Source organism: Chiloscyllium punctatum, chromosome 28 (genome assembly GCF_047496795.1).
Source record: "Chiloscyllium punctatum isolate Juve2018m chromosome 28, sChiPun1.3, whole genome shotgun sequence".
Lineage (NCBI taxonomy): Eukaryota > Metazoa > Chordata > Chondrichthyes > Orectolobiformes > Hemiscylliidae > Chiloscyllium > Chiloscyllium punctatum.
Window position 1 is genome coordinate 19,512,558 of NC_092766.1, and position 288,358 is coordinate 19,800,915.

General features: G+C 44.0%; 1 protein-coding gene, 1 long non-coding RNA gene, 1 other non-coding gene and 1 pseudogene across 5 annotated transcripts; all 4 read left to right on the plus strand.

Moving 5' to 3' along the window:
• Nucleotides 1-32,686: 32,686 nt before the first annotated feature.
• Nucleotides 32,687-57,815, plus strand: LOC140454052 (uncharacterized). Of its 3 annotated transcripts, none has more exons than XR_011952541.1 (3): nucleotides 32,741-33,055; nucleotides 48,519-48,681; nucleotides 55,548-57,815. It is a non-coding gene; the product is annotated as an uncharacterized lncRNA (long non-coding RNA). The 3 variants fall into 3 exon arrangements; XR_011952540.1 differs by lacking the exon at nucleotides 32,741-33,055 and adding an exon at nucleotides 45,424-45,551; XR_011952539.1 differs by lacking the exon at nucleotides 48,519-48,681 and having other exon boundaries at nucleotides 32,687-33,055.
• Nucleotides 57,816-84,881: 27,066 nt separating this feature from the next.
• On the plus strand, nucleotides 84,882-203,036 carry LOC140454053 (uncharacterized). The gene is made up of 30 exons (XM_072549015.1): nucleotides 84,882-84,981; nucleotides 99,769-99,843; nucleotides 100,072-100,121; nucleotides 104,619-104,763; nucleotides 104,877-104,953; nucleotides 105,048-105,212; nucleotides 110,585-110,729; nucleotides 111,193-111,269; nucleotides 111,349-111,510; nucleotides 118,110-118,205; nucleotides 123,194-123,289; nucleotides 127,115-127,198; nucleotides 130,925-131,020; nucleotides 133,336-133,431; nucleotides 139,025-139,114; nucleotides 140,798-140,893; nucleotides 144,595-144,690; nucleotides 157,897-157,992; nucleotides 158,398-158,493; nucleotides 160,127-160,222; nucleotides 162,186-162,281; nucleotides 165,036-165,131; nucleotides 166,798-166,905; nucleotides 172,954-173,049; nucleotides 176,566-176,661; nucleotides 178,470-178,565; nucleotides 185,195-185,290; nucleotides 186,984-187,079; nucleotides 197,881-197,966; nucleotides 201,307-203,036. The coding sequence occupies exons 3-30, from the start codon at nucleotides 100,088-100,090 to the stop codon at nucleotides 201,394-201,396; spliced, it is 2,799 nt and encodes a 932-aa protein (XP_072405116.1). The 5' UTR covers nucleotides 84,882-84,981; nucleotides 99,769-99,843; nucleotides 100,072-100,087; the 3' UTR covers nucleotides 201,397-203,036.
• LOC140453869 (lysine-specific demethylase 4B pseudogene) lies at nucleotides 179,505-180,627 on the plus strand (annotated as a pseudogene).
• Nucleotides 203,037-248,622: 45,586 nt separating the features above from the next.
• On the plus strand, nucleotides 248,623-248,694 carry trnar-ccu (transfer RNA arginine (anticodon CCU)). The gene has a single exon. It is a non-coding gene; the product is annotated as a tRNA-Arg (tRNA).
• The last annotated feature ends 39,664 nt before the right edge of the window (nucleotides 248,695-288,358 follow it).

Genomic DNA, 288,358 nt, shown 5'->3' on the forward strand with positions numbered 1-288,358 from the left:
ACAGCAGTTAGAGGGTCTCTCATCCATGTGAATCTGCTGGGGTGCTCGCAAGTGGGCGAGCTGAGCGAATCCCTTTCCACACAGAGCAGCTGAACGGTTTCTCCCCAAAATGTGTTCTCTGGTGCTTATACAGACCAGATAACCGAGTGAATCCCTTCCCAGACTGGAAGCAGGTGATTCCCATATTTCCATGGCTTCTTCGTGGGGGCCCATACCCTTGTATTTTCCGGGTTGGGAAATCAGTTGAAGCCTCAAACGCAACACGTGTCTGGCCCCTCCCTGATTTATCACAGGCTGAGTAACTGGTTAAAGGTCTTTCCACAGTCAGTGCACTGGAACATTCTCACTTGGTGCTTTCCCATGCACACTGATGATTGAAACCTTTACCAACAGACAAACCTTTCTTCTCCAAATACAAGGTCGACAATCTTGGCTCCTGATGAAGCAAGTGACTATCAGACGCAGATACAATATTTGGTTGCAGTCTCCCAGTCAACATGGGTGGCACGGTGGCACAGTGGTTAGCACTGCTACCTCGCAGCACCAGAGACCCAGGTTCAATTCCTGCCTCAGGCGACTGACTGTGTGGAGTTTGCACATTTTCCCCGTGTCTGCGTGGGTTTCCTCCGGGTGCTCCGGTTTCCTCCCACAGTCCAAAGATGTGCAGATCAGGTGAATTGGCCATGCTAAATTGCCCGTAGTGTTCGGTAAGGGGTAGATGTAGGGGTATGGGTGGGTTGCGCTTCGGCGGGACGGTGTGGACTTGTTGGGCCAAAGGGCCTGTTTCCACACTGTAAGTAATCTAATCTAAAAAAAACATGTACTTCCTTTCTAATCTCCTGAAAAAAGTCAAACAAATGTCCTCATTGTGAGGAAAGGATAGAATTTCAGAACAGGCAATAACCTGCTTGTACCCTGAAAGCTGAAAAACATGATCTACCACACTCTTCCCCCTCCCTGTGTGGGTATCCAGATCCTTCACATTCTCATAATTACATCCTACATTCCCATTGTCCCTCTTCCCAGAGCCTGGTTCATTCCCACCCTCACTGCTTCCTTCACTGCTTCCTCTCTTGCCTGAAGGTCCCTATGGACTATGTTCATTTTTGCTCCCTCTGGTTCATAGATTCAGAAATGTAGAGCACAAGAGGTGGCCATTTGGTTCATTGCATTTACACCAGTTGATAAAGAGCTGATTACATTAAACCCATTTTTCAGCTCTTCATCCAATACAAATGAATATCTAAATACGATTTAACGGTTGCAAGAACAGGTCTGACTCAACTCCCCTTAAACCAGAAAATTCCAGATACCCCATCAGAAATTTGGGCAAAATATTCCTCTTCAGCTCGAGTCCTCACCTACCCCTCCTTACATTCAATCTAGGAAAACAGGGCATGACGCAAGTGCAGTACTGGAAAAACGCAGGTCAGGTAGCATCCAAGCAGCAGGAGAATCAACGTTTCCGGCAAAAGCCCTTCATTAGGAGCCCTGTATCAGCCGTTCATTCCCGATGAAGGGCTTTTGCCTGAAACGTCTATTCTCCTGCTCCTCGGATGCTGCCTGACCTGCAGTGCTGTTCCAACACCACTCTCGCGACTCTGATCTCTAGCATCTGCAGTCCTCACTTTCTTCGGTTCAATGGTCGAGTTCCAAAGGGGCTCTTGGGTTCACCAAGTCTGCACTAAATCTACATTACTTCCATTCCCTACTACTTGGCTCATAGCTTCAAACATTATGACATTTCAGGTGCTCATCCAAGCACTTTTAAATGTTGTGGAGTTTTCTGCCTCAACTATCCTTCCTGGCAGTGCATTTCAGGTTCCCACCATCAACCGGGTAAAAATTATTTTCCGTGTGCGCATGTCTCATGTCTGTGTGAGTGTGAGAGAGACAGAGAGAGACAGTGAAGTGTCTAAGTCTGAAAAGTGCCGGGGGGGGGGTAAAGAGTGCCGGTGAGGAGGGAAAGAGTGGAGTGGGGAGAGGAAGAGCTCGCGGGGGGGGGTGGAAGAGAGAGAGACTGCGCGCGAGCAGTATAAGGCAATAGTGGTCATCTGTAATGTGACATGAACCCAAGGCCCGATTGAGGCCCTCCCTATGGTTACCAAACTCAGCTATCAGCCTCTGCTTGGCCAGTTTTCGCTGCTGTCTGTCCCAAAGTCCGCCTTGAAGGATGGTCACCCGAAGGACACGGACGGACACACCCCCCCCCTCACAGACTTAGACACTTTACTGACACAGACAGAGTCTCGGACACTCACAACCCCCCTTCTCCATTCACAAAAAAAACCCCACATGCACACATACTAATATATGTTTGTGGGCTGAATTTGTATTTGTAGAGTTACATTGTACTTTGCTCAAAAACTGCATCAATCCATAAAAGACTCTGTTAACTCACTTTTTAGATTAGAATCAGTCTAAACATTATGGCACAGACAGGGAACACAGGGGGCTAACACCATCAATATCTCAACACCTTATCTGCGCTGACACCAATTTTAACCTGAGAATGTAACTTTTAAAAAAGTTTTTTGATTTGCATATGAAAGAAGTGAAACTATCATGGTCATTCTAACAGATGAGAGACTGAAACAATCAAGGTATTTTTCAATGTGTAATTTCAGTTACATCACACTGTAAACCTTTGCTATAAATTCTGTATTTTACAACTGTGTACTCCACAACCACCTGATGAAGGAGCGGCGCTCCAAAAGCTAGTGCTTCCAATTAAACCTGTGGGACTATAACCTGGTGTGTGATTTTTAACTTTGTACACCCCAGTCCAACAGCGGCATCGCCAAATCATCATCCAGGTTGGTATTAATTACATGATAGGATTATAAAGGAGGCTTTGTGGACAAACTTTGAACAGTGAGGAGCTAAATTAGAAAGCAGAAGCTAACAATTGGGATGGCTCCCTGCTCCACAGACAAACTGGTGTAGGGCAAATAAAGTCGAGGAGTTAAATGGCTCAAAGATTGGCATGGGTGGAAGGTGCTTCAGTTCCCATGGCACTAGTAATTGGATAGACAGGAGTTCTTCTGGTGGGATGGGCTTTTCATGAAGCATGCTGGACCAGGATGCTAACAAACTACAGCTTGTAGAGAAAGGCTTTAAATTAATTGGGGCCAGGAGTTTGTCTGACTGGAAACGTAGACTTACAAAAGGTTTTGGCAGCATGGCATGACAGCTCATCCAGAGCATAAAAACAATTGAAAAACAGCAACAAGTAGGGTCAGTAGGTAGTGAGAGAGTGATGTAAAGGCAACCTTAACGGCTCTTTATGCAAACGTCACTTTGAGATTAAAAGCAAGTAAATGAACTGACGATACAAATAGATGGGCATGATGCTATAGCCATTATGGAGACATGGTTGCAAGGAGACCAAAGCTAGAAACTAAATAGCTGTGGGTGTGTGTCCGCCAAAAAAGAAAGGACCATATGGTAACTTTAATGGTAGAGGATGGAATAAGTACAATAGCACTAAATATGGGAACTGCTGCAGTTTGGGAAACTGGAGCCTTGTGATGTGGATGTGGAATATTGGCTTTTTTCAGGCAACTGGGATACAAGGGCTAGTAGTGTGGCCGAGCGGTCTAAGGCGCTGGATCCAGGTTCCAGTCTTGAAAGGGGCGCGGGTTCGAATCCCACCACTGCCATTTCTCGTGGGCGGCAGGGTGGCACAGTGGTTAGCACTGCTGCCTCACAGCGCCAGAGATCAGAGTTCAATTCCCGCCTCTGTGTGGAGTTTGCACGTTCTCCCCGTGTCTGCGTGGGTTTCCTCCGGGTGCTCTGGTTTCCTCCCACACTCCAAAGATGTGCTGGCCAGGTGAATTGGCCATGCTAAAATTGCCCGTAGTGTTAGGTAAGAGGTAGATGTAGGGGTATGGGTGGGTTGTGCTTCGGCGGGTGCAGTGTGGACTTGTTGGGCTGAAGGGCCTGTTTCCACACTAAGTAATCTAATCTAATCTAAAAAAGGGGTTAAGGCCAAAAAGCCATCCCCTCAATTGCTTGTGGGGCAACAAAAGACTTTAACCTACCCAGAAACCCTGGAGTAAAAATATTTTCACGAACCGATAGATATGATAACGGACTACTATGACCCTGTTATCTGTTATACTGCAACATTACAGGTTTACCGCAGCAGACAGACTTCCTGGGGAACCAGTTATGAAATTATTGACAAGACCTAAAATTAGTGAAAACCGGCCAGTATTTTGGGAAATATTAAGGGATCACTTCATCTATGGAATTAATAATATTGTGAACCAAGGAAGTCTACTGAATGAAGCAGAAAGCCACAGAACTGGCCCTTTCCCATGGAGAGAAATGGAAGAAGAGACGCAGAAGGTTCAGAGGTCCTCTACTTTGGCATATCCGATACCATAGAGCCAAGTCCCAACCAGATAATACTCAGGGCTCCTATTGCTAGCAAAGAAATTCAATTGCAGTTGGAGTCTGCCTATTTGCAGGTTGAACAAAGTTTCTCCATATGTCAGGAGCAAGAATGCTCATGCGACACTTGTAGTCATAGGGTCCATCCCAAACCAGACTACCGAAACAGGCAAAATGCAAGCTGTAGGGTGACATCACCTCATGACAGGGCTGTGCAAATAATTCAAATCAAGAATGAGAAATTATATCACTGCTCCCAAAGTGGCTCCAATTATAAAAACCATTCAACTAAATGGCCAACCCCTAAACATGGAGCTCGACACAGTTCCCACTGAACCCAACACTGGAGAGCTAGCCTTTAGGAAACTCCGATGGACCATCTTGCCTTTAAGTCAGCAAGACGCCAAGTCTAGACTGTGCCCATACACTGGGGAAGCTTGCATATTATTGGGACCACAGCAACACCAGTTATGCATGGGCAACAGACAGTCTGACTCCCCTTAGTGGTGGTGCAAGCACCAGGTCACAACCTTTTGGGAAGTGAGTGGCTGCCCAAAATCTGCCTGGATTGGCAACAAGCTTTTAAAAAAAAAGGGTATTAGTGACCTGTATGAAGTCATTGGGAAGTATCACAAAGTGTTTAAAAAAGGGCCTCAGGAAGATAAAAGACACAGGGCATCGATCTATGTAGACACAGAGGCCCAAACGTAAATACTTCAAAACATGACCAGTCCCCTATGCCCCATACATCCAAGTGGAGATCTAAGTGCAACAGCTCAAGGAACATGACATCATACATCCAATACAATTTGCTCAAGGGGTCACAACACTAGAGCCAATTGTGAAACCTGACAACTCAGTCACTCTCTGTGGGAATTGTGAGTTATGAGTTGACAGTCAACAGAATTTGCCAATTAGATAGACACCCTATGCTATGCATAGAAGACTTGTGCAAAAAGTTGGCAGGGGGTGTCCCATATTTTTAAATTGAATATGAGCCACTCCTATCTCCACCAGGTACTTGAGTCATATTACCATAAATACTCTCAAAGGACTGTGTGCATGTACTTGCCTCAACTACAGCTTGAGGGACCATCTAGAAAGAATATCATAAATATTCACAAAGTACTGTACGAGTTCACTTGCTGAAGAAGGGTCACTGGACCGACACATTAACTCTGGGATTTGAAGGATACAGATCCTGTTAGTGAAGACAGTATTAGTATGGAAGGGCAAAATGTGTTCGAGCAGGCTTGGAGGGCCGAAGGGCTTGTTTCCGTGCTGTATTGTTTTTTGACAGTGATTTCTCTCTGCTAGACCTGCTGAGTTTTTCAAGCAATCTCTGCTTTTATGAAGGAATATGAAAGGTGGGCCTTTATTTCAAAGAGAACGGAGCATAAAAAAAGACAAGAAGGTTTTCTTAAACCATCAAACGCACGGGTCACACCACAGCTCGAATACATTGAACAGTTTTGGCTCTCTGATTAAATGAAAGATATAGACATTGGAAGAAGCCCACAGAGGGTTCTTTACGCTGATTTCAAATACAGACTGTTCTGCTATACTGCATGATTCGTTAATGTGAACTCGCTGTAATGCGTTTGACAGAGTTTCCATATCACAAACTTTGAAAGCGTGCATTCGTTGTAACACAATTCCGGCCCCATGCCGACCAGATATCCCAACCCAATCTAGTCCCACCTGCCAGTATCCAGCCCATATCCCTCCAAACTCTTCCTATTCATATACCCATCCAAATGTCTCTTAAATGTTGCAATTGTACCAGCCTCCACCACATCCTCTGGCAGCTCATTCCATACACGTACCACCCTCTGGGTGAAAATGTTGCGCCTTAGGTCTCTTTTATATCTTTCCCCTCTCACCCTAAACCTATGCCCTCTAGTTCTGGACTCCTGACCCCAGGGAAAAGACTTTGCCTATTTATCCTATCCATGCCCCTCAATTTTGTAAACCTCTATAAGGTCATCCCTCAGCCTCCGACGCTCCAGGGAAAACAGCCCCAGCCTGTTCAGCCTCTCCCTATAGCTCAGATCCTCCAACCCTGGCAACATCCTTGTAAACATGGAGCATTTGAAATGGATGAATCAATCAATCAAGCAAATACAACAGCAAAAACAGAAATTAGTTGAAGCTCCGCAAGTCTGGCAGCATGTCTAAAGACAAAGCAGAGTTAATGCAGAGACATGACTTGAATAGAAACATTAACACTGCTTTGTCTCCCACAATCACAGAATCCCTAAAGTACAGAAAGAGGCCATTGTATTTGCACTAACCCTCTGACGAGGATCCCACCCTGCCCCATAACTCCGCATTTACCACGGCTAATCCACCCAATTTGCATACCTCAAGACACTCCGGGGCAATTTTTAGCATGACCAATCCACCTAAACGGCGCAAATTTAGAATGTGGGGGGAAACCAGAGCACCCATCTGAAACTCATGTGGACAAAGGAAGAACATGCAAACTCCACAAAGACAGTCATGCAAAACTGGATTTGCATCTGGGTTCCTGGCACCATGAAGTTGCAGTGCTAACCACTGAGCCACCGTGCCACCTGAAATACTGCCAGACCAACTAAGTTTTTCCAGTGATTTCTGACCTCCAGCATCCACAATTTATTTTTTTTTAAATCAAGCAAATGGCTATGAACATGTATGATATAGTTGAAATTATGGAGACATGGCTTCAGGGTGATGAGGTACGGGGACTGAACACTAGGAAAATTCAGTATTTAGAAAATACAGAATAAATGGAAAAAAAGTTGCATTACTTGTTAAAGAGGATATAAACATGATAGAGGAAAAATAATATTTCAGACAATGTACAATCTGTGTCCATAGCAATAAAATGGACAAAAAAAACATGATAGTGGTTTTTAGGCCACTAAACTACAGTAGTAATGTTGGAAATGGCATTAAACATAAATTCAAAGATGGATAAAGGAATATCTGTAAACTTTAATCTGCATAAAGATTGGGTGAATCAAATTAGTCACAATACTGGGGATGACAAATTCCTGGAGTGAAAATTAAATTTGTTTTTGCATCAGTATATTAAGGAATCAACTACAGAACAGGTCACTTCAGATTAGATTGGATTACTTACAGTGTGGAAACAGGCCCTTTGGCCCAACAAGTCCACACCGACCTGCCAAAGCGCAACCCACCCAGACCCATTCCCCTACATTTACCCTTTCACCTAACACTACGGGCAATTTAGCATGGCCAATTCACCTGACCTGCACATTTTTGGTCTGTGGGAGGAAACCGGAGCACCCGGAGGAAACCAACGCAGACACGGGGAGAATGTGCAAACTCCACACAGTCAGTCGCCTGAGGCGGGAATTGAACCCGGGTCTCTGGCGCTGTGAGCCAAAGAGAAAGGAATAATTGTTAGGCAACTCTTTACAATACCACTAAGCTATCATAATACAATTCTTCACCAAGATGGAGAGTGAAGAAGTTGATACTAAGCATACAGTCCTGAATCTTAATAAGGGAAACTATGCTGGTATGTGGCTATGATGGATTGGGAAACGTTACTGAAAAGATTAACATGGCAGACAGGAAAAGACTTGGCCCACTCAAGGACAAAACAGGGAACCTATGTGTGGAGATAGTAGTAGTAGTAGAAGAGGTTCTAAATGAAAACTTTGCGTCAGTATTCACCAAAAAAGACAAATTAATAGAGGACCATCTCAGGGAAAGGAGTGTCGAATTTCTAAGCCAAGTTGCTATTAAAAAGGCAGAGGTGCTGTGTTTCTTAAAAAGTATTAAGGTAGATACGTCCTTGGTTGCTGATGGGATCTATCCCAGAATCAGGAAGGGCTGAAGAAGGGCTCATGCCCGAAACATCGATTCTCCTGCTCCTTGGATGCTGCCTGACCTGCTGCACTTTTCCAGCAACACATTTTCAACTCTGATCTCCAGCATCTGCAGTCCTCACTTTCCCCTTATTGCAATAGACAGTACGGTTTTGTATAGGGGAGGTCAGGCCTCAGCAACTTTACAGATGCTCCCCTGACCCAAGAGTCCATTTTCCATTAAGGGATAGACGCTCCCTGACCAAAGTCTCCATTTCCCCTAAGTTACAAACGCTCCCCGGTCCCAGCCTCCATTTCCCCTGATGTTACAGACGCTCGCAGACCCTACTCTTCATTTCCCTGAAGTTACAGACGTGCCCTGACCCCAGCCTCCATTGCCCCTGAAATTACAGATGTTCCCTGACACCAAGCTCCACTTCAAACCATGAAGTCACAGACCCTGACCACACTTACCATTTCCCTTTAAGTTAAAGACATTCCCTGACCATAGCCTCCACTTCCCCTGAAGTTACAGATGCGCCCTGACCCAGCTTCCATTTCTCCTGAAGTTGCAAACACTGCCTGACCCCATACTCCATTTCCCCTGATATTACAGACGCTCGCAGACCACATTCCTCGTTTGCCTGAAGTTACAGACATGCCTTGATCCCAGGCTCCATTTCCCCTGAAATTACAGATGCTCCCCAACACCAGGCTTCACTTCAAACACTGAAGTCACAGATGCCTGTGACCACATGTACAGTTTCTCTTGAGGTTGCAGTTGCTCCCTGACCACAGTCTCCTCTTCCCCTGAAGTTACAGATGCTTCCTGACCCCACTCCTCATTTCCCTTCAAGTTACAGACACTCCCTAGGCCAAGGCTCCATTTCCCCCCAAATTACAGGCTCTCCCTGACCCCAACACTGAAGTTTCAAATGCGCCCTGAACTCAGCCTCTATTTCACCTTAGGTTAGTCACTCACTGACCCCAGGCTTCATTTCTCCTGAAGTTACAGGCAGTCCCTCACTTCAAACTCTGAAATCACAGACATCTCCATTTCCCCTGAAGTTTCAGATACTCCCTGACCTCAGCCTCCATTTCAAACCCTGAAGTTAGAGTTCCCTGATCCCAGCCTCCATTTCTCCTTAAATTACACATGCACTACTCCCCATTCCTCAGTTCCCGTGCAGTTACACACACTCCCAGACACCAGACTCCATTTCCCCTAAGGTTATAGATGCCCCTTGACCCCAAACTCCATTTTGCTGAAGTTAAAGATGTTCCCTGACCCAAGTCTCCATTTTCTCTGACAGTACAGTCTCTCCCTGACCCCACTCCCAATTTGCCTGAAGATACAGACACTCCCTAACTGCAGGCTCCATTTCAACCCTGAAGTCACAGACACTCCCTGACAGCAGTCTTTATTTCCCCCGAAACTGAGTGCAGGCTCAACTTACCCTGAGATTAGAGGCGCTGACTGACCCCATTCCCTGTTCCCTTGAAGTTACAGATGCTCCCTAAACTCAGTCTCCGTTTCAAACCCAGAAGTTACAGACACTCCCTGATTCAACTACCCGTTTCCCCTGAAATTACAGATGCTACCTGACTGCAGTCTCCATTCCTCTTGCAAGAACAGGCCCTCCCTGACCACAGTCTCCATTTCCCCTGAAGATACAGTCGCACCCTGACACCAGACTCCATTTCCCCTGGCGTTACAGACGCTTCCTGACCCCAGCCTCCATTCCACCTGAAGTTACACACACTCCCTGACCCCAGCCTACAATTCTCCTGAAATTACTAATGTTCCCTGACCCCAGCCTCCATTTCAAACCCTGAAGTTACAGATGCTTCCTGACCGCAGCCTCCATCCCCCCTGATGTTAAAGAAGCTCCCTGACCCCACCTCCATTTCCCTGGACGGGACAGACCCTCCCTGACACCACTCCCCATTTGCCTGAAGTTACAGACACTCCCTAACCACAGGCTCCATTTCAAACCCTCAAGTCACAGACACTTTCATTTCCCTGAAGTTTTGGATGCTCCTTGACGCCAGTTTCTATTTCAAACCCTGAAGTTACAGACACTCCCTAAGCCATTCTACATTTCAGTTGTAGTTACACTCTCCCTGATCCCACTCCCCATTTCCCGTGATGTTACAGACACTCCCCGACAGCAGGTACCATTTCCCCTGAAGTTATAGACGCTTCCTGAGCGCACACCCCATTTCCCTCAAGGTACAACACTCTCTGACTCCACTCACCACTTCCATCTGACATTAAAGATGCTCCCTGACCCCAGGTTCCATTTCTCCTGAATTTTCAGATGCTCCCTCACCCCAAGCTCCATTTCAAACCCTGAAGTTACAGATGCTCCGTGACCGTAGCCTCTATTTCCTCTCAAGTTACAGACACTCTCTGACCTCAGGCTCCATTGAAAACCCGAATGTCACAACATTCCCTGACCCCAAACTCCATTTCCCTGAAGTTACAGATGCTTCCTGACCCAAGCCTCCATTACAGCTGAAGCTGCACATGCTCCCTGACCCCAGTCTCCATTTTCCCTCAAGTTACAGATGCTCCCTGACCAGAGGCCCCATTTCTCCTGAAATTTCAGGCATCCCTTGACCCCAAGCTCCATTTCTAACCATGAAGTTACAGGTGCTCCCCGATGCCAGGCTCCCTTTCCCTGAAGTTTTGGACCCTCCCTGACCCCACTCACAATTTCTCTGACGTTACAGGTGTTCCCTGACCCCAGATTCCATTTTCCCTAAAGGTGGAGACAGTCCCTGACCACAGACTCCATTCCAAATCCTGAAGTCTCAGATGCTCCCCGACTCCACTTCCCATGAAATTACAGATGCTCCCTGACTCCAGGCTCTGTTTAAACTCCTGAAGTGACAGATGCTCCCTGACCGCAGTCTCCATTTCTCTTTCAGCAACAGATACTCGCTCACCAGTCTCTCCATTTCCCCTGAAGTTACAGATGCTCACTGACCCATGTCTCCATTTTCCCTGTAGTTACATAGGCTCCATTACCCCAAGCTCTATTTCCATGAAGTTTACAGACACTCTTGACCCCAGGCTCCATTTCCATGGATAGTACTGACTCTCCCTGACCCCAATCTCATTTTCCCCTATGTTACGCATGCTCCATGACCCCAGCCTCCGTTTCAAACCTCAAAGTCACAGGCGCTCCCTAACCCCAGGCTCCATTTCAAACCCTGAAGTCAAAGACACTCCTTGACCATAGTCTTCATTTCCCCTGCAGTTCCAGATGTTCCATGACCCCACTCCCAGTTTCCCCTGAAGTTGCACACGCTCCCTGACCCCAGCCTCCATTTCCCCTGAAGTTACAGACGCTCCCTGACCCCAGTCTCCATTAGCACTGAAAGATCAGATGCCCTCTGACTGCGGTCTGCGTTTCCCCTGAAGTCACAGCCACTCCCTGACACCAGTGTCTATTTCTGGTGAAGTTATATGTGCTCCCTGACCGCAGTTTCCATTTCCCCAGAAGTTACTGATGTCCCTGACCCCAGCCTCCACTTCACCTTATGTTACAGTCGCTCCCAGACCCCAACCTCCAGTTCTCGAGATTACACATGCTCCTTGACCCCAGTTTCCACTTCTTCTGAAGTTACAGATGCTGTCTGATGCTAGTTTCTATTTCCCCAAGGTTACAGACGCTCCCTGAACCCAGCCTCCATTTCTCCTGTCATTACAGACGTTTCCTGACTACAGGCTCTGTTTTCCTGAAATGACACACGCAGCCTAGCCCCACGCTCCAACTCCCCTGAAGTTATAGACACACACTGACCCCAGCTCTGTATCCCCTGAGGTTACAGATGCTCCCTGATGCCAGTAGCCATCTCAAGGATTACTGTTACAGACGCTCCCTGAACCACGCCACCAATTCCTCTGAATGAAGTAGTTCCCAGACACAACCCTCCATTTCGCCAAGTTACACATGCTCCCTATCCCAGTTTCCATTTCCCCTCAAGTTACAGGCGCTCCCTGACCCCAGTTTCCATTTCTTCTGAAGTGACAAACACTGTCTGATGCCAATTTCTATTTCCACTGGGGTTACAGAAGCTCCCTGATCCCAGTCTCCATTTCAGAAACTGCAGTTAAAGACGCTCCATGAACCAAGTGTCCATTTCAGACCCTGAAGTTACAGGTGCTCCTTGACCCCACTTCTCGTTTCCCCTGAAGTTACATAAGCTGTCTGACCCCAGCCTCCATCTCTCCTGAGATACAGACGTTCCCTGACCAGAGACTCCATTTCCCCTAAAGTTATAGACTCTGCCTGAACCCAATCCCCATTTCCCCTGGCGTTACAGATGCTCCCATACCCCATTCCCCATTTCCCTGAAAATGCAGATGCTCCTTGACCACAGGCTCCATTTCCCCTGAAGCTACAGACCCTCGCTGACCCCAGTCTCTATTTTCCTGAAATTACAGACACACACTGACCCCAGTCTCCACCTCAACTAAAGTTACACACGCTTCCTGACCCTAGCCTCCATATCACTCGAAGCTAAAGATGCTTCCTGACCCCAGTTTCCACTTCTTCTGAAGTTAGACACTGCCTGATGCCAATTTCTATTTCCACTGAGATTACAGCTGCTCCCTGACCACAGTCTCCATTTCAAAAACTGCAGTTAGGGACGCTCCCTGATCCCCCAGCTCCATTCACCCTGAAGTTAGACGCTCCCTGACCCCAATTTCCATTTCCTCTGAAGTTACAGATGCTCCCTGACCCATGTCTCCATTTCCCCTGTAGTTACATAGGCTCCATTTCCATGAAGTTTACAGACAATCTTGACCCCAGGCTCCATTTCCATGGATACTACTGACTCTCCCTGACCCCAATCTCACTTTCCCTGATGTTACACATGCTCCATGACCCCAGCCTCCGTTTCAAACCATAAAGTCACAGACGCTCCCTAACCCCAGGTTCCATTTCAAACCCTGAAGTCACAGACATTCCTTGACCATAGTCTCCATTTCCCCTGGAGTTCCAGATGCTCCGTGGCCCCACTCTCAGTTTCCCTTGAAGTTACAGAGGCTTCCTGACCCAAGCCTCCATTTCCCCAGAAGTTAGTGACGCTCACTGACCCTAGTCTCCATTTCCCATTGACTTACCAATGCTCCCTGACCCCAGTTTCCATTTCCCCTGATGTTACAGACACTTGCTGACCACAGGCTCCATTTCTACCGAAGAAACAGATGCTCCCTGACCCCAGTCTCCACTTCCCTGAAGTTGCAAATTCTCCCTGACCCACTCTCCATTTTCCCCTGAAGTTACAGATGGCCCCTGACCCCAGTGTCTATTTTCTCTGAAGTTACAGACACTCCCTGACGCTAGGCTCCATTTCTCCTAAAGGAACAGATGCTCCCTGACCCTAGTCTCCATTAGCACTGCAGGATCAGATGCTCCCTGACTGCAGTCTACATTTCCCCAGAAGTTACAGTTGCTCCCTGACCAAAGCCACCATTCCCTTGAAGTCACAGACACACCCTGACACCACTGTCCACTTCTGCTAAAGTTAAGTGCTTCCTGACCGCAGTCTCCATTTCCCCAGAAGTTTCTGATGTTCCCAACCCCAGCCTCCACTTCACCTTACGTTACAGTTGCACCCATACTCCAGTTCCCCTGAGGTTACACACACTGCCTTACCCCAGTTTCCACTTCTTCTGAAGTTACAGACGGTGTCTGATGCCAGTTTCTATTTCCCGAGGTTACAGACTCCCTGAACCCAGCCTCCATTTCACCTGTTGTTACAGATGTTTCCTGACCACAGGCTCTATATCCCTGAAGCTACACATGCTACCTAACCCCACGCTCCAATTCCCCTGAAGTTGTAGACACACACTGACCCCAACCTCTGTTTTCCAAGGTTACAGATGCTCCCTGACCCCAGTCTCCCTTTCAAGAATTGCAGTTACACATGCTCCCAGACTCTAGCCTCCATTTCTCCAGAGGTTATACATGCTCCCAATCCCAGTTTCCATTTCCCCTCAGGTTACAGGCGCTCCCTGGGCCCAGTCTCCAATTCAATTCCTGCATTAACAGACAGTCCCTGAATCAACCCTCAATTTCCCCTGAAGTTACAGACACTCCCAGACACCAGACTCCATTTCCCCTTGAGTTACAGATACTCCCTGGCAACATTCTCAATTTCAAACCCTAAAATTGCATACATTCCTTGACCCCAGTCTTCAATTCCCCTGTAGTAACAGAGGCTGTCTCAAAACAGGCTCTGTTCTCTCCAAAATGACAGATACCCCTCAGGCACCAATTCTCTGTAGTTACAGACACTCCCTGACCCCAGTCTCCATTTCCCCTAAAGTTCCAGTCACTCCCTGACCCCAGTCTCCATTTCCCCTGAAGTTCCAGTCACTCCCTGACCCAAGCCTCCCTTTCCCCTGAAATCATAGATGCTCCATTGCCCTCATGTTACAGAAGCTCTCCGACCCTGGTCTCCATTTCCTGTGAAATTATAGATACTCCCTGACCTGCGTCTCCATTTTCCTGAAGTTCCAGTCGCTCCGTGACCCCAGCCTCCATTTCCACTGATGTTACACATGTTCCCTGATCCCAGTCATCATTTCAAAACCTGCTGTTACAGATGCTCCCTGAATCAAGCCTCCATTTCCACTCTAATTACAGACACTCCCTGACCCCAGGCTCCATTTCAAATCTTAATGTCACAGACGCTCGCTGACCACAGTGTCTATCCCCCCTAAAATTACAGATGCTCGCTGACCTGAATCTCCATTTCCTCAGCAGATACAGTCACTTCCTGACCCCAGCCTCTATTTCCACTGAGGTTACACGCACACCCTAATCCCAATTTCCATTTCTTCTTAAGCTATAGACGCTACCCGATGCCAGTTTCCATTTCCACTGAGGTTACAGATGCTCCCTGACCCCAGTCTCCATTCAAAACTGCAGTTACAGATGCTCCCTGAACCAAGCCTCCAATTCCCTGAAGTTACAGACGCACCCTGATGCCAGCCTCCATATTTTCCCCCCCCATTGACTAACACTCAACACTGGAGCCCCCCCAGGGGTGCATACTCAGCCCCCTACTGTACTCACTGTATACCCATGACTGCGTTGCCAAATACCACACTAATGCCATTTACAAGTTCACTGATGGCACCATTATCATCAGTCGAATCTCAGATGGCGATGAAACAGACCACAGATGGCAGGTGGAAGACCTGAAAAAATGGTGCACTGAGAATAACCTAGCTCTCAATGCAGCAAAACCAAGGAACCAATTATTGACTTTCAGCAGGATGTTACTCATGCCCTCCTACACATTAACAACACAACGGTGGAACGAGTGGAGAGTGTCAACCTCCTGGGAGAGGTCATCCACAACAAACTTTCTTGGAATCATGTGGATGAACTGATTACAAAGGCCCAACAATGTCTCTTCTGCCTCAGGCAGCTGAGGAAATTTGGCAAGACGGCGAATATCCTTGCCAACTTTTATTGGTGTGCCATCGAGAGCATTCTTAGATTAGATTAGATTACTTACAGTGTGGAAACAGGCCCTTCGGCCCAACAAGTCCATACTGCCCCCGCCGAAGCGCAACCCACCCATACCCCTACATCTACCCCTTACCTACACTACGGGCAATTTAGGACGGCCAATTCACCTGACCTGCACATCTTTGGTCTGTAGGAGGAAACCAGAGCACCCGGAGGAAACCCACGCAGACACGGGGAGAATGTGCAAACTCCACACAGTCAGTCACCTGAGGCGGGAATTGAACCCAGGTCTCTGGCGCTGTGAGGCAGCAGTGCTAACCACTGTGCCACCGTGCCGCCCTACATTCTGTCTGCATGTATCACTGCCTGGTATGGCAACTGTACCATTCAAGATCAGAGATGGTTTCAGACAGTGGTGAACTTGGCCCAAACAATCACAAAGACCAACTTCCCAACTATAGCATCCATCTACCAGGCCCGCTGTCAAGGAGAGGCTGTCATCATTCTCAAAGATTCATCCCACCCTGGCAATGGTTTTCTCTAACCTCTACCATCGGGGAGAAGGCACAGAAGCCTGAACACACGCACCAGCCGGTTTCGTAACAGTTTCAACCTTCCTGTTGTTAGAGTACTGAATGGACTCGCAAACTCTTAACATTCACCTTTACCTGTATTTTTGATTTTGCCACTGTTTACCTAACATTTACTTATCTATGCTACTTAACTCAGAGATCTGCCTGTATTGCTCACAAGACAAAGCTTTTCACTGTGCCTCGGTACACGTGACAATAAATTCAATTCAATTCAATTCAATTCAGTTCAGTTATAGATGCTACCTGAAGCCATGTTCCATTTTCCCTGTATTACAGACGCTCCCTGAACCCAGCCTCCATTTCACCTGTCATTACATACACTCCCTGATCACAGGCTCTGTTTGCCTGAAGTTACACACGCTCCCTGACCCAAGGTTCCATTTTACCTGACCCAGACACTCACTGACCAGGTCCCTGAACTTACAAACGTTCCCTGACCCCACTCCCACATTCCCTTAAGTTACACACACTCCCTGATCACAGGCTCCATTTCCCCAAAGCTAGAGATGCTCCCTGACCAAGGTTCCAATTGAAACTGTAAAATCACAGTTACAGATGCTCCCTGACCCCAGTCTCCATTTGCCCAGAAGTTACAGATGCTCCTTGACCGCAGGCTGTATTTCTCCCGAAGGAACAGACGCTCCCTGAAACCAGGCTCCATTTCCCCTGAAGGTGCAGATGCTTCGTGACCCAAGTGCCCTTTTCTCCAAAAGTTACAGATGTTCCCTGACCTCAGCCTCCATCTTTCTTCACGTTTTCAGACAGTCCCTGACCCTAGTCTCCATTTCCTCTGGAGTAACAGACCCTCACTGATTCATTCTCTACTTCCCCTGAAGTTACAAATACTCTTTGATGCCAGGCTCTATTTCTCCAAAAGATCAGAAGCTTCCAGAGCGTATTCTCCATTTCCTCTATAGTTACAGAAGCTCCCTGACCCCAGTATCCATTTGCCCTGAAGGATCAGATGCTCCCTGACTGCAGTCTGCATTTCTCCTGGAAGAACAGATGCTCGCTGACCCCAGCCTCCATTTCCCCTGAAGTCATAAATGCTCTATTACCCCAGCCTTCATTTTCCCTCCTGTTACAAAAACTCGCCAACCCCAGTCTCCATCTCCTGTGAAATTACAGACACTCCTTGACCTCCGTCTCCATTTCCCCTGAAGTTCCAGTTGCTCCCTGACCCCAGTCTTCATTTCAAAACCTGCAGTTGCGAATACTCCCGGAACCAAGCCTCCATTTCCCCTGTAATTACAGACACTCCCTGACCCCAGGCTCCATTTCAAACAGTAATGTCACAGACGCTCGTTGACTACAGTCTCTATTTCCCCTGAAGTTAGAGACGCTCCCTGACCCGATCCGCCATTGCCCCTGAAGTTGCAAATGCTCCCTGACCCCAGTTTCCATTTCCCCTGAAGTTACAGATCCTCCCCGACACCAGGCTTCATTTCCCCTGAAGGAACAGACCACTCTCCGACCCAGGTCTCCACTTCCCCTCTAGTTACAGATGCTCCCTGACCCCAGGCTCCATTTCCCCTCACGTTACTGACGCTGAGACACACCAGGCTCCATTTACCCTGAAGTTACAGACGTCCCTGACCCCAGACTCCATTTGCCCTGATGTTACAAATGCTCCTTAACTGTGGTCTCCTTTTTTCCTGAAGGTACAGATGCTCCCTGACCCCATTTCCCTTAATGTTACAGACGCTCCCTTAGCCCACACCCCACTTCCCCTGAAATTACAGATGCTCCCTGACCCCAGTTCCCATTTCCTCTGAGGTCACAAAAGCTCCCAGTCAGCAGTCTCCACTTCCCCTGAAGTTACAGATCCTCCCTGACCACAGTCTCCATTTCCCCTAAAGAAACAGACACTCTCTGACCCAGGTCTTCATTTCCCCTGTAGTTACAGATGCTCCCTGACCCCAGGCTCCATTTGCCCTGAACTTACAAGCGCTCCCTGACCTCAGCCACCATTTCCCTTCATGTTACAGACACTCCCTGACCTCAGCCACCATCTCCCTGAAATTACACACCCTCCATGACCACTTCCCCTGAAGTCACAGATGCTACTTAATCCCAGATTCGGTTTCAAACCCCGGTGTTTCAGATGTTGCCTGACCCCAGCCTCGATTTGCCCTGAAGTTACAGATGCTCACTGACACCACAACTTTATTCACCTGAAAAAACACGATCCCAGTCACCACTTTGTTTCATGTTACAAATGCTGCCTGACCCCAGCCTCAATTTCCCCCAACGTTACAGATGCTCCCTGACCCCAGGCTCCATCTTCCCTGAAGTTATAGACTTGCCCTGACCTCAGGCTTTATTTCCCCCGAAGATACAGATACTCCCTGACCCCCACCGTCTGTTTTCCCTGATGTTACAGACTCTCCCTGACCCCAGCCTCTATTTGCCCTGAAGTGACAGAAGCTCCCAGACCCAAGTCTCCATTTGCCCTGAAGTTACAGACGTATCCTGATGCAAGCCTCCATATTCCTGAAATTATAGCTGCTCAATGACCCCAATCTCCATTTCCTCAGTAGATACAGTCCCTTCCGAACCCAGCCTCTATTTCCCCTGAGGTTAGACACACACCTCGACCCCAATTTCCATTTCTTCTTAAGTTACAGGTGCTGCCAGATGCCAGTTTCCATTTCCACTGATGGTTACAGATGCTGCCTGACCCGTCTCCATTTCCCCTGAAGTTACAGATGCACCCCGACGCCAGCCTCCATATTCCCCCCAAATACCAGACTAATGCCATTTACATGTTCACTGACGACACCATCATAGTCAGTCAAATCTCAGATGGTGATGAAACATACCACAGACGGGAGGTAGAAGACCTGGAAAAATGGTGTACAGAAAATAACCGAGCTCTCAATGCAGCAAAACCAAGGAACTCATTATTGACTTTTGGCAGGATGTTACTTATGCCCTCCTACACATTAATAACACAGAGGTCGAACGAGTGGAGAGCGTCAAGCTCCTGGGAGCGGTCACCAACAACAAGCTTTCTTGGACTCTTCATGTGGACGCATTGTTTACAAAGGCCCAACAACGTCTCTTCTTCCCTCAGGCAGCTGAGGAAATTTGGCATGATGGCGAATACCCTTGCCAACTTTTACAGGTGCACCATCGAGAGCATTCAGTTTGGATGTACCGCTGCCTGGTATGGCAACTGCACCATTCAAGATTGGAGAGACGGTTACAGAGAGTGGTGAACTTGGCCCGGATAATCGCAAAGGCCAACGTCCCATCTATAGCATCCATCCACCAGGGCCACTGTCAAGGAAAGGCTGCCAGCATTCTCAAAGATTCATCCCACCCTGGCAATGGTTTTCTACTACGTCTACCATCGGGGAGAGGATACAGAAGCCTGAACACACGTACCAGCTGGTTTCATAACAGTTTCTACCCTCCTGTTGTTAGAATACTGAATGGGCTCTCAAACTCTTAACATTCGCCTGTACCTGTGTTTTTTTCTTTTTGCCACTGTTTACATATTATTTACTTATCTATGCTACTTAACCATGTGATCTGCCTTGATTGTTCGCAACACATGACTTTTCATTGTGCCTTGGTACACGTGACAATAAATTCAATCCAATTCAATTACAGATGCTCTCTGACATCAGGCCCCATTTTCCCTGATTTTACAAATGGTTCTGGACCACAGTCTCCATTTCCCCTGTATGATAGACACTCCCTGACCACAGGCTCTGTTTGCCTGAAGTTACACACACTCCCTAACCCCAGGCTCCATTTCAAACCCTAAGTCACAGATGCTCCCTGATCACAGTGTCCATTTCGCCTGAAGTCGCAAATGCACTCTGGCCCCAGTTTCCATTTCCCCTGAAATTACAGATCCTCTCCGACGCCAGGCTCCATTTTCTCTGAAGGAACAGGCGCTCTCTGACCCAGGTCTCCAGTTCCCCTGTAGTTACAGATGCTCCCTGACACCAGTCTACATTTGCCAGGAAGATATAGATGCTCCTTGACCGCAGTCTGTATTTCTCCTGAAGGAACAGACGTTCCCTGAAACAGGCTTCATTTCCCCTGAAGGTACAGAAGCTCCCTGACCAGAGTCTCTATTTCTCCTGATGTTACAGATGTTTCCCGACTCCTGCCTCTGTTTCCCCTAAAGGTACAGATGCTCCTTGACCACAGCCTCCATTTCCCCTGAGGTTAGAGATGCTCCCTGACTCCAGCCTCCATTTCCCCTCACGTTATGGACGTTCCATGAGGACAGGCTCAATTTTCCCTCAAGTAACAGATGCTCTCTGACTCCAGCTACCAGTTCCACTCACGTTACAGACACTCTCTGACCCCAGCTACTATTTCCCCTGACATTACAGATTCTCCTTGACCGCAGTCTCCATCTCCCCTGTAGTTACAGACGCTCCATGAACCCAACCCCCATTTCCCCGTCATTACAGATGCTCCCAGACTACAGGCTCGGTTTAAAACCCTGACATCACAGATGCTCCCTGACCAGAGTCTCCATTTCCCTGAAGTTACACACATTCCATGACCAGAGTCTCCATTTCCCCAGAAGTCACAGATGCAACATAACCCCAGACTCTACTTCAAACCCAGAGGTTTCAGATGCTGCCGGACCCGAGCATCAATTTCCCCTGAAGTTACAGATGTTCACTGATACCACTACTTTATCCCCCTGAAGTTACAGATCCCAGCCACCATTTTCCTTCAAGTTACAGATGCTGCCTGACCCCAGCCTCAATTTCCCCTAACGTTTCAGATGCCCCCGACCCCAGGCTCCACTTCCCTTCACGTTACAGATGCTCCCTGACCCCAGCCTCTGTTTTCCCTGATGTTACAGACATTCCATGACCCCAGACTCCATTTCTACTTAAGGAACAGATGCTCCCTGACTGCAGTCTCCATTTCCCCAGAAGTTACTGATGTTCACTACCCAATCCTCTGTTTCACCTGAAGTTACAGTAGGATCTTGACCCCAGCCTCTGGTTCCTGAGGTTACACACGCTGCCTGCCCCAGTTTCCACTTCTTCTGAAGTTACAGATGCTGTCTGATGCCTGTTTCTATTTCCCAAGTTTACAGATGGTCCCTGAACCCAGCCTCCATTTCACCTGTCATTACAGAAGTTCCCTGACCACAGGCTCTGTTTCCCTGAAGTCATACACGCTGCCTAACCCCATGCTCCAATTCTCCTGAAGTTATGACACACGCTGACCACAGCCTCTGTACCCCGAGGTTAGATGCTCCCTGACCCCAGTTTCCATTTCAAGAATTGCAGTTACACATGCTCCCAGTCTCTAGCCTCCATTTCTCCAGAAGTTACACATGCTCCCGATCCCAGTTTCCATTTCCTCTCAAGTTACAGGCCATCCCTGAGTTCAGTCTCCAATTCAACTCCTGCAGTTACACAGTCCCTGAACCAACCCTCAATTTCCCCTGAAGTTGCAGACACTTCTTGACCCAAGTCTCCTTTCCCCCAAACATTACAGATGCTCCGTGACCTCAGTCTCCATTTGCCCAGAAGGTACAGATGGTCCTTGACCGCAGTCTGTATTTCTCCTGATGGAACAGATACTCCCTGAAACTAGGCTCCATTCCCCCTGAAGGTACAAGTGCTCCCCGACACAAGCTCCCATTTCCCCTAAACTTACAAACACTCCCTGACCCCAGCCACCATTTCCCCTGACGTTACAGACGCTCCCGGGACCCAGCCACCATTTCCAATGACGTTACAGATGCTTCCTGACCACACAGTCTCCATCGTGTCTGTAGTGAGACGCACTCGAAACCCAGCCTCCCTTTCCCCTGCCATTAAAGACACTCCCTGACCACAGGCTCTGTTTAAAACCCTGACGTCACAGAAGCTCCCTGACCAAAATCCCCAATTCACCTCAAGTTACAGACACTCCCTGACTCCAGACTCCATTTCCCTGGAAGTTACAGGCACTCCCTGACCCCACTCCTACTTTCCCTGAAGTTACAGACACTCCCTGACTCCAGACTCCATTTCCCTGGAAGTTACAGGCACTCCCTGACCCCACTCCTACTTTCCCTGAAGTTACAGGCACTCCATGACCCCACTCCTACTTTCCCTGAAGTTACAGACACTCCCTGACTCCAGACTCCATTTCCCTGGAAGTTACAGGCACTCCCTGACTCCAGACTCCATTTCCCTGGAAGTTACAGGCACTCCCTGACCCCACTCCTACTTTCCCTGAAGTTACAGGCACTCCATGACCACAGGCTCTTTTTCCCCTGAAGTCAATGATGCTCCCTAACCCCAGGCTTCAGTTCAAACCCAGAAGTCACAGACATGCTCTGACCACAGTCTCCATTTCCACTGAAGCTACAGATTCTCCCTGACCCCAGGCTCCATTTCCCCGAAGCAACAGATGCTCCCTGACCCCAACTTCCATTTCCCCTAACATTACAGATGTACCCTAATATCAGGTTCCATTTCCCCTCATGGTACAAATGTGCCCTGACCCCAGCCTCCATTTCCCCTCAAGTTACAGATGCTCTGTGACCCCAGGCTCCATTTCCCCTGAAGCAACAGATGCTCCCTGACCCCACTCCCACTTTCCCTGAAGTTACACACCTCCACAACCACAGGCTCCAATTCCCCTGAAGGCTCAGATACTCCCTAACCCCAGGCTTTATTTCAAACCCAGAAGTCACAGGCGTGCCCTGACCACAGTCTCCATTTCTCCGGAAATTACAGATGCTCCCTAATCCCAGCCACCATTTCCTGTGATGTTACAGACACTCTCTGACCCCAATCTCCATTTCCCCTCACGTTACAGACCCTCTCCGACCCAAGGCTCCATTTTCCCTGACGTTACAACTGTCCCTGACACGAGGCTCCATTTCCCTTAAGTTCTGACACTCCCTGACCCCAGCCTCCATTTCCCCTGATGTTACAGATGCTCCCTGACCCTAGGCTCCATTTCCCCTGAGATTACACAATCCCTAACCCAGGCCTCGTTTTGTTTGAAGTTATAGATGCTCAGGAACCCCAGGCTCTAGTTGCACACACTCCCAGAGACAGTCAGCTGAGCTGACAGGCTGATCTACAGAAAGACGCTGAGGAAAGAAGGGAATCGGCAAGAACAATTTCTAAATTAAGATGACCTTGAGTTATTGGCAACTGCACCCACACCCGTTAGTCTTTGTGTGGATTTGTTCATTTTCTTTTCCAGCTTACAGACTCGCGCCACGGACCGGTGATGTTTTGATGGGATTGGTGAGTTCCAAACACCCGGCAGAAAGCCTGCCCCGGGGACAAGTAAATCTTGTCTCGCTATGCAGGGCGGCCAGTGTCTGTCTGCTGTCACGAGGAAAACACATAACTGCCACAGGAAATATGTTTGAATCAAGAGGAAGACAGGGGATACCTTGGTTCTGCCAGGTCACTTGCCGATATTGTTTGAGAGATTAAATATAGAGGGCAGCTGTTGCTTTTGTTGCATCAAAGAGAGGAATGCTGCCCAGAAGAGAAAAAATGCTGTTAGAAATGCTGATACAATTCTGCCTACTCAACGACAAGATACTAGTGTGAGTACTAGTCCTGAGAGAGAGAGAGTGTGTGAGCGAGTGAGCGAGTGAGCGAGTGAGCGAGTGTGAGCGAGTGAGCGAGTGAGCGAGTGAGCGAGTGTGCGAGTGTGTGAGAGTGAGTGTGTGAGAGTGTGAGAGTGTGAGAGTGTGAGAGTGTGAGAGTGTGAGAGTGTGAGAGTGTGAGTGTGAGTGAGTGTGAGTGAGTGTGTGAGTGTGTGAGTGTGTGAGTGTGTGAGTGTGTGAGTGTGTGAGTGTGTGAGTGTGTGAGTGTGTGAGTGTGAGTGAGAGTGTGAGAGTGTGAGAGTGTGAGAGTGAGTGAGAGTGAGTGTGAGTGAGTGTGAGTGTGTGAGAGTGTGTGAGTGTGTGTGAGTGTGTGAGTGTGTGAGTGTGTGAGTGTGAGTGAGTGTGTGAGTGTGTGAGTGTGAGAGTGAGTGTGAGAGTGTGAGAGTGTGAGAGTGTGAGAGTGTGAGTGAGAGTGTGAGAGTGTGAGAGTGAGTGAGAGTGTGAGTGTGTGAGTGTGTGAGTGTGTGAGTGTGAGTGTGTGAGTGTGTGAGTGTGTGAGTGTGAGTGAGTGTGTGAGTGTGTGAGTGTGAGAGTGAGTGTGAGAGTGTGAGAGTGTGAGAGTGTGAGAGTGTGAGTGAGAGTGTGAGAGTGTGAGAGTGTGAGAGTGTGAGAGTGTGAGAGTGTGTGAGTGTGTGAGTGTGTGAGTGTGTGAGTGTGTGAGTGTGTGAGTGTGTGAGTGTGAGTGAGTGTGTGAGTGTGTGAGTGTGAGAGTGAGTGTGAGAGTGTGAGAGTGTGAGAGTGTGAGAGTGTGAGAGTGTGAGAGTGTGAGAGTGTGTGAGTGTGTGAGTGTGTGAGTGTGTGAGTGTGTGTGTGAGTGTGAGTGAGTGTGTGAGTGTGTGAGTGTGAGAGTGAGTGTGAGAGTGTGAGAGTGTGAGAGTGTGAGAGTGTGAGTGAGAGTGTGAGAGTGTGAGAGTGTGAGAGTGTGAGAGTGTGAGAGTGTGTGAGTGTGTGAGTGTGTGAGTGTGTGAGTGTGTGAGTGTGTGAGTGTGAGTGAGTGTGTGAGTGTGTGAGTGTGAGAGTGAGTGTGAGAGTGTGAGAGTGTGAGAGTGTGAGAGTGTGAGAGTGTGAGAGTGTGAGTGAGAGTGTGAGAGTGTGAGAGTGAGTGAGAGTGTGAGAGTGTGAGAGTGTGAGAGTGTGAGAGTGAGAGAGTGAGAGAGTGAGAGAGTGAGAGAGTGAGAGAGTGAGAGAGTGAGAGAGTGAGAGAGTGAGAGTGTGAGAGTGTGAGAGTGTGAGAGTGTGAGAGTGTGAGAGTGAGAGAGTGAGTGAGTGTGTGAGAGTGTGAGAGTGTGAGAGTGTGAGAGTGTGAGAGTGTGAGTGAGAGTGTGAGAGTGTGAGAGTGTGAGAGTGAGTGAGAGTGAGTGAGAGTGAGTGAGAGTGAGTGAGTGAGTGAGTGAGTGAGTGTGTGAGTGTGTGAGTGTGTGAGTGTGTGAGTGTGTGAGTGTGTGAGTGTGTGAGTGTGTGAGTGTGTGAGTGAGAGTGAGTGAGTGAGTGTGAGTGTGTGAGAGTGTGAGAGTGTGAGAGTGTGAGAGTGTGAGAGTGTGAGTGAGTGTGTGAGTGAGTGTGAGTGTGTGAGTGTGTGAGTGTGTGAGAGTGTGAGAGTGCGAGAGTGTGAGAGTGCGAGAGTGTGAGAGTGTGAGTGTGTGAGAGTGTGAGAGTGTGAGAGTGTGAGCGAGTGAGCGAGTGAGCGAGTGTGAGAGTGTGAGAGTGTGAGAGTGTGAGAGTGTGAGAGAGTGAGCGAGTGAGCGAGTGAGCGAGTGAGCGAGTGTGTGAGTGTGTGAGTGTGTGAGTGAGCGAGTGAGCGAGTGAGCGAGTGAGCGAGTGAGCGAGTGAGTGAGTGTGTGAGAGTGTGAGAGTGAGAGAGTGAGAGAGTGAGAGAGTGAGTGAGTGTGAGTGTGTGAGTGTGAGAGTGTGAGAGTGTGAGTGAGTGTGAGAGTGAGTGAGTGAGAGTGTGAGAGTGTGAGAGTGAGAGTGTGAGAGTGTGAGAGTGTGAGAGTGTGTGAGTGTGAGTGAGTGTGTGAGTGTGAGTGAGTGTGTGAGTGTGTGTGTGTGAGTGTGTGAGTGAGTGAGTGTGTGAGTGAGTGAGAGTGTGAGAGTGTGAGAGTGTGAGAGTGTGAGAGTGTGAGAGTGTGAGAGTGAGTGTGTGAGAGTGTGAGAGTGTGAGAGAGTGTGAGAGTGTGAGAGTGTGAGAGTGTGAGAGTGTGTGTGAGTGTGTGAGTGTGTGAGTGTGTGAGTGTGTGAGTGTGAGAGTGTGAGAGTGAGTGAGTGTGTGAGAGTGTGAGAGTGTGAGAGTGAGTGAGAGTGTGCGAGTGTGAGAATGTGAGAGAACTAAAAAAATGATTTCTTTTAAGGGATTTAAGGAATCATCAGGGATTATGAAATGCAAGTTTCGTTAAAAAAAGATAATATTCATGAAATATTAACCCACCAGTTCTTCTTGCAGACCATGACAGCCTTCCTGTCAATTTCTAACTAGTCACATTTTATGCTTACATGCTATTCTTACTTAAATTCAAATCAGTTTAATATGGAGGAACACGACATTACAATTTGACACCAGCATAAACCTGCTCTCAAATCCCCCGTAATTTGATGCTACTGCCAAAGATCAATTTCACCCCTGTCACCTCATTGGACTAATCAAAGATTGACTAAAGGAAGGAAAAGCAGTAGCAGTGTAAATCCTGGCCTCAGCAAGAGTCTGCTCAATTTTTAAAAATAATAATCTAAACCTAACATTGAGGAAAATCACCTCAGACTTTAACATTTGTTCCTTGTGTGGAGGAATTACACGAACTTTATATAATGTAGTTAAATGTTGTAAAACTGAAAGGATCCCAAACCAACAATATTGTTTTCAGGAAATGATACAAGACTAATTAATTTGTTTTTTTTTTGCTTTGGACTTGTTTGTTTCCACTTAAGACTGATGCATTGCATCGGCAATTATGGAGTCCCAGTCAGAGCTTTATTCTATATCAATTTCCCTTCCTCACTGAGAATTGAAATTTCAGTTCAACATTACGTTATGAAAAATCACACAAGATACTATTGTTAATATCTGCATGGTGGGCTTAGGCCATTATTTGTGCATTAATGCAGCTGTAGTCATTTCACAGCCTACAACATTGTAAATGAGCAATAACTGATCTGAACTGCTTAAGAACCTAATCTGGGATTTAAAATTAAGGGACTACAACCAGGTAATTACAATGGATTTCAGAGTTGGAAACTGTGTACATTTTACATTTTATAATTGAATTTTGAATCAATGAATTTTCAGTTTATATTGATTACTTTTGAAATGCCTTAGTCACTTGTTGCGTTTCCATCTCTCAATTATAGATAAACATGCTATCAGTGAATATTTTTTAAAACCAATTGCATTAGCCCCAAATCACAAAATCAGAATTAACTCGCAGGATTGATTGGTTTTACACCGCAACACATGGTCAAGGATCTGTGTCATTGCCTCATGGTTAATTTGAAGCATCGCTGCATTGATTTATTATGACTTAAAGAATGGAAGGATAAAGCCAATAGGAAATGGAAAGATACCTTACTGGTTAGTTGGAGGAATGATACATGTAATAGGGGGATAGAGGTATGTACAGCAGATAGAACTCTCAAAAGCTGGGAGAAGTTAAAAGCTGAGTGTGAACGTGTAGACGAAAAACAAAGGGAACAGAAGAAACAGGGTAAGGCCACTAAGGCTGAGAAATATAAAGAAAAAGTTAAATCAACAACACTGTAAAATAAAAGAACTTACATTCTACTCAGAATCCCAAGCCTATGTCTGGCATACTGACCTTATTTGAGAGGGGGAAATCGGGATTTTATTCCAGGATACTCTCTGAACCTGTAACATCTTCTGATAGTCCCCAGCACACACCCCCCCCTCCCCCGATTATAAACCTTCCCTTATTCTGAAGGTGATGGGTCCAGTATTGGTAACCAGCTGCAAGCCAATATGATGGGAGTGAGCAGCCTGAGACTTTGTAAACCAGGGGCAATCCAAAATGAGAGTACTGTTCATGACAGAAGCCCATGACCATAAGGAGAAACAGGCCCAATTTACTCAATATATCCAAAGAACAATACAAATGTAAAGGCAGCAAAATTCTGGGAGTGAAGTGAATACGAATGGCTTGCGTTATAGGATTAAAATAAGTGCCCATCTGTCTGATGGAAGTGGTATACAGCCTACAAATGAAGATAATCGAGATGCTGGCCCTCACCTTTATTTAACACAATGCTTTTGCAACGTATTCTTTCTGATGTCACCAAACTGATTTGGACAAACAATATGAACTAGTCCAAGAATTCCCAGTCACATGATGAGGTCAGCAGTGGTTGTCTACAGGATCAAACTGGACAGAACCACAGTGCAAGCTACAGGTCCAGCGACCTCGCAATCCCTGTCTCCCATGTGGCAACCCACTGGGGGCAGAACCTACCTCAGATGCTCACCCAGCAACCCTTTCCCGAGGGGACCATGGAAGTGGGGACAGGCAGGCCTCACTTTTACACCTAAGGTCCTGGGAACAGGACAGCGAAATACTCCAGAGACAAATGGCAGGCCCTTGCTTTAACTGGGGAAATATGGCCACTGGAGAGAGGTGTGTCCTTAGCATTATTTTGCATCTAATTCAAGTATCAACATGCTTGCATCCCAGCAAATGGAAAAATCAGCCAATATACCCCAACCCTCGTGGTGCTTTTGGTGTGACCCAAGATTACGGAGCCTTGTGGTAACATGGAGTTAACTTCCATGGGACAACCTATTAGTTATGCTGTTTTGTCCAATAAACCTGGCAGTTATCAAGATGTCAGACTCACGCTGAGACAACTGATACAGTCTCCAAAGGAATGAGCAGATAGATGCTGCTGCCAAGCAAGCAATCTTACACCCCAAACTTCTGGTCCCACTGACTCCCTAGTGAAAGAGACAATATGCCAGACCTGGGTAAGGTACAGAGATCACAGAGAAAGCCCCTGCTGAAGAGTACAAAGTATGCCCTCAAATAGGAAATCCCCTCTATACTCAAACCAAAATGTGGGTGACCCCTGCTGGACAAGGTTGTGTTCCTTTTTGTGCTTATTTTAGTTGATTATATGCATTACTGTACACCCTTGTGCCGAGAATAGAGAATAGTCAATACTCCATTACAAACTTGGTGGCACCCAGATTTTCAGAGAGCAGCTGAGAAAAGAGCTGAAGCATGTCTGATTTCAGAAAAAAAAAGACAAATACTGTAAAAGAGATTTCCTGCGTTTGTTGAACCACTTCATTGCCTGATGGGCTTTTTTACTTGTCTACATCTTGCTTTTATAGAATTACGTTGAATACATTGTTATGAATATTGTCTGATAATAGTAGGTGTGTTTTTTTTAGATTAGATTAGATTAGATTACTTAGTGTGGAAACAGGCCCTTCGGCCCAACAAGTCCACACCGCCCCGCCGAAGCGTAACCCACCCATACCCCTACATCTACATCTACATCTACATCTACATTTACCCCTTACCTAACACTATGGACAATTTAGCATGGCCAATTCACCTGGCCTGCACATCTTTGGACTGTGGGAGGAAACCGGAGCACCCGGAGGAAACCCACGCAGACACGGGGAGAACGTGCAAACTCCACACAGTCAGTCGCCTGAGGCGGGAACTGAACCCAGGTCTCAGGCGCTGTGAGGCAGCAGTGCTAACCACTGTGCCACCGTGCCGCCCACTATTCATGTTTAGTACATGAATCAAAACCATTCCAACGACTGACACTGTTGCCACAACAATGGCGGACAAGTGGGAAATATCTGCATCAGTTAACCAAAACTCTTCAAAGTTTACATTCACAGAAGCGCCAAGCCTAAGAATTAGGACCGGGGCAAAATGGAGCCTGGGTGGAAAGGCCCGTTCCTAGTTCTGCTGGTCATCCGCACTGCAGTCAAGGTCAAGGGGAGGCCGCATGGACACACACAATGCTAAAGAGCGCCAAGCCCCCAGAGGAACACCAGGAGACCCTGTCAGAGTCACCTGTTCAGCCTCCATCAGTGAATGGCGAAGCCTGATCGTTCTGCCTGGCACCGTACTCTTTCTTATCTTGCTTTCACTAACTATATTTCCCCTGACCAGAGTCTCCCTCTCCCTTGTAGTGAGAGGCTCCCTGAACCCAGCCTCCATTTCCCCTGTTGTAACAGACACTCCCTGACCACAGGCTCTGTATAAACCCCTAATGTCACAGACACTCCCTGACCCCAGGACTCGTTTCCCCTGATGTTACAGATGTTCTCTGACCCCAGTCTCCATTTCCACTCATGTTACAGATGCTCCCTGACCGCGGCCTCCATTTCTCCTGAGGTTATGGACACTCCCTGACCCAGCCTCCATTTCCCCTCAGGTTACAGACACTTTCCGACCCCAGCCCCCATTTCTCCTCAAGTTACAGATGTGCCCTGACCCTAGCGTCCATTTTCCCTGAATTTGCAGGTGTTCCCTGACCCCAGGCTCCATTTCTCTTGAAGGAACAGATATTCCCGGACCCCGGCCTCCATTCTCACAGAAGTTACAGACACTCCCTGATCTCATCTCTATTTTCCTTCAAGTTACAGACACACCCTGACACCATGCACAATTTTCCAACCATACAGACAAGCCCTGACATCAGGCTCCATTTCCCTGAAGTTACACACACTTCCTGACTGAAGGTTAATTCCCCTCAAGTTACAGATGCTGCCTGACCCCAGTCTCCACTTCCCCTTATGTTACAAGTGCTCCATGACCACAGTTTGCATTTCCCCTGAAGTTACAGATGCTCCCTGACCCAAGGTCTATTTTTCCCCAGACATTACAAACAGCCCTGACACCAGGCTCCATATCCCCTGAAGTCACCGACGTTCCCTGACCCCATTCTCAACTTCCCGTGTAGTTACAGATGCTCCCTGAATACAGTCTCAATTTCTGCTGCAGGAACAGATGCTCCCTGACACGTCATCATTTTCCCTGAAGTTACAGACACTCCCTGACCTCAACATCCATTTCTCCTCATGTAAAAGACAATCCCTGACCCCAACATCCATTTTCCCTGCAGTTACAGACTACAGGCTCAGTTTTACCTGCAGTTGCAGATGCTCCCTGACACCAGGCTCCATTTCCCCTGAAGTTAAAGATACTCCCTGACCCCACGCTGCATTTCAAGTCCTGAAGTTACAGACACTTCATGACCAAAGCCTCAATTTCCTCTGATGTTACACATGCTCCCTTACCCCGAGATACATTTTTACTGAAGTTACTGACGCTCCCTGACCCCGGTCTTCATTTTCCCTGAAGTTAGAGATGCACCCTCACCCAAGGGTCCATTTTCCCTGAAGTAATCGAGGCTCCCTGACCACAGTCTCCATTTCTCCTAAAGGAACAGACGCTACTTGAACATAGCGTCCATTTCCCCTGGAGTTACAGACCCTCCCTGACCCTGGTCTCCGTATTCCTTCAAATTACAGTCACTCCTTGAGCCGAGCCTCCATTTCCATTCATGCTATTGACACTCCCTGACATTACTGAGGGGCCCCAACACCAGGCTCATTTTTCCTTGATGTTACAGATGCACCCTGAACCCAGTCCCCTGAAGTTACATACATTCCTTGATTGCAGGCTCAGTTTCCCCTGATCTTACAGAAGCTCTCTGACCCCAGCCTCCATTTCCCCTCAAGTTACAGACGATGCCTGACCCCAGGCTCCATTTCCGCAGACGATATACATGCTCACTGACCCCAGCCTCCATTTCCCCTGAAATTACAGACACTCCCTGACCGCAGTATCCCTTTCCCCAGAAGTTGTAGATGTTTCCAGACACAGGCTCCATTGCTCTAGAAGGAACAGACACTCCCTGACCCCGGTCTCCATTTCCCCTGAAGTTACACAGGCTCCCTGGCCCCGGTCTCCATTTCCCCTGAAGCTACAGACGCTCCCTGACCCCGGTCTCCATTTCCCCTGAAGCTACAGACGCTCCCTGACCCCGGTCTCCATTTCCCCTGAAGCTACAGACGCTCCCTGACCCCGGTCTCCATTTCCCCTGAAGTTACAGACGCTCCCTGACCCCGGTCTCCATTTCCCCTGAAGCTACAGACGCTCCCTGACCCCGGTCTCCATTTCCCCTGAAGCTACACAGGCTCCCTGGCCCCGGTCTCCATTTCCCCTGAAGCTACAGACGCTCCCTGACCCCGGTCTCCATTTCCCCTGAAGCTACAGACGCTCCCTGACCCCGGTCTCCATTTCCCCTGAAGCTACAGACGCTCCCTGACCCCGGTCTCCATTTCCCCTGAAGTTACAGACGCTCCCTGACCCCGGTCTCCATTTCCCCTGAAGCTACAGACGCTCCCTGACCCCGGAACCATTTCCCCTGAAGTTATAGACGCTCCCTGGCCCCGGTCTCCATTTCCCCTGAAGTTACAGACGCTCCCTGACCCCGGTCTCCATTTCCCCTGAAGTTACAGACGCTCCCTGACCCCGGTCTCCATTTCCCCTGAAGTTACAGACGCTCCCTGACCCCGGTCTCCATTTCCCCTGAAGTTATAGACGCTCCCTAATCTAGCAGCCATTTATTTTCCAGTTTTCAACGAGTTCACAGAGGGGCTGTGTTATCTTTTTCTTTTCATTCCGTTTTGGCTCGAAGTAGCCCTCACTGGAAATGACTAAGTTATTGATTACTTTCTTACCCACCACCGTCTGCCGAATCCAGACGCCCACGGCTCCTCTGCGCATGCGCAGTTCGCGCCGTTCCACCAGAGAGCTGCGCATGCTCACGAAGCAACACCGCAGCCGCTCATGCGCAGTCCCACTCTTTTACTCCTGCAATTTGGAGAGTGGAGTCTCAGAAACGGAAATTGCTGGGGGAAAAAAAATACACAGAATTAACATTTCGGTTGTAGTGAGATTGAGATTCTCGCACCAGGGAAGCAGTGTGTGTAAATGCAAAATACTGCAGCTGCTTGAAATCTGAAACACGCAACAGAGAATGCTGGAAAATGTACTTAGCAAATCCGAGTGGACAGAGAAACAGATTTTTCGAGTTCGGTGTGACTCCCGGAGCTGGTACTGCAGACAAGGGCTCAAATCCCAATGACTGGTATGTGGGAATTTCTATGCAATCAGCTATAATAGGAATTTAGAAAGGCAATTTTAGTAATGAAATTGTGATTACAACTTCAGTGACTAAGCTTCTATCTCCTGCATGGGAGTCAAGACCCCTTGGAATGGTGGAGGGAGCCACCCTGGTGCAGGGCTGAGTGACAGCCTTGTCATGCACATGTGTTAAAATCACAAAAACGGATAACTGGGCCTGACAGGACAAGGTATGAAACATTCCCGGTTACAGAGTAGTTTGTACAGTCCTGAAAATGTGTTGCTGGAAAAGCGCAGCAGGTCATGCAGTATCCAAGGAGCAGCAAAATGGACGTTTGGGACTTGAGCCCTTCTTCAGGAATGAGGAAAGTGTGCCAAGGAGGCTAAGATAAAAGGTAGGGAGGAGGGACTTGGGGGAGGGGCGTTGGAAATGCGATAGGTGGAAGGAGGTTAAGGCGAGGGTGATAGGCTGGAGTGGGAGTGGGAAGGTCAGGAAGAAGATTGCAGGTTAGGAAGGTGGTAAAAACAATGACTGCAGATGCTGGAAACCAGATTCTGGATTAGTGGTGCTGGAAAAGCACAGCAGCTCAGGCAGCATCCAAAGAGCAGTGAAATAGACGTTTCAGGCAAAAACCCTTCATCAGGAATAAAGGCAGAGAGCCTGAAGCGTGGAGAGATAAGTTCGAGGAGGGTGGGGGTGGGGAGAAAGTAGTATAGAGTACAATAGGTGAGTGGGGGAGGGGATGGTTAGGAAGGTGGTGCTGAGTTCGAGGGTTGGGACTGAGACAAGGTGGGGGGAGGGGAAATGAGGAAACTGGAGAAATCTGAGAGTCTTAAGGACCTGCATGTCCTTGGTGGAGTGGGAGGGGTAGTTGAAGTGTTGAGCCACGGGGTGGTTGGGTTGGGTTGGTTGGTCCGGGTGTCCCACAGGTGTTCTCTGAAACGTTCTGCAAGTAGTCGGCCTGTCTCCCCAATCTAGAGGAGGCCACATTGGGTGTAGCGGATGCAGAAAATGATGTGTGTGGAGGTGCAGGTGAATTTGTGACGGATATGGAAGGATCCCTGGGGGCCTTGGAGGGAAGAAAGGGGGTGAGTTGTGGGTGCAAGTTTTGCATTTCTTGCGTTTGTAGGGGAAGGTGCCGGGAATAGAGGTTGGGTTGGTGGGGGGTATGGACCTGACGAGGGAGTCACGGAGGGAGTGGTCTTTTTGGAACGCTGATAGGGGAGGGGAGGGAAATATATCCCTGGTGGTGGGGTCCGTTTGGAGGTGGCGGAAATGACGAGAGATGATACGATGTATATGGAGGTTGGTGGGGTTGTAGGTGAGGACCAGTGGGGTTCTGTCCTAGTGGCGATTGGTGGGGCAGGGCTCAAGGGCGGAGGAGCGGGAAGTGAAGGAGATGCGGTGGAGAGCATCGTCGATCACGTCTGGGGGGAAATTGTGGTCTTTGAAGAAGGAGGCATTCTGGGTTGTACAGTACTGGAAGTGGTCCTCCTGGGAACAGATGCGGTGGAGACGAAGGAATATGGGATGGCGTTTTTACAGGGGGCAGGGTGGGAGGAGGTGTAGTCTAGGTAGCTGTGGGAGTCGGTCGGTTTATAGTAAATGTCCGTGTTGATTCGATCGCCCGAGATAGAAATGGAGAGGTCTAGGGAGGGAGGAGTCTGAGACGGTCCAGGTAAATTTGAAGTCGGGGTGGAAAGTGTTGGTAAAGTGGATGAACTGTTCAACCTCCTCGTGGGAGCACGAGGCAGCGTCGATACAGTCATTGATGTAGCGGAGGAAAAGGTGAGGGGTGGTGCCAATGTAGCTGCGGAAGATGGACTGTTCCACATATCCTACGAAGAGGCAGACATAGCTGGGGCCCATGCGGGTGCCCATGGCTACTCCTTTGGTTTGGAGGAAGTGGGAGGATTGGAAAGAGAAGTTGTTCAGAGTGAGGACCAGTTCAGTCAGTCAAAGAAGGGTGTCAGTGGAAGGGTACTGGTTGGTACGGCGGGAAAGGAAGAAGCGGAGGGCTTTCAGTCCTTCGTGATGGGGAATGGAGGTGTACAGGAACTGGATGTTCATGGTGAAGATAAGGTTTTGGGGACCGGGGAAGCAAAAATCATGGAGGAGGTGGAGGGCATGGGTGGTGTCCCAAACGTAGGTGGGGAGTTCTTGGACTAAGGGGGACAGGACCATGTCGAGGTATGCAGAGATGCGTTCTGTGGTGCAGGAGCAGGCTGAGACAATGGGTCGGCCGGGGCAGTCAGGTTTGTGGATTTTGGGCAGGAGGTAGAAACAGGCAGTGCGGGGTTGTGGGACCATGAGGTTGGAGGCGGTGGATGGGAGATTTCCTGATGAGGTTATGGATGCTCTGGGAGATGCTGGTTTGGTGGTGGGGGGTGGGGTCACGGTCAAGGGTGCAGGTAGGAGGAGGTGTCCGTGAGCTGGTGTTTAGCCTCAGTGGTCGATGTGCCAAACTACTACCGCGCCTCCCTTGTCTGCCGGTTTGATAGTGAGGTTGGGATTGGAATGGAGTGAGTGGAGGGCTGTACGTTCCGAGGGTGAGAGGTTGGAGTGGGTGAGAGGGGTGGAGAGGTTGAGGCAGTTAATGTCGCGGCTGCAGTTGGCTATGAAGAGGTGGGTAAGTGGCCAGCACGGGGTGTCCAGGTGGATGGGGTGTGTTGGAGGCGGGAGAAGGGGTCATCAGAGGGTGGGCACGAATCCTGGTTGAAGAAGTAGGCGCAGAGGCGAAGGCGGCGGAAAAATTGTTCGATGTCTCGCTGCGTGTTGAACTCGGTCATCCGAGAACGTAGGGGAACGAAGGTGAGGCCTCTGCTGAGGAATGATTTTTCATCCTCAGAGAGGGGGAGGTCTGGAGGGATGGTGAAACCTCGGCAGGGCGGGGAGCGAGGACCTGGTGTGGGGTTGGAGCTGGGAGTGGGGGCGGGGTGAGGCGTGGGGCCGGGAATCGGGGCGGGAAGGGGGATGGGCGTGGTTAGGCGTTGGGGGCGTGGTTAGGTGTGCGGACGGAGGTCGGCGTGAGGCGGGGTTAGACGTGGTGACGGAGATAGGCATGGGAGCGAGATTAGGCGTGGTGACGAAATCGGCGTGGGGGCGTGGCTAGGCGTGCGGACGGTGATCGGCGTGGGGGCGTGGCTAGGCGTGCGGACGGTGATCGGCGTAGGGCGCGGCTAGGCGTGCGGACGGTGATCGGCGTGGGGCGGGGTTAGGTGTGGTGACGCTGATCGGCGTGGGGCGGGGTTAGGCGTGGTGACGGAGACGCATGCGGCGTGGTCGTGCAGGTGTACAGTTGCATATCCTGAATTGTCCCTTGAAAAAGTGGCGTGTACTGTCTTTTTGAACCACTGCAGTCCATTTAGTGTAGGTGCACCCACAATGTCAATACAGAGGCAATTCCGATTTTGACCCAAGGATACTGTAGGAACAGTGATATATTTCTAATATACTAATAGAAGACACATGGGGGATGGAAACCTGTAAATAGTGGTGTGCTGTAAGAATCAGTGCATTGGTCCACAAGTATTTACAATAAATATGAATAACTTAGATGAGGAAAGGTGATGTACTCTAGCTAAGATTTCAGAAAACACAAAGATAAACACTAGTGATAATCTGTCTATATCCCTCTGCACACATTAAGTGAGTGGGCAAAAACCTGGCAGATGGAATATGATATGGGAAAATGTAAGGTTAAGAACTTTGGCAGGAAGAATACAGGAAATTAATTAGGTACATTATTCAGGAAAAGGAACTGTGAGGAATTTACAGTCTGACATCGGAAGTGGGGAGGTATTTGAAGCTTTAGGCAGCACGATGGCACAGTAGTTAGCACTGCTGCCTCACAGCGCCAGAGACCTGGGTTCAATTCCCGCCTCAGGCAACTGTTTGTGTGGAGTTTGCACATTCTCCCAGTGTGTGCATGGGTTTCCTCCTGGTGTTCCGGTTTCCACCCACAGTTCAAAAATGTGCAGGTTAGGTGAATTGACCATGCTACATTGTCCGTAGTGTTAGGTGAAGTGGTAAATGTTGGACAATGGGTCTGGGTGGGTCGCTCTTCGGAGGGTCAGTGTGGATTTGTTGGGCTGAAGGGCTTGTTTCCACATTGTAAGTAATCTAATCTTTGTTGGACTTAAAACCAGACAATCTCCTTGCTCAAGTGAATTGCATCTCAGGTTGCTGTAGGAGGTCAGACAGGAAATTGCAGGAGCTCTGACACAAATTTTAAAATTCTTCTTGAGCCACAGGGGCAGTATCAGAAGATTGCCAATGTAAGAGGGGTGGCAGATGTGAACCAGGTGAGTCTAACGTCAGTGGTTGGGAAGCTATTAGAGAAAGTTCTGAAGGAGTGAATTAATACACTCTGGGAAAGCCATGGGTTAATTAAGGATAGTCAGAGGGAGGTCATGCCTAGCAAATTTATTAGAACTTTTGAAAATGTGATGAAAGTGTGTGGATGAGGGAAGTGCAGCTGATGTAGTTTTTAGCAAAGCTTTTGGCAAAGTCCCACATGGGAGACTGATCGAGAAGATTAAAGTACATGAAATTGAGGGACACTTGGTGAAATAGATAAGAAACTGGCTTAGTTAATAGGATTCTGGATTAGTGGTGCTGGAAAAACACAGCAGTTCTGGCAGCATCCGAGGAGCAGGAAAATCGACGTTTCAGGCAAAAAGCCCTTTATCAGGATACAAGGGGTAGTGGTAGAAGGCTGTTTGAGTGACTGAAGGCCAGTGTTTCGTAGAGTCACTCAAGGATCAGTACTGGGATGCTTATTGTTTGTTATATACATAAATGATATAGATGGGAGAATATTCAGCACATTTACAGATGACACCAAGATTTGTAGTGTGGCTAATAACAAAGGAGATGGTTGTAGGTTACAGGAAAATATGAATGGGTTTGCCAGATGGGCGAGCAATTGGAAATAGTTTTTAACCCTGATAAGTGAGAGGTGATGCACTTTAGAAGAAACAAGATGATGGAGTATTTAATGAATGGTAGGACACTGGGTAGCTTAGAGAAACAGAAGGATCTTCGGGTAATAATTCACAATCCCTGAAGTCAGCAGAGCATACAACTAGGAAGTTAAGAAGGCTTATGGGACACTTGCTTTCATTAGTTATGGCATAGAATACAAGACCAAAGACGTAACGTTGGAGTTGTACAGAGTGCTGGTCAGGCCACAACTGGAGTACTATGTGCAGGTTGACTGAAAGGATGTGATAGCACTAGAGGGGGTACAGAACAGATTCATCGTTCTGTTGCCTGGAATGGAGAAACTGAGCTGTAAGGAGAGATAAGATAAGATTGGATTGTTTTCTTTAGAGCGTCTGCTATTGAGATTTCTAAGATTATGAAGGATATGGACAGGCTGAATAGAGAGCAGCTGTTCCTCTTGGTTGAGGGGTCAATCATGAAAGAGCATATTTTTCATGTAGGGGGTAGAAAATTTAGAGGAAATGTATTGCTGCAGAAGGTAGTGGAGGCTGGAAACCTTAGAACCTTTTCAAAAATATTTGGATGAGTACTTCAAATATCAGTAAATTCAAGGAGATGGGACATCTCACAGAACACAGGGAGAATGAGCCATTTGGATACAGAACTAGCTCAAGGGTAGAAGACAGAGAGTAGTGGTGGAGGGTTGTTTTTCAAACTGGAGACCTGTGACCAGTGGAGTGCCACAAGGATTGGTGCTGGGGTCCTCTACATAAATCATTTGGATGCGAGCATAAAAGGTACAGTTAGTAAGTTTGCAGATGACACAAAAATTGGAGGTGTACTGGACAACAAAGAGGGTTACCTCAGATTACAACAGGATCTTGATTAGATGGGCTAATGGGCTGAGAAGTGGCAGATGGACTTTAATTCAGATAAATGCGAGGTGCTGCATTTTGGGAAAGCAAATCTTAGCAGGACTTATACACTTAATGGTAAGGTCCTAGGCCGAGGGAGTGTTGCTGAACAGAGACCTTGGAGTGCAGGTTCATAGCTCCTTGAAAGTGGAGTCGCAGGTAGATAGGATAGTGAAGAAGGCGTTTGGTATGCTTTCCTCTATTGGTCAGAATATTGAGTACAGGAGTTGGGAGGTCATATTGCGGCTGTATGGGACATTGGTTAGGCCACTGTTGGAATATTGCGTACGGTTCTGGTCTCCTTCCTATTGGAAAGATGTTGTGAAACTTGAAAGGGTTCAGGAAAGATTTACAAGGATGTTGCCAGGGTTGGAGGATTTGAGCTATAGGGAGAGGCTGAACAGGCTGGGGCTGTTTTCCTTGGAGTGTCGGAGGCTGAGGGGTGACCTAAGAGAGGTTTATAACATTGAGGGGCATGGAGAGGGTAAATCGGCAAAGTCTTTTCCCTGCGGTCAGGGAGTCCAGAACTGGAGGGCATAGGTTTAGGATGAGAGGGGAAAGATATAAAAGAGACCTAAGGGGCAACTTTTTCACAGAGCGGGTGGTATGGATATGGAATGAGCTGCCAGAGGAAGTGGTGGAGCCTGGTACAATTGCAACATTTAAGATGTATTTGGATGGGTATATGAATAGGAAGGGTTTGGAGGGATATGGGCCGGGTACTGGAGGTGGGACTAGATTGGGTTGGGATATCTGGTTGGCATGGATGGGTTGGACTGAAGGGTCTGTTTCCATGCAGTACATCTCTATGACTCTCTGACTCGAGGTGCAGGAAATTGGGATGAGCACATTTTTGATGGTAGCTATGTTGGTGCAGATTCAATATGCCAAAGGGCTCTTTCAGTGCTGTATGAATCTAGGTGAACACCATTTTAATGGAAATAGACTGCTGAAAGCTACAGAACACAGGGATTGAGGAGTCTTTGTCCGTGAGGCTAGCATCCAGGTTCAATGGGTAATATGGAAGGGAAATGGAATGTTGGACTTTATTTTAAAAGGGATTTGAGTATAAGAGTACACTGGTTTTTCTCAAGTTATACAAGACACTAGTCATTCCATAGCTGGAATATTCTGAACAGTTTTGGGTCATTTATCGAAGGAAAGATATACTTGCATTGAAGGCAGTCCAGAGAAGGTACAGTGGGGCTGACACCAGGTATCAAGGGACTGCATTATGAGGAGAGGTTGATTGGTTGGACCTGTACTCATTAGAATATAGAAGAATGAGAAGCAAACATATTGAAACATGCAAGATTATTAGGGGACTAGATTATGTAGATGTGGTGTTGTTGTTTCCCCTTTTGGGAGAGTCTTGAGCTGCATAACATAATCTCAGAATAAGGGGCCACACTTCTAAATGATGAGAAATTTCTTTTTGAGGGTAGTGATTCTGCAGAATTATTTACCACGGAGGGTTGTCTAGGCTTGGTTATTAAGTATTTTCATGGCTAACATTTTTAACCAATAAGGGAATCAAGGATTTTGCAAAACAGACAGGAAAATGGAATTGAAGTTTATCAAATCAATCACATCTCATTGAATAATGGAGCAGACTAGATTGGCTAAATGACCTTGTTCTGCTCCTATGTCTTATTGCCTTATATTTTCAAATCTGAATGGTGAATGGCTTTGTGGAGACCTTTCAGGAAGTGGTCTTCAAATGTATCTGCTCTCCTTGAAGTTTGAAATGGTGGTGGTCATTACTTTAGGAAAGTCGAAGAGTGTGGTGCTGTAAAAGAACAGCCAGTCAGGCAGCATCTGAAGAGCAAGAGAATGACATTTTGAGCATAAGCTCTTCAACAGGAAAGGGTTAGGTGATGCTGTCTAGGAAGCACATCTTGTAAACACTGCTTCGACTGAGTGTTAGCTTTTGAGGAATGGAGTGTTTCAATTGGTAGCTCAGGTAGCAGTCAACAGGCTAATCTGTCCTGATGGCAAATCTCTTCTATACCTCTCTAATGCAATTCATCATTATTATAATGTGGTAACCAGTATTGCACACAGTACTCCAGTTGTGGCCTAAGAGCCTTTATGCATATCTTCCTTGCTCTTTTACTCTATGCCTTGGCTTATAGAGGTAAGTATCACTGATGCCTTCTTAACTATCTTATCTACCTGCCATGCCCTTCAGAGATCTATGGATATGCACACTTAGATCTTTTTGATGTACTTTTCAAGTGGGAGGGCTAACAATTCCAGCTGTTACTGCTCTGCTCACCTGACTAGTATTTGCTATCCCCCTGCAGTTTACACCTATTTAATCATAATTTACCTCCTTACCAATTTTCATGTCATCCATGAACTTCTTGATCGTAGCCCCTACATTTATGCCCAGATCACTTATACACCACACAAATAGTAATGTCCCTAGAACTGAGCCCTGCAGACCCACCTGGAAGCTGACTTCAAGTCACAGAAATATCCCTGTACCATCAGTTCTGCTTCCTGACTCTCAACCAACTTCGCATCCAACTTATCATTTGATTTGGATCCCACAGACTCTTACTTTCTTGATCAGTCTACCATGAAGGTCTCTACCAAAGCTTTTAATAAAATGCATGTAAGTCACATCAAAAACATGACCCTTATCACACTCCTTGTTTTCTTCCCAAACACAAGCTTCAATGAAGGTCAAACATGACCTTCCTCTGACAGTTCCATGCTATTTCTGATTCATCTCTATCACTCAAAATATAGATATGTGCTCTGTCAGAATTCTTTTTCATAACATCATTGCCTCCAAATCTGGACGGACTGATGCTGCCTGAGCTGCTGTGCTTTTCCAGCACCACTCTAAATATAGACTCTGATCTCCAGCATCTGCAGTTCTCACTTTTTCCAGACTGTAAGTTCCTATCCCATCCTCACTTTTTTTTAATTATGGGATGACTTCAGTGCTGTAATCCTCTAACACCTCCCTGTGACCATTAGGGATTTGTATATTAATGCCAGCACTGCTGCTTTGCTTGCCACAACAGACTAGAAATACATTTATTTACTTCGAGATTTTGGAAAGGATTTGTAGCTCAGGTTGTAAATTTGCTTGCTGAGTAAGTAGATAACATTATCAGAGCCTCAGGTGCAGCATTGGTGTTCTGCCACGCTTGATATTTATCTCTCTCTTTGTTGTGGTAGGTGATATCATCTCCAGTTCTGTTTCTGAGCAGTTGGTAAATGCGGTCCAAATCTAGATATTTATTAATAGAATTCTGGTTTGAATGCCAGGCCTCTAGGAATTCCCATGCATGTATTTGTTTATCCTGTCTCAGGACAGATGTATGTTAGGTACTCAACTACAGGAGCAATGATGCTAATGCCCAAAAATGTAACGGAAGCAGGACATTATTTAATGAGCTACAACACACTGTAGCACCCAGGAACTATGAGAAGCTGAGGAAAAACACCTATACAGTGTACTCAGGAACAATGGGTACCCAATAAGCACAGTCCACTGATTTCTGCACAATTGACCTAAACAAAAAGACACAACACCCCCAGAGACTCTAGCCACTCAGCCATACATCTAAGACATCTCTGAGATGATGACCAGACTACTCTAGCTCCCAGGTATCATGGTAGCCCACAAACTACCACCAAACTGAAACAGCTCCTGATGAATTTAAAGGACCCTGTATCACTAACCAGCAGAATGAACATACAAAATATCCTGCAAGGACTGCAACAAACATTACATTGGACAAGCGGGCAGGAAACTAGCCACCAAAAAACAAGAGGGATACCAGTTCGACTGGGACAATACATCCTTCCTGGGACAGGCTAAATAGAGGCACACACAAGAATTCATAGAGGCCTGGCATTCAAACTGGAACTCCATTAACAAACATTAGATCTGGACCCCATTTAGCAAACTCTCAGAAGCAGAAACAGAAATTATATCAGCTACGACAACAACCAAGATAGATAAATAACAAGCGGGGCAGAGCACCAATTCTTCACTGGAGGCTTACTGATGTTACCAGTCATGGTGATGAAACATCTGAGAACAAAGAGAGTCATAGAGATATACAGCACGGAAACAGACCCTTCAGTCAAACCTGTCCATGCCGACCAGATGTTCCACCTCCCGCACCCGGACCATATCCCTCTAAACCCTTACTATTTCATTTACCCATCCAAATGCCTCTTAAACGTTGCAATTGTATCTGCCTCCACTACTTCCTCTGGCAACTCGTTCCATACACGTACCACCCTCTCTGTGAAAGCGTTGCCCCGTAGATCTCTTTTATATCTTTCCCCTCCCACCCGAAACCTTATTCGACCTGGACCCAATATACCTGCCACTGCAATGGACAGGTGGAACTGACAACCGGAAGCAGCAGATTCAAACCACGACAAATGCTGGAGGAAAGATCACAGAAGCGCTTCACAGGAGGCTCCCAAGTACTGAGGATGTCACCTAGACAGGGGACGAAACGTCTGTAACACAAATTCCCAGCTCGGCGAACAGAACCACAGAACTTTGCCTATTTACCCTATCCATGCCCCTCATAATTTTGTAAACCTCTATAAGGTCACCCCTCAGCCTCTCCCTATAGCTCAAATTGCCCAACCCTGGCAACATCCTTGTAAATCTTTTCTGAACCCTTTCAAGTTTCTCAACATCTTTCCGATAGGAAGGAGACCAGAATTGTACACGATATTCCAACAGTGGCCTAACCAATGCCCTGTACAGCCACAGCATGACCTCCCAACTCCTGTACTCAATACTCTGACCAGCAAAGGAAAGCATACCAAATGCCTTCTTCACTATCCTATCTACTTGCCACTGCACTTTCAAGGAGCTATGAACCTGCACTCCAAGGTCTCTTTATTCAGCAACACTCCCATTAAGTGTATAAGTCCTACTAAGATTTGCTTTTCCAAAATGCAGCACCTTGCATTTATCTGAATTAAACTCCATCTGCAGCTTCTCAGCCCATTGGCTCATCTGGTCAAGATCCTGTTGTAATCTGAGGTAACCCTCTTCGCTGTCCACTACACCTCCAATTTTGGTGTCATCTGCAAACTTACTAACTGTACCTCTTATGCTCACATCTAAATCATTTATGTAAATGACAAAAAGTAGAGAACCCAGCACCAATCCTTGTGGCACTCCACTGGTCACAGGCCTCCAGTCTGAAAAACAACCGTCCACCACCACCCTCTGTCTTCTACCTTTGAGCCAATTCTGTATCCAAATGGCTAGTTATCCATGTATTCTGTGAGATCTAACCTTGCTAATCAGTCTCCCATGGGGAACCTTGTCAAACACCTTGCTGAAGTCCGTATAGATCACATCTACCGCTCTGGCCTCATCAGTCCTCTTGGTTACTTCCTCAAAAAACTCAATCAATTTTGTGAGACATGATTTCCCATGCACAAAGCCATGTTGACTATCCTAATCAGTCCTTGCCTTTCCAAATACATGTACATCCTGTCCCTCAGGATTCCCTCCAACAAATTGCCCACGACTGACATCAGGCTCACTGGTCTATAGTTCCCTGGCTTTTCCTTACCACCTTTCTTAAACAGTGGCACCATGTTAGCCAGCTTACTGTCTTCTGGCACCTCACCTGTGACAGTCGATGATACAAATATCTCAGCGAGAGGCCCAGCAATCACTTCTCTAGCTTCCCACAAATCTACCAGCTCAGCAAGCAAATTTACAACCTGACATTTATTTACTACGGATTGTCGGTGCCACTGGCTGGGCCAGCATTCAACAATAGCACGAGACAAACAGAGGAACCCAGAGAATTTCGAGAGGTATGGCACTTATTCCATGGACTCTATCAATAAACACATTGACCTACACCTAAATACCGACCAATGTAACAAGCGACCGGAAGCAGCAGGAACAAAACAGCAGCGCTTCACAGGAGGCTCAATGGCATTGAGGATGTCACCTAGAAAAGGGGAAAAAAACGTCTGTAAACCAAATTCCCAGCTTGGTGAACATACCCACAACAACCGCAACCTGTACTCGAGCTAAAATCTTTACTCAAACCTTGATCTACTGCATATCTCGGTTTGCCCTTGACAACGTGGCGACGAACTTCTCCCCTTTACGGCTGCTGGACTCGCTGTATTCATGTATTTCACAGCTCTTCGCTTTGATATGCATGCTTGTATTGCCCTTGCAATTGTAAAGACCAGAGCAAAGTATTAATTGTGGACAGTGCTTTTGAATGCGATTACTTTCGGAATATAAAAATGGTGTAAGGCCAATATATATTATTCCATATCCATAATTTTGTACATGCGCCCACAGAATTGTTGGAATCATGTCGCAAAATTGGTAGTTTGATTTAACGGCAGGCTGCAACAATGGGGGTTGATTTACCCAGTATTCTGGACGTAAAGAATACGCCCTACCTCCAGAACAGGAGCTGCGTGCGCAATCACAGCGCAGCGAAGCGATTGAAGCATGCGCATTACGGGCCGGTGCGGGGGTATGCGCAGTCACCCCCGAAGCAGAACGGCTGGTTGAGCGGGCGGAGGATCGGGAAGGAAAAGGACGGCAGCGGAGGAGAAGTAGATTTTTTTTGAACGCCGACTGACGGCTGCTGTGCCGGAAGGTAAAGTGGTTGCGTCCACCGATCCCGGAGAAAGCAGCTAATGTTCCAGCGCCTGCTTCAATCTGGACGCAATGCGCCTGCGCGGCTTCCATGTAATTTTGGCTCCAGGTCAATGTCCACCCCCAGACTGGACTTGATCCTGTGTCTGCGGGTACAGGGACTATCCACACACCCCTATTAACATCCCGTTCTAGTACCGTCCTCCAATTTGATTATTGGTATAAACTGGAAAGGGTACAAAAAGATTTATAAGGTTCATAGCTCTTTGAAAGTGGAGTCGCAGGTAGATAGGATAGTGAAGAAGGCGTTTGGTCTGCTTTCCTTTATTGGTCAGAGTATTGAGTACAGGAGTTGGGAGGTCATGTTACAGGACATTGGTTAGGCCACTATTGGAATGTTGCGTACAATTCTGGTCTCCTTCCTATCAGAAAGATGTTGTGAAACTTGAAAGGGTTCAGAAAAGATTGACAAGGATATTGCCAGGGTTGGAGGATTTGAGTTATAGGGAGAGGCTGAACAGGCTGGGGCTGTTTTCCTTGGAGTGTCAGAGGCTGAGAGGTGACCTGATAGAGGTTTACAAAATTATGAGGGGCATGGATAGGGTAAATAGGCAAAATCTTTTCCCTGGGGTCAGGGAGTCCATAGGAGGGCATAGGTTTAGGGTGAGAGGGGAAAGATATAAAAGGGACCTAAGGGGCAACTTTTTCATGCAGAGGGTGGTATGGAATGAGCTGCCAGAGGAAATGGTGGAGGCTGGTACAATTGCAACATTTAAGAGGCATTTGGATGGATATATAAATAGGAAGAGTTTAGAGGGATATGGGCCAGATGCTGGCAGGTGGGACCAGATTGGATTGGGATATCTGGTTGGCATGGACGGGTTGGACCGAAGGGTGTGTTTCCATGCTGTACATCTCTATGACACTATGACATTAAGGAGACTGGGCTGTTTCAGTTATGATAGGCTGGGACTTCTTTCCCCTGGAGGGTGAGATGTGATCTTGTAGAGATTTGTAAAACCATGAGGGGGTGTAGATAAGGTGACAAGGGGAGGCAATGGGCTTGTGGTGACATTGCTGGACTGTTAATCCAGAGACCCATGTAATGTTCTAGGGACCCAAGGTTTAAATCCCACTGCGGCAGGCGGTGAATTAAATTAAAAATCTGGAATTAAGTGTCTAAGGATGACCATGAATCCATTGCCGATTTTGGAGAAAGACCCATCTGGTTTGCTGATGTCCATTAGGAAAGGAAACCAACATCTTTGTCTAGTCTGGATTACGTGTGACACCAGACCCACAGCAATGTTCTTGACTCTTAACCTGCCCTCCAGGAAAGGCAATAAATACTGGCCTTGCCAACAATGTTCTTTTGCTCAAAGTTTGTGAGAAGATTTGTAGCTCGGGTGCTCATTGTGGTTCTGTTCGCCGAGCTGGGAATTTGTGTTGCAGACGTTTCGTCCCCTGTCTAGGTGGCATCCTCAGTGCTTGGGACCCTCATGTGAAGCGCTTCTGTGTTGTTTCCTCCAGCATTTATAGTGGTTTGTCTCTGCTGCTTCTGGTTGACAGTTCCAGCTGTCCGCTGACAGCGGACAGCTGGAACTGACAACCGGAAGCAGCAGAGACAAACCACTATAAATGCCGGAGGAAACAACACAGAAGCGCTTCACAGGAGGCTCCCAAGCACTGAGGATGTCACCTAGACAGGGGATGAAACGTCTGCAACACAAATTCCCAGCTCGGCGAACAGAACCACAACAATGTTCTTTTGCTCTGAATGAATATTTTTGTAAAAAGCCAAGGATTTGTCCCCAGGGTAAGGGAGGACAAAATTAGAGAGCATAGATTTAAGGTAAGCGGGGAAAGCTTCAAAAGGGATCTGAGAGGCAATTTTTTCACACATGGTGCATATATGGAATGAACTGCCAGAGGAAGTGGGAGAGGGAAGTACATTTATAACCTTTGAAAGACGTTTGGACTGTTACATGGATAGGAGGCATTTAGAGGGATATTGGCCAAATGCAGGCAAATGGAACTAGTTCAGTTTCAGAAACCTGGTGGGTGTGGACAAGTTGGGCAGAAGGGTCTGTTTCCGTGCTGTATGACTCTAAATTCTGTGTGTGCGCCATTGCAACAACGACCCCTACACGAAACCTATCTCCAAATTGTACTTTTTTCAGGGTATGGGGCATCCAGCCTAACATCACCACTCCCAGCCCAACACCTGCCTCCAAATTGCACTTGATCCTCTCTGTATGGCGACTGAGACCATTCCAATACTGTCTTCTCAACCAAACCACCACCTCCATCCCAATACCCATCTCCAAACTGCACTTGGTCCTTGTGCCTGGGTACAGGGACCACTTCAACACCACATCTCACCTACGTAACTACCCCCATCTAAATATACACCTCCAAACATCATTTGATATTCTGTATGTGAATACAAGAATCAATGCAAAATGCCTCCACCCCAATATAAGCCTTCAAACTGCACTTGGTCCTCGATGTGTGAGTCAAAAGACCAGCCCAACACCAGCCCCACCCCAACACTACCCATGACCAACACCACCACCCCACCTCAATTTTGTATGTCAGTTCATAATGTGCAGTTCGATTTAGGTTTTTCTGTCTTCACATTCTTCTGCCATAATATGGTAATGGGTGACTAGCATAGATCAAGCACATATTCAGAGTATCTGTGACCAAGGGAAATGGGATTGTCACTGGCTGGGCTAGTATTTACTGCCCATTCCGAGAGAAGATAGTGGTGAGTTGCCTTCTTGAATTGCCTTCTCTCAGTCCATTTGGTGTATTACACCCAAAATGCTATTAGGGAGCGAATTCTAGGATTTTGACCAAGTGTCAATAGGAACAACGATATGTTTTCAAGTCTAGATGGTGAGTGGTTTGGAGAGGAACTTGCACGAAGTAGTGTAATTTTACATCTGCTGTCCTTGCCTTCTAGGTGGGAGCAGGTGAGGAAGGTGCTGCTTAAGGAGTCTTGGTGAATTTGTACAGTTCATCTTGAAGATTGTGCACACTGCTGCCACTGAGTGTCAGTTGTGAAGGAGCTGAATGTGAATGTGGTGCCAGTCATTTTGACAGTTGTTGGAGCTGCACTAATCCAGGCAAGTGGCCAGTACTCGATCATATTCCTGACTTTGAGTCATAGAGTCCTAGAGCACGGAGACAGGCCCGTCACCTCAAACTGGTCCATGCCGACCAAAGTATCCATCTACGTTATCCCCATATCCTTCTAAACCTTTCTTATCCATGTAGTTATCCAAATGCCTTTTAGCTGATGTTAATATGCCCACCTCAACCACTTCAGCTGGCAGCTCATTCCATATGTGTACCACCTTCTGTGTAAAAAAAAAAAAAGTTGCCCCTTAGCTTCCCTTTTCTTTCCCTTCTAACCTTAAACTGATGTCGTCTTGTCTTCGATTCCCCAAACATGGGTAAAAGTTGAGTGCACTCACCCTATCATGATCTTATACACTCCTATAAGATTTCCCCCTCAGTCTCCTACGCTCGAAAGAAAAAAGTCCTAACTTGTCCAACTCCACCTGTAACTCAGACCTTGAAGTCCTGGGGACATTCTTGTAAATTTCTTCTGCACGTTTTCCAGCTTAATAGCATCCTTCTGATAGCAAGGTGACCAAAATGGAGCACAGTACTCCATGTGCGACCTCACCATTGTCCTATACAACTACTACATAACGTTCCCACTTCTATTCTCAATGCCCTAACTGATGAAGGTCAAAAGCCTTCTTCACTGCCCTGTCTACCTGTGACTCCACTTTCAGAGAACCGTGCACCTGAACCCCAAGGTCCTTTTGTTCCACTACACTCTTTCAGGCCCTACCATTCACCATGAAAATGAAAGACCTCACACTTCCCTATATTAAACTCCAGTTGGCATTTCTTGGCCCCCTTCCCCAATTGATCAAGGTCCTGCTGCAATTTCTGATACCATCCTCACTGTCCACGATACCACCTATTTTAGTGTCATCTGCAAACTTGCTAATCATGCCATGTACATTCTCGTCCAAATCATTGATATAGATAGCAAGCAGTAATGGGCCCAGCATTGACCCCTGAGGCACTCCACTACTCACAGGCCTTCAGTCCGACAGTTTTCCTTCTGCTTCCTACCATCAAACCAATTGTGTATCCAATTTGCTCGTTCCTCCTGGACTCCATGCAATCTCACCTTCCTGAACAGCATACCACATCAAACCTTATCAAAGGCATTACTGAAATCTATATAGATTATGTCTACCACCCTGCCAGTTCCTGGTCACTTCATCAGAGAACACTAACAAATTTATGAGGCGTGATCTGCCATGCACAAAGCCTTGCTGACGACTCCTAATCAAACCCCGTCTTTCCAAATGCATGTATCTCTTATCTCTCATAATCTTCTTAAGTAACTTACCGACCACAGATAGTTTCCAGGTTTTTCTATGCAGCCCTTCTTGAGTAAAGGCACAGCATTTGCTACCCTGCAGTCTTCCAGGACCTCACCTGTGGCAAACCCTGATGCAAAAATATCAGCCAGGGCACCGTAATTTCTTCTTTAGCCACTTGCAGTGTTCTTGGATATTCCTGGTCAGGACCGGGAGATTTATCCACCTTCATACACTCTAATGTGTCCAACGCCACCTCTACTGTGATATGGACTGTCCCCAAGGTATCACCACTAACTTCCCAAAGTTCCCCAACTTTTCATGTCTTTCTACACAGTAAACACAGAAGAGAAATATTCATTGAGGACCTCACCCATCTCCTGTATTTCTACACATTCATGGCCACTTTTGCGCCTTGAGGGGTCCTATTATCTCTCTAGTTATTCTTTCTCCCTTAATATACTTAAAGACCCTCTTTGGATTCACCCTAGTCTTCTCAGCCAAGATTATCTCGTGCCCCCTTTCCTTTCTCCTGATTTCCTTCAATAAACTCCTGTATTACCTATGCACCTCCAGGGGTTCCCTTGATTTTAGCTGCCTATACCTGAGCTATGCCTCTTTTGTTTTCTGATCAAGGCCTCAATATCTCTTGTCATCCAGGGTTCCCTAAGCATGCCAACCTTGCCCTTCACCCCCACAGGAACATGTAGACATGAACTCTAACTATCTCACTTTGAAAGGCCACCACTTGTCGGAGGTCCCTTTGCCTGCAAACGAACTGTTCCAATCAATCCCTGCAAGTTCCTGTCTAATTCCATCAAAATTTGCCTTGCCCCAATTTAGAACTTGAACCTGTGGACCAGTTAGGTCCCTGTCCATAACTATTTTAAAATTAATCTAACGATGGTGACTGGCCCCAAAGTGCACTCCCACTGTTACCTCAGTCACCTGTCCTGACCTGTTTCTCAAGAATAGGTTGAGTGTTGCCCTGACCGAGTAGGACTCTCTACATACTGCTTGAGGAAACTTTCCTGAGCGCACTTAACAAACTCCACCCCATCTAAGCCCTGAATGCTGAGACAGTATCAGTCTATGTTATGAAAATTAAAATCCCTGACTATGACTTGCTCCTGCAAGTCTCCCCAGTTTTCCTGCGTATTTGTTCCTTTAATTCCCATTGTCTATTTGGAGGAATATAGTACAACCCCAATAACGTCACCATCCCCTTCTTATTTCTTAGCTCCACCCACAAAACCTCACTGAGTGATCATTCAGTTATTTCATCTCTGACTACTGCTGTGATGCTCGCCTTAATCAAAAATGCAATTTTCCCCCTCCCCACTTTCCACACCTCTGTCCTGCCCCAAAGCATTGTTTCCTGTCTTCACATTCTACTGACACCTTGTGCAATGGAATTACAACAGGAAGAGAGATTGTGTGGATGCGCACAATAATGATTAAGGCAGGGTTTGAAACTGAGCTGCAGTAGTATGGTAATGTGTGGGCCAGCACAGATCAAGCAGATGTTCAGAGTATCTGTGACCAAGAGACATGTTCCACACTGGGCAAGCATTGACTGTCCATCCTTCGAGAAGATAGTAGTGAGCTGCCTTCTATCAGTCCATTTGATTTACTACACCCAGAATGTGGTTAGGGTGTGAATTCTAGGATTTTGACCTGGTAATACTAATGAACAGTGATAGGTAGTCAAGTATAGATGGTGAGTGGCTTGGAGGTGAACTTTCAGGTGGTAGTATTACTACGTATCTGCTGTCCTTGTCCTTCTCGATGGGAGCAGTTATGGAAGTTGCTGCTTAAGAAGCCTTGGTGAATCTTTGCAGTTCATCTTGAAGATGGTGCACACTGCTGTGACTGACTCTTAGTTGTGTAGGAGCTGAATGTTTGTGGATGTGGTGCCAGTCATCTTGAGAGTTATTGGAGCTATGCTCCTCCAGGGAAGTGGGGGCTATTCCATCACATTCCTGACTTTTGCCTTGTAGATGTTGGACAAGCTTTGGGTGGATCACGAGGTGAGTTTTCCACTGCAGGATCCTTGAAGCAGTATGTGAATAGTGTAACTCGAAAGGCTTGACCTGATGTTGGAGAATAAGCCAGACGCGGTGATCAAAATTTCAGTAGGGGAACATTTAGGGAACAGTAACCATAATTCCACAAGTTTTTAAGTAACTAATGCATAAGAATAAGAGTGAAAGTGCTGATCTAGGGAAAGGCTAACTACGACAATATTAGGCAGGAACTGGAATGTACTTTTGAGAAGCTGTTTGAAGGTAATTCGCATCTGATTTGGGAATCTTTTAAAGACTAGTTGATCAGAGTGTTCCTGTGAAAATCAGGGATAAGAATGACAAGATTCAGGAAGCTTACATGACAAGAGAGGTTGAATGCTTAGTCAAAAAGAAAAATAAACCATACTAAGGTTTATGAAACTGAAGACAGACAAAACCTGTGAAGAATATAAAGATATTAGGAAAGAATTCAAGCAAGGGAACAGGGCTAATAGAGGTCACAGCAAGTCCTTGGCACACAGGAATAAGGAAAATCTCAAAGCGTTTTTTTACATATACAGGAATCAAGAGGCCAGCTAGGGAAAGGCTAGATCCACTCAAGGATAGAGAAGGGAATTTATGAGTGGAGCTGGTGGAAGTGGGTGAGGTTCTTGTTAATACCGATGCAAAGTATTTAATAAAGAAGAAAGACATGGTGGATTGTCAGTTTAGAATGGGGCATGTTGATATTCTAAGGCATGTTAATATATAAAAGGAGGGGTTCTTGGGTGTTTTCAAAAGCATTCAGGGAACCGGTCCCCAGATCCTGATTGATTACAGAATACTGAGAGAGAGGCAGGAGTATTCTGGGGCCTTGTACAAAGACTTTGTCCTCGTTATTCACAGGAGAGGTCCCAGAGGATTGGAGAACAGCCAATGTTGTTCCTCTTTAAGAAAGGCGACAGGGATAATTCAGGAAATTACAGGCCTTGTGAGCCTTAGAGCTAGAATGATGGAGACCCTATCATGTACAGTCTCTTCGGCCCAACGAGGCCATGCCGACCCTCCAAAGAGTAACCCACCCAGATTCATTCATCTACCCTATCATCTATATTTACCCCTGACTAATGCACCTAACGTACACAGACCTGAACATCATGGGCAGTTTAGCATGTCCAATTCACCTAACCTACACACCTTTGGGAGGAAATCGGAGCATCTGGAGGAAACCCACACAGACACAGTGAGAATGTGCAACCTCCACTCAGACAGTCACCCAAGGCTGGAATCAAACCCCAGTCACTGGCGCTGTGAGGTGGCAGTACTAACCACCGAGTCACCGTGCCATCCCTCCACTGAGCCACCATGCCGTCCGTTCAGTGGTAGGGAATTTACTGAAGAAACTTCTTATGGGCAGATTTACAAACATGGAATCAGCAGTCGACAGCGTGGCTTGTGTGGGGGAGGTCATGCCTTACAAATTTGATTGAATTTTTTGAGGAATGCCAAAGTTGATTAAGGCCAGTGCAGTGGCTGTTTTCTCTATCGCCTTTAGCAAGGCCTTTGACAAGGTCCCTCATAGCAGGCTGAGCCAAAACGTGGGATCTGCAGTAAGCTGGCAAGATGGATATAGAACTGGCTTGGTTATAGAAGACAGAGAGTAGCTGTGTAAGAGTGTTTTCCTGACTGGAGATCTGTGGCCAGTAGTGTTCTGCAGGGATCAGTTTTGGGGCTCCTGTTCTTTGTAATGAACATAAATGGTTTGGAGGAGAGTTAGGTGGTCTGATTAGTAAGTTTGCAAATGACACAAAGTCTGGAGGACTTGCAGATAGTGAAGAGAATTACCAGAGAATATGGCAGGATATGGATAGGCTGGAGACTTGGGTGGAGAAATGGCAGATAAAATGTAAATGTGTAGTGATGCATTTTGCAGGCGGCACATTAGCATAGTGGTTCACCCTGCTACCTCATAGTGCTCGGCACCCGGGTTCAATGCCAGCTTCGGGTGACTGTCTGTGTGAAGTCTGTGCATTCTCCCCTTGGCTGCGTGGGTTTCATCCAGGTGCTCCGGTTTCCCCTCTCAAATCAAAGGTATGCAGATTAGGTGGATTGGCCAGGCTAAATTCCCCATAATATCCAGGCATGTGTGGGTAAGGTGGATTAGCCATGGAAAATGCAAAGTTACAGGGTTGGGATAGGGGGGTGAGTGTGGGTGTGGTGCTCTTCTGAGAGTCAGTGTGGACTTGTTACGTTGAATGGCCTGTTTCAGCATACTGGGGATTCTAATACAGGAGGGAGGTATACAGTAAATGGCACGACACTTAGTAGCATCAAGATACAGGCAGATCTCAGCTTTCAGGTCCACAGAATGAATGAGAGAATTAGCTTTTTTGTCACAGTTCCCTGAAAGTGGCAACACAAGTGAATGAGCTGGTCAAGATTGCATTTGGCATGTTGTCTTCATTGGTCAGGCGTAGAGTATAAACATTACCAAGTCATGTTGCAGCTTTATGGAACTTTAAAAACATCATATTTGGAAGATTGTGAACAGTTCTGGTCACCACACAACTGGACTGCTTTTAAGAGGGTTCAGGAAAGGTTCGGCAGGATTTTGCCTGCTTTTGGAGGGTGTTACCTGTAAGTGGAGGTTGGACAAATTTGGTTTGTTTTCATATAAACATCACAGGCTGAGGGGCGATCTGAAATAAATTTACAAAATATGCCAGGCATGGATAAAATGGATAGTTTGAGTCTTTTTTTCCTAGGGCAAAAGTATCTATTAGTAGGGAACATAGATTTAAGGTAAAAGTAGGTAAGTTTAAAGGAGGGGTGAGAGGCATGTTCTTTTTACACAAGGTGGGAAGTGCCTGGAATGCGGTGCCAGAGGAGATGTGGAAACCGATACAACTGCAATGTTTAAAGGCATCTTGACAGATACATGAATAGACAGGAAATAGAGGGATGCAGACTACATACAGGGAAAAGGCTTTTAGTTTAAAAAGGTGTCATCTGTCAGTGCAGGCTTGATGGGCTGTTCCTGTGCTGTGTTGTTCTTTATTCCAGAATTATTAGCTTCTGAACTGCTTTTGTAGCCGCATTACTTAACTGACTAGTTCAGTTCAGTTTCTGGTCAATGGTAACCATTGGTTCTTTATAGTAGGGGCTTCAATGATGCTCCTGCCATTGAATGTCAAGAGGGGATGGTTACATTCTCTCTCGCTGGAGCTCATCATTACCTGACACTTGAGTGGTGCAAATGTTATTTGCCGCTAGTCAGTCAAAGCCTGGAAATTGTCTCATTCTAGATCATTGAAAAGCAACTGAAAATTGACTGACTTTATTCTCAGTCTCCATATGGGATGGAGAATTAAATTCCATCACAACAGAGGTAGGGTTTAAACTGAGTATGGAGGAAGAAAGGGTATCAGTGATATAATGGCTTTTTATTTCAGGGAGGAGGGAAAATGTATAACCAAAATTTCTGGTTTTGGCGGAACAAAAGCAGAAAACAACAAGAATGTTTTGCTCTGAATTTTTATTTTGTAGTTGAATTGATGGATTTTATAAATTCTTTTACAGGATATTGGAAAGGGAGCATTTCCAGATCAAGAACACAAACCAAATATAACATTGAGATGTAGCAGTCATGTGACTCGTGAAGCTCCAAAGATCATTAGCCTTTGAATGAAGAAGGGAGAGCTGTTTGCCTGTTCCGTTAATGGGGAAAGATTTCAAATATGTGTGTGACTCAAAGCACCGAGATGTGCACACCCAGATGAGGATGTCTCAGTGCATTGACTACGGAAACAGCATTGACCAGTTAGCCAGTGCGCAATAAATCATTGCACCGTTCATATCAGGAAGATACTGTACATGTGTTTGAGCACAATAAGACCATAAGAAACAGCAGAATTAGCCTATTCAGCCCATTGCGTCTGCATCAATATTCGATATGGCTGATATGTTCTTCAACCCTATGCTCCTGCCTGGATTCCCTTGTCGTTAAGAGCCTATTTATCTCTGTGTTAAGTGTACTTCAATGACTTGGACCCTACAGCCCTCTGGAGCAATGGGTTCCACAGTGTAACAATCCTGGAGCTGAAGAAATACCTCCTCCTCTGTGCTCAAAAGGGTCGTCCCTTCACTCTGAGGCTGCACTCTGCGAGTCATGGAAACATCTTCCCTATGTCCACTGGATCCCAGTGTTCTGTAAGTTCCAATCATATCCCCCTTCTAGACTCCGTAGACAAGGTTTTGACTGATCATCCAATCTGGAGAGGCACAAGGACACCCATCCAATGGCGAAGCCGTGGATTTGTAGGGACTGTGGGAAAGGATACAGTTACCCATACCAACTGGAAACTCATCGGCGCAGTCACACTGGGGAGAGGCCGTTCACCTGCGCAGTCTGTGGGAAAGGGTTCACCCAGTCATGCACACTGCACACACACCAGCGGGTTCACACAGGCGAGAGGCCATTCCTGTGTCTGTACTGTGGGAAGCGATTTAATGCTTCATCAAATCTCCTGACTCACCAGCGAGTGCACTCTGATCACAGACCGTTCAAGTGTCCTGACTGTGAGAAGAGCTTTAAGAGCAAGAAGGACCTCTTAACACATCAACGCACACACACAGGGGAGAGGCCGTTCACCTGCTCTGTGTGTGAGAAGGGATTTATTCAGCCATCGCACCTCCTCAGACACCAGCGTTTCCACACTGGGGAGAGGCCGTTCACCTGTTCGGAGTGTGGGCAGAGGTTCACTGATTCATCCGACCTGCTGAAACACCAGCGCATACACACTGGTGAGAGGCCATTCGCCTGCTCTGTTTGTGGGAAGGCGTTCACTCAGTTATCCAGCCTCAGCTCACACCGGCTGGTTCACAGTGACCAGAAACCCTTCCAATGTCCCGACTGTGAAAAGAGGTTCAAAAGCAAATGGAATCTGTTGTCTCACCGACGTAGTCACACTGGAGAGAGACCGTTCACCTGCCCTGTGTGTGGTAAGGGCTTTGCCCAGTCAAACAATCTGTTGAAGCACCAGCATATTCACAACCAACAGTCAGGGTTCGATTCTGCTGGTATTGCTGGGGTTAATCTCATCCAGGACTGACCGGGTTCTTCTCATAGTTGGAAAATGTTATTGTGTTTGTGCTGAATTTAGTAGCAGGCCTAGATTAAAATACTCAGGATAATTATGAAGTGAAACAAGTTCATTTGAAGTACACTGTCTTTCCCTCCTGGATGAAGCTCAGAAAGGACAATAGTATGAAGGGAAAATCCAGCAGAAGGTCAGAAATAAAAGTTTCTGCAGGAAATGTGCAGGCCTGGCAGCATCGGTGGAGAATTTAATTAACTCTGTTTACGCTTCGAGCCTTCTTCGGACAGGACAACTTGAGTGAAGGACTGTTTAGCTGGAAAATAATTTCTGCCTGAACACAGTCCTTCAAGGCCACACCAAGAGGTAGAAATGGTATTTTGGTCCTTCTCCTCACTGTTATTTGATGGAAAAGGCTGTGTGGATTAAACCTGGGACGTGTGAGAAATATGGCCGAGCTCCCCTCTGCTGTGATTCAGAGTTCATAAACACGAATTGGAAGGTTCCCTGACAACTGTGTTTAGAGCCTGATAGACCAATGGCGAATGCTGGGCAACTGCATTGAAATCAGAGATTGGTGTCAAACTGTGATCTGTTCCAGCCTGGAGGTTTAAGGATGATTTTTTGAATCTAAAAATGTCTTAATTATTGTGCAAATGTAACTTGTTTTTGTGACACTCCTTAATTTACCACTTGAAGGTATATCTGAATTTTAGCTGTTACCTCATTTACAATAAATCTCTTTAAGATAGGTTGGTCTTGATGAAAAGATTTTTTAACTGCTGGGAAAGTTGTACAATATATATTTAATTCTGAGTAAAGAAGGATCTGTAGGGTATTTCAGAGTTGCAGAACTTTTATGGTGCTGAATCAGGCCATTGTGCCTGCATTGGCCTGTGAACATTTAAACAAAGTGCCAAACTCCTACCTATTCCCTGTGACCCTGCACAATGTTTATATTTAAATAATGATCTAAATCCTTCTTGAATGCCTCAATTGCACCTGTCTCCACCACATTTCCCAGAAATGTATTCCAGTCCCTAACTACTTCTATTGAGAAAAAGACATTTCTCAGCTCTTGCTTTTTTGCAAAACACTTTTAAAACTGTGCTGTTTGGTTATCAATTGGTATGGTGGCTCAGTGGTTAACACTGTTGCCTCACAGCACCACAGACCTGGGTTGGATTCCAGCCTGAGGCGACTGCCTTGTGGAGTTTGCACATTCTCCCCGTGTATGCGTGGGTTTCCTCCAAGTGCTCCAGTTTCCTCCCACAATCCAAAGATGTGCAGATTAGGCGAATTGGCTGTGCTAAATTGCCTGTAGCGTTCAGGGATGTGTAGGTTAGATGCATTAGTCAGGTGTAAAAGTAGAGTAATAAAGTTGGGGAGAGTTACGCTTCAGAAGATTGGTGTGGACTTGTTGGACCAAATGGCCTGTTCCCACACTGTCGGAATTCTATGATCTAATCTTTTTTTAAAAGATTCACTTATGGGATGTGTGTGTTGCTGGCTCAGCCAACATTTATTGACCATTCCTTTTTCCTCTTAAAGTGACAGTGAGTTGCGTTTTTGAACCACTGCAATCTATTGGGTGTAATGACATACACAGTGTCATTAGGGAGGCAGTTGCAGGATTTCTGACTCAGCAACATTGAAAGAATGACAATATATTTCCAAATTAGGATGGTGAGTGGCTTGGAGGGAAACTTGCAGGTGGTTATTGTTCCCATGTATTCGCTGTCCTTGTAGGCAGGAAAGTTACATCTAAGGATACTTGGTGCATTTCTGCAGTCTGGATGGTACAGACTGCTACCATTGAGCATTATTAATGGAGATAAGAAAAACATCCTCAAACCTGGCAAGAGTCATTGGTTGCGGGTTGTCATACTGAAAATGAGCACTTCCCAATGATTGCGCATAGTTATATGATACTGTAAACAACAGTGCAGCTGAGGTCTAACTAGTGTCTGATATACGTTGATCGTAATCTCCCTGATTTTCTTCTCTATACCATTTTTAATGAAACCATGAATACTTTATTAACAGTTCTGTCTTTCTGTTCTGCCACCTTTAGTGACTTATGCACATATGTTCCCAGGTCTGTCTGCTCCCATGCACCCTTTAGAATATTACCCCTTAGGTAAACTGGCTTTCTGTGTTCTCTGTCCTAAAATATTCCACCTCACACTTCTCTGCATTGAACTACATCTGAATCTAAGAATACCACCAAAATAGAACATAGAACATAGAAGAATACAGCGCAGTACAGGCCCTTCGGCCCTCGATGTTGCGCCGATCAAAGCCCATCTAACCTACACTAACCCACTATCCTCCATATACCTATCCAATGCCCGCTTAAATACCCATAAAGAGGGAGAGTCCACCACTGCTACTGGCAGGGCATTCAATGAACCTACGACTCGCTGAGTGAAGAACCTACCCCTAACATCAGTCCTATATCTACCCCCCCCCTTAATTTAAAGCTATGCCCCCTTGTAATAGCTGACTCCATACGTGAAAAAAGGTTCTCACTGTCAACCCTATCTAACCCCCTAATCATCTTGTACACCTCTATCAAGTCACCCCTAAACCTTCTTTTCTCCAATGAAAACAACCCCAAGTGCCTCAGCCTTTCCTCATAGGATCTTCCTACCATACCAGCAACATCCTGGTAAACTTCCTCTGCACCCGTTCCAGTGCCTCCACATCCTTCCTATAGTATGGCGACCAAAACTGCACACAATATTCCAGATGCGGCCGCACCAGAGTCTTATACAACTTCAGCATGACCTCAGGACTCCGGAACTCAATTCCTCTACCAATAAAAGCCAGTAGCCATATGCCTTCTTCACTGCACTATTTACCTGGGTGGCAACTTTCAGAGATCTGTGTACATGGACACCAAGATCCCTCTGCTCTTCCACACTACTAAGTATCCGACCATTAGCCCAGTACCCCATCTTTTTGTTACTCTTACCATGTCCTTGATGTCAGCACAACATCGTGGGCTGAAGGGCCTGTTCTGTGCTGTACTGTTCAATGTTCTAAAATCATGAAAAGCACCAGTTCCGATAGTAACCACCGGGAAGATCCCCTGCCCACTTTATTTCACCTCAAAGAAGAACTATTTACCTCTCTGTTTTGTATCCCTCAGTCGATTATTCATCCATGTTGCTACTGTTACTTTCATTCCATGATCTGGGGCCACACGGTGTCTCTGTGGTTAGCACTGCTGCCTCTCAGCACCCGGGGCCTGGATTCAATTCCACCCTCAGGTGACAGACTGTGTGGAGTTCCACATGCTCCCCATTGCCTGTGGACAGTAGACCAGATGCTCCAGTTTCTTCCCCCAGTCTAAAAAATGTTAGGCTGACTGGCTGTACTAAATTGCCCATAGTGTTCAGGGATGTGCAAGCTTGGTGGATTAGCCACAGGAAATGCAGTTACAAGTCAGAGAGTTGATGTGAACTTGGGCCAAATGGGCTGTGTCCACACCGAATGGATTCTATGATCTATCACATTCCTCAAGTCTGTTATGTGCGACTGTATCAGGCACCTTTTGGTGTGCCCAATACAGTGCTCTTTTGGAAGATGTAATGACAGAACTCTTGGGCAGCATTAAAAGATTAAGCAAAGTCATAATGAGTTTATGAAAGGTAGAGCATGCTTAACTAATGTACAGGACATTTTTGAGGATGAAAATAGATAAATGAGAATGAGTGGATGTGGGGCAGTTGGAATTCAAGAAGATAAGGTCTCACTTAAGACTCATAGGCAAAAGTTAAGCACAGGAGATTAGGGGGTAATATACTAGCATAGATTGTGAATTGATTGACAGACCAGAAACAGTGTGTGGGAATCAACGAGTCTTTTTTCCTGTGCCAGGCAGTGATAGTTGGTGTACTGCAGAGATTAGGCCCAGTTAATCATGAAAAGACTCAAATGAGAGGAGGCTGCAAGGCTGCTTCAGGAGTGTTCTCAACACTTGCATGCATGGGTGCCGATGTAATATGATGTGGATGGATGCAAAATTATACAGTTTGCTGTGAAAAATGAAACATAAAGTGATATATAGGAAATGTGGATATATAAAGTCATCTCGGTGTCCTTATACACCAGTCAATGAAAGTAGACAGGCAAGTACAATGATCAGCGAGGAAGGTAACTGGTATATTGGCCTTAATTTCAAGAAGATTTGAGTTCAGGAGCAAGGATGTATTCCTACATAGAGTTGTTAAGTGCGTTGGTGAGGCCACACTTGGAATATTGTGTGGAGTTTTTGACTCCCTTCCTGAGATATTTTCAGTCAGCCTGGGTCAGAAAAGTCTGGAGCAGATAGGACTTGATTCTGAGCCTCCTAGTCAGATGGGCTGATCAGATGCTGTTTTTTCTAACAGGAAGCCTGTGTCCAACAGAGTCTGGTAGGGTTCAATGTTAAGCCCCTTTCTGTTAACACACTTGATACAAATGGCTTTTATTTGAATGTAGAAGGGTTGATCAGTCAGTTTGCAGATGATACAAAAATTGGTAGTAAATAGTGAAGAGGATAGCACAGAATCCAAGAGGTTGCAGACGAGCTGATCAGTAGCAAGTGGAATTCAATCTGGACGAATACCATAGAATCCCTACAGTGTGGAAATAGACCCTTCAGTCCAGCAAGTCCACACCGACCCTCCGAAGAGTATCCCAACCAAACCCATTCCCCTACATTTACCCCTAACTAACACATCCCTGAACACTATGGGCAATTTAGCATGGCCAATTCACCTAAGTTGCACGCCTTTGGACTGATGGGACAAAACCCATGCAGATAACATGCAAACTGACAGTCGCCTGAGGCTGGAATTGAACCCAGATCCCTGGTGCTAAGAGGTCGCAGTGCTAACCACTGAGCCCATCGTGGCACCTTGGTGGTGTGATGATGCAGCTGGGCTGGATAAATAAGACCAGGAATACATGATGTCAGGAAAGGTGAGGGAATGGTTAAGAGGGCAGATGGCCTTAATTAGTCAAGGCATAAAGTTTGAGAGAAGAAAAGTTATGAAACTATAAAATGTTGCTACGGCCACAGCAAGGGTCATCGTGGAATGAACATTATAGGAGGAAAGTGACAGCACTGGACAAGGTGCAGAGGAGATTTCCCATGATGCTGCCAGGGCTGGAGACATTCAGTTATGAAGAGAAATTGGACAGACTGGGGTTGTTTTCCTTCGAGCAAGAGGAGATTGAAAGGGGACATGATTGAAATGTATAAAATTATAAGGGGCATATGTAGGGTAGACAGGAAGAAACTTTTCCCATTGATGAAGGGCATAGATTTAAAGTAAGGAGCAGCAGGTTTGAAACAGATGTGAGGAAAAGCTTTTTCACTGAGAGGATGGTGGGAATCTTGAACTCACTACCTGTAAAAGTTGTGATGGAATCCCTGATAATATTTAACTGTCTTAAATATACACTTGCAATGCCAAAGCTGTGAGCCAACTATTGAAAAATAGAATTACAACAGTTTTCTTTGACTCTACCTGCCACCCGCTGAAACTCTCTGGACCTCGCTTGGGCACAGGACCCAAAATGGCACTCAGTTGGCCACCTTGCTCCACAATGATGCCCACTCCTAAGATAGTGACAGAGGTTATTCCACAACAAAATTCTCTAGCCTCATGCCCACTCTTCCCCACCCTTCCCCTCCCTCTCCCACTGCAGGAGCCATCACCCATGGCTTCCAGGCATTTTCCCCTCAGTGCTTGCCATTCTGTGCAGATTTAAGGCACATCCCTATAACAGCTTTCACTACCCTGGGATTTTCAGACCAGCCCCCACCTCCCTTTGCCTCCTTCCCATGCCCTTCCCCTATCCCTTTCCCTATCTTTGTCCTTCTCCCCCACTTTTGGAATCTCCCCTCAACCCACCTTCCCCCTTCTTCCTCAGCTCTGCGGTCTTCACCTCAACCCTCCCCCACCAATTCTTCCCAAGCTACCCTCCTGTGTTTCTCCCCCCACTTGCCCCCCCCCGACTCCCTTCCTTTCACCTCCTTTCCTCCCTTGACCCTGTCTTTTCCACCTGACTTTCCTGCCTCCTCTACTCCCATTCCCCCTCCATCTTTAGCTACCCCCTTGCCTTTCACCCCATTTCCTGGTCTCAGCCCCTATGTTTATTCCCTTTCTCCCCTCTGTCTTCCTCCATTCTACCATCTTGCCTCCCCTTCCTACTGTTCCTCCTGTCTTTTCCATCTTAACTCCCCCTCCCCTATTTCTTGTGGCCCACATCTCATCTCTGAACTCCATCCCATCTTCTTCCTCTTCGTCACCCCACACCCCATCCTTCCTCAAATTCCACCATCCATGTTTCCGTCCCCATCTCTCCTGCCCCTACCCCAAATTTCCGCCCTTTGTCTTTACCTCCTTCCTCTATTTTCTCCCCCGTTTCCCTCCCTTTACTTCCTCCCTCTTCCCCACCCTGCATCATGCACATCTTACCCTCTCATTTTCCCTATCTTCCCTCCATTCCCCTATGATCCCCTTTCTCCCAAGCTTCCACACCAAGAACAGAACCCTGCTGGTCCTCACCTTCCACCCCACCAACCTCCAGATATACTGCACTATCCTCCACCATTTCTGCCACCTACAAACAAACCCCACCATCAGAGATGATGCAAAACCTCCACCCATGGCCCTAAAGGATCCTTCAACATCTGACACCTATACGTCATCTACTGCATCTGTTACACCCAATGTGGTCTCCTCTGCACTGGGGAGACAGGACATCAACTTGTGGATTGTTTCAGAGAACACCCGATCTGGTACACCCACACTGAACCCCCACTGCCTTGTGCCTGAACACTTCAACTCTCCCTCCCACTCCACCATGGATGTGCAGGTCCTGGGCCTCCCCCATCGCCAAACCCTAATCACCTGAGGCCTGGAGGAAGAATGCCTCATCTTCCACCTTGGGCAGAGTGGGTGGGGTGGCCATGTTGGTAAGGGATGATATTCAGTCACCTTGCGTGGGGGGACCCAGAATCAGGGGATGTAGAATCAGTGTGGATAGAGCTGAGAAATTCTAAGGGTAAAAAGACCCTTTTGGGAGTTATCTGCAGGTTTCCAAACATTAGTCTGGATGTCGGATGTAAGTTGAATCAGGAGCTGAAATTGGGCTGTCGCAAAGATGTTGCTACAGTTGTTATGGGGGATTCCAACATGCATGTAGACTGGGAGAATCCGGATGGTATTGGACCTCAAGAAAGAGACATTGTGGAGTGCCTCCGAGATGGATTCTTAGAGCAGCTGGTGCTGGAGCTTACCAGGGGGAAGGCAATTCTGGATCTGGTATTGTGCAATGAACCAGAATTGATCAGAGACCTCGAAGTGAAGGAGCCTTTGGGGAGTAGTGATCATAATACAATAAACTTCAATCTGCAATTTGAGAGGGAAACGGTGCAATCGGAAGTGACAATATTTCTGTTGAATAAAGGGAACTATGGAGCTATGATGCAGGAGCTGGCCAATGTTCAATGGTGCAATACCTTAGCAGGGATGACAGTGGAGGAATAATGGTGGATATTTCTGTGTATAATGCAGAAGATGCAGGATCAGTTCATTCCAAAAAGGAAGAAAGATCCTAGGAGGAGGCATGGGTGGGCGTCGCTGACAAAGGAAGTTAAGGAACATCTAAAGTTAAAAGAGAAAATGTATAACATAGCAAAAATAAGTGGGAAAACGGAGGACTGGGAAGCTTTTAAAGAACAACAGAGGATTAATGCGAAGGAAGTATGCAGAGAAAAAATTAGGTACAAAGGTAAACTAGCCAAAAATATAAAGGAGGATAGTAAAAGTTTTTTAGGTATGTGAAAGGCAAAAAAATGGTTAAGACTAAAATTTGGCCCTTGAAGACAGAAACAGAGGAATATATTACAGGGAATAAAGAAATGGCAGAAGAATTGAATTGGTACTTCAGATCTGTGTTCACTGGGGAAGACACAAGCAATATCCCTGAGGTAACAGTGGCTGAAGGACCTGAACTTAAGAGAATTTATATTTGCCAGCAATTGGTGTTGGAGAGACTGTTAGGTCTGAAGGTTGATAAGTCCCCGGGGCCAGATAGTCTACATCCTCGGGTTCTGAAGGAGGTGGCTCGAGAAATCATGGATGCATTGATGATCATTTTCCAGAGTTCGATTGATTTGGGATCAGTTCCTGCAGCCTGGGGGGTGGCTAATGTTGTACCACTGTTTAAGAAAGGTGAGAGAGAAAGCAGGAAATTATAGACCAGTTAGTCTGACCTCAGTGGTGGGAAAGATGCTGGAGTCTATTATAAAGGATGAAATTACGGCACATCTGGATAGTAGTAACAGGATAGGTCAGAGTCAGCATGGATTTATGAAAGGGAAATCATGCTTGACTAATCTTCTGGAATTTTTTGAGGATGTAACTCTGTGAAGATGGATGAGGGAGATCCAGTAGATGTAGTGTACCTGGACTTTCAGAAACCTTTTGATAAAGTCCCACATAGGAGGTTAGTGAGCAAAATTAGGGCGCAGGTATTGGGGGCAAGGTACTAACTTCGATTGAAAGTTGGTTGGCTTATAGGAAAAAAAAAGTAGTGATTAACGGCTCCATTTCAGAACGGCAGGCAGTGACCAGTGGGGTACTGCAGGGATCAGTGCTGGGACCGCAGCTTTTTACAATATATGTTAATCATATAGAAGATGGTATTAGTAATAACATTAGCAAATTTGCTGATGATACGAAGCTGGGTGGCAGGGTTAAATGTGATGTGGATGTTAGGAGATTATAGGGTGACCTGGACAGGTTAGGTGAGTGGTCAGATGCATGGCAGATGCAGTTTAATGTGGATAAATGTATGGTTATCCACTTTGGTGGCAAGAACAGGAAGGCAGATTACTACCTAAATGGAATCAATTTAGGTAAAGGGTCAGTACAAAGAGATCTGGGTGTTCTTGTACACCAGTGAATGAAGGTAAGCATGCAGATACAGCAGGTAGTGAAGAAGGATAATAGCATGCTGGCCTTCATAAAAAGAGGGATTGAGTATAGAAGCAAAGAGGTTCTTCTGCAGCTATACGGGGCCCTGGTGAGACCACACCTGGAGTACTGTGTGCAGTTCTGGTCTCCAAATTTGAGGAAAGACATTCTGGTTATTGAGGGGGTGTAGTGTAGGTTCATGTGGTCAATTCCTGGAATAGCAGGACTCCCTTATGCTGAAAGACTGGAGCCACTGGGCTTGTTTACCCTTGAGTTTAGAAGATTGAGAGGGAATCTGATTGAGACATATAAGATTATTAAAGGATTGGACACTCTGGAGGCAGGAAATATGTTTCTGCTGATGGGTGAGTGCCGAACCAGAGGACACAGCTTAAAAATACGGGGTAGACCATTTAGGACAGAGATGAGGAGACACTTCTTCACCCAGAGAGTGGTGGCTGTGTGGAATGCTCTGCCCCAGAAGGCAGTGGAGGCCCAGTCTCTGGATTCATTTAAGAAAGAGTTGGATAGAGCTCTCAAGGATAGTGGAATCAAGGGTTATGGAGATAAGGCAGGAACAGGATACTGATTAAGGATGATCAGCTATGATCATATTGAATGGTGGTGCAGACTCGAAGGGCAGATTGGCCTACTCCTGCACCTATTGTCTATTGTCTCCAACCACACAAGATCAATGTGGATTTCACCAATTTCCCCATTTCTCCTACGCCCGTCCCCACCCCCCCCCACTCCCCCCCACCCGACCTTATTCCAGTCCCATTCTTCAACTCAATCACACCCTCTTGAATGGTCCAACCTGTTCATCTTCCTTCCCACCTATCTGCCTCACTCTCCTCTCTGACCTATCACTTCCTGCCCCCATCTACCTATCACATTCCCAACTAACTTCCCCCCAGCCCCAGCCCCAGCCCCCTCCCATTTTTCTCTGAGCCCCCTTGGCCCACAAGCCTCATTACTGATGAAGGGCTTATGCCTAAAACATCGATTTTCCAGCTCCTCAGATGCTGCCTGAATAGCGTTATTTTTGCAACACCACACTCTTTAAGTCCACACCCTAACCCACCAAGTCTTCCCCCACTTGCCCACATCTTTAATAGGTACCCCCAACCCATCATTCTTAGGAAAGAAAATAGGAGGAAGGGGAAAGATGATGGAGCAAAGAGGGAAGAACAGGGGAAGGTAGAGGAGACAGGAGGGAAGGAGAAAGATGGGGAAGGGAAGGATCCTACCTCCCTTTGCCCCATCTGTATTTGTCTTTACTCCAGTTATTTTCTCCAGTTTTGCCTCCTCCATCTTTCTGCAGTCTTTTCTTCCCTTCCACTCCATTTTCTCCCTTATCCAATCTTTCCCTTGCTATCTCTCCTGCCATCCTCCCTTTTTTGCCCCATTATCACATTCACCCCTCCCTGTCTTTTCCCCATTTCTCCTCTGCTTTTCCCCATCCCCCCACTTCATATTACTCCTACCCACCCAAACCTTCCTCCCCCTCTGTCCCTCCCACACATTTGTACCCCCTTCTTTCCCCAGCTTATTCCACCATTATCTCCCCAGCCTTCAGTCCCCTACCCACTTTGCCCTCACTATTTCCCCTCTTCCTCCTTGTCGATCCCCCAATATCTATTTTTCCAACCCCTTCCAACCTCATGCTTCCACCCATTTCCACCCCTGCTTACTCCACATCACCCCATCTTTCCCTAAACTGCACTCCTATCTTCTCCTTCCTGCTTTTTTATATCTTCCCTACCACATGCCCCCATATTTTCCCACACTTCTCCCATCTTTTCCCCTCACCCATCTACCCACTCCACCCATCTTCCACCTTCTGCCCACATCTTCTCCCCTTCTCTGTCTTCCACTTCCCATTTTTCCCGTCTTCCTATCTTTGCCCCTTGTCCCATTTCCCCTTCTCCCATTTCCCTCTTCTCTTCCCATTCCCCCTCCCTTTCCTTGCCTGGCTTTCACTCCTTTCCTCACTCATTTTTCCCAGTTTTCTCCACCACTTTTCTCCTTAAACCAACTTTCTCCTTCCCCTTTCTTCCCATATTCCCCCTTTCTTCCCATTTTTCCCCAATTTTCCATGACTGTTTGTCAAGTTTCTGTCTGTCCCCCCTTCCTCTGCCCATCCCCCACTTCCCATCTTTCCACTGTTCCCTATATCACCACGCCTCCCTCCACCAACCTCCTGTCTTCCTATATTGGACTCATCTCCCTCCCCCCAACAACCCCATATCTTCCACCTATTTTTCCCAACCTTTCCACTTGCCGTTCCTTCTGCCCCACCATAATTTGCCCTTTTCCTCGCTCCTGTCTCCCCTCTTCACTGCCCAACTTTGCCCTATTGTCACTCTATCTACCCCATCCTTCCCCCATTTAGAATCCCTCTGTCCTTCTCCACGTTCTTTCCCTGACATCACTCCAGTTCTTTCCTCCCCCTACCCCTTCTCCCTTCTCTCCTGTCATCTTAAACCACCTTCCTTTACTCCCCCTGGCATCCCCTCATCCTCCCCCCAGTCATCTCCTATCTTTCCCCACCTTCCCCACTGCAACATCATCCCATCCATCCCCGTCATTCCCTCTCCATCCTTCCCCCACTTCTTTCCCCCTTTATTTTCCATCATCACCACCCATCCACTTCCAACATCTTTCCCCCTCCTTCCTTGCCTCCTCCCATTTTTCCACTTCTCTCTGTATTTCCTCCCATCTCTTCCCACCCCATCTTCCTTTAACATCGCTGCCTGCTTCCCCACCCTATCTTCCCTCCTTTTCCCTGTCTTTCCTAAACCTCCCCTCATCTTGCCACATTTTACCACTTCTTCTTTCCCCATTCCTGCCTCAATCTTCCCACATCCTTCCTTCCTCTGTCTTCAACCCAGTCCTTCCTCCCTTCTTATTGCCTCGTCATTCTTGCCATCATCACTCCCACTTCATTTACCTCCCATTTTCCCTGTTACCCTGATTTTCCCCCCTCCCCATATTATAATGTCAAAATAGTGTAGAATCACTTTAAGATAGTGTTTTGTTCTTCTGAATTTAAAGAACAACAACAACTGTCAGTGTGCAGAACAGCTAAAAGACGGGTTGTTCCAAACCACATGTGACAATTGGCTGTTAAATGAATGCCTGAGTTCTGGTTAACGTTTCAACAACAATTCAAATTTAGACAATTAATTGAAATTATGCCGAGCATACGAAAACAGCAATTGTGTTTGAATTTATTGTATTGACAATATTGGACAATAAGCAGGTACGATGTTGGGTTTAGAAAACGAGGGCATTTGAAAATTGGTCAGAGCTAACTGCTGATCGAACCATAGAGCAACTGCAATCCGAAGAAATAAGTATTTTGCGCTCAAAGCAATCTCAGAAGACGCTATCTATCAAAAGGTACTTTTCCTATAAAAGCAGTAGAAGGTTAGAAGAAGACCCAGGGAGAAGTCAGCTAAATTGAAAGGATGGAAGGAAGTAAGAGATTCAGAAGACCAGAAGGAAGACCGCATAAGTGACTGTGTGGATTTGAGATTAACTTCATGTAATGTGTAGTAATCGTGTTATTGGAGCAGCATTTTAATAGAGTTGATGTCAGATACTAATTAGTTAAAAAAAAGGAGGCTGACCTTCCTCCCCTTCACCCAGTTGTTCTCCTATTTTCCCCCTTTCCCCATATTCTTGACTTTCACACAGTCTTCCCCCACCTTAACATCTTCTACCAGTCTTTCAACCCTCCCTCCCTCCTTTCCTCCCCAACCCCGGTTTCTACCCCCACATCTTTCACCCCACCCTGTCTTCTCTCCCGTCCCCCCTTCATTCTACCATGTCTCTTCACCCCTGTCCACCCCTTCTCCCCATCTCCCCCAACTTCCCCATCACCCAACTCCCTATCACCCCGAATCTCCACACCATTCCCCCTGCATTCTAACAATGTCTACCCTGTCTCCACCTAATTTTCCCTCTAAACTCCACCCCATATCCACCAACCTCAATTCCCCCCAACTCCTCCAATTCCATTCCAGCTCTTCCATTCTCCTGATTCCCTGCATTCCACCCATTCCCCCATTCCACCCTATTACCTCATTCTGCCATCTACACCCATTGCCCATTTATCCCATTTCCCCCAATTTCCCCCATCTTCCCCAATCTCCCCCATTCCCACCCTCTGAATCCCACAACTCCCTGGGCTATTGCCCCCAATTCACATCACCCACCCACACAACCACTCCCAAAACCTCATCACTCCACTCATGTCACCCGTTCCCCCATTCCCCCATTCTGTCCTATTCCCCATCTCCCCATAGCCCCCATTTCCCCTCCATTCCCACCCCATCTCCCCCACAGTCCACTCACCTCATTTCCCCCACTCCCATTCCCCACATCTATCCCATCTCTCTACTTCCACTCTCCCCCACCCATTTCCCCATTCCATTAATTCCTTCTTTGCATAACCCTATTCCTCTCAATTCCACCTCTTCCACATTGTCCCATCTCTTCTCCATTCCCCCATTCCCCCTCCCCATTTACCCCATTCCTCCCTACAATTCTCCCTGATTCTTCCCATGTCTCCCAATTCTCCCCATCTCTCCTGATTCTCCCCCAGCTTTCCCCACATCTCTTTTCCATTTTCCCCCATTTCACCTATCTTGCCTCCTCATTTCCCCTTCCCATATCAACCCCCCCCACAGCTCTCCCATCTCTCGCCCCATCTCTCACCCATTTGCCAACTACTCTTCCCCCATCTGTACATTCAATTCTGCCCATCTCCCCTATTCCCCCACCCCTCCACCGTACCCCTATCCCACCTCCTTTACCCTGGTCCTCACAACCCCCCTAATTCCCCCATATCCCCATTTTCCCCATCTACCCCCAGCTACACACATGTCCCCTAATCTCCTCACTCTCCCACACCTCCCCTACTCCTATCACATTTCCCCATCTCACCCTATCCCCCAATACTGCCCTCATCTCCTCATCTCCCCATTCCTCCATTCATTTGATTTCCCCATCTGCCCTCCACATCTCTGCATCTCCCCATCTCTCACTCTCTTTCCCCCATCTCCCCCCTGCCCCCATTTCCTCTGACCCCTTCTCCTCTCTTCCCCCTCTCCCCCATTTCGAACCCTCTCCCAACACCTCTTCCATCCCTCCTCCACCCCAATCGCCCCCAGCTCTCCCTACTTTTCCTTACATCTCTCCTCCATCTCTCAACCAATCTCTCCTCCCATCTGTACCCCAAACTCTCCCTATTTCCCCATTCCCCATCTCTCTCCAATCCCTTATCTCCCCTCCTTCACCCTATTCCTCCCAAATCTTCCCAATTTCCCCATCTCCCCAATTTGCAATCCCCATCTCCACCATCTACACACATCTTTTCCATTTACCCCTAGCTACCCACACCTCCTCCAATCTCCCCGTCACTCCCACATCTCACCCTACATCTTATCGCATTCCCCATCCCTCCCTATATCCCCAATACCTCCCTCTTCTGCCCCATCTTCCCATTCCCCACTGCTTCAACCTCCCCACCTGCCCTCCATTTCTCCACATCTCTCCCATCTCTCACTCTCTTTCCTCCATCTCCCCCTCTTCCCCATTTTCCCTGCTCCCCTTTCCTCTTCCCCCTTTTCCCCCACTTCCCCCATCTCTCCCACATTCTCCCCCACCTTTCCCCACTTTTCCTTCCATCTTCGCCATCTCTCCCTCATCTCTCACCCCATCTCACCCAATCTCCCAACCAATCTCTCCTCCCAACTGCACCCCAACTCTCCACATCTACACCATTCACCCACCCCTCCCCAATCCCCATCTCCTCTCCTTCACCCTATTCCTCCCAAACCTCGCTAATTCTCCCATCCCCCAATTCGCAATCCCCATCTCCCCATCTTCCCACATCTCCCTCAGTCTCCCCATCTCCCTCCACATCTCCCCCTACTTCCTCTCGCATTCGTCCATCCCTCCCCATCTACCCTGAAATCTTTCCCATCTCTCCCCATCTCCTCATACCCCCACAACTTCGATCTGCCCATCTCCCAGCCTGTTTCCTCCATGACCCCTCTTCCCCCATTTCTCCCACCCACTCTTTCCCCCTTCCCCCTCTTCTCCCCACTTCCAGTCTATTTCTACTCCCTCTTGTTCCCACTTCCAGTCCTCCTCCAACCCATCTTCCACCCCTTTTCCTCCAATCTCCCCCACTTCTCCCTCCATCTTCCCCATTTCTCCTCCAAATGCCCCGATCTACTCCCCATCTCCACTCACATTTCCTGCCCCATTTCTCCTATCCATCTTACCCCATCTCTCTCCTCCATCTCCCCACTCTCTTCCCCATCTCCCCACTTTCTTTCCTATCCCCTCACTCTCTTCCCCATCTCCCACTCTCTTCCATATCCCCTCACTCTCTTCCCCCATCTCCACACCACTCCACCCTCCTCCCCTTCTCCTTCCTCCTTTGCCCCACCTTTCCCAACTCTACCCACCTCCCACTGTCTCCCCCGATTCGTCAACCAGCTCCCCCATCTGCCCAGAGCTACCCACCATTGTCCACCAATCTTCTTCCAATCTCCCCCATTCCCACCATATCTCCCCCATTCCCCCCCCCCCACATATCCTACCACATATCCAGTTCTGAAATGTGCACTGCTGTTCATAAGATGTACAGTTGGTAGTCTGACCCTATTCAAGGTGGGGTTGAGGGGCTTACAAAATTGTTGCTTCACTGGCCCAGTGAGCACTTAATCATTCCAACATGTTTTCTTTGTTCTTATCAGGGCAAGGGAAACAAACCAGTTAAATATTTTACAGGCACATCAGTAAAGCATTGTCAATCATTACTGATATTGCTGAGGTTTGGAAAGCGCTTTGTTTCAGCAGCTAGTTTGTGATCCAACAGTAACATTAGCATTTAGTAAAGGCAAAACAAGGACTGGTGCGTGATTGACAGAGCAGGATTGGCTTCCTTTTTTCTTGAAAGACATCTAATGCAGAGGATTAACGCAAAAGCTAGAAATGTAACCAAATGACTAAAGGATATCAGGCAGAATTAGACTATTCAGCTTATCAGGTCTACTCTGCGAATTAATGAGATCATTGCTAAACTGGCAATCCTTTAATACAGTTATCCATGTTTTTGTTATAACCGTTGGTTCTCTTACTGATTAAAATTCGCTCTTAAACTTGATTGTATCTAATAACCCAATCTCAACAACCATCTGTGGTAAATAATTTAACATATTCACACGTCTCTGGGGGAAATTTATCCTCCCCAGTGTCAGCCACCTCATATTCTGAATATGCACTTGGAGTTAAACATTCCCTTGAAGGAAATCGTGTCTGCATCGAACTTGTCAAGTCTCCTAAAATAAATCTATTTTTCAATAAGTTCACCTTTCATTATTTTATATTCCAATGAATACAGGCTCAATCTACTCTATTCCTCATCATAAGACAAAGTGATATCAGTCTTGTGAACTTTCTCTAGACTTCCACCAATACCAATATACTCTTACTTAGATAGGGAAGCCAAACTGGTCACAACATTTCAGACGTGGTCTAACTAGCAACCGATAGCTGTAGCAACATTTTCCTCTTTCTGTACTCAATTCCCTTTAAATAAAGATCAAGCCAGTTGTACAAAAGACAGGGGCATAGTGTTCAAATAATCATTTGATCAAATGACATCAAAGAAAACGAGAACTGCTGCAGATATAGAGATCTTGCTAAAATAGAGGTCATGCTGCAGCTGTACAAAATTCTGCTATGGCCACACTTGGAGTATTGTGTACAATTCTGGTCAGCGCATTATAGGAAGGATGTGGAAGTTTTGGAAAGGGTTCAGACGAGATTTACTAGAATGTTGCCTGGTAATGGGGCAAGTTCTTAAAAGGAAAGGCTGGGGGACTTGAAGCTGTTTTTGTTAGAGAGAAGCAGGTTGAGAGGCGACTTAATTGAGACTCATAAGATAATCAGAAGGTTAGAAAGGGTGGACACTGAAGGGACATAGGTTTAAATTGTGCAGTGATAGACATAGGACAGATGTCAGCAGTAGTTTTTTTTAATCAGAGAGTAGTAGGGTGTGGAATGACCTGCCTGCAATAATTGTAGACTTGCCCACTTTAAGGACATTTAAATGGTTATTGGATAGACATATGGATGAAAATGGAATAGTGTAGGTTAGATGGACTTCAGATTGGTTTCACAGTTCACTGCCGCATGGAGGGCTGAAGGGCCTGTATTGTGCTGTAATGTTCTATGTTCTTTATGTATGCTGCGTGTATGAGAGAAAAAAAAGTTCACTTGTTTCTCATATCACCAAAGTTAGTGTCACTGCAGACCCATCAGCAGCAAGTATGTGAGTGAATAAAGTGACTGGATGGACTCAGCAAGGCCAGATGTCACTGTTTACCTGGACAAGGTAATGAAGGAAGAAATCAAGTCCTTGTCAGATAGGGGGAGAAGCTTGCAAAGCAAAGTTGAGGTCCTGAGGGAAGGGCAGAGAAATGACAATACTAACGGGAGGGAGAGGAGCTACAAATAAGACAGAGGAGTGACAAAGGGGAAAAAACGAGTTTTCAACTTTTCAATACCTTTCTAGACAAGAAAACCAAGCTAATAGTTTCCATACAATTTACTGTGCAGACTCTGAATTAAATAAGACCTACAATAATGGAGGGAAATATAGTGAATGTGATTGTAATGAACACTGTCAGTTGGATAGTTTGATAAATATTTGCATTTATGTGGTATCTCATCTCAAAGTGTCTCACGGAGTGTGAATTACTTGAGGTGCAATGTCTGTGGTAGAAACAATTAGGCAATCTACGAGCTATGATCTCAGCAGTCTCAGAAATTATGCTTAGCATGTTTGGAAGTTTGTATGCATGATTTAAGAAAATACTTGTTCCTCACTTATGACTCTTGCTTCAATCACTGGGGCCGAGAAAATTAATGTTTTCTTTGTGTGGCTTTAATATAAGTTATTGATTTTTATTGAGAATGTTGTTCTAATTCGGCTTCTGCCCAAAGACCCCCTAGATCAGGGCAAGAAGATAATGTTGTTACAACGAGATTGCACCATCAAAAGAACCAGCTAGTTAAACTGTAAAAGTAGCCACAAAAAAAAATAAAAGACAGCCTTTGAGAAAATTGTGGGACAGCCCCCTTGAGAAAATAAAATAATTTTTTGTTTCAGAAGCATGATGTTGTTTTCATGCTGGCAGATCAGTATTGGAAAGTGACAACTAATAACTAATGAGTGAGTATCCATCTTTACTTTTCCAGTACAATCGTCAAAGACCACATAACTTTGGTTCCCTGTTAATGGGCTTCCATGTTGAAGTCATTATTTGGTGCTAGCAGACCATGAGGGAGTCCAGATCTAGACGGCATTGGTTAAGAGTGAGAAGGGAAAGATTTAAAAGGGACCTAAGAGGCAACCTTTTCATGCAGAGGGCGGTGCATGTATGGAATGAACTACCAGAGAAAGTGGTGGAGACTGGGAAAATTGCAACATTTAATAGGCGTCTGGATGGATCTCTGAGTAGGAAAGCTTTGGAGGGATATGCTGGCAAACAGGACGAGATTAATTTAGGATATCTGGTTGGCATGGATGAGTAGGACCGAAGGGTCTGTTTCTGTGCTGTACATCTCTATGTCTCTATGACTATGGAGTCATAAGGTTGGGAATCTAGGATTCTTCTATTGATAAGCAGTTCCAGCTTCTATTTAGCTGTGAGACTGAACTTGTCTTTGCCAAAGGTGCCTGAAGAAAAGACAAACAACAAACAACAGCATTTGAGCAACATTGAGAAAAGTCCTAGTAGAACTGGGAAAACAAAGTTTAAAATAGTGCTTGCATCCCCAGGAAAGTGAGTTATGAAATAGGTTTCCTATAAGAAAACGTACTTCAGACAGGACAGAGCTTTTGGAAGTGGCCCATGTTGCCATTGGTCTAACATTTTGGCAGCTTGAGAAGATTGAGGAAGTGGGCAATGTGCAATTCCAATCTCGAGCTCAGCTTAAGCTGTCTGTTTGTCTGATCTGGAATCAGTAAAGAATTCTAAGGAGACTGCCAGGCACATGCAGAATTTGCTGGCTGGCCGAGCAATCATTGCCCATCCTAAATATCCTGAAGAAAGTTTGTATCAAGCTGGGTTCTTGAATGTATGCAATCCATTTGGTGTAAGTAGACCCACAATGTCAGAATCATAGAGTTGTACAGAACAGAAACAGATTCTTTGGTCAAACTCATCCATGCTGATCAGATAACCTAAATCTATGAGTTCCAGGACTTTGGCCGATGGATACTGATGAAATGGCAATATCTTTCTAACTCAGAATAGTGAGTGTCTTGGAGAAACTCTTGCAGAAGCAGTGTTCTGAAGTGTCTAATTCACTTGTCCTTCTAGATGGTAGTGGTGATGGGTTTGAAATGGACTGTGTAAGGAGACCTTGTGAATTTGTGCATTTTGTCGATATTATAGAATGCTGCTACTGCGTATCAGTGGTGTAGTGAACAAATATTTGTACATATGGCGCTTTGTCAAGATGACAAGGTTTTTGAGTATTGTTGGAACTGCACTCATCCAGCTAGTGGCGAGTATTCAAGAACGCTGCTGACTTCTGCATTGTGTACAAACAGACAGGCATTAGGGAGTCAAGAGGTGTGTTCTTTCTCCTGGATTCCCAGCCTTTGACCGGGCTCTTCTGGCTACAGTGATTTTCTATGCATCATTCCAAGTGTGGATATTGTCCAGACCTTGTTGCTTTTTACCATGGATTGCTTCAGGATCTGAGGAATCATGAATAGTGCGTAACCTTCTGCAATCACTTGTGAAAATCCCCAATTTTTATCTTATGATGAAGGGATGAAGATATTTGGACCTGGGAGACAACACTCAGAAACCACTGTGATGATGTCTCGCAACTGAGACCTCCAACCACAACCATCTTCCAAGGTGCTAGATATGACACTAAACAGGAGAGAATTTCCCATGAATCCCACTGACTAATCTTTGAACCAAAAAAGTGGTCAGGAGCTGAGTGACCCAGACAGAGGCTAAACGGAGGTTGAACAAGCAGGTTATTGCTGAGTAACTGCTGCTGGATAGCACTGTTGACAACACATTCCATTGTTTTACTGTTGGTCAGGTGTAGATTGATGGAGCAGGTTGGATTTTTCCTGATTTTTGTGATAGGTCAAATCGAAGCAATTTTCCACACTGCTCTGTCAAGGACAGTGCATTTGGAATCAGGCAGTCAACTCTGTGGCTCAGTGGTTAGCATTGCTGCCTAACAGCGTCAGGGACCCAGGTTCAATTGCACCTCGGGCACCTGCCTGTGTAGAAGTTTGCACGTTCTCCCCATGGGTTTCTGCCATGTGCTCTGGTTTCCTCCTACAGTCCAAAGATGTGCAGATTAGGTGGATTGGCCATGCTAAATTGCCCATAGTGTTCAGCGGTGTGTAGGTTAGGTGTGTTAACGATGAGAAATGCAGAATTGCAGGGAAAAGTATAGGAGTATGGATTTGGGTGAAATGCCCTTCGAGGTTCGATGTGGACCTGTTGGGCTGAATCACATGTTTTCACGCTGAAGGGATATTATGGGAAAAAAGAAATGAGGCCTGATTCGCCCACTCAGTGGAAAATAAACATTCTCCTTCCGTTGTTCAGCAGAGAAGGGCAGTTCTCCCTGGTAAACCACACAAAATTGAACACTTAATAAACATCACAATAGATTCTCTGGTCAGAATCCTGTTTTAACTTGAGGATCTTTTTGTGCATAATTTGGCAACTACATTTATGACCGTGGTGTTTATATTTGGAAAGACTGTCTTCGGAAATGTCTGAGGTGAGATTAAGCATGATACAAATGCAAGTATTCCCTGAAAAAAGTACAAAAATGAAACTGTTGGCAATATTGGAGAGAGTGCAGAGAAGGTGCCTGGTCTTGATGGCGTTGACTATGAGGAAAGGTTAAAAATGCTTGGATTGTATTCACCGGAATTACAGCGGCTGTGAGGGGACCTGACAGAGGCCTACAAATTTATGAGAGGCTGAGATAGGGCGGATAGTCTGATGCCTTTTCCACCATGGTTCAAACTTCAATTACAATGGGGCACAATTTCAAGGTGGGGGAGGGAGGAGGGAACAATTTATGGGAGATTTGCGAGAAGTTTTTCTCACGCAGAGAGTACCAGGAGCCTAAAATGCACTTTCAGAAGTGGTGATGGAAGCAGGCATATTGGTGACATTTAAGAGGAATCTGGATGGTTACAATAATAGGGCGGGAATAGAGAGATACAGACTGAATAAGGGTGGAAGGTTTTTTTTAATTTTAGTTCGGTCATGCTGACTGGTAAAGGCTTGGAGGGCTGAAGGGCCTGTTACTGTGCTGGACGTCTCCTTTGTTCTTTTGATGTTCAAACACTGGGGGTTTGATTTAAAGCTGACTTCTTGAAGTTACACCCATAACTGCATTCTTCAAAGGCCTTTTGCTTTTGTGGGGTGTGGGTGTCATTGGTGAGGCCAGCATTTGTTACCCATTTCCAATTGCCCTTGAACTGAGTGGTTTTGGAGGACCATTAAGAATCAACATCACTGCCATAGGTTTTGGCTTACACGTAGGCCAGAACAAATAAAGATGCAAATTTCCTTCCCTAAAGGATATCAGTGAGCACAGTGTATTTTTTTAACAATAATCAATGGTAGTTGTCATTCATACTGGCTTCAATTCCAGACTTATTAATGGAACTTAAATTCGACCAGATGTATGATAAATGTTCACTCTGGGTCCCCAGAATGTTAGCATGGGCCTCTGAATTACTGGGTGGCATAGTGGTACAGTGGTTAGCACTGCTGCTTCACAGCACCAGAGACCCGGGTTCAATTCCCACCTCACGTAATCGTTTGTTTGGAGTTTGCACATTCTCGCCGTGTCTGCGTGGGTTTCCTCCGGGTGCTCTGGTTTCCTTCCACAATCCAAAAATGTGCAGGTTAGGTGAATTCGCCATGCTAAATTGCCTGTAGTGTTAGCTGAAGGGGTAAATATAGGGGAATGGGTCTGGGTGGGTTATGCTTCGGCGGGTCGGTGTGGACTTGTTGGGCCGAAGGGTCTGTTTCCACACTTTATGTAATCTAATCTAATCTGATCAAATACAATCTAATGTAATCTAATCTGGCACAGGTATTACCACAACGTTACTACCTCCCCTTCAGAGTCCAGCCAGTTACAAAGATGGTTAACAGCAACTGAAACACTCCAAACTCTCAGAACAATCATGATTTGCACTAGATGTAATCATACAGTCATATAGCATAGGAGAAGCCCTTCACCTCATCGAATCTACACTAATCCCACTTGCCAGCAGTTTGGTCATAGTCTTGAATGTCATGACATTTCAAGTTCTTATCCAAGTACTTTTAAAACATCTGAACTGATATCCACCTCTACTGCCCTCCCAGTCAGGGCATTGCAGATTCCCACCCAACCAGGAGAATGTGAGGACCGTAGATACTGGAGATCCTGACTGGGATCCTGCAACCACACGGGATCAATGTTGATTTCATTATTTTCCTCATTTCCTCTGCCCCCACGTATTTTTTCCCAATCACAAGCCTCCAACTTGGCACCACACTCCTGACCTGTCCATCACCTTTCCCATCCATCCGCTCCACCCTCCTCTCTGACCTATCACCTTCATCCCCACCTTCATCTACCTGTTGCATTTTCAGTGACCTTCCCCCCCACCCCCCCACCCCCCATACCCATACCCCACCCATTTATCTCTCAGTCCCCCTTGGCTCACAAGCCTCATTCCTGATGAAGGACTTATGCCTGAAATGTCGATTTTCCTGTTCGTTGGATGCTGCCTGACCTGCTGGGTTTTTCCAGCACCACACTCTTGACTCAGATTCCCACCAATATCTGGGTGAAAAGCTTTTTACTCAATCCATTTGAAACCTTCTGCCCTTCATTTCAAAATTATATCCTTAGTTATTGATACTTCAGATAAGGGGTAAAGCTGCTTCCTATCCACCTCGTCCATATCCCTCAAAGCTTGTACACTTCAAACAGGAGGTGCCTCAGCCTTCTCTGCTCTAAAGGAAACAACCCAAGACTCATAGCTGAAATGCTTCAAACCAAGCAATATCCTGGTGAATTTCGTTTGCACCCTCTCCAATGCAGTCACATCTGTGATGATGTTGCTCCTTTAACACGGTTATGTTGTCCTTGGTCTTTTGTTTCCTGAAGGTGTTGGGAAAGGCAGAGGTTCCAATATTTCTGGGTTTATGCTTCTTTGATTATGGTTAGCAAATATTGTCTAAGGCAACAATCAGGGAAAAAGGCTTTTAGCCTTTTTTATAGAAAAAAACACTTGTACAATGAAAGGGGAACATAGAATATAGAACATGACAGCGCAGTACTGGCCCTTTGGAACTCGATGTTGTGCTGACCTCTGAAACCAATCTGAGGCCCATCCAACCAAAATTATTCCATTTTCATCCATATGTTTTACAATGACCATTTAAATGCCCGTAAAGTTGGCGAGTCTACTACTGTTGCAGGCAGGTCATTCCATACCCCTACTACTCTCAAAGTAAAGAAACGATGTCTGACATCAGGGCTATATCTAGTACCCCTCAATTTAAAGCTATTTTCCCTTGTGCTGGCTATCACCATCCGAGGAAAAAGACTCTCACTGTGCACCCTATGTAACCCTCTTATTATCTTATATGTCTCAATTAAATCACCTCTCAGCCTTCTTCTCTCGAATGAAAACAGCCACAGTTCCCTCGGCCTTGACTTATCGGACTTCCCCATTATACCAGGCCACATCCTAGTAAATCTCCTCTGAACCATCTGCAATGCTTCTACATCCTTTCTATCGTGTGATGACCAGAACTGTAAGCAATACTCCAAGTGCAGCTGCACGAGTTTTGTAAAGCTGCAGCATGATCTCCTGCCTCCAAAACGTAATCCCTCTACTAATAAAAGCTAACACATCGTGTGCCTTTTTAACAAACTTATCAACTTGGGTAACAACTTTCAGGGATAAATATACATAGACACCAACTTCTCTCTGCTCTTCTACACTACCAAGAATCTTACCATTAGCCCAATACACTGTATTCCTGTTGCTACTTCCAAAGTGAATCAGCTCACACTTTTGCACATTAAACTCCATTTGACACCACTCAGCCCACCTCTGAAGCTTATCTATGTCCCTCTGTAACCTGCAACATCATTCAGCACTATCCGAAACTCCACTGACCTTAGTGTCATCCGCAAATTTACAACAAATCCTTATAAGCCCTCATCCAGGTATTATTTTAAAATTGATAACTAACATTGGTCCCAAAGCAGATCCTTGCAGTACACCGCTAGTAACTGAATTCCAGGATGAACATCTCCCATCAATTACCAATTTCTGATCCAAACTGCCAAATCACCCTCAATCCCATGCCTCATACTTTGTGCAATAGGAACCTTATCAAACGCCTTACTGAAATCCTTATACACCACATCAGCTACCTGTTTGTTCACCTTCTCAAAGAACTCAATAAGTTTTGTCCAGCACGACCTACCCTTCAAAAACTTTGTTGACTATCCTTAACCAACATATTCATTTCTAGATTATTGTAGATCCTATGTCTTATAAACCTTTACAATACTTTACCCACAACTGAAGTAAGGCTCGCTCGTCTATAATTACCAGGGGTGTCTCTACTCCCCTTCTTGATCAAGATAACATTTGTTATCATCCAGTATTCTGGCACTGGTCCTGTGGGCAATGACGACCCACAATCTCCTCACTGGCTTCCCAGAGAGTCCTAGGATAAATCCCATCTGGGCCAAGTGACTTATCTATTTCCATACTCTCCAGCACAACTAACACCTCCTCTTTGTGAACCTCAACCCCATCTAGTCTAGTAGCCTGTATCTCAGTATTCATTTCTCACTTCCCCTATCTCCTCTGACTCCACACACAGCTTCTCTTTACTGTCCTTGATTGGCCCTAATCTTACTGTAATATTTTTTTTTTCCTGACATACCTGTAGAAAGACTTTGGGCTTTCCTTGATCCCAGCGGCTAAGGACATCTCCTGCCTCGTCCTGGCCATTATTAGCTCTTACTTTCGGTCCTTCCTGGCTAACTTGTAATTGAGCCTTCATGTTTCATCCTAACATAGGCCTTCTTCTTCCTCTTGGCAAGAGATTCAATTTCTTTAGTAAACCATGGCTCCCTCGCTCGACAACTTCTTCCATGCCTCACAGTTACATATTTACCAAGGACATGCAGTAGCTGTTCCTTGAATAAACTCCACATTTCAATCATGCCCATTCCCTGCAGTTTCCTTCCCCATCCTACGCATCCTAAATCTTGCCTAATCGCATCATATTTGCCTTTCCCCCAGCAATAACCCTTACCATGTGTTATATACCTCTCCCTTTCCATTGCTAAACTAAACATAACCGAATTGTGGTAACTATCACGAAAGTGCACACCTACTGTCAAATCTAACGTCTGGCCTAGTTCATTACTCTGTACCAAATCTAGTGTTGACTCGTCCCTTGTTGGCCAGTCTGCATACTGTGTCAGGAAACTCTCCTGTTCACATTGGACAAAAACTGATCCAGCTCCAGTACTCGAAAAAGTATTGGGCCAGCTCTCCCATTTTAGGGATATTTCGAGTTGTACAGGTTCTTGCCATCCATCTTTACGTTGGGAGCTGGCTTCCTCAATCTAATTTCTTTTAGAAAATTGTTTTCGTTACTTTCTGCCATACTTTATATTCTGTTAAATAGATTAACGAGAATTACTTGGTTGAAAGAGTGATAGGTTTGGCAGCAGATTGTCCCAGGATTTAGATGTTTCAGGTATGATAAAAGGGGAAATAAATGGCTGGGGAGTAACATTCTTCGTAGAGGAATATCTCACAGCTGAACCCTGAAGAAGGATACAGTATGGAAACAGGCTATTTGGTCCAACAAGTCCACACCAACCCTCCAAACAGTAACACCACTTCCACGTTCCTGTTACTCTACATTTATCCCTGACTAATGCACCTAACCAACACATCCCTGAACACTGTGAGCAATTTAGCATTGCTAATTCATCTAACCACCACATCTTTGGATTGTGGGAGGAAGCGAACACAGACACGGGGAGCATATGCAAACTGTCGCCAGAGGCTGGATTCGAACTCAAGTCCCTGGACTGAGGTAGCAGTGCTAACCCTTGAGCCACCGTGCTACCCAGACAAAGCAGAGGACTCCTGCAGTGAAGCAGTATGGGGAAAATTCAGGAATAGAAAAGATGAAGTCACAATGCTAGGGATATCCTACAGGCTCCCGAAAGCCAACTGGAGATGGAGGCGAGACGATATAATCAGGTTTTGGAAAGATGTAAAAAGAGCAGGGTTGTTGTAGTGGGTGATTTTAACTCTACCTATATTGATTAGGACTCACTTTGTGCTCAGGAGAATCTGAAGGCTTTTTACACATACATAAAAAGGTAGCCAGGGAAAGGGTGGCCCACTCTAGGATAAAGGAGAAAATCTATATGTGGAAGCCAGAAGAGATAGGTGAGATCTTAAATTAATGTTTATGGAAAATATTCAGCCTGGAGTCCGGTTACTAGTGGTGTGGCACAAGGATCTGTATTGGGACCACAACTGTTTGTCATTTTTATAAATGACTTAGACGCAAGAATAGGTGGATGGATTAGTAAATTTGCAGATGACACTGACGTTGGTGGAGTAGTGGACAGTTTGGAAGAACGTTATAGGTTGCAGATGACGTAGATAAACTGCAGGATTGAGCTGAGAGGTGGCAAATGGAGTTCAATGCAGCTAAATGTGAGGTGATGCACTTTGGGAAGAATAACAAGAAGAGAGAGTACTGGGTCAATGGAAAGATTCTTGGTAGTGTGGATATGCAGAGGGATCTTGGAGTCCATGGACATAGATCCCTGAAAGTTGCCACCCAGGTTGATAGTGCTGTTAAGAAGGCCTACGGTGTGTTAGGATTCATTGGTAAAGGGATTGAGTTCTGGAGTCACAATATTATGCAAAATGCTAGTGTGGCCACACTTGGAAGATTGTGTACAGTTATGGTCGCCATATTTTGGGAAGGATGTGGAAGCATTGGAAAAGGTGCAGAGGAGATTTACGAGGATGTTGCCTGGTCTGGAGGGAAGCTCTTTCGAGGAAAGGCTGAGAGACTTGGGTCTGTTCTCATTGCAAAGAAGAAGACTAAGAGGGGATTTGATAGAGACATACAAAATGATCAGATGATTAGATAGGGTAGACAGTGAAAGCCTTTTTCCTAGGATGATGACGCCAGCTTTTACGAGGGGGCATAACTACACATTGAGGGGTGATAGATTTAAGACAAATGTCAGAGGCAGGTTCTTTACTCAGAGAGTGGTAAAGGCGTGGACTGCCCTACCTGGCATTGTAGTTAACTCAGCCACATTAGGGAGATTTAAACAATCCTTGGATGAGCACATGAATGATGATGGGATAGAGTAGGGGGACGAGCTGAGAATAGTTCACAGGTTGGCGCAACATCGAGAGCTGAAGGGCCTGTTCTGTGCTGTATTGTTTTATGTTCTATATTCTAATATTTTCTGTCAGTATTCACCAAAGAGAATGGATTGATGGAATATGATCTTAAAGAAGGCAATGTCGAATTTCTCAGCAAAGTTTCTATTTAGGTGTTGTGCATCTTAAAAAAAGTATTGAGGTAGAAAAGTTTGGGAGCTATCCCAGTCTATAGAGAGAACAAATTATTGAAGCATTGACGGAAAATTTTGTGTCCTCTTTGGCCACAGGGGCTGTCCCAGAGGATCGGAGAATGGCCAGTGTTGTCCAATTGTTTAAGAAGACAGCAGAGATAATCCAGGAAGTTACAGATGTGTAAGCCTCAGGTTGGTTGTAAGTACATTATTGGAAAAGGTTCTCAGGGACAATTTCTATACGCATTTAGAAGCAAATTGACTTATTAGTGATAGGCAGCACGGTTTTGTGTGGGGTGGGGGCAGTCATGCCTCACTAACATGATCGGGTTTTTGTGGAGCTATTGAAGACGATTGATATGGGGCAAGCGGTTGATATTATCTCCACTGACTTCATTCAAGCCTTTTACAAGATCCCTCATGGCAGACTGGCACAAAAAACAAAGTCACGTAGTATCGGGGTGAGTTGGCAAGCTGAATACAGAAGTGGCTGAGTCATATGAGACAGAGAGTAGTGGTGAAAGGACACTTTTCAGAATGGAGAGTTGGAGGCAAAAGTGAGGACTGCAGATGCTGGAAACCAGAGTTTCCAGAATGATGCTGGAAAAGCACAGCGGGTCAGGCAGCATCCGAGGAGCAGGAAAATCGATGTTTCGGGCAAAAACCCTTCAATGAGCATTCCTGATGAAGGGCTTTTTCCCAAAACGCCGACTTTCCTGCTCCTTGGATGCTGCCTGACCTGCTGTGCTTTTCCAGCTCTACTCTAATCTAAAGAATGGAGAGTTGTGACTAGTGGTGTTCCACAGGGACCAGTGTTGGACCTCTGCTGTTCATGGTCTGCAGAAACAATTTGGAGGAAAGCCTGGCTAGTCTAATTCATAAACTTGTGGACAATACAAAGATTGGCAAAGTTGCCGATAGATCAGTTGGAGGAATGGGCAGAAAGAGGGCAGATGAAGTTTAATCTGGACAAATGTGAGGTTATGCATTTTGGAAGGTCAAGTACAGGTGGAAATTACACAGTGAATGGCAGAACTTTTGTGAATCTGATATACAGAGGGATTTGGCTGTGCTGGTCCACAGATTACTGAAGGTGGCAGTGCAGGTAGATAAGATATTAGAAAATACCTATGGCATGTTTATCTTCATTGGAAGGAGCATTGTGTATGTAGGCAAATTATACTGCAGCTTTATCAAACTTTAGTTAGGTCACACTTGGAATATTGCATACAGTTCTGCTCACCACACAGCATGAATGAGGATATTTTGGAGAGGTTACAGAAAAGGTTTACCAGGACCTTCCCTGTTATGGGAGATATAACCTATGACAAAAGTTTGGATAGATTTGTTTTTTTCACTGGAATGCATGTGGTTGAGGGGTACCCTCATAGAAGTTTGTAAGATTGTGAATAGAATGGATGAAATGGAAAATATGAGACTTTCCCCAGAATGGAGGGGTCAATTACGAGAGGATACAGGTTCATGTTGAGTGGGATACGTTTAAAAGTGATGGGGGAGACACGTTTTTCACACAAAGGATGTTGGGTGCCCAGAAGTTGCTGCCAGAGGAGGTGGTGGAAGCAGAAACAATAGCAGCATTCAATGGACGAATCCATGAATAGGAAGGGAATAGAGGGATACAGAACCTGAAAATAAGAAAAGTTTTAGTTTGGAAGGGCAAAGTATGTTGGTGCAGGCTTGTTCAGACCGAAGGGCCTGTTTCTGTGCTATATTGTTCTTTGTTCCTTGAAAGAACTGCCAAACATTTTTGAGCAGTTATATACTTTCAACTCAAGTTCGATGCTTAATGTTTAGTTCACCACGAATGGTGAGAACATCCTTTTAGAATTTTTCTTCATAATAGGAATATACTTAGATTTTTCTGTTAGCCGCTAAAACGTTGTCACTGTATACTGAGTGATCTACACCAGAACGCCATATACCAGTTCACTTGAGCTGAGTCAGCTTGCACGCCAAGGCTTACTTAAGTTTAAACTACTCATCTTAGACTCAATCATCTCGCTTCCAAATTGTATGTAAAGTTCAGGCATCTTGTGGTTGCTGCGACTTAGCAGTGCCTTTATTCTGAGGCACTGAATTGAACCTGTCACATTAACCAATACTAACACTGGTATAACCTCTCTTTGTTCACTTCCAGAATATGCACCTTTAAGAAACCATCTTGAAAGCATTCTTTCAATCCTATCGCCCCACACTCGTTGTGTAGAAACTCTTTATTAGTTCTGACCCATCCCAGGATAGTAATAATGGCAGGAACGACAACAGCAGATTTTTGCAGTTTCACTGTCTCCAGCTGTATCAAATAAAACAGCCCAGTTAGTGATACCATAGCCACCTGTCTGATATATGCAAATCTAAGGCAAGGTGGTGCAATTGTGGTAAAAGCACTGGACCAATAATCAAAAACCTCAAGCTAACATGCTGAGTACATGGACAAGAATTCCAAAATGGCACATAGTGAATTATGAATCTAGTAAAAATTAGGAAGTAAAGCCCCATGGCAATTATATAACTATTGTTGATATCTGTAAAACAAAACTCTATCACACGTATTATTTACATGTACATAGGCATCCTCTTCTGCTCTGGTATACCTGTTTTAGTTTGTAGCAATGTGACTTACTCTTATCTGCATTCTGGGCAATTAGGGAGAGAACTAAAAGTTGGCCAAGCCAGCTCCCATCCCATATATAACCGCCCCTCCCCCACCCCCAAATCCTACAGCAGTGACTTGAATCCACTTAAATCAGATAATAAATCAACGCCACAGTCACTGACAGCAACTTCTCTCTTTTGATCTAAAGCTTAGGCACAAACACCAATCTCCTCCTCCCTGATATAAAGCAATCCGATAGTCACTAACACTAATCTCTTCCTGCCTGATATAAAGCAAACTTTATACTTTATAAAGCAAACACCGTGGGCGGCACGGTGGCACAGTGGTTAGCACTGCTGCCTCACAGCTCCGGAGACCTGGGTTCAATTCCCGCCTCAGGCGACTGACTGTGTGGAGTTTGTACGTTCTCCCCGTGTCTGTGTGGGTTTCCTCCAGGTGCTCTGGTTTCCTCCCACAGTCCAAAGATGTGCAGTTCAGGTGAATTGGCCATGCCAAATTGCCCGTAGTGTTAGGTAAGGGGTAAATGTAGGGGTATGGGTGGGTTGCGCTTCGGTGGGTCGGTGTGGACTTGTTGGGCCACAAGGCCTGTTTCCACACTGTAAGTCATCTTATCAAACTTCTGCGAGAAATCCTCACCTTTGTTTTAAATGAGAGCCACCTTACCTTAACTATGATCCCTCGTTCTAGATTCTTCCACAAAATTCAAACATCCTTTTAACATCCAGTCAAGTCCATTAGGATTTTGCATGTTTTCATTAAATCATCTTCAAAATACTCTGACCTTTCTACCCAGTCTCTGACCTCTCTGACCAGTCTGACCTTTCTACGTAAGGGAATCCACTCATGCCAAGTATTCATCTAATAAATAAAACCTCTCTGAACTGCTTCTAAAGCATAAGTATCCGTTTGTAAGTACAGTGATCTGTGTTTGCCAAGACCCGAGACACAATCACAGCAATGCCCCGTGTAACTGAACCATAACTTCCCTTGCATTCATGTCTCTTTGCAACAAACTATAATGTTCTATGAGCTTTCCTGATTATTTGCTGTACATGCATTCAATTTTTCTGAGACTCATGCACAAGGACACCCAGCTTTCTCTGCATCTTAGAGCTCTGCGACTTCTCATTATTTAAATAATATATTTCTTATTTTATTCTTTCTCTTGGAATGGACAATTTCACACTTCACCACGTTATACTCTATTTATCATATCCTTACCTGCTCACTTAATTTATTTACATTCCGTTGTGGACTTATGACCTTTTCATAACTCAGTTTATCATTGTGCTGTCGTAAATTTGGCTGCCATGCCTTAACTCCCTTCATGCAAATTATCTATATAAATTATAATGTTAACCTAACTGACCTATAGTTTCCTGCTTTCTGCCTCCCTCCCTTTTTAAGTAAAGAAGTCATATTAGTTATTTTCCTATTCAGAAAAAAACTTTCCTTGAATCTAATACATTTGAAAAATTAAAACCAAATGTATCAAGTAATTCACTGGCTACTTCTTTTAAGATGCTAAGGAGAAACCCACAAGAACTTGGAGAGTTGTCAACTTACCATTCCAACAGTAACACATAGTCACTGAAACCAATCCCCTCCTGACAAACATAAATCAACTGTACATTTCTGAAACCAATTTCCACATACCTAATATAAAATAGCACCACTATTTGATTGATTCCTCTCTTGCCCACTTTGACTGCTGTCTGTACCGAAAGAGATTCAAGGAATCATCCAGTCTGCTGCAGCACCAGCAAGTTCACATTGGACAGATACCGTTTCTCTCAGTCTATGATATTCACCTATCCAGGCCTCTCATGATATTATAGACCTTTTTAAGATCATCTCTCAGCCTCTGACACTCTAAGGAAAATAGCTCCAGCCTACTCAGCCTCCTCTTATAATTCAAAGCTTCCAGCACCAACATATTCTTGTAAACCTGCTTCGAACCCTTTCAAGCTTACAACATCTTTCAACTAGCAGGGAGACCAGAATTAAATGCAGTATTGCATATATGGCTACATTTATGCCGTGTGAAAGGATAATACTGATTAGTTTGTTCCGACATGGTGTGGACCCTTCTGAAAATTTAAACCTGCAACACAGAAAAGTTGGCCTCAACCGTAATTCATTAAAATTCGAGAGTAAAGGAACAATCTCCGAGGTCACTATTTAAAGTAAAAATAAACAATTTTATTCTTTAAGTCCAACAGAGAATATTAAAACCAACAATTATTCGCAACTGCTTTCTCTTAAACCATATTTTACCTCCTACTCTACAATACTAGTCCAATAAAAAATCCTAATTAAGATTTACGAAATAAAAACAGTTTCAAAAAGCCAGTCAGATTCGTCGATTCTCCTTCGTAGATTTTCCTCTGTAAATGTTCCCCACGTCAGTTTCGATGTTCTGTTGCACAAAGTTCTTATAGACAGGTTCCTTACAGAGAGCTCTTCAGCTAGCAGTGCATGTTTGAGGATGTCATTGGCAGTTCTCCTTCTAACTATCCAAAATATCCAGTTTTATACACCAAAACATCAGATTGTTTCATTGGTTATAATATTACCAAACTACTACATTCACATTTTATTGGACTTTGGTATTTTGGGCCATAATTTAAACTGATTTGCCAAATCTTAATTTGTTTTTGTTTCATGGCAACTCAGTTTCAGCTATTTGTTTCCCAAGTTTTAAATTCTTACATTGTTCAGAATCCTCATGATTTGTCAGTCCTTGCTGGTTTTCACTCTTCTAAGAATACAGTATACCTCTACATCTTCATAACAAATTCGCAAGTGGACTTTCTTATGTGCTACACCACGCAGGATGCAGTATTTAATGTTGATCGATTGTTATAGAATCACACACTCATACATCCGGAAAACAGACCCTTCAGTCCAACGAGTCCATGACAAACATAATCCCAAACTAAACCAGTCGTACCTGCCTGCTTCTGGACCATATCCCTCCAAATCTTTCTTATTCATGTACTTCTTCCGATGTCCTTTAAATGTTGCAATTGTATCCACATCTATCACTTCCTCAGGAAATTTATTCTAATCGCAAAGCACACTCTGTATCGAAACAAATTTACCACTCGCGTGTTTCTTAAATCTCTCTCTTCTTACCTTAAAAATGTACCCCCTTTTCTTGAAATCCATCATCCTGCGGAAAAGACAATTACCATTAACTATATCTGCACCCTTCATTATTTTATCAATTTCTGTAAGATCTCTCTAATGTCTCTGTAACTGCCTCTCAACCTCATAGATGCTCCTTAAAAAAATTCCCAGCTTATCCAAACTTTCCTTATTACTCAAACTTTCTATACGAGGCATATTGCAGAAAAAGACCTCACCAATATTCTGCACAACCTCAATATAAATTCCCAACACCCGTATTGAGCTCATCATTGATGAGCAATGATGGCAAACATGCCAAATGTCTTTTTAAACACTCTGTCTGTATCTGACACTAATTTTAAGAAATATATACCCGAACCTTTAGGTTTCTCTGTTCTATAACATTACCCAAGGCCCTACAGTCACAAAGGTAGTCCTTTTTTCTTTCTAAAAGCTGTTTCTTTGCTCAAGAAAGCTCTAAATCAGGCCGGGCTCTGATCAGTCTGGTTTGGTACGTAGATTAAAAGGATTTTGAAAGGCCTCTTGTTTATATGCAAACAGACGAGACTTCAGGCCAAAGTGGTAATGTTTTAGAAGTGGCCTGTATAATTAAAGGTGCATGGTCAGCTTTCGAGCTGAGTAGTTTCATTCATTCTTAAACTGGTGAGGTGTTCAAAATTGAGCTATGTGGAAACTCTCTCTCTCTCTTTCTGCCCTTCAACTTCAACCTGTAAGTATGTGTGCCATTTATAATAGGTTCTACGGGCGGCACGGTGGCTCAGTGGTTAGCACTGCTGCCTCACAGTGCCAGGGACCTGGATTCAATTCCTGCTTTGGGCAACTGTCTGTGTGAAGTTGGCACATTCTCCCTGTGTCTACATGGGTTTCCTCCGGGTGCTTCAGTTTCCTCCTACAGTCCAAAGATGTGCAGGTTAGGTGAATTGGCCATGCTAAGCTGCCCGTAGTGTTTGTTGGATTAGGCAGGGCTAAATATAGGGGGGTGGGTTTCTCTTCAGAGAGTTGGTATGTACTTGTTGGGCTGAATGGCCTGTTTCCACACTGTAGGTAAGCTAATCTAATCAAAAGGAGTTTGCTTATTTGGACTGTTGTGTAGATTTGAAACAGCATACTTCAATCTAGTTTGGTTCGACTGAGTTCTGTCTGGGTTTTTTATTTTGATCTTTGTGTTTCATTGTGTAATTTTGTAAATAACGTTTTGCCTGTTTTAAACCTGGAGTCAACCTCGCTAACTTAATCTGGGTAATTTTCACTGTACACTTACTGAAACAAATTGCAAAGTTATAGTCTTGGCTGCCTGCTTAAGAAAGTTTCGAGTGATCTGGCCGAGTCCATAACACTGCCATGTAATATTTAAATCCTGCCCTTATTTGTTGTACCAAAATGCAATACCTAACATTTAACCAGATTGAATTCCATCTGCCATTTTTCAACCCATTGGCCCTTTTGATCAAGATCCCTTTGTAATCTTAGAAAGCCTTCTTCACTGTCTATTATGCCCTAATTTTGATGTCATCCATAAATTTACTAACTATGCCTTCTATGTTCTCATCCAAATCACTTACATTAATAACAAGCAAAAGCGGACACAGAAGCAATCTCTGTGGAACACTACTAGTGACAGGCCTCCAGTCCAAAAAGCAACCATCAACCACCACTCTATCTCCTGTCAGTAAGCCAATTACAATATATACTCAAAGTTTGTGAGAAGATTTGTAGCTCGGGTGCTCATTGTTGTGGTTCTGTTCGCCGAGCTGGGGATTTGTGTTGCAGACATTTCGTTCCCTGTCCAGGTGACATCCTCAGTGCTTGGGAGCCTCCTGTGAAGCGCTTCTGTGATCTTTCCTCTGGCATTTGTAGTGGTTTGAATCTGCCGCTTCCGGTTGTCAGTTCCAGCTGTCCGTTGCAGTGGTCGGTATATTGGGTCCAGGTCGATGTACTTATTGTTTGAATCTGTGGATGAGTGCCATGCCTCTAGGAATTCCCTGGCTGTTATCTGTTTAGCTTGTCCTATAATAGTAGTGTTGTCCCTATTATACTATTATTATAGGACTATTGCACCAGGACATGAGGATGTCACCAGGACAGGGGACGAAACGTCTGCAACACAATACCCCAGCTCGGCGAACAGAACCACAACTATATATACTCACGGACAGATTGACTCTTCTAGGTATTTTTTAAAATTAAACTTATGGGCTGGACTATTACATGGATACTACTTTTGAGTTGCAGAAATTCATGCTACAGTCCAAAATACATTATCATTAGCAGAAGCCCAAATGATCTTTAAATGAATAATAAAAAAACACGACAAATTATTGGATAAAGGCAATAACAACAAAAAAAAACCTGACGTCTAACTTATGAGGTAGCCCTGCAATGGACAGTGAGGATAGCTGAGAAGATCATCGGGGTCTCTGTTCCCTCCATTACAGACATTTACACCACACGCTGCATCCAAAAGGCGAAGATCAGTGAGGAAGACCCCATATTCTCCTCACGCAAACACTTCTCCCTTCTGCTATCTGCCAGAAGATACCGATCTGTCTTTCACGGCCAGACTGTGCAATAGTTTCTTACGCCAAGCTATCAGGCCCCTTAACACAGACTCTTTTCTCATTTGAAAGTCTTCACACTTCGAATTGCTGCTAGAAAAATTGTATATTTTTATCATTCTTCTATTTCCCTGTAACTGACGTGTTTTGCACTTCTTATTAACTTAATGGCCTGTATGATTGTGTAGTTTGTACTGTCCATGTAGCACCCACGGTCCTGAACAAACACTGTCTTGTTTTCACTGTATCAGTTGTACATGGTGAAAATGACAAATGTAAGCTACTCTATTTTACTGTGGAGGTCTGCAACAGTTTTGTACCTGAATTGGTTAAGAAATTGCAAATGTGTACAGTAATAAAGTGAAAGGGCAGTCACTGTAATGTTCAAGCAGCGATATAGTTGAAACTTAACTTAAAATCTTCAGTTTTCTAGATTATATTTAGAAGAACTTTAATGTTAACTACTACCTTATTTCTTTATTTTCAACTTAAATAGAACATAGAACATAGAAGAATACAGAGCAATACAGGCCTTTTGGCCCTCGATGTTGCGCCGATCCAAGCCCACCTAACCTACACTAGCCCACTATCCTCCATATGCCTATCCAATGCCCGCTTAAATGCCCATAAAGAGGGAGAGTCCACCACTTGCTACTGGCAGGGCATTCCATAAACTCATGACTCGCTGAGTAAAGAACCTACCCCTAATATCTGTCCTATACCTACCACCCTTAACTTAAAGCTATGCCCCCCTTGTAATAGCTGACTCCATACGTAGAAAAAGGTTCTCACGGTCAACCCTATCTAAACCCCTAATCATCTTGTACACCTCTATCAAGTCACCCCTAAACCTTCGTTTCTCCAATGAAAACAGCTTCAAGTGCCTCAGCCTTCCCTCATACGATCTTCCTACCATACCAGGCAACATCCTGGTAAACCTCCTCTGCACCCTTTCCAGTGCCTCCACATCCTTCCGATAGTATGGCGACCAAAACTGTACACAATACTCCAGATGCGTCTGCACCAGAGTCTTATACAACTGCAACATGACCTCAGGACTCTGGAACTCAATTCCTCTACCAAGAAAAGCCAGTACGCCATATGCCTTCTTCACTGCACTATTTACCTGGGTGGCAACTTTCAAAGATCTGTGTACATGGACTCCAAGATCCCTCTGCTCATCCACACTACCAAGTATCTGACCATTAGCCCAGTACCCCATCTTTTTGTTACTCTTACCAAAGTGAATCACCTCACACTTAGCTACATTGAACTCCATTTGCCACCTTTCTGCCCAGCTTTGCAGCTTATCTATATCCCGCTGTAACCTGACACATCCTTCCTCACTGTCAACAACTCCTCCGACTTTCGTATCATCCGCAAACTTGCTCACCCAACCTTCTAACCCCTCCTCCAGGTCATTTATAAAAATGACAAACAGCAGTGGTCTCAAAACAGATCCTTGCGGAACACCACTAGTAACGGCACTCCAAGATGAACCTTTACCATCAACTACTACCCCCTGTCTTCTTCCAGCCAGCCAATTCCTAATCCAAACCTCCAACTCACCCACAATGCCATACCTCCGTATTTTTTGCAGTAGCCTACCATGGGGAACCTTATCAAAGGCCTTAGTAAAATCCATATACACCACATCTACCGCTTTACTTTCGTCCACCTCCTTAGTCACCTTCTCAAAGAATTTAATAAGGTTTGTGAGGTACGACCTGCCCTTCACAAAACCATGCTGACTATCCTTGATCACATTATTCATATCCAGATGTTCATAAATCCTATCCCTTACAATTCTCTCTAAGACTTTGCCCACAACAGAAGTGAGACTCACTGGCCTATAGTTACTAGGATTATCCCTACTCCCCTTCTTGAACAAGGGAACCACATTTGCTAGCCTCCAGACTTCTGGCACTATTCCTGTAGACAACGAGGACATAAAAATCGAGGCCAATTGCTCTGGAATCTCCTCCCTTGCTTCCCAGAGAATCCTAGGATAAATGCCATCAGGGCCAGGGGACTTATCTATTTTCACCCTTACCAGAATTTCCAACACCTCTTCCCTACATACATCAAAGCCATCCATTTAACTTAATTGTGACTCAGTATTCACATCGGCAACAATGTCCTGTTCCTGAGTGAATAAATGAAGGAAATGCTTAACTTAGTTTCTTTTACTATTTTGTCCCTAAGTTTTTTTTTGTACCTAGGGACTTTTGAACCTAAAATGGTGATCTTTGTGGTAACATAATGCACATTTCACTCTACTCCTTCGGTACTTGAGTAGAAGCGACAGTAAAATCTAAAAGGAAATCTAAATTATCTGTAGGGAAATGAGAATAAAGTAAGTATTCTATCTGGATCAGCATAATGTGAAAAGAAATCTTGTCCTTTATTCTAATTGTAAATGCGCAGTCAATTCTGTGTCTAGATTTGTAATTTACAACAAAAGCAGGGCCTGTAATGTTTATGAATTGTGGTTGAATCTTCCAGTTTACTTCAGGCAAATTGAATATTTGATCATCCTGCAGAGTAATCAAGATCCTTCCTTGAACCACAGCAGTCCTTGATTTTGTTTTAAATGCTATTTTCATCGTTTAGAAATTAACTTTTTGCATATTGGGTTAACGGGGTAAGAGTTTAACTATTTCCTTCTTGTGGTCTTGGAGTACGATCCTTTAAATTTAACTGAATAGAATGATGCCAAAAATGAAGGATTTACTAGAATAATATCAGGAATAAAGTTTTTAGATAGAAGGGAAGATTAAACAGATTGGGTTTGCTTTCCTTGACGCAGAGAAGATTAAGACATGACCTTATTGGGCTGTTCAAAATTCTGAATGATTTTGGCAGGGTAAAGCAGGAATATTCTGTTTTCACTGGATCATATGTCAGGAATTTGGGAGCACAATTTCAAGTTTGCCAGACAGCACAGACAAAGGCACTGCTCCACACCAGTCCAAAACAGCAACCTCGTTATTCTAAACCCCTTGTACATGATCACTGAATGTATTATTGTCATTTTAGTTATGAGGGTCTGCATGTTTGTGCCAAAAATGGTAGTTTTGAAAATCAGGTTGGATTCTTCAAAAGTCTTGGTGCCAGAAAGTACTCCATAGTTTGGGAGTGCTAACAGTTGTGGAAAACCCAGGGTCCCCAGACTCAAGCCTTCAGATCTCAGCAACACTGAACATTAGTGCTGCTTCATTGGTTGAGAGAACACGGGGACACAGTCTCATGATATGGGGACGACCATTTAGGACTGAGACAAGGAAAAATGTTTCAATTAAAAGTGCTGAATTTACCTAAGAAGAATGTAGAGACCAAATTACTGAATATATCCAAACAAGAGAGAGATAAGTGTTTATATTTTAAAGGTACCAATGATTGTGGAAGAAAACAGGAATATGGTACTGAGAAAGAGAATCAGCCATGCCCAGCCTGAGCGCCACAACAGTCTTGAAAACTAAATGTGTGACTCGTGCTCCCTGTTTATATGAATCTACGCATCAGGAAAATGTCTGAAACAATCATCTGCTGCGTGACTCAGTGACAATTCTAGAGTGCAAATCCATTCATCAGAATATTTCTTGAAGCCATATTTTATTAGTGAAATTTTCAACTGCCATTACTGAAAACTGGATGTCACTTCCCACTTTGACCATTAGAATGCGAAGAACAAACAACGGTACAACACAGGAACAGGCATTCGGGTCCATCAAGCCTTCACCTTTATAAACTAAAAAGCCCTCTTGCCTCTACACGAACGGAAAGCCTCTAATCCATGCCTATTCACGTGTCTATTTTTTCAACCGCCTCCTCCAGCAGCACATTCCAGGCAGTTATCACCCTCTGTGTAAAAAAAGAATCTTGCCTCAATCTTATTGTCTTTCCCATGAGTTAGTGAAATCATATTGAATTATTTTGCGTAATTCATGTCGGGCAAAGTCTGCACAATATCAATTAATTCAAGTTTCTATTTGAAAGAAAATATCAAACGTACAAAGTTAATTTTAGTCATTTGCTGACTGTAATTACTTGACAGTTGTTATTTTAGGGGATGTTGGGGAAGCGAGACCAGCATTTGTTTTGTTTCCAATTTTGTTGCTATGTAGTGTTGGGAAGACAGCTTAATTTTACAGGCAAATCCTATTTGCATATGCTGGTTATCATCTTTGTAGCCCTTCAGGACATATCACAAAGAGAAGGGAGTGCCTATGATTAAGTTAGACTTCTGTAATAAAATTAACACACATGACTTTCAAATGTTATCATTATCTTCAGTGATTTGCATGAGGTAACATTCACAACAGTTTACTGTGAATTCTAAGATCAAATTGTATCAGAAGTGAGATTTCATTGTAGCTCAACCTCAGCTACATCCGTTTGAGTGTACACCTCCAGACTTTGGTCGGTGGGGAGTTAGGTGAGTGGGCAAGAATGTGTTTGTTTGTTTGCATTTGATTTTGCTTTTCACCCCACCTTGTTGTAGCAATTGGTTCTTGCTCATTAAAGGGAGATAAAACACAGAAGTCCTGAAACATTGAGTGAACACACCAATGTGATATATCAGTTAAGTGATTGATAAGTGAGAATTTGTCTTTTTTTACTTTTACTGAATTTACCACTATTGCTTACTATTCTATAGTAAATGATTTATACACGTTTAAAATCTTTGGCTCATTGACTTGTGGACTATTGGCCTCACTGGCTGGGCCATACTTATTTTATATCCCTTGTTGCCCTTGAGTGACAGTGGTGAGCTGACTCCTGCAGTCCATTACATATACATAAATTTATATATTTGTATACTGTTTTCGTCGTGTTTTTTAAATTATCCTTCTGCATATTTTTGCATATATGGTCTGCAGGTTAAGAAACTAACTCGTTCTATCTGTCGTCTTGAAGTAAGGTCCTTTAAATTTAACTAAAAAGAATAATACCAGGCATGAAGGAATTGCGAGAATGGTGCCAGGAATAAAGACTGGGCTTATTCTCCTTGACGCATAGAACATTAAACAGTGAATAATAAATAAATAGTTCTGTGGAAAAGTCACCAGAACCGAAACGTTACCTCTGGTTTGTCTTCCCAGTTGCTGCCAGACCTGCTGAACTTCTTCAGCAATTCCTGTTTTGTTTATGATTATGTCATGCCTTTATTGAGTTGCTCAAAATTTTGAATTTTTTTTCCTACTGTGAAGCCAAATTTGTATCTAATTGGCTACCTCTCCCTGAATCCCATGTGATGTAACTTTACTCACCAGTACTTTATAAAGTCCATGTAGACAATGTCTACCACTCTGCCCACATTAATCATCATGGTTACGTCCTCAAAAAAAAAACTCAATCAAGTTTGAGAAATATGATTTCCTCTGCACAAAACCATGAAGACTCTCTGTAATCTGTCCTTGCTTTCCCAATTGCATGGGAATGTTATCTCTCACAGTCCCCTTCAACAACCTATCCCACACGAACTAAGGGGCAGCAGGGTGATTCAGTGGTTAGCACTGCTGCCTCACAGCACCAGTGTCCCAGGTTTGATTCCAATCTCGGCCAACAGTCTACATGATGTTTGTACATTCTCCCATTGTGTGTGTGGGTTTCCTCTGGGTGCTCCAGTTCCCTCCTAATATCCAAATATGTGCAAGTTAAATGAATTGGCCATGCTAAAATGCACATTGTGTTCAGGGATGTGTACTTTCGGTGCATTAGGCACGGGAAATGTTGAGTAATAGAGTAGAGGACTGGATCTGAGTGGGTTACTCTTTGAAGGGTCGGTGTGCAATTGTTGGACCAAATGGCTGTTTCCACACTGTAGGGATTCTATGATGTTAACATCAAACTTCTAACGTCAACCCTGGCTTTCCTTTGTAGCCTTTTTAAAAAGAAAACTTAACATTAGCCACTGTCTAGTGTTCCTGCATCCATGTCGGTGATACAAACATCTCTGTATTTAACTTGTACAGATTCTGTCCTAGAATTGCTACAGTGTGGAAATAGGTCATTCAGCCCATCGACTCTCCTCCGAATAGCATTCCACCCCGATACACTTTACAACCCTGCATTTCCCATGGCTAATCCACCGAACCTGCACAACGTTTGACTGTAGGAGGAAACCAGAGCACCGAGAGATGGTGAGAATGTGCAAATTCTATTTCCAGGCTCGAGGATGAAGTCGAATCCAGGTCCCTAGTGCTGTGAGGCAGCCGCGCTGACCACTGAGCCTCTGTGCCGTCCAAACTGTTCTCGAGTCAAATGGCTGAAATGCTAGCATTTACGCAACTAGGGCTGCCAGCTGTGAATTATGAGATGTTCTGATATTTAGACTCAAAATGTTCCCAAAAGACTATAACTGAGAGAAAGCAGGTGAACTAAACATGTAACACCAATTCTTTTTCGGATTGTCTGGTAAACAGATTATACAAGCAGTGTTGAAAAAAAATTAGAGGTGTGTGTATTATTTCTACTTTCTCTGATACTGGTGTACAGCATGTACTGTCTCAAAATAGCCCTTAGTATCTGGCCTGATCCAGCATATTAAAATAGTGCTGTCCAGTTAGTCATGAAAGGCCAGGAAGAAGAAAGACAGCAAATCAGTAACATGTGTCACTCTTGCTCAAGGTGGATTTAAATTGTACCAAGAAACAGGAAGGACTGAAGTCAAGAAATTGATGTTCATCAAGGACATCAAGGAGGGTGAGTTCATTATTCATTGGGATCCTAGTTTGAGAGATAGACATCATTGCCTACAGATGTGTCATTGATAGAGATTATCTGATTTTGTCCTGAGAGATGTATGAGTGCTCTCCCATTGTAAATGAATATACTGTTCGAATTGGAATGCATTTTTACTGCTGTCCAACCCCATTATATCTTGAATTTAATTCACTCCGCCTAATAGTTATACTATATTGTCCTTTCTAGGATATCAGCCGGTGTGATGAGAACTTTGCTGCTCTTTCTGGGTTACCTGCGTGAGTAATTTTCATTAGAGACAGCATTGATCTAAGTAGAATGCCTTTACAGGACAACACATGCTTCACAGAGATCTGATTCCATAAATGGCTAATGTAATTGTGGAAAGAATAAAAACAAACTACTGTGCACACTGGAAATCTGAAATGAAAGTAAAATACTGGAGAAAATGATAGGTTTGGTATCGTCTGTGGAAAGAGAAAATGAATGTTTTAAGCCTGCTATGTGCGATTTCTGATATTTGGAAATCCACTTTCTTTCAGCATCTGACTCAATTATCGCTCTCCCATTATATCCTTCTATTTTACTTAATATCTATATTCCATAGTTGTGCACCCAGTCTTCATAATTCATCACAAATGTTAATGGACAGATACTTACCTGGAAATTTAGACAGACATGGATTGATAATATTCAAATATTCCATCATAAATAGAACCAAAATTATTTATTCTTTCTTGGGAAAGGCCATGATTTGTTGCCAGTCACTAATTGACATTAAATTGTATGGCTCATTGGGCAATTTCATAGGGTAAGCAACATTCAACCACAATATTATAACTCACGTGTTAGAACTGAGGAGTTAAAGTGCCTTCTCAAAATGCTTGTGAAAAATGTGCATGTGTTTGTATTTGTAGTCAAAATTTTAGAATCACAGTGTCCGACATCGCAGAAACAGGCCTTTTGGCCAAAACCGGTCCATGCTGACCAAAATGTCCATTTCCCTGCACTTGGCACATAACCTTCTAAGGAAACAGTGAGGTCTGCAGATGCTGAAGATCAGAGTGAAGAGTGTGTTGCTGGAATAGCATAGCAGGTCAGACAGCATCCAAGGAACAGGAAAATCAATGCTTCGAACCATAGCCCTTCATCAGGAAGGGCATTCCTATTCCTGCGCATTCCTGATGAAGGGCTTTGGCTTGAAATGTTGATTTTCCTGCTCCTCGGATGCTGCCTGACCTGCTGTGCTTTTTCCAGCAACACACTCTTAGCCCATATCCTTTTAATCCTTTACTATGCATTTATCTCTCCAAATTCCTTTTAAATGTTTTTCATGTGCCCAATCAATGGCTTCTGCGATCAGGTCATTCAACATGCATACCACCCTCTGCACAAGAAAGTTGCCCCTCAGGTTCACTTTTATTCTTTCCTGTCTAACCTTAAACCAATGCTCTCTGGCCCTCGATTCCTGTATTGAGCAAAAAAAAAAGACCAAGTGCATTCATTCCATCCATCCCTTTCATGGTCGTATATGCTTCCATAAAATCCACCTCCCCACCCCCAAACCCCCACCATCTCCTTCGCTGTCGAGAAAAAAGTCCTAGCTTGTCCAATCTCTTCTTATAACTCAGATCAGCGAGTCCTGGGAACATCCTTGTAAATTTTTGCTGCACTGCTTCCAATGTAGTAGTATTCTTCCTATAGTAAGCCTCACCAACGTCCTGTACAACTGCAATATAGCTTCGCAACCTGTATATGTAATGCTGTGACTAATGAAGGTCAGTGTGCCAAAAGCCTTCTTCATTGTCCTGTCTTCCTGCGACTTCACTTTCAGAAAACTCTGAACCCGAACTCAAAGATCCTTCTGTTTTGCTACATTCTTTAAGGCCCTACAATTCACCATGAAACTCCTACCTTGATTTGACTTTCCAAAATGCAAGACCTCGCTCTTATCTATATTAAACTCCATTTTGCCACTTCTCAGTGCACTTCCTCAGCTGATCAAGGTCCTGTTGAAATTTCTGGTAACCTTGCTCACCGTCTACGATACTGCCTCTTTTAGCATCATGTACAAACCTATTAATCATATCTTGCTTTTTACATTCTCATCCAAATCATGGATACAGATAACAACCAGTGGGTGGCACGGTGGCACAGTGGTTAGCACTGCTACTTCAGAGCGCCAGAGACACGGGTTCAATTCCCACCTCAGGCGACTGACTGTGTGGAGTTTTCACATTCACCCTGTGTATGGTTTCCATCGGGTGCTCCGGTTTCCTCCCACAGTCCAAAAATGTGCAGGTTAGGTGAATTGGCCATGCTAAATTGCCCATAGTATTAGGTGAAGGGGTAAACGTAGGGCAAACGTCTGGATGGGTTGCACTTCAGAGGGTCGGTGTGGACTTGTTGGGCCGAAGGGCCTGTTTCCACACTATAAGTAATCTAATCTAAAAGATAGTAATGAGCCCAGCACCAACCCCTGAGGCAACCCACTAGTTGCTGGCCAGCGGTCTGACAAGCATCCTTCCACTATTACTCTCTGCTTCCTACCATTAAGCCAATTGTGTATTAAATCCTGGGATTCCATTCAGTCTAAATGTCCAGAACGTACTATGACAAAGACCTTATCAAAGGCCAAACTGAAATCCTTATAGACCACATCTACCATCTGCCGTCATCAACCTTCCTGGTCACTTAATCAAAGAACTCCAACACATTTATGAGGCATGATCTCCCACTCACAAAGCTATGCTGACTACTCCTAATCAAACCCTGTCACCCCAAATCCCTATGATCGCCATTAAATATATCAGCTTTGAATGTCAGATTAGTTTAATTCTTGAATTCCCAGAATATTGACCTTGTATTCTGAATCAAAAAGCAGCTGGTACTACTGCTGTGCCATCAAGCACTTGCAAGCTTAAAAACTTGCAATAATTAACTACCTTTAACAGATGTTTATTTCTATTTAAATTTCACTCGGAGATGAAGTCCATAAAGTCAAAGACAAAAGCAGCACCTTGGAATCACAAGAGTACGAGACAAAGCAGCAAACATGTGACATTCGGCCCATCGAATCTGCTTCAATATCATGTCTGGCCTGATAATGAGCAAATCCACTTTCCTACCTTCTACGCATAACCGTTCATTCTCTAAAAATATGACTACCTCAATCTTGATTGTAGAAAATGCTCGATAAAGACAGCAGGTCTGGCAGCATGTAACATTTTGAATGTGATATAGCTCTTTATCAGGAACTGCCTCGAATTTCTGTAGAAATTATATTGGACGCAACATGTCAACTCTGTTTTTGCCCACTAAGATGCTGCCAGACATGATGAGTTTTCCTGGGATTTTCTGCGTTTTTTTTTCGATTTCTAACATGCGCAGTATTTTGCTTCTGTCAGCATTAACTGTACTCAACAAGCTAGCCTCTGTAATCCTCTGCATCAAGGAATTCCGAAGAGTCACTACACTATGTAAAAAAACAAAATTGTATTTGTTTTTCTTAAATAGGCCACCTGCTAACTATGCAATTATGTCCTCTGGTCCTCGAGTCTCCTGGAATGTGAAATAATCTAGAAGCAGGTCTAGACAATGCATCAACTTGAGCCTGTTCCACCATTTGATGTGATCATGACTGATCTCAGCTTAGCATCAACTCCACTTTCCTGTCTACTGTCTATATCTCGTGAAATCATTGCTCATTAAAAATGAGTCTCCTCCGCCCTAAATCTATTCACCGTCCCAATGTCCACCACACTCTGTGGTGGTGAATTCCAAAGATTCACAACCCTTTAAGAGAAGTAAGTTCTCCTCATCTCTCTTTACAATATGCTAATCCTCGTCCTAAAACCATGATCTCCTTCGCAGTGGGAATCATTTGCTCCATGTCTACTTTTTCAGTCCCCTTTACTATCTTCTATACTTCAATTGTATCTGTTCTCAGCATTCTAAGCAGTATATAGTATAAGCCTAAACTGCTAAATCTCTGTGAAAAAACTAATCCTTCACCTCTGGACTCAATGCAATAAAGCTCCTCTGAGCTGCCTCCAATATAATTACATTTCTCCTTAAGTAAGAGTAACTAATTCTCCATGTCTCATTAATTGCACTAATCCTTTGTATAATTATAACATTACCTCACGACTTTTATTCTCTGCTCATTTACCAATAAACGCCAAAATTCCACCTGCCTGCCTTATTACCTGCATATTAGTTTTCTGTGACATATGCACCCTCTGCACCAAATCACTCTGAAATTTCCCTCCATTCGTTGTCTTGCTATTCCTCTGGCCAAAATGCGTAACCTCACACTTATCCACATCAAACTTTGTCTGCAAATGTTAGGCGAAAGTGAGGACTGCAGATGCTGGCGGTCAGAGTCGAGAGGATGGAAAAACACAGCAGATCAGGCAACATCTGAGAAGCAAGAGAATTGACGTTTCGGGCATAAGCCCTTCATTAGGCATGAGGCTCGTGGGCTAGGTAAGTGGGAGGCGGTTGAGGCTGAGGGTATGGTAGTAGGGAATGTGATCGGTAGATGAAGGTGCGGGTGGAAATTATAGGTCGGAGAGGAAGGTGGAGCAAATGGGTGGGGAAGAAGATGGACCGATGGGACCAGTCAAAAGTTAGGTCCATTCAACGAAACTATTTGTAAATTTCTATTTTCTTTATTGTAACTTAGTTTCCCACCTATTTTAGTGTCATCTGAGAAATTGCCTGAAGTACTTTCTATCCTCAATATTACTTTATTAAAGCTAAACATCTTTTAGTTGCAGACTCAGCACTCACTGACCCCTGTGTGAATAACACAGTCTTGAATCAGCCCTGGAGGAGTATTGATTGCACTGAGACTGAGTGCGCTGCCCAGTTGATGTGTGACAACTTTCTAAGCGCCGGATGGTATAAATTTCAAAGGTAAGGTAAAGTAACGAATTTGATACCAGGAGTTATGGGCAACAGTTTCTACTGGGCAAAAGTTTGTCACAGTGACTAAATCTCAGGAGTTGGCTTTCTACTTGTCATTCCAGTTCCGGTGGACGGAGAATTCCAGACACTGTCGTCACAGGGAGGCAATGCTCCACACGTGCCACAGGCTGGCTACAAGGTACGATCAGATTTTATCAGACCAGAATTTTATTCACTGGCCTGCGTGGTTCGCATTAATTAAATGCTTAATCATTTCTAAACGACATTTTTAGGCTCACATCCAAACGTTGAAGAGGGAGAAGTAACGAGAAAAGTTTGTTTTAACTTGCATGGAAATCGGTGCTACTGGAATCGAGAGATAAAGATCAAGAACTGTTCCAATTACTTTGTTTATCATTTACAGCCAACTCCTAGCTGCCACGCTGCTTATTGCACAGGTATGATATTTTTGTTCTGAAACATTCCCAATTCAGAATATTAGGCACTATCCTTCTGTTTGTTTGTCACACAAGAGAGATACGACATGAAAACAGGCAGTAAAGGTTTCATTCAAATCAAATGGACATGGAGGCAGTGCCTTTTGTTACCAGGATGTCTGGAAAACCCCTGGGGAGAAGGGTCTCAAGGAACTATGACTTAGTGAAGGAAAAGCTGAACACAGGAATGGGAATGAACCATTCACCACCTTGAGCATTTGCTGCCATTCAATGAGATTATGGCCCTTCTGTGGCACCACTCCATATATGTGCCCTTGGCCTATATCCATTAATACCATTTTGCTTAACAAAACAAATCTATCTCAGATTTAAAATTAGCAGCTGATCTAATATCCATTGCCATTTGTGGCAAAGGTTCTAAAAATATCCTGCCATTTGTGCAGAAGCGCTTCCTAACATATCTCCTGAATGACCTGACCATAATTCTCATATGCAACTAAATCTCGAATCCCCAACCTGTGGCAAACCATATCTTTCCTAGCTTTCCCGTTAATACGTCGAAGACTTTAATCAGACCACCACTTAACCTCATAAATTCTGGAGAAAGCAGTTCTAATTTGTATAATCTGTCCTCATAGCTTAACTTGTGAAGCCCAGGCTTACATTCTTGCAAGCCTATATTTTCCTTCTACCAAGGCCATTACATCCTTCCTAAGATATGATGACCACTACTGCTCTCAGTACTCCAGGTGGGGTCGAACCAGGGCTTTTTGTAGCTGCAGCATAACTTCTGAAACTGTACATTACACTCTTCCAGCATCCCATCCGCTTTCTTGGTTGTTTTCTGTATGTGTTGATGACAATTGAAAAATCTGTGCACCTAAGTCTCTTTGGATATCTGGTGTGTTTAACTTCACACCATTAGACAGTACCCTAATCTATCCTTTCTCAGTCCAAACTGCAAAACCTCACACTCTAAGAGCAGAAGGCTGAAATATCCCTTTATACCATGCGTCATTCTGTGCCAATAAGTCATATTTGAGGGCTAAGTTATGTTTCGTTAGTTCTCTCAAGTTCAGAACTTCTTGCCCATACCCAATTTCCAAATGGACAGTTCAATGTCAACCACGTTACTGAGGATCTGCCATCACATGTAGGCCATGCCAAGTAAGGATGTCCTGCAGAAACTCAAGGGGGCCCCTGAATCATAGAAGGACAAGGGAATAGGATACACGGAAACACCATGAGGTATTTAAAGTTATGAGGGGCATAGACAGGGAATATGGACCCCTTGGAGGAGAGATCAAACACTGGGGGTTTAGATTTAAGGTAAGCTGCCAGAGGCTTCAAGGAGAAATGAGGAAAGGATCTTTTCACTCTGGCGATAGTGGGAATCGGGAATTCACTCCCACGTTATAAGGGTGGTAAGGCAGAAACCCTCATAATATTTAAGAAATATTCAGCTGTGCACTTGCAATACCAAGAGCAACAAGACTATGGGCCAAGTGCTGGAAAATTGGATTCTAACAGAGCATAGAAACATAAGAAAAAGGAGCAGGGATGGACCATTTAATATGGTGGTTGCTGACTATTCAACTCAGTAACCTGTTCCCACCTTCTTCCTGAAAACATTCAAAGCTTTGACCTCAACTAATTTCTGTGGCAGAGACTTTCACAAGTTCAACACTAACTGGTTCAGTTGCTTTTTTATAACTGGTGCAAACTCGATGGACTGAATGGCTATTTTTTCTATGGTGGAGATCTCTCTGACTTTTGAGAGCAGATTTCCTTCGCTGTAGGACATGAGTGAAACAGAAATTTCAATATCTGCCAAATGAATTCAAGCCGATGTCTCCATTAGTCTGGAGCTGCAGAGTTCTGGCATTTTGGCTGTTTCAAAGAACAAAGAACAAAGAAAATTACAGCACAGTAACAGGCCCTTCGGTCCTCCAAACATGCGTTCATCCAGACCCTCTATCTAAACCTGTTGCCTATTTTCTATGTATGTGTTTTCCTTTGCTTCCTGACCATTCAAATATCTGACTAGATAATCTTAAAGAATGCAATCTTACCCATCTATACCACCACTGCTGGCAACATGTTCTAGGCACCCACCACGCTCCGTGTAAAGAACTTTTAAAGTATATCTCGCCTAAACTTTTCCCCTCTCACTTTGAACTTGTGACACCAAGTTATTGAGTCCCCAACTCTGGGGAGAAAAGAAAATCTTCTTGCTACCCACCATCTCTATAACGATTTTATAAACTTCACTCAGGTTTCGCCTAGCCCACAACCTTCATCTTTTAAATGAAAATAATCCTAACCTACTCAAACTCTCGACATAGCTAGCGCCCTCCATACCAGGCAACATCCTGGTGAAACTCCTCTGCCCCCTCTCCAAAGCTTCTACATCCTTTTGGTAATGTGCCGACTAGAATTCTTGCTCTCCTAATTCCTTAACAAATTCCTCTTCATCTAAGCCATGAACACAATGGCAATGCCAGCCTCTAATAAGAAAGTTAAAGTCACCTACCATTTGCTTCTCAATTTTTTCGCTGAGTATTGGGGAGTCTATAATGCAATCCCAAAAGGTGATCATCTCTTTCTTATTTCTCAGTTCCTGCATGTAGTGGACTGAATGTACTCCCCAGTATTTCCTCCCTAACTACAACTGTAACGTTATCCCTGACCAAAACTGCCACTCGCCCCAACTTCATTCCACGCCCCACCCCCCATTCCCCATCCCCCATCCCTCCTATAGCATCCAGAAACTGCAACTTTAAGCTGCTAGTCCTGTCCATCTCTCAACCACGTTTCTGTAATTGTTATGATATCCCAATCCCAACCATGTTTTGATTTCATCTACCTTACCAGTCAGGCCTTTTGCTTTGAAATAAATGCAATTAAATTCATCAGTCCTACCGCATTCTCTGATTTGCTCCTGCCTGTCCTGAATTGTTGGTTTTCTCAACTGCAAAAGCCTCTGTGGGTTCTCACTCCCCAACTTCACTTATTTAAATCCTCCCAAGTAGCTCTAGCAAATCACCCTGCCAGTGTATTAGTCTCCTACAATTCATGTGCAACCCATCATTCTTACCCAGGTCACTCTTATCCCAGCAGAGATCGAGTGATACAAAAATGTGAACACTTCTCCAATGCACGAGCTCCTCAACCATTCATTTATCTCTCCTTTCCTTTCATTCTTACTCTGTCTGGCACATGGCATGGGAGTAATCCAGCTACTACTACCCAATGACCTATTTCTTAACCTTCTGCATAATTTCCTATATTCTCTCCTCAGAACATCATCCTTTTCTCTTCCCATGTGTTTGGTACCAACATGTACAATGACATCCTGCTGGTTACTCTCCTCTTGTGGAATATCCTGCAAGACATCCTTTACATTGGCACCAGGGAGGCTACGCACCATTTTGGTGCCTCAAATCGTCCTATCTGTGCTTCTAACCAGAGAGAGTCCAATGACAACTGATTACTTGGAGCCTGACGTACCCTCGTTGCCGTAGAGCCAGGCTTGGTACCAGAAACCTGGTTGTAATGCTATATTCCTGACCGTGCGTCCCTCCCCCCCCCCCCCTCCCCACCCAACCCACATTGTCCAACACAGCATGCTTCTTTGAGATTGGGATTACCACAGGAGACTCCTGCATTGCCTGCCTACCCTTCCTATCTTTTTCAGAGGTAACCCAGCTACCAGACTATACCTTCCTGAAATTGTCTCCATCCCTGGCTCCTGTAAATTCCTCATTTCCTCTAACTGTTGCTCCAACCGATAAGATTTGCAATCAAACACATAATACATAATTATCAGGAAGAGTGATAACATCCCAAATCTCCAACAGAAAGAGCATATAACTCTACTCAACATCATCTAATCACTTGAACAATCTACAGTTCCAGAAAATAGCACAGTCTTACTGTTCTAAACACACTGCTCCACCGTAACTTAGTACCTGTGTTTTATATTAAGAAGACTTAATCGAGAGACAGATCTCGGTAACACATACACGAGGAAAGGTTCTTACTATTATGGATTTATAAAAGAAAAGTCTATGTTTTATAAGACGTTAAAAAAAACAACACTTACCTGATTCCCAGTTCTGAGAAGTTCCGATAAGGCATTCTCCCCAATGTCAGCTGTGCATTTCACTATTTTTGTTTTTCTTAGATCTGATTTCCACAGATGTTCGTGACTCACAGTCAGCTGTGTAAGTTCACTACTGGGATTTTTTTTATGAAATCGGTGTGAGAAACAGTTCAAACGTTTCGAATCTTGTATGACTACGTCTAAAGAACTTTCAGACCAGCACATAAATATGCAAGGAATGGTGGGATATGGACCAAGCACAGGCAGTCGGGATTAGGTTAATTTGGCGTCATGTTCGGCGAAACATTGTGGACCAAATGGCCTGTTTCCTCTGTTGTACAGTTGTGTGTTTCATAGAGAAGTGAACCAAACACTCTTGGCTGACAATCCCCGATAGTTTTATAGTCACCTTTAGATATTCAATTCCAGGTTTTTATTTAATTCAAATCCATCAGGCTAGTATTCGACCCCGGTTCACAGAACATACGTATGTACTTACATAGTTTAGTTTGAGAAGAGGGTAGAATAAAAGGTCGCCACAACATCGAGGACAAAGAGTCTGTACTGTCGTTACTGTTCTATGCTGTATGTATTACCTGGACATCCAGGTTACTAGCTCAGTGATCTTACCACCAGACCACCACATCCCCCAATCAAAAGTCGAAAGATGGAATTGTAACAAAAACAGCCATTTCTGGGGGAAACCTCAGCAGGTCTCGCAGCATCTATGGAAAGAAAGCAGAATTAATGTTTCAGGACCAGCGACCCTTCTTCAGAACTCAATTTTGCAAAGCTGGGTGAAACTGGACTTGGAATTTATGTGGGACGAGCCTGAGCCAGAGGGAGTCGCTGAGAAATTTGCCAAGGCTGTGGAAGTGAGTTTTGGCGAATACCTTGTCAAACGCCAGGAGCGACAACTACAGTGACTATGGTGAACAAGATTAAAGATTAGAACGGTGATCGTGTCAAAGAGAGGAGCAAAACTTCAACAAGTGCATATCTGGAAGATATTGGCAGTGAGTTAAACGCTAAAGACAAAGAACTGCAGATTCTGGAAATCACAAACTAAAACAGTTGTGAAGAGGTAACTTTCTGTTGTTTGAAAAGTAAGCCATAATGCACACGACTGTCTGTGTGGATTATACAGGGAGTAATCATTCAATATTTTTTATGAACTGAGTGGCTGGCGAAACTGAACTATTGGCATAAGTTGTTAAGTAACATGGGGTGCACTTTATCTTAAAGTAAACACGTTTTTGTTCCTCAGTTACAGATTTAATACAAAGTGACCCCTGCGAAGATCACATTGTCCTGGATCAACCCTGGAGGAGTACAAGTTGTAGAGAATTGAAATGCTCCAGGATGCTAATGTGTGATACCTACACTAATTATGGATGGTACAGATTTAAGAGGTAATTAGAAGTTCAATTTTAGATGCATTATTAAATAAACAGGCGATTTTTTCCGTTATTTTTTCCCCACAGGGTATTCCACAATGTCAAAACCTGTTGCCCATCCAAAATTGTCATTATGAAGCAGTCTTTTTGAAGTGGTGTAGTCATTTTCTGCTCCTCTGGCACCTGCTGGTCATATCAAAGAGCAACTAAGAACCCATCATATCACTTGGTGCCTGGCATCACAAACCAGTTAATTTTAGAGTCCTTCGTTGATATTGCTTACCACGAGCTGCTGTGGTGTTTGCCAAACCCTGTCCTCCAAGCATTTGCATAGATCTTCACATTAGTAGCCCAGTGGGATAACTTCCTACCTTTCCTCCGCCGTATTGTTATGATTATTGCACCATACAGCCTGCCAGTTGGTCTGTCGCTTAATACATACTATGCCTCAAGAGTTTGACTCTAATCTCTGTTTCAGTTCTGGCGGATGGAAAATGTCAGAGTCAGTAGTTCCAACACATCGCTGCTCCGCTTATTCCAGTGCCTGGATACAAGGTATGTTTGAATGTTGTAACATCAGGTTCGCACTTTTCACATTGTTTACAACCTTCACTATTTATAAATCTACTTTCAGGTTCTCATCCGGACAGAGTTGAGGGGGAAGTGACAAGAACAGTTTGTATTAACTGGAATGGAAACCCCTGCTATTGGGTGCATGAGATAAAGGTCAAAAACTGTGCCAGTTTCTTCGTTTATGAATTGAAGTCATTGTTCTACTGCGCAGCTTATTGCACAGGTAGATTACATGTTTGGAATTGCCTACAAAGTTGACACTAAATACTCTTTATCTCTGACAGTATTAAAAATGAAGTCTTTCATCTTTTTGAATCGAAATGCTGACACAAATAAGAAATACTTAAAACAAATTGAACTATTTACTGAAACTAAAGGGTATTGAGGCTCTGTGTTTTGATTATGGGAAGCCAAAAGACGAATCTAGTCAAATAAGAATAAGACTAATGGATTGCAAAGTTAATACTTTCAGAATTTAAGAATTAAAATGGAAATATCAATAATGAATAGCTGTTAGTTTTTTTTAGGCATCCTATTATTACAGGTAAATGCTCCAGATCTTGAAAGTTTTAATAATGGAAGTCTGTTTTTACGATTGATAAGTAATAATGGGTTTCTGGGACTGACTTACACCCAGGTTGCTAATAATGCAATACTTTTTGTTCTTAGACAATGGCAATTCTGAAAATGTGTACAAATTTTTGAGCATTGCAACCGTTGGCAATTCTTTTGAGAATAGATTGAAAAACTGAAACCAAGAAATCAAAAACAAATTGTGATAATGCACTGGTAACAGCAATTAATGCTTACACCAAATTCAACATGGAGAATCTTACTGAAAATTTTCTTTAAAAATCCTTTTATTTCTTATTGTAATTTAAGCAAGTCTGCTGATGGCATCAAAACTGGTGGTGTAGTGGACTGTGAAGAAGGTTATCTCAGTGTCCAATAGGACCTTGTTTGGATGTGTTAAGGAGTGGCAAATGGAGTTTACTTTCGATAAATGTGAAGTGATGCATTTTGATAAGCTAATTCAGGGCGGAACATGTACAATTAATGGTGGGTCCTGCGGAGTTTCACTGAATAAAGAGACTTTGGTCTGCAGATTGTTAGTTCCTAGAACATTGAGTCACAGGTAGACATGTAGTGAGAAAGGTCTTTCATATGCTTGCCTTTATTAGACAGTGCATTAAGTATCAGAGTTGGGATGTCATATTGCATCTGTACAGAACATTCCTCAAGCCTCTTCTGGAATATTGCGCTCAATTCTGCTCCCCCTGCCAAGGAAAAATGTTGTTAAACGTGAAAGAGTGTAGAAATAAAATTACAAAAATGTTGCTAGGGTTATCGGGTTTGAACTATAGGAAGAGGCTGAATAAGCTGTGGCGATTTTCCCTGGTGTGTGGAGGCTGAAGGGAGACCTTAAGAGGTTTATAAAATCATGAGGGGCATGAATAGTTTGAATTGCCAAGGTCTTCTTTCCCCAGGGTAGGGAAGTCCAAATGTAAAGGGCAGAGGTTTAAAGTGAGAAGAGAAGGATTTAAAAGGGACCTGAGGGGCAATGTTTGCACATGCTGTAGAACTCAATGACTGTCTGAGTGAAAACATCTCGTCCAGGACTATGGCAGGAAAATTTGCTTTCTATGATTGCTGGAGGTTGATTTCTTGGGCAAAAGACGCTCAAACTGAGAATTCTTAACAGAAAATCTTGTTCAGCCTTGTCCAGGTAATACGTTTCTAGCAGTCACTTAGGCCCAGCCTAGGCACACTATCCCGAGTCTTTGATACATGATAAAAATCCAATATGATCGACGATAGTCCTTCAGAGTCACAGTGTAGAAATAAGTGAGAAACATGTCAAAGTACAAGATAAAGGGGGAGACAGTGGAGAACAAGAAGGAGAAGGAAATTAAGCTGGTGAGACAGTAACGAAATAGATAACCACAGTGAATGGGAGCTGGAGTAGTCAGGAGAAGGAGGTAGTTTTTTTTTCCTTTGCATCGCTAGCTGGGCCAGCATTTATTCCCAACCCTAATTGCCCAGAAGAAGGTTAAGAATCACCCTCAGTGCTTTGGGTACGGGTCACATGAAGGCCAGAATAGGGAAGATGATAGGTTTCCATCCCTAAAGTACATGAGCAAAACAGATGTAATATTCTGACAATCAGTCTACCATGCCAGGGTTTGAACCTGCGTACCCATCATTAGGTGAGCTTCTGAAGTAATAGTGTGCCAAGAACGCCACAAGGCTATTGCCTCCTCATAGACACGGTATTGGTAAGTGAATGATATGGAGTGAGCAGTGAACACTATGGAGACATGTGGAGGACTGAGGAAGATGTAATTAACGAAACAGCATGATAGTTCAATATTTATACTAGGATGTCCACAAAGTGTGGGCCTGGATTAGGCATAGACTCATAGAGATGTATAGCAATGAAACAGAGCATTTCGTCCAACTTGTCCATGCTGACCAGATATTCTAAGTTAATATATTCTCATTTGCCAGCACTGGCCCATATCCCTCTAATCCCTTCCTATTCATATACCCATCCTTTTGAATGTTGTAATTGTACCAACCTCCACCACTTCCTCTGCCAGCTCATTCCATACACACACCGCCCTCTGTGTGAAAACGTTGCCACTTAGGTCCCTGTTTTTTTACCCCTGTCACCTTAAACCTATGTCCACTAGTTCTGGACTCCCCTAGCCCAGAAAAACCACTTAATCTGTTTACCTGGTCATGATTTTATGAATCTCCATATGGTTACCCCTCAGCCTCCGATGCTCCAGGGAAAATAGCCCCAGCCTATTCAGCCTCCCCTTACAGCTCATTCCTCCAGCCCTGGCAACATCCTTCTAAATTTTTTCTGACCCTTTCAAGTTTCATAACATCCTTCCAAAAGGACAGAGACCAGAATTGCGCACAATATTCCAAAAATGACCTGTACAGTCGCAACATGACCTTCCAACTCCTATACTTAATGCACTGATCAATAAAAACAAGAGTATCAAACGCCTTCTTCAGTATTCTATCGACCTGGGACTCCACTTTCAAGGAACTATGAACCTGCACTGCAAGGTGTCTGTGTTCAGCAACGCTCTCCAGGACATTACCATTAAGTGTATAGGTCCTGCACTGATTTGCTTTTCTAAAATGCAGCGTGTTACATTTACCAGTCATCAAAATGTTATCATGTGGGCACTGAGGGGAGGGGATGCAGTGTATCATGGTGACTTAATAGTCTGGTTGAAAGTTCTGGGATAGAATGATGCGGTGCACATTATTCATGGACGGATCTGAACAGCATGTGATATAATGTTGTACTGGACCATTCCCTGAAATCTCTTGCCAAACAAAGAATGTGCTGAACTGACCCTTATGCTGTACTTTTGCATGTTAACTTATTTTGATTGTGATTCCAGAGGCTTAATACGATAATAGTTTAAGATGGGATTGCATGTTTGAAGGCAATTTGGACAGGATGACTTAGTAAGAGTGAGATGACTGAGGAAAGTGGGATGGTGTGTTTTACGACATGGGGTATACCCTCTGCTAATTTAAACCCAACATACAGAGAAGCTCACCCCACGTCACAATCTGTTAAATTCCAAGAGACAAAGGTCACTATTTAAAGTAAAAATTAACAAATTTATTCTTTAAGTCCACAAGAGAACATTAAGCAACAATTTACAACTCCTTCCTCTTAAACTTATCTTTTATTTCCCACTTTACAATACTGGTCCAATAAAAACCCCGATAAAGACTTACAAAAAAAAAAGCAAATTTCAAAACCTGTCGAATCTTCTCTTTGTATCTTCCTCTTCAGTATTCTGCTTCACAGATCTTTCATGTGAGCAGGTAGCTTTCAGAGAGCTCGCAGTCTATATTTGTTGGTTTTCCTGGGATTTCTCCCCTTAACTGTTCAAAATATCTGGTTTCATACCCCAAAACATCAGATAATTTCATTAGTTTGATGTCATCCCAAACAGTGAAATTCAAATTTTGGTTTCTTGGGCATAATTTAAATTGATTGCCCGAATTTGAATTTGTTTTTGTTCCATGGTGACACAACTCTAGCTATTTGTTTCGACGTTTTTATCTTGTTTAGGATACTCTTGTGCTTTCAGTCAGTCCTTGCTAGTTTCCTCTCTCTCTTAAACGTACAGTACACCTCTACACTTTCGTAACAAGTGACTGATGGCATTTGTATGTATTGGTAACAATGAATTGTACGTAATGACTGAAAAGATACCCAAGTATCGATGGAGGCAAGAGCGATGTCGTGTAAAATGAAATGATAGCGCCATCTAGAGACTAGTTAGTAAAGTGCAAAAACGATGGGGAGTTATTTGTATATATTTGATCAGATACGATTTGGCCAGAGTGAAGCAAGAGCAATCCCTCTCTCAACAGTGAATGTGTTCAAAACGGAAATATGGAGAGCGCAGGACCAACATGATCTGACAAATAAAACAAAAATTGGGACTAGCAAATCCTGTGACCCCTGGATACCAGGGAAATACTGCATTAGATTAAGAGAAAAAGAAGGATTATAACAGATATCAAAAGTTCAAAACAACGTGAGCCCGAAAAACGTTTAGAATGTGCAAGAGCGAACTTAAAAGAGTAAGAGTTATTTTAACAAGTGCATTCTTAAGGACAAAAGGGAAGGATTAGAGCCCATTAAGGACCACAGTGGTAATTTGTATCTGAAGCCAAAGGCAGGGTTCTGAATGAGCACTTTGTGTCAGTGTTCTTGAGTGAAAGGGACACTGTAAATATCGAAATCAGGGAGAAGATCTGTGACACAATCAAACAAATTAGCAATTCCTTTTAAGAGATTCTCAGTGTTTTGGCTGGCTTAAAAGTAGAGAAATCTTCGGACCAGTTAAAACGTAAATGGTTGAATGTGGCAAGGCTGGAAATAGCAGGGCTGCTTGCAAAAATGTTCAGTTCATCTCTGTACACAATTCCTCGCTTATGCTCCAGTGAAAAAGATCTCAGCCTATACAGCCTCTCCTTCTAAGCCATTTTTCCAAATTAGACTCCATCTGCCGCTCTTCAGCCCATTGACCCATTTGATCAAGAGCTCTTTGTAATGTGAGATAATCTTCTTTACTGACCACTGTGCCATGAACTTTGGTGTCATTCGCGAATTTATGAACCACGAATTCTATATTATCACCTCCATCGTTTATATAAATGACAAACAAAAGTGGACTCAGCAGTGTTACAATGTTGAAAGCATGTATCATCATTTTAAGATAAGATGGATACATTGTCCCAGTCTTTCTTTGTCTATGTGGGTGGACACAAGTCGATCATGTCTGTCTAGGACAAGCCAGAGAAATGCACGCGAATTCCTGGAGGCCTGACACTCAACTCAGAACTCCATTAACAAACAGGTAGAATTAGACACCATATAGCAATCACTGAAAAACAAAAACGGAAGTTATACCACCCACCTCAGCAAATCAGGACACATGAATAGCAAGCATGACAGACCCCCAACGCTTCACCGGAGACGCATTGGTGATGTTACTTTGTATACTGAGAAAACGTCTGCAAACAAGCTTACCAGCTCATCCAGAAAGTAACAACTACATCTACCCTGAATTCTTTAGTCATGCGTTCAACTGTACTCTGTTCCTATTTCCACTAGCATAGGCACAGGGAATTATCCTGAGATTACAACACTAGAGGATTAGTTTTTTTTTAAATTCTACCTAAGTCCCTGACTTCCCTTTGCAGGACCTTATCTGTCTTGCTGCCTCTGTTGTTTGCACCAGTATGGACCTCATCCTTAGGCTGCACACTCTCCCCGTTCAGAATGTCGGATGCCCACTCAGAGACATCTTTGATCTGGCAGAATGCAGACAACGAACCATAACACTCGCGGCCACAAAAATGGCTTTTTGTGTTGCCAGTCGCTGACACTTCAACCCTTCCTGCTACACAGCAGAATCATTGTGGTACCAGAGATCTGGTTGCAACTGTTACTTCCTCTGAAAGCCACATCTACACTGCCTGCCTTTCCTGGTGCTCACCGATCAATCTCTCTGAACCCTCAAAGTGACTAAACTCCTATGCACAAAACTTCCTGTACTCTCCTCATTGAGTCCAACTGCTGTTCGAAATGATCCATGCAGTCTGAGAGAAGCTGTAGGTGAACACACTTCATAACTTTGGTGTTTAGCATTTACTGAATACGAAGATTGAATGTAGTAAACTGTGGTGTGTATACTGCAGTAAATAAAATGTAGCAACAACAAGGTGTGGTGGCAAGTCAACTGCAGGACGTGCCATGCAGTCCATTTGGACAGCTGATTTTGACGCAGTTGCACGAGGAAATGCTGAATGAGCACAATGTCTGTGGACAGAGCATGCCAGGCATTCGGGAAATGTAAATTAGACCCTGAGAGATGTGGACATGGACTTCGAGAGGAATGCAATGGAATACTTGAGTACAGTGATGGCAGGAATGTGTAATTTGCAGTGTCTGAAAGACAGGGACATAGTGATTTACAGATATTGAATTTACTGCTAGAATGCAGTGGACTGAGGCAGAGTGGATTCTTTTCCCTAATTTCCTGTGGGACGGCCCAATGACATCAGTCGTTCAACAAGACAGCTCACCTACAGATTCTCAAAGTCAACGAAGGACGGGCAATAAAAGCTGATTGAACCAATTCAGCCTACGTTCAATTTTTCTTTTAAAGACGATATGTAATGTTATTTCATACTTAGTGAACCGGAGTTTAACGAGTTGTGTTGATCTTAAATCAAAAATGCCACATCTGTGTTTATCCTTCACTTTAGATCCTAATACAGTACCAACCCAATTGCCTGAAGAACAATCAACTGGAGAATCTATTGAGCAGGCGTCACTTATGCCCACCGGAACTGCAACCTCAGGTAAAAGTTAAACTGGATCCCCCTACTTAAGTCAATAACTGTGAGTAAGGATACACGGTCAACAAGAGATAGTTGTGGTACTGACTGTCTGAAACTTTTCAATATTGGAGGAAGTGGAATTATTGAGCAATGATTCCTTGATGCAATTGTGACGATGCTGTTATTTTAAAAAGATTACATTAATTTTGGGGTTCTTTGACGAGAGATCGTAAACGTTGAGCTGCCGAAGTTTCTACTGAATGCGGTCGAAGTCAATTATTTAAGAGGACTTTAGGTTTGTTTTAAAGCAGATGTAACAATGGAAGTGGAGTGACTCTTAGATCAGACTATCTAGTTTGTTTTTAGCTGCAGCAGCGAAGAACTGTTTGGGTCCTAGTAAGGTTGGAGCAAGAACGTGACCAGAGGATAGAAATGCCGATTGTGTTTTTTTTTTGACGATTGAATAATCATCAGCAGAAGTATTCCGGGATTGAGAAGCAACATTTCAACATTAACGTTAAGAGCCACTGTAATGAACAGTTACAGTTAGGCAATTAAATAATTTCAATTCTGTAAACTTTTCCAGTCGTTTTAAATTATACCAATTCCGTCTTTCTTTTACTACATTTCAAGCACAGTGCAAAGTAAAACGCGTGTGTTGCTGGAAACGCACAGCAGATCCGACAGCATCTGAGGAGCAGGACAATCAAACGTTTCGGGCAAATGCCCTTCATCAGAATTCCAGCATCTGCAGTCGTCATTTTCTCCATAAATAAAGTGTATTCTCATTCGACAGATAGTTTGCAATAGGAATACAATGACTGGCGCTTGCATACAAAATGAGAAAAGATTATGGTCTCGGCTGACTCCTGCATATATTTTGAAGGGGTCGTCTGGTTCATAACAGACCGTGGAAGTGACTCGAAAAATGTAACTTCGCACCTTAGAGTGTTGGGACATGAAGTTTGAGAGGAATGCAATGGCATAGCTGAGGAGAGTGATCATAAGAACAGAGTTAGCTGGGTAACAGTTCGAGGTGGGAAGTGGAAGAAGCAGGCAGCGCAGGGTTCCCCTGTGGTCGTTCCCCTAAATAATAAGTATACAGCTTTGGAAACTGTTGGGGGGGACAGCCTTGCAGGTGTCAGCTGCAGTGAAGGGGTCTGTGGCGTGAGGTCTGGCTCTGAGACTCAGAAGGGTAAGGGGGAGAGGAGGAGAGCGCTAGTTATAGGAGACTCTGTAGTTAGAGGGACGGACATGTGGTTCTGTGGACATGGGCGAGACTCTCGGATGGTTTGTTGCCTCCCGTGTGCCAGGGTCCGAGACGTCTCGGACCGTGTCTTCAGAATCCTTAAGGGGGAGGGTGTGCAGCCAGAAGTCGTGGTACACATTGGCACCAACGACATAGGTAGGAAGAGGGGTGGGGAGGTCATTCAAGAGCTCAGGGAGTTAGGCTGGAAGCTAAAAGCTAGGACAGACAGAGTCGTCATCTCTGGGTTGTTGCCGGTGCCACGTGACAGTGAGGCAAGGAATAGGGAGAGAGTGCAGTTGAACACGTGGCTGCAAGGATGGTGTAGGAGGGAGGGCTTCAGGTATTTGGACAATTGGACTGCATTCTGGGGAAGGTGGGACCTGTACAACCAGGACGGGTTGCACCTGAACCAGAAGGGCACCAATATCCTGGGGGGTAGGTTTGCTAGCACTCTTCAGGGGGGGTTTAAACTAATTTGGCAGGGGGATGAGATCCGGACTTGTAGTCCAGCAAGTAAGCTAGCTGTGTGTCAGGATGGCCAAGGCTGTGGAGAAGGTAGCACTGACAGGGAATACTTGTGGACACAGAGATGGGCTCAAGTGCGTATACTTCAACGCAAGGAGTATCAGAAATAAGGTGGGTGAACTTAAGGCGTGGATCGGTACCTGGGACTACGATGTTGTGGCCATCACGGAAACATGGATAGATGAGGGACAGGAATGGTTGTTGGAGGTTCCTGGTTACAGATGTTTCAGTAAGATTAGGGAGGGTGGTAAAAAAGGAGGGGGGTGGCATTGCTAATTAGAAATGGTATAACGGCTGCAGAAAGGCAGTTCGAGGGGGGATCTGCCTTTGGAGGTAGTATGGACTGAAGTCAGAAATAGGAAAGGTGCAGTCACCTTGTTGGGTGTTTACTATAGGCCCCCCAATAGCACAGAGATGTGGAGAAACAGATTGGGAAACAGATTTTGGAAAGGAGCAGAAGCCACAGGGTCGTAGTCATGGGCGACTTCAACTTCCCAAATATTGATTGGAAGCTCTTTAGATCAAGTAGATTGAATGGGGTGGTGTTTGTGCAGTGTGTCCAGGAAGCTTTTCTAACTCAGTATGTAGATTGTCCAACCAGAGGGGAGGCCATATTGGATTTGGTACTCGGTAATGAACCGGGACAAGTGATGGGCTTGTGAGTGGGTGAACATTTTGGTGATGGTGACCACAATTCTGTGACTTTCACCTTGGTTATGGAGAGAGATAGGTGCGCACAACAAGGTAGATTTTACAATTGGGGGAAGGGAAATTACGATGCTGTAAGACAGGATTTGAGGAGCAAAAGTTGGGAGCATAGGCTGTCAGGGAAGGATGTGGTGGAAATGTGGAACTTTTTCAAGGAGCAGATACGACGTGTCCTTGATATGTATGTACCTATCAGGCAGGAAAGAAATGGTCGTGTGAGGGAGCCTTGGTTGACGAGGGAGGTTGAATGTCGAGTAAAGAGGAAGAAGGAGGCTTACATAAGATTGAAGAAACAGGGTTCAGACAGAGCAGTGGAGGGATACAGGATAGCCAGAAGGGACCTGAAGAAAGGGATTAGGAGAGCTAAGAGGGGGCATGAAAAATCCTTGGCGGATAGGATCAAGGATAAACCCAAGGCATTTTATGCGTATGTGAGAAACCTGAGAATGACGAGAACGAGGGTAGGTCCGATCAAGGACAGTAGTGGGAGATTGTGTATTGAGTCGGAAGAGATAGGAGAGGTCTTGAACAAGTACTTCTCTTCAGTATTTACGAACGAGAGAGAACGTATTGTTGAAGAGGAGAGTGTGAAACAGACTGGTAAGCGAGAAGAGATACTTGTTAGGAAGGAAGATGTGTTGGACATTTTGAACGACTTGAGGATAGACAAGTTCCCCGGGCCTGACGGGATATATCCTCGGATTATGTGGGAAGCAAGAGAGGAAATTGCAGTACCGTTGGCAATGATCTTCTCGTCTTCACTGTCAACGGGGGTGGTATCAGGGGACTGGAGAGTAGCGAATGTTGTGCCCCTGTTCAAAAAAGGGAATAGGGATAACTCCGGGAATTACAGGCCAGTTAGTCTACCTCTGTGGTAGGCAAAGTAATGGAAAGGGTACTGAGGGATAGGATTTATGAGTATCTGGAAAGACACTGCTTGATTCGGGACAGCCAGCACGAATTTGTGAAGGGTAGGTCTTGCCTTACAAGTCTTATTGAATTCTTCGAGGAGGTGACAAAGCATGTGGATGAGGGTAGCGCAGTGGATGTAGTGTACATGGATTTTAGTAAGGCATTTGATAAGGTTCCCCATGGTAGGCTTATACGGAAAGTCAGGAAGCATGGGATAGAGGGAAATGTGTCAATTGGATTGAAAACTGGCTAACCGGTCGAAGTCAGAGAGTGGTGGTAGATGGTAAATATTCAGCCTGGAGCCCAGTTACAAGTGGAGTTCCGCAGAGATCAGTTCTGGGTCCTCTGCTGTTTGTAATTTTTATTAATGACTTGGATGAGGGAGTCGAAGGGTGGGTCAGTAAATTTGCAGATGATACGAAGATAGGTGGAGTTGTGGACAGTGAGGAGGTCATCTGTCGTTTGCAAAGGGACTTAGATATGATGCAGAGCTGGGCTGAGGAGTGGCAGATGGAGTTCAACCCTGCCAAGTGTGAGGATGTCCGTTTTGGAAGAACAAATAAGAATGCGGAATACAGGGTTTATGGTAGGGTTCTTAGTCAGGTGGAGGAACAGAGGGATCTTGGGGTCTATGTACATAGATCTTTGAAAGTTGCCACTCAGGTGGATAGAGTTTGTAAGAAGGCCTATGGTGTATTATCGTTCATTAGCAGAGGGATTGAATTCAATAGTCGTGAGGTGATGTTGCAGCTGTACAGGACTTTGGTTAGGCCACAGTTGGAGTACTGTGTGCAGTTCTGGTCGCCTCACTTTAGGAAAGATGTGGAAGCTTTGGAGAGGGTGCAGAGAAGATTTACCAGGATGTTGCCTGGAATGGAGAATAGGTCGTACGAGGATAGGTTGAGAGTTGGAATGGCGAAGGATGAGGGGTGACTTGATAGAGGTTTATCAGATGATCAGGGGAATAGATAGAGTAGACAGTCAGAAACTTTTTCCCCGGGTACAACAGAGGGTTACAAGGGGACATAAATTTAAGGTGAAGGGTGGAAGGTATAGGGGAGATGTCAGGGGTGGGTTCTTTACCCAGAGAGTGGTGGGGGCATGGAATGCGCTGCCCGTGGGAGTGGTAGAGTCAGAATCATTGGCGACCTTTAAGCGGCATTTGGATAGGTACATGGATGGGTGCTTAATCTAGGATAGAAGTTCGGCACAACATCGTGGGCCGAAGGGCCTGTTCTGTACTGTATTGTTCTATGTTCTATGTTCTAAGAATGTGACAGCCACAGCGTTCGTTTACAGCGACTGTGGTGACTTTGGTGATCTACAGATATTCAGTTTAGTGCTTGGATGTATTCCATTTAGGCAGAGTGCATTATTCTCCATGAGTTTGAGTGGTACAGCACAATGACCCCAACGGTTCAACAAAGCAGCTCACCAACTCATTTTCAAACCTAACGGAGGACGGGAAATAAAAGCTAGTTCAACCAGTGCAGTGTGTGTCCCACGAAAGATTAAAATATGTTGAATGTTATTTCATATTTCCTGAACCAGATATGAACCAGTTCAATTAATCTGAAATCTAAAATATCTCTTCTGTGTTTATCCTTTGCTTCAGATCCAGACACAGCATCAGTTTATTCGCCTGAGAAACAATCAACTGGAGAATCTTTTCAGCAGGCATCACCTACGCCCACAGGAACTGTAATGTCAGGTATAAGTCAAATTGAGTTCATTAAATAACTGTGAGTGATGGCACACAGTCAACAGGAGGTAGGTGATGTCGAAACTCACTAAAATGGATAGTTATTGAAGTAGCCGGAATTATTGAGTAATGACTCCTTAATGGAATTGTGGCAATGCTGTCACATTAAAATTGTTATTATCTCCTGGGTTGTTTTGAAGAGAGTTTGTAAAGGCTGAGTCACTAAAGTGTCTACTGGAGCTGGCCTCAATCAGTAAATGAAAAGTCTTTTCGTTTTATTATTGAAACAGATCTATTTTTGGAAGTGAAGTAGCCAGTTAGAGAATAGACAATGGAAGTGAAGTAGCCAGTTAGACAATAGACAATAGAAGTAGCCAGTTCTCCCCGATCAGACGTTTTTTTTTAGCTGGAGCAGTGTGATGTTGCTTAGGTTCAGGAAGAGTTGAAGCTTCATAAGACTATAAGACATAGGATCAGAAATTAGGCCAGTATTCCCATCGGCTCTGCTCTGCCATTCAATCTTGGCTGATAGGTTTCTCAGCTGAAAATGTGTTGCTGGAAAAGCGCAGCAGGTCAGGCAGCATCCGAGGAGCAGGAGAATTGACGTTTCAGGCATGAACCCTTCTTCAGGAATCGGCTCCTGAAACGTCGATTCTCCTGCTCCTCGGATGCTGCCTGACCTGCTGCGCTTTTCCAGCAACACATTTTCAGCTCTGTTCTCCAGCATCTGCAGTTCTCACTTTCTCCTGATAAGTTTCTCAATTCCATTCTCCTGCTTATTCCCGGTAGCTCTTGATCCCCTTGAATAATCAAGAATCTATTTCATTCTTAAATATACTCAATGATCTGGCCTCCACAGCCTTCTGTGGCAATGAATTAAGCTTCAGTAAATCACGACTAACTGGGACTTTCTCTGAAATCTCTCTTCATGTTGAACGGCCTGAAAGAAACTCTGTCTGAATTTATCTTTTTGACAAGGCGTGTGTTTATGGGATGATGCCATATTGGAACAAACAATTAGTGATGGGTACTATATCTATGATTCAGTTCAGTTTTCCGACAGTTAAGTTATTTTGCATTATTCTTTCTCTTATTTGTATTTTAAGTATAGTAAATTGTTTTGCGAAACATCAAACAGTTTGTGCAGTGGCATTACATCTGGAACACCCACTTCACCCACTCTTAAAAATAAGAAAACGTTAGGTTTGAGGATACCTTCTTGAAACGTTTTGAAGAGGTCTCGTCTGGTCCTTATCAGAGTAAAATATGGGAATGTTTCAGCACTGTCATTTCTCCACTGTTTGACTTGAGTGAAAAAGTGCAGAAAATTTCATAGCACAAAGGAATGTCAGAAGGCATTTTTGTTGTGGACTAAGCCAAACCATTCAAAACATTTTTTAAAGCAGGCAGCTCAGACCATATATTTGCAATTTGTTTCGAAAAGTGTACAGTGAAAATTACCCAGATTAAGTTCGCCAGGTTGACTACTATATTTTAAACTAGACAAAAATATACTCACAAAATTACACAATGAAACACAAAGAACAGGATAAAGAATCCCTGCAGAACTCAACCTATCCAACTGACTTAATTATGTGGTTCCGATTATACAAACAGTCCCAATAAGAAAACTCCCTTTAAAACCCAATATAAATGGAACACATGCTTACAGGTTGAAGTTGAAGGGCAGAAAGAGAGAGAGAGAGAGACAGCTCCCTGTTGAACTTCCAACCAGTTCAAGACTGAACTAAAACTGCTCAGCTCAGCTCGAGAGCTGACCACTCCCCTTTCTTTCTACAGGTCACATCTCTATTCCCAACCAGACTGATCAGAGACCTGCCCGGTTTATTACCCCTCTGAAAAAAATCAGGGACAGAGTATCATTGAGCCCAGGAACAGCTTGTAGAAAAAAAGAGACCAGATTTGTGATAATTTGACAGCATGAAAGCTGTAAGCCCAGTGCGAGCCAGCTCTTTTCAGGCAAATATATTTATGTGGCTCTCGATGCACATAATGTGGATGTCCATGCTGAATTATTTGCAAGAACACCACCAGCGGAAATAAAGACAAATTCTGTATTTTTTTTCCCGACAACTTGAATAGTCATGAGCTGAAAATAGCCCAGAATTGAAATGGGAACTCATTGATCTTGCCATTAATGTATCTGAGACAATTGCATATTCAGATAAAGCACCTGTTTTTTTGGGGGGGGAACAATTTAAGGATGAAAATTTCAGACAATTTCGATTGAGCTAATTATTGCAGCCATTCAATTTGACAATTGTACACATAGCAGGATGACAGAGTGTAATCGCCTATGAAGGAAGGAGGAGGTGTTCACCAATGAGAAAATAAGGCTGTAATGGACTGTGGTAGTGAATGATTAAACTCAATGAAATGTATATGCATCAGCATATATATTGTGGTCTACTAATAGGATAAAACAAATGGATTTTAAAAATCAAGCTATGTTTGTGTATTGATGGTTCTTTTTTGTGAGGGCGAGTTGTGGCAATAACATGACTTTAAGAGGTGGACTGTGTTCTGTTTTGTTTTGAAGAGAGATTTTAAAAACAGAGGTACCAAGCTTTCCGTTTGAAACTAATAACGTTCTCCCCGTGTCTGCGTGGGTTTCCTCCGGGTGCTCCGGTTTCCTCCCACAGTCCAAAGATGTGCAGGTCAGGTGAATTGGCCATGCTAAATTGCCCGTAGTATAGGTAGGGGGTAGATGTAGGGGTATGGGTGGGTTGCGCTTCGTCGGGGCGGCGTTGACTTGTTGGGCCGAAGGGCCTGTTTCCACACTGTAAGTAATCTAATCTAAACATAAACAGCTTGAGAGGCCGTGAGGTTTTTCTTTAAGTTGGAATATTAGAGGCAGCCAGAATGGATGGGATCAAGCTCCCCTAAGAGTCAGGATTTTTAAAATTTTAGTGTTTTCAGTAAAAATTACACGGGTGTTGAAAGTGCATTTCAAAGCAGCAGTGCATTGCTCCTTGTTACCCTTTTTCCCAGCTTATTCTCTTGATAGTTTTTGTTCCTTGCTGATTTAAGAAGTGCATGTTTGACAACCTATTTTACTGCATTCCTCTTTACAACGGGTGTTTATGGACTGTTACTGCATTGAAACGTTATTCTTAGGCAGTTAAACAATTTATACTTCTGTTAAGTTTTCCATTAGCATAAGGTCATACCGATTCTGTCTTTCTTTTATTATATTTTTAAAAGAGTGTACGAATAAAGTGTGTTTTGATTGAAGACTGGTCGTTTGACCAATCGAATTGCATCCATCACACAACGCCTGGCAGTTGTATTTAAAATAAGAAAAGATTAGTGTCTAGGCTATCTGCCTCAGATCTTTTGAAGTGATTTGGTCTGGTTCATCAGGGGAGATCGTGACTGTGACTCAGATAATGTAAATTAGTGCCATCGAGAAGTCGGGAATGGGCTTTGAGAGTGATGCAATGCAATAGCCGAGAAGAGTGATCACATAAATGTGAGACTCACGGTGTCCGACATACGGAGAAAATTTTCAGATACTCAATTCAGTGCTTCGATACAGTCTATTGAAGCAGAGTTGATTCCTCTCCCTGATTTCGAGTGGTACAGCGCAATGACATCAGTGACTCAATAAGGCAGCTCACCACCAGATTCTCAAAGGCAACGAATGATGGGCAAACATGCATGGTTCATCTGACACAGACTACGTTCAAAGAAAACTTCAAAAAAATAAAGATATGTAATGTATATTTCATATTTCCTGAAACAGGTTTTTAACCAGTTGTGTTAATCTGAAATCGAAAATGTCTCTTTCATTTTCTTTCGATCCAATCACAGAATCAGCTGATTCACTTGAGGAACAATCAACTACAGAATCTTTTCAGCAGGCGTCACTTATGCCCATAGGAACTGCAACCTCAGGTACTAGTCAAATTGGGTTCATTTATTAAATTCAATAACTGTGATAATTGGTCTACGGTGTGGTAGGTGTGGTACTGACTGCCTGGAATGGTTAGTTACTGAAGTAGTCATTATTCAGTAATGATTTTTTGGTGCAATTGTAACCATGCTGTCAAGTTCGAGAACCTATGTTGTTTTTCGTTTTATTTTGAAGAGAGGAAACTAACATTTCAACGCTTCCGTTGCCAGCAACGTGTCTGAGAAAAATGCATATTCTATAATAGCTCCTTTAACACTTTGAAAGAATCCTAGTACATGTATCAGGACAGCAGCACGTAACTGGGCGGCACGGTGCACGGTGGTTAGCACTGCTGCCTCACAGCGCCAGAGACCCGGGTTCGTTTCCCACCTCAGGCGGCTGACTGTTTGCACATTCTCCCCGTGTCTGCGTGGGTTTCCTCCCACAGTCCAAAGATGTGCAGGTTAGGTGAATTGGTTATATTAAATTGCGCCTAGTGTTAGGTAAGGGGTAAATGTAGGACGAATGGGTGGGTTGCGTTTCGGCGGGTCGCTGTGGACTTGTTGGGCCGAAGGGCCTGTTTCCACACTGGAACTCATCTAACTGCTGATGCGGTGTTACGACTTTAAGGAAGGAAGTGGGAGGCGTTCAGTGGCGAGAATAAAAAGAAAAACTGCACTGGATTGTATTATTGAATGTCAAAGCGTGCTGAATGTCAAAGCAATGGATATATATATATATATATCACTACGTGTATTGTGGTGTAATTGTAGGACAAAACAAAAGGTTTTTAAAAGTAAGGCTATCTTTGTATATTGAGGGTTCATTTTTTGTGAGGAGTATTTAAGGCAATATAATGTCTTTAAGAGAAGTAAGGTGTCATGTTTTCTTTTGAAGAGAGATTTTAAAACAGAGATATCACGTTATGTATTTGAATCCAGTAATGTAAACAGCTTGTGAGCCCTTGCGGAATTTTTAAAAGTTGAAATATTGAAAGGAGCCTGAATAAATGGATCAAATTCTCCTCGAGCCAATGTTTTCAATTTGAGTTTTCTCGGCAGCAGTTGCTGGGGTTTTGAAGCTTTATTTCAAAGTTGCACGACATTTAGAACATAGAACAATGCAGCACAGAACAGGCCCTTCGGCCCACGATGTTGTGCCGAACTTCTATCCTAGATTAAGCACCCATCCATGTACCTATCCAAATGCCGCTTAAAGGTCGCCAATGAATCTGACTCTACCACTCCCACGGGCAGCGCATTCCATGCCCCCACCACTCTCTGGGTAAAGAACCCACCCCTGACATCTCCCCTATACCTTCCACCCTTCACCTTAAATTTATGTCCCCTTGTAACACTCTGTTGTACCCGGGGAAAAAGTTTCTGACTGTCTACTCTATCTATTCCCCTGATCATCTTATAAACCTCTATCAAGCCACCCCTCATCCTTTGCCATTCCAACGAGAAAAGGCCGAGAACTCTCAACCTATCCTCGTACGACCTATTCTCCATTCCAGGCAACATCCTGGTAAATCTTCTCTGCACCCTCTCCAAAGCTTCCACATCTTTCCTAAAGTGAGGCGACCAGAACTGCACACAGTACTCCAAATGTGGCCTAACCAAAGTCCTGTACAGCTGCAACATCACCTCACGACTCTTGAATTCAATCCCTCTGCTAATGAACTCCATTAGGCCTTCTTACAAACTCTATCCACCTGAGTGGCAACCTTCAAAGATCTATGTACATAGACCCCAAGATCCCTCTGTTCCTCCACCTGACTAAGAACCCTACCATTAACCCTGTATTCCGCATTCTTATTTGTTCTTCCAAAATGGACAACCTCACACTTGGCAGGGTTGAACTCCATCTGCCACTCCTCAGCCCAGCTCTGCATCATATCTAAGTCCCTCTGCAGCCGACAACAGCCCTCCTCACTGTCCACAACTCCACCTATCTTTGTATCATCTGCAAATTTACTGACCCACCCTTCGACTCCCTCATCTAAGTCATTAATAAAAATTACAAACAGCAGAGGACCCAGAACTGATCCCTGCGGAACTCCACTTGTAACTGGACTCCATGCTGAATATTTACCATCTACCACCACTCTCTGACTTCGACCGGTTAGCCAGTTTTCTATCCAATTGGCCAAATTTCCCTCTATCCCATGCCTCCTGACTTTCCGCATAAGCCTACCATGGGGAACCTTATCAAATGCCTTACTAAAATCCATGTACACTCCATCCACTGCTCTACCCTCATCCACATGCTTGGTCACCTCCTCGAAGAATTCAATAAGACTTGTAAGGCAAGACCTACCCTTCACAAATCCGTGCTGGCTGTCCCTAATCAAGCAGTGTTTCCAGATACTCGTAAATCCTATCCCTCAGTACCCTTTCCATTACTTTGCCTACCACAGAAGTAAGACTAACTGGCCTGTAATTCCCGGGGTTATCCCTATTCCCTTTTTTGAACAGGGGCACAACATTCGCTACTCTCCAGTCCCCTGGTACCACCCCAGTTGCCAGTGAAGACGAGAAGATCATTGCCAACGGTACTGCAATTTCCTCTCTTGCTTCCCACATAATCCTAGGATATATCCCGTCAGGCCCGGGGGACTTGTCTATCCTCAAGTTGTTCAAAATGTCCAACACATCTTCCTTCCTAACAGGTATCTCTTCTAGCTTATCAGTCCGTTTCACACTTTCCTCTTCAACAATACGGTCCCTCTCGTTCGTAAATACTGAAGAGAAGTACTTGTTCAAGACCTCTCCTATCTCTTCCGACTGAATACACAGTCTCCCACCACTGTCCTTGATCGGACCTACCCTCGTTCTCGTCATTCTCAGGTTTCTCACATACGCATAGAATGCCTTGGGGTTATCCTTGATCCTATAATGATCTGCATTAAGCTTTCATTCACAGCGTTTTCTCTTCATGTTTGTTTTCCTTGTGGACTAGACAATTGCATGGGTCCAACAATCTATTTTACTGAATATCTCTTTACAACGGTTGTGTTTATGGAACGTTCCAAATGAAGATATTCCGTTTGCAGTTAAATAATTTATAGTTGTGATACGTTTTCCAGTAGTTTTAAGTCATTCCGATTCCGTCTTTCTTCTATTCTATTTTAAATATACTGTATGAATAAAGTATGTTTTGATTCAAGACTGTTAGTTTGACCAATCGAATTGCATCCAGAACACAACGCCTGACAGTTGATTAAAATAAGGGAAGTTTAGGGTCGAGACTATCTTTTTCGCATATTTTGAGTGGCTTAGGTCTGGTTCATAACAAAAGAGCTCAGTGACTCAGAAAATGGTGAAGTGGAGCATGGACTTTGCGAGCAATGTACTGGAATAGCCGTGAAGAGTGATCACATGACTGTGAGAGTCACAGTCTCCCAAATACATAGACCGCAGTGATTTACAGATATTCAATTTACTGCTTGGACACAAACCATTGAGACAGACTGGATTCCTCTTCCTGATTTCGAGTGGTATAGCACAATGAAATCAATGGTGTAACAAGGCAGCTCACCACCAGATTCTCAAAAACAACTAAGTGACAGGTTATGGATTCTGGTTCAACCAAAAGATCACGTGCCACAAGCCATTAAGAAAAAAAGATATAGAATGTCACTATATAATTCCTGAACTAGGTATTAACCAGTTGAGTTTTTTTTCTGAAATCTAAAATGTCTCTTTTGTGTTTGTCCTTTGCTTCAGATCCAGGCACAAAATCAACTCATTCGCCTGTGGAACAGTCGACTGGAGAATCTCTTCAGCAGGTGTCATTTATGCCCACAGCTACTGCAATCTCAGGTAGAAGTCAAATTGTGTTCATTTATTAAATTCAAAAGCAGTGAGTAATAATATACGTTAAACAAGAGGTTGGTGTGATAGTGACTGTCTGAAATGGTTTGTTATTGAAGGAGCTGGAATTATTGAGTAATGATTACTTGATGCAATTGCGACGAATCTGTCACTTTAAAACTTTTTTATTGTTTTGGGTTATTTTTGACGAGAGATTACAAATGTTGAGGTGCCGAAGTGTCTATTGAATCTGGCCTGAGTCAATAATTTACGAGGACTTTATGTTTGTTTTAAAACAGATGAAACAATGTAAGTGGAGTGACCGTTTCTCCTAGGTCAGATTTTCTACTTTGTTTTTAGCTGCAGCAGCAGCAAATAGGTGTTTGGCTCCCAGAAGGTTTGGAACTTCATTGTATGATTCCTAACTGTGACTTTAGCTGAATCTCTCTTCATGTTGAATGGCGTGTGTGAATCTGGGCTTGAATTTACCTTTTTTGGCAAGGCGACCATTTATGGGATATTACGAGACAGGAGCAGATAATTAGTAATGGGCACCGTATCCGTGGTTCAATTCAGTTTCCCAAATGCTAAGTTATCCTAAATTCCTCTTTCTTTTGTTTCTATTTTCGTTATTGTCTTTTTAAAAATTGTGTTTTGCTTATCAGCGAGTGGTTTGGTCAGTTGCAACGCATCTGGACTACCCACTTCACGTTCAGCTTTGAAATAAGAAAAGCCTATGGTTGATGCTACCTTCTTAAAATATTTCGATGGAGTCTGGTCTGGTCCATAACACAGTAAAATGTGTGAGTTTTTCAGCTTGTGAGATTTTTCCACTCAGTGACTTGTTTGGAAATGGGCAGAAAATTTCAGAGCACAGAGGAATGTCAGAAGGCATTTGACAGTCTGTAAGCTGGAAGCCCAGCTCTAATAAGGCAAAGCCTTTCAAAGTGGTTGTCGATGCGGGCAATGTGGATGTGGCAAGAACGTGACCAGAGGTCAGAAAGACCAATTGTGTATTTTTTTTTCCCAACAGTGGAATAATCATCAGCAGAAGTATTCCAGGACTGAGAAGGAATCTAAAATTTCAACATTAACGTTAACTTTATTGTGTCTGAGGCAATTGCATATTCTGTTAATAGCGCCTTAATTTGTTTGGGAGGATTTAAGGATAAAAAATATCCAGATCATTTAGTTTGAGCTTCTTCTTGCAGCCATTTAATTCCAAAATGATCCAAGTGGCAGCATGACACAACGCAATTGCCGGGCGTTGTTGTGACTTTAATGAAGGAAGATGGAGGTGTTCCGTGACGGGAAAAACGTCTGTACTGCACTCTGTTAGTGACATTTTGCATGTTTAACTGCAATGTAATATACTTGTACCTGCATGTGTGCTGTGGTGTACGAAAGGGACAAGACTACTTTTTTTTTCAAAAAACAGACCTGTCTTTGCATATTGATGGTTCATGTTTTCACGGGGGTGTTATCGTAAGACTACGACTTGAAGAGGTGTAATGTATTCTGTTTCCTTTAAAAGAGAGGTTTTAAGATAGTGGTACTAAACTGAATATTTGAAACTAATAACGTGAACAGCTTGTGAGTTCATGAGGTTTTTGTAAAATACTGAAATATATAAAGCAGCTTGGATGGTTGGGATCATGCTCCGCTGGAGACATTATTTCCAACTTTATTTTTTTTTCGGAAGCATTTGTTGGAGTTGTAAGCTGTGTTTCAAAGCTGCAGGACATTTCTCCTTGCTAAACTCTTTTTCACCGATTTCTCTTGATTTTGTTTTCGTTGTTTCCTTGTGGATTTGAGAAGGACATGCCCGACAATGTATTTTACAAAATTTAGCTTTACAACGGGTGTGTTTATGAAATGTTACTGTATTGATCACTTATAGATAGGCAGTTAAGTAATTTTTAATACTGCTGCGTTTTCCAGTCGTTTTAAGTTATCACAATTCCTTCTTTCTTTTATTTTATTTCAAATATAATGTAGAATCCGATTCCTTTTCATTCAAGAGGGGAAGTTTGCACTATGACTGATTGTGTTCATGGATTTTGCGGGGGTTTGTTGTGGTCCATAACAATAGAACTTAAATGTGACTCGAAAATGAAAATGTAAGCAATTCATCAAGACAGCTCACTACCACATTCTCAAAGAAAAGATGCATAATAACAGCCAACTAAACCAGTGCAGCCCACGATACACGAAATACTAAAAAAAGAATCGAATGTTAATTAATACTTTCTCAATCTGATACAATTAAAGTAATGTTAATCGGAAAGCTAAAATATCGATTCTGTGTTTATCCTTTCCTTCAGATTCAGACACAGCATCAACTTATTGGCCTGAGGAACAATCAACAAGCGAATCTTTGGAGCAGGCGTCACGTATGCCCACAGGAACTAGAGACACAGGTATAAGTCAAATTGGGTTCATTTATTAAATTCAATGGTGCACATTCAACAGACGGTACGTGAAGATTTGACTGACTGAAATGGTTAGTTATTTTGTTGCATGAAATTATTGGATCATGATTCAATTCCGTGATGGAATTGCAGCGATGCTGTTACTTTAAAATGATTATTTTCTCCTGGACTTCTTTAAAGACAGTTTTTAAAGGCTGAAGCGCTGAAGTGTGTACTGGAACTGGCCTCAATCAATTAATGAGTAGTATTTTGAAATAGATCTAAGAATGGACGTGGAGGGGCCAATTCTCCCAGGTCAGATTTTTAATTTTCTTTCTGCTGTAACAGTGAGATGCTGTTTGCGTTCAGGAAGACTTGAAGCTTCAAAGGACCATACGACGTAGGAGCAGAAATTAGGCAATTATTCCTAACCTGCTCGGCCAATCAATCATGGCTGAGAGATTGCTCAATTCCATTCTCCCACTTTCTTACCTTAGCTCTAGATCCCCTTGAATAATCAAGAATCCATTTGTTTCATTCTTAAACAAACACCATAAATAGCCTTTTTCTGTCAAAGGATGTGTTTTTTGGGATGTTGCTATGATGGAACAGTCAGTTTTTAATGGCTAAGGTATCCATGATTCAGTATATTTTTAGTTAAATGAATTTATTCTAATTTCCTCTTCCGTTTGTTTGTATTTTACCTGTACTGTTTAAGTAAATAGATTTCCTAACATCAATTGGTTTGCTTAGTGGAATCACATCTGGAACATCGACTTTACGTTTTCCTTTAAAATAATAAATTGTCAGGTTTGAGGATAGCTTTTTGAACAGTTTGAGGAGGTCTGGTCCGATTCGTCACTGACTAAAAGTGCTTCAACAGTTGGATTTCTCCATTGGGTGACTCGATTAAAAAAGTGCAGAAAGTTTGACAGCCTGAAAGCTCGAAGACCACTGTTAGCCAGCCCTAATGAGGCAAATACATTCATGTCGGTTCTGAATACGAGTAATGCTCATTACGGTGCTGCACCCGTGCAAGTACACGACAAGAGGACAGAAAGACAAATTAAGCATTTTCCTGACAATTTGAATAATAATCAGAAATAGTCCAAGACTGAGAACAAAACTGACATTTCGACATTTATGTTGCCGAAAATGTATTAGAGATAGTTTCATATTCTGATAACAACATATTTTTTTTGGAGGAAGATTGAAGGATGAATCTTTCCGGCAATTTAGATTAAGCCTGGTATTATTGTAATTCAATTTGAAAATTGTACATGTAACAGGATGACAGAATGAAGTTGCTGAATGGTTCTGGTAACTTTAATGAAGGAAGAGGGAGGTGTTCAGTGAAGAGCACAAAAAGCTGTCATGGGCTGTAGTCGTGAATGATTGCTTACATAAATTCATTGCAATGTTTGTGTATCAGTATGTGTATTGTGAAATATTAATCCGATAAAACTAACAGATTTTAAATATCAAGCTATCTTTCTGTATTGATGGTCCAGTTTGTTGTGAGGGGATGTTGAGGAGGTACATTGACTTTAAGAGGTGGAATGTGTCCTTTTCACTTTGAAGAGAGGTTTTAAAAGAGTTGCTTCTCTCTCCGATTGAAGCTAATAACTTATCAGCTTGAGAGAACTTGTGTGGTTTTTCTTACACGCTGGAAATATGTTGCTGGAAAAGCGTAGCAGGTCAGGCAGCATCCAAGGAACAGGAGAATCGACCTTTTGGGCATCAGCCCTGATGCCCGAAACGTCGATTCTCCTGTTCCTTGGATGCTGCCTGACCTGCTGCGCTTTTCCAGCAACACATTTTCAGCTCTGATCTCCAGCATCTGCAGTCCTCACTTTCTCCTCGTGGTTTTTCTCACAGTTGAAATATTAGAAGTCTCCTGAATGGGTGAGATAAAGCTCCCCTGAGTGCCAGGATTTTCAGTTTTACTTTTTGTCACAAGTTGCTAGGGTCTTGAAGCTGCATTTCAATCCTGCAGACGGGAATACGTAATTAGTAATCGATGCTGTATCCATGGTTAGATTCAGTTTTTCAACAGCAAAGTTTTTCTAAATTCCTCTTTGTTTTGTTTCTGTTTTTAACTATTGTCTTTAAATAAATGGTGCCTTGATTATCATCGATTGGTTTAATCAGTTGCATCACATCTGGAACACCCACTTCACGTTTACCTTTAAAATAAGAAAAAGTTATGTTTGAGGCTACCTTCCTAAAATATTTTTATGGAGTCTGATCTGGTCCACAACACAGTAACATGCGCGAATTTTTCGGCAGTGCGAGTTTTCCACTGAGTCATGCCTTTGGAAAGATGCAGAAACTTTCACAGCACAGTGCAATTTCAGAAGTTATTTGACAGCTTGAAAGCTCAAAGCCCAGTTTTAGCCAGCTGGAATGTGGCAAAGGTGGCTGTCAATGCAGGTAATGTGGCAGTCGGTGCTGCACTCTTGCAAGAACGTGACAATACTTCAGAAAGCCAATTGTGCATTTTCCCCAACAATTGAATAATCATTAGCAGAAATATTCCATGACTGATAGGGAATCTAACATCTCAACATTAACGTTAACAGTGCTGTATCTGAGACAATTGCATATTCTGCTGATACCGCTTTTTTGGGGGGAGGTTATAAGGATGAAAATTCCAGATCAATTAGTTTGAGTTTCTTCTTGCAGCCATTTAATTCCAAAATGATACAGGTGACAGATCGACATAACCGAATTGTCCCTGCGTTGTTGCGACTTTAATGGAGGAGGTAGGAGATGTACAATGATGGTGAAAACGTTTATACTGGGCTATATTAGTGAATGCCTGTATGCCTGATGACTATGCAATATAATTGTACCTTCATGTGTGTTGTGGGTGTAGCGCTAAAGTTTATAAAAATAAACTTATGTCTCATGGTGGCTCATGTTTGGGAGGGTGAGTTATTATAACTGGAACCGCAGGTATAAGTCAAATTGGGTTAATTTATTAAATTCAATGGTGCACATTCAACAGGCCGTAGGTGAGGTTGTGACTGACTGGAATGGTTAATTGTTTTGTTACATGAAATTGTTGGGTCATGATTCCTTGATGGAATTGTAGCGATGCTGTCACTTTGAAATTATTATTTTCTCCTGGTTTTCTTTAAAGAGAGTTTGTAAAAACTGAAGCGCTGAAGTGTGTACTGAAACTGGCCTCAAACGGCAAATGAGTAGTATTTAGTTTTTTGTTAAAAAGATCTAGAATGGAAGCGGAGCGACCACTTCTCCCAAATCAGATGTTTTTTTTTTCCCCCGTGGCAATGAGATGCTATTTGGATTCAGGAAGATTTGAAGCTTTAGAGGACCACAACGCAGAGCAGCAGAAATTAGTCCATTGTCCCCATCGAGTCCACTCCGCCATTCAATCCTGTATGAGAAGCTTTGCAATTCCATTCATCCACTTTCTTCCCTGAACTCTTGATCCACTTGAATAATCAAGAATCCATTAGTTTAATTCTTTTACACACACCATGACATAGCTTCTTTGACAATGTTGTATGGCATGTTGCTATATTTGAACAATCAATTAGCAATGGGTAGTGTATCCATGATTCAGTTTATTTTTAGTAAAATAAACTTATTCTAATTTCCTCTTCATTTTGTTTGTATTTTGTCTGTAACGTTTAGACAAATTGTTTTGCTAACATCAAGTGGTTTGCCCAGTGGCATTTCATCTGGAAGATTCACTTCACGTTTCGCATTAAAATAAGAAAGAGTCAGGTTTGAGGCTAACTTCTTGAACATTTTGAGGAGATCTGAGCCGGTCCATAACTGACTAAACTGTTGGAGTCCTTCAGCAGTTGGATTTCTCCACTGAGTGTCTCGAATAAAATGATGCAGGAACTTTCACTGCACATTTTAATGTCAGAAGACATTTGACAGCCTGAAAGCCCAGTGTTAGCCAGCCCTAATGAGGCAAACATATTCATGTTCGCTCTGAATGCGAGTAGTGTGGGTGTTGGTGCTGCACTTTTGCAAGAACACGACCAGAGGAAACAAAGACAGTTTGAGTACTTTCTCGACAATTTGAGCAATCAACAGCAGAAATCGTCCAGATGAGAATGAAACTGACATTTCTACATTTATGTTGCCAGTAATGATTCTGAGGTAGTTTCATATTCTGATATTAGCGTCTCTAATTTTTTTGGGAAGATTGAAGGATGAAACTTCCCAACTATTTACATTGAGCTTATTATTTGAATTTGAAAAGCGTACACGTAGCAGGATGACAGAGTGTAATTGCCGAATGGTTCTGAGGACTTTAATGAAGCAAGAGGGAGGTATTCAGTGAAGAGCAAAAAAAAGCTGTAATGGACTATTGTTGTGAATGAGTACTTGCATAATATCATTGTAATACATATGTCTCAGTATATGCATTGTGTTGCACCAACAGGAGAAAACTAATGGATTTTAATAATCAAGCGAGCTTTGTGTATTGATGGTCCATTTTTGTGAGGGAGTGTTGTGGCAATACGTTCACTTTAAGAGGTCGAATGTGTCCTGTTTTACTTTAAAGAGTGGTTTTAAAAGCGATTTACTTCGCTCTCCGTTTGAAACTAATAACATAAACATCTTGAGAGGACGTGTGTGTATTTTTTTTTAAGTTGGAATGTTTGATGCAGCCTGAATGGGTAAGATCAAGCACCCCTAAGAGCCACGATTTTCAGCTTCAGTTTTTTCAGTACTAATTGCTAGGGTCTTGAAGCTGCATTTCAAAACTGCAGACATTTCTCCTTGTTACTCTCTTTCTCAGCTTAAACTCTTGATTTTTTTTTCCTTATGGATTCGAAAAGTGCATGTCTATCAGCGTATTTTCCTCTTCACAATGGCTGACTTAGTGGAATGTTACTATATTGAACAGTTAATCTTAGGCAGTTAAATAATTTATAATTCTGTTAAGTTTTCCAGTCATTTTAAGTCACAATAATTCTGTTTTTCTTTTATTGTATTTTAAATACCTGTATGAATGAAGTATGTTTTGATTCAAGACTGGTCCTTTGACCAATCGATTTGCATCTGGCACACGATACCTGGCACTTTACTTTAAAGGAAGAAAAGATTGGGGTCTAGGCTATCTTTTTCACACCTTTTGAAGTGGTTTGGTCTGTTTCATGACAAAAAAGCGTGATTGTGACTCTGAAATCATAAATTAGACCCTTACAGAATTCGGGCATGAACCTTGAGAGTATTGCAATGTAACAACTGAGAACAGTGATCACATGAATGTGAGAGTCACTGTCTCCGAAATACAGGGACAGTAGTAACTTACTGATATTCAATTTAGTGCTAGGGTACTGTTCATTGTGGCAGAGTGGATTCCTCTCCCTGATTTCGACTGACAGCAAAATGATATCAGAGGCTCATTAAGGCTGTTCACCACGAGATTCTCAAAGGCAATGAACGAAGAGCAATAAAAGCTGGGACAACCAACACAGCCTACTTCAATGCAATTTTTTAAAAAAGATATTGGATGATATTTCATATTTCTTGAACCAGATATTTAACCAATTGAGTTGATCTGAAATCAAAAATGTTTCCTTTTTGTTTATCCTTTGCGCCAATCCAGACACAGAATCAACTGATTCGCCTGAGGAACAATCAACTAGGGAATCTTTTCTGCAGGCATCACTACTGCCCACAGGAACTGCAATCTCAGGTATAAGTAAAACTGGTTTCATTTGTTAACTTCTATAACTGTGAGTAAATGGTCATTAATACATGGGTGTAGTGCTGACTGACTGAAACATCCAGTTATTAAAGTAGCCGGAATTATTCAATAATTATTCATTGATGCAACTGAGATTAAACTGTCATTTTAAAGAGCCTAATTTGCTTTGGAACTTTTTGAAGAGCGGACACTAACAATTCCACCTTTCCGTTGCCAGCAATGTGTCTGAGACAACTTCATGTTCTGATAAAAGCGCCTTTTTTTTGCAGTCTCCAGTGCTGAAAATTCATGACGATTCACATTGAGCTTATTATTGCAGACATTTGCGAAATGTACATGTGGCAGGATGACAGTACATAACTGCCGATGCGTTGCTGTGACTTTAAGGCAGGAAGAGGGCGGTGTTCAGTGATGAGATGAAAAGGCTGTACTAGAGTGTAGTAGTAAATGTTTGCACACTTAATTTCAATGCATTGTATGTGTATTGGTACATGTATTGTAGTGTAATAATCGGACAAGACTAAAGGTTATTAAAAGTAGAGCTAACTTTGTATAATGATGTTCATGTTTTGTGAGAGGAGATTGAGGCAATACAATGTATTTAAGATGCGTAATGTTTCGTGTTTTCTTCTGAAAAGAGGTTTAAAACAGAGGTACCAAGCTATCTATTTGAAGCCAACAATGGAAACAGCTTGTGAGATCTTGATGTTTGTTTTTTAAGATGCAATATCAGAAGCATCCTGAATGGATGGGAATCAAGTTCCCTGGGACCCAACAGTTTTCGTTTTAGGTTTTTCCATGGCAGTTGTTGCGATCTTGAAGGTGCACTTCAAAGCTGCTGTATAGCTCTTTTGGAACATTTCTTCTTCAGCATTTTCTTTTCATGGCTGTTTTCCTTGTGGCCACGGCAATTACATGTCCAGCAATCTATTTTACTGATAATCCCTTTAGATCGGGGATGTTTATGGGACGTTGCTGTGTTGAACATTTTCTGTAAGGAAGTTAAATAATTTATGATTCTGTTAAGTGTTCCAGAAGTTTTAAGTTATTACAACTCCATATTTTGTTTATTGTATTTTAAGTATAGTTTATGTATAAAGTCTGTTTTCATTCAAGACTGGTGGTTTGACCAATTGAATTGTATCTGGAACGCAAGGTCTGGCAGTTGCCTTAAAAAAAGAGAGAACATTCGATCTAGGCTATCTTCTTCAAACGTTTTTAGTGGCTTAGAACTTGTTCAGAATAAAAGACGTTATCGTGACTCGGAACTTGTAATGCAGTCCCTTAGAAAAGTGGAATATGGACTTGGAGAGGAAAGCAAAAAATAGCTGTGATGAGTGATTGTGAGAGTAACAGTGTACAAACTACAGGGATTGTAGTGATTTGCAGATACTCAATGTAATGCCAAGACATATTCCATTGAGGCAGAATGGCTTCCTCTCCCTGATTTCGAGTGGTATAGAACAATAAAATCAACCGTTCAGACGTAGCTCACGTCCAGATTTTCAAAGAAAACTGAGACAGGCAATTGAAGCTGGTTCAACCAGCACTTGTCACCACCTATTAAGAAAGAGATATGGAATGTTCTTTCATATTTCCTGAATCAGATATGAGTCAGTTAAGTTGCTCTGAAATCTAAAATGTCTCTTCTGTGTTTATGCTTGGTTTTAGCTCCAGACACAGCATCAACTCATTGGCCTGAGGAACAATCAACTGAAGGATCTTTTCAGCAGGCGTCACTTGTGCCCACAGGAACTGCAATCTCAGGTATAATTCAAATTGTGTTCGTTTATTGAATGCAATAACTATGATTAATGGTAAACAGTCAACAAGAGGTAGGTGTGGTAGTGACTGTCTGAAATAGTTCATTATGGAAGGAGCTGAAATTATTGAGTATTAATTACTTGATGCAATTGTGACGAAGCTGTTACCTTAAAAAAGCTTATATTGTTTGCAGTTTTTTTTTTGACGAGAGATTGTAAACGTTGAGATGCCGAAGTATCTACAAAATCCGGCCTAAGTCAATAATTTAAGAGGACTTTAAGTTTGTTGTAAAACAGGTACAATAATGGATTTGCAGTGACCGGTTCTCCCAAATCAGGTGTCCTGGTTTGTTTTTAGCTGCAGCAGCGAGCAAATGTTCGGGGCCCAGAAGTGTTGGAGCTTCAGTAAATGATTCCTACTGAAATCTCTCTTCATGCTGAACGGCATGTATGAATCTTTGACTGAATTTACATTTTGCCCAGAGGGCTCTTTATGGCATATTACGAGATGGGAATAGGTAGTTAGTAATGGGTACTATATCCATGGTTCGATTCAGTTTTTCAACAGCTAAATTATTCGAAATTCCTCTTTATTTTGCTTCTATTTTAACTATTGCCTTTAAACAAATGCTGTATTGCTTATCATCGAGTGGTTTTATCAGTTGCATCACATCTGGAACACCCACTCATGTTTACACTGAAAATAAGAAAAGGTTATGATTGAGGCTACCTTCTTAAAATATTTTTATGGAGTCTGATCTGGTCCATAACACAGTAAAATGTGCGATTTTTTCAGCAGCGTGAGTTTTCCACTGAGTCACTTCTTTGGAAAGGTTCAAAAACTTTCACAGTACAACGGAATTTCAGAGGGCAGTTGACGGCTTGAAAGCTGAAAGCTCAGTTTGAGCTAGCTCTAATGTGGAAAAGCATCTAATGTCGATGTGGGTAATGTGCTCTTAGATTATATTACATTACATTTTGGCCCAACAAGTCCACAGCGCCCCGCTGAAGCGCAGCCCACCCATATCCCTTTATTTACCCCTGTCCCTAACACTACTGGCAATTTAGCATGGCCAATTCACCTAACCTGCACATCTTTGGACTGTGGGAGGAAACCGGAGCAAACCCACGCAGACAGGGGGAGAACGTGCAAACTCCACACAGTCAGTCGCCTGAGGCGGGAATTAACCCGGGTCTCTGGTGTTGTGAACGCAGCAGTGCTAACCACTGTGCCACCATGCCGACCAATTGCAAAATCGTGACTAGATGTTAGAAAGACAATTGTACATTTTTCCCAACAATTGAATAATCATTACCAGCAATATTCCATGACTGAAAAGGAATCAAATATTTCAACATTAACCTTAACAGTAATGTGCCTGAGACAATTGCATATGCGGCTCTATTTGGTTTTTTGGGGGCAGTACGTAAATATGATAATTCCATATCATTCAGTTTGAGGTTCTTTTTGCAGCCATTTACTTCCAAAATGATAGATGAGACAGGACGACAGAACGTCCATCCATTGTTGCGGCTTTAATGAAGAGAGAGGGAGGTGTTCAATGATGATGAAAAAGTTTGGACTGGACTGTTTTGGTGAATGTTTGCATGCTTAATGTTAATACAATATACTTGTACCTATATATGTGTTGTGGTGTACTGATAGGAAATGACTAAAGTTTTTAAAAAATAAACCTCTGTCTCATGGTAGTTCATGTTTTCGAGGGGATGTTTTGTAAGACTATAACTTTAAGAGGTGCAATGTGTTCTGTTTTGTTTATAGAGTCATAGAGTCATAGAGATGTACAGCATGGAAACATACCCTTCGGTCCAACCCGTCCATGCCGACCAGATATCCCAATCCAATCTAGTCCCACCTGCCAGCACTCGGCCCATATCCCTCCAAACCCTTCCTATTCATATACTCATCCAAATGTTGCAATTGTACCAGCCTCCACCGCATCCTCTGGCAGCTCATTCCATACACGTTCCACACTCTGCGTGAAAAAGTTGCCCCTTAGGTCGTTTTTATATCTTTCCCCTCTCACCCTAAACTTATGCCCTCTAGTTCTGGACTCCCCAACCCCAGGGAAAAGACTTTGCCTATTTATCCTATCTATGCCCCTCATAATTTTGTAAACCTCTATAAGGTCACCGCTCAGCCTCCGACGCTCCAGGGAAAACATTCCCAGCCTGTTCAGCCTCTCCCTGTAGCTCAGATCCTCCAACCCTGGCAACATCCTTGTAAATCTTTTCTGAACCCTTTCAAGTTTCACAACATCTTTCCGATAGGACGGAGACCAGAATTGCACGCAATATTCCAACAGTGGCCGAACCAATGTCCTGTACAGCCGCAATATGAGCTCCCAACTTCTGTACTCAATACTCTGCCCAATAAAGGAAAGCATATCAAACGCCTTCTTCACTATCCTATCTACCTGCACTCCAAGGTCTCTTTGTTCAGCAACACTCCCCAGGACCTTCCCATTAAGTGTATAAGTCCTGCTAAAATTTGTTTTCCCAAAATGCAACACCTCGCATTTATCTGAATTAAACTCCATCTGCCACTTCTCAGCCCATTGGCCCATCAGGTCAAGATCCTGTTGTAATCTGATGTAACCCACTTCGCTGTCCACTACACCTCCAATTTTGGTGTCATCTGCAAACTTACTAACTGTTCCTCTTATGCTCGCATCCAAAAGAGAGATATTAAGATAGAGGTACTGAGCTGAATATTTGAAACTAATAGCATAAACAATTTGTGAGGCTATAAGGTTTTTTTTTAAATTGTGAAATATTTAAAGCAGCCGGGATGGGTGGGATGAAGCTCCCCTCAGGACAAGATATTCAGTTTTAGGTTTTTTTTGTGAAGCAGTTTCTGGGGTTGTAAGCTGCGTTTCAAAGCTGTAGTTTATTTTTCCTTGATAATATTTTTTCTCAGCGTTTTCTCTTGAAGTTTTTTGTTTCTGTTTCCTTTTGGATTGGAGAAGTGCATGCCTGACAATTTATTTTATAGAATTTGGTTTTACAACGGGTGTGTTTATGAAATGTTATTGTATTGAATACTTACAGTTAGGCAGTTAAACAATTTCTAATTCTGTTACTTTTTCCAGTCGCTTTAAGTTATCACAAATCCGTCTTTATTTATTGTATTTCAAATATAATATAGAATAAAGTGTGTTTCCATTCAAGATAGGTAGTTTGCAATTGGACTGCAATGCCGGGCATACGACTTTAAAATAAGAAAAGTTTAAGTTCATGAATTTTGAGGGGGTTTGGTCTGGTTCATATCAATGGAACTTGAATGTGTCACGAAAAATGTAACTTACACCCTTAAAGGAGAGAAACATGGATTTTGGAATAGCTGAGAAGTGTGCTCACGTGGATGTGAGAGCCACAGTGTCCGTCCGAGGGACTGTAGTGATTTGCAGATATTCAATTTAGTGCTAGAATATCTTCTATTGAGGAAGAGTGCATTCCTGAGTCGAACACAATAATGACATCAGCGGCTCAACAATCAGTTCACTACAACATTCTCAAAGGCAACGAAGGATGCACAAAAGCCAGTTCAACTCGTGCAGCCCACGACCCACAAATTTAGAAAAAGGAACTTGAATGTTGTTTCATATTTCCTGAATCAGATGTAAATCAGTTGAGTTAATCCAAAATCTAAAATATCAATTCTGTCTTAATCCTTTCCTTTAGGTTCAGACACAGCATCAACTTATTCGCCTGAGGACCAATCAACTAGAGAATCTTTTGAGCAGTCGTCACGTGTGCCCACAGGAACTGAAACTGCAGGTATAGGCCAAATTGGGTTATTTGATAAATGCAATGGTGACATTCAGCAGGTGGTAGGTGAGGTTGTGACTGATTGGAATGGTTCATTGTTTCGTTGCATGAATTTATTGGGTAAGGAGTTAGGCTGGAAGCTAAAAGCTAGGACAGACAGAGTCGTCATCTCTGGGTTGTTGCCGGTGCCACGTGACAGAGAGGCAAAGAATAGGGAGAGAGTGCAGTTGAACACGTGGCTGCAAGAATGGAGTAGGAGGGAGGGCTTCAGATATTTGGACAATTGGACTGCATTCTGGGGAAGGTGGGACCTGTATAAACAGGACGGGTTGCACCTGAACCAGAAGGGCACCAATATCCTGGGGGGTAGGTTTGCTAGCACTCTTCGGGGGGGTTTAAACTAATTTGGCAGGGGGATGGGATCCGGACTTGTAGTCCAGCAAGTAAGCTAGCTGTGTGTCAGGATATCCAAGACTGTAGGGAGGCTGTGGAGAAGGTAGCACTGACAGGGACTACTTGCGGACACAGAGATGGGCTCAAGTGCGTATACTTCAATGCAAGGAGTATCAGAAATAAGGTGGGTGAACTTAAGGCGTGGATCGGTACCTGGGACTACGATGTTGTGGCCATCACGGAAACATGGATAGATGAGGGACAGGAATGGCTGTTGGAGGTTCCTGGTTACAGATGTTTCAGTAAGATTAGGGAGGGTGGTAAAAAAGAAGGGGGGTGGCATTGCTAATTAGAAATGGTATAACGGCTGCAGAAAGGAAGTTTGAGGGGGATCTGCCTCTGGAGGTATTGTGGGCTGAAGTCAGAAATAGGAAAGGTGCAGTCACCTTGTTGGGTGTTTATTATAGGCCCCCCAATAGCAGCAGAGATGTGGAGAAACAGATTGGGAAACAGATTTTGGAAAGGTGCAGAAGCCACAGGGTCGTAGTAATGGGCGACTTCAACTTCCCAAATATTAATTGGAAGCTCTTTAGATCAAGTAGATTGGATGGGGGGTGTTTGTGCAGTGTGTCCAGGAAGCTTTTCTAACGCAGTATGTAGATTGTCCAACCAGAGGGGAGGCCATATTGGATTTGGTACTCGGTAACGAACCGGGACAAGTGGTGGGCTTGTTAGTGGGTGAACATTTTGGTGATGGCGACCACAATTCTGTGACTTTCACCTTGGTTATGGAGAGAGACAGGTGCGCACAACAAGGAAGTTTGTACAATTGGGGGAAGGGAAATTACGATGCTGTAAGACAGGATTTGAGGAGCATAAGTTGGGAGCATAGGCTGTCAGGGAAGGATGTGGTGGAAATGTGGAACTTTTTCAAGGAGCAGATACGACGTGTCCTTGATATGTATGTACCTATCAGGCAGGAAAGAAATGGTCGTGTGAGGGAGCCTTGGTTGACGAGGGAGGTTGAATGTTGAGTAAAGAGGAAGAAGGAGGCTTACATAAGATTGAGGAAACAGGGTTCAGACAGAGCAGTGGAGGGATACAGGATAGCCAGAAGGGACCTGAAGAAAGGGATTAGGAGAGCTAAGAGAGGGCATGAAAAATCCCTGGCGGATAGGATCAAGGATAACCCCAAGGCATTCTATGCGTATGTGAGAAACCTGAGAATGACGAGAACGAGGGTAGGTCCGATCAAGGACAGTGGTGGGAGACTGTGTATTGAGTCGGAAGAGATAGGAGAGGTCTTGAACAAGTACTTCTCTTCAGTATTTAAGAACGAGAGGGACTGTATTGTTGAAGAGGAGAGTGTGAAACGGACTGATAAGCTAGAAGAGATACCTGTTAGGAAGGAAGATGTGTTGGACATTTTGAACAACTTGAGGATAGACAAGTCCCCGGGGCCTGACGGGATATATCCTAGGATTATGTGAGAAGCAAGAGAGGAAATTGCAGTACCGTTGGCAATGATCTTCTCGTCTTCACTGGCAACTGGGGTGGTACCAGGGGACTGGAGAGTAGCGAATGTTGTGCCCCTGTTCAAAAAAGGGAATAGGGATAACCCCGGGAATTACAGGCCAGTTAGTCTTACTTCTGTGGTAGGCAAAGTAATGGAAAGGGTACTGAGGGATAGGATTTATGAGTATCTGGAAAGACACTGCTTGATTAGGGACAGCCAGCACGGATTTGTGAAGGGTAGGTCTTGCCTTACAAGTCTTATTGAATTCTTCGAGGAGGTGACCAAGCATGTGGATGAGGGTAGAGCAGTGGATGTAGTGTACATGGATTTTAGTAAGGCATTTGATAAGGTTCCCCATGGTAGGCTTATGCGGAAAGTCAGGAGGCATGGGATAGAGGGAAATTTGGCCAATTGGATAGAAAACTGGCCAACCGGTCGAAGTCAGAGAGTGGTGGTAGATGGTAAATATTCAGCATGGAGTCCAGTTACAAGTGGAGTTCCGCAGGGATCAGTTCTGGGTCCTCTGCTGTTTGTAATTTTTATTAATGACTTAGATGAGGGAGTCGAAGGGTGGGTCAGTAAATTTGCAGATGATACAAAGATAGGTGGAGTTGTGGACAGTGAGGAGGGCTGTTGTCGGCTGCAGAGGGACTTAGATATGATGCAGAGCTGGGCTGAGGAGTGGCAGATGGAGTTCAACCCTGCCAAGTGTGAGGTTGTCCATTTTGGAAGAACAAATAAGAATGCGGAATACAGGGTTAATGGTAGGGTTCTTGGTCAGGTGGAGGAACAGAGGATCTTGGGGTCTATGTACATAGATCTTTGAAGGTTGCCACTCAGGTGGATAGAGTTTGTAAGAAGGCCTATGGAGTATTATCGTTCATTAGCAGAGGGATTGAATTCAAGAGTCGTGAGGTGATGTTGCAGCTGTACAGGACTTTGGTTAGGCCACATTTGGAGTACTGTGTGCAGTTCTGGTCGCCTCACTTTAGGAAAGATGTGGAAGCTTTGGAGAGGGTGCAGAGAAGATTTACTAGGATGTTGCCTGGAATGGAGAGTAGGTCGTACGAGGATAGGTTGAGAGTTCTCGGCCTTTTCTCGTTGGAATGGCGAAGGATGAGGGGTGACTTGATAGAGGTTTATAAGATGATCAGAGGAATAGATAGAGTAGACAGTCAGAAACTTTTTCCCCGTGTACAACAGAGTGTTACAAGGGGACATAAATTTAAGGTGAAGGGTGGAAGGTATAGGGGAGATGTCAGGGGTAGGTTCTTTACCCAGAGAGTGGTGGGGGCATGGAATGCGCTGCCCGAGGGAGTGGTAGAGTCAGATTCATTGGCGACCTTTAAGCGGCATTTGGATAGGTACATGGATGGGTGCTTAATCTAGGATAGAAGTTCGGCACAACATCGTGGGCCGAAGGGCCTGTTCTGTGCTGTATTGTTCTATGTTCTATGTTCTATGTTCTATCTATGTTCTATGATTCGTTGATGGAATTGTAGGGATGTTGTCCCTTTAAAATAATCATTTCTCCTGGATTTCTTTGAAGAGTGTTTGTAAAGGCTGAAACACTGAAATGTCTACTGGATCTGGCCTCAATCAGTAAATGAGTAGTATTTTAGATTTTTTTATACAGATCTAAGAATTGGAGAGAAGCAGCCAATTGTCCCAAAACAGATTTTATATACATTGTTGCTTTAGCAGTGAGATGCTGTTTGAGTTCAGGAAGACTTGAGGCTTCAAAGAACCATAAGACATAGGAGCAGACATTAGGCCATTATTCCCATCGAGTCTGCTCTGCCATTCAATCATGGCTGAGAGGTTTTTCAATTCCATTCTCTCGCTTCCTTCCTTTAACTCTTGATTCCCTTGATTAATCATAATCCATTTGTTGCATTCTTAAACATAGATTAGATTAGATTACTTACAGTGTGGAAACAGGCCCTTTGGCCCAACAAGTCCACACCGACCCACTGAAGCGTAACCCACCCATTCCTGTACATTTACCCCTTTACCTAACACTACGGGCAATTTAGCCTGGCCAATTCACCTAACCTGCACATCTTTGGACTGTGGGAGGAAACCGGAGCACCCGGAGGAAACCCACGCAGACACGGGGAGAATGTGCAAACTCCACACAGTCAGTCGCCTGAGTGGGGAATTGAACCCAGGTCTCTGGCGCTGTGAGGCAGCAGTGCTAACCACTGTACCACCGAGCCACATGACCTACTTTTTGACAAGGGGTGTCTTGATGGGATGTTGCTTTATTGGAAAAGGCAATTAGTATTGGGTATGGTATTTATGATTCAGTTTTGTTTTCAATTGCTAAGTTATTCTAAATTCCTCTTGGTTTTTTTTGTATTTTATTCGTACTGTTTAAACAAATTGTTTTGCTAACGTCAAGCAGTTTGCCCAGTGGCATCACATCTGGAACATACACTTCACGTTTCCCTTTGAAATAAGAAAGGGTCAGCTTTGAGGCTAACTTGTTGAACATTTTGAGGAGATATGAGCTGGTCTTGTTGACAACAGAGAAAAATGTGTGACTGTTTCAGCAGTTTGATTTCTCCACTGAGTGACTCGATTAAAAAGGTGCAGAAAATTTCTCAGCACAGAAGAATATCAGAAGGCATTTGGCAGCCTGAAATCTGTAAGCCCAATGTTAGCAAACCCTAGTGAGACAAATACATTCAAGTTGACTCTTTCTGTTTACCCTATCCATGTCTTTCATTGTTTTGTAAATCTCGATAAGGTCATCCCTCAGCCTCTGACATTCTGGGAAAAACAGCCCCAAACTATTCAGCATCTCCCAAAAGCTCAAAACCTCCAAACCTGACAACATCCTTGAAAGTCTGTTCTGAACCCATTCAAGTTTCACAACATCCCTCCGATAGGAAGGAGATCAGAATTGCATGCAACATTCCAAAATTAGCCTAACCAACATACCGTACAGACACAACATGACCTCTCAAATCCAATAGAACATAGAACATAGAACATAGAACAATACAGCACAGAACAGGCCCTTCGGCCCACGATGTTGTGCCGAACTTCTATCCTAGAATAAGCACCCATCCATGTACCTATCCAAATGCCGCTTAAAGGTCGCCAATGAATCTGACTCTACCACTCCCTCGGGCAGCGCATTCCATGCCCCCACCACTCTCTGGGTAAAGAACCCACCCCTGACATCTCCCCTATACCTTCCACCCTTCACCTTAAATTTATGTCCCCTTGTAACACTCTGTTGTACCCGGGGAAAAAGTTTCTGACTGTCCACTCTATCTATTCCTCTGATCATCTTATAAACCTCGATCAAGTCACCCCTCATCCTTCGCCGTTCCAACGAGAAAAGGCCGAGAACTCTCAACCTATCCTCGTACGACCTACTCTCCATTCCAGGCAACATCCTGGTAAATCTTCTCTGCACCCTCTCCAAAGCTTCCACATCTTTCCTAAAGTGAGGCGACCAGAACTGCACACAGTACTCCAAATGTGGCCTAACCAAAGTCCTGTACAGCTGCAACATCACCTCACGACTCTTGAATTCAATCCCTCTGCTAATGAACGATAATACTCCATAGGCCTTCTTACAAACTCTATCCACCTGAGTGGCAACCTTCAAAGATCTATGTACATAGACCCCAAGATCCCTCTGTTCCTCCACCTGACCAAGAACCCTACCATTAACCCTGTATTCCGCATTCTGATTTGTTCTTCCAAAATGGACAACCTCACACTTGGCAGGGTTGAACTCCATCTGCCACTCCTCAGCCCAGCTCTGCATCCTATCTAAGTCCCTCTGCAGCCGACAACAGCCCTCCTCACTGTCCACAACTCCACCTATCTTTGTATCATCTGCAAATTTACTGACCCACCCTTCGACTCCCTCCTCTAAGTCATTAATAAAAATTACAAACAGCAGAGGACCCAGAACTGATCCCTGCGGAACTCCACTTGTAACTGGACTCCATGCTGAATATTTACCATCTACCACCACTCTCTGACTTCTACCGGTTAGCCAGTTTTCTATCCAATTGGCCAAATTTCCCTCTATCCCATGCCTCCTGACTTTCCGCATAACCCTACCATGGGGAACCTTATCAAATGCCTTACTAAAATCCATGTACACTACATCCACTGCTCTACCCTCATCCACATGCTTGGTCACCTCCTCGAAGAATTCAATAAGACTTGTAAGGCAAGACCTACCCTTCACAAATCCGTGCTGGCTGTCCCTAATCAAGCAGTGTCTTTCCAGATACTCGTAAATCCTATCCCTCAGTACCCTTTCCATTACTTTGCCTGCCACAGAAGTAAGACTAACTGGCCTGTAATTCCCGGGGTTATCCCTATTCCCTTTTTTGAACAGGGGCACAACATTCGCTACTCTCCAGTCCCCTGGTACCACCCCAGTTGCCAGTGAAGACGAGAAGATCATTGCCAACGGTACTGCAATTTCCTCTCTTGCTTCCCACATAATCCTAGGATATATCCCGTCAGGCCCGGGGGACTTGTCTATCCTCAAGTTGTTCAAAATGTCCAACACATCTTCCTTCCTAACAGGTATCTCTTCTAGCTTATCAGTCCGTTTCACACTCTCCTCTTCAACAATACGGTCCCTCTCGTTCGTAAATACTGAAGAGAAGTACTTGTTCAAGACCTCTCCTATCTCTTCCGACTCAATACACAGTCTCCCACCACTGTCCTTGATCGGACCTACCCTCGTTCTCGTCATTCTCAGGTTTCTCACATATGCATAGAATGCCTTGGGGTTATCCTTGATCCTATCCGCCAGGGATTTTTCATGCCCTCTCTTAGCTCTCCTAATCCCTTTCTTCAGGTCCCTTCTGGCTATCCTGTATTCCTCCACTGCTCTGTCTGAACCTTGTTTCCTCAACCTTATGTAAGCCTCCTTCTTCCTCTTTACCAGACATTCAACCTCCCTCGTCAACCAAGGCTCCCTCACACGACCATTTCTTCCCTGCCTGATCGGTACATACATATCAAGGACACGTCGTATCTGCTCCTTGAAAAAGTCCCACATTTCCACCACATCCTTCCCTAATAGCCTATGCTCCCAACGTATGCTCCTCAAATCCTGTCTTACAGCATCGTAATTTCCCTTCCCCCAATTGTAAAATCTACCTTGTTGTGCGCACCTATCTCTCTCCATAACCAAGGTGAAAGTCACAGAATTGTGGTCACCATCACCAAAATGTTCACCCACCAACAAGCCCACCACTTGTCCCGGTTCGTTACCGAGTACCAAATCCAATATGGCCTCCCCTCTGGTTGGACAATCTACATACTGCGTTAGAAAAGCTTCCTGGACACACTGCACAAACACCGCCCCATCCAATCTACTTGATCTAAAGAGCTTCCAATCAATATTTGGGAAGTTGAAGTCGCCCATGACTACGACCCTGTGGCTTCTGCACCTTTCCAAAATCTGTTTCCCAATCTGTTTCTCCACATCTCTGCTGCTATTGGGGGGCCTATAATAAACACCCAATAAGGTGACTGCACCTTTCCTATTTCTGACTTCAGCCCATACTACCTCCAGAGGCAGATCCCCCTCAAACTTCCTTTCTGCAGCCGTTATACCATTTCTAATTAGCAATGCCACCCCCCCTCCTTTTTTACCACCCTCCCTAATCTTACTGAAACATCTGTAACCAGGAACCTCCAACAGCCATTCCTGTCCCTCATCTATCCATGTTTCCGTGATGGCCACAACATCGTAGTCCCAGGTACCGATCCACGCCTTAAGTTCACCCACCTTATTTCTGATACTCCTTGCATTGAAGTATACGCACTTGAGCCCATCTCTGTGTCCGCAAGTAGTCCCTGTCAGTGCTACCTTCTCCACAGCCTCCCTACAGTCTTGGACATCCTGACACACAGCTAGCTTACTTGCTGGACTACAAGTCCGGATCCCATCCCCCTGCCAAATTAGTTTAAACCCCCCCGAAGAGTGCTAGCAAACCTACCCCCCAGGATATTGGTGCCCTTCTGGTTCAGGTGCAACCCGTCCTGTTTATACAGGTCCCACCTTCCCCAGAATGCAGTCCAATTGTCCAAATATCTGAAGCCCTCCCTCCTACACCATCCTTGCAGCCACGTGTTCAACTGCACTCTCTCCCTATTCTTTGCCTCTCTGTCACGTGGCACCGGCAACAACCCAGAGATGACGACTCTGTCTGTCCTAGCTTTTAGCTTCCAGCCTAACTCCTTGAGCTCTTGAATGACCTCCCCACCCCTCTTCCTACCTATGTCGTTGGTGCCAATGTGTACCACGACTTCTGGCTGCACACCCTCCCCCTTAAGGATTCTGAAGACACGGTCCGAGACGTCTCGGACCCTAGCACCCGGGAGGCAACAAACCAGCCGAGAGTCTCGCCCATGTCCACAGAACCGCCTGTCCGTCCCTCTAACTAGAGAGTCCCCTATAACTAGCGCTCTCCTCTTCTCCCCCTTTCCCTTCTGAATCTCAGAGCCACAGACCCCTTCACTGCAGCTTACACCTGCAAGGCTGTCCCCCCCAACAGTTTCCAAAGCTGCATACTTATTTTTTAGGGGAACGACCACAGGGGAACCCTGCACTGCCTGTTTCTTCCCCTTCCCACCTCTAACTGTTACCCAGCTACCTCTGTTCTCTGGCGTAACTATGTCCCTGTAGCTTCTATCGATCACCCTCTCAGCCTCTTGAATAATCCTCAGCTCATCCAGCTCCAGTTCCAGTTCCCTAACTCGTTCGGTGAGGATCAGGATCTGACTGCATTTCCTGCACACGAAGTCGGCAGGAGTATCGGTGGTCACCCCTACCTCAAACATCCTGCAGGAGGAACATTCCACCGCCTGCGCTGCCATGACTGTACACTGTCTCCAAAAACAAGAACACTGAGTCAATAACCTGTGGACTTTAAAGTTAGGTTAGAGGAGGAGGGTGGGAGGGAGGCCCTACGGAAGTAGGACCTGGGGTCTAGAACACACCCACTCAAATGCTAATCACTTACCTTCCCGCCCAGCTATGCGCTCCAACCTCACTTCCGCTGCCCGCTACAGGTAAGTAATTTTGAAACAAACTGTCTTACCTTAGCTGTAGTCTCCCGGGTTCGTTTTTCCTCGGCCGCTGCTCCCACTCAAAAATCAACCAGTAAAGGAAATCATACAAGACGCCTTCTTCACTGTCCTATCTACCAGTGACTCTACATTCAAGGAGTTATGTTCCAGCAGTCCAGTTCACCAAAGCTCCCAAGGACCCTACCATAAAGTGTACAAGTCGTGCCCTGATTTGCTTTTCCAAAATGCAGCACCTCAGATTTATCCAAATTACACTCTAACTGCCACCCCTCAGTCCATTGGCCCATCAGGCTCTCGTTGTAATCTGAGGTATTCTTTTTCGCTGTCCACTACACCTCCAAATTCTGGTGTCATCTGCAAAATTACTAACTTTACATCCTATGTTCACATCCAAATTATTTACATAAATGACAAAAAACAGTGGATCCTGCACCGATCATTGTGGCACTTCACTGGTCACAGACCTCCAATCTGAAAAGCCATCCTTCGCCAATACCCTCTGTCTTCTACCTTCGAGTTAGTTCTATATCCAAATGACTAGTTCTCCCTGTATTCCCTGAGAGCTAAGCTTGCTAATCAATCTCCCATTGGGAACCCTGTCGAACGCCTTACTGAAGTCCATGTGGATCACATCCACTGTGCTGCCCTCGTGAATCCTCTTTGTTAATTCTTCAAGTAAATCAATTAAGTTATTAAGGCATGATTTGCCACGTACAAAGACACTTAGTAGTCTTTGCCTTTCCAAATACGTGTAAATCCTGTCCCTCAGGTTTTCCTCCAACAACTTGCCCATCACCGACGTCAAGCTCACTGGTCTATAGTTCACTGGCTTGTCCTTCTCACCTTTCTTAAATAGTGGTACCACACTTGTCAACCTCCAGTCGTCTGGCACCTCACTTTGTGACTATCAATGTTATAAATATCTCAGCAAGGGGCCCAGTAATCACCTCTCTCGTTTTCCACAGAGTTCTGTGGTACACCTGATCAGATGATGATACACCTGGTGATTTCTTCACCTTTATGCGTTTCAAGACATCCAGCACTTCCTTCTTTGTAATATGGACATTTTTCAAGATGTCACCATCTATTTCCCTGTATTCTATATCTTCCATGTCCTTTTCTACAATAAACACTGATGCAATATACAAGTTTACTATCTCCCCCATCTCCTGCAGCTCCACACAAAGGCCTCTATGCTGATCTTTGAAAGGCCCTATTCTGTCCGTAGTTACCCTTTTGTCCTTAATGTATTTGTAAAAAGCCTTTGAATTCTCCTTGACCCGATTTGCCAAGGCTATCTCATGTACCCCATTTGCTCTTCTGACTTCATTCTTAAGTATACTCCTACTGTCTTTATACTCTTCCAAAGATTCAATCTATCTGAGCTGTCTATACCTGACATATGCTTCCTTCTTTTCCTTAACCAAACACTGAATTTCTCCAGTCATCATGCATTCCCTACACCTACCAGGCTTTCCATTCACTCTAAAATGAATAAACTGTATCTGGGCTCTCGTTACCCCATTTTGAAGGCTTCCCATTTTCTAGCCATCCCTTTCCCTGCGAACAACTGTCCCCAATCAGCTTTTGAAAGTTCTTGCCTAATAGCATCAAATTTACCTTCCTCCAATTTAGGACTTCAAGTTTTATATCTGGTCTATCCTTTTTCATTACTACTTAAAAACCAATAGAATTATGGTCGCTGGCCCCAAACTATGGCAGTCCCAGTCTATGTTTGGAAAGTTAAAATCCCCTACCATAACCATAAGTGTGATTTCCTGACAAATTTGTTTATCAATTTCCTGCTGACTGTTAGGGGGTCTATAAATCAATCCCGATAAGGTGATCATCACTTTGTTATTTCTCAGTTCCAACCAAACAACTTCCCTGGATGTATTTTCGGGAATATCCTCCCTCAGCACATCTGTAATGCTATCCTTTATCAAAAATGCCACTCCCTCTCCTCTTTTGCCTCCCTTTGTCTCCTTCCTGTAGCATTTGTATTCTGGAACATTACGCTTCCATTTGTGTCCATCACTGAGCCAAGTTTCTCCAATTGCTATGATATCCCATTCCCATGTTCCTAACCATGCCTGGAGTTCATCTGACTTTATTGTTAGTCCTCCTGCATTGAAATAAATGCAATTTATAAGTGCTATCTTTTTCAGTGCTTGGTCCCTCCTGCCCTGACTGCTTAACTCGCTTCATTTCTCAACTGTACTAGTCTCAGATTGATCTATCTCATCACTATCTCAGTGGGTTCCCACCCCCGCACCCACCACGACTATACTGGTTAAAACCTTCCCGAGCAGTTCAAGCAAGTCTCCCTGCTGGTATGTTAGTCCCCTTCCAATTTGGGTGCAATCCATCCTTCTTTTACAGGTCACTTCTATCTCAGAAGATATTCCAATCATCCAAAAATGTGAATCCTTCTCCCATACACCAGCTCTTCAGCCACGCATTCATCTATTTTGTCTTCCTATTCCGACCCTCACTAGCTTGTAGCACCAGCAGTAATTCAGATATTACTACCCTCGAAGACCTCTTTTCTAAATTCTTGCTTAGCTTTCTGTATACTCCACTCAGAATGTCATCCTTTTCCCTTTGCATATAGTTGGTTCCAAAGTGAAGAATTACGTCCTGATGGTCCCTTCCCCCTTTGAGAACATTCTGCACCCTCTGGCAGCAGGGAGGAAACTCTCTATTCTGATTTTTCGCGACGGACCACAGTAACGTCTGTCTATGTCTCTGATTGGGAAGTCCCCTAAATCAGTCGATTTCTTGGGAGCTAACGTACCCCTCATTACATTAGAGCCTGTATTGGTGCCAGGAACTTGGCTGTTCGTGCTACCTTCCCCAAATAATCCGTCACCCCCTACATTTCCAAAACAGTATACCTGTTTGAAATGGGGATAATCACCGAATAGTTCTGCAATACCTGCCTACCTCTCTTAACGTACCTGGAATTAACTCATCTCTGTGACTCTATCTGCGGCTTTTCTCCCTTCCTACAACTACCATCCATCGCACCCCCTTGCTCTTGTAAATTCCTCATTGCCCTTAACAGTCGCTCCAACTGATCCATTCCATCTGATAGCATTAGAAACCAACGGCATTTGTTGCAGTAAGATGTAAACTCTCCCTAAACTCCCACATCTGACAAGAAGAGCATTTCTGCTCCTTCCAATCCACAGACCCAGAAAATAGCACTGTCTTATTCCTCTACAAAACACTGATCCAGGCTAAATTAATACTTATGATTTCTGAGACATAGCTCAACAAAACATATCTCAATAAAGAACTCACTCGATTCACTATTGTAAATTTATAGCAAGGCAATACTTAAAACTATTCATTTTTCTGTTTCTGTGCTATGAATTCTTTCAAGATCAGTTGTGAATTTCGCTGTTTGTTAAATTTCCTAGACACACTCTTATGTCCAGCGATGTATGAATTCAAACAGCAAATGCAGTAACCGCACAGTTTCAATGCTATGTCAGTTAGCAGTTTGGATTTCTTTCTGCCTAGGCATTTTAAGTAATTTATAATTCTGTTAAGTTTACAATGGTTTCAACTCATACCAATTTCGACTTTATTTTATTGTATTTTAAATATAATGTTTGAATAAAGTGTGTTTTGATTCAAGACTGGTGGCTTGAACCATCGAATTGCATCCAGAACGCAACGCCTGGCACTTGCCTTTAAAATAAGAAAAGACTAATGTCTAGGGCTATCTTCTTCACATCTTTTGAAGTGGTTTGGTGTGGTTCATAACAAAAGTACGTGACAGTGATTCAAAAACTGTAACTTAGTCCCTTAGAGAAGTGCGCATGGACTTTGAAAGTAAGTAATAGCTGAGAATAGCTGCAGAGCCGGATGAATGTGAGAGTCACAGTGTCCGAAATAAAGGGACTGTAGTGACTTTTGCATATTCAATTTAGTACTAAGATAGAGCCCATTCAGGCAGAGAGGATTCCTCTCCCGGATTTAGAATTGTACAGCACAATGACATCAGCAGCTCAATCAGGTGGCTCACCATCAGATTCTCAAGGGCAACCAAGGACTGGCAACAGAAGCTGATTCAACCAGCGCATCCTATCACGCATGAAAGATTAAAAAAGAATGTGTAATGTTATTGAATACTTCCTGAACCAGATATTTAACCAGTTGAGTTGATCTAAAATCTGAAATGTCTCATCTGTGTTTATCCTTTGCCTCAGATTCACACACAGCATCAACTCATTCGTCTAAGGAACAAACAACTAGAGAATCATTTGGGCAGGCGTCACTTATGCCCACAGGAACTGCAATCTCAGGTACAAATCAAATCGGGTTCATTTGTTCAATTGACTAACTGTGGGTAATGGTGCACAGTCAACAAGAGGTAAGTGTCGTACTGACTGACTGGAATAGTTAGTTATTGAAGTATTGCATATTCAATTTAGTACTAAGATAGAGCCCAATGAGGCAGAGTGGATTCCTCTCCAGGATTTAGAATGGTACAGCACAATGACATCAGCAGCTCAATCAGGTGGCTCACCATCAGATTTTCAAGGGCAACCAAGACCGGCAACAAAAGCTGATTCAACCAGCACATCCTACCACGCATGAAAGACTAAAAAAATGTGTAATGTTATTGCATATTTTCTGAACCAGATATTTATATGGTTAAGTTGATCTAAAATCTAAAATGTTTATTCTGTGTTTATCCTTTGCCTCAGATTCACACACAGCATCAACTCATTCGTCTGAGGAACAAACAACTAGAGAATCATTTGAGCAGGCGTCACTTACGCCCACAGGAACTGCAATCTCAGGTACAAATCAAATCGGGTTCATTTGTTCAATTGAATAACTGTGGTCAATTGTGCACGGTCACAAGAGGTAGGTGTCGTACTGACTGACTGGAATAGTTAGTTATTGAAGTAATCAGAATTATTGAGTAATGGTTCCTTGATGCAATTGAGATGATGCTGTCACTTTAAAGAGCCTTGTTTGTTATGGGGTTTTTTGAAGAGGAAACTAACATTTCACTGTTTCAGTTGCGACTAATATATTGGAGACAACTGCATATTCTGAAAACAGCGCCTTTAACGTTTCGGGAGGATCTGCAGATGAAAATTTCAAACGATTAAGATTGAGCTTATTATTGGAGCCATTCAATTTGAAAATTGTCTATGTGGCAGGACAACAGGACATAATTGTCAATACATTGTTGCAAATTGAAGAAAGAAAGAGGTAACAAGAAGAAAACGCTGTACTGGACTGTAGTTGTTTAATCTTTGGGTGCTGAATGTCAATGTGGTGGATATCAATACATATAATGTTGTGTGAAAGGTTTTTAAAAGTAAGGTTTTTAAAAATGATGATTCATTTTTTGTGAGGGTGAGTTGTGGCAATGCTACGTCTTTCAGAGCTGTAATGTGATGTTTTCTTTTGAAGAGAGATGTTAAAACAGAGGTACCAATCTACGTATTTGAATTTTGTAAATTAAACAGCTTGTGAGGCCTTGAGGCTTTTATTAAAGTTGAAATATTGAAAGCAGCCTGACTGGGTGGGATCAAGTTTCCCTAGAGCCAGCATTTTCAGTTTTACTTTTTTCTGCAGCAGTTGCTTGCGTTTTGATGCTGCATTTCAAAGATGTAGTACATTTCTTCTTGTAACTTTCTTCTCAGAGTTTCCTGTTCATGATGTTTTCAAAGGCGACTGGACTCTTGCATCTCTCACAATCTATTTTAATGAATTTCTCTTTACAACAAGATTGTTTATTAAATGTAACTGCGTTGAACATTCTTTTGTTTGGCTGTTAAATTGTTTTATAACTCTGATAGGTTTTCCAGTAGTTTCACGTTATCCTTATTCCATCTTTTTATAGCATTTTAAATATTTTGTATGAATAAAGTGCGTTTTAATTTAAGACGGGTAGTTTGACTAATCGAATTGCATCTGGAATGCAACACCTGGCAGTTGCCTTAAAAATAAGAAAAAGTTTCGGGTTTAGGCTGTCTTCTTCATATATTTTGAGGTGTTCCGGACTGGTTCATAACAAAAGAGCGTGATAGTGACTCGGAAAATTGACTTTGAGAAGAATGCAATTCAACAGCTGAGAAGAGTTGTCATATGAATGTGAGAGTAACAGTGTCCGAAATATAGGGACTTTATCATCTACAGATATTAAATTTAGTGTTAGGACATACTCCATTGAGGCAGAATGTATTCCTGTCCCTGATTTCGAGTGGTACAGCAGAATGACATCAGCGGTTCAACAAGGCAGCTCACGACTAGATTCTCAAAGACAACTTTGGGGCAAGCACTGAAAGCTGGTTCAACCAGCGTAGCCCACGCCTGAGGAACAATTTAAAAAGATATGGAATGTTATTTGATATTTCCTGGACCAGCTATTAACCAGTTGAGCTGATCTGACATCTAAAATGTCTCTTCTGTGTTTAGATCCAGACACAGCATCAAATCATTTGCCTGAAGAACAATCAACTGGAGAATCTTTTCAGCAGTCGTCACATATGCCCACTGGAACTGCAATCTCAGGTATAAGTGAAATTGCATTCATTTATAAAATTCAAAGCATATGAGTAATGGTACAGTGTCAACAAGAGGTATGTGTGGTAGTGAATGGCTGAATTTGTTCGTTATTGAAGGAGTAGGAACCATTGAGTAATGATTCCTGGATACAGTTATAACTATGCTATCACTTTAAAATGCTGATATTGTTTTGGGATTTTTTTCCACGACACATTGTAAACGTTGAGATACTGAAGTGTCTACTTAGTCCTGCCTAACTCAATAATTTAAGAGGACTTTAGGTTTGCTTTGAAACGGATGCAACAATGGAAGTGGAGTGTTCAGTTCTTCCAGAACAAGTTTCTCGTTTTTTAAAAATTATTATATAAGTACAGCAGCCAGGAGCTGTTTGGGTCCCAGAAGAATTGAAGCTTCAGTAAGTGATTACCAACTGTGACTTCCACTGAAATTTCTCTTCATGTTGAATGGCATGTATGAATCTGTCACTGAATTTTCCATTTTGCCAAGGGGACTGTTTATGGGCTATTATGAGACGGAAACAGATAATTAGTAATGGGTACAATATCAATGGCTTGATTCTGTTTTCCAATAACTAATTTATTCGAAATTCCTCTTTCTTTTGTGTCTAGTTTAGCTATTGTCTTTAAGTAAGTTTTATTCTGCTTACCATCGAGTGGTTTTAGCATTTGCAACACATCAGGAACACCCACTTCACGTTTACCGATAAAATAAGCATAGGTTAGTGTTGAGGCAACCTTCGTAAAATATTTTGATGGAATCTGGTCTGGTCCATAACACAGTAAAATGTGAGCGTCTATAAGCAGTGTGATTATTCCACTGGGTGACTTCTTTAAAAGGTGCAGAAAATGTCACAGTACAGATTTATGTCAGAAGGTATTTGACAGCCTGAAAGCTGGAAGTCCAGTGTTAGCCACCTCTAATGAGGCAAAGACTTTCATGGTGGCATCGGTACTGCACTCTTCCAAGAACGAGAGGATAGAAAGAAAACTTGTGTATTTTTTTTCTGACGAATGAATAAACATCAGCAGAAATATTCCAGGATTGAGACGGAAACTATCATTTTAACATTTACATTAATGTGTCTGGAAAAATTGCATATTCTGATAATAGCACCTTTAATTCTTTTTTTTTGAGGACTTAAGGATGAAAATTCCAAATTATTTATATTGAGCTTCTCATTTCGCCATTTTATTCAAAAATGATACACGTGACAGAATGACACAGCATCATTGCTGATGCATTGTTGCGAGATTATTGAAGGAAGAGAGAGGTGTTCAGTGACGAGAAAGAAAAACTCTGTCCTGAACTGTATTAGTGAATGTTTGCATGCTTAATGTCAATGCAATTAATTTGTACCCGTGTATGTATTGTAGTGTACAATACGATAGGACTAAAGTTTTTTTGAAAAAAAAGCCTCCTTTGTAGACAAGTTCATGTTTATGACTTTAAGAGATTTACTGTGTCCTGTTTTCTTTAAATGAGAGATTTTAAGAGGGAGGTATCAAGCTGACTATTGGAAACCAAAAACGTAAACAGCTTGTGAGGTCTTTTTTTTTAAAAAAAAGTGGACTATTCGAAGCAGCCTAACTAGGTGGGAACAATTTCCCTTCGGAACAGGAATTTCAGTTTTAGTGTTTTCGGGTGCAGTTGCTGGACCCTTGAAGCTGCATTTCAAAACTGCTAGGGTAAAGACCATTGAGGAAGAGCAGCTTCCACTTCCTGATTTCGAGTGAGGCAGCGCAATGACATCATCCGTTCAATAAGGCAGCCCACCATCAGATTCTCAAAGACAAATGATGACAATAAAAGTTTTCACAACCAGCGCAGCCCACGTCCCACGGAAGATTTAAAAAAATGAATGTTATTTCCTATTTCCTGTACCGGATATGAACCAGTTTAGTTGATCTGAAATGTAAAATGTCTCTTTTGTGTTCGTCCTTTGTTTCAGAAACAGAAACAGCATCAACTCGTTCACTTGAGAAGCAATCAACTGGAGAATCTTTTGGGCAGGCGTCACATACGCCCACAGGAACTGCAATCTCAGGTATAAGGCAAATTGCAGTAATTCCTTAAATTCAATAACTGTGAGTAATGGTGCACGATCAAGAAGGCATCATTGAGGTCCTAACTGACTTGAATGGTTAATTATTGAAGGAGCTGGAATTATAGAGTAATGTTTCCTTCATGGACTTATGGTGATGCTGTAAAACCACTTTAAAATGAACATTTCCTCCTGAGTTTTTTGAAGAGAGTCTGTAAAAACTTAAGCGATCAAGTGCCTAATGGAGCTTTCCTCACTCAGTAAATGAAATGTCCTTGATCTACTGTTTTGCAACAGAGCTACGATTGGAATTGGAGTGGCCAATTCAGCCAAATCAGTCTATTTTTTGGTTTTTTTAGCTGTAGCAGTGAAACGCTGCTTGGGTTCCAAAAGAGTTGAAGTGCTATAGACCGTAAGACATAGGAGCAGAAATTAGACCATTCAGCCACTACGTCTGCTTCACAAATCGATCATGTTTGATCGGTTTCTCAAGTGCATTCGCTCCCTCCCTCCCCATAACTCTTGAATCCCTTGTATCATCAAAACCCTATCTATCTCAGACTTAAATATGTTCGATGACCTCGCCTCCGCAGCCGACTGTGACAATGAACTAACCTTTTAGAAAATAATTTCTAACTGTGACTTTCCCTGAAATCTCTCTTCGTGTTCAATGGCATGGAAGAATCTGTGTCTGAATTTACCTGTTTGACAATGTGTGTGTTTATGTAATGCTGCTATATTGAAACAGTTAAGTAATAATGGTTACTGTATCTATGATTCAATTCAGTTTTCGCATAGTTAAGTTATTCTAAATTCCTCTTTCTCTTGTTTGTGTTTTAACCAAATTGTTGAAATTGGTTGTATTTTGCTTAACATCAAGTGGTTTGTCCAGTATCATCATATCTGGAGCATCCACTTCATGTTTAACTTTAAACTAATAAAAGATTAGGGTCCAGGCTACTTTCTTAAAACAAATCTGATCTCGTTCATAACACAATAAAATATCCAGTCTTTTAGCAGTGTCATTTCTCCACTGGAGTGACTTGATTGAAAATGTGCAGAAAATTTCACAGCACAGAGGAATGCCAGAAGGCATTTGGCAGCCTGAAAGCTGGAAACGCTGTGTTAGCCCGCCCTAATAAGGCAAATACATTCAAAGTGTATTTCTATGCGAGTAATGTGGGTATCAGTGCTGCATTCTTGCCAGAACACTACCGGAGGTGAGAAAGACCAATTGTGTATTTTGTTTCCGACGACTTGCATAATCATCAGCAGAAATATTCCAGGATTGAAAGGAACATTTGAACATTTATGTTGCCAATAATGTGTCTGAGACAATTACATTTTCTCATAATAGCAGCTTTTTTGTGGTTTTAAGGATGAAAATTCCAGACTATTTACATTCAGGTTAGTATTGCAGCCATTCAATTTGGAAATTGTTAACGTGGCAGAAGGTAACTGCCGAATGGTTGTTGTGACTTTAATGAAGGAAGAGGGAGGTGTTCAGTGATTAGAAGCTGAAGTTGCAACGGACTGTAGTAGGGAATGATTTCATGAATAAACTCAATGAAATGTATATGTATCAGTTTATGCATAGGTGTGCTAATACGTTAAGACTAAAGGATTTTAAAAATCAAGCTATCTTTGTGTAGTGATGATTAATCTTTGTGTGAATTTGAGTCGTGGCAATATTATGACTTCAAGAGGACTAATGTGTCTGGTTTCTTTTAGAGAAAGATTTTGAAACCTCGGTTTCAAGCTCTGCATCTGAAACCGATAATATAAACAGCTGGTGAGGCCTTGGCGTTTTTTGTAAAGTTGTAATTTTAGAAGCAACCAGAATGGGTGTGATTAAAGTCTCCAAGAAACAGAATGTTGAGTTTGGTTTTTTGCAGTAGCAGTTGCTGGAAACGTGAAGCTGTATTCCTAAGCTTATCACATTTCCCCTGACTACTCTCTTTCTAAGCGTTTCTTTTGATGTTTCCTTTTTACTTGTGGACTAGGGAAGTGCATGTCCAACAATCCATTTTACTGCATTTGTCTTTATAACGGTGTGTGTATATGATGTTATTGTATTAAACAGTTATGCTTAGAAAGTTAAATAGCTCATAATTCTGTTACATTTCAAATTATTTAAGTTGTCCAAATTCCCTCTTTCATTTATTTTATTTGAAATGTAGTGTATGAATAAAGTGTATTTTGTATTACGATTGATAGCTTGACCCAAGAATTGCAACTGGAATGCAACGCCTGGCACTTGCCTTTAAAATAAGAGATTAGTGTCGAGGCTAGCTTCTTCACATTTTTGAAGTGGTTTGTAATAGAGGAGCATGCAGTGACTAGTGACTTGAAAAATGTGACGCGGCTTCTCACAGAATTGGGATATGGACTTTGAGAGCACTGCAATGTAATAGTCGAGAAAACCGATCGCATAATATGAAATTTGCAGTCTCCAAAATACTGTAGTTATTTACAGATATTCAATTTAGTGCAACGATACAGGCCATTGAGGCATAGGGGATTCCTCTTCCGGATTTCGATTGGTACAACGCAATGACATCAGTGGCTCAAGAAAGCAGCTCTCCACCACATTCGCAAAGACCATGAGAACTGATTGGTTCAACCAGTGCAACCTACGTCCCATGAAAGATTAAGAAGAATATGGAATTTTATTTCATATTTCCTGAACCAGATATTTAATCAGTTGAGTTGATCTGAAAACTAAAATATCTCTTCTGTGTTTATCCTTTGTTTCAGATACAGACACAGCATCAACTCATTCATCTGAGGAACAAACAACTAGAGAATCTTTTGAGCAGGCGTCACTTATGCCCTCAGGAACTGCAATTTCAGGTACAAGTCAAATTGGGTCATTTGTTCAATTGAATAACTGTGGGTAATGGTACATGGTCAACAAGAGGTAGGTATGGTACTGACTGATTGGAATGGTTAGTTATTGAAGTAGCCAGAATTACTGAACAGCGATTCCTTGATGCAAGTATGACGATGCTGTCACTTTAAATGCCCTATTTTGTTTTTTTTTGAAGTGTGGAAGCTATCATTTCAACGATTATTTTGTCAGTAATCTGTCTGAGACAATTACATATTTTGATAATGGCGCTTTTACTTTCCTAATGATGAAATTCCAGACTAGTCATATTGAGATATTGTTGCAATTCAATTGAAAATTGTACACATGACAGGACGACAGAACATAATAACCGAAGTGTTGTTGCCACTTTAATGAAGTGAGAGGGAAGCTTTCAGTGAAGATAAAAAAGCCTGTACTGGAAAGTAGTCCTGAATGTTTCCATTCTTGGTGTCAATGCAATGGATATGTAACAGCATATGTATTGCTGTGTACTATAGGACAAGACGAAACGTGTATAAAAATAAAGCTACATTTGTACATTGATGGTTCTTTTTTTGTGAGGGGGAGTTATAGAAATACTATGTGTTTATGAGTTGAATGCGTCTTGTTTTCATTTGAAGAGAGATTTTTAAACAGAGGTACGAAGCTATCTATTTGAATTCAACAATGTAAACAGCTTGTGAAGCCTTGAGGTTTTTGCTTTTTAAAATTGGAATATGAGAAGCAGACTGACTGGGTGGGATCAAGTTCCCCGAGAGCCAGGATTTTCCTTTACATTATTTGGAAGCAGTTGCTGGGGTCTGAAAGCTGCATTTGAAAGCTGCAGTACTTCTTTTCTTGAAACCTTATTTCGTAGCATTTTCTTTTCATGTTTGTTTTCCTTTAAGACTGGACAATTGCATGCCTGACAATCCATTTTATTGGATTACTCTTTACAAAGGTGGTGTGGGGTGGGGAAGCGACTCTGATGGATACTTTTATATGGCATTTAAATAAATTATAAATTTGATCAATTTTCCACTAGTTTTACGTTATCCCAATTCTACCTTTTATTGTATTTTAAATATAGTGCATGAATAAAGTGTGTTTTGATTCAAGACTGGTAATTTGATCAATCGAATTATATCCGGAATGCAACTTCCTTAAAAATAAGAAAAGATTAGGGTCCAGGCTATCTTCATATATTTTGAGGGGTTTAGGTTTAGTACATTACAAAAGAGCGTGATAGTGACTCAGAAGAACTAACGTAGTCCCTGAGAGAAATGTGACATGACTTTGAAATCAAAGCAATTGAATAGCTGAGAAGAGTGATCCCATGAATGTGAGAGTCACAGTGTCCAAAACACAGGCACTGTAGTGATTTACAGATATTCAAGTTAGTGCGAGGATAGAGTCCATTGAGGCAGATTGGATTCCTCACCCTGATTTCGAGTGGTACAACACAATGACAACAGTGTTTCAGCAAGGCAGCTCACCACCAGATTCTCAAAGACAACTAAGAGACAGGGAATGAAAGCTGATTCAGCCAGCACACTCTACGTCCCATGAAACATTACAAAAGATATGGAATATTATTTCATATTTCCTGAAAGAGATATTAACCAGTTGAGTTTATCTGAAATCTAAAATGTCTTTTCTGTGTGTTAGCCTTTGCTTCAGATAGAGAAACAACATCAACTCAATCGCCGGAGGAACGATCAACTGGAGAATCTACTGAGCAGGTGTCATTTATGCCCACAGGAACTGACATCTCAGGTATAAGTCAAATTAGGTTCATTTGTTAAATTCAATAACTGTGAGTAATGACACATGGTCAACAATCGTTAGGTGTGGTACTGGTTGTCTGAAATGATTCCTTATTGAAGGGGTGGACTTATTGAGTAATTATTCCAGGATGCAATTATGGCGATGCTGTCACTGGGAAAAGCTTATTTTATTTTGAATTATTTTGAAAGGAGGTTGTGAAGGTTGAGGTGCCGAAGTCTCTACAGATTCCGAACTAACTCAATAATGTAAGACACCTTTGGTTTACTGAAAACAGATGCAACAACGAAAGTGAAATGGTCAGTTCTCCCAGATGAGATCGACTCATTTTTTTTTAAAGTTGTAGCGCACATGAACTGTTTGGCTCCCAGAAGAGATGGAGCTTCAGTAAATGATTCCTAACTGTGACTTGCTCTGAAATCATGTTGACTGACATGTATGAATCTATCTTTCAATTTTCCATTTTGTCAAGGGAACAATTTATGGAATATTACAAGAGGGAACAGTTCATTTGTAACGTGTACTGTACCCATGGTTCGATTCAGTTTTCCTAACGCTAAGGTATTCTAAGCCTATTTGAAATTTTATCTTTAACTAAATTTTGTTTTGCTTAGCATCGATTGGTTTATTCAGTTTCATCACATCTGGAACAGCTTCTTCACGATTACCTTTAAAACAAGAAAATAAGTATACCGTTTTGGATACTGTTGGGGGGAATGACTTACTAGGGGAAAGCAATGGCGCACCTTCTGCTCAAAAGGGAAGGGGAAAGTGGAGAAGAACAGTAGTCATTGGGGACTCGATAGTTAGGGGGACAGATAGGAGGTTCTGAGGGGACGAGAGAGACTCATGGTTGGTGTGTTGCCTCCTGGGTGCCAGGGTCCGTGGTGTCTCTGATCGTGTTTTTGGGATCCTTCGGGGGGAGGGAGAGCAGCCCCAGGTCGTGGTCCACATTCGGAAGAGAGATGGGGACTTGAGGCAGAAATTCAGGGAGCTAGGATGGAAGCTTAGAACGAGGACAAACAGAGTGGTTTTCTCTGGTTTGCTACCCATGCCACGTGCTAGTGAGGTGAGGAATAAGGAGAGAAAGGAGTTGAATACGTGGCTACAGGGATGGTGCAGGAGGGAGTGTTTCAGGTATTTGGATAATTGGAGCTCATTCTGGGGTAGGTGGGACCTCTACAAGCAGGATGGTCTTCATCTCAACCAGAGGGGTACCGATATCCTGGGTGAGAAATTCGCTAAAGCTATTAAGGTGGATTTAATCTAATACAGCAGGGAAGTGGGAACCAAAATTATAGGACAGGCACAGAAGAGGATGAGAGTAGGGAGTTCCAAAATCAAGTATCTGACATTGGCAAGCGAGAACCTGGATTGAAGTGTGTGTACTTCAACAGAAGGAGCATCCGAAATAAAGTGGGTGAACTGGCAACGTGGGTTAGTACCTGGGACATCGATGTTGTGGCCATTACGGAGACGTGGATAGAGCAGGGGCAGGAATGGCTGTTGCAGGTTCCGGGATTCAGATGTTTCAGTAAGAACAGAGAAGATGGTGAAAGAGTGGGAGGTGTGGCATTGTTGATCAGGGACAATATTACAGTTGTAGAAAGGATGTATGGGGACTCTTTAACTGAGGTAGTATGGGCTGAGGTTAGAAACAGGAGAGGAGAAGTCATCATGCTGGGAGTTTTCTATTGGTCTCCGAATAGTCCCAGAGACGAAGAGGAAAGTATAGCAAAGATGATTCTCGATAGGAGTGAGAGAGGCATGGTAGTTGTCATGGGGGACTTCAACTATCCAAATATTGACTGGGATCACTACAGTATGAGTACGACAGATGGGTCAGTTTTTGTCCAGTGTGTGCAGGAGGGCTTCCTACCACAGTATGTAGACAGGCCTACAAGGGGCGAAGCCACTTTAGATTTAGTACTGGGCAACGAACCTGGCCAAGTGTTATATTTGGAAGTATGTGAGCACTTTGGAGACAGTGATCACAATTCTGTCAGGTTTACTTTAGTGATGGAAAGGGATAGGTGTACTCCACCGAGCAAGAGTTACAGCTGGGGGAAGGGAAATTACGATGCAATTAGGAAAGGTTTAGGAAGCGTAGAATGGGGAAGGAAACTGCAGGGAATGAGCACATTAAAAATGTGGAGCTTATTCAAGGAAAAGCTCCTGTGTGTCCTAGATAAGTATGTACCTGTCAGGCAGGGAGGAAGATATAGAACGCGTGAGCCATGGTTTACTAAGGAAGTGGAATCCCTGGTCAAGAAGAAGAAGAAGGCTTATGTTAGGACAAAATTTAAAAACTCAGTTAGGGTGCTTGAGGAAGTCAGGAAATAACTAAAAAGAGAGCTCAGAAGAGCCAGGAGGAGACATGAGAAGTTGTTGGCGGATAGGATCAGGGTTAACGCTCAGGCTTTCCATAGGTATGTCAGGAATAAAAGAACGGCGAGAGCTAAATTAGGGCCAATCAAGGATAATAGTGGGAAGTTGTGTGTGGAGTCAGAGGAGATAGGGTAATCACTAAGTAAATATTTTTCGACAGTGTTCACTATAGAAAATGAACACGTTGGCGAGGAAGATACAGAGATACTTGCATCTAGACTAGAAGAGGTTGAGGTTCACAAGGAAGATGTATTAGAAATACTGCAGACTGTGAAATAGGACAAGTCCCCTGGGCCGGATGGGATCTAACCGAGGATCCTCTGGCAAGGGAAGAGATTGCCGAGCCTTTGGCATTGATCTTCAAATCATCATTGTGTATAGGAATAGTGCCTGAGGACTGGAGGATAGCAAATGTGGTTCCCTTGTTCAAAAAGGGTAGTAGAGACAACCCTGGTAATTACAGACCAGTGAGTCTCACTTCATTTGTTGGCAAAGTGTTGGAAAAGGTTATAAAAGATCGGATTTATAACCATCTAGAAAAGAATAGTCTGATCAGGGACAGTCAGCACGGTTTTGTGAAGGGTAGGTCGTGCCTAACGAATCTTATTGACTTTTTTGACAAAGTGTCCAAACAGGCAGATGACAGTAAACCGGTTGATGTGGTGATATAGATTTCAGGAAGGCGTTCAATAAGGTTCCCCACAGTAGGCTACAAAATGTGGAGGAATGGGATTGTGGGAGGCATAGCAGTTTGGATCAGTAATTGGCTTGCTGAAAGAAAACAGAAGGTTGTGGTTGATGGAACATGTTCATCTTGGTGTCGAGTTACAAGCGGCGTACTGCAAGGGTCGGTATTGGGTCCACAGCTGTTCGTCATTTTTATAAATGACCTGGATGAGGGCTTAGAAGGGTGGGTTAGTAAATTTGCGGACGACAGTAAGGTCGGTGGAGTTGTGGATAGTGACGAAGGATGTAGTAGGTTGCAGAGAGACAGGATGCAGAGCTGGGCTGAGAGGTGGCAAATGGAGTTTAATGTGGACAAGTGTGAGGTGATACACTTTAGATGGAGTAATCGGAATGCAAAGTACTGGGGCTATTGGTAAGATTCTTGGGTGTGCAGATGAGCAGAGAGCTTTCGATGTCCATGAACACAGATCCCTGAAAGTTGCCACCCAGATTGACAGTGTTGCATTCAGTGTTTTGGCCTTTATTAATAGACGGATTGAGTTCCAGAACCAGGAGGTTATGCTGCAGCTGTACAAAACTCTGGTACGACCACACTTGGAGTATTGTGTACAGTTCTGGTCACTGCATTATAAAAAGGATATGGACACTTTGGAAAGGGTGCAGAGGAGATTTACTAGGATGTTGCCTGGTAGGGAAGGAATGTCTTATGAGGAAACACATTCTTTGAGATTGTTCTCGTTAGAGAGAAGAAGGTTGAGAGGCGACTTAATAGAGACATATAAGATAATCAGAGGGTTAAATAGGGTGGACAGGGAGAGCCTTTTTCCAGGTATGGGGACGGCAAACACGAGGGGACACAACTTTAAAGTGAGGGGAGACAGGTATCAGACAGATGTCAGAGGTAATTTCTTTACTCAGAGAGTAGTAAGGATATGGAATGCTTGCCTGCAACGTTAGTAGATTCGCCAAGTTTAAGTACATTTAAGTCGTCATTGGACAGGCATATGGACGTACATGGAATAGCGTAGGTGGGATGGGCTTCAGATTAGGATGACAGGGCGGCGCAACATCGAGGGCCAAAGGGCCTGTGCTGCTCTCTCATGTTCTATGTTCTAAAAGGTTAGGGTTGAGGCTATGTCAAGAAATTTTTTGGAGTTTTTTTTCAGAGCCATAACACAGTAAAACCTGGAAGTGTTCGAGGAGTGTGCTTTCTCCACTGACTGACTTATTTGGAACGGTTACAGAAAATTTCACGGCGCAGAGGCATATCAGAAAGCATTTGATCGCCTAAAATCTGGAAGCCCAATGTTATCCAGGTCCAACGAGGCAAAACCATTCAAAGTGGCTGTCCAAGCGGGTCATGTGGCTGTCGGTGCACCACTCTTGCAAGAACGTGCTGCACTCTTACAAGCACGTGACTAGAGGATACAAAGACCGATTGTATTTTTTTTTCGACGATTGTGTAATTTTGAGCAGAAATATTCTAGGGTTGAGAAGGAAACTAACATTTCAATAGTTCTGCTGACATTCATGTGTCTGAGGCAATTATGCTGATAATAGTGCCTTCATTTTTTGTGAGGATTAAAGGATTAAAATTCCGCAATATTTAGGTTGAGTTTATTGTTGCAGCCATTTATTTCCAAAACTATGCACGTTATGGACTACACAGCGTAATTGTCGATGTGTTGTTGCAACGTTAATGAAGGAAATGGGAGTTGTCCAGTGACAAGAAAGAAACGTCTGTCCTGGACTATAGTAATGAATGTTTGCATGCTTAAGGTCAATACAATGTATTCGTAACTGTATATGTAATGGATCTACTAATATAATTAGACAAAAAGGTTTTTAAAAATAAAACTGTCTTTGTATATTGGTGGTTCATGTATGTAAGGGGTAGTTCTGATAATTCTACGGCCTTAAGTGGTGGAATGTGTCGTGTTTTCTATTGAAGAAAGGTTTCAAGATAGGGTTACCAAGATGTCTATTTGAACCTAATAACGTAAACACATTGTGAGGCCTTGAGGTTTTTTTTTAAAGTTGGAACATTAGAAGCAGCCTGAATTGTTGGGACCCAACTCCCCCAGAGACAGAATTTTCAGTTTTAGGTTTATTCAGCCATTGTTGCTGGAGCCCTGAATCTGCATTTCAAAGCTGCAGCACCTTGCTGCTCTCTTTCTCAGTGATTTCTCTTAATGTTTCCTTTTCAGTGTAGACTGGAGAAGAGCATGCCCTGCAATCTGTTTTTCTGGATTTGTCTTTACGACGGGTGTGCTCAAGAAACGTTACTATATTGAACAGTTTCAGTTGAGCAGTTGAATAATGTATAACTCTGTTAGTTTTTCCCAACATTTTACGTTATCCCAATTCCATCTTTCTTTTATTGTATTTCAAATATAGCGCACGAATAAAGCATGTTTTCATTCAAGACAGGCAGTTTGCTTCCATAGTGCAATGGCTGCAACTTGCCTTTAAAATGATAAAAGATAAGCGTACAGGCCATCTTCTTCATATAATTTGAGGGGTTGGTAACAAATGGCAGTGTGACTCGAAAAATGCAAATTAGCCCCTTGGAGAAGTGGAACATGGACTTTGAGAGGAACGCAAAGGAATAGCTGAGAAGAGTGATCTCATGAATGTGAAAGTCATAGCGTCCGTATAGAGGAACTGTATCCTTTACAGAAATTCTATTTAGTGCTATGATACGATCCATTGCGGGATAGTGCATTCCTCTCGCTGATTTTGAGTGCTACAGCACAATGATATCAGCGGTTCAAAAAGGCAGCAGGCCAGTACATTCTCAAAGTGAAATATGGACGGGCAATAAAAGCTAGTTCAACCAGTGCAGCCCAGGACCCACGAAACATTAAAAAATGTATGTTATTTCATATGTCCTGAAAGAGTTATGAACCAGTTGAGTTTATCTGAAATCTAAAATGTCTCCTCTGTGTTTATCCTTGGTTTCAGATCCAGGCACAGCATCAAAACGTTCGCCTGAGGAACAATCAACTGGAGAATCTCTTCAGCAGGCGGCACTTATGACCTCAGGAACTGCAAACTCAGGTATAAGTTAAACTAAATTCACTTATTAAATGCAATAACTGTGAGTAATGGCAAACAGTCAAGAGGTAGGTGTGGTAGTGACTTTCTGAAATGGTTCTTCATTGATTGAACTGGAATTATTGAGTCATGAATTCTTGATGCAATTGTGACAATACTGTCACTTTAAAAAGTTTCTATTATTTTGGGCTATTTCGACAACAGATTGTAATTGCTGAGGTGCTGAAGGTGTTTCTCATTCCGCCCAAAGTCAATAACTTAAGAGGCCTTAACGTTTGTTTTACAAACAGATGTCACAATGGATGTGGGGTGGCCAGTTGTCCCAGATCAGATGAGTTAGTTTTCCTTTAGTTTTTGTTTGTGTTTGTACATTGTGTTTAAATAAATTGTGGTTTAATTAACTTCAAGTGGTTTGGCCAATAGTGTCACATCTGGGACACGAACGTCACGTTTCCCTTAAAAATAAGAGAAGTTATGCTCCAGGCCACATCCTCAAAATATTCAGAGCGGAGAGGGTCTGTGACAGCCTGAAAGTTGTAAGCACAGTGTTAGCCAGCCCTAGTGAGGCAAAGCCATTCAAGATGGCTTTTGATGCGTGTAATGTCGATGTCGGTACTGAACTGCTGCAAGAACCCGTCGAGTGGTTCAAAAGACCAATTAGGTATTTTTCCTGTCGATTTGAATAATCATCAGTAGACCTATTCCAGAATTATGTAGGAAACTGGCATTTCAAAATGTATTTTGCTGGTACTGTGTCTGAGGCAACTGCATATTCGAACAATAGCACCATTAAGTTTTTGGGCGAATTTAACAATGAAAATTTCAGACTGTAAGATTGAGCTTATTATTGCAGCTAATCAATTTCAAAATTGTGTAAGTGGCAGGATTACAGAATATGATTGCTGAATGGTTGTCATGGCTTTCATGAAGGAAGGGGGAGGTGCTCAGTGATGAGAGACAAAAAAGACTGTAATTGACTGTAGCCGTGAATGATCACATGCATAACCAAATCACAAAGTATATGCATCAGTCTATGTGCTGTGGCGTACTGATGGGATAAAACTAAAGACTTTTAAAAATCAAGCTCTCCTTGTCTATTTTCGGTTTTATTTTTGAGTGTCCGTTGTAGTAATACTATAACTTTAAAAGGTGGAATGTGTCCAGTTTACGTTTGAAGAGACATTTTAAAGCAGAGATAGCAAGCTCTACATTTGAGTCTATTAATGTAAGCATCTTACAAGGTTTTGAGATTCTTTTCAAGTTGAAATATTACAGGCAGCCTGACTGGGTGACATAAAGCTCCCACAGAACCAGGAATTTCAGTTTTAGTGTTTCAGTACCTGTTGCTGGGGTCCTGCAGGTGCATTTCAAAGATAAGTACATATCTGCACGCTATTCTCATTCTCGGCGTTTTCTTTTGATGTTTTCTTTTCCTTGTGAACTGGAGAGGAGCATGTCCGACAATCTATTTTTCTGCATTTCTCTTTGCAATGGGTGTGAGGGTGGAATGTTACCAGTTGCTCTTAGGCAGTTAATTAAATTATAATTCTGATAAGTTTTTCCATTGTTTTAATTTATCTTAATTCTATCTTTCGTTGATTGTACTTTGATTCAAGACTGGTAGTTAGAATAATAGAATCCCTACAGTGAGGAAACAGGCCCTTTGGCCCAACAATTCCACACCGACCGCCAAAGAGTATCCCACCCAAACACATTCCCCATTACTGTACATTTACCCCTGTCTAATGCATCAAAACTACAAATTCCAGACATTTTGGCCAATTTCGCATGGCCAATACACCTAACATACACATCTTTGGATTGTTGGAAGAAACCCACATAGACACGGGGCAAATGCGCAAATCTCCGCACAGACAGGTGCCGGAGGCTGAAATCAAACCTGTGTCCTTGGTACTGTGAAGCAGCAGTGCTTTACACTGAGCCACCGTGCCACCCCAACTCGATTTCTGCCAGAACGCAATGCATGGCACTTGCCTTAAAAATAAGAAAGGATTAGTGTCAAGGCTACCTTCTTCAAATTTTTGAAGTCGTTTGGACGAGTTCAAAACACAGGAGTGACTAATGATTTGAAAAATGTAACGCAGTCCCACAGAGAATTGGGTCATGGACTTTAAGAGTACTGCCATGAAATACTCGAGAAAAGTGATCACATAAATTGAGATTCAGAGTATCCGAAATACAGGGGCTGTAGTGATTTACAATTATTGAAATTAATTCAAGGATGCCGTCCATTGAGGCAGACCAGATTCCTCTTCGCGATTTCAAGTGGTCCAGTACAATGACATCAACCCTTCAACAAGGTAGTTCACCATCTGATTCTCATAGGCAGAAGGACGGGCAATAAGTTCAAATGTTTTTAAAATAACGCTATTTTTGCAAATTGATGGATCATTTTATGTGAGGTGGATTTGTGGGAAAGCTAAGAATTTAAAAGTTATCATGGGTCCTGTTTTCTTTTAAAGAGAGCTTTTAAAACGGAGGAAACAAGCTATCTATTTGAATTCAAAAATGTGACAGCTTGTGAGATCTTGACTTTTTTTAAATGTTAGAATATTAGAAGCAGCCTGACTAGGTGGGGTCAACTTCCCCTGGAGCCAGAATTTTCAGTTTTTGTCTTTTTGGTCGCAGTTACTGCAGTCTTGAATCTGCATTTCAAAGCCACAGTACCTTTCTTCTGAAATTTTCTTTCACGGTGTTTTCCCTTCATGTTTGTTTTCCTGGTGGACTTGACAACTGCACATCCGTCTGTCTGTTTGTCTGAATTTCTCTTTATAACGGGTTGGTTATGAAATGTTGAACATTTACTGTTTGGCAGTAAAATAATTTCCAATTGTTATAAGTTATCCCAATACTGTCATATTTTAATGTACTTTAATATAGTGTGTGAATGAAGTGTGTTTTGTTTCAAGGCTTTTGCTAATTTTGCTAATTCGATTTTTGCTAATCGAATTACATCTGAAACACAACACCTGGCATTTGCCTTAAAAGTAATAAAAGATAAGAGTCTAGGCCATCTTCTTCATATATTTAGAGGGGTTTCGGTCTGATCCATAACAGAAGACCATGATAGTGACTCAGAAAATGTAACACAGTCCCTTACAGAAGTGGGACATGACGTTGCGAGGAATGCAATGGAATAGCAGAGAAGAATGATCCTATGAATGTGAGAGTCACAAAGTCCGAAATACTTGGATTGTAATGATTTACAGATATTGAAGTTAGTGCTAGGACACAGTCCATTGAGGTAGAGTTGATTCTTCTCCCTGATTTCGAGCGGTACAGCACAAAGGCATCAGCGGTTCAACAAGGTAAATCACCACCAGATTCTCAAAGACAACTATGGAACGGACAATGAAAGCTGGTTCATCTACCGCAGCTCAGTTTCCACAAAACCTTAAAAAATATGGAATGCTCGAACATATTTCCTGAACCAGAAATTAACCAGCTGAGTTGATCTGAAATCCAAATGATTTCTTCTCTGTTTATCCTTTGCTTCAGATCCAGACACAGCATCAACTGATATGCCTGAGGAACAATCAACTGGAGAATCTTTTATGCAAGCGTCACTTATGCCCACAGGAATGGCAATCTCAGGTAGAAGTCAAATTGAGTTCATTTAAAAAATTCAATAACTGTGATTAATGGCACATGCTCAAGAATCGTTAGGTGTGATAGCTTATTATTGAAGCCATTTAATTTCAAAATTCAAGTGGCAGGATGACAGAATGTGATTGCTGAATGTTTGTCGTCACCTTCATGAAAGGAGGGGGAGGTGTTAAGTGATGAGATAAATAGGCTGTAATGGACTGTAGCAGTGAATGATTGCATGTATACATTCATCGTGACGTATAGGTATCAGTCTGTGTATTGTGGTGTACTAATCAGATAAGACGAAAGCATTTTATAATTCAAGATTTCTTTGTGTGTTGTTGGTTCTTTTTTTGTGAGGGCGTGTTGTGGAAATACTGTGGCTTTAAGTGGTGGAATGTGTCTGGTTTTCGTTTGAGAAGAGATTTTAAAAGAAGTACAAAGCTCTCCATTTGAGTCTATTCATGTAAACAGCTTGCACGGCTTTGGGGTTCGTTCTTGAAGTTGAAATACTAGAAGCCACCTGAGTCAGTGGTATCAAGCTCCCCGAGAGCAATGCTTTTCAATTTTAGTGTTTTCAGTCCAAGTTGCTGCACTTCAAACATCAGTACATTTCTATTTGTTACTCTCATCCTCAGTGTTTTCTTTTGATGATTTCTTTTCCCCGTGGACTAGAGAAGTGCATATCGGACAATCTATTCTTCTGTATTCTTCCTTGCAATGGGTGTGTTTATGGAATGTTACTATATTGAACAGGTGCTCCTAGACAATTAGCAAATTTTAATTATTTTAAGTTTTCCCCTCCTGTTAGTTTATCCCAATTCCATCTTTCCTTTATTGTATGTTAAGGATAGTGCATGAAGAAAGTGTGTATGGATTCAAGACTGGTAGTTAGAATAATCGAATCCCCACAGTGTTGAAAGAGGACGTTCGGCCGAACCAACCACCGAAATCCATTTCTGTGCATTTCCCCCTGACTGATGCACTGAAACTCCAAAATCCCTGAACATTTTGGACAATGTAGCATGACCAATCCACCAAAGCTGTACAACTTTGGATTTTAGGACAAAACCAGACAACACCATCGCAGACATGGGGAGAATGTGAAATCTCCACATAGACAGTCGTCCAAGGCTGGAGTCAATCCCAGGCCCTTGGTGCTGTGAGGCAGCAGGGCGAACCACTGAGCCACCATACCTCCCCAATCAAATTGCATCCCGAACTCAATGCCTGGAAATTGCCTTTAAAATAAGAGAAGATTAATGTCTCGGCTATCTTCTTCACATTTTTTAAAATAGGTTGGTCTGGTTTGTAACACAAGAGCTTGAACACAAGGGACTTGAACATGTGGCACAGTTCCTCAGAGAAGTGGGACATGGACTTTGGGAGTAATTCAATGTAATAGTTGAGAAGAGCGATCACATAACGTGAGAGTCACTGTGTCCGAAATACAGGGACTGTCGTGATTTACACATACTGAATTCGAGTGATACAGGACAATGACATCAGCGGCTCAATAAGGCATTTCCCCACCAGATTTTCAAACACAACGAAGGGCGGTCAATGAAAGCTGGTTCAAACAGCGCAGCCCACTTCCCACGTAACATTACAAAAAGATATGGAACATTATTTAATTTTATTCTGAACCAGGTATTTAAACAGTTGAGGTAAAAACAATGACTGCAGATGCTGGAAACCAGATTCTGGATTAGTGGTGCTGGAAGAGCACAGCAGTTCAGGCAGCATCCGAGGTTTAACCAGTTGAGTGGATCTGAAATCTAAAATATCTCTTCTTTGTTTATCGTTTGCTTCAGCTCCAGACACAGCATCAACTCATTCGCCTGAGGAACAATCAACTGGAGAATCTTTTCAGCAGGCGTCACCTGTGATCACAGAAACTGCAATCTCAGGTATAAGTTAAATTGGGGTCATTTATTAAACACAATAGCTGTGAGTAATGGTACATGGTCAACAATCGAAAGGTGTAGTAGTGACTGTCTGGAGGGTTATTTATTGATTGCGCTGGAATTATTGAGTAATGATTCCTTCATGCAAGTGTAACGATGCCTTCACTTTAAAAGCTTCTAATGTTTTGGGCTTTGTGGTGACAGTTTGTAAAGGTTAAGGTGCAGAATTGTCGACTGAATCTGCCTTAAACCAATAATTTAAGAGGTCTTTAGTTTTGCTTTACTGCAGATATAAAAATGGAATTAGAATGGCCAGTTATCCCAGATCAGATGTTTTAGTTTTACTTTAGCTGTAGCAGTGAGTAACTGGTTGGGTCCCAGGCCAATAGCAGTTTCATTATTTTTTTTCCTAACTGTGACTTTGTCCAAAATCACTCTTAATGTTGAGTAGCATGCAAGAATTTATGCCTGAATTGAACATTTTTCCAAGGGGTCTGTTTATTGGATATTACACGACTAGAACAGTTAATTAGTAACGTGGACTGTTTCCATGCTTTGATTCAGTTTTCCAATAATTAAGTTATTCGACGTCCCTCTTTATTTTGTTTGTGTTTAACTATTGTGTTTAGATAAATTTTGTTTTGCTTAGCATTAAGTGCTTTGTGCAGTCGCATCACATCTGGAACATTCACTGCACGTTTCCCTTAAATATAAGAGAAATCTATGGTTGAGGCTACATTCTTAAGAGATTCAAAGGGGTTTTGGCCTAGTCAATAACACTGTAAAATTTGGGAGTCCTTCAGCAGTGTGATTTCTCCACTGAGAAATTTGATTGAAAAGGAGCGGAAATTTCACAGCACAGAGAAATGTCAGAAGGCCTGTGACATCCTGAAATCTATGAGCACATTGTTAGCCAACTCTCATGAGGCAAAGCCATTCAAGATGGCTCTCGATGTGAGTAATGTTAGTGTCGGTGCTGAACTGTTGCAAGAACATGCCCAAAGGATATGAAGACCAATTATATATTTTTCTGACGATTTGAATAATCAACATTTCTGTTGCCAGTAATGTGTGTGGGACAATTCCATATTCTTTATAATAGCACCTTTTTTGGGGGGGGGGGAGAGTATTTAACAATGAAACTTGAAGACTATAAGACTAAGCTTTTATTGCAGCCATTCAATTCCAAAATTGTACAAGTTGCAAGATGACAGAATGAAATTGCCAGATGGTTGTCTTGACTTACATGAAAGAAGAGTAGAACATTGGAAACCTCAATACGTTACTGGATATGGTGGAACAGGAGTATGGAATTGTGATTGAAGGTGTGAATACTCCAAACTTATACATTGGGATGTGGAAAACCACATTTGCCTGGCACACTGAAGATATGGACCTCGACAGCATCAACTACTTGCACTTTGGGGAGCCCAAATCCTGGTATGCAATACCTCCAGAGCATGGTAAGAGGCTGGAGCGACTGGCAAAAGGCTTCTTCCCAGGCAGTTCTCAAGGATGTGTTGCATTCCTTCGGCACAAAATGACTCTTATATCGCCTTCCATACTGAAGAAGTACAGCATTCCCTTTGATAGGATTACGCAGGAGGCGGGAGAGTTCATGATCACCTTTCCTTATGGCTATCATGCTGGTTCCAACCATTGATTCTATTGTGCAGAATCTACTAACTTCGTCACGCTTCGCTGGATTGATTATGGCAAAATGGCTATCCAGTGTACTTGTAGAAAGGATATGGTGAAGATATCAATGGATGCGTTTGTGCAGTTCCTTCAGCCTGATCGCTATGAGCTATGGAAAAACGGCAAAGACATTGTCACTATTGATCACAACAAGCCAACCGCTCTATCAAGTAATGAGATGGAGGACTGGCTGGAAAGGAAAGCGTCATTAAAGTCAAAAAGCATTAGAAGATCCCATCGGCGAAGAACGTAGACCAGGAGACAGAAAACTGATGAACAAAGAATACTGAGTGAACCAGCAGCTGAAGAAACTTCTGGAAAAGATGTGACAGAAGATGACACCAAAATCAAGGATGAACACAAAAGAACAATGTAAATCACAAAACCTTTTAAAAAGTGAGTGGCACGGTGGCACAGCGCCAGAGACCCGGGGTCAATTCCCGCCTCAGGTGACTGACTGTATGGAGTTTGCACATTCTCCCCGTGTCTGCGTGGGTTTGCTCCGGTTTCCTCCCACAGTCACAAAGATGTGCAGGTCAGGTGAATTGGCCACGCTAAATTGACCGTAGTGTTAGGTGAAGGGGTAAGTGTAGGGGTATGGGAGGGTTGCGCTTCGGCGGGTTGGTGTGGACTTGTTGGACCGAAGGGCCTGTTTCTACACTGTAGGTAATCTAAAAAAAGAGTGAGGTGAGCAGTGATGAGAAAAAAATGGACTGGAGCAGTGAATGCTTGCATGCATAAACTCACTGCTATGTATACATATCAGTCTATGTATTGCGGTGTACTTATTGGATAACAGGAATGAATTTCAAAAATCAAGCTGTCTTTGTGTATTGATGGTTCTTTTTTTGTGAGGCAATATTATCACTTTAAGAGTTGGAATGTGTCCGGTTTTCGTTTGAAGAGACATTTTAAAAGAGGTAGCAGCGTTCATCTGAGTCTATTAATGAAAACAGCTTGCGAGGCCTTGAGGTTTTTGTTAAGTTGGAGCTTTACAAGCAGCCTGACTGGGTGGGATCAAGTTCCCCTCGAGCCAGGATTTTCAGTACCAGGTGCTGGGGTCCTGAAACTGAATTTCAAATATCACTGCATCTCTACTCGCTACTGGCTTTCTCAGTGTTTTCATTTCATTGTGGACTGGAGAAGAGCACGTCCGACAATCTATTTTTAGATTCAAGACTGATAGTTGGAATCATGGAATTACTGCAGTGTGGGAATAGGCCCTTTGGCACACAAGTCCACACCGACCCGCTGAAGAGTATGGCAACCAAACCCATTCCCCATTACTGTACATTTGCCCATGGCTAGTGCACCTATACTACACATCCCTGAACACTTTGAGCAATTTAGCATGGTCAATCCACCTAATCTGCACACTTTGAATTGCCAGAGGAAACCTATGCAGACACGGGGCGAATATGCAAACTCACAGAGACAGTCTGTCTCAAGGCTGGAATCGAACCCATGTCCATAACACTGTGATGTAGCAGTGTTAACCACTGCGCCACCATACCAGCCCATTCAAACGCAATGCATGGCACTTGCCTTTACATTAAGAAAATATTAGTGTCTCAGCCATCTTCTTCACATTTTGAAGTGGTTTGGTCTGGTTCATAACGCAAGAGTATGCAGTGATTTGTGACTTGAAAAATGTAACGCAGTCCCTCAGAGAGGTGGGACATGGAATTTGAGAGGAATGCAACTCAAGAAGCGCGATCACATAAAGTAAGAGTCACTGTAAGAGGGCCTTGAAAATTAGACAAAATTAGGGTCTAGGCTATCTTCTTCACATATTTTGACGGGTTTCGGTCTGACTCATAACAAAAGATTATCATAGTGACTCGGAATATATAACACAGTCCCTTTAAGAATTGGGGCATGATTTTGAGAGGATTGCAATGGAATAGCAGAGAAGAGTTATCCTATGAATATGAGAGTCAGTGTCCAAAATGCAGGGGCTGTAGTGAATTGCAGATATTCAATTTAGTGTGAGGATACTCTCCATTGAATTCCTCTCCCTGATTTCGAGTTGTACAGCACAATGACATCAGCAGTTCAACAAGGCAGCTCACCACCAGATTCTCAAAGACAGCTATGGGACGGGCAATGAAAGCTGGTTCATCTACCGCAGCCCACTTGCTACAAAACCTTTAGAAAAAGGGTATTGAATGTCCTAACGTATTTCCTGAACCAGAAATTAACCAGTTGCATGCATCGGAAATCTAAAATGTCCCCTCTGTTTTTACCCTGCTGAACAATCAACTGGAGAATCTTTTGAGCAGGTGTTACTTATGGCTACAGGAACTGCAATTTCAGGTATAAATCAAATTAGTTTCATTTATTAAATTCAATAACTGTGATTAATGGGACACAGTCAACAAGAGGTAGGTGTTGTACTGACTGATGTGAATGGTTCTTCATAGAATGAGCTGGAATTATTAAGCAATGATTCCTTGATGCAATTGTGATGATGCTGCCACTTTAAAAGTCGTATATCGTTTTGGGGTTTTGTGGTGACAGTTTGTCGAGGTTAAGGTGCCGAAGTGTGTACTGAATCCGCCCCATGTCAATAAGTTAGCTTTGTTTTACAACAGAAGAAATGATGGAAGTGGAGTTGGCAGTTATCCCAGATCAAATGTGTTAATTTTACTTTAGTTGTAGCAGTGAGGAATGGATAGATCCCAGACCAGGATGAGTTGCAGTAAATTATTCTTAACTATGACTTTGTCCGAAATCACTCTTAATCATGGGATATTGTGAGATCAGAACAATTATTAGTAATGTGGACAGTTGCCATGGTTTGATTCAGTTTTTTGATCAGTAAGTTATTCTAAGTCCCTCTTTATTTTGTTTGTATTTAACTATTGTCTTTAAATAAATTGTTTTTTGCTTAACATCAAGTAGTTTGTCCAGTCGCATCAAATCTGGGATACCCACTTCACGTTTTCCTTAAAAATAAGAGAAGGTTTGGGTAGAGTCTATCTTTTTTGAAATATTCAGAGGAGATCTGGTCTGGTCATTGTAAAACGTGACAGTCCTTCAGCAGTGTGATTTCTCCACTGAGTGACTTAATTGAAAAAGATCAGAACGGTTCACAGCACAGATAAATTGCAGAAGGCCTGAGACAGTGTTGGCCAGCCCAAATGAGGCAAAGAAAATCAAGGTGATTTCAATATGATGAGTTGGTGCTGAACTGGTGCAAGATCATGACCAGATGTTAGAAAGACTAATTATGTATTTTCTGACGATTTGAATAATCATCAGCAGACATATTCCAAGATTGAGAAGGAAACTGACATTTCCACATTTATGCTGCCAGTAATGTGTCTGAGATAATTGCATATTCTAATAATAGCACCTTTCTTTTTGGGAGGATTTAACAATGAAAATTCAAGACTGTAAGATTGAATGTATTATTACATCCATTCAATTTCAAAATTATACAAGTGGCAGATGACAGAATGCGAATACCGAATATTTGTCCTGACTTTCATGAAGGAAGAGATGAGAAAAAAAAGTGTTGTAATGGGGCTGTAGCAGCAAAAGATTGCATGCATAAACTCATTGCAATGTATGCATATCAGTCTATGTATTGTGGTGTACGTATTGGATAGAACTAAAGGAGTTTAAAATTCAAACTACCTTTGTGTGTTGATGGTCTTTTTGTGAGGGTGATTTGTAAAAATACTATGACTTTAAGAGGTGGAATTGTCCGATTTCATTTGAGGAGAGATTTTAAAAGAGGTAGCAAGCTGTCCAGTTGAGTCTATAAATGAAAACACCTTGCGAGGCCTTCAGTTTCTTTTTAAGAAGTTAAATAATAGAAGCAGCCTGACCGTGTGGCATAAAGCTCCCCCAGAGCCAGGATTTTCAGTTTTAGTGTTTTCAGTGCCAATTGGGGCCTTGAAGCTGCATTTCAAACATCAGTACATTTCTGCTCGCTACTCTCTTTCTCAGCATTTTCTTTTGATTTTTTCTTTTTCTTGTGGACTGGAGAAGTGCATGGTCGAAAATCTATTTGTTTTTTCTGCATTCCTCTTTGCAATGGGTGTGTTTATGGAAGGCAACTATATTGTACAGTTGCTCCTAGGCAGCTAATTAAGGTATAATTCCGTTAAGTTTTCCCAACGCTTTAAGTTATCTCAGTTCCATCTATCTATTATTGCATTTCAAATCTAGTGTATGCATAAAGTGTGTTTTGATTGAAGACTGATAGTTTGACTAATCGAATTGCATCCTGAACGCAACGCCTGCCATTTGCCTTTAAAATAATAAAAGATAAGATAATAAAATAATAAATGTCTTGGCTATCTTCTTCACATTTTTTATGTTGTTTGGTCTGATTCATAACACGAGCAAGATATTGACTTGAAAAATGTAACACAGTCCCTTGGAGAAGTGAGACATGGACTTTTAGCGTACTGCAATGTAATAGCCCAGAAGAGTGATCACATAATATGAGATTCACAGTGTCTGAAATATGGGTACTGTAGTTATTTACAGATGTGCAATTTAGTGCTAGGATGCATTCTATTGAGGCAGAGCGGATTCCACTCCCTGACTTCGAGTGGTACGTACAATGATATCAAAGGTTCAACAAGGCAGCTCACCATTAGATTCTCAAACACAACGAAGGACGAGCAATGAAGCTAGTTCAGCTAGTGCAGCCCACTTCTCATGAAACATTATAAAAAAGGTATGGAATATTATTTCATATTTTGTGAACCAGATATTTAACCAGTTTCCTGATGAAGGGCTTTTGCCTAAAATATTGATTCTCCTGCTCCTCAGATGCTGCCTGGCCTGCTATGCTTTTCCAATACCATACTCTCAACTCTAATCTTCAGCATCTGCTGTCCTCAACTTCACATATTTAACCAGTTGCGTTGATCTGTCATCTGAAGTGTCTTTTCTGTGTTTTTCCTTTGTTTTAGATCCAAACACAGCATCAACTCATTCGTCAAGGGAACAATCAACTCGAGAACCTTTTCAGCAGTCGTCGCTTATGCACACAGGAACTGCATTCTCAGGTATAAGTCAAATTGAGTTCATTTTTTTAATTCAGTAATTGAGATTAATGGTACATGGTCAACAAGTGGTAGGTCTTGTACTGATTGACTCTAATGGTTAGGTATTAAGTAGCCAGAACCATTGAGTAATGATTCCTTGAAGCACTTGTGACGGTGCTGTCACTTTAAAGATCCTTTGTAGGTTTTTTTTTGATCAGACGAAACCAACATATCAAAATTTACATGTTACCTGTAACGTTCCTGAGATAATTGCATTTTCTGGTAATAGTGTTATTTTTGGGGGGTGGGGGGGGGGCGGGAGGATGTAGAGATGAAAATTCCAGACTATTCAAATTGATCTTAATATTGCAGGCATTCAATCTGAAAGTTGTACAAACGGCAGAACTTAATTGGTGATGCGTTATTTCGACTTTAATGACGGAATTGGGAGGTGTTAAGTGACGAGAAAAAAAGAAGACTGGACTATAGTAGTGAATGTTTGCATGCTGAATGTCAGTGCAATGGATATATATAAGAAGATGTATTGTGGTGTACTCATAGGGCAAGACTAAAGGTTTATAAAAATAAAGCTATCTTTGTACATGGATGGTTCATTTTTTGTGAGGTGAAGTGTGGCAATACTATACCCTTAAAAGGTGCAATGTGTCCTGTTTTCGTTTGAAGAGGGACTTTAAAGCAAAGCTACGAAGCTGTCCATTTGAATCCAAAAATGTGAACAACTTGTGAGACCTTGAGGGTTTTTTTATGTTAGAATATTAGAAGCAGTCTGACTCAGTGGGGCCAACTTTCACTCGAGCCAGAACTTTCAGTTTTTGTCTTTTCAGTCGCAGTTGTTAGAGTCTTGAATCTGCATTTCAAAGCCAAAATACATTTCTTCATGAAACATGCTTTCTCAGTGTTTTCCCTTCATGTTTGTTTTCCTTGTGGACTGGACAACTGCATGTCCGTCTGATAATTTTTATGAATTTCTCTTAACAGCGGGTTGGTTATGAAATGTAACTATGTTGAATATTTACTGTTTGACAGTTAAATAATCTATAATTATGGTAAGTTTTCCAGTTGTTTTAAGTTATCCCTGTAACGTCATCGTTTATTGTATTTTAAATACAGTGTATGAATAAAGTGCGTCTTGATTCAAGACTTGTATTTTGACCAATCGAATTACATGTGGAATGCAACGCCTGACATTTGCCTTGAAATCAGGAAAGATGAAGTTGTAGGCTATCTTTTTCATATATTTTGAGGGTATTAGCTTTGATTTATAACAAGAGTGTTTTAGTGACTTAGAGAAGTGGGACATGGCATTTGAGAGGAATGCAATGAAACAGCGGAGAAGAATGATCCCATGAATGTGAGTGTCACAGTGTCCTAAATAAAGGGGCTGTAAGTGATTTAGAGAAACTCAATTTAGTGCTGGGATTCAGTCCCTTTGAGGCACTGTTGATTCTTCTCCCTGTTTTCAAGTGGTACAGCACAATGACGTCAGCGGTTCAACAAGGCAGCTCACCATCAGATTCTGAAAGACAACTATGGGACGGGCAATGAAAGCTGGTTTAACTAGCGCCGCCCAATTCCCACGAAACCTTAAAAAAAGATATAGTATTTTATATAACATATTTTCTGAACCAGGTATTAACCAGTTCAGTTGATCTGAAATCTAGAATGCCTCATCTCTGTTTATCCTTTGTTTCAGATTCAGACGCAACATCAGGTCATTCGCCTGAGGAACAGTCAACTGTAGAATCTTCTCCACCGGCGTCACCTATGACCACAGGAACAGCAATCTCAGGTATAAGTCAAAGTGGATTCATTTATTAAATTCAATAAATATGAGTAATGGCACAAGGCCAACAATCGGTAAGTACGGTAGGATCTGTCTGAAGTGGATCATTATTGAAGGAGCTGTCGTTACTGAGGTAATGATTCCTTGATGTAATTGTGACGATGCTGTCATTTTTTTAAAAAATCTATATAGTTTTGTTCTTTTTTATGAGAGATTGTAAAATTTGAGATACCGCAGTGTCTATTGAATCAACCCTAAGTTATGTCCCAGACCAATAGTGGATTCAGTAAATAATTCCTAACTGTGACATTCTCTGAAATCGCTCTTAATGTTAACGTAAGAATCTGTGCCTGAATGTAACATTTTGCCAAGAGGTCTGTTTATGGGATGTTGTGAGACTAGAACAGTGAATGAGTAATGAAGACTGTTTCCACGGTGCGATCCAGTTTTTCAATAGATTAGTTATTCTAAATACATCTTTCCTTTGTTTGCATTTCAACTGTTATCTTTAAATAAATTATATTTTGCTTCGCATCCACTGATTTGTCCAGTTGCATCACATCTGGGACATCCACTTCACGTTTCCCTTTAAAGTCGGAGAAGGTTGTGGTTGAGGCTACCTTCTTAAACTATTCAGAGGGCGTCTGGTCATAAACACAGTAAAATGCGGAAGCGAGTTCCAGTGTGATTTCCCACTGAGTGACTTGTTTGAATGGGTGCAGAAAATTTCACAGCTTTGAGAAATGTCAGAAGGCATTGGACAGCCTAAAAGCTATAAGCCAAGTCTTAGCCAGCCCTAATGAGGCAACGCCACTTAAGTTGCATGCCGACGCGAGTAACTTGGGAGTCGGTGCTGCACTCTAGCAAGAACACGATCATCAGATAGAAAGACCAATTGTGGATTTTTTGCGACGTTTGAATAGTCATCAGCAGAAATAGTTCAGGATTGAGAAGGAAACTAACATTTGAATATTAAGTTGCCAGTACTGATTCTCTGACAATTGTATGAACTTGTCATAGTGACTTTTTTTGTGTGTGTGGAGAAATTAAAGATAAAAAATCCAAACTATTTAGATGGACTTTTTTTGTTACATCCATTCAATTTGAACATTATACACGTGACAGGACGACAGAATGCAGTGGCTGAAGCGTTGGTGCCACTTCAATGAATGAAATGGCAGCGAAGGGAGAAATAAACACTGTAATGGACTGTTGTACTGTTTGTCACACAATGTATATGCATTACAGACTATTATTAGAGTAAGGGTAAGGATTTTAAAAATCAATCTATCTTTTGTATATTGTTGGTTCAATTTGCAACAGAGGGATGTGTCTATTACTTTAAGAGACACAATTTGTAATGTTTTCTATTTCAGACAGCTTTTAAGATATAGAGTCAAGTTGTGTATTTGAGGCCAATAAGGTAAACAGCTTGTGAGGCCTTGAGGGCGTTATATTAAAAGTTAGAATATTAGAAGCAGCCTGATTGGGTGGGAGCGAACTCGCCTCGCTCCAGGATTTTCAGTTTTAGTTTTTTTTTCTCAGTAGCAGTTGCCGGGGTATTGAAGCTGCATTTCAAAGATGCATTTCTCCTCGCTAATCGTTCTCTCAGCATTTTGTCTTTTTTTCCTTCTGGAGTAAACAATTGCATATCTGACAATCTATTTTACTGAATTGGACTATTTCGGGTATTTATGGACTGTTACACTATTGAACAGATACTGTTAGGCAGTTAAATGACGCATAATTCTGTTAAGTGTTCTGATTGTTTTAAGTTGTCCCAATTCCGTCTTTCTTTTAGTGTATTTGAAATATAGTATATGAATAAACTGTGTTTTAATTCAAGACTTTTGTTTGACCAATCGAATTCTATCCGAAATGCAATGCCTGGCAGTTACCTTGAAAATAAGAAAAGGTTGGTAGTTAGACGATATTCTTCATATATTTTGAAGGGGTTTGGTCTTGTTCATTACAACAGAGCGTGGTAAAGGATTGCAAAATGTAACATAACCCCTTACAAATGTGGGGCATGGAAGTGGGAGGCAGATTTGGAAAGGCGCAGAAGTAACAGGGTTGTTGGCATGGGTGGTTTTAACTTCCCTAAAATTGATGGAACCTCCTTAGTTGAAATAATTTTGATGGGACCATTTTTGTCAGGTGTGTCCAGGAAGGGTTCCTGATGCAATATGTAGATAGGCCGACTAGAAGGGAGGCCATATTGAATTTGGTACTTGGCAACGAACCATGATAGGTGTCAGAGTTCTCAGTGGGAGAGCATTTTGGTGACAGTAATCTCAACTCCCAGACCTTTATTATATTCATGGAGAAGTATAGGTGCAGCTGGTGGAGAGGGAATTACAATGTTCTTCAGCAGGAACTGGGTGCCAAAATTGGGAACAAATGCACGACAGAAATGTGGAGGCTGTTTAGAAGCACTTGCTGATAATGCAGGACGGGTTTGTCCCACTGAGGCGGGGGAGGGATGTTAGATTGAAAACCTTTGGGTGACAAGTTTTGTGGAACATTTCATCAAGAGAAAGAAGGAAGCTTACTGAACATTGAGGAGGCAAAGATCAGACTTTAGAGTGTTACGAGGTAGCCAGGAAGGAACTGACGAATGGACTGATGAGAGCTAGAGGGGACATGAAAAAGCTTTAGTGTGTAGGATTAAGGAAATCCCAAGGCATTCTCCACTTATGTGAGGAGAAAGAGAATGGCCAGAGTGAGAATAGGGCTGATCAGGGATAACGGAGGGAACAGAGGAAGTATGGGAAATTCTTAATGTATACTTTGCTTCCATATTCACGACTCAGAGCAAACTTGATATTTCTGATGATCATGTGATCATGTGACTGATCGCCTGGAACAGGTTGATCTTAGGAAGGAAGATGTGCTGAAAATGTTGATGAACATAAGTATTCGTAAATCCCCTGGGGCACATGGGGTATACTCCAGGTTATTGTTGGAAATGAGGGAAGAGATTGTAGAGCCTTTGGTGATAGTCTTTGCATCATTATTGTCCACTGGAGTATTACCAGGTGATTGGAGGGCGGCAAAAAATATTCCCTTGTTCAAGAAAGGTAATAGGGATAAACCTGGGAATTACAGACCAGTCAGTAGTGGGAAAAATATTGGAGAGGATTCTGAGATACAAGATTTATGATTACTTGGAAAAGCATAATTTGATTAGAGATAGTCAACATGGCCTCGTGAAGGCAGTTCATACCACACAAACCTTATTGAATATTTTCAGGATGTGACAAAACACATTGATGAAGGTAGAGCAGTGGATGTGGTGTATATGGTGTTTAGTGTTGAAAAATGTGGTGCTGGAAAAACACAGCAGGCCAGGCAGCATCCGAGGAGCAGGAGAATCGATATTTTGGGCTAAGCCCTTCTTCAGGAATGAGACTAGAGTGCCAAGCGGGCTGAGATAAAGGGTAGGGGTGGGAATTTGGGGGAGGGGCGCTGGGAATACGATAGGTGGGAGGAGGTGAGGGTAAGGGTGATAGACGGAGAGGGGATGGGACAGGGAGGTCGGGAAGAAGATTGCAGGTCAAGCGGGCAGTGATGAATCCGGGAGTTGGGACTGAGATAAGGTGGGGGAGGGGAAATGAGGAAGCTGGAGAAATCTACATTCAATATAGACATGTGGAGTCTAGCAAGGTACGTAACAAGGTTCCACATGATAGGCTCATTCAGAAATCAAGGCGGTATCGGAAACACGGAAGTCTAGCCATCATGTCACACAACAGGCTAGTCCATAGAAGACAGAGGGTGATGGTAGATGGAAAGTATTCAGCCTGGAGCACAGTGAATAGTGATGTTCTGCAGGGATGTGTTCTGGACTTCTGCTCATTGTGACTTGTAGAAATGACTTGGATTCAGACCAACCCAAAAAGAGGAATTAACAAGGTGAAAAGGTGTCATGAAATATATTTAGCAAACAGGATTATGGCAGATCCAAAAGCTTGTTATTTGTATATATGGAGCAAGAAGGTAACCAGAAAAAGCATCGGCGCACTCAAAGACAAAGAAAGAAAGTTATTTGCGGTTTTGGAGAAAATGGGTGAGATTCCTAATGAGCAGTTTGCAATTGTATTCACCGAGGAGAGGAACATGATGGATGATGAGATTTGGGATATATATTTCATTACTCTATGTCAAGTCTGCATAAGGAGGGAGGAAGTGTTGGATTTTCTAAAAGGCATTAATGTGGACAAATCCCCAGGTCTGGATTGAATCTATCGCATGTTCCTGAGGAAAGTGAGAAAGGAAATGGTCGCAGCATCCTTGACAGGGGTGAGATTCCTGTGGACTGGAGAATTGTCAATGTTGTGCAATTGTTTATGAAGGTTTGCAGAGATAAACCAAGCAATTATCGACAAGCGAGCCTGATGTTAGTGGCAGGGAAGCTGCGAGAGGGATAGGATGTATTTACATTTGGAAGAAAATGAACTTATCAGTAATAGGCACCATGGTTTTGTGCAGGGAAGATCGTGTCTTACCAACTTATTAGAATACTTTCAGGAAGTGTAGAAGTTGATTGATGAGGGAAGGGCTGTCATATACATGGACTTCGGTAAGGTGTTTGATTAGGCTCCCATGGTAGACAGCCGGAGAACATGAAGTCACATGGGATCCAGGGTGTACTAGTTAGATGGATAGATAACTGGATGGGCAACAGGAGACTGAAAGTAGTAGTGGAATGGAGTTTCTCAAAATGGAGAGGAGTGACCAGCAGTGTTCCTCGGCGACTTATGTTGGGACCACTGCTGTTTGTGATCTCCATAAGTCATCTGGAAAACTTTATAATGTACAGATGACAGTAAGATTGGTGGAGTAGCAGATAGTGGAGGGGAATGTCAGAGAATGCTGCAGAATATAGATAGATTGGACAGTTGGGCAGAGACATAGCAGATCGAGTTCAATCCATGAAAATACGACATGATGCATTTTGGACGATCCAATTTTAAAAAAACACAATATACTGAAACTGGAAAATCCCTGGGGAAAACTAATGTACAGAGATATCTGTGTGTTCAGGTCAATTGTACCCTGAAGATGGCAACGCAGGTCAATAGAGTGGCCAAGAAGGCATAAGGCATGCTTTCATTCATTGGACAGGATATTGGGTACAAGAGTTGGTAGGTCATATTGTAGTTGTATGGGATTTTGGTTTGGCCCCTTTTGGAATGCTGTGTGCAGTTTTGGTCGCCACATTGCCAAAAGGATGTGGATGCTTTGGAGATGGTGCAGAGGAGGTTCAGCAGGATGTTGCCCGTTTTGGAGGGCGCTAGCTATGATGAGTAATTGAGTAGATTAGGATTATTTTCATTAGAAAGACGTAGGTTGAGGTGGGGGTACACCTGATTGAGGTCTACAAAATCATGGGAGGTATAGATAAAGTGGATATCAAGAAGCTTTTTCCTCGAATGGTGGAATCAATTCAAGGTGAGATAGGAAACGTTTAATGAAGATAATCGTGCAAAGTTCTTTAGACAGAGGGTCGTGGGTGCCTCGAAAGTACTGTCAGTGGAGGTGATAGAGGTGAGCATAATAGCATCATTTCAGATGTGTCTAGACAGATACATGAATGGGCAGGGAGCAGAAGGATACAGACCCGTAGAAAAAAGGTGACAGGTGTAGATGGAAGATCTGAATTTGGCCAGGCTTGGAGGCCTGAAGGGCCTGTTCTTGGGCTGTAATTTTCTTTGTTCTTTGTTCTTTGGTCTTTGAGTGGTTCATGTGTGGAAAGCATTGCCAGTGGTCAGAGTGGAATCAGATACATTAGGAATATTTAAGTGACTCGTTTACAGGCATAAGAGAAGGATAAAAGGACTTATAAGATCGAGGGCCAAAGGACATACACTGTGCAGTATTGTTCTGTGTTCTATGTTCTAGTGTTAGAATACAGTCTGTTGAGGCAGAATGGATTTCTCTTCCTGATCTCGAGTGGAACAGCACAATGACATCAACGGTTCAACAAGGCAGCTCACCACCAGATTCTCAAAGTGAAGTAAGGATGAGCAATAAAAGGTGGTTCAACTTGCATAGCCCACATCCCAAAGATTACAAAAAAGATATGGAATGTTATTTCACATTTCCTCAACCAGATATTAACTCATTCTTTTGATCTGAAGTTTAAACTCTTCTGTGTTTATCCTCTGCTTCAAATGCAGACACAGCATCAACTTATTCGCCTGAGGAACAATCAACTAGAAAATCTTTTGAGCAGTCGCCACATTTGTCCACAGGAACTGCAATTTAAGTTAAAAGTCAAACTGGGTTCATTTATTAAATTCAACAACTGCGAGTAATGGTCTGACTAGAATGGTTAGTAATTGAAGGAGCTGAAATTATTAAGGAATGATTATTTGATGCAAATGTGGCAATCATGCCACGTTATTTTGTTTTGGGTTTTCTTTTTAAGAAAGGAGACCACCGATTTAATATTTACATGCCAGTGATGTGTCTGAGCGAATTGCATATTCTGATAATAGCGCCCTTAATTTTTGGGTGGAGTTAAGGATGAAATTTCCAGACTACTTATATTGAGTTTACTATTGCAGCCATTCAATTTGAAAATTATACACTTGGCAGAACGTCAGAACGCAACTGCCATTGCATTGTCACATCATTAATGAACGAAGAGGGAAGTGTTAAGTGACGAGAAAAATAGGCTGGTATTTGAACATTAAACTAATAATTGGTATTTGTGAATGTTTATTGTTAATTCAATGTATATGTTTCGGTATTTATTTTGTGGTGCACTAAAAGGATAAGACTAAATGTTTTTTTTAAAATAAAGCTATCTTCGTATTTTGATAGTTTAATTTTTGTGAGGGGGTTGTGGCAATAGAATGACTTTAAGAGGTGCCATGTGTCCTATTTTCTTTTGTAGAGAGATTTTAAGATATATTTTATCTATTTGAATAAATTGCCTAAATATCTTGTGAGGCCTGGAGTTTTTTTTAAGTTGTAATATTAGCATACCTTCATCTATATCCGGATGTAATAGTGGCTGAAGGACCTGAACTGAAGGGAATTTATATTAGGCAGGAAATGGTGTTGGATAGACTGGTAGGTCTGATGGCTGATAAGTCCCCGGCACCTGATGGTCTGCATCCCAGGGTACTGAAGGAGGTGGCTCTAGAAATCGTCGATGCACGTGTGATCATTTCCCAATGTTCTATAGATTAAGGATCAGTTCCTGCGGATTGGAGGTTAGCTAATGTTGTCCAATTTTTAAGAAAGGAGGGAGAGAGAAAACAGAGAATTATAGACCAGTGGTGGGAAAAATGCTGGAGTCAATTATAAAGTACGAAATTACGACACATCTGGATAGCAGTAACAGGATAGGTTAGAGTCAGCATGGATTTATGAAGGGGAAATCATGCTTGACTAATCTTCTGGAATCTTTTGAGGATGTAATTCTGAAGATGGACAAGGGAGATCCAGTGGATGTCGTATACCTGGACTTTCAGAAAGTCTTTGATAAAGTCCCACATAGGAGGTTAGTGAGCAAAATTAAGGCACATGGTATTAGGGGTAAAATACTGACATGGATCAAAACTTGGTTGGCTGACAGGAAACAAAGACTAGTGATAAATGGCTCCCTTTCAGAATGGCAGGCGGTGACCAGTGGTGTGCCGCAGGGATCAGTGTTGGGACCGCAGCTTTTTACAATGTACATTAATGATATAGATGAAGATATTAAAAGTAATATCAGCAAATTTGCTGATGACACAAAGCTGGGTGGCAGGTTGAAATGTGAGGATGATGTCAGGAAAATAAAAGGTGACCTGGACAGGCTAGGTGAGTGGACGGATGCATGGCAGATGCAGTTTAATGTGGATAAATGTATGGTTATCCACTTTGGTGGCAAGAACAGGAAGGCAGATTACTACCTAAATGGAGTCAAGGTAGGTCAAGTGGCAGCACAACGAGATCTAGGTGTTCTTGTACATCAGTCAATCAAAGCAAGCATGCAGGTACAGCAGACAGTGAAGAAAGCTATTAGCATGCTGGCCTTCATAACAAGAGGAATTGAGTATAGAAGTAAAGACGTTCTTCTGCAGTCGTACAGGGTCCTGTTGAGACGACACCTGGAATATTGTGCGCAGTTTTGGTCTCCAAATTTGCTGAAAGACATTCTGGCTATTGAGGGAGTGCAGCGTAGGTTCACAAGGTCAATTCCCAGAATGGCGAGACGATCTTACGCTGAAAGATTGGCATCACTGGGCTTGTATACGCTGAGGTTAGAAGGCAGAGAGGGGATCTGATTGAGATGCATAATATTATTAAAGGATTGGACACTATATAGGCAGGAAGCATGTTTTCGCTGATGGGTGAGTCCCGAACCAGAGGACACAGTTTAAAAATAAGGGGTAGGCCACTTAGAACAGAGTTGAGGAGAAACTTCTTCACCCAGAGACTGGTGGATGTATGGGATGCTCTGCCCCAGAAGGCTGTGGAGACAAGTCTCTGGATACTTTCAAGAAAGAGTTGGATAGAGCTCTTAAGGATAGTGGAATCAAGGGTTATGGGGATAAGGCAGGAACAGGATACTGATTAAAGATGATCAGCCATGATCATAATGAATGGTGGTGCTGGCTTGAAGGGCAGAATGGCCTACTCCTGCATCTATTGTCAAAAAAAAAGGCATAGCCTAACTGGGTGGGATCAAGCTCCCCCAGAGCCAAGATTTTCAGTATTAGTTCTTTTTAAGGAACAGTTGCTGGGGTCTTGAAGTTGCATTTCAAAGCTGCAATGCTTTTTTCCTTGATACTTTCTTTCTCAGCGTTTTCTCTTGTTTTTTTTTCTTGTGTACTGGAGAAGTGCATGTCTGATATTTTCTTTTACAGACTTTGTCTTTACAATGGCTGTGCTTATGGACTGTAACTTTCTTGAGTTGATAGAATTGTTTGATAGAATTGATAATCCTAAGTTTTTCATCGTTTTAAGTTATACCAATTCCTTCTTTCTTTTATTTTATTTTAAATATCGTGTATGAATCAAGTGTGTTTTGATTCAAGATTGGTAGTTTGACCAATCGAATTGCATCTAGTATGCAAATATCTGGCACTTGCCTTTAAAATACGAAAAGACTAAGGTCGAGACTAACTTTTTCACATCTTTTGAAGTGGTTTAGTCTGGTTCATAACAACAGGGCGTGATGATGTTTCGGTAAACGTAGCTCAGTCCCTTAGAGAAGTGACATGTCAGCTTTGAAAATAGTGAAATGGAATAGCTGCAACAATTCATGACATAAATTTGAGATTCACAGTGTCCGAAATTCAGGGACTCTATTAACTTACAGGTATTCAATTTAGTACTAGGATACAGTGCAGAATGGATTCCTCACCCGGATTTCAAGTTATACAGCGCAATGACATCAACAGTTCAGCAAGGCACCTCACCATCAAATTCTCAAAGACAACTAATTATGGGCAATAAAAGCTGATTCAACGCGTGCAGCCCATATCCCAAGAAAGATTTTTTAAAAAGATATAGAATATTACGACTTCTTTCTTGAATTAGATGGTTGACAGTTGGATTGATCTGAAATCCAAAATGCCTATTCGGTGTTTATGCTTTGCTTCAACTCATTCGTCTGAGGAACAATCAGCTCGAGAATATATCCAGCAGATGTCACTTATTAGATTAGATTACTTACAGTGTGGAAACAGGCCCTTCGGCGCAACAAGTTCTACACCGACCCACCGAAGCGCAACCCACCCAGACCCATTCCCCCTTCACCTAACACTACTCTTTCGACATTAATCACATATTTGCTCAAACCTCGCCTCAGCTTTCATCTTCTGAAGAACTAGTCTCATCCATAGCTGTAACTCACGCAGTTTATTTGTAACTTACTTCTAACTCTTCGGTCAGATTCAGACCAATTTCCTTCGCCAGCTCCAAGGGCAATTCCACAATGCCGCCATTGGCTCAGCAAAACAATGCCATTGTATTATCAAATTTAATTGGCAATAGACTAGTCAAAACATTTTCAAACTTATTTTTCAGTTACCTGTGACCAGAGCATATAAAAAGAAGGTTTGGACTCCAAGCTTAAATCCTCTATTTGTACATGACTTCCTTACTCTTTTCAGTGTTTTTTTTAAACAGCTAGTTGCTATGACTGTTATGACAGTTGCTATTTCTCCGTCTTTTCTTATATTTTTCTTATATTTCTCAGTCTTTTCTTTTCTCTCAAGCGATTCTCTGTCTCTCTACTCCTCCTTCGTTCTATGTCTTAATGATACCTATCACTCTCTTTCTCATCTTCTCCCCCCATCTGTATGATTCTCCATTGTTTTGACACTCTGTCACTTTTTACTCTCTGACATCCTCCTTCATCTTGCTGTTTCTATCAATTTCTCTGCCAATCTCTATTTCATTCTTCCTTTCATTATCTCTCTCACAGTATCTCTCCCTATATCTGTCTCCCCATTTATCTAATTTTCTGATGATGCTTATCATTGTATCCTTGTCTCCTGCTGCACTTTTCTGCCTGATTGTGATTGATGAAAGTGGAGTGAGAATTGATAAAGTAAGACTTTAAAATAATTTAGAACAAGCAAAGTGGATAATACATGGAGTAATAAAGGTTTTATAATTGGTTAGGTAAATTAAAACTGAGATGGACGGATTATAAAGCATATGTGGAGAGGAAGGATGAAAAGCAAGATCATGAAATATGAAAAGGTGCATGTATTAGATGTGTCCAGGTATGAAAGTGAAACATATTACGCTCTGTGCTAACTCTGGGTGTGTTTGACTTCTTCATGTTTGTGTTTAGATGCGCAATATACTTGGATTAAAATCAGCATCATTTCCCCGGTGGAACTCGATAACGAAACAGCAAAGAATATCGCTAAGGAAAAGGTGAGAGATGACACTGAACTGACACTAATCACAGGAGACCACAAATCATTCCTCTGACTTTCTGCAATCAGCGATTAGTGGTCCTCAGTCAGCCAGTTCCCAGTTCTGCCCGCAGGAGGACCAGTTCCACCACCGAACACACCAAATGGCCTCTTTCTTTAAAGACCATAATTTCCCTTCTCACGTGGTTGAAAATGCCCTCCCGACGCATATCATCCACGTCCCGCACCTGCGCCCTCAAACCCCACCCCTCCGACCTCAACAAGGACAGAATCCCCCGTCCTCACTTTCCACCTCGCCAACCTCCGTATAAACTGCATCATCCATCGACATTTCCGCCACCTACAAAAGGACGCCATCACCAGGGATAGATTCCTCTCTCCACCCCTATCCGCTTTCCACAAAGACCATTCCCTCCATGACTATCTGGTCAGGTCCACGCCGCCTAACAACCCACCGTTCCTTCCTGGCACCCTCCCCTGCAGGAATTGCAAAACCTGCGCTCACACCTCTTCCCTCACCTCCAGCCAAGGTCCCAAAGGAACCTTCCACATCCATAAATGTTTCACCTGCACATCCACAAATGTCATTTATTGTATCCGTTGCTCCTAATGTGGTCTCTTTACATTGGGGAGACTGGACACCTTCTCACAGAGCACTTTCGGGAACATCTCCAGGACACTCGCACCAATCAACCCCACTGCCTCATGGTCAAATGTTTCAACTCCCCCTCCCACTCTGCTGAGGACATGCAGGTCCTAGGTCTCCTCCACCGCCACTCCCTCACCAATGATGCCTGGAGGGAGAACGCCTCATCTTCCACCTCGGAAAACTTCAACCCTAGCGCATCAATGTGGACTTGCCAGTTTCCTCATTTCCCCCTCCCTCAACTTTACCCCAGTTCCAGCCTTCCAGGTCAGCATCAACCTCATGACCTGTCATATCTGCCAATCTTCCTTCCCACCTATCCACTCCAACCTCCTCTCTATCACCTTTATCCTCACCTCCATCCACCTATTGCACTCATAGCTACCTTCTCCCGAGCCCCACCCCCTCCCATTTATTTCTCCACGCCGGTGGCTCCCTGCCTCATTCCCGATGAAGGGCTTTTGCCCAAAACGTCTATTTTCCTGCTCTTCGGATGCTGCCTGACCTGCTATACTTTTCCAGCACCACTCTAATCTTGTCTCTGGTTCCAGTCAGCGTTAACCCTATTGCAGTTCTTATTTCCCTAACGATTGTGGTGTGGTCGGCTGGCCAGCACAATCAGTGAGGAAAGGGAGAGAAACCTTGCAGGGACTGAACAGTTTTGAGGAGATCCAGCGTGCAGGCTCCATATTAATTGATTCGTTTTTCCTGTTCTTGTAAAGACGGTTAAAGGTGGCTGAATGTCCCCATCACTGTGCTGTGTAACAGTCTCAAGCTTTATGCGATGGTGTCCGCTTCTTTCTTGTAACAGATTCAAGAGGAACTGAATCAGCTCCCGTGCTCTTCTGCAAAGAAATCAATGAATATTCTCCTCCTCCATTTTCTGTACAACAGGTTCTCTTAGCTGAACAGTCTCATCCTCTTTGCTGTCTCCTTTCCTTTTCTAAAAAAAATCTACTTTGAAAACGTATTTAAAGTTTAGTAACTTTCCCCGTAGTCTTTACCCTGTATGTTTCTCACAGTGATTTTCGTTACTTGCTACTTCTGCCTCTAGCCAACATCTTTCTCTGCCTCTCCTGTCCTGTCTCTTTCCTCTCTGCGTCTTTCTCTCTTCCTATATGTTGTCTGCACACACTGTCCATCTTTCTACTTGTCTCTTTCTTCACTTCCATACTTTGAGAAACAATAAAACAGGAGCAGTAGTGATTGATGATCCATTAGTTTGGTGAACAGTGAACAGGTAGGCATTTCTGTGGCGGTAGATGTGACTGCAGGACGGTGTGTTACTTCTCTGCTGTCAGGTCATAGAGAGGCTGGAGTACATTTTTCTGGGGCCGTGTTCACAGCCAGAGATCATGATCCACATTGGTATTACTGACTTGCATAAAAAGGGAGTATGTGCTCCTGCACTCTGAGTTGAAGGAGCTTGGTTAAAAAAAAATAGCAAAACAGATCCTCAAATGTAACAAACTCTGGATTGCTCCTAGTGCAATGTACCAGTGAGTAGCGAAATCGGAGAATAAGACAGATGAATGCATGGCGGGAGTGATGTTGCAGGAGGGACACTGGCTTTGACGAAGATGATTCCTGGGGCAGTCCAGGCAGGTTGCAACTGAAAAGATCCAGGATTGACTTCCTTGCAAGGTATTTGACTAGTGTTGTTGGTTGGGCGTTAAACTAACTTGGCATCTGTGGAAATCAAAGGAAAAAAGCAGAGGAAAATTTCAAGGTGAGGAAAATATTTAGCTGGTACAAGAACAGGGAATAGCAAGTTCATAGACGCAGTCTCAGAGAAAGAAATTAAATCTAATATCTGTGATGTGAAAGTTTAACCACTCTGTAAATTAAGCCAAGCACCCAGAAAAGCTCCCTACGCCTCGTGATCTGTTACAGTGTGAGTGACGGGGAACTCCTTGTGACCACTATTTAAAGAAAACTAACCATTTATTTTCCTAACTCTAACAGTAAACGCTAAACAAAACTATTCATAAAATCCAAGCCCCCTTTTCTCAACTACTTACTATCTGTCCCCAATTGAATAACAATGCTGTTCCAAAACGACAATTTTTAAACATTATGCTAACTTAATCTCAAGTTCACAGTTTCTGCCTTCTCCCCTGTCTTCAATCTTCTGTCTGTTGATCTCTCTGGGTCTATTTATTTCTTTTTACTGCACATATGTTTTGCATGAAAAGATTTATTTGATACAGAGCATCATCTAATTTCTTTGAATATAAGATATTAGATGGAGAATTCACTCTCCAGCTGTATGGCAGTTGCTTGGCTTGTTAATGGCAATTGTTCTTTTCAAATTGTCCGTGTTTTTTTTATACCCACCAACATTGTACGTCTCAGTCTGATGTTGTCAAAGGAGTAAATTCAAACTCGATTGGGTTTTCGTATCCTATATATAATTTACATTAATTGGTTAAATTCGAACTGTTGTCAAAACAGCAATCAAAACTCAGCCAATTGCTGCATGTACCTATTTAAGAACAGCCCGTCTCCCAGCATTTCCATTCGGACAGCTGAGCATGCACTTTAAGTTTACATCAAAATTCAGAAAACACTCCATAACTAAAAATCAGCTTCGTGCCAAAGGTGGACTGTATGCCTCTTTTGTAGCTTAACTCTTCTGTAGTTCTGTGCAGTCGTGGCACAGCACTCATTCTCTCCCCTGTTTATGGTCTAGATACGAACGATGGTCAGTGGTCAGGGAGGCACCAATCTTGAACTGGAAGTGAAAGAGGCTCACTGCTCAGCTGACAATTTGGAAACATGAAGGCGATATGAGTGTTCATCAGCACCAGATACCCCAATACAATTGTTGTTCTTCTCAAAGCCTGTTGCATAATGGTTTGCACTTACCTTCACAATTTTCAACTCAAAGTAACTGTTGGAGGAGAGTTAATCTCCAACTATAAATGTATCGATATTATAACGTTATTAATCGTTCTTCATACATCATTTTCTATGAATGTTTTATGCATGTGTTTTATTTTAAAATCAACATGTAAATAATTACCTCTTGTTTGCTGAAACTAGATATAAACCACAATTCCAGCCTTTATCATGATTAGGTGTTCTAAAACTTAAGAAGGGAACTTAGAATCATAGAGATGTATAGCACGGAAGCAGACCTTCACTCCAAACCGAACATGCCGACCAGATAGCCTGAACCAGTGTATTCCCATTTGCCAATTCTTGGCCCAAATCCGTCTTAACTCTACATATTCATATACCCATCCAGGTGCATTTTAAATGCTGTAATTGCACCAACTTCCGCCACTTCCTCCAGCAGCTCATTCCAAAACATTGCCCCTTAGGTTCTTTTTAAGTCTTTCACCTCTCAAACTAAACATATGCCTTCTAGTCCTGGACACCTCCACCCCAGGGGAAAGACTTTCTCTATTTGCCCTTTCCATGCCCCTTATGATTTTATAAACCTCCATAAGATCATACCTCAGCCTCCAATATTCTAGGAAAAATAGCCACAGCCTATTTAGACTCTCCAGATAGCTCACACCGTCCAACCCTGACAATATCCTTGTAAATCTTTCGTGAACCCTTTCAAGTTTCACAATATCTTCCCAATAGGAGGGAGAACATAATTGAAGCAGTATTCCAAAAGTAGACTAACCAACGTCCCGTACAACCACATGACCTCCCAATGCTCTGACTCGATGCTCTGACCAAAAAACGAATGCACACTAACCACCTTCTTCACTATCCGATCTACCTGTGACTCGACTTTCAAGGAACAATGAACCTGCACTCCAAAGTCGCTTTGTTCAGCAACACTCTCCAGGACCTTACCATTAATTGTGTAACTCCTGCCTGATGTGCCTTTCCAACATGCAACACCTCACATTTACTTAAATTTCATGACAGAATTTCAGTTCCCTGGGGTCAGGAAGCTGTCATCACAGATAACGAGGGCATATCATCATTGAACGAGTGTATCTGTAAAATTCGGCTATTAGTTGAAGATGGAGTTTACAGAAATAAAAATTTACTCATAACAATATGATTCATTTGGTAGAGTAGTAGGTACAAGAAAGAAATGACCGACAATTACAAAGAAATTGAATTACAACAAAATCCTGAGTCCAAAGTTGGAAACATTCCATTCTATCTCAACATCATGCCACATTCCTTTACACTGATGCTGGTCTATCAAGATTTCCTCTGACATCCGGTATCCCTTAATGTTGAGGTTGTTCAAGCACTTGCCCTTGCTCGTTCTTAAAATATCAATTCTTGGACATTCAACTCCGTCACTGCAACAGATTGAAATTGTGTGTCTGCATCTCTGTGTCTGTGTCTCTGTGCAGTGGGCAAGCCGTAGTTTTGGGTCTGGATCCATTGAATTTTTATTGAACCCTCTCTCCCCTTTCTGTCTGTATGCCCCTCTTGAGTTTACACTGGTACAATGCTTATATTGATGTGTGTATCCAAATGTGTGTCTCTATGCATTTGTATCTAAATATCCATCTCTGGCAATAATAGAAATCACTTGAGGGTGGTTTAACTGAAATTAAAAAAAAAGTGATGAATCAAAATGTCAGAGTCTCTGTCCCTCTTCCTCTCCCTCTTCTCTTTAAATTGATACAATGCCATCATCTGGTGGCCTCCACACTCTACTACAGCAGCGGAAGAAAACATCAGCCTGTGATATTCTCAGGCTGTACACTTGTTTCGTTCATTAAGCAATGTAATTGAAGAAACAGCACAATTTTGTCCGCCCGATTTTGCCCCTGACATATGAGATGAATGAGATGAACAAACCCAGTGCTGGACTCACACACTCCACTTTTGAATACTTTTCCCACTAAGACCATGAAAGCGTCGATGATAAAACCTATAGAATTGCAGAAAGTGCAATCAAATTTACCATGTCTCCTAAATAAAAGTTCACTGGAAGGTGTCTGCATACAGTTGCAATGAAAATCCTCTATTTATTAACAATGTTGTCGGGGAGAATACTGTCATACAGGCTATTAGCGGTCATTCCCCTCAATAACAAGTATACCGTTTTGGATACTTGTGGGGAGGACGACTTATCAGGGATAAGCAACGAGGTTCAGGCCTCTGGCACGGAGTCTGTCCCCGTTGCTCAGAAGGGAAGGGCGGAGAAAGGTAGAGCGATAGTTATTGGGGACTCAATAGTGAGGGGCACAGATAGGCGGTTTTGCAGGGGCGACAGAGACTCACTTTTGGTATGTTGCCTCCCAGGTGCAAGGGTACGTGATGTCTCTGATCGTGTTTTCCGGGTCCTTAAGGGGGAGGGGGAGCAGCCCCAGGTCGTAGTCCACGTTGGCACCAACGACATAGGTAGGAAGAGGAGTGAGGATTTTAGGCAGGCTTTCAGGGAGCTAGGTTGGAAGCTCAGAGCTAGAACGAACAGAGTTGTTGTCTCTGGTCTGTTACCCGTGCCACGTGATAAAGAGTCGAGGAATAGGGAGAGAGAACAGTTAAATGCGTGGCTACAGGGATGGTGCAGGAGGGAGGGATTCCGGTTTCTGGACAACTGGAGTTCTTTCTGAGGAAGGTGAGACCTCTATAAACAGGATGGTCTCCACCTGAACCTGAGGGGCACCAGCATCCTTGGGGGGAGGTTTGCTAGTGCTCTTTGGGAGGGTTTAAACTAACTCTGCAGGGGCATGGGAACCTGGACTGTAGCTTTAGGGTACAGGACCTTGAGTGTATTACACTGGTGGAAAAGATGATGGAGGAAGACTTGCCATCTGAGGTATTTGGGCTGAGGTTAGAAATAGGAAAGGTGATGTCGCCCTCTTAGGAGTTTTCTACAGGCCTCCTAATAGTCCGAGAGACGTAGAGGAAAGTATTGCAAGAATGATTCAGGAGAAGAGTGAAAGTAGTAGGGTGGTCGTTATGGGGGACTTTAACTTCCCAGATATTGAATGGGAAAGCTACAGCTCAAGTTCGTTAGATGGGTTGGTGTTTGTCCAATGTGTGCAGGAGGGTTTCCTGACACAATATGTAGACAGGCCAACAAGAGGTGAGACCATACTGGATTTGGTTCTAGGTAATGAACCAGGCCAGGTGTTAGACTTGGAGGTAGGTGAGCACTTCGGGGACAGTGACCACAACTCGGTGACTTTTACTCTAGTGACGGAGAGGGATAAGTGTGCACTGCAGGGCAGGAGTTATAGCTGGGGGCAGGGAAATTATGATGCGGTGAGGCATGACTTAGGATGTGTGGATTGGAAAAATAGGCTTCAAGGGAAGAACACAAATGATATGTGGGGCTTGTTCAAGGAGCAGCTATTGGATGTCCTTGATAAGTATGTACCAGTCAGGCAGGAAGGAAATGGTCTTGTGAGGGAGCCGTGGTTTAATAAGGAATTGGAATCCCTTGTAAAAGGGAAGAGGGTGGCCTATGTAAAGATGAGGCGTGAAGGTTCAGTTGGGGCGATTGAGAGTTATAAGGTAGCCAGGAAGGATCTAAAGAGAGAGCTAAGAGCAGCGAGAAGGGACATGAAACGTCCTTAGTTGGTAGGATTAGGGAAAACCCAAAGGCTTTCTATAGGTATGTCAGGAATAAAAGGATGACTAGGGTAGGTATCGAAGGGCTTTTGCCCGAAACGTCGATTTCGCTGCTCCTTGGATGCTGCCTGAACTGCTGTGCTCTTCCAGCACCACTAATCTAGAATCTGGTTTCCAGCATCTGCAGTCATTGTTTTTACCTCGTTGATTTTAACCCTACTGCGAATCCTTTTGCAAGGATGCCTGCCTTGAAGAAGTTTTCCTCCTCTCTCTACAAGAATCTCAGGGAATCCCTCTCCCACTGCAACTCCCAGGTCATTTCCTCTGCGCTGAAGCTCTTCAACCATGTCGTGAAACAAACTCGCTACCACAGCCACTTTCGCTTCCTCAGTGCCTGCCTCCGTAACCAACTCATCCCACACGGACTCCAGACCACCTTTAAACCAGCAGAGTTCGGACCTGAACAGGACAAACAGTACAGACTACAGATTCAAAAACACCAGCAACAGTTCTCCTTCAAGATCCTCCGCTCCACGCTTGCAGCAATGCGCCGGCACCTACAGTCAGCCCTTCCCCAGCTGAGGGCAACACTCCCTCAGAATTGCAAAGGACCCACTCTGTACTACATCCTCAGGAGAATTCATACTCTCAACAAACAGTATTTCAATTCCATCTCAAACATCAAAAACTGTAAGTACAACAAACTTTTATCCACCCACCTCCGTAATCAGCGCTCCTCAAACATTCCAGAAGATTCCCCTGTCCTTGGAACCTATTCCACCATTAGCCATGCGGCTGATTCAGCTACCACCCCCACGCTGATTGATGATGTCACTTCCGCCCCCATCATGGCCGCTCCCACAACCACTTCCACCCCTCACAATTCCTCATGCATCACACCTGACACCACTTCTGCCCTTCACATCATCGCTGATGCCACATGCTCAGTGACTCCCGCCAACTCTACTGCCGTGGGCACCACCACTTCCGCCCACACCAGCGCCACTCACCTGCATTCTGCTGACATACCCCCCACAGACCCCACTGTCACTATCCCCACCCCCCCAGAACCCCAAGGGGAACACTACCCCTGCTCATGACCCCACCCCCATTCCCCCCACCATCACACCCACTCCAGTTACAGGTTCAGCCCCCACTCCCAGCTCTACACCCACACCAGATCCCAGCTCCCAGCCCTGCCGAGTTTTCACCATCCCCCCAGACCTCCCCCTCACTGAGGACGAACGATCAGTCCTCAGCAAAGGACTCACCTTCAACCCCCTCCGTCAATGAATTTAATACACGCCGTGATGTCGAACAATTCTTCCGTCGCCTCCGCATCCTAGCTTCCTTTCACAATCAGGACTCCCGCCCACCTTCTGAGGACCCCTTCGCCAACCTCCAACACACTGCATCCACCTGGGCACCCCGCGCTGGCCTATTACCCGCCCTCGACCTCTTCATTTCCAACTGCCGCCGGGACATTAACCGCCTCAACCTGTCGACCCCCCTCCCCCACTCCAACCTCTCACCCTCACAACGCGCAGCCCTCCAATCCCTCTGCTCCAATCCCAACCTCACCATCAAGCCAGCGGATAAAGGGGGCGCAGTGGTAGTCTGGCGCACTGATCTCTACACCGCTGAAGCCAAACGTCAACTCGAGGACACCTCTTCCTACTGCCCCCTCGACCATGACCCCACCCCCCATCACCAAACCATCATCTCCCAGACCATACAGATCCTTATCACCTCAGGAGATCTCCCATCCACAGCTTCCAACCTCATAGTGCGTGAACCCCTCACTGCCCGGTTCTACCTCCTTCCCAAGATCCACAAGCCTGACCACCCGGGCCGACCCATTGTCTCAGCATGTTCCTGCCCCACTGAACTCATCTCTACCTACCTCGACACTGTCCTATCCCCCCTAGTCCAGGAACTCCCCACATACGTTTGAGACACAACCCACGCCCTCTACCTCCTCCAAGACTTCCGTTTTCCTGGCCCCCAACGCCTCATCTTCACCATGGATATCCAATCCCTCTGCATCTCCATCCGCCACGACCAGGGCCTCCAAGCCCTCCGTTTTTTAAGCTTTATTCCTGATAAAGGGCTTTTGCCCTAAACGTCGAATTCGCTGCTCCTTGGATGCTGCCTGAACTGCTGTGCTCTTCCAGCACCACTAATCCAGAATAGGGTAGGTATCGGTCTAGTCAAGGGTAGTAGTGGGAAGTTGTGCGTGGAGGCAGAGGAGTTTGAAGAGACACTAAATCAATACTTTTCATCAGTATTCACTCAGGAGCAGGACATTGTTGCTGATGTGAATATTGAGTCACAATTGATTAGAATGGATGGCTTTGAGGCATGTAGGGTAGAGGTCCGGGGAATTTTGGAAAGGGTGAAAATAGATAAGTCCCCTGGGCCTGATGGCATTTATCCTAGGATCCTCTGGGAAGCTAGGGGGGAGATACCGGAGCCATTGGCCTTGATTTTTATGTCGTCGTTGTCTACAGGAATAGTGCCAGAAGACTGGAGGATAGCAAATGTTCAAGAAGGGGAGTAGGAACAGCCCTAGTAAATATAGGCCAGTGAGTCTCACTTCTGTTGTGGGCAAAGTCTTAGAGAGAATTGTAAGGGATAAGATTTATGAACATCTGGATAGGAATAATGTGATCAAGGATAGTCAGCATGGTTTTGTGAAGGGCAGGTCGTGCCTTACAAACCTTTATTGAGTTCTTCGAGAAGGTGACCAAGGAAGTGGACGAGGGTAAAGCAGTAGATGTGGTGTATATGGATTTTAGCAAGGCGTTCGATAAGGAACACCATGGTAGGCTACTGCAAAAATTACGGAGGTATGGCATTGAGGGTGCATTAGAGGTTTGGATTAGGAATTGGCTGGCTGGAAGGAGACAGAGGGTAGTAGTTGATAGTAAAGGTTCATCTTGGAGTGCAGTTACTAGCGGTGTTCCACAAGGATCTGTTTTGGGACCATTGCTGTTTGTCATTTTTATAAATGACCTGGAGGAGGGGCTTGACGGCTGGGTGAGCAAGTTTGCGGATGATACGAAAGTCAGTGGAGTGGTGGACAGTGAAGAAGGATGTGGCAGGTTACAACGGGATATAGATAAGTTGCAGAGCTGGGCAGAAAGGTGGCAAATGGAGTTCAATGTAGCTAAGTGTGAATTCATTCACTTTGGTTGGAGTAATAAGAAGATGGATTACTGGGCTAATGGTAGGCTACTTGGTAGTGTCGATGAGCAGCGGGATCTTGGTGTTCATGTACACAGATCTCTGAAAGTTGCCACCCAGGTAAATAGTGCTGTGAAGAAGGCATATGGCGTACTGGGCTTGATTGGTAGAGGAATTGAGTTCCGGAGTCCTGAGGTCATGTTGCAGTTGTATAAGTCTCTGGTGCGGCCTTATCTGGAGTATTGTGTACAGTTCTGGTCGCCATACTATAGGAAGGATGTGGAGGCACTGGAACAGGTGCAGAGGAGGTTTACCAGGATGTTGCCTGGCATGGTAGGAAGATCGTATGAGAAAAGGCTGAGGCACTTGGGGCTGTCCTCATTGGAGAAAAGAAGGTTTAGGGGAGATTTCATAGAGGTGTACAAGATGATTAGGGGTTTAGATAGGGTTGACAGTGAGAACCTTTTTCCGCGTATGGAGTTAGCTGTTACTGGGGGACACAGCTTTAAATTAAGGGGAGGTTGGTATAGGACAGATGTGAGGGGTAGATTCGTTACTCAGCAGGTTGTGAGTTCATGGAATGCCCTGCCAGTATCACTGGTGGACTCTGCCTCTTTATGGTCATTCTAGCGGGCATTGGATAAGCATATGGAGGTTATTGGGCTAGTGTAGGTTAGGTAGGCTTCAGTTGGCGCAACATCGGGGGCCGAAGGGCCTGTACTGCGCTGTATTTTTCTATGTTCTATGTTCTATGTTCTAAGAGGTTGAGGTTCATAAGGTAAGATGTTAGCAATTCTGGAAAGTGTGAAAAAAATGACCTGCCGGGCAGGATTTATTGTAGGATTCCCTGGAAACTAGAGAGGAAATTGCAGAACCTTTGGCGGAGCTTTATGTCATCATTGTCAACAGGAAAAATCATCTGGAAGGGAATAATTTGATGAGGGATAGTCAACCCGATTTGTGAAGGGTAGTTCACACCTCATAAACCCTATTCTTTTGTTTTGAGAATTTGACCAAACAAGTGAATGAAGGTAAAGTGGTTGATGTGGTGTATATTGATTTCAGTAAAGTATTGATTAGGTTGGCCATGGTAGGCTATTGCAGAGAATACAGATGCGTGAGATTGAGGGTAATTTAGTGGTTTGGATCAGAATTTGGTGAGCTGAAAGAAAACAGAGCTTAAGGGTTGATGGGAAATGTTCATCGTGGAATTCAGTTACTAGTGGTGTACCCCAAGGATTTGTTTTGGGGCCGTTGCCGTTTGTTATCTTAATAAATGACCTAGATGCGGATGTAGAAGAATGGGTTAGTAAATTTGCAGATGACACGAAGTTCGGTGGGTTGTGGACAGTACCGAAGGATGTTGCAGGTTACAGAGGGACATTGATAAGTTGCAGAGCTAGGCTGAGAGGTGGCAAATGGGGGATAATATGGAAAAGTATGAGGTGTTTCACTTTGGGAGGAGCAACAGTAATAAACAGAACTGGGCTAATGGTAAAACTCTTGGTAGCGTGATGAGCAGAGTGTCCACGTGCATATATCCCTGAAAGTTGCCACGCAGGTTGACAGGGTTGTTAAGAAGGCAGAGCTGGGCGGAGAGGTGGTAAATGGTGTTTAATGTGGAAAACTGTGAGGTGATTCACTTTGGAAGGAGAAACAGGAATGCAGAGTACTGGACTAATGGTAATATTGTTGTTAGTGTAGATGAGCAGAGAGATCTCAGTGTTGAGGTATATAGATCCTTGAAAGTTGCCACCAGGTTAATAGGGTTGTTAAGAAGACATACAGTGTTTTAGCTTTTATTGGAAGAGATATTGAGTTTCGGAATCATAAGGTCATGCCGCAGCTGTAAAAAGCTCTGGTGCAGTCACATTTGGAGTATTGTGCACACTACTGTTCATCACATTATAGAAAGGATGTGGAAGGTTTGGAGAGGGTTCAGAGGAAATTTACTAGGATGTTGCCTGGTATTGAGGGAAGATCTTATGAGAAAGGCCAAGTAACTCGAGGCTGTTTTCGTTAGAGACAAAAAGTTGAGAGGTGACTTAATTGAAACACATAAGATAATCAAGGCGTTAGATAGGATGGACAGTGAGAGCCCTATTCCTTGGCTGGCGATGGCTAGCACGAGGGAATATAGCTGTAAATTGAGTGGTTAAAGATATTGGAGGTAGTTTCTTTACTCAGAGTAGTAGGCGCGTGGAATGCACTGCCTGCAACAGTCGCTGACCCCCAAATTCTAGGGCATTTGGAACAAAGAGTAAAAAAAATTTACAGCCGAGGAACAGAACCATCGGCCCTGCAAGCCTGAACTGATCCAAAACCATTGTCTAAACCTATTGACCAACTGCTAAGCATTTGTATCCCTCTGCTTCCCAACTACTCGTGCATCTGTCCAGACGCATCTTAAATGAATTTACTGTATCTGCCTCTACTACATCTGCTGGCAATGCGTTCCAGGCACCTCTGTGTAAAGTACTTGCTGCGTATATCCCCCTTAAACGTTTCACCTGTCACCTTGAAAGCGTGACTTCTTGATATTGAATCCTTCACTCTGGTTCAAAGATTATTTCTATCTACCCTCCGTGATTTTATAGACCTCGATCAGGTCCCCCTACAATCGCCTTTGTTCTAATAAAAACAATCCTAACCTACTCAACCTCTCTTCATGGCTAGCACCTTCCAGAACAGGGAACATTGTCATAAACCTTCGCTGCACTCTCTCCATAGTATCCACATTCTTTTGGTAATGCAGCAACTGTACACATCATTCTAATTGCGGCCAAATCACTGTCTTATACACAAAACCCGTCCGATGAATGCAAGCATACCATATGCCTTCTTGACCACTCTATCCAACTCTGCAGCATCCTTCAGGGTACAATGGACCTGCACTCCTAATTATCTCTGATCATCAACTTTTCCCAAGGCTCTTTCGTTTACTGTATAATTCGCTCGAGAATTAGACTTCCCAAAATGCATAACCTCACAGTTGCCTGGATTGATCCCCATCTGCCACTTCTCCGCCCAGTTCTCCTGTCTTTCTATATCCTCTTGTATTCTTTAATAGTCGCCTATGCATATTGCTACTCCACCAATCTTCGTGTCATCTGCCAACTTGCTGGTCATACCAACAGTACCCTCTTCCAGATCATTGATATATATCACAAACAACAGTGGACCCAGCACTGATTCTTGTGGAACACCACTGGTCACCTTTCTCCATTTCAAGAAACTCCCTTCAACAACTATCTCTGTCTCCTGTTGCTCAACTAGTTCTTTATCCACCTAACTAGAACACCCTGCACACAATGTGACTTCACTTTCTCCATGAGTTTACCATGGGGAACCTTGCCAAAGCCTTACTAAAGTCTATATATTAGATTAGATTACTTACAGTGTGGAAACAGGCCCTTCGGCCCAACAAGTCCACACCGACCCGCCGAAGCGCAACCCACCCAGGCCCATTCCCCTACATTTACCCCTTCACCTAACACGACGGGCAATTTAACTTGGCCAATTCACTTAACCTGCACATTTTTGGACTGTGGGAGGAAACCGGAGCACCCGGAGGAAACCCACGCAGACATGGGGAGAACGTGCAAACTCCACACAGAGAGTCGCCTGAGGCAGGAATTGAACCCGGTACTCTGGCGCTGTGAGGCAGCAGTGCTAACCACTGTGACACCGTGCCGCCCACATCTACAGTTCTTCCTTCTGATATCAACTCGGTCACTTCCTCAAAGAACTCTAACTTCGTAAGACACGATCTCCCCCTCACAAAACCATATTACCTATCACTGATAAGCACTTTTTCCCAAATATAAATAGATTTTATCCCTCAGTACGTTCTCCAGCAAATTTCCCACCACCTACGTCAGGCTCACTGGTCTGTAGTTACCCAGAATATCCCTACTACCCTTCTTGTACAGAGAGACAACATGAGCAACCCTCCAGTTCTCCAACAGCTCACCTGTGTTTAAGCTTGCTCCAAAGATACCTGTCAGCGCTCCAGCTATTTCCCCTTTCGCCTCCCTCTGCAACCTGGGATAGATCACATTCTGTCCTGGGCATTTTTCCACCTTAATAACCCCTAGCCTACCCAATACATCGTCTCTACATATGTCAACGTGATCCAGAGTAACCAAACTTCTATCTCTAATCTGAACATTCATCATGTCCTTCTTCTCCGTGAACACTGATACAAAGTGGTCATTTAGAATTTCACCCATTTTCTCAGGTTCGATGCACAGCCTGCCTTCCTTTACCTCTAGTGGACCAATCCTTTCTCTTGTTACCCACTTGCTTCACATATAAGAATAAAAGACTTTGGAATTCTCCTCAATTCTGCTCGCCTCAGCTATTTCATGACCCCTTTTAGCCCGCTTGATTCCTCGTTTAATACTGATCCTACTCTCTAGGGCCCGTTCTGTTCTTAGTTGCCTGGACCTTATCTACGCTTCCCTTTTCCTCCTGGCTAGTTGTACGATTTCTCCTCCCATCCTCAGTTCAGGAATCTTGCCTTTCCTATCCTTTCCTTTCAACGGGACATGCCTATCCTGAACCATCTTTAACCTATCTTTGAAAGCCTCCCTCATATCAAATGTGGACTTCCCTTCAAATAACTGTTTCCAATCCACATTTCCCAGCTCCTGCCTAATTTTGATATAATTGTCCTTGGCCCAGTTTAGTACTCTTCCCTTAGACCACTCTCATCATTATTTACGAGTATTCTGAAACTTACAGAATTGTGGTCACTGTTTCTCAAATAAATCTCCCACGCAACGTCTCCCGCCTGGCCTGGCTCACTCCCCAACACCAGGCCCAATATGGCCCCTTCCGTCGGACTATTGATATACTGCTCTAGAAAACTCTCCTGGACACTTCTTACAAATTCTGCCCCATCCAGATCTCTGACATGAAGAGTATCTCAGTCAATGTTGGGAAAATTCAAATCTCCCATCACCACTACCCTGTTGCCTCTCCATCTGTCCATTGATATTTGTTCTTCTACCTCCAGCTCTTTGCTGGGAGGCTTGTAATATAGCTCAACAATGTAACTGCACTATTCTTCTTTCTCAGCTCCACCCATAATGCCTCAGTATCAAGCCCTCCATCGTGTCCTCCTTTAGCACAGCCGTGATATCATCCCTGACCAGCAATGCAACTCCTCCATCCCTTTTCCTTCCCTCCCTGTCCTGTCTGAAGCGTCTATATCCTGGAACATTGAGTTGCTAATCATGCCCTTCTTTCAACAAAGTCTCTGTGATTGCAATAACGTCATACCCCCAGGCACCAATCCAAGCTCTAAGTTCATCTGCCTTACCCACTATACATCTTGCATTAAAATATATGCACTTCAGGCCACCAGTTCTTTTGTGCTGATCCGATCTCTGCCTGCTCTTCCCCTTATTATTGTTAACTTCATGATTCTTACAGTCTCCAGTTTCCACCTCGCTGTCGACTTGTTTTCTCTTCTGGTACCCAGCCCCCATTAGTTTAATACCTCCCCAACAGCAGTAGCAAAAACTCCCCCCAGGACATTAGTTCCAGTCTGCTTCAGGTGTAGACCATCCAAATTGTAATTGTCCCACCTTCCCCAGAACCGGCCCCAATGTCCAACAAATCTGAACCCCTCCCTCCTAAACTATCGCTCAAGCCACCTATTCATCTTGTCTAGTCTTTCATTTCTACGTTGGCTATCACGTGGCACTTTTGAGGTCCTCCTTTTTTAACTTCTCTCCATACCTGCGTGGGTTTCCTCCGGGTGCTCCGGTTTCCTCCCACAGTCCAAAGATGTGCAGGCCAGGTGAATTGGCCATGCTAAATTGCCCATAGTGTTAGGTAAGGGGTAAATGTAGATGTAGGGGTATGGGTGGGTTTCGCTTCGGCGGGGCGGTGTGGACCTGTTGGGCCGAAGGGCCTGTTTCCACACTGTAAGTAATCTAATCTAATCTAATCTATATAAACCTGCTTTCAGGACTTCTCTCTTGAATTCTGCTTTCAGGATTTCATCTCGTTTTTACTTATATCGTTGGTGCCTATATGCACTAACACAACTGGCTGTTTATCCTCCCGTTTTCGAATACTCTGCAGCCAATCCGTGACATCCCTGACCCGAGAACTGGGAGGCAACATACCATCTGGGAATCCAGTTTTCAGCCACACAAGCGCCTATTTACTCCCCTTACAAAAGAATCCCCTATGCTTATGACCCTACGAGTCAATTTCCCACCCTTCTGAACAGCAGTGCCCGCCACGGTGTTATGATCTTGGCTACTACTGCCTTCCCCTGACGAGCCATCTCCCCAACAGTATCCAAAACAGTATACAGAAGAACCTCGATTATCTGAATACCTATTATCCGAAAATTGGATTATCCAAGGTCCCGATGGAAACATTGCATCAAAGACACATTTCCAACACTGATCGCGTCTTTTGTTTACAATGATTAAACAGGCATCATCTCAAATGACTAAGCTCTCTCTCCCCTCACTTTCCCTGGAATTCTACACAGGGGTGTTTCCTAAACACCACCCCCCCCTTCCCCAGGTATTCTCGCCAACCTTGTCCTGTATAGGGTGAAGGTGGAACCTGTCAAAACGTTGCAGTAAAACGTTGTGTGTGTGGCTGCGGCTGTGTGTGTGTGTGTGTGTGTGTGTGTGTGCACGCTGTTTGAAGACTTACCCCACAAAAGGCAGCAGCAGTCTTGTATTTGCTGTACAATCCAGCTGTCCCGGTGGGTGGAAGTGTACAGGGTTTGGGGCAGGCGGGTGGCAGTGCTGAAGGGGGTTGACGGAGCGGGGTTGGGGGTGGGAAACGGTGTTGCTTGAGGTGGGGCGGAGTTGCATGGAGTTGGGTGTGGAGGGGTGTTGCTTCGGGGTGGGCGGCTGTGTCGCACGGGGTAGGGTGGGTGGGCGGGGTCAGGAGGGCAGTGTTGCACGGGGTTCGAGGTGGGGGTGCGGTGTTGCAGGGTTTGGGAGGGGTTGGGGACGGAGCCTCGCACGTTGCGTGCTGCTGCAATCTCCTGAACAGGGAACGGACTTTCAAAATTCCGAGCCCCAAAGGAAAGGCATTAACCAAATAATCGATTATCCAAATGAAATAGTGCCTGCAAATCACGTTTGGATAATCGAGGTTCCCTGTACCTCTTTTTGAGGGAGATGACTGCAGGAGACACTTGCACTTCCTTCCTGATCTTTTTCTGCCTTTTGGTCACCCATACACTGGCTCCCTCAGCAATTCTAACATGCTGTATGACCAGTTCATTAAACGTACTATCCACAACCTCCTCAACATTGCAGATTTTCCGCAGTGAGTCAATCCACAGCGCCAGAGCCATCATGCAGTCAAACAAGAGCTGCAACTGAACACACTTCTTGCAAGTGTAATAGTCAGGAACGTCAGCCACGTCCCTGAGCTCTCATAGCAAGCAAAAGGCACATGCCACGGGTCTGAGATCCCCTGCCATTGTAAGCCTTAGCTTTATATCAACTAAATAAAACCAAACAGTGCACTTAAATACATGAAATAAAAGAAAAAGAAAAAATAAAAGCCTTACCTTACACAGTCTTTTTCTTCTGGTTGGAGGAATTTAAATGGTCATTGGATAAATGCATGGGTGAACATGGAATAGTGTAGGATACATAGGTTTCAGATTATTTTTACAGGCCGATGCAACATCGAGGGCTGAAGGGCCTGTACTGTGCTTTAATGATTTTTATCCTATGCTCTTTCTCTTTTTCTGTCTCCCGCCTTATCTTTTTATTTATTTCACTCTTTTCCCCTTTCTTTCTTTTCTCTCTCTTTTATTATCAATCTCTCTTTCTTTTTCTCTATGTTTTTCTCTGACTCTTTATTTCTCTTTTTCTGTCTGTTTCTTTGTCAGTGTCTTACCCTCTCTCTCGTTCGTTGTCTGTCTCTCTCTGTCCATCTGTCTAGCCCTGTTTCTCTGCCTTCCTTTCTCTTATTCGCCCTCTCTTTGGTGGTTTCCTGTCCAGTCCACACTTCCGGACCCAGGGAGGTTTTCTCCCTTAGGGAGGGCAGGTTTCTGACTGGATATTATTAAATTGCAACATGAAAGTACTGAGTGTATCAGAGTTTGCTGCATTCCATCGTGCCATCTACTTTGCCATCTGAATTGCGTGAATTATATTTAAAACTGACGGATGGAATATAATGTGGTGACATGTGATTCGCGTTTGCAGGAAGAATGGAAAAAGCAGAATGTTTCTGTTTAAAATGGTGAGAAATTCTGCAACACTATTGTCCAGTGGGTTCAGTTGACCTTGCACACAAATGTCAGAAAGTTAACATAATAGTAGTGACAACAATAGGAGGTCAAATGATACATTGATCGTTCTTTCCTGAAGATTGTGTTGAGAAAGTGAGCATAACACAGCAGGGTGTAAGGTTACAGACAGCAAACTAATGGAGAGGACCTGGAGTTTTAAATGTAGGATAACACATAGCGGCAAGTGAATTACAATCTGAAATATAATCAAGGGATTTGGGTAATGTACATACAGACTCACAGGTACTAGCGAGTCAGTTACAGACAGAAATATAGTTGAGGGATTCACTTGGTTTACAAATAGAATTACGGATACTGGTGGATGAGTTATAGACTGGCAACTAATTGAGGGGTTTAGAATGGTTCATGTACAGGGTCATAGATATATGGGAGTCAGGCAAAGATTGAAATTAAATTGAGGAGGTTTAGGATGTTTTATATGGAGAATAACAGATAGCCACGAGTGAGTTACAGACTGGAATCTAATTGAGGAATTTCTGGTGCTTTATACATAGAATAACAGATAACCAGTAATGTATTATAGATAGAAACTTTTGGGTGCTTGGGTTAGTGTATAAAGGGAATAACAAATATTCAGGAGTGAGTTACAAACTGGAATATTATCGAAGATTTCAGAGTGTTTTACATAGAGAGTCACAAATACATGGGAGTGAGTTACACACTGGTATCTAATCGAGAGGTTTCAGGGTACCTAATATTACAGAAGAGCAAATACCCAGCAGTGAGTAACAGATCGCAATCTGATTAGGGATTTGACGTGGTTTATATGCAGAGTGCCAGATAAATTGAAGTCAATTGCAGATTGGAATCTAATCGAGGGGTTCGGCGTGTTTATAAAGAAGAATAACAAATACTCAAAAGTGAGGCATAGATTGGAATCTATTTGAGGTGATAGGGTGTTTTGCATATGCAACTCCAGAAGCCTGAGAATGAGATACAGACTGGAATCTAATTGAGGGATGTAGGCAACTTCAATTCAAAGCAACCAGATGGGGGTGGAGGGGGTGGGAACAGCGAGAAAGTACCCACCATGGACCAACTCAAGAATGAGCTGAGCCACACAGGACTCAACTACTGCATGTGGAAATTTCTATGTGTTATGAAAGGTGGGAGAGAAACAAACAGACACTCACACAATGAGTAACAGTCAGGAAGGGAAAGAAGGGCAGTCAGATTTCGAAATGGCACGGATCAGGACAGTCTTAAATTTAAACATTGGCTCAGCAGAGATAGCTTGGAAAGGAAATTGGAAAGAGGACAAGTTAACCTGCTGATTCAAACAACATTTTAGAACAAATGATGTGTTCCCAGATTTTACCCGAGATTGAAGTGGGAAAGTGAATAAAATGCATCTGATTATTGTTACTCTGCACTGAAAATTTCTCATTGAGCTGTGATCAGTTTCCCTTTGCTGAAAACAATTCAAAAACTTGTAGAAACCTTTTCATGTTGAAGTCAAAAACTACACTACTTTCGTGACTCCCCGCTTGCCCGTTTTGAAATCGTCCCCCTTTGTTTTCCCAGTTCACTGACACTACCATACTGGTTACAATGCTGTCCATCTCACACTATTACATATCATGTGTAACTACAAGCATGTGTAACTGTAATCACACCAACAAACATATATTGTTACATCCCACGGCTTTGTTTATTTGCAAATGCATTGTTTTCCTTTATTCGTGAACAACACAAAATTTGAACTCACAGCAGTTCAGACTGGTTTTAAAAAATAATTTTGAGATTGGGCCTAGCCACTCAGGATTCAAACTCTGTGGCCGATCTGAACAAAGCTGCACATTTGCAATTGAGTGGCTGAGCTGTTTCAGGTTTTTTTTTTGTAGATGTCAGTCTCTCAGATAATTGGAGCTGGGAAAGTATTATTACAATGTGACATATTCTCAGGCGTCCACAGTAAATAGCTTCTGGACTTTGCATTTTAATAACCCGCAAAAAGTTTTCTCGATTTCCTATCTCTGCAAAGAGAATTAAATTTTCTATAATGCAAAAATGTGTGCATTTTTGATACATACCCTCTCCCTTGCTACCTGAGTTCCAGACCCAAATGAATCAGTAAGATATGTTAGCTTTGTTCTTGGCAGCCATTTCATGCTAGCACAACACTGACATTGTCGCTATAAATAAGGAAAAACAAGAGAGACTGGCAGCATTAATGAAGTTTGAAAATATTGAACATTGGTCCAATACTAACATGAAAGGTTATCTGACCCTACACACTCTGACACAGAGGAATGGGCAGATAATTGGAGATAATTGCTGAAGTTCTGTCTCAGAATATTCCTGCTGCCAGTGTGTGACTCCCAGATGTAACTCTTTCTGTCTACCTTCTATTTTTATATTTCCAACAAATGTGTCTATACTTCTGTGTGTGTGTTTCTGACTGTGAGTGAGAGAGACTGGGTGTGTGTGCATGTCTGTGTGCGTATGTGTGTTTCTCCATGTTTCTGAGTGTGAGCGAACATATCTGTGTGAGGAGGAGAGACTGTGTGCATGTACATCTAAGACTCTCTCTCTCTTTCTCTCTCTCCCGCTCTCTCCATTTCCCCATTCACTGAAGATATTCGTATCCTGTTATCCTGTCACTATCATCCTGAAAACAATCCTGCCTAATTCACACTGTCTCATTTATCTTCAATCCTGTGTAAGTATAATCACACAAAGTTGCAACCTACAGCTTTGTTTATTTACAGATGTATTTCTGAGGTCGGTCTCAGAGCATAGTTGCTGGCATTGCCTGTCCCACATATAACTGTCACTGTCTGTCTTCTATTTCTGTACATCTATAAAATAAAATAAAAGCGTCTATATTTCTGTGTGTATGTACATAGAACGCAGAGCATGAAACGTTACAGTGCAGTACAGGCTCTTCAGTCTGTGATGTTGCACCGACGTGTGGAACCAATCTGAGGTCTATCTGTCTTACACCATTTCATTTTCGTCCATATGTTTATTCAAAGACCACTTAAATGCCCTTAAATTTGGCTTGTCTACTACTGTTGCAGCAAGTGCAATCCACGCCTCTACTTCTGTCTTAGTAAAGAAACCATCTTTGACATCTGTCGTATATCTATAATCACTAAATTTAAAGCTGTGTACCCTCCTGCTAGCCATTACTCTCCTATCTAACCCTCTGATTGTCTTCTAAATCGCAGTTAAGTTACCTCTCAACCGCCTTCTCTCAAATGAAAACAGCCTCAAGCCCTTCACCCTTTCCTCATAAGACCTTCCCTCCATATCAGGCAACATCCTAATAAATCTCCTCTGAAAACTTTCCAATGCTTCCACATCTTTCCTATAATGCGGTGACTAGAACTGCATGCAATACTCCAAGTGCGGCTGCAGCAGTTTCATACAGCTGCAACATGACTTAATGGTTCTCAAACTCAGTCCCTCTACCAATAATAGCTGACACACCGTATGCCTTCTTAACAACCTTATTAACCTGGGTGGCAACTTCCTGGGATCTATGTACACGAACACTGAGATCTCTCTGCTCTTCTACAATACCAAGAATCTTACACATTATTCCTGTTATTCCATCCAAAATGAATCCCCTCACACTTTTATGAATTAAGCACCATTTGCCACTTCTCAGTCCAGTTCTGCAGCTAATCTATGTCCCTCTATAACCTGCAGTATCCTCCCACACTATCCACAACTCCACTGACCTGAGTGTCATCCACAAATTTACTAACTCATCTACGCCTTCGTCTAGGTCATAACTAAACATGACAAAAGTAGTGGCCCTAAAACAGATCCTTGTTGTACACCACTAGTAACTGAACTCCAGGATGAACATTTCCCATCAACCACCACCCTCTGTCTTTTTTCAGCTAGACAGTTTCTGATCCAAACGACTAAATCACCATCAATCCTATGCCTCTATATTTTGTGCAATAGCCTACCCTGGGAACTTATCAAATACCTTATTGAAATCCATATCCACCACATCATCTGCTTTACCCTCATCCACCTGTTTGTTCACCTTCTCAAAGAACTCAATAAGGTTAGTGAGGCACGACCAAACCTTCACAAAACCATGTTGACAACCCCTAATCAACTAGATAATCATAAATCCTATCTCTTATAACTGTTTCCAACACTTGACCGACAACCAAAGTAAGGCTCACTGGTCTATAATTACCACGGTTGTCTCTACTCCCCTCCTTCAACAAGGGGGCAACATTTGCTATCCTACAGTCTGTTGGCATTATTCCTGTAGACAATGACTACATAAAGATCAAAGGCAAAGGGTCTACAATCTGTGTGTGTGTGTGTGCGCGCGCGCGCGCATGCGCGCGTTTCTGATATTGAGGGAGCAGATCTGTGTGAGCAAGTGACTTGGTCAATGTGGATGTCAACCGAATTGAACAATTTGAGTGTCAATGATTCTATGGTGAAACTCCTAACTCTCTCTCTCTCTCTATCTCTCTCTGTCTCATACACATACACACATGAGCTGATGTACACACACTACCACACATACATGCACAAACACGCAAATACTTACACAGATATGCCAATACACTCACAAATGCTGACACACACTCCCAACAATATCCTTCCGACAGCAGAGAGACCAGATGGCACACAGTATTGAAAACGCAGCCTATTTCTTGTAGATGATGTTCGAAAGTGAGTGTTTGGCTGTGTGACTGTTTGTATGAGTGTGTGTGAGAGAGAGAAAGAGAGAGAGAGTATATCAGTGAGCAATACCTGCTTGAACATGTATGGATCTCTGTGTGTATCTTACATTTTTTACATCAATGAGTGAGATGCTTACATCCCTGTGCCTGTGTGTGACGAACATATGTTTAGCTCTGTGTGTGCGAGAGTGTGTATGATACAGTTGTTCTGTATGTTTCAGCACGTGAGTCTGAGAGACAGTGTACTTCAGAAAGACAGTGAGTGTGAGTATGTGTGACAGAGGGATAGTGTGCAACAGAGGGAGTGTGGTGTGTGAGAGAGAGAAAGACAAAGAGAGAGAGAAAGAGAGCAGGAGGGCTTATCAGAGAGTATGTATGTGACTGAGAGGGACAGTGTACATCACAGAGAGAGAAAGAGAGAGAGAGTATGTATGTGTGTATGTGTGTGAGAGAGAAAGAGAGAGAAAGAGAGAACGAAAGGGAATTTCACTTCAAAGAGAGGGTATTAGTGAGGATTTGTGCTCCATCCTTGTTGTGTTGTCAGAGCTACTCATCTGAGGAAATTGCTGCATCTTGACACAGAGTCTATTTCCTCTCTCCCAGGCTAAACTTCTCACATTTTCTTTGAGTCTCTCAAAGAAAATGCAGACACTCACACAGTGTACAACAACCAGGAACGGGCTGAAGGAGATTTGAATTTCCAGATGGCATCAGATCAGGACAGGCTTAGGTTGAACTATGCTGTGGGCAACATCGATTAGTCAGTATGTAGTGAGGAGGAGATCAGGGGTTTTCAAGTGAAAAGACAAAACATGCTGCTGCATTCAACAGTTTGGATAGAAAATGGTGTGTGAGCAGATCTTACCAGGGAATCGAGGAGGATCGTGAGGAAAATGCATCAGATTATTGCAACTCAACACTGAAAAATTACAATTGACTTGAGATCAAAACAGCTTAAAACCGCTTTAAACACCTGCTACTGACGCTTTAGGTCCGCAGACATCATTTTTTTTCTCACGATTCAAATTGGAGACCTTTTCTAATCCACATGAACGAACTCGACCTTGACAATTCCATTTACATTGTCTCCCATCAATACTCATCGAATCTATATTGGAGAGGTTAAACAGTGTTCCCAGCAAGCAATCCCAGGGCTGAGGTAAAGCTTACATTAATCTGTCACCATTTAGAGAAATGGGTTACCTACAGTCTAAACCTCCCCCAACACTGCCGCTTTTCAAATTCCCAGGATAGGTTCAGCATAGGTTTAGATACTGAATAATCACCCACTTCCCCCATTCTGTCCACATCAAACAAATTTAGGGGTGCAAGGCCATTGGATTAGACACAGAATAGGTGTCCCTTTGCATTTTCTCCATCTGAATCTCCCAGAGTTTGGAGAGAATGGGGTTAGATACAGAGTAAAGATTCTTCTACACTGTCTGCATCGAAGACTCCCAAGACAGGTAAAATGTTTGGCAACATTGTAGACAGTGCGAATAGTACCATCAAGTTAGGAAGGGATATTGAGAGACTGAGTGAATGGACAGAACTGTGTTACATGGAGTTCAGTGCATGCAAGTTTGTGGTTATTAGGTTGGAGGGAGTACATAGGAGGTTTACAAGAATAATACTGGAGTTCAGGCGTTATATTCTCAGGAGAGATTATACAAATGAAGGCCTGTTTCCTCTAGAATTGAGAAGGTTAAGGGGTGATATGCTCAAGGTCCCAAGGATATTAACAGGACAAGGAAGACTCGGTCAGATTAAACAATTCCCACTGGTTGGAGATTCTAGAACAAGGGCGAGCATGTCACATGCGACAGCTGGAATAGTTAGAGAGGAAAGCCGCTTACTGCTTCTGGGACTAGGATTAGGATCATCTTCGAAAACCCAAACAATTCTCGGAACCACTTTGAAAAACTAAAAAGAGGAACAAAGCTTCCCATTTCTCGCTAGGATGTTGCATAGACTATTTCTTACTCACGGAACGTGCCTAACCCCATTCCCAGCCCTTCTATGTCCACTTGGCATTTTACTGTCCCACATCACTTTGTGTTATTAGCAAACATAACACGGAATCCCATCATCTCGGTAATTCATACAGATTATGCCAGTGCTCTGTCGGTAACAGAAAGTGATTCATCCCATCTGCCGCTACACAGCTTGCGTCCGACTGAGTCAGCGCTGAAACATCTCCAAGACACTCTCATCCTGTATGTGTGTGTCTTTGGATTCCTTTTGACAAGCTAGGTTCGTCTCAAGTTAACATCATTAGACATAAGCACAAATATTTGGCTTGAACGCCAGCACAGGACAAATGGAGTTCGTAATTAAGATCTAATCAGCTCACGATCTATTCAGACTGATACGTAATAACCAGCTATTGACATACTGGTAGCCCCAAATTCTTTTAATTTTATCAATGTTAACTAAATCTGTAATTTATTTGTTGCATTTATGGATGGAACCGCACCTTCTGTAGTTTGGATTTTGCAGTAACCACAAATTTTGTGAGTGAAATTCTCAATATCAGAAGTGACTGAATTTACTGATATTCGAACAAGTGAGATATGAGCATACATTTCCCTCAATGACTGGAACGTGAATTTTGAAACGTTTTCCAGGTTCTTAGTCTCTAGGAATTTCATTCATTGTAAAACAAAATGATAATTACCATTTTTGTCAGTTTTCTTGTTTTCAGATAGAAACATAGTAAATAGCAGCAAGAGTAGGCCATTCGACCCTTAGAGCCTGTCCCACCATTCAATTGATCATGGCCAGTCATTCACCTCAATAACCAATCCACCATTTCCGCAAACACACTCATCCCTTTAGCACCAAATGACAAGATGTGACAAGAAAGGGTATAGTTTTGACATGAGCTCCATTTCCCTTCACAGGTTAATGACAGCCCCAATGGGTCTATTGTTCAGGATGCTGTCTCGCCAACTCCAGATCCTGCAATAATGTGATCCTTCAGTATCTGCCTGGAAAGGACTTTCTCAACACAAAAGGATCAGAATCAAAACAGGAAATGTGTTGTCCCGGTGACTTAGTCCAGTGGCATCTCTTGGTGTATCAAGTGGAATATGAAATAAAAGGTAAATAGAATCATCAAGGATTTGGCAACTGCCCATTCAAATATTTCAGCACAAATCTAAAGGGGAATTAGTGGGATTATCACCAGGCTATTGATTCAGAGACACTGTTAATGTTCCGCATTCAAATCACGGCATGGCAGATGGAATTTAAATTCAATTAAAACAAACTTCTGGAATTGCCTGTCAGCTTGACATCAATCGTGAGGAAGATGAATATACACTTACTGGATTCAAAATGTTAATGCTGAGCAGTCAACTGTGCATTGTCGAGAACAGGTCATGTCTGACAAAAGCAATTGTGCTCTTTGAGGATGTGACAGAGGCAGCGGATGAGAGCCGTGCTGTGGACGTGGGGCTTTTAGAAAGCATTTGATACAGTGCCATATGGCAGTCTGGTTAGTAAATTAGAAATGTATGGGATTGATGGGTCTGTGGCCGAATGGTTAGAAATTGGCTCCAAGCAGGAAACAGAGGAAAGGTATCGTTGGACATTTCACAGACTGGAGAGGAATTAGAAAGGCTGTTCCCCGGGGATTTGTGCTGGGTCCCTTGCTTTTTATGATTTATATAAATAATTCGGAAGTGAGTATTGGTGGCAAAATCTCTAAATTCTCAGATGATACTAAGTCAGCGAGAATAGTAAGAATGATGCTAAGCAACTTCAGAGGGACATTGATAAGTTGGCCAAATGGTCAGACACATGGCAGAAAAATGTCAATGCACAGAAATGGGAGGGAATGCAGTTTGGTAGAAGTAACACGGAGAGACAACACAGGCTGAAATGGTATACCTCGAAGCAGAGGACAGGTCATTCTGCTCTGATGCACGTTTCATCAACATCAATTCGCTGTAACGCGATTGATGAATAGGGGATGATGTTTCTAAAGTGTGAACTTTCAAACCATGAGTTGACTGTAGCACGATTGCATCACCAACACTTTAAAAGTTATTTGTATAGCGCGAATTTTCTATAACACGGGTTTGCACAGGAACACATCTACTGTGTAACAGCAAAACTACCTGAACAGGAGCAGAAGGACCTCGGAGTTGTCGTACATTAATTCTCTAAAGGTGAACAGACAAGTTGAAACAGTTGTTAAGAAGGTTTGCAGGATCCTTGGTTTTATAAAGAGAAACAGAGTATGAACACAAGGAAATGAAGCTGCAACTTTACAAGTCATTGGTCAGATCACATTTGCAGTATTGTGTTCAGTTCTGGGCACTTCATTTAAAGAATGTTGTTAAAGCCCTGGAGAGAGTTTAGAGTTGACTTACAAGTATGATACCGGGAATGAAGGATTTTAGATACAAGGAATGGTTAGATGGATTGGGCTTGTTCTCCTGTGGGACAGAGATTAAGAGGAGACCTTATGTAGGTTTTCAGAATTATGAATAATTTTGACAGGGTAAAGAATGATATTCTATTTACACTAGTTAGTAAGTCAGAAAATAGAGATGGAGCAAACCTTGGAGTGCAAGTTTATAGCTCCTTCAAAGGTGAATTGCGGGTAGACAGGTTAGTCTTTGTCTGGAAATGATTCATTTACTCTTTCGCAGTCCTGAGTCCATGCCAGTAGATCACAAGCAATCCCATGTGTGGTGATTTTGCATGGTAAGTTCTAAGTGAAACTTAATCAAAAGATTTGTGAAAATCCAAATGCAACACACCCACTGGTTCTTCTTGACCCATCTCTGACCTTGCTAGCATGGGACATTAAGATGAGCCCCTTTAAAGTCCTGCTTTACAGCTTCCTATATTCTGTTTTCACAGCTCCCTCCATCGCCTCATCTTATAATGGCTGGTATCCCTTTTTTCACTGTCGTTCACCAACTCAGTAACATCCGAGACTCTGGGACCAGGGTGGCAGAGTTCTACCTGGTGTCACATCTCCACCCTGACAGACATCTGCCTGGTTCCATCCCCCTATTACTACTGCTCTTCTACTTTTATTTTCTGCATGAAATACACTGGGAAATAACTAATGTAAGTCTTTATTTAGAAAGGGAGGGAAGCAGAAAGTAGGAAAAGACAGGACTAGTTCGTTTAACTTCTGTCAAAGTAACAATGTTAAATGTGTTATGAAGTTGAAGCTGTGTACTGTACTTTAAGAGGGAGGGAAAGCTGCCAAGCAGCTATCATGTCACAGTATGTGCTGGAGAATTGAAACACGTAATATTTTGGCTGAAACCTAGATACTGAGTTGTTTCCACTGCGGTTCTAAATTAACCAACCAGTTTAAACTATGCCTCAAAATAGTAAAACCCAATCAATATGAATTTTACTATTTTGACAAAATCGAACCAATGAGGCGGCCCAATGTTTTGAGGTATAAAAAGCAGACATTTTGGATGGTTAACCGAAGAAAGAACACCTTCTGCCAAGGAAAAACTGCTATTCAAAGCATTCTCTCAAAGGTACCTTTCTCATATGAAGCATCTTTGCAGCAGAAGACTGTAGACCGCCTAGAGAGATCTACAAACAAAGGAAGATCAACATTGGAGACAACCGCCGTTTTCTGGTTTTGAAAACATGAAGTTGGTGTAAATTTAATAGGGGCTTTATTGGATGAGTATATTGTTATAGAGTGGGAGACTTTACAAGAAAGGAAGCTTAGAGTTTTAAATAATTGTTGTTTAATGTTCACTCAGGAAGGTAAATAGTGTCACTCATACTTGAACAGAATACGAGGAGAGATGGGCTTGTCTGTGTGATTGGTTTAATGAGGAGAAGAGCTGACCACCGTGTTGTATCAAATGTTTTCATCTTTTAATACTTCCTAATACTTACATACGTCCTGTATTATAGCATTGAAAGAATTCATTTTAGTATTTTTGGGGGTGGTTTCTGCCTTACTACTGGATAATGAAAGGAGAACAATGACCTAGTTTCCTTCATTCAGACAGTGGTTACTGATTACTCCACCTGGCTGCTAGAGTTACCGCTCTGCCTCGCCTCATGGCCCCGGCTGGAGTCACCTCAAGCTTCCTCCCTCCCCTTTGCAGGCGACCATCTTGGGACGATGTCACCGCACAGCCCTTGCGTCTTTGTGCCACTCAGGTCATTGTGAGATTGTAAGAAATAATGGAATGAAAAGGAGCAAATTGTCCCAGTGGCGCGGTGAATCCAGCAGATGGTGGCATTATATCATTTTAAACACAAGAGGGACAGATACAGACAGAGAGTCAGAGACATTGATCCATCACTTCTTAAATTCAAACTTCCCTCCAGGAAAAAAATGTGTCCCATTGCAGGCAGAGGTGGGCACACACAGACAGACACACACACACACACACACATCAACATGACCAACAGCATCATATCAATTAAAACACAAGAAAACTAGACATAGGTACAGATAGGGGGGTGTTTAAACCCTATTTCAATGTCTATAATGCCAAAAACAAAACAGAGCCCATTGCACACAGAACAGAGACAGAGTGATATACAAATGTGGAGATACACTAATACATACATTGAAAACACTGAGACACACACAGATAGTTAGACAGAGATTAGTAGCTAGACACCCACAGAAACACAGACATAGAATCGAAGACACACATTATAATGTGCACACACAAACGCAGAGGCACACGCAGAATCTGTGAGCAGTCATTGACACTGCCCTGAGTTTAACCATCGCTCACACACTCTGTGGCCTACCATCTCATTCTCAGCTTTCACAGATGAAATATTGATGAGAAAGTGGAACAGTCGCGTGATGTCTCTCAATCTAGTCAGGGAAGAGGTGAAATATGTTTAAAATCTCATAATCATTTGTGCAATTAACAGATTTGCACAGCAGATCCTTGCAATCACCTAATGGTATAACGGCTGCAGAAAGGAAGTTTGAGGGGGATCTGCCTCTGGAGGTAGTATGGGCTGAAGTCAGAAATAGGAAAGGTGCAGTCACCTTGTTGGGTGTTTACTATAGGCCCCCCAATAGCAGCAGAGATGTGGAGAAACAGATTGGGAAACAGATTTTGGAAAGGTGCAGAAGCCACAGGGTCGTAGTCATGGGCGACTTCAACTTCCCAAATATTGATTGGAAGCTCTTTAGATCAAGTAGATTGGATGGGGCGGTGTTTGTGCAGTGTGTCCAGGAAGCTTTTCTAACGCAGTATGTAGATTGTCCAACCAGAGGGGAGGCCATATTGGATTTGGTACTCGGTAACGAACCGGGACAAGTGGTGGGCTTGTTAGTGGGTGAACATTTTGGTGATGGCGACCACAATTCTGTGACTTTCACCTTGGTTATGGAGAGAGATAGGTGCGCACAACAAGGAAGTTTTTACAATTGGGGGAAGGGAAATTACGATGCTGTAAGACAGGATTTGAGGAGCATACGTTGGGAGCATAGGCTGTCAGGGAAGGATGTGGTGGAAATGTGGGACTTTTTCAAGGAGCAGATACGACGTGTCCTTGATATGTATGTACCGATCAGGCAGGAAAGAAATGGTCGTGTGAGGGAGCCTTGGTTGACGAGGGAGGTTGAATGTCTAGTAAAGAGGAAGAAGGAGGCTTACATAAGGTTGAGGAAACAAGGTTCAGACAGAGCAGTGGAGGGATACAGGATAGCCAGAAGGGACCTGAAGAAAGGGATTAGGAGAGCTAAGAGAGGGCATGAAAAATCCTTGGCGGATAGGATCAAGGATAACCCCAAGGCATTCTATGCGTATGTGAGAAACCTGAGAATGACGAGAACGAGGGTAGGTCCGATCAAGGACAGTGGTGGGAGACTGTGTATTGAGTCGGAAGAGATAGGAGAGGTCTTGAACAAGTACTTCTCTTCAGTATTTACGAACGAGAGGGACCGTATTGTTGAAGAGGAGAGTGTGAAACGGACTGATAAGCTAGAAGAGATACCTGTTAGGAAGGAAGATGTGTTGGACATTTTGAACAACTTGAGGATAGACAAGTCCCCCGGGCCTGACGGGATATATCCTAGGATTATGTGGGAAGCAAGAGAGGAAATTGCAGTACCGTTGGCAATGATCTTCTCGTCTTCACTGGCAACTGGGGTGGTACCAGGGGACTGGAGAGTAGCGAATGTTGTGCCCCTGTTCAAAAAAGGGAATAGGGATAACCCCGGGAATTACAGGCCAGTTAGTCTTACTTCTGTGGTAGGCAAAGTAATGGAAAGGGTACTGAGGGATAGGATTTACGAGTATCTGGAAAGACACTGCTTGATTAGGGACAGCCAGCACGGATTTGTGAAGGGTAGGTCTTGCCTTACAAGTCTTATTGAATTCTTCGAGGAGGTGACCAAGCATGTGGATGAGGGTAGAGCAGTGGATGTAGTGTACATGGATTTTAGTAAGGCATTTGATAAGGTTCCCCATGGTAGGCTTATGCGGAAAGTCAGGAGGCATGGGATAGAGGGAAATTTGGCCAATTGGATAGAAAACTGGCTAACCGGTCGAAGTCAGAGAGTGGTGGTAGATGGTAAATATTCAGCATGGAGTCCAGTTACAAGTGGAGTTCCGCAGGGATCAGTTCTGGGTCCTCTGCTGTTTGTAATTTTTATTAATGACTTAGAGGAGGGAGTCGAAGGGTGGGTCAGTAAATTTGCAGATGATACAAAGATAGGTGGAGTTGTGGACAGTGAGGTGGGCTGTTGTCGGCTGCAGAGGGACTTAGATATGATGCAGAGCTGGGCTGAGGAGTGGCAGATGGAGTTCAACCCTGCCAAGTGTGAGGTTGTCCATTTTGGAAGAACAAATAAGAATGCGGAATACAGGGTTAATGGTAGGGTTCTTGGTCAGGTGGAGGAACAGAGGGATCTTGGGGTCTATGTACATAGATCTTTGAAGGTTGCCACTCAGGTGGATAGAGTTTGTAAGAAGGCCTATGGAGTATTATCGTTCATTAGCAGAGGGATTGAATTCAAGAGTCGTGAGGTGATGTTGCAGCTGTACAGGACTTTGGTTAGGCCACATTTGGAGTACTGTGTGCAGTTCTGGTCGCCTCACTTTAGGAAAGATGTGGAAGCTTTGGAGAGGGTGCAGAGAAGATTTACCAGGATGTTGCCTGGAATGGAGAGTAGGTCGTACGAGGATAGGTTGAGAGTTCTCGGCCTTTTCTCGTTGGAACGGCGAAGGATGAGGGGTGACTTGATAGAGGTTTATAAGATGATCAGAGGAATAGATAGAGTAGACAGTCAGAAACTTTTTCCCCGGGTACAACAGAGTGTTACAAGGGGACATAAATTTAAGGTAAAGGGTGGAAGGTATAGGGGAGATGTCAGGGGTGGGTTCTTTACCCAGTGAGTGGTGGGGGCATGGAATGCGCTGCCCGAGGGAGTGGTAGAGTCAGATTCATTGGCGACCTTTAAGTGGCATTTGGATAGGTACATGGATGGGTGCTTAATCTAGGATAGAGGTGCGGCACAACATCGTGGGCCGAAGTGCCTGTTCTGTGCTGTATTGTTCTATGTTCTATGTTCTATGTCCATCTGTGAAATGGATTAATGATGATGGAGAGTAGCTGTGTTCTCCATAATTTGGGAGAATCAACTAGCAGTGAGGCTTGCTCAGCGCCACAGCCAGAAACATACTCTGTCTCCACCACTGATACTCAGTATCAGCAGTGTGTACCACAAACAAGATGCACTGCAAAAAAATCACCAAGGTTCCTCACAGAGCAGGTTCCAGACCCACGGCACCAACATCTAGAACACCAAACACGGAAGATACACAGGAATGATGTGGAAGCTTTGGAGAGGGTGCAGAGAAGATTTACCAGGATGTTGCCTGGAATGGAGAGTAGGTCGTACGAGGATAGGTTGAGAGTTCTCGGCCTTTTCTCGTTGGAACGGCGAAGGATGAGGGGTGACTTGATAGAGGTTTATAAGATGATCAGCGGAATAGATAGAGTAGACAGTCAGAAACTTTTTCCCCGGGTACAACAGAGTGTTACAAGGGGACATAAATTTAAGGTGAAGGGTGGAAGGTATAGGGGAGATGTCAGGGGTGGGTTCTTTACCCAGAGAGTGGTGGGGGCATGGAATGCGCTGCCCGAGGGAGTGGTAGAGTCAGATTCATTGGCGACCTTTAAGCGGCATTTGGATAGGTACATGGATGGGTGCTTAATCTAGGATAGAAGTTCGGCACAACATCGTGGGCCGAAGGGCCTGTTCTGTGCTGTATTGTTCTATGTTCTATGTTCTATGTTCTAGGAGTTGACAATTCCACGACAAGCCATTCACCACCCTGGCTTGGAAAACATTGCCATTGATTGAAAACGCCTTCATTGCATCATTGTATGTTTATCTGTACCGAACGAATTCCAGCAATTCGAGATGATAACTCATCATCGTCTTCACCAAAGTAATTATGTTCGAGCAATATGTTGTGACCCAGCCAGCGATGATCCAAATACATTAATGAATCATAAAATAAATCTCCATCCTTCGAGAGGAGCGAGAAAAGAGACAGAGAGAGAGAGAGGGAGAGAGAAGAGCGGAGGCTGACAGAAAGGTAAATATCCCACCTAGAAATGGATTTACCTCGAGCGTCAGGTGTCCATTTTTGGGAGGAGAGAGAGAGAGTTAAGACCAGGGGGCGGCCAGGAAGGAAAATTTTCTACCAAAAAAGAGATTTACCATAAGCATCAGGTCTCCATTTTTCGGGAGATGCGAAGTGAGAGAGGGGGTGGGGGGTGGAAGAGAGAGAGAGAGAAGACCAGGGGGCTGTTGAGAAGGTAAATTGCCCACTTATAAGGGACGTACCTGGAGAATCAGGTCTCTATTTGCAGCAGTAGTGAGAGCGAGGAGCTGAGTGGGAGCTGTGGAATTGCGTGCTGGGAAAATGAGTGAACTGGTATATTTAGGCAGTGACTCCTTCATGTGCAGGAAGTGTGAGCAGCTGCAGCTCTTGTTAGCCTTGTCTCATGACAACACTTGAGCTGCAGGTGGACTCATATTGGAGCACAAAGGATGCTAAGGGGGTTGTGGATAGCACATTTAGTGAATTGGTCACACCGCAAATTAGGATTGCCGAGGGAGAAAAGGATTGGATGATCAAAAGGCAGAGAGAGAGCAGGAATTTGTTTACCATTCTGGGTACTGTTGGGAGAGAGAGCTCACCAGGGGAAGGCAGCAATAGCCATGTTCACGGCACCGTGGTTGTCTCTGCTGTAGAGAAGGGCAAGAAAAAGAATGGAAGGACTATAATCATAGGGGATTCCATTGTAAGGGGTGAAAATAGGCGGTTTTGTGGACGAAAATGGAAACGCAAATGGTATGTTGCCTCCCCGATCATTGGTTGGGGTGCCTCAGATCGGGGCTGTGGAAAATTCTCAAGGGGGTGGGTGAAGAGCCAGTTGTCATGGTGCATATAGGCACCGAAAATATAGGCTTAAAAAAACGGGATGAGGTCCTACAAGCAGCATTTACGGAGTTAGGAGCCAACTTAAAAACTAGGACCTCAGAGGTAGTCATCTCTGGATTGCTACCAGTGCCACGCACTAGTCAGACTAGAAATTAAAGAATTGGCAGGATGAATACGTGGCTTGAGAGATGGTACAGGAGGGAAGGTTTCCGACTTTTGGGACATTGGGGGTGGTTCTGGGGCAGGTGAGACTCTTACAGATTGGATGGTCTACCCTTGGGTGGGACTGGAGCCAATGTCCCTGCAGTTGCTTTTGCTAACGCTGTTGCACAGAGTGTAAACCAATGTGGCAGACGGATGGGGAAAAAATGAGGAGGTTAATTGACAGTAAGGCGGTCGTACCTAAAGCTTGTAAAGAAATAGATCATGAAGTCAGGGCGACTAATGGGAATAGTAGGCCAGAAGCAGAGGAAGAACACAGAGGGACTGGTGGACTAAGGTACATTTGTTTTAATGCAAGAAGTGTAGTCAGTAAGGCAGATGAATTTAGGGCTTGGATCAGTACCTGGGAGTATGATGTTTTCGTTACTACTAAGACTTGGTTGAGGGAATGGCATGATTGGCAACTAACTATCCCAAGATATCGATGTCGGGATAGATAGGGAGATAAAAGAGGTGGAGGAGTTGCATTGCTCGTCAAATATTATATCACAACTGTGCTGATGGAGGGCACTGTGGAAGACTCGAGCAGTGAAGCAATATGGGCAGAGCTCAGAAATAGGAAGGGTGTGGTAACAATGTTTGGACAGTACTACAGGCCTCCCAACAAAAAACGTGAGATAGAGTCACAAATATGTGAGCAGGTTATGGAAAGATTTAGGAGCAACAGGATGGTAGTGATAGGAGATTTTAACTTTACCAACATTGACTGGGATTCAATTCGTTTTGCAGGTCTAGATGGAGCAGAATTTGTAGGGAATATCCAGGAGGGTTTTCTAGAGCAGAATATAAATAGTCCAACTCAGGAAGGGGCCATATGGTGTTGGGAAATGTGCCCAGCCAATTGGTTGAAGTTTCAGTGGTGGATTGCTTTGGGAAGAGTGATCACAATTCTGTAAGTTTTAGATTACTCATGGACAAAGACGAGAGTGGTCCTAAAGGAAGGATGCTAATTTTGGGGAAGGCCAGATATAACAAAATTCGGCAGAAGCTGGGGAATTTAGATTGGGAGCAAAAGATAAAAGCAAATTACTGCGGATGCTGGAATCTGAAAGCAAAAGAGAAAATGCTGGAAAATCTCAGCAGGTCTGGCAGCATGAATGAATGAAAGGAGAGAAAAGAGCTGACGTTTCGAGTTTAACTGACCCTTTGTCAAAGCTCCAGATTGGGAGCAGGTTTTTGAAGGTAAATCAATATTGAATATGTTGGAGACTTCAAGAGAGGTTGGTTGGAGTTCAGGAGCGATATGTTCCTGTGAATATTAGGGATATAAATGACAAGATTAGGGAACCATGGTTGACAGGTGAAATTGTGAGGGTAGCTAAGAGGAAAAGGGAATTGGACCTAAGGTCTAGGCGACTGAAGACAGATGAAGCTTTGGAAGAATATCAGGAATATAGGACCAATCTGAAATGCGGAATTAAGAGGGCTAAAAGGGGTACTTGAGATATCTTTAGTAAACAGAGTTAAGGACTCTGGTAAGGAACTGACAGAGAAGATGCTGAGAAAGTATTCCTGTGCGTCAGCGAATCTGAAACCTAAGTTCATAATCTCAGGAGTTGCTGAAAAAACTCAGCAGGTCTGGCAGTGTCTGTGAAGGCAAATCTGAGTTCACGGTTCTGGTCAAGTGATTGACATGTCACCGGACCAGAAATGTTTAGTTTGATTTCTCTTTACAGGTGCTGCCAGACCTGCTGAGGTTTTCCAGCAATGTCTGTTTTTGTTTCTGATTTACAGCATCCGCAGTTGTTTCAGTTTTCATTGACACATCACAGTATAAAGGGAAGATTATTGATGACTGAGAAGAGGAGACAGTGCTTCACTCAGAGGCCACTGTGACTTGAATATTTTCTATCCCTGAAGACTATGTATGCTCTCTCATTGACTACATTTCAGATTGGAGTACGCAGATTACCCGTGCCTAAGGAGGGCACGGGACATGTGGAGTGGATAGGAAACCAAATTTGAAATCTAAACTCAACTATGACTGGCTTGTCTGCCAGAACAGACTGAACAGCTTTAGAAGACTGTACAGTCTCCACCTGCTCAAATTTCCTCTGAGAGTTTTACTAAACCAATTTCCAATCCTTTTAGATTTGGTTCCATGAAACCGTTGGTCATTATGTCTCTGCAGCCTCCATCCTCTTACTGCATCAGGTGGTCCCAGTTTGGTCTTCTTTACACTGGGGACACCGCTCATAAACTTCGGGAACCACCACAGGGAACTGAGCACAACAACAGGGTCCACGGGGCCGACCAGACTTCCCACTCACCATCGATTTCAATTCCCGCAACCACTCCCTTTCTGACATGCCCTACCTTGGCCTCCTCCATTGCCAAAACAAACATCAGTGCAAATTGAAGAAGCAACACCTTATTTTCAACCAGGGCAGCCTACAACCCATAGGACACCACATTAAGTTCTCTAATTCCAAATAAACTTCCTCACCATCCCCGACTCACTTCCTAGCCCCTCCTCCTCTTCCACTGCTCGCTGCCACCAACTGGATTCATTCATCCCACTGACCAACCAGGTCGTACCCTCGACCTGTCTTCATCTATCCTCACGTCACCACCCTGACCTCGCCACCGTCTTTATATTCAGTTTCCCCTCACACGCACCCACAGTGCTGAAGAAGGGTTACACTCGAAGTGTCAACTTCTCCACCTCCTGATGCTGCCTGGTTCTCTCTGTTCTTCCAACCTCCTGCGGGTGTATCCCACTCCATTAAAAACATCTCATTCTTCCTTCAACATTACCCCAATTCCAATTGCTCATAAATCATTACCGTGCTAAAATTCTTCCACTCTGCTGAAGCCCTCTACCTCTACGTGTTAACCTTTCACCTGCCTACTCCCTTCACACCTTTACGATCTTGCTGTGGATGCAGCCTGACGTTATCAGTTTTCTCAGCATTGTCTATGTTTATTTCAGAGGGAATAACGTCACTGTTCCTCGTTCTATGAGAAGATATATGGTCCAATCTGACTCCTTGATATTCCATTTCTTCGCAGGGAAAGCAGTGCCACTTTGTCGAAATTTGTAATGTGCTAAGAAGGGCATCAATGTCTTGTGATGATATTAAAATTAAAATATCTTAAACCAATTGACAGTCATGACGAAATGACATGTTGCAATGGGGTCCATAAGAGGCGAGAATTCAATCTACCTTCTTCCATTTCTGCCATGTATGATGCTCCTGAACCACTCATACACAGATCTGATTGAATGCACAAACAACCACTCTCCAGATACTTCATTCAGAATAAGTTCAATAACACGACAAATTAAAAGGAAAGACAAAGCTGCATATAGGGAGTCATGTTACTGTAGAATTCCTTACAGCACTGAAATCAGGCTGTTCAGCCCATTATTCACACGCCAGTCTAAACGTCTGGTCATCCTCTCTAAACCTCTCCAATTACCCAGAGCCCTGTCTGATAGAATTCTGTGCGGAGTTTGCACATTCTCCCCTGGTCTGCGTTCCTGTTTCCTCCCACAGTCCAAAGATTGCTCTTTAGAAGAATTGGCCATGCGAAATTTCCCATAGATTCCAGGGATGTGAGATCATGTGGATTAGCCATTGGAAATGCAGAGTTACAGGGCTGGGGGGGGGGGGGGGGGGTGCGGGGGGCATGTGTACCTTTTTGGCATGCATGATTGGCTAAATGGCTCATTGGTTAGGTTTCTTTTCATTAGAAAAAAGGAGATTGAGGGGGGACCTGACTGAGGTCTACAAAATCATGAATGGTATTGACAGGGTAGATAGAGATAATTTTTTTTCCCAGGGTGAAGGATTCAGTAACAAGAGGTCACGCTTTAAAGGTGAGAGGTGAAAATTTTAAGGGGGATACACCCAGCAAGTACTTTACACAGAAGGTGGTGGGTGTCTGGAACACGTTGCCAGCAGAGGTAGTAGAGGTATGCACGGTAGATTAATTTGTGTTGGACGGATACATGAGTGGGTGGGGAGCAGTGGGATACAGGTGCTTAGGAATTTGGTGGCAGGTTTAGACAATAAATTTGGATCGGCTCAGGCTTGGAGGGCCGAAGGGCCTGTTCCTGGGCTGTAAATTTTCTTTGATCTTTGTTTCCACCCTATACGAATTCTACAATTCTATGCTCCTTCACATCTGCTACTATGGATGAGGTAGACTATCAAATGACCAAAACATCCCCTTCAATGAGTCATCAATATTTGCTTTGTTTACAACAAAGAACTGCAGATGCTGCAGATCTGAGAGACAGCACAGAAATAGCTGGGGAGCTCAGCAGGACTGGCAGACTGTTCAATGAAATTGTTGTTCAATTTCCTGGAACGTACACACAATTGATTCAGATAGACAGCATTGGAGAATGCAGGGACCAATATTGAACCCTTCATTAATGTGTTTGGATCATTTCCAGCTGGGCCACCGTGTATTGCCCAACATAATTCCTCTGGTGAAGATCGTCTTGAACTACTGCCATTCATTTGGTGCAGTTAATCACACAATGATGTCAGGGAGGGAGTTCCAGGATTTTCAATCAATGACACTTGCGGGATTGAAATGTTTTTCCAAGCGAGGGTGGTGAGTGGCTTGATGTGGAAATGTCATGATCATGGCCATGTGTTCCCGTTTATCTGAGTGCTCAGCATTTCAGATGATAGTGCCATGGGTCTGGAAGATGCTGTGTAAGGAATCTTGATGAATTTCTACAGTGAACCTTTTCTCAGCTGAATGATTCTAGTCAAGCACATGCGCACTAATCCTATAACCCAGTTGATCTCCGTCACAAGCACTTCTTCTATCGGTCATCGTCTTTCTTTGAAGGTCATTTGTCAAGATCATCATACACATTTTTCCCTTAATAAATCCATCGTAAATGTCATGAGTTATTCAATCAATCTTAAAATGATTAATTATATGGTCCCCAGAGCATATAAAAATCGTTTTCACCGCTCTGACAATGTAATAGCAGGTGGACCCTCCTTATAATTTGAATATGTTTGAAAAATCTCCGAGAGATGAATCTCATTCATTTCATCTCGCTGTTTTTTTCCCAGTCTGAGATTGTTTTAAAAGAGCAACGTTGCCATAGCAACGAATCGAGTCTGAGTAAACTGCTGAGAAGGACATGTGTTCAGTCCTTGGCCAGTAATTTTCAAACTGTTCCCGTCATCATAACTGATTGAATGGACTGAAATAAAAAAACCGAAATTGTTGGAGAAGTTCAGCAGTTCTGGCAGCATTAATATCAGAACACTTAAAATGTCTGCTTAGAAACCACAACGCTGCAATGGCTACGAATCAAATCTCGATCAACAGCTTGGGAGGCAGCTATGCTCACCACTATACCACCACCGCCCTGCCGAATGCACGCTCGACATTCCCAATCACACCGAACAAGGCCGTGTCCATGACCAGTTGGAATGGGGGCTGAAATAAAAAAAAACAAGAAATTGCTCTCAAAGGGCAGCAGTTCTGGCAGCATCAGCCTCAGAGCCCTTCAGTTCTGAAGAACAATCACTGGTCTCCTTAGGCTCATCTAATTTCTCCCCACAAATTATGCCTATCCTCCTAAATTTAGCTAGTAATTTCTGAGTTATCTTTCAGTTCTCCTGTATTTGCAGAATGCTGCATTATGTTGACGAACTGAAAAGGATATTGGTTCAGTTTACGGTCTGCCTCATTCATTCAGGCAAATGTCAAGAACCATCTTAGAGGGACCTGAAGAGTTATAGCCATTTGGAGAAAGAGTACAGAACTTAAGATAGTTCAGCTCAAAGCACGGCACTTAGCGCTGCCCTGTTTGAAATATTGAAGATGAGAGAGGAGCTGAGAAAGGATGGTAACAGGAGCCATATTGATGATGTGGAAGAATAATGCATCTGGTAACATTCTGTCAGTCTGAGTAATAGCAGTCGTTCCTGACACTGGATTCAAAGAGTGGTGAAGGGTCAGTAAACAGAGCAGGCAGTCCCTGTTATTCTGTTAATGAATCTCGAGAGCCTGCTCTCTTCATGACCTCTCAGTCTCCCAGGAAATGAGGTCACTAGAACATAGAACATTACAGCATCTTCGCCCCTCGATGTTGCACCGAACTGTGGAACCAATCTGAAGCCTATCGATCCTACACTAATCCATTTTCGTCCATACGTTTATCCAATGACCATTTAAATGCCCTTAAACTTGGTGAGTCCACTACTGTTGCCTGCAGTGCAGTCCACGTCGCTACTACTCTCTGAGTAAAGAAACTACCACTGACATCTGACCTATATACTTCACCCCTCAATTTATAGCTACGTCCCCTCGTGCCACCCTTTTTTCGAGGAAAAAGGCTCTCACTCTCCACTCTATCCAATCCTCTGAGTATCTTATATGTCTCAATTAAGTCACCTCTCAACCCTCTTCTCTCGAACGAAAACAGCCTCAAGTCCCCCAGTCTGTCCTCATAAGATCTTCCTTCCATACTATGCAACATGCTAGTAAATCTCCTCTGAACCCTTTCCAAAGCATTTACATCCTTCCTACAATGTGATGACTAGAACTGTACGCAATACTCCAAGTGCAGCCGCACCATAGTTTTATACAATTGCAGCATGATCTCGCAGCTCCAAAACTTAATTCATTTATCAATAAAAGCTAACACACTGTACACCTTCTTAACAACCCAAATCAAACTGGTGGCATTTTTCAGGGATCTATGGACATGGGCACTGGTATCTCTCTGCTCTTCTACCACCAGGAATCTGACCATTAGCCCAGTACTCTTTATTTCTGTTAGTCTTTTGTCACACTTTTCCTCATTAAACTCCATTTGTCACCTCTCAGCCCAGCCCTGCAGCTTACCCATGTCCCACCGTAACCTGTAACATCTTTCCACACTATCCACAACTCCACTGACCTTCGTGTCATCCACAAATTTACTAACCCTTTCATTTTGTGCATTTGAAAAATACCAAATGGCGCTGCCCCAAAACAGATCCTTGCGGTACACCACTAGTAACTGAACTCCAGGATGAACATTACCCATCAACCACCACCCTCTGTCTTCTTCCAGCGAGTCAATTTCTCATCCAAACCACTAAATCGTCATTAATCCCATGCCTCCATATTTTGTGGGCTAGACAACTGTGGGCAACGTTATTATACACCTTCCTGAAATCCATACACACCACATCGATCTCTTTACCCTCATCCATCTGTTTAGGCACCATCTCAAATAACTCAATAAGATTTGTGAGGTACGAGCTACCCTTCCACATGACCGTGTTGACTATCCCTAATCAACTTATTACTCTCTAGATGATTATAAGTCCTATCTCTGTTAACCTTTTCCAACAATTTACCTACAACCGAACTGAGGCTCACTGGTCTTTAATTACCAGAGTTGTCTCTACTTCTCATCTTGAGCAAGAAGGCAACATTTGCTAACATCCAGTCTTCTGGCACTATTCCTGTAGACAACGATGATATAAACATCAAACCCAAAGGCTCTGCAACCTCTTCCCTGGCTTCCTAGACAATCCCAGGACAAATCCCATCCGGCCCAGGAGACTTATCAATTTTCACGCTCTCCAGAATTGCTAAGACCTCCTCCTTGGAAATGCAATCCTGTCTAGTCAAGTAGCCTGTACCTCAATATTCTCCTTGACAAAATCGCCTTTTTCCAATATGAATGCAGGAAAAATATTCATTTAGCTCTTCCCCTATCTCCTCAGACTCCACACACAACTTCCCACTCCCATCCTTGATTGGCCCTAATCTTTCTCTAGGCGAAAGTGAGCACTGCAGATGCTGGAGATTAGAGTCAAGATTAGACTGGCGTTGGAAAAGCACAGCGGGTCAGGCAGCATCCGAGGAGTAGGTAAGTCATCCCTCGCCCCCAACAGTATCCAAAGGTTTATCTTTGTCATTGAGGGGAACGGCCACAGGGGTTCTCTGCACTGCCTGAAGTCAGCAGGGACACTAGTGGTGATTCTTACTTTTCTCATTCTACAGGAGGAGCATTTAACTGCCCTAACCGCCATTCTCACTGTCCTAAATTCCCCAAAAGACTGGAGAAGCATTTTTTAAAAAATCTAGTTACCTTACCAATCTAGCGCACATAGCCTTATTTGTTGGTGAGAGGAGGAGGATGGGTGTGAGACACTACCTAATGCAACAACCCAAATATATTACATCACTTACTCAGCAGTGCCATGTCCCTCCTGCTCAGCGTGACTAGGTTAGTACTTAAATCAGTGATTCACCTTCCCTGGTCGACGCTCCCGCTCCTCCGGCTGCTGAAACAAAACTGCAGGGCCCCGATGCTCAAGAATGTACCAAATTGTGAGGAGGCAGAGGCTTGATAAGGTACATGCTAAGAACGCATTCCTGTGCGGCTGGGAATTTGACAGAAAATTTCATGATCGCAGGAGTTGCTGAAAACGCTCAGCGGGTCTGGCAGCGCCTGCGAAAACAAATCAGAGTGAACATTTCCGGTCCGGTGACTGAGGAAGTACCGAAGGCGAAATATTAACTTTGGATTCTCGTCACAGATGCTACCAGTCCTGCTGAACTTTTCCAGCCACTTCTGTCTTCGTTTCTGATTTACAGCATCTGCAGTTCTTTCAGTTTTCATGTACACAATCTGTGTAAGGGAACGATTATTTATGATTGAGATATGGAGAGAGCGATTAACTTCAAGCCCACTGAGTCTCGAATACACTCTATCCCTGAGGACTGTAAATGCTCTCACACTGAGTACATTTCAGTTTGGAATAGCCAGATTATCGGTAACTCAGGGAGTCACGGAATACGGGAAGTGGATAGGAAACCGGATTTGAAATCTAAAATCGATCATGTTTAGATTGACTGCAAAAACAGACTGTACAATTCAAATTGGGTGCATAGTATCCGCCTGCTCAACTTTCCTTAGCTCTTAGATGGTTTACTGAACCAATCCCCAATCCCTTTGGATTTGGTTCCGTGAAACCGTTTGTCACTAAATCTCTGCAGCCTCACCCGATTACTAACCATCTCATTCTTTCTTCAGCGTTACCCCCATTCCAATTGCTCGGAAATCATTACTTTTCTAACATCCGCCCGTTCTGCTGATGCCCCCCCCCCCCCAACTCCACAGATTAATATTGTTCCTGCCTACATCGCACCACGTCTTTGCCACCTCTATAGATGCTCTCTGACCTTATTGATTTTGTCAGCATGGGCTGTGTTTATTTCAGCGGGAATGACAACTATCTGTGAGGGGATACATTGTCCAATTCCACTCCTGAATATTCCGCTCGTCACAGAGAAAAGCAGTGTCACTCTGTCCAAATTCGTAACGGGCTAAGTAGGGCATCAGTGTATTGTGATGATTCAAAATTCATATAGCTTAAACCAATTGACATTCATTGGGAAATGGAATGTTGCAATGGCATCTGTAAGGGTCACGAATTCAAATCTGACCTCTTCCGTATTTGCTATGTATGACCCTCCTGAACATAAATCAAACTGAATGCACAATCACTCTCCAGATTTATGTTCACTAACCCGACGAATTAAACCAAAGCGTAAACTGCGATGAATGTTTCATGTAGGGAATCATGTTGCTATGGAGTTTCTTATAGCACTGAAATCAGGCTGTTCGGCCCATCATTCACACGCCAGTCTTTATCTGGACTTCCTCTCTAAATCTTTCCAATTAGCCAGATCCCTGTCTGATTGAAGGCTGTCTATGTAGAGTTAGGTTCTCCCTGTGTCTGTTTTGGTTTCCTACAGATGATGTTGCTTCGTCACATCTACAAATGAGCAGTTTAGGTGGATTAGCCATGCTAAATTGCCCATAATGTACAGTAGGTTAATGGATTCAAGATGGGAAATGCGGAATTCCAGGGAAAGGTTACACGGGTACATCTTGTTGGTCGCATGATGGGCCAAATGACTCGTTTCCACACTGTAGAGATTCTATGATTGTGTGCTCCTTCACATCTGCCTCGAGGGAGGATGTAGAGTATCAACAGACCCAATATCCCTTGGGTGGGTCAACGTTTGCTTTATTTACTACAAAGAAGGTCTTACGAGGAAAGGCTGAGGGACTTGAGGCTGTTTTCGTTCAAGAGAAGAAGGTTGAGAGGTGACTTAATAGAAGCATGTAAGATAATCAGAGGGTCAGATAGGATGGACAGGAGAACATTTTTCCAAGAATGGTGACGGCGAGCACGAGGGGCATAGTTTTAAATTGAGGGGTGATAGATATAGGACAGATGTTTCTTTACTCAGAGAGTAGTAAGTGTATAGAATGCTTTGCCTGCAACGGTAGTATATTCGCCAACTTTAAGTACATTTAAGTCGTCATTGGACAAGCATATAGACGTATATGGAATAGTGTAGGTTAAATGGGCTTCAGATTGGGATGGCAGGTTGGCGCAACATGGAGGGCCGAAGGGCCTGTACTGCGCTGCAATGTTCTAATAAAAGAACTGCGGATCTGAGAGACAGCACGGAAATTGCTGGGGAAACTCAGCAGGTCTGGCAGCATCTGCGGGTATTGAACCTTACGGATCCAGTGATTGTTCTTCAAAACTGAAGGCATCTGATTCTGATGGTGTCAGACATGCTGAGCTTCACCAGCAATTTCTGTTCTTTTTTTTGTTTCAGCCCCAATCTTCATGATCACAGCTTTGGTAAGTCTGTTTAGGAAAGGGGTCAGAGGTGATCGCATGGCGATGGTGGTATAGTGGCGAGCATAGCTGCCTTCTAAGCAGTTGACTCGGGTTCGCTTCCCAGCCATCGCAGTGCTGTGCTTTCTTAACTGAAACTTACCCGGATTAATTGTGGGTGTTCCTTTCTGTGGTAAAATGGGTTTCAACGACTGCTTTTCCTGGCGATGGTTTCGGTGAGTTGCAATGTGGAACCAGAAAGCATTGCTCTGCATCTCAGAAGCTTTCTCCTCTGCTCTCCACAGTTCTTATTTAATTATTGGTGGCAGCACAAGGATGGTTTTGTTTTGCTCGAAAAATGAGAGACTGCTCCCGACGGCAACCTGAAATAATTAAACACGCCATTGGAAACACTGAACAGTCCCAACAGCTTCTGTAGTCGTGGGAAGGGAGGGTTAACGTGTCAAGTCTACACAATGATAAAATAAACTCTAGCCATAAAACAATCAAAGGTTTAAAAACATCCTTTTAAATCATTTTCTGCATCCTCTCAAGTTTCACAAGTATACTTCCGATAGCAGGGAAACCAGTATTACGTTTTTTCTAAAAATGGTTTGAATGCAAAAAAAAGATAGCGTTGAGTAAAATGTGTTTTCATTCAAGCCTGACAGTTTGACCAATCGAATTGTAATGCCTTACACTTGCCTTTCGGAAATTAGAAAAAAAGGGGTCTAGACTATCTTCTTAACACAGGGGGTTTGGTGTGGTTCACGACAACCTCGATTTCATCAATACATTTCCGACAATGATGTTTATGGATTAGAGAAGGATACACAGGCACATTAATCGAGACTATCTTGGACAGGAGTCATTTGGGAATGATATTTCTCAACTGTCAGCTCACCACGGATAAAGATCAGTCATCCAGCAAAATTGGGCGCAGCGCATTTCATGGGAGATTGAGAGGTCACTAACAGAGCGGGACTGGATAGTCATGACAGGGACAGTCCACTCTATTCATGGACTCTTCACAACTGAGTGACTGCTATTAGTCAGACTGACAGAATGTTATCTGATGGACTATACTTCCACATGGGCAACATCGCCTAGCTCTCACCCTGTCTTACCTCATCTGCTCCTCTGCCATCTTCAATATTTGCATCGGGAGTGCACTAAGCGCCGTGCTTTGAGCTGAGCTGTATTAATTTCTGTACTCTTTTCAAAACAGCTCCGGTCCTCTAGACCCCCTCCGGTATAAAATGACATCTACCTCAATGAATAACAGAGACGGACATCTGACCCAATACCCCCTTCGGCTGGTAAATATCTACTGTATTTAAAACAACGAACTGCAGATACAGGAGATCTGAAAGAAAACAAATAAATTACCGGCGAAATTTAGGAGGAGAAGCATCATTTGTGGGGAGAATTCAGAGCGAACGTTTCGATGCCAGGAAATGTTCTTTGGAACTGAATTGTTCTGATGCTGATGCTACCACAACTGCTGAGTTTCGTCAACAATTTCTAGTGTTTATTTCGGCCCCACTCTAAATGGTAGTGATCACAGTCTCATTAAGTGTGTTTAGGATTGGCGAGCGCATTTTTCACACGGCCATGGAGTATAGTGGTGAGCATAGCAACCTTCCAAGCAATTGACCTGGCTTTGACTACCGGCGTTATGGTGTCCAAAAAAAAAACTAAAGGGTTCGGAGGCTTCAAGAACTGCTGAACTTCGCTAATAATTTCTGTTGTTATTTCAGCACATTGAATTGGTCATGATCATGGCCTTGGGAGTAATTTGCAAGTTACTGGTAAAGGGCTGACAATGTGTCCTTCCAGCAGTTGACCCGGGCTCGGATCTGTGCCATCGCCCTGTTGCGCTTTTAAAGCAATCTTAAACAGGGGAAAATGCCGAGATGAAATAAATGAGATTAATCTCACAAAGGTTTTCTAAACATCAACAAATTATGAGGGGATCCACTTGCTATTACATTCTCAGAGCTGCGTAAATGCTTTTGAAGGTTCTGTGGAGCTATATAAATACTTATTTAAAGATTGATTGAATAACTCATGACAGGATGGTTTTATTAAGGGAAAACTTGTATGATGATTTTGACGGATATCCTTCAAAGAAAGACGATGACCATTGGAAGGAGGGTTTGTGACGCAGGTCAACTGGATTACAAGATCACTGCTCAAGTAGCTGACTGGAATAGTTCAGCTGATTCAAGACAGTCTGTAGAAATTCACCAAGGTTCCTTACAGAGCAGCTTCCAGATCCACTGCACTATCATGTGGAGTGCTGAGCATAGCAGATAAAAGGGACAATTCCACATCAAGACAATCGCCACGCTATTTTGGAAAACATCTCAGCTCCACAAGTGCCATTGTTTCAATATCCTGGAATTTCCTCCCTTGCATCTGAACGCGTGAAATTAAAGGTTTAAAAGAGAAATGCTATGGTAACTACAGAGTGACATTCAGATTTTGCGGAGAAGATGTTTTTGCTACCATGCAAAAACTGGATTCCACAAGTAAATACAGAGAGGTTCTTCCTGTCATTGAGCAATATATAACTGATGGATGCAATAGCTAACGGAAAACATCTTGGAAATCCTTTGGGATGAACCATGGCCCGGAACATGCTGCCAGTTTACAGTAGGAAAGGGGCGTACATAACTCTCTGAAAGGGGTTGCAACACAAAATGCCTAACTCTCCAGCAGTAATCAGTGAGTCCCATGGCTGTACTGTATTGTGTCTTAATTCTGCCAAAAGGTTTTGCGAAAATAACCTGAATTCTTATTCACTGCTAAATTCGAACTTTTGCATTATTTTACCTCCAGGAAATTGCCTGCAACACAGCATTATGGGTTTATATGCACTAAATGAATGGCAGCAATTCAAAATGATAGCTCCTCGTCATCTCTGCCACAGCAATTATGTTTGAGCAATACGTGGTGGCTCAGGTGGTAATCGCTCAAACACATTAGTGAATCATTGAAACTATTTCACTATTTGGTAGCTGCGTGCTCCAGTGCTGAATATCTGAATAAATTGAGTCTACAATCTAGACAATTGAAAAGCGATTTCATTACAATGAATCAGATTGTGAGGAAGCAGAGATTAATAGCGTAACTGCTCAGAAAGTCTTCCTGTTCCTCTAGGAATCTGAAACGCAAGTTCATTATATCAGGAGCTGCTGAAAAATCTGGACACTTCTGGCAGCATCTGTGAAGACAGAGTTCACGTTTCCGACCAGGTGATTAAAGGGTCACCAGACACTATAAGTTAACTTCGGCTTCTCTTCACAGATGCTTCCAGACCTGCTGAGATTTTACAGCAACCTCTCTCTTAGTTTCTGATTTACACCATCTGCAATTCATTCGGATTTTATTGACAAAATCTCAGTATGAGGGGAAGATTATTTATGACTGAGATAAGGAGACAGCGCTTCGCTCAAAGCCTACTGAGTCTTGAATATCTTCTCTCTCTGCAGACTGTGAATTGACTACATTTCAGATTGAAATAGACAGATTACCGGTGGCTAAGAGAGGCACGCGATATCGGGATTTGAAATCCACTATGCTTGCATTGGACGCAGGGACAGACCACACAGTTTAATCAGGCTGTGTAAACTCTTCGTCGTCAAATTTTGTGAGCTCTTAGATTGTTACTGAACCAATTTGCAGTCCCCTTACATTTGGTTCCATGAAGCCATTTGTCAATAAATCTCTGCAGCCTCCACCCTATTACAAACAATCTCATTCTTTCTTCAGCCTTACACCCATTCCAATTATTCAGAAATCATTACTATTCTGACAGCCTTCTGAGGCCCCCACCTCAGATTTAACATTTCCCCTGCCTACTCCCCAGATAATTTTACCATCTCGCTGTAGACTGCTTGATTTTATCAGTTTTCTCAGTATGATCTATGTTTACTTCAGACGGAATAACATCTATCTGTTCTTCTTTCTGTGAGAGGATACATTCTCCAAACCGACTCCTTAATATTCCGTTTGTTCACAGAGGAAAGCAGTGCCACTCTGTAGAGTTTCGTAAAGTGCTAAGAAGTGCATCAGAGTATTGTGATGATATTGAAATTCAAATATCTTAAAGCAGTTGAGGAAATGGCATATTGCAATGGGACCTGTAAGGGGATAGAATTCAACCAGCCTACTCCCGTGTTTGCTATGAAGCATGTTCTGAACCACAAATACACAGATCTGACTGAATGCACAAACAACCACTCTCAAGGTATTTCATTCAGAAGAAATTCAAAAACACGATGAATTAAAACAAACGTAAACTGAGATGAATGCTGTATGTCGGGAGTCGTGTTACTGAAGAGATTTTTTAAATGGCATTGAAATCTGTCTGTTCATGCCATCAGTCACACGCCAGACTAATTGTCTGGACTCCCACTCTTAAACTCTCTAATTATCTAGATCTCTGTATGATTTAAACTGTCTATGCGAAGTTTGCACATTTTCCCCGTGTCTGCATGGGTTTCATCCAGGTGCTCCTGTTTTCTCCCATAGTCTAAAGATGTGCAGTTTAGATGGATTGCACATGCTCAATTGCCCATAGTGCCCAGGGACGTGTCAGTCAGATGGATTTGCCATGGGAATTGCGGGGTTATAGGGATAGGGTAGCGGGGTGCGTTTTGGTGGAATATATGACGTGTCCAATGGCTCGTTTCCACACTGTAGGGATTCTATGATTCTATGCTCCTTCACATCTGCCCCTGACCCAATACCCGTTCGGTGGGTCATCGTTAGCTTTGTTAACGACAAAGAACAGCAGATCTGAGAGACAGCACAGAATTCCTGGGGAAACTCAATTGTTCTGGCAGCATCTATGGGGAGTGAAACTTTCAGATGCACTGATTGTTCTTCAGAATTGAAGGCTTCTAATTCTAGTGCTGTCAGACCTGCTAAGCTTCACCAGGAATTTCTTGTTTATTTTTATTATTTCAGCCCCAATCCAGTTGGCGATGACCAAGGCTTGGTTCAGTGCACTTATGAACGGTGAAGGGCATGAGAATCACTGTGGTGGTGGTGTAGTGGTGAGCATAGCTGCTTCCTAAGCAGTTGACCCGGGTTCGATCCCCGGCTAGCGCAGTGCTGTGCTTTCTAAATAGCTGTTCAACGGGATGTTGCGGGGGTCAATCGAGACTCGCCCTGCTTTATTCTGTGGTAAGGCGGATCCACTAGATTGCTCCTTGCTTTTCGTGGTGATGGTTTCTGTGAATTGCAATGTGGGATCGGGCAGCATTGCTCAGCATCTGGGAAATGTTCCCCTCTGCTGCTTTCTATTCCAGATTTACATATTGCAAGGATAGTCTTGTTTTCCCCGGAAAAACGAGAGACTGCTCCCATCAGGAACTTGAAATAATTACAGAAGCCGCTGGAAACACTGAACATTGAACAGCTTCTGTAGTCGTGGGGACGGAGGATTAACGTGTCAAATCTGTACAATGATCAAATAAACTCGAGGCATAAAACAATCAAAATTTTAGAAACAAACGTGATTTTTTTTGCATTCTCTGAAGTTTCACAAGCATCCTTCCGATAGCAGGGAGACCAGCATTACTTTTTTTTATGTTTGAATGTCAAAGATAGCGTGAGTAAAATGTGTTTTGATTCAAGCCTGACAATTTGACCAATCGAATTGAAATGCCTTACACTTGCCTTTCGGAAATTAGAAAATAAAAGGGCTCAAGACCATCTTCTTAACAAAGGCGGTTTGGTCTGGTTCAGAACAACCTCAGTTTCGTAAATACAGTCCCGACAATGATTTTTAATGATTAGGGAAGGATACACACACACACATTGATCGTTGCTATCTTGGACAGGAGTCATTTGGAAATGATATTCCTCAACTGTCAGTTCACCAAGGATAAAGGTCAGGAATCCAGCAAAATTAGGTTTTGCACATTTCCTGGGATACTGAGAGGTCACTAACAGAGCGAGAGCTGGAGTGCAAGGACAGTAAATCCTAAAACAGTTTTTGAAAAGTTACATTCTCAGGTTAACTGTAAAAATTGGTGTCAGCCTGATAGTATGTTGAAGGTGTCAGCCCCCTGTTTTCCCTGTCTGTGCCAACATTTTAGACTGGTTCTTATCGAAAAAGTGCTCTCTCTATGGGTACGGAACTTAGCTAACAGCCTCTGCTCAGCCTCCGTATATATACACACACACACACACAAAGAAACACAGGCACTCATATACACACACAGACACACGTATCCACCGACACACACACACAATCACATACACTCCTACAGACACACATATTCCCACGTTCACACATGCATCCTCTCACAGACTTAGTCACTTTACACTCACATACGCACACATTTACACTCTCTCTCACACTCACAACTCCCCAGACAGATAGACAGACACACACACTCCCACACTCACACATGCACCCTTTCACAGACTTAGATACTGTACACTCACATACATACTCATATAACACTCTCATACTCACAATCCCCCACCCCCACCCCAAACAGACAGACAGACACACACACAACCCTACATGCACTATACACATACGTTTGTGGGGTGAATTTGTACTTGCAGAGTTACATTGTACTTTGCTCAAAAAACTGCATGAATCCATGTAAGACTCTGTTAACTCACTTTTTCGATTAGAATCAATCTAAACATTGTGGCACAGACAGGGAACACAGGGGGGCTTCAACATATTAGTGGGCTGACACCAATTGTTGCAGTTAACCTGAAAATGTAACTTTTCAAAAAATGTTTTGAGATTTATATACGAAAGAAGTGAAACTATCGTGGTCATTTTAACAAATAAAATACTTAACAAACAATCAAGGCATTTTTCAATGTATAATTTCAGTTACATCGCAATGTAAACTTTTGCTATAAATTCTATGACTTACAATTGTATCCTCCACAACCATCTGATGAAGGAGCGGGGCTCCGAAAACTAGCGCTTCCAATTAAGCCTGTTGGAATATAACATGGTGTTGTCTGATTTTTAACTACTGCATTTAAAACAACGAACTGCAGATACAACAGAGCTGAAAGATAATACATAAATTACCGACGAAATTTAGTAGGCTCATCATCAGTTGTGGCGAGAGTTCAGAAGGAACCTCTTCAGGCCACTAAACGTTCTTCGGAACTGAATGGTTCTGATACTGATGCTGTCAGAACTGCTGAGCTTCGCCAACAATTTCTTGTTTTTATTTCAGCCCCACTCCAATTGGTCATGATCACAGTCTTGTTAAGTGTGTTTGGGAATGGCGAGTGCAGTTATCACATGGCTATAGTCGTATTGTGGTGAGCACAGCTGCCTTCTAAGCAGTTGGCCTGGGTTTGATTACCGTCCATCGTTGTCCAAAAAAAGCTAATGGGTTCTGATGCTTCCCGAACTTCACTAATAATTTCTGTTGTTGCAGCGGATTGAATTGGTCATGATCACAGCCCTGAAAGTAATTTGCAAATTGCTGGTAAAGGGTTGTGCTTTTAAAGTAATCTTAGACAGGGTAAAATGCCGAGATGAAATAAATGAGATTCGTCTCTCGGAGGTTTTCTCAGCATCTCCAAATTATAAGGGAGTCCACATTCTCAGAGCTGGGAAAACGATTTGAAAGGCTATGGGAGAGCTATATGAATAATAATTTTAAGCTTGATTGAATAACTCATGACAGGATGGATTTATTAAGGGAAAATGTTATGATGATCTTGACGGATATCCTTCAAAGGAAGACGATGACCAATGGAAAGAGTGTTGGTGATGCAGATCAACTGGATTACAGGATTACTGCTCAAGCAGCTGATTGGAATCGTTCATCTGGGTCAAAATGGACTGGAGAAATTCACCAAGATTCCATACAGAGCAGCTCCCAGTCCCATGGCACTATCCTGTGGAACGGTATGCACAGCAGATACACGGGAACACCATCAGTTGGTAATTCCGTATCAAGCCACTCACCACCTTGGCTTGGAAAACAGCTCATTCTACTAATGCCACTAATCCACTGATCGTGGAACTCCCTCCCTTATATCTGAACGCGTGAAATTAAAGGTTCAAAAGATCAATGCTATGGCAACTATGGAGTGACCTTCAGATATTGCAATCAATTGTGGAGAAGATGCTTTTGCTACCATGAAAAACATTGGGTTCGATAAGTAAGTGCAGAGCGGTTCTTCCTGTCATTGAGCAATGTATAATTGTAGTATGCAACAGCCAGCGGAAATATTTTTGAAATATTTTGGGATGAACAATTGCCTGAACATGCTGCTGGTTTTCTGAAGCAAAAACGCATACATGACTCTCTGGAAGGAGTTGGAACACAAAATGCATAAATCCTCAGCACATGCCTGTAATCAATGAGTAGCGTGGCTGTACCGTATTCATGTCTTGCTCCTCCCAAAAGCTTTCGCTAAAGTAAACTGAATTCTTTTTCACTGCGAAATTAGAATTCGTACATTATTTTACCTACAACAAATTATCTACTACACACCATTGTGTGTTTATATGAACCAAATGAATGACAGCAATGGAAGATGATAACTCATCATCATCTTCACTACAGCAATCATGTTTGCACAATACGTGGTGGCCCAGCCAGCGATGACCCAGATTGGTGAATCATTTTAAGAGGAATACTATTTGGTACCTGAGTGTTCCAAAGCTGAGTATCCCAATAAATTGGGTTTACATTCTAGAAAATGGGAAGGCAATTTCATTAGATTTAGACGAGACAGAGGCTTGACAGGGTAACTGCTAAGCAAGGTTTCATGTGCATCTGGGAATCTGAAGCACAAGTTGATCATCTGAGGAGTTGTTGAAAAAGCTCAGCAGGTCTAGCAGCATCTGTGAAAACAAATCAGAGTTCATGTTTCTGTTCCGGTGACTAAAGTGTCACTGTTAATATGTTAATCTCAGTTTCTGTTCACAGATGCTTCCAGATCTGCTGAGATTTTTCAGCAACCTCTCTCTTCGTTTCTGATTTCCAGCATCCGCAGTTCATTCGGTTTGTATTGATAGAATCTCAGCGAAAGGGGAAGATTATTTTTGACTGAGATAAGGAGACAGCGCTTCTCTAAAAGGCTACTGAGTCTTGAATATTTTCTATCCCTGTGGACAGTGACTGTTCTCTCATTAACTGCATTCCAGATTGGAACAGACAAATTACCGGTGGCTAAACGAGACACTGGATCGGAAACCGGATTTGAAATCAACTATGATTAGATTGACCGTAAGGACAGTTTGCAGAGTTTAAACAGGCTGTATAATCTCTTCCTTCTCGAATTTCGTGAGGTCTTATATTGTTACTGAACCAATTTTCAGTCCCTTTAGATTTGGGTCCATGAAACCGTTTGTCATTAAATCTCTGCAGTCTCCACCCTATTCCAATCCATCTCATTCTTTCTTCAGCATTACCCCATTCCAATTGCTCAGAAATCATTACTTTTCTAACATCCTTCCCTTCCGCTGAAGCCCCACCTCCGATTTAACCTTTCCCCTGCCTACTCCCTTGACACCTTTATCATCTCGCTAGAGATGCTGCCTGACCTTATCAGTTTTCTTAGTATGGTCTATGTTTATTTCAGACGAAATAACACCTATCTCCAAGATATATTCTCCAATCCGACTCCTTGGCATTCCGTTTGTTCACAGAGAAAAGCAGTGCCACTCTGTCCAAATTGGCAATGTGCCAAGGGCATCGGTTATTGTGCGGATATTAAAACTCGAATATCTAAAAGCTGTTGAAATTCACGAAGAAATGTATATTGCAATTGGATCTCTCATTGGAATGGGATCTGTAACGGGATAGAATTCAATCTGACCTCTCCCGTGTTCCCGGTGAATCACGCTTCAGAATGCATAAGCAATTACTCTCCAGATATTTTATTCAGAAGAAATTTAACAAAACCACGAATTAAAACAAAATGTAAACTGTGATGTGTGCTGCATGTAGGAAGTCATGTTCTCCCCGTGTCTACGTGGGTTTCCACCAGATGCTCCTGTTTTCTCCCACGGTCTAAAGATTAAATTACTTACAGTGTGGAAACAGGCCCTTCGGCCCAACAAGTCCACACCCGACCCAGACCCATTCCCCTATATTTACCACTTCAGCTGACACTACGGGCAAATTGGAAACCTGCACATCTTCGGACTGTGGGAGGAAACACACGCAGACACGGGGGTATATGCAAACTCCACACAGACAGTTCCTCGAGGCAGGAATTGAACCCAGGTCTCTGGCGCTGTGTAGTAGCAGTGCTAGACACTGTGCTGCCCGTACGATGGGCAGTTTAAGTGGATTGAACATGCTCAATTACCTAAAGTCCCGTGGACGTTTAGGTCAGGTGGATTAGCCATGGGAAATGCGGGGTTACAGTGATAGAATGGGATGCATCTTGCTGGAATGTTTGATGGGCCGAATGGCATGTTTCCAGACCTTAGCGTGTCAATGATTCTATGCTCCTTCACATCTGCCTCTATGGATGAGGTAGACTATCACTTGATCCAATGTCCCCTTGGGTGTGCAAAGGCTGCCAGCGTGATGAAAAACCCCTCCCATCCCGTTAAGATTCTCTTACAACCTCTTCTGTCCGGCACAGGACAGAGATTTTTGAACACACGCAGCAACAGCTTCAAGAGTAGCTTCTTCCCTGCTGTTATTAGACTGCTGAATGGAACTCTCTGACTTCAAATAATTGCTGATATTGTCGATATTGATCTCGCTTTGTGAACCTCCTGTATGCCTCGCTCTGTCTAACGCACCCTGTAATCTGTATGTCATTGTTTGCTGTGATCTGACTGTACTGCTTTTCATTGTATTCAGGTCAATGTGACGACAACCAACCAAATCAAATCCTTATCGAAGTTTATCATGTAATAAGGGGCATAGATAGGAATCATGTTAGCTATCTTTTCCGTGGGACAGGGCATTTCGGGACAAAGGGGCACATTTTTGTAAGGGGAGGGGAGAGAGATTAAAAAGACACGAGGGGCAAAGTTTTCGTGCAAAGTGCACTTCGTGTGTGTAATGAACTTCCTGGGGAGTGATGGATGTAAGTACAATTACAATGTTTAAGAGACATTTCAATAAGGACATGAATAGGAAAGGTTTGGATGGATATCAGCCAGGAGCAGGTAGTTGGGACGAGGTTAGTTTGGGACAATGTTCAGGATGGACTGATTTGACCTAAGGATCTGTTTCCACGCTGTATAATTCTATGGGAAGTTCAGTGAGCAAGTGAGATGAAAATAGGCTGTATAATACCATGTCGAGAAATGGGAGACTTGGTTCCTTCATTTTTGTCTTGAAAGGGTTTCAGAGTTTTGTTAGATTTTTAGAAGATGAGCCTAATCCAGACCCAGAAGCAGCAAAACGCCTTTCTCCCTATCTATTCCAGCAGTTTACATTGTTGCCTCAAAAACTTTCATTACCTCCGATCCTTCTAAATTCCAGGAGCATGATATCCATTGTTAATGCTACATGGAAACGTGAGGAAACGATCAAACCCTTCTGAATCTGTCACAAAAATCTCCAGGACGACAAACATTTTACTTTGATTCTTTTACTCAGGAATTGTAGAATGCCATTCACTTTCTCCAACTTGATAAGCAAAAGAAGGAAAAGACCATTCAGCCCTGTCTGTACGTTATAAAAGATGATGAGGCCATTAGGAATGTACATAGGGATAATAGATGTCCATTCAGGCTGCTTGCACTGACTGCATTATGAAGTAAGTAAGGGCAAATATACTATTCAGAGAATACTTACTCTGTACTTACCATCACATTTTATTTTGAATTGAGCCAGGTATATAGACTTCACTGGATGGTTCACCATTTATTCCCCATTTCCTAATTGTGCTGGAGAATATACTTGAACCATTGCAGTCAATGTGCTCGAAGTAGACCCAGAATGCTGTCAGGCACGGAGTTCCAGGATTTTGATTCAGTGTCGCAGAAAGAACGACAATGAATTTCCAAGTCGGGATAGTCAATTATTGGTGAGAAGCTTGCACATGGAGTTGTTCCCATGGATCTGCTGTTCTTTACCTTGGTAGTAAGTCATGTGTATGGAAGGTGCTGTCTCATGTATGCAACTGAATTTCTGCATTGCGTCTCGTAGAGAGGATACCCTGCTGCTACACAGCGTCAGTGGTGGAGGGAGTGAATATGATGCCAATTGGGTGGACTGACTGAGTCCTGGGTCCTAGATTACTCATCCAGCTGACAACACCACAGTGCCAGCACTTACTCTTCATTAAACAAGCTGGGGTAATATTTCCACTGGATTTCCCCATTAATCTTTGATAGCTATATATTCATCAAGCTGTCTTAAAATGTTATGACACACCTCTGAGGGATGTGGGCCTTAAATCTGGGTGTCCTAGGTCTCTGCGACAACGATACTTATTTCAATCAACCGGTTCGAACATGCTGTGATGTACTTCCAGGGCAGGTTGGCTTGAACCCCGGCCTTCTAACTTCAGATATGTACAGTAATACGATGTCACAAGATTTCCTTTCCCCATTAAGCTTCTAAACTGATGAAACACGGATGTGGTCCATGCAATTTGGTCCGTATAACAGAACTTACTTCTGTTCAGATCAAGCCATCTTGCACCCTGTCCTTAATCCCGAACTGTGAAATATTTAACTCTGAGGTAACATTTGAGGTTGATGTTGCTCATGCCCCAGAGGAATCTGCTCAGAGGAAACTCTATCTATACTTTCCACCGTTGCTGGCAGCCCTTCTATCTCTTCCACTCTTCTCAGGCTCTGGCCTGTATCCTTCCTCTTTCCTTGCCTCTGTTTTGTGGCCAGATGGTGAGTTGACAGTGAATAAGCTGGAAACGTTGTGTGTGAAATGGATACGGGACCCACTCTTCATCTCTGGGAATGTCGATTTGTGAGTTCTGAAGAGCTTCCAAGACAGCAGATGTTTGACGATCGCAGGATGTGCTCATTAGCTGGCGAATGATTTTGTCATTCTTAAAGTGGTGCCTAATAAAAGGCAGAGAAAGAGAGAGTTTTGTTTCTCTCTCTCCCGCAACACTCGGACCCCGAGTGCTGCCAGTTGATTGGAACCTGAACTGACCTGCCCAGTCCACTCCCAGAATGTAATTGATCAGAATGTAATCAGATAATGTTTCTCGGATCATTCTTTCACAATGTTTATAATGGTCCTGTGATCAGTTGATCCGCTGCCTTCATCAAAGATGGACTTTCTCCAGCATTCTGAATCACTGAATTTCAGCATGAATGCTCTCTGGTAATAACAGCAGAGGGAGCAAGTACTCTTTCTTGAGTGCCTGCTTCAGAGGGTGCTGGTACACCAAAGTGCTCATTTTGCGAGTAACTTCTGCCACTTCAGCAAGGTTCCTCTCTCAGGGTTTAGGACCAGCAGCTGCTGACACGGAGCACTTCTGCATGCTTTCCCAAATACAGCAGACACTTGGATCCTGTAGGATGTGGCTCATGACCAGACTTATTGACAAGGTCAATCAGGCCATAATAGGGATAGACTTAAAAACTGCCGCTGGGCCAGTTGGAATGGTGATTAAAGATATAATAATAATTTTGAATAAAGGTAATTATATAATTCCTAGAATATTCTCAAAATGGATTAGAACCGGAAATATTCCCAAATAGATAAAACTAGTCATACAGTGTTCATCCCCAAAACGAATGATAATGAAGAACTAAAACATATAGATAATGGAGACCAATAACTATTGGGACTATCCTGCTCAGGATATTTACGAACAATATGGCAAGGAAATTGAGTGCAGCAATTGATCTGAATAAACGGCAGAAAGGATTTCTCACGAGAGTGTCTGGCTGTGATCAGAACATTAAAATACTAAACAATATCTATAATGCAGCCAAAAAGAAGAAGCAAGAACTGGCGGTAGTGTTTATCGATCTAGCTAAAGCTTCTGATTCTGTGTGACACAATCGTACTATAAGCCCTGAACAGACTATCAGTGCCTGCAAAATTTGTAAAGTTAATAACAAATTTATATACGAATAATTATACAATAATAGATGGATTGTTAATAATAATAGAACAATAGAAGGATGTTACAAAACCAATAAAATTGATATCTTAAAAGGAGCTAAGCAGGGATACTCATTGTCGCCCATTTTGTTTAATATAGCATTAGATACTCTAAGAATTACTTTGGAAGAGGGCAACAAAGGGATTTTGGCTGGAACTGAGAAATAAGAAAGGGATGAACACCATATTAGGATTGTACTATAGACACCCCAATAGTCAGCAGGAAATTGCGAAGCAAATTTGTAAGGAGATCTCAGTTATCTGTAAGAAAAAAGAGGGTGATTATGGTAGGGGATTTTAACTTTTCAAACATCGACTGGGTCTGACATCGTGTCAAGGGCTTGGGTGGAGAGGAATATGTTAAGTGTTAAATTTTCTGGTTCCTAGTATGTGGATGTACCTGCTGTAAAAGGAGCGAATCTTGACCTACACTTGGGAAAGAGGGCAGGGCAGAGGTATCATTGGGGGAGCACTTTGGGGCCAGTGATCACAATTGTATTAGTATTAAATACTGATGGAAAGGGATAGACCGGATCTAAAATTTAAAGTTCTAAATTGGAGGCATGTTGACGGTATTGGGCAAGAACTTTCAAGATAATTGGGGTACAGTTGTAGCAGAAAAGCTGATGGTAGCTGTAGCAGAAGCTGGTGAAGTGCAAACAGGTTCATGCTTCAACAGATGATCCCTGCCTGACTTTTCTCTCTGAAATCTCTCCTGCCTGTAAGAACCTGTATTTGAATTAATCTTTTAGCCAAGGGGTGAGTGTATGGAATGTTGCTGGGTTGAAACAGCTACCTAGTAAAAGTTACTATGTTGGTGTAATAAGTTCTCCTAAATTCCATTTTCCTTTGTTCATGTTTCAACTATAGTGTTTAAATAAATTCTGCTTTACTTAAATCCGAGTAGTTTGACCAGCTGCATCACATTTGGAATATCCACCTCATATCTGCGTTTAAAATAAGAAATCATTAGGGTCTCGTCTACCTTCTTAAGATATTTTGAGGGTGTCTGGAGTGGTCCATAGCATTCCCCTAGTGAAAGAGCTATCATCAGTACTTCCCTCTGCCTTTCTCTCTCCCTCCCATAATGCCATTAACTCTTGCTGCACTCCACCAAGAATCCATCACCTTCACTGATATCTGCAATGGGCAATCACTAGGAACTGCCTGTTTCTCTGGCTGCCTAGTGAATTATTAGGGATTAATAGTGAACACACAGAGGCTAATGCTGAACTCATGAATGTTAGAGATGGGGAAACTTGGGGATTAATGGTAGGGTTGAAATTTAGAAGGATTCAAAGTTAGGATGTGTGAATACACAAATAGGTGTTATAGGCTGTCACTCAACAATCTGGAGCTAAGGTTTCAGAGGCACGATGTAGTTCAGGCTGGAATGTAACAGAATGATCAGACTCTCACCCTCTCTATGGGCCAACCAGTTGCCCAGCGTTGAGCCTTCTATTCCCCGCAGTAGCATCAAACAGCTCTCCAAAACGGTCACGGTGCCAAAGCGAGACTCAAAGTGCCTGGACAAGTTGTTGGTCAGAAGGACACCCTAGTGTATTTCACCACCTGGAAGAGATATTGGTCACACATTCTGCACCCAAGTCACGGGAAAGGACATCCCTTCAGCCTGAGTAACTGCTCTGACTCAAAACTAGCAGAAAAATCATTAAAATTGCCAAGTCAACAGTGTCATAACCAAAAGAAACTGATCTTTATGGTTACCGACAGAAAGGTAGGAATGAGAAGTATAAAAGTCAGGCAATTCTTTCTCCACACCTTTTGGTCTTCAGTTTATAATCAAGATGTTAAAAGCATCAGACAGGGAGCAAATATATTGACAAGGATGAGCTCAGAGCTGGAAGAATGAAGGAGCTGGAAGACAAAAGCAAATCTTTTAAAAATTTGAAACGTATTTATAAATTTGCGTGGGTTTCCTCCGGGTGCTCCGGTTTCCTCCCACAGTCCAAAGATGTGCAGGTCAGGTGAATTGGCCATGCTAAATTGCCCGTAGTGTTAGGTAAGGGGTAAATGTAGGGGTATGGGTGGGTTGCGCTTCGGCGGGGCGGTGTGGACTTGTTGGGCCGAAGGGCCTGTTTCCACACTGTAAGTAATCTAATCTAATCTAATCTAATCTAATCTAATCTAATCTAAAGACTAGTGAACTCAGTTGGTTAGATGGCTAGAGTATGGGTTTCAGAAGAATTTCAACAGCAGAGAACAATTCCCCTTCTGCTGGGTGTTGACCCAGAACCTGCCTCTTCACCCTGTTTCTCAGACTGAAAGGCAACTGCCACTGACGAACAAAAAAGAGCCAAGGAAAGAGCTCAGAATGAAGCATCAGCAAACAAGGACCTACCCTGAGGGTCAACATATATTGAAGTAGGAATACTTGTCTAAGCTACAGAAAGAATGCTTGCTGATGTTTGATCCTGTTTTCATCTGCAGTCTGTTACTGACAGCTTGCCATCTTCTTCCCTTTCTCTGGGTGGGGGAGGCAGTTCCTGAGTCAACCTCAACCAAGATGGGTACTGACTTTGCACTGTAAGCAATACACTGAATGGGTGAGTTAGCCAGCTGGCTGAGTCAAACAGCACCTAGTTACTGAGAAATCCATTTGGACTTCGAGACAAACAGCCCACAAATAAAGTGCTAAGAATGTGGACGGGTGCTACCATCACCAGTGTTTGTAATGTTTGAGTTAAGGATGAGAGATTAGTAATTTAGGGAGATGACAGTTAAGTGAGGAAAGGCAGGAAGGTTACAGGTACAATATCAAAGACTGGGCTGTTTCCACTACATGAAAAAGGTGTGAGATCCGTCCTGCGTTCCACATGCAACTCTTGGTGCAATGGAACGACTCCAGTTCAAGACGTGCTCACTGTCCATTGTATTGCAGGCAACATCAGAAACCACCCAACCAAGCAGTGCCATCAGCTGACAGCCATTACTCACTCCCAGGCTGAAGGTATCCTGCCGAGAATGGAACTGGGAAAACTCAGCACATGCAGCAGGATTGGATCACATGGTTGCTCTCCATCGTATGGGAGAGGAAAGGTGAGGGATATTACTGGATGGGAGCTGTACACTGCAGCACTGACCAGCAGATCAGATCATCAATCAGGTCCAACACCCCAGAGACTCTTCCGACATTCCTGCAAAAATCCTGTTCCATATTTCCATGAGATTAAACATTCCTGCACTAAACTCCAGGATGATTAAACACCTCTGTTTCTACAAACCTCCAGGATTAAAGTATCCCATTTCCACATTCCACGTGATTAAATATTCCCACACCTATATTTCTCCTACCTTTGGCCAAGCCGAGGACATCTGCTTAACTGAATCCTCTGACAAACACCACTCCATCATAAGAGTCCAAACTAATTTCTGCACAAATTTTGATAATTGTCACATCCCAAACCTACAGGAGGATGGAGTCAGGTTTTACTAAGCATCTACCACGACACATGCTACGACTCCTGTAACTTTGATATTACCCTTGCGGTCACTCACATTCATTTCTTGTGTTCAAGATGGCGTCGATGCACAGCAACTCTTTGCAAGTTCTCGACGCAGATCTTATTCTTACACATCTTACAATCGTTCTGTTCTTAAAGTTCAATTCAAAACCTGATAGAATAATGAACAATGTTTGCTTAAAACTGCTTGCAGGTCAGATAGTCCCAATATAGACACTGGATCCTGCAGCAAACCGACCAGCTTCCCGCAGGTCCAACCTTCCAGACTTCGGGTAAACCCAGAACTGAGGCCCAACAAGTCCAGTAACAGTACCTGGCCCAATGGTGACCCAACTCCAAGGAAGCCTGCCCCATACCGAGCAATTCAAATCAAACTAATGTCCAAATCCAGGACCTAGATCTCAGCTCTGTCCTCTGCAACTGGATTCTTGACTTCCTGACCACAGACTGCAATCAATGAGAATGGGTAACAGCACCACTTCCATAATAATGCTCCACACCAGTGCCCCGCAAGGCTGTGTACACAGCCCTTTACTATATTCCCTGTACACTCATGACTGTGTGGCCAAATTTCATCCTAAATCCATCTGCAAGTTCGCTGATGACACCACAGTTGTAGGGCAGATCTCAAACAATGACGAGACAGAATACAGGAAAGTGATAGCATGCTTAGTGGTGTGGTGTAAAGATAATAGTTTCTCCCTCAATATCAGCAAAACTAAAGATCTGGTCATTGACTTCAGGAAGCAAGATGAGGGCATGTCTCTACCTACATCAATGGACCTGAGGTGGAGATGGAAGAGACCGTCAAGTTCCTGGGGAGAGACGATCACCAATCTGTCCTGGTCACCCACATTGGTGTGATTGTCAAGAAATCACAAAAACATTTATTTTTCATCGGAGGCTAAGGAAATTAAACATGTTCACAAAGACTTTTACTGATTTTTATAGGTGCATCATAGGATGCATCACAGTTTGGTATGGTAACTGCTCTGCCCAGGACTGTAAGAAACTCCAGAGAATTGTGAACACAGCGCTGACCATCATCCAAGCTAAGCTTCCATCTATTAACTCCATCTACACATTTCTCACTGCCTTGGAATGGCAGTCAACATCAAAGATCACTCGCAGCCTGGATATAATCTTGTCTAATCTTTTCTGTCAGGAAAGTTTAAACACAGGTCCAAAGAGATTCAAGAACAGCTTATTCCCTGCTGATACTAAACTTTGAAATGGAGCTCTCAAATTAACATTGATCTCGCTCTTTATGCACTTTCTCTGCAGCCGTAACATTATATTGCTCATTCTGGTCCATCACCCTTATTGAAGATCTGGATCCCGGGGGAGATCTCTGTCTGTTCTGTGATCGGTCAATAAGAGCTCACAATTTATCTGGTTCTTTAAGACTTCATTCTTTATTTCTTCATATGGCTGGGTACAGCGCGTCCAGGAACACAGGAGTTGAGCACTTCCGTATTCCTCAGAGGAGCCGCACTCATGCCTTAAACCAAAGACATTTTTATACTTTTCTTATGGGCCATGATCACACAGTATATTCAAACAATTACCAGTCAATACACGATAACTGCTTTATTTGACAGTTACTTGGTCCAATGATATTTCCCGGGAACCAACTTTATTTTCCAATACTTAGGTCACCCTTATCTCTCACTAACTGAGCCATTGCATCTGCACCAGAAGTTCAGTCAGGATGGCTATTAATGTCTTATCTAGTCACGTTATTTCTATGGTTTAAAGGGTTCATTGTTTGCTAATCTCTATTGAAGCAGACTGTGTTTAGTCACTTATGCAGCTATAGCAGAATTAGCAGTTAGTAACTTAAAAGCCATTTTATGCAGCTTTGCAGGCTAGAAACCATTTTGTCATGTTATTTGCACAGAGAAGTCATCTTGTTGCCACCGAGGTTATTAAAGGCATCTGTTAAGTGGTTGCCCCTGACTACAACTAGTCACCTTAACCTGTATTCAGGTTTCAGATCCTCACTTACATATTTTGTACGATATGATCTACCTATACTGCACACAAAACAAGACTTTTCACTATACCTAGGCACATGCAACAATAATAAATCAAATCTGTCAAGTAACATGCCCTCTTCCAATGCACTATTCAAAAGATGCACTGCGGAAGGTCACCAAGACTCCTTCCACAACATCTTCCAAACTCAGGACCACGTCCATTGAGCAGGTCAAGAGCTGCAGAAACAACCGCTCCTCTCCCACCACCCCTCCCCTCACCACCAAAAGAAAAACCGGCAAGCTCCCCTCCAACTTACCTGACGGCCTGATTTGGGATATACAATTGGGAGTTTCTTCAGTGTCTCAGAGTCAAAATCATTAAACATCTTCCTGAATGGCACTGTGGATGCCTCTGCATTCTAAAGACAGCAGCAGTTCAAGACAGCACCTCCCTATCACCTTCTCACTGTTTTACCTTACCTGGTGACACCCAGAGCCGAAAGAGGGTCCTGTACAACACCCCACATGGACTGGCAATGGATTCCTCAGTTTCCCACCCCACCTGCCTGCCTAGGGGTTGCAAACCCACCTGGCAGTGGAAACATTTCACTTCCTATCTATTTCCTCTCACCTGGAATCCAGCCATGACAAGCGATGCCACCAACTCTCTGTCACCAGGGCAACAACCCCTAATGAAATCAGCCCCATTATAGCCCGTGTGCCATCCTGATCAATATCTGTGGTCTGTTGGGTCAGCAGAAATTATTCTCAGCTCCTACAGGAATTATTCTCAGCCCATACAGGAACTGGGCAAAAACAAGGACTGCAAATGCTGGAAATCAGAACCTAGATTAGAGTGGTGCTGGAAAAGCAGCTCAGGCAGCATCCGAGGAGCAGGAAAATTGACGTTTCAGGCAAAAGCCCTTCATCAGGAATAGAGGCCAGGTGCCTGCAGAGTGGAGAGGGTTGGGAGTGGGGAGAAAGTAGCATAGAGTATAATAGGTGAATGGGGGTGGGGATGGAGGTGATAGGTCAGAGAGGAGGGTGGGGGAAGTTGCAAAGAGTACAGTGGGTGAATGGAGGTGGGGATAAAGGTGATACGTCAGAGGGTGGAGTGGATAGGTGGAAAGGAAGATTGGCAGGTAGGACAGGTCATGAGGGCGGTGCTGAGCTGGACGGTTGGAGCTGGGGTGAGGTGGGGGAAGGGGAAATGAGGAAACTGGTGAAACCCTGCCTCTACAGGAAATGATCATGCTTGGTATACTGAGCTGTAGGGCATATCAGAGCCTTAGCTTGTGCAATATAGTCATCAGGCCAGAGCTGTAGATTAATGCTGACCTGAACCACCCCACCTCCCACCTCTCCTCCCACCTTCCCCCCCACCCCCGACACCTCCTCCCCAACCACACACACAATTCATCACAGACTATAGATGGATGGCAGGATTCTCCAACACTGTGTGGAAAACATAGAATCTCTACAGTGGAAGTAGGAAATTGGCCCTCCGAACAACATCCCACCCAGTCTCACCCATCCCTGTAACCCTCTACTTTCCATGGCTAATCCGCATAGCCGGCACATCCTTGGATACTATAGGCAATTTAGCACCACCAATCCACCTAACCTGCACATCTTTGGACTGTGGGAGGAAACCAGAGTACTCGGAGGAAATCCATGCGGACACATGGAGAAAATGTGAGCATACATAGATAGTTACCTGAGAGTGGAATCGAACCCGACTCCTACCACTGTGAGGCAGCAGTGCGAATCACTGAGCCACCATGCTGCCCAACTCAATACCATACCAGGTGACAGCAGCTCACTTCACATAGGCTGTGGATGGAGAACACACAAATTAAGAGAACTAGTCCCTTCAGCCCCTCAGACCTACTTGGTTATTCAGTATAGTCAGGCTGATTTGATCATGGCCTGAACTCCACATTCCTGTCAACACCAAACCCGCCCACAATATATTTCAAGACTCTGCCTCCATTGCTCTCTGGGGAAGTTGGCCACACATTAATGAACGTCAAAGGCAACATTGCTTCTCCTGAATTTTGAATGAAACACTCCTCATTTTTAAACTCATGCCCTTCACAAGGGACAACATTTTGCCAGTATCCACCTGGTCAAGTGCTCTCAGGGTCTTGGATGCTTCAGTAAGACCATCTTCTAATCTCCAATGAATATAGGCCCAGCCTGTCCACCATTTCCATTTCCTCATCTGATCTACTGCCAGTTTCAGGAATCCAATTAAGTGCATGGTCTCTTTTGCATTTACAGCATTTATTTGATATGAAGACCAAGGGGGTGCAGTGTACTCCAGAACTGGCTGCACCAATTCCTTGTACAACATAAGCAAAATTTAGGAACTCAATTTCCCTTACAATAAATGATACAATTTCCCTTAAAATACACTGGCCTTTCTATCACTTGTTGCAGCCACATGCTCGCTTTGTGGTCATGGACTGTGATACTCAGGTCCCTCTGTACTGCAACATTATCGGCATGTAAATAAAATGTCAGCTTTCTGTTTGCGTTTTTCCACATCATCCTCCATTTGCCAAATTTGCCCAGCTATTTAAAAAGAACTATGCCCCTTTCCATACTCACGCCCTCCTAAAGTTTCTTTCCTGCCTATGTTTGTATCATAAGCACATTTAGCAACCATCCATTTGGTCCTTTTATCAAGTCTTTAATATATTTTGTGAAAACATGAGGCCCCAACACTAATCCCTGTTGCATATCACTCATTGCATCTTGGTGGTAAAAACAATGACTGCAGATGCTGGAAACCAGATTCTGGATTAGTGGTGCTGGAAGAGCACAGCAGTTCAGGTAGCATCCAAGTAGCTTCGAAATCGATGTTTCGGGCAAAAGCCCTTCATCAGGATCCTCATTGCATCTTGTTGATCTGGAAATGACCCACCAATTCCTATGCTGTTGCCTATAGCCAACCAATTCTCGATCCAAACAAATATGTTATAGCCCACACCAGAGACCTGTTTTATATTTAACCAGTCATGTGGTACCTTGTCATAGAATCATACAACACATAAGCAAACCCTTCAGTCCAATTCCCAATTTGATTTATTCCCATTTACATATCCCTCCAAACCCTTCCTAATCATATACTCATGCCGATGCCTTCTACAATCTAGTAATTGTGCTCACCTCCACCACTTCCTCTGGCAGCTTGTTCCAAAATGTTATACCCTCTGCGTGAAAGTTACCCCTCAGGTCCTTTTGAAATTTTTCTCCTGTAACCTTAAACCAATACCTGGTAGTTTTGGACTCCCCCACCATATCCATGCCTCTCATGATTTTATAAATCTCTATAATGCTCTAATGCTCAAGGGAAGAAAGCCCCAGCTTATTCAGCCTCTCCTCACAACCCAAACCATCCATTCCTGGGAACATCTTTATCAATCTTTTTTGCATCCTCTCAAGTTTAACCACATCCATCCCATAGAAGGATAACTAGAATTGTATGCAGTATTCTAAAAGTAGCTTCACCAGTGTCCCCAGCTGTCTGCCACATCTCCGGCACCAAATCCAGTCCCTCAGCAAACAGCATTTCAATCACTGTGAAAAGAGAAGAATGGAAAAATGGAAAGTCAGTGCTGTGCTTTTCCAGCACCACACTCTCAACTCTGATCCCCAGCATCTGCAGTCCCCAGCAATGTCCTGGTCAGCTGCAACATGACATCTCAACTGCTGTACTCCATGATCTGACCAATAAGGCAAACATGCCATGCACCACCTTGACCACCTTGTCTACCTGCAACTCCACTTTCAAGGAAAGTACCTTCACCCCGAGGTTTTTCCTTCCTCTTTTATTGGCAACACTCTCCAGGTCCTTACCATTAATTGTGTGAATTCTGACCTGGTTTGTCTTACCAAAATGCAACACCTCATATTTATCTAAATTAAACTCTATCTGCCACTCCTTGGCCCTTGACCCAGCTGATCAAGATCTCTGGAATTTTAGATAATCTTCGCTATCCCCTATACCACCTATTTTGGTGCCAGCTGCAAACATACTAACGATTAAGTTGGCTTCTGGAAAATCAAGAACACCACATCCCCCATTATTATGCAATATCACTTTCTCATAGAACTCTTATAGTCTAAAATGATTTACCTTTCACAAAACCACGGTGACTGCATCTGATCTTATGTGCTCCACTTTCAAGAAGAGATTCCAGCACTTCCCTTTGACACACGTTAAATTAAGTGGCCAGTAGGTCCCTACTTTCTGTTTCTCTCCTCTCCTAAACAGAGGGTGGGATACTTATGTGCTCTCCATATACAGCTCACTACCAGATCAGGGGGCTGGAATGGAGAGGAAATCTGGAGTTTAGCAAACATATGGATTGTCAGAGCTGCCTTAATCAGAGGTGCGCTGTAGTTTGGCTGTAAATTCCATGAGAAATGGTCACTCCCGACAGAGCAAGTAGTCACTCACCTTGCTCTGAGGGCCTTGCTTAGTGGTTGATTCAATTCTCCAGCACTGAAGGCCAGCAACTCTATACCGAGCACTCACTTGGCCCCCAACTGTCTGCGACACCTCTGCCACTAAACCCAATTTCTTGGTAAACAGCATTTTAATCAATGTGAAAAGAGAAGAATGAAAAGTCAGTGCTGAGATTGTGAGTGTCACAGAATCATAGAATCCCTTCAGTGCAGATAAAGGCCATTTGGCCCATCAAGTCTGCATGCATCCTCCAAAGGCCGACCCAACCCTCCTCCATCCTATCCCCATAATGCAACATTTAACATAGCTAACCCACCTAACTTGCACAATTCTGGATACTAGGGGGGCAATTTAACATGGCCAATTGACCTAACCTGCACATTCTTGAACTGAGAGAAAACAGGCACATCCAGACAAAACCTTCACAAACAGAGAAAGTGTGTGCAAACTCCACACAGTCAATCAACCAAGGCTGGAGTTGAACCCAGGTCCCTGATTCTGTGAGGCAACAGTACTAACCACTGAGTTGTCATGTCAGTGGAGAGGACAGGAGACTTTAGGACTTGAATACTGGATTCTGTGGGACAGTGACCAGGCAATGGACAGATGTCTCAAAGGCAGAAGAAAATGGGGCAGTGCGTGAGTGAGATATCAAGTCCCCAAAATCTCCAAGAAATTGGCTGATCAATCAGAAGGTGGTTGCTGGCACCCAATTGGAGACAAACCGTGAGGAGCTGTTCCTCCAACTGGAGATTCTGCTGCTCACCCCAGGTTCCTCCAAGCACACATTCCCTCTCTCCGGCTCTTGTTGCTCATGAAATCAAGAAATGAAGTCTCTGGTTGGAGGGTCAGCAGCTGGTGGGACAGAGGATCCCTTGCACTGGAGAAACCACAGGATTTGTTTCAGTTCCTGCTGCTGTCACAAGAAGACTGTGCCCATATTGCCATCAGTCACTTCAAGAAGTAGAGCATTATACCCAGCTAGTCTTACGGGGTCTGGGGGACAGCTAGCTGGGCACAAGGTCCTGAGGTTTTGGACTGATGTATCCCAGTAACCAAGCTAGATGGCATGCCCCAGTAATTCAGCTAAAAGCTAACATGGCACAAGATCAGAATGGGCCACCTCACAATCTGGGATGGGTTGGAAAAGCAATTGAGTGCCATGCCCCAGGAATTTTTGACAATTGAACAATTATATGGCACTTTTGACATAATGAATGGGTTCCAAGGTGCTTCGCACAAACATAAGCAAATTGTCAACCAACTGACCAAATGCACGTTCAAAGGTAGGTTTTAACAAATATCTTCAAGATGTCAAGAGGTGGGGGGTGTGAATTCCAGAGATTGGGTATCTAGTTTATTGAAAGCCTGACCACTAATGGTGGAGCAATTAAAATCAGGGATATACAATGAGATATCAGACAGAGTGTGTAGATCATAGAACCCCTACAGTGTGGAAACAGGTCATTCCGCCCAACAAGTCCACACCCACCCTCCAAACAGTAACCCAGACCCAGTCCCCCTACCCTATTACTCTACATTTACCCTTGATTAATGCACCTAACCTACACATCCCTGAACACTCTGGGCAATTTAGCGTGGTCAATTCACCTAACCTGCACACCTTTGGATTGTGGGAGGAAAACCATGCAGAAATGGGAAAATGTGCAATCTCTACACAGACAGTCACCTAAGGCTGGAATCAAAGCCGGGTCCCTGGCGCTGTGAGGCACCAGTGAGCTAACGTGCTGTCCCAAATTGGATATAAAAATCGCTTGATGATAGAAGACAGAGGATTGTTGTTCAGACTGGAGGCCAGCAGTGTGCCACAAGGATAAGTGCTGGGTCCACTGTTCCTCATCATTTATATAAAACAATTCAGATGAAAACATAGGAGGTATGATTCATAAGTTTGCAGATGACACCGAAATTAGTAACACAGTGAATGGTGAAGAAGGTTTTCTGAAAAGTCTTGATCAACTGTGCCAAGGAATGGTAAATTGAGTTTAATATAGATAAATGCATGATGTTGCAGTCCTCTGTCCGAGGGTTCAAATTCGAGTGGCAGGGGCTGGTAACCAGAGCAGCAGGTCTGCAAGTGCAGAGATTGAGGGGAAGGTAGATGTGAAGACCAGTAAATCAAACAGAAAAGGAGAGGCAACGACAAGTAAATGAACACGATGGTACTTGTAGGCTGAAGTGTGTTTATTTCAGTGCAAGGAGTATTATCAGTAAGGCAAATGAGTTTAGAGCCTGGGTCAGTACATGGGACTATGATGGTGTGGCCATTACAGAGACTTGGTTGAGGGAGGGACAGGACTGACTGCTCAATGTTCCAGAGTTTTGTTGTTTTAGATGAGATATGGAGAAAGGTAAAAGAAGTGGAGGAGTTGAATTGCTAATCAGGGAGAATGTTACATCTGCACTCAGAGGACATGCTGGAGGGCTCATCCACTGAGTATGGGTAGAGGTAAAAAATACGACAGATGCAATCACTCTGATAGGTTTATGCTATAGGCTCCCCAACAGCCACCAAGAGATTGAGGAACAATTGTGTAGGCAGATTATAAGGTGCAATAAAAACAGAGTTGTCATAGTGGGTGATTTTAACTTCCCCAATATTGACTGGGACACCCTTAGAGCAAGAGACTGGGCTTAATTTGTTATGTGCATCCAAGATGGTTTTTTGAACCATTATCTGGATAATCCAACTAGAGGAGGGGTCATACTGGACATTGTGTTGGCTAAGGAGCCTGGCCAGATGACTGACCTTTCAGTGGGAGAGCATTTTGGAAACAGTAACCACAATTCAAGTTTTAAGATAGCTATGAGAAAGGACCTTGCGGGAAGGTTCTCACTTGGAATAGGGCAAATTACATCAGCCTTAGGCAGGAGCTAGGGAGTGTGAATTAGGAAGAGCTGTCATCAGGCAAGTTCACATTTGACCAGTGGGAATTGTTTAAAGACCTGCTGGGGAGAGTTCAGGACTGGTATGTTCCAGTCAGGAAGGAAGGACAAGGATGGCAAGGTAAGGAGCCCTTGGGTAATGAGGGAAGTTTGAATTTAATCAAAAGGATAAATGAAGCAGATGTAAAGTTTAGGATGCTTTAATCAGACAGGGCCTATGAAGAATATAAGGAAAGCAAGAAGGTACTCAAGCAGGGAATTAGGAGAGCAAGAAGGGACCATGAAATGTTGGATTGAGGAGAATCCCAAGGCATTTTATTAATACATTAAAAACAAGAGGATACCGAGGAAGAAGGTAGGGCCACTCAAAGAGATAGGAGGGAACTTGTGCTTGGAGGCAGAGAATGTGGGTGAGATTCTAAATAAATGTTTTTCATTAGTATTCCAAGAAAATGATTTGGAGGTTAGGGAGGTTTATATGGAGCATGCTAGGGTATTCTGAGATCAAGAATGAAGAGGTGTTCAATCTCTTAAAGAGCAGGGCTCAATAATATTTACGTGAAGTTATTGAGAGAGGCAAGAGAGGAGATGTCTGGGGCCTTGTTTCCTTGCTAGCCACTGGAGACGTCCTGGAGGACTGGTGAGTCGCTATCGTTGTTCCTCTGTTCAAGGAGGGAAATAGGGATAATGCAGGAAATGACAGACTGGTGAGTCTCACATCGGTGGTTGGGAAGCTATTGGAGAGGATTCTTCGGGGTAGGACTTGTGCACATTTCGAAAAGTGTGGCCTAATTAGGGACAGTCAATGCGGCCTTGTTCAGGGCAGGCCATGTCTTACTAACTTGATTGATTTTTTTGAGATGACCAAGTTAATCAATGAAGGTAGAGCAGTGGATGCTATTTACATGGATTTTAGTAATGCTTTTGACAAGGTCTCTTATGGTAGGCTGATCCAGAAGATTAAATTGCACGGGACCAGTGGTGACTTGGCACCATGGATTCAAAATTGGCTTACCCATAGAGTTTTGAAAGGGTGTTTTACAGACTCAAGGTCTGACGAGTGGTATCTGTATTGCGACCTCTGCTGTTTGAGATGAATATAAGTGACTTAGATGAAAATGTAGATGGGTCGGTTAGTACGTTGCAGATGATATTAAGGTTAGTGGAGTTGCGAATAGTGTCGAAGGTTACAAAGGATGTATCCTTTGTGGGATATAGATCAGTTGCAGATCTGGGTGGAGAAATGGCAGATCGAGTTTAATCTGGACAACTGAGAGATACTACACTTTTGGAGATAAAATGTTAAGGAAAGCATAAGATGAATGATAGGACCCCGAAAAGCATTGACGTACAGAAGGATCTTCAGGGTCCAAGTCCACAGCACTAGAGGTGACTATGCAAGTTGATAGGGTGGGAAAGGCGACTTATGACATGTCTCCCTTACCATGTTTGAAATCTCTATGTCCTGGACTGTTGAGCTACCAGTCCTAATCTTCCTTCAACCTGTATAACACTGTAATTTAGTGATGGGACAGGTGTGTCTCTGAATAAAACTGGGGTCCAGTACTGTTGGGGAGAGGCCTGTCACTATATAACATGGGGACAACAGTGCTTGTAGAGACGAGTGTATCGCTGTATAACACTGGGGTACAGGACTGGTGGAAACAGGTCTGTTACTGTTTAATGCTGGGACACAATATTGGTGGGACGGGAAATGTTGACCACTTTAGCACAGCCTGGTGGGGAAAGAGCAACTTCTGCATAACACTAGGGGGCAGTACTGATGGGAACGGGTACAGCTTTACATTAGGGTAAAGCACTGGTGAGGACAGATCTGGATTATTTGACACTGGATTACTGTACTGTTGATGATAGGTCCATCATTTTAAAGCACTGAATTATAGTTGTTGTCAGGACAGATCTCACTTTATAACAATAGTGTAATGTGTCAGTGAGTCTGTGTCGCTCAATGTATAACATGACGGAGGAATAATTCTCTTTCAAAGCAAGATCTCCAACATATTAATTTCTGGATTACTACCTGAACTATGGACAAACTGCACACATGGCTCAAAGAATAGAGTGGGTAGTGTGCATTTAAGTTCATGTAAAATGACATCAATAGAAAGGAGGCGAAAGTGAGTACTGCAGATGCTGGAGATCAGAGTCAAGATTAGAGTGTAGTTGGAAAAGCACAGCAGGTCAGGCAACATCCGAGGAGCAGGAGAATCAATGTTTCGGGCAAAAGCCCTTCATCAGCCATTCCTGATGAGGGGCTTTTGCCCGGAACATCAATTCTCCTGGTCCTCGGATGATGCAGGACCTGCTGTGTTTTTCCAGCACCACTCTAATCAATGGAAAGGAGCTGTTCTGGTGAGAAGGGCTACATTTCCAATGTGCTGGGACCAGCGTGGTGGCATATTGAAAAATTACGCCTGAAGAGAGGAGTTTTATCTGATTTGGGGAATGGGAGTAGGGTTTGAAAGAGACCTTGTAAGTTTACAAAGTGAGAGAGCATGGTTGCATTACTAGGCAGCTCTTCAGATAACAATACCTGACTATGTCTGTTCATATATCCTTGCTTCAGAGATGTGCAGAATGGGGACAGTGTTACTATAGGGGAGTGTAGACCTCTTAGTAAGACTGCATTTTTATGTCCTTAAGATCACCAAATCTGCAGGGGCAAAGAAACGATGCCAGAAAGTTTGAAAATGACTGTAAAGTAAATTAGTCTCAATAAAGTATTTATGAACAGGCAAAAAAAAACCCAGAGAGGGACGAGGAAGGACAGTGTATACAACAGCAAAACATAAGATCAAAGGGGGGAAAAATGCTAACAAGGCAACCTCAATAGTTCTTAACTTGAAGATGTGTAGCCTTCAGTACAAAATAGAAGAATCAGTGACATAAATTCAGGTTAACACTAATGATTTTATACACATTATGGAGACGAGAGGATCAAAACGGGGAACTAAATTTTCATTTTAACTTTTTGAAAGGACAAACAGGAAGTAAAGGATGATGGGGTAGTATTGTTGATTAGATTACTTACAGGGTGGAAACAGGCCCTTCAGCCCAACAAGTCCACAGCGACACGCAACCCACCCAGACCCATTCCCCTACACCTAACACTACGGGCAATTTAACTTGGCCAATTCACCTCACCTACACATTTTTGGACTGTGGGACAAAACCGGAGCAAACCCACGCAGACACGGGGAGAACATGCAAACGCCACACCTGAGGTGGAAACTGAACCCAAGTCTCTGGCGTTGTGAGGCAGCAGTGCTAACCACTGTGCCACCGTGCCCCACCATGTTACTTCATTGGGACAATGTAGGGCAGCAAGAATCCCTATGGGAGGAGATAAGAAATAACAAGGGAATGATGACACTGGTAGGAATAGTCAAAAGTTCCCCTATGTGATAGGCCGGAAAATAAATTGGAAGATAATGAAGGCATGTAAGAAAGTCAGTACATTAATCATAGGTAACTTCATTTTTCACGTAAATTGGGAGAGTCAGATTGGCTGTAAGGAATAATTCATGGGTGGATTTGAGACAGTTTCTGAGAATAATATGTTGTGGTTCTTACCAGGAATCAAACTACTTTTATCTGGTTTTATGTAAGAAAGCAGGTTTAAGAAATTACTTCAGAATAGAAAGATCCCTTTGGAAACAGTGATCATCACATGCCAATGTTTGGGTAATGGAGAAAAGGCATGAAAGCAGCGTTTAGAATGATTAGATCATCCATATCTAATTGAATGGCAGAGCATACACAATGGGCTGAATGGCCCACTTCTGCGGTATGTCTTACTGTCTTATGTTTCGTCCATACTCTTGGCTGGTGCAGCCTCATCATCTGCCATGAATCATTCTCTAACCTTGCCAACAATCTCCAATAAACAGAACAAGCTCCTCCTCAGCATTTATGAAGTGCCTCAATTCAGGAATGTCTTCTTGCCCTGGCACTGAGTCTCTGCTTGTCCTGCTTGGTAAAGTGTGGGGTCAATGGCACGCGAAGTTACACCTAACTCTCCTTGCCTGCAGGTATTTCCATGATACATTCAAGCTAGCTATTCACCTGTTTCATCAAGGCACACATCCAAGGCAAACCTACCCACACCTTGGTCTAAAGTGCCATCTGCTGTTAAAGTTAATTGTGTATTCACTTTTCTGGGATAGCTGTTCACTTAGCACATGTGTATGCTGACTGTATGAGATACTGACCCTCAACCTCATAGGTCACTGATCCACTTCCTACACTGGATCAAGCTGTGTCCCATGAGCCTTACTCACCTCATTTGCCAACTTCTTCTTGGCCACCTTGATGCTATCTTCAGGATGGAACACAGTTCCTGTTGGCCTGGAGGAGAACATGCGGAGAAGCATTGCCAAATCATGGGGCTGGATTACCTAGGCAGTCAGACATCACTTCAAATAACAAGGCTCTCTCATACAGGGGAATTGACGTTTCGGGACGTTTCACAAGAAGGGCTGATGCCCGAAACATCAATTCTCCTGTTCCTTGGATGCTGCCTGACCTGCTGCGCTTTTCCAGCAACACATTTTCAGCTCTGATCTCCAGCATCTGCAGTCCTCCCTTTCTCCTCTCTCATACAGGGGGCAGTATTGTGGGAGCTTCTTTAACAGATGCCGCATTGTCAGTTGATGCCAGGTTTCAGCAATGAAAAGCTTCTCTAAATCACATGTTTCCAGTGCGCGGCACGACCAGTTAGAATTTCAAGATAACCATGTGAGAAAGACCAAAAAGCAAGAAACCTAAATGGCATACCTATCTGGTTAAGATGTCATGATTAATATACATGATTAAATTCAGGTAAGTTGGTTTCTATGTATCTTTTACTGTTGACAGTCTCTATCCGTTAGTGTTACTGAGCACAGGTGTGTTTGCATGGGTTTGTGAATGCTTACATATGGTTTCCGATCCCATTAATTATTACTGTGTCTGTGTCTACCTTTTATTATCACTAGGCTGTTTTTGTTTGTGTTACCATTGGTTGTGTGTTTCTATGAGTCTGTTTATACACTGCTCCTATTCATGTTTGCAATGTGAATTGGGCAATGTTAAAACAGTAATTACATTCATCTATTAAAGCTCATATTGCTTTTGTGTAAGTCTGCTAATGTTTCACAAAACTTTCCATAACTTGACAACATTCAAAGGAGTCATTGGTAACTTTCATTTCAAATTTTAGTTGATAATTTTTTGAGGAACTTGAAACACTTCATGCTGTGGGCTGGTTGCATGATATTCCCATCAGAGCTTAGCTAAACTTGCCAGTTCTACCAAAATTTTCAATCCTCCATTCAAATAGGTCACCTCCTCTGAGGGATGTCGTCTGTTTCATTGTCATAGCAAATGAACCTTAATATGTAAAGACTCGGATCATTAGTGAGAATGAGATTTGATGATAATCTTCAGTTGTCTCACCATTTATGAATTTTACAATTACTATAAATACATGTTTTAAAACATTCTTCAGCTGCACTGTCCACTTGACAACCATCAATCCTTGTTCATGGATTGTCATCTTGCAGGCTTGAGTATTCCATTGATTCTAAGAGTGTTACTGTCAGGAGTTCTGATGGTAAGGTCAGTGAGGACAAACCAGACAAAAGGCAATTCAAAACAAGTCCACAGTAGTGACCCAGGCAGAAGACATTCAATTGATATCAGCGGCTGTGATGGCAGGTAAAGGCTGCAGCAGGCAAGAGACCCAGTAAAATAAGCATCCTTGGTGACTTCAACACCAGGGTCAAAAAGGAAATCCAATTCTGAAAAGGAACGTCAGAAAGGAAGGACTTCTTGCAGGCACCCATGATCAAAGGACAGGCACATGATCAACCATGCCATCATTCGATCTCAAGACCAAAAGGGTATCTTCTTTACCAAAGTAATGACCAGTTCATCAAATGCCACCAGAAGCAGCTGAAAACAAATAAACAGTTCAGCAGAAAGCTCAATGTTGAGTGGCTTCAAGTACCAAGCAAAAAATGATCTTCCACAATATCTTAATTTAAAGACAGATTTTAAAGAATGCAGTCACTAACTTTTTCAGAATATATGAAGCAAATTATATCCAGAATGATTTCCCTTCAGGTGTACACTGTGCAAGGTGCTAATGGAAGGAACAATTTTATCACAGTATCGATCATGAGGGGCAAAGTATCTGACAAACTAATGGGACTGTAGGCAGGCAGGTTGTCAGAATCTGACCGTCTATTCCACAGCACAGACCACAACAATGTGGTTGACTCTCAACTGCTAACAGAAATGGCATAGCAAGTATTTAGTTCTATCAATCGCTACAAAGTCTTCACAAAGCAATGAAACCAGACAGACTGTCTGACATCGATATAGAAAAGGCAATAGCGAAACAATCTGATTAGCCCTGTAAAGACCTGTTTTGAATTTTGAAGGATGAGGCTGCAGAGATTGCAGAGATATTGATCAAAATATTCTAGAACTCATTGGATTCGGGGAGGGTTTCAGTGGATTGAATGTGGCACCCCTGTTGAGGAAGGGAAGAATATAGAAAGCAGGAAGTTACCCTAATATTTGTTGTGGGGAAAAATCCTTGAATTCATTATTAAGGAAGAAATAGAAAATCTTAAAATGATCAAACAGTCAATATGGTTTTGTGAAAAGAAAATCATGCTAGACAAATTTGCTTAAGTTCTTTGAGGATATAATGAGCAGAGTTCATTAAGGGGACATGGTAGATGTGGGTCATGGTGTTTGGGATAACGTATGAGGAAGGATTAGGCAAAAATAAAACCATGCAGAAGGTATCTGAAATGAAAATAGAAACTTCTGGAAAAATTCAGCCAGTCTGGCAGCATCTGTTGAGAGAGAAAAACACAGTGAATGTTTCAAGTCCAACATGACTTTTCCTCAGACCAGAATTTGGTTCCAAGGAAGAGTCATATTGGACTCAAAATGTTAGCTCTGCTTGTCTCTCCAAAGATGCTGCCAGACCTGCTGAGATTCTCCAGCATTTTCCATTTTTAGCTTGGATTGAGGTAACTCACAGAAGACAGGGAGTCTTCTACAATACCTCAGCTGGAGTACTGTATACAGTTGCCAATGTCCACATTGTCAAGAAGATGCAAATACAGAGGAGAGAATGCAGAAGCAATTTACTAGATTGAAGGACAGGAGATTTGATTGTGTTTTCGAAATCATGAGAGGGTTGGACAAGAGTGGATAGTGAAAAGCTGTTTCTGCTTGCAATGTACTGATGGAAAGTGATGGCCTAGTGATACTACTGTTCGACTATTAATCCAGAAGTTCAGCTAATTCTAGGCTTGAATCCCACCACAATAGATGGTGGAATTTGAATTCAATACAAAATATCTGGAATCAAGAATCTACTGATGACAAATGAAACCATTGTCGACTGCTGGAAAATCCTTCAAGGAAGGAGTCAACTGCCAACAGAAATGGCCGAGCAAATATTCAGTTCTATCAATCGCTACAAAGTCTTCACAAAGAAATGAAACCAGACAGACTGTCTGACATCGACAAAAAAAGGCAGTGGCGAAACAATCTGATCTGCCGGTTGTTACTGACAGATGTATCGGCAACTGGCAGATCGTTAAGGATGAGCTCAAGTATGTTTTTCCCTCTTGCTGGTTCCCTCACCACCTACCGCAGACCCAGACTAACAGCTATGTCCTTTAGGACTCAACCAGCTCAAACATGCTGATCCACTCTTGGTGGTGAACACTGAAATTCTCCACCCACTGATCATTTTATGCTTTCGCCACCCTCAGCGCTTCCTCCAAGTGTTGTTCACCATGGAGGAGTACTGATTCATCAGCAGAGGGTTTCTTTGTCCATGTTTAACCTGAAGCCATGAGACTTCATTGGGTCTGGATCAATACTGGGGAAACACCCTTCCGACTGCATAACAATGTGCTACCATCTTCATTGGATCTGTCCTGCCGATTGGAGAGGACGTACCCAAGGTTGTTGCTGGTCATGTCTTGGGATATGTCAGTTATGATTCCATCAGTATGACTATGTCAGGGTATTGCTTGATTAGTCTCTGAGATAGCTTTCCCAATTTTGGACGAGCCACCAGTTGCTAGGAGGGAGGACTTTGATCAGATTGTTTCGCCACTGCCTTTTCTATGTCGACATCAGACAGTCTGTCTGGTTTCATTTCTTTGTGAAGGGGCCGGTTGTCTCAGGTGGGCGGTGTAATGGGGGTAATTGGGGAGTGCTGTGGAGTGAAGGGGCGGGTTGTCTCAGGTAGGGGTGGGTAGTGGAGATTATTGGGTGGTAATGCAGGGTAATTGGGGAGTTACTGGGTAGTGAAGGGGCCGGTTGTCTCAGGTAGGGGTGGGTAGTGGAGATTATTGGGTGGTAATGCAGGGTAATTGGGGAGTTACTGGGGAGTGAAGGGGCCGGTTGTCTCAGGTAGGGGTGGGTAGTGGAGATTATTGGGTGGTAATGCAGGGTAATTGGGGAGTTACTGGGGAGTGAAGGGGCCGGTTGTCTCAGGTAGGGTGGGTAGTGGAGATTATTGGGTGGTAATGCAGGGTAATTGGGTAGTTACTGGATAGTGAAGGGGCGGGTTGTCTCAGGTAGGGGTGGGGAGTGGAGATTATTGGGTGGTAATGCAGGGTAATTGGGGAGTTACTGGGTAGTGAAGGGGCCGGTTGTCTCAGGTAGGGGTGGGTAGTGGAGATTATTGGGTGGTAATGCAGGGTAATTGGGGAGGTGCTGGGGAATAAACGGTGTGGGTCCCCTCAGATGTGGGGATATTTGGATGGTAATGTGGGCAATTGGGGCTAATTGTGGGTAATTAGGGAAATTCTGGGCAGTGAGGGGCGGGTCCTCCCAGCTGTGCGGGATAATTGGGGAGTTGCTGGGCAGGGATGGGGCAGGCCTTTCTAGGTGTTGGGGATAACTGGGGAGAAGCTGGGCAGTGAGGGGGCGGGTCCTCCTGGGAGTGGGGGTAATTGGGGAGATGCTGGGAAGTGAAGGGCAGGTACTGCTGGGAATGGGGGTAATTAGGGAGATGCTGGGCAGTGAAGAGGCAGGTTCTCGCAGTGTGGGGGTAATTAGGGAGATGCTGGGTGGTGAAGGAGCAGGTTCTCCCGTGTGTGAGTAATTAGGAAGATGCAGGGGAGGCAGGTTCTTCTGGCTGTGGGGGTAATTGGGGAGATGCTGGGTGGTGAAGGAGCAGGTTCTCCCGTGCGTGAGTAATTAGGGAGATGCTGGGGAGTAAGGCAACAGATCCTCCTTGGTGTGGAGTTAATTGGGGACTTGCTGGGCAGTGAGGGGGAGGGTCTTCTCGGGTGTGGGGTAATTGGGAAGGTGCTGGGTAGTGAGGGTGCGGGCCCTCCCGGTTGTGGGGATAATTGGGTAGATGCTCGGCAACGAGGGGGCAGGTCCACCTGGGTGTGGGGGTAATTGGGGAGATGCTGGGTAGTGAGGGGGCAGGTTCTCCCGGTAAGAGAAAATGCTGGCAAATCTCCGCAGTTCTGGCAGCATCTGTAAGGAGAGAAGAGAGATGACGTTTCGAGTCTAACTGACCCATTGTCAAAGCTGAGGGAGTGGGGTCTCCCAGTTGTGGGGGTAATTGGGGAAATAGTGAACAGTGAGGGAGGGCAGGTTTGGGGTAACTGGGGAGATGCTGGGCAGTGAGGGGACAGGACCTCCTGGGTGTGGGGGCAATTGGGGAAATGCTAGGCAGTGAGGGAGCAGTTTCTCCCAGGTGTCGGGGTAATTGAGAAATTGCTGGGCAGTGAGTGGGCGGGTCATCCTGGGTGAGGGGGTAAAATGGAAAATGCTGGACAGTGAGGGGACTGGTGGGGGTAATTAGGGAGATGCTAGGCAGTGAGAGGGCAGGTCGTCCTGGGTGTGGGGGTAATTGGGGAGATGGTGAGCAGTGAGGGGACGGTTCCTCCCAGTTGTGTGGGTAAATAGGAAGTTGCTGGGCAGTGAGTGGGCAGCTCTTCCTGGGTGAGGGGGTAATTGGGGAGATGCTGGGCAGTGAGAGAGTGGGACCTCCTGGGTGTGGGGGTAATTGGGAAGATGCTTGAGAGTGACGGGGCAGGTCCTCCCACGTGTGGCGATAATTGGGGAGATGCTGGGCAGTGAGGGAGTGGGACCTCCCGGGTGTGGAGGTAATTGGGAAGTTGCTGGGCACTGAGTGGGTGGGTCTTCCTGGGGGAGGGGAAAATTGGGGAGATGCTGGGCGATGAGGGGGCAGGTCCTCCCTTAGAGATGGGGTAATTAGGGAGATGCTGGGGAGTAAGGTGGCAGATTCTCCTTCGTGTGGGAGTAATTTGGGAGACACTGGGCGGTGAGGTGGCGGGTCCTCCCGGGTGTGGGGGTAATTTGGGAGTAAATGGGCAGTGAGGTGGCAGGTCCTCCCAGTTGTGGGGGCAAATGGGAAGTTGCTGGGCAGTAAGTGGGCAGGTCCTCCTGGGTGAGGGGGTATTGGGGAGATGCTGGGCAGTGAGAGGGTGGGTCCACCCAGATGTTTTTGGGTAATTGGGGAGATGCTAGGCAGTGAGGGGGCGGGTCCTCCCGGGTGTGGGTGTAATTGGGGAGATGCTGGGCAGTGAGAAGGCGGGTCCTCCCGGGTGAGGGTGTAATTGGGAAGATTCTGGGCAGTGAGAGGGCGGGTCCTCCCGGGTGTGGGGCTAATTGGGGAGATGCTGGGCAGTGAGAGGGTGGGTCCACCCAGATGTTTTTGGGTAATTGGGGAGATGCTGGGTAGTGAGGGGGCGGGTCCTCCCGGGTGTGTGGTAATTGGGGAAATGCTGGGCAGTGAGGGGTCAGTCCTCCCGGCTGTGGGGGTAATTGGGGAGATGCTGTGCAGTGAGGGGCCAGGTCCTCCCGGGTGTGGGTGCAATTGGGGAGATGCTGGGCAGTGAGAAGGCGGGTCCTCCCGGGTGAGGGTGTAATTGGGGAAATGCTGGGCAGTGAGGGGTCAGTCCTCCCGGCTGTGGGGGTAATTGGGGAGATGCTGTGCAGTGAGGGGCCAGGTCCTCCCGGGTGTGGGTGCAATTGGGGAGATGCTGGGCAGTGAGAGGGTGGGTCCTCCCGGATGTTTTTGGGTAATTGGGGAGATGCTGGGCAAAGAGAAGGGAGGTCCTCCCGGATGTTTTTGGGTAATTGGGGAGATGCTGGGCAGTGAGAAGGCGGGTCCTCCCGGGTGAGGGTGTAATTGGGGAGATGCTGGGCAGTGAGGGGGCGGGTAATCCCAGATGTTCTTGGGTATTTGGGAAGATGCTGGGCAGTGAGACGGTGGGTCCTCCCGGGTGTTGTGGAAATTGGGGAGATGCGGGACAAAGAGAAAGCGGGTCCTCCTGGGGGTTGGGGTAATTGGGGGGATGCTGGGCAGTGAGAGGGTGGGTGACCCCGGGTGTTGGGGTAATTGGGGAGATGCTGGGCAGTGAGAGAGTGGGACCTCCTGGGTGTGGGGGTAATTGGGAAGATGCTTGAGAGTGACGGGGCAGGTCCTCCCACGTGTGGCGATAATTGGGGAGATGCTGGGCAATGAGGGAGTGGGACCTCCCGGGTGTGGAGGTAATTGGGAAGTTGCTGGGCACTGAGTGGGTGGGTCTTCCTGGGGGAGTGGAAAATTGGGGAGATGCTGGGCGATGAGGGGGCAGGTCCTCCCTTAGAGATGGGGTAATTAGGGATATGCTGGGGACTAAGGTGGCAGATTCTCCTTCGTGTGGGTGTAATTGGGGAGATGCTGGGCAGTGAGAGGGCGGGTCCTCCCGGGTGTGGGGCTAATTGGGGAGATGCTGGGCAGTGAGGGGGCGGGTCCTCCCGGGCGTTGGGGAAATTGGGGAGATGCTGGGCAGTGAGAAGGCGGGTCCTCCCGAGTGAGGGTGTAATTGGGGAGATGCTGGGCAGTGAGAGGGCGGGTCCTCCCGGGTGTGGGGCTAATTGGGGAGATGCTGGGCAGTGAGGGGGCAGCTCTTCCTGGGTGAGGGGGTAATTGGGGAGATGCTGGGCAGTGAGAGAGTGGGACCTCCTGGGTGTGGGGGTAATTGGGAAGATGCTTGAGAGTGACGGGGCAGGTCCTCCCACGTGTGGCGATAATTGGGGAGATGCTGGGCAATGAGGGAGTGGGACCTCCCGGGTGTGGAGGTAATTGGGAAGTTGCTGGGCACTGAGTGGGTGGGTCTTCCTGGGGGAGGGGAAAATTGGGGAGATGCTGGGCGATGAGGGGGCAGGTCCTCCCTTAGAGATGGGGTAATTAGGGAGATGCTGGGGAGTAAGGTGGCAGATTCTCCTTCGTGTGGGAGTAATTCGGGAGACACTGGGCGGTGAGGTGGCGGGTACTCCCGGGTGAGGGGGCAAATGGGAAGTTGCTGGGCAGTGAGTGGGCAGGTCCTCCTGGGTGTGGGGGTATTGGGGAGATGCTGGGCAGTGAGAGGGTGGGTCCACCCAGATGTTTTTGGGTAATTGGGGAGATGCTGGGCAGTGAGGGGATGAGTCCTCCCAGCTGTGTGGGTAATTGGGGAGATGCTGTGCAGTGAGAGGGTGGGTCCTCCCGGATGTTTTTGGGTAATTGGGGAGATGCTGGGCAAAGAGAAGGGAGGTCCTCCCGGGTGTTGGGGAAATTGGGGAGATGCTGGGCAGTGAGGGGGCGGGTCATCACAGATGTTCTTGGGTATTTGGGGAGATGCTGGGCAGTGAGACAGTGGGTCCTCCCGGGTGTTGTGGAAATTGGGGAAATGCGGGACAATGAGAAAGCGGGTCCTCCTGGGGGTTGGGGTAATTGGGGGGATGCTGGGCAGTGAGAGGGTGTGTGACCCCGGGTGTTGGGGTAATTGGGGAGATGCTGGGCCGTGAGAGGGCGGCTCCTCCCGGGTGTGTGGGTAATTGGGGAGATGCTGGGCATTGAGCTGGTGGGTTCTCCCGGTTGTGGGGGTAATTGGGGAGATGCTGGGCAGTGAGGGGGCGAGTCCTCCCGGGTATGGGAGTAATTGGGGAGATGCTGGGCAGTGAGAAGGCGGGTCCTCCCGGTTGTGGGGGTAATTCGGGAGATGCTGGGCAGTGAGGGGGCGGGTCCTCCCGGGTGTGGGGCTAATTGAGGAGATGCTGGGCAGTGAGAAGGCGGGTCCTCCCGGTTGTGGGCGTAATTCGGGAGATGCTGGGCAGTGAGGGGGCAGGTCATCCCGGGTGTGGGGGTAATTGGGGAGATGCTGGGCAGTGAGGGGGGTGGGTTCTCCCGGTTGTGGGGTAGTTGGGGAGATGCTGGGCAGTGAGGGGGCAGGTCCTCCCGGGTATGGGAGTAATTGGGGAGATGCTGGACAGTGAGAAGGCGGGTCCTCCCGGGTGTGTGGGTAATTGGGGAGATGCTGGGCAGTGAGGGGTCGGGTCCTCCCGGGTATGAGGGTAATTGGGGAGATGCTGGACAGTGAGAAGGCGGGTCCTCCCGGGTGTGTGGGTAATTGGGGAGATGCTGGGCAGAGAGATGGTGGGTCATCCTGGATGTTTTTGGATAATTGGGGAGATGCTGTGCAGTGAGGGGGCGGGTTCTCCCGGTTGTGGGGGTAATTGGGGAGATGCTGGGCAGTGAGGGGGCAGGTCCTCCCTGGTATGGGAGTAATTGGGGAGATGCTGGGCAGTGAGAAGACGGGTCCTCCCGGTTGTGGGGGTAATTGGGGAGATGCTGGGCAGTGAGGGGGCGGGTCCTCCCGGGTATGGGAGTAATTGGGGAGATGCTGGGAATTGAGGGGGGCAGGTCCTCCTGGGAGTGGGAGTAATTGGGGAAATGCTGGGCAGTGAGAAGACGGGTCCTCCCGGTTGTGGGGGTAATTCAGGAGATGCTGGGCAGTGAGAGGGCGGGTCCTCCCGGGTGTGGGGCTAATTGAGGAGATGCTGCGCAGTGAGGGGTCGGGTCCTCCTGGGTGTGAGGGTAATTGGGGAGATGCTGGGCAGTGAGAGGGCGGGTCATCCTGGATGTTTTTGGATAATTGGGGAGATGCTGTGCAGTGAGGGGGCGGGTTCTCCCGGTTGTGGGGGTAATTGGGGAGATGCTGGGCAGTGAGGGGGCAGGACCTTCTGGGTATGGGAGTAATTGGGGAGATGCTGGGCAGTGAGAAGGCGGGTCCTCCTGGTTGTGGGGGTAATTGGGGAGATGCTGGGCAGTGAGAGGGCGGGTCCTCCCGGGTGTGGGGCTAATTGGGGAGATGCTGGGCAGTGAGGGGGCGGGTCCTCCCGGGCGTTGGGGAAATTGGGGAGATGCTGGGCAGTGAGAAGGCGGGTCCTCCCGAGTGAGGGTGTAATTGGGGAGATGCTGGGCAGTGAGAGGGCGGGTCCTCCCGGGTGTGGGGCTAATTGGGGAGATGCTGGGCAGTGAGGGGGCAGCTCTTCCTGGGTGAGGGGGTAATTGGGGAGATGCTGGGCAGTGAGAGAGTGGGACCTCCTGGGTGTGGGGGTAATTGGGAAGATGCTTGAGAGTGACGGGGCAGGTCCTCCCACGTGTGGCGATAATTGGGGAGATGCTGGGCAATGAGGGAGTGGGACCTCCCGGGTGTGGAGGTAATTGGGAAGTTGCTGGGCACTGAGTGGGTGGGTCTTCCTGGGGGAGGGGAAAATTGGGGAGATGCTGGGCGATGAGGGGGCAGGTCCTCCCTTAGAGATGGGGTAATTAGGGAGATGCTGGGGAGTAAGGTGGCAGATTCTCCTTCGTGTGGGAGTAATTCGGGAGACACTGGGCGGTGAGGTGGCGGGTACTCCCGGGTGAGGGGGCAAATGGGAAGTTGCTGGGCAGTGAGTGGGCAGGTCCTCCTGGGTGTGGGGGTATTGGGGAGATGCTGGGCAGTGAGAGGGTGGGTCCACCCAGATGTTTTTGGGTAATTGGGGAGATGCTGGGCAGTGAGGGGATGAGTCCTCCCAGCTGTGTGGGTAATTGGGGAGATGCTGTGCAGTGAGAGGGTGGGTCCTCCCGGATGTTTTTGGGTAATTGGGGAGATGCTGGGCAAAGAGAAGGGAGGTCCTCCCGGGTGTTGGGGAAATTGGGGAGATGCTGGGCAGTGAGGGGGCGGGTCATCACAGATGTTCTTGGGTATTTGGGGAGATGCTGGGCAGTGAGACAGTGGGTCCTCCCGGGTGTTGTGGAAATTGGGGAAATGCGGGACAATGAGAAAGCGGGTCCTCCTGGGGGTTGGGGTAATTGGGGGGATGCTGGGCAGTGAGAGGGTGTGTGACCCCGGGTGTTGGGGTAATTGGGGAGATGCTGGGCCGTGAGAGGGCGGCTCCTCCCGGGTGTGTGGGTAATTGGGGAGATGCTGGGCATTGAGCTGGTGGGTTCTCCCGGTTGTGGGGGTAATTGGGGAGATGCTGGGCAGTGAGGGGGCGAGTCCTCCCGGGTATGGGAGTAATTGGGGAGATGCTGGGCAGTGAGAAGGCGGGTCCTCCCGGTTGTGGGGGTAATTCGGGAGATGCTGGGCAGTGAGGGGGCGGGTCCTCCCGGGTGTGGGGCTAATTGAGGAGATGCTGGGCAGTGAGAAGGCGGGTCCTCCCGGTTGTGGGCGTAATTCGGGAGATGCTGGGCAGTGAGGGGGCAGGTCATCCCGGGTGTGGGGGTAATTGGGGAGATGCTGGGCAGTGAGGGGGGTGGGTTCTCCCGGTTGTGGGGTAGTTGGGGAGATGCTGGGCAGTGAGGGGGCAGGTCCTCCCGGGTATGGGAGTAATTGGGGAGATGCTGGACAGTGAGAAGGCGGGTCCTCCCGGGTGTGTGGGTAATTGGGGAGATGCTGGGCAGTGAGGGGTCGGGTCCTCCCGGGTATGAGGGTAATTGGGGAGATGCTGGACAGTGAGAAGGCGGGTCCTCCCGGGTGTGTGGGTAATTGGGGAGATGCTGGGCAGAGAGATGGTGGGTCATCCTGGATGTTTTTGGATAATTGGGGAGATGCTGTGCAGTGAGGGGGCGGGTTCTCCCGGTTGTGGGGGTAATTGGGGAGATGCTGGGCAGTGAGGGGGCAGGTCCTCCCTGGTATGGGAGTAATTGGGGAGATGCTGGGCAGTGAGAAGACGGGTCCTCCCGGTTGTGGGGGTAATTGGGGAGATGCTGGGCAGTGAGGGGGCGGGTCCTCCCGGGTATGGGAGTAATTGGGGAGATGCTGGGAATTGAGGGGGGCAGGTTCTCCTGGGAGTGGGAGTAATTGGGGAAATGCTGGGCAGTGAGAAGACGGGTCCTCCCGGTTGTGGGGGTAATTCAGGAGATGCTGGGCAGTGAGAGGGCGGGTCCTCCCGGGTGTGGGGCTAATTGAGGAGATGCTGCGCAGTGAGGGGTCGGGTCCTCCTGGGTGTGAGGGTAATTGGGGAGATGCTGGGCAGTGAGAGGGCGGGTCATCCTGGATGTTTTTGGATAATTGGGGAGATGCTGTGCAGTGAGGGGGCGGGTTCTCCCGGTTGTGGGGGTAATTGGGGAGATGCTGGGCAGTGAGGGGGCAGGACCTTCTGGGTATGGGAGTAATTGGGGAGATGCTGGGCAGTGAGAAGGCGGGTCCTCCTGGTTGTGGGGGTAATTGGGGAGATGCTGGGCAGTGAGAGGGCGGGTCCTCCTGGTTTTGGGGGTAATTCGGGAGATGCTGGGCAGTGAGAGTGCGGGTCCTCCCGGGTGTTGGGGTAATTGGGGAGATGCTGGGCAGTGAGGGGGCGGGTCCTCTCGGCTGTGGGTGTGAATGGGGAGATGCTGGGCAATGAGGGGACAGGACCTCCTGGGTGTGGGGATAATTGGGAAAATGCTGGACAGTGAGGGAGCAGTTCCTCCTGAGTTTGGGGGCAATTGGGGAAATGCTAGGCAGTGAGGGAGCAGTTTCTCCCAGGTGTCGGGGTAATTGAGAAATTGCTGGGCAGTGAATGGGCGGGTCATCCTGGGTGAGGGGGTAAAATGGAAAATGGTGGACAGTGAGGGGACAGGTCCTATCAGGTGTGGGGGTAATTAGGGAGATGCTAGGCAGTGAGAGGGCAGGTCCTCCTGGGTGTGGGGGTAATTGGGGATATGATGGGCAGTCAGGGATTGGGACCTCCTGGGTGTGGGGGTAATTGGGAAGATGCTCGAGAGTGACGGGGCTGGTCCTCCCAGGTTTGGGGATAATTTGGGAATAACTGGGCAGTGAGAGGGCAGGTCCTCCCAGTTGTGGGGGTAAATAGGAAGTTGCTGGGCAGTGAGTGGGCAGGTCCTCCTGGGTGAGGGGGTAATTGGGGAGATGCTGGGCAGTGAGAGAGTGGGAACTCCTGGGTGTAGGGGTAATTGGGAAGATGCTTGAGAGTGACGGGGCAGGTCCTCCCACGTGTGGGGATAATTGGAGAGATGCTGGGCAGTGAGGGAGTGGGACCTCCCGGGTGTGGAGGTAATTGGGAAGTTGCTGGGCACTGAGTGGGTGGGTCTTCCTGGGGGAGTGGAAAATTGGGGAGATGCTGGGCGATGAGGGGGCAGGTCCTCCCTTAGAGATGGGGTAATTAGGGAGATGCTGGGGAGTAAGGTGGCAGATTCTCCTTCGTGTGGGGGTAATTTGGAAGTAACTGGGCAGTGAGGTGGCAGGTCCTCCCATTTGTGGGGGCAAATGGGAAGTTGCTGGGCAGTGAGTGGGCAGGTCCTCCTGGGTGAGGGGGTATTGGGGAGATGCTGGGCAGTGAGAGGGTGGGTCCACCCAGATGTTTTTGGGTAATTGGGGAGATGCTAGGCAGTGAGGGGGCGGGTCCTCCTGGGTGTGGGGTAATTGGGGAAATGCTGGGCAGTGAGGGGGCGGGTCCTCCCGGCTGTTGGGGTAATTGGGGAGATGCTGTGCAGTGAGGGGTCAGTCCTCCCGGGTGTGGGGGCAATTGGGGAGATGCTGTGCAGTG

Bases quoted from the DNA above. Each gene is read 5' to 3' on its own strand.
- LOC140454053 (XM_072549015.1), top strand. From the start codon at position 100,088: ATGAGAACTTTGCTGCTCTTTCTGGGTTACCTGC. The intron at 110,730-111,192 runs GTAATTAGAAGT...TCTCTGTTTCAG, and splicing joins GGATGGTACAGATTTAAGAG to TTCTGGCGGATGGAAAATGT. The intron at 127,199-130,924 runs GTACTAGTCAAA...CCTTTGCTTCAG, and splicing joins CATAGGAACTGCAACCTCAG to ATCCAGGCACAAAATCAACT.